The sequence below is a fragment of the Nothobranchius furzeri genome, chromosome 12 (assembly GCF_043380555.1).
Source record: "Nothobranchius furzeri strain GRZ-AD chromosome 12, NfurGRZ-RIMD1, whole genome shotgun sequence".
NCBI classification, from domain to species: Eukaryota; Metazoa; Chordata; class Actinopteri; order Cyprinodontiformes; family Nothobranchiidae; genus Nothobranchius; species Nothobranchius furzeri.
Genome location: NC_091752.1, coordinates 45697685 through 45986042, shown reverse-complemented (window position 1 = coordinate 45986042; position 288358 = coordinate 45697685). Strand labels below are relative to the sequence as shown.

At 42.5% G+C, this 288358-nt stretch overlaps 4 protein-coding genes and 2 long non-coding RNA genes across 14 annotated transcripts; 1 reads left to right on the top strand and 5 right to left on the bottom strand.

Annotated features, from left to right (window-relative positions):
* Positions 1–30421: 30421 nt before the first annotated feature.
* Positions 30422–33991, bottom strand: LOC107373729 (uncharacterized). The gene is made up of 4 exons (XR_001571338.3): positions 33807–33991; positions 30967–31074; positions 30609–30830; positions 30422–30541 (listed from the first exon to the last, which is right to left on the bottom strand). It is a non-coding gene; the product is annotated as an uncharacterized lncRNA (long non-coding RNA).
* Positions 33992–110980: 76989 nt separating this feature from the next.
* LOC107373653 (TBC1 domain family member 12) lies at positions 110981–167170 on the bottom strand. 3 transcript variants are annotated; one of them, XM_070542640.1, is made up of 13 exons: positions 167054–167170; positions 141808–141955; positions 138548–138660; positions 138239–138321; positions 137543–137660; positions 137364–137470; positions 136491–136574; positions 136320–136414; positions 136171–136242; positions 111917–112045; positions 111735–111844; positions 111357–111615; positions 110981–111285 (listed from the first exon to the last, which is right to left on the bottom strand). In XM_070542640.1, the coding sequence occupies exons 2-13, from the start codon at positions 141889–141891 to the stop codon at positions 111211–111213; spliced, it is 1329 nt and encodes a 442-aa protein (XP_070398741.1). In that variant the 5' UTR covers positions 141892–141955; positions 167054–167170; the 3' UTR covers positions 110981–111210. The 3 variants fall into 3 exon arrangements, with proteins under 3 accessions (XP_070398741.1, XP_070398739.1, XP_070398740.1); XM_070542638.1 differs by lacking the exon at positions 167054–167170 and adding an exon at positions 160379–161901; XM_070542639.1 differs by lacking the exon at positions 167054–167170 and adding an exon at positions 160379–161901 and having other exon boundaries at positions 138548–138657.
* A 7731-nt stretch (positions 167171–174901) lies between these two features.
* On the bottom strand, positions 174902–228463 carry slc22a15 (solute carrier family 22 member 15). Of its 3 annotated transcripts, XM_054734643.2 has the most exons (13): positions 228109–228463; positions 207127–207276; positions 202742–202874; positions 194225–194389; positions 185229–185358; positions 184663–184723; positions 183194–183360; positions 179544–179684; positions 178370–178455; positions 176933–177032; positions 176781–176853; positions 175488–175646; positions 174902–175177 (listed from the first exon to the last, which is right to left on the bottom strand). In XM_054734643.2, the coding sequence occupies exons 1-13, from the start codon at positions 228229–228231 to the stop codon at positions 175133–175135; spliced, it is 1533 nt and encodes a 510-aa protein (XP_054590618.1). In that variant the 5' UTR covers positions 228232–228463; the 3' UTR covers positions 174902–175132. The 3 variants fall into 3 exon arrangements, with proteins under 3 accessions (XP_054590618.1, XP_054590619.1, XP_070398742.1); XM_054734644.2 differs by lacking the exon at positions 179544–179684; XM_070542641.1 differs by lacking the exon at positions 194225–194389.
* Positions 228464–229200: 737 nt separating this feature from the next.
* On the bottom strand, positions 229201–230351 carry LOC107396835 (CD48 antigen). Its single transcript, XM_015976683.3, has one exon. It carries the CDS (start codon positions 230260–230262, stop codon positions 229432–229434), a length of 831 nt encoding a protein of 276 aa, XP_015832169.3. The 5' UTR covers positions 230263–230351; the 3' UTR covers positions 229201–229431.
* Positions 230352–231238: 887 nt separating this feature from the next.
* Positions 231239–233767, top strand: LOC139062146 (uncharacterized). The gene is made up of 4 exons (XR_011515733.1): positions 231239–231375; positions 232431–232488; positions 232566–232626; positions 233614–233767. It is a non-coding gene; the product is annotated as an uncharacterized lncRNA (long non-coding RNA).
* Positions 233768–237238: 3471 nt separating this feature from the next.
* Positions 237239–271573, bottom strand: kif11 (kinesin family member 11). Of its 5 annotated transcripts, none has more exons than XM_015976685.3 (27): positions 271479–271573; positions 271095–271193; positions 268967–269096; positions 268769–268866; positions 268608–268686; positions 268310–268495; positions 268113–268237; positions 267941–268031; positions 254924–255069; positions 254635–254731; positions 254373–254468; positions 254053–254141; positions 253197–253284; positions 252976–253049; positions 252779–252893; positions 252522–252593; positions 251082–251217; positions 250522–250694; positions 245696–245821; positions 245456–245605; positions 245177–245316; positions 241569–241717; positions 241368–241486; positions 240903–241125; positions 240654–240820; positions 237690–237797; positions 237239–237584 (listed from the first exon to the last, which is right to left on the bottom strand). In XM_015976685.3, the coding sequence occupies exons 1-27, from the start codon at positions 271565–271567 to the stop codon at positions 237471–237473; spliced, it is 3279 nt and encodes a 1092-aa protein (XP_015832171.3). In that variant the 5' UTR covers positions 271568–271573; the 3' UTR covers positions 237239–237470. The 5 variants fall into 5 exon arrangements, with proteins under 5 accessions (XP_015832171.3, XP_015832172.3, XP_015832173.3 ...); XM_015976686.3 differs by having other exon boundaries at positions 237239–237581; XM_015976687.3 differs by lacking the exon at positions 271479–271573 and adding an exon at positions 271369–271472.
* Between the last annotated feature and the right edge of the window lie 16785 nt (positions 271574–288358).

Below are 288358 nucleotides of genomic sequence, written 5' to 3'. Positions count from 1 at the left end.
CATTCTTATAATGTCTGTACAACGTTATTCATGATTGATGAAAGTTGTCATAACGTTGTTAGAGAACATTTGTAGAACCAGACTCTTGAAACCTGGTAACAACGTTATTTATGACTGATGAAAGTTCTCTTAGTGTTGTTAGAAAACATTTTTAGAACCACGTTCTTATAATGTCTTTACAACGTTATTCATGATTGATGAAAGTTCTAATCATGTTGATAGAGAACATTTTTAGAACCCCATTCTCAGAACATGGTAACAACGTTATTTATGATTAATTAAAGTTGTCTTAGTGTTGCTAGAAAACATTCTTAGAACCTCGTTCTTATAATGTCTTTACAACGTTATTCATGATTGATGAAAGTTCTCATAACGTTGTTAGAGAACATATTTAGAACCAGATTCTCGGAACATGGTAACAACGTTATTTATGATTGATTAAAGTTCTCTTAGTGTTGTTAGAAAACATTCTTAGAACCACATACTTATAATGTCTGTACAACCTTATTATTGATTGATGAAAGTTCTCATTACGTTGTTAGAGAACATTTTTAGAACCAGATTCTCGGAACATGGTAACAACGTTATTTATGACTGAGGAAAGTTCTCTTAGTGTTGTTAGAAAACATTTTTAGAACCACGTTCTTATAATGTCTTTACAACGTTATTCATGATTGACGAAAGTTCTAATAATGTTGATAGAGAACATTTTTAGAACCAGATTCTCGGAACATGGTAAAAACGTTATTTATGATTGATTAAAGTTCTCTTAGTGTTTTTAGAAAACATTCTTAGAACCACGTTCTTATAATGTCTGTACAACGTTATTCATGATTGATGAAAGTTCTCATAACGTTGTTAGAGAACATTTTTAGAACCAGATTCTCGGAACATGGTAAGAACATTATTTATGATTGATTAAAGTTCTCTTAGTGTTGTTAGAAAACATTCTTAGAACCACATTCTTATAATGTCTGTACAACGTTATTATTGGTTGATGAAAGTTCTCATTACGTTGTTAGAGAACATTTTTAGAACCAGATTCTCGGAACATGGTAACAACGTTATTTATGATTGATTAAAGTTCTCTTAGTGTTGTTAGAAAACATTTTTAGAACCACGTTCTTATAATGTCTTTACAACGTTATTCATGATTGACGAAAGTTCTAATAATATTGATAGAGAACATTTTTAGAAACACATTCTCGGAACATGGTAACAACGTTATTTATGATTGATTAAATTTCTCTTAGTGTTGTTCGAAAACATTCTTAGAACCATGTTCTTATAATGTCTTTACAACTTTATTCATGATTGATGAAAGTTCTCATTACGTTGTTAGAGAACATTTTAAGAACCATATTCTCGGAACATGGTAACAACGTTATTTATGATTGATGAAAATTCTCATAACGTTGACAGAGAACATTTTTAGAACCAGATCCTCAGAACATGGTAACAACGTTATTTATGATTGATTAAAGTTCTCTTAGTGTTGTTAGAAAACATTCTTAGAACCATGTTCTTATAATGTCTGTACAACGTTTTTCATGATTGATGAAAGTTCTCATAACGTTGTTAGAGAACATTTTTAGAACCACATTCTTGGAACATGGTAACAACGTTATTTATGATTGATTAAAGTTCTCTTAGTGTTGTTAGAAAACATTCTTAGAACCATGTTCTTATAATGTCTGTACAACGTTATTCATGATTGATGAAAGTTCTCATAACGTTGATAGAAAACATTTTTAGAACCAGATTCTCGGAACATGGTCACAACGTTATTTATGATTGATGAAAGTTCTCTTAGTGTTGTTAGAAAACATTCTTAGAACCACAATCTTATAATGTCTGTACAACGTTATTCATGATTGATGAAAGTTCTCATAACGTTGTTAGAGAACATTTTTAGAACCACATTCTCGGAACATGGTAACAACGTTATTTATAATTGATTAAAGTTATCTTAGTGTTGTTAGAAAACATTCTTAGAACCACTTTCTTATAATGTCTGTACAACGTTAATCATGATTGATGAAAGTTCTTATAACGTTGTTAGAGAACATTTTTAGAACCACATTCTCGGAACATGGTAACAACGTTATTTATGATTGATTAAAGTTCTCTTAGTGTTGTTATATATATATATATATATATATATATATATATATATGTTATATATTATATATATATATATATATATATATATATATATATATATATATATATATATATATATATATATATATATATATATATATATATTTGGAACTTTTTATTTTTGAATTAGAACGACAACATTTACATGGAGATGCATTTGAGTTTCTTCTTCCCCTCTCCAGGGCAGTGTTTCCCTGAACAAAGTTCGAATTTCCTTGTGGCCATAAGATCTATCCAACTTAACCAAATCACCAATCAGTACATATAGTTCTGACAAGCTTTCTCTGTATTCATCTTATCTGCTATCTAATACATTCTACATTTTACTTTGATCTAGCTAAATAACTCACCCAAAAGACAAAAATACATTAAAAAATTTATAATAATAATTTTCACATGAGAGTACTATCTTTCTAACATTTGTTTTATTGGTTCCCACATTTTTTCTAATTTCACTAGTCCCAATCATAGTCTTGCATTAATTTGTTCCATTTTGTAGACCTGTCTAACTCTGTCTCTCCACTGTGCCACCCTTGGGGGTTCTGTGTCCAGCCATAAAACCTTAATTTACTTCTTGGCAGTCATAAGCAGAATTCTGATTATGTATGTCTCCATTATGTGTGTAAGAATTTTGGTAAAGCATTCCCAGTACAAACCATTTTAACTTAAATTGTAATTTCACCTTCAAGGTTCTTTCAATTTCTCCCTAACACCTTCCCAGAATGGTATGAATTTAGGGCAGAACAAAAGTATATGTGAAAAGTCTCCCACTAGCCCGCATTTTCTCCAGCATAAATTTTAAACGTCGTCGTCGTCGTCTTCCTCCGCTTATCCGGGTCCGGGTCGCGGGGGCAGCATCCCAACTAGGGAGCTCCAGGCCGTCCTCTCCCCGGCCTTGTCCACCAGCTCCTCCGGCAGGACCCCAAGGCGTTCCCGGACCAGATTGGAGATGTAACCTCTCCAACGTGTCCTGGGTCGACCCGGGGGCCTTCTGCCGGCAGGACATGCCCGAAACACCTCCCCGGGGAGGCGTCCAGGAGGCATCCTGACCAGATGGCCAAACCACCTCAACTGGCTCCTTTCGATCCGGAGGAGCAGCGGTTCTACTCCGAGTCCCTCCCGAATGTCCGAGCTCCTCACCCTATCTCTAAGGCTGAGCCCGGCCACCCTACGGAGGAAACTCATTTCGGCCGCTTGTATCCGCGATCTCGTTCTTTCGGTCATTACCCAAAGCTCATGACCATAGGTGAGGATTGGGACGTAGATCGACCGGTAAATTGAGAGCCTTGCTTTCTGGCTCAGCTCCCTCTTCCCCACGACAGATCGGCTCAGCGTCCGCATCACTGCAGACGCCGAACCAATCCGCCTGTCGATCTCCCGATCCCTCCTACCCTCACTCGTGAACAAGACCCCGAGATACTTAAACTCCTCCACTTGAGGTAGGACCTCTCCCCCGACCCGGAGTTGGCAAGCCACCCTTTCCCGGTCGAGAACCATGGTCTCAGATTTGGAGGTGCTGATCCTCATCCCAGCCGCTTCACACTCGGCCGCGAACCTACCCAGCAAGAGCTGAAGGTCAGAGCTGGATGAAGCTAGGAGGACCACATCATCCGCAAAAAGCAGAGACGAGATTCTCCTGCCACCAAACTCGACACACTCCACACCATGGCTGCGTCTAGAAATTCTGTCCATAAAAGTGATGAACAGAACCGGTGACAAAGGGCAGCCCTGGCGGAGTCCAACCCTCACTGGGAACAGGTCCGACTTACTACCGGCTATGCGGACCAAACTCACGCTCCTCTGGTAAAGGGACTGAATGGCCCTTAACAGAAAGCCACCCACCCCATACTCCTGGAGCGTTCCCCACAGGGTGCCCCTGGGGACACGGTCATAAGCCTTCTCCAAATCCACAAAACACATGTGGATTGGTTGGGCAAACTCCCATGCCCCCTCCATCACCCTTGCAAGGGTATAGAGCTGGTCCACAGTTCCACGGCCAGGACGAAAACCACATTGCTCCTCCTCTATCTGAGATTCAACTATCGATCGGACCCTCCTCTCCAGTACCTTGGAGTAGACCTTTCCAGGGAGGCTGAGGAGTGTGATCCCCCTATAGTTGGAACACACCCTCAGGTCACCCTTCTTAAAGATGGGGACCACCACCCCGGTCTGCCACTCCCTAGGAACTGCCCCCGATGACCACGCAATGTTGTAGAGACGTGTCAACCATGACAGCCCTACAACATCCATAGCCTTGAGATACCCAGGACGAACCTCATCCGCCCCCGGGGCTCCGCCGCTGTGTAGTTGTTTGACTACCTCAGCAACTTCTGCCCCCGAGATCGGACAGTCCATCCCCAGGCCTCGCCTTAAATTTTAAACGTTACTATTTAAATCAAATCACTTTTTTTGTCACGTCACATGTGCAGGTACACTGGTACAGTACATGTGCTTCACAGCAACAGAGTTATGCAAAAATACAGTAATGTAAAAACAAGTAAAATATAAAAATGGCTAATCTAAGTAATAATATGTATAAGTTGTAATGTATATACATTACTAAATGTGTATGCAAGTATATTATTATTATTTTTTTAATATATTTTTCTACGTGTGTGCGTGTGAGTGTGTGAGTGTGTGTATAGTGTGTATATACGTGTTTTACAAATGAATAAAGTAAACAATAAGATAAGAGATATAAAACGTACAGAGGCTGGTATGTGCAAAACAGTGGCATTAATGTACAGTATGGAGTGTGTAATGTTGGAGTTTCAGTAGTGAGGGTGAGGTGTCTGCGCCGTGTTCAGCAGTCTGATGGCCTGATGGAAAAAGCTGTCTCTCACTCTGCTGGTTCTGGACCAGATGCTGCAGAACCTCCTTCCTGATGGAAGTAGTCTGAACAGTTTATGGCTGGGGTGACTTGAGTCCTTGATGATCCTCCCCGCTTTCCTCAGGCACCGCTTCCTGTAGATGTCCTGGAGGGAGGGAAGCTCACCTCCAATAATCCTTTCTGCACACCGCACTACTCTCTGGAGAGCTTTGCGGTTGTAAGCGGTGCTGTTGCCATACCAGGTGGAGATGCATCCAGTGAGGATGCTCTCAATGGCACAGCGATAGAAGGTCCTGAGGATGCGGCGGCTCATGTCAAATCTTTTCAGTCTCCTGAGAAAGAAGAGGCGCTGCTGTGCACTCTTCACCGTATTTTCCATGTGCACTGACCACGTAAGATCCTCTGCCAGATGAACTCCAAGGAAACGGAAGCTGCTCACCCTCTCCACAGCGTCGCCGTTGATGGTGATGGGGGTGTGTACTCCTCTGCTCCTCCGGAAGTCCATTATCAACTCCTTTGTCTTTGTGACGTTGAGGGTGAGACGGTTGTCCTGACACCAGTGGGTCAGGGCGCTGATCTCCTCCCTGTAGGCCGTCTCATCGTCGTTGGTGATGAGACCTACCACTGTGGTGTCGTCCGCATACTTCACAATGATGTTGGAGTTTCTCGTGGCCGTGCAGTCGTAGGTGTAGAGTGAGTACAGGAGAGGGCTCAGCACACACCCCTGCGGAGCACCAGTGTTCAGTGTGACGGGGGATGAGGTGGTGCCGCCCAGTCTGACCACCTGGCATCTGTCAGACAGAAAGTTAAGGATCCAGCTGCAGAGGGAGCTGCTCAGTCCTAGATCCTGCAGTTTCCTGTCCAGCTTAAAGGGAACAATGGTGTTGAATGCTGAGCTGTAATCTACAAACAGCATTCTCACATTCGTGACATGATAAGTGGAGTTTTAAAGTATGCGCCTTCACCTTCCATTCAAATTCCCTCCAAGACAGACTATTAGTTAGTTTATGGCCTGCTTCAAGTGTTTCCTCCCATTCCTCATCTGTCATCATTATGTTCACTTCCAGTTCCCATTTTTCTTTAATATCTGTATTCTTAACAGTCAAATCCTGTTGTAAAGCTTTATATATTTTGAAATCAGTCCTTTTTTTGACATGTCCTTTCTGTTTAACATAATCACTTCCTCCATATTAAGTTTATCCTTGCTTGAATCTTTGCCTTATTTCGAAATAACTAGTCAATTAAGTGTGAGTATTGAGTGGTACTGGACTTCTGTAAAAATAATTTTCATAGGGATGAAGAAAGTACTCTGTCTGTCTGTCCTAAATAACATATTAAGCACGAAATTACGAATTATTGTGAAATTACACGCACAGGAAGTGCTTTTATTTTGTAGCATTTGCTCAGTCGGCTCTCGAAGCTTCTGGGCAGACCGAGAAGAAGAGCAGGGTCGGAGGTGCATTAACCGTCGGAGGTCACGCTTCTGTTCTGCACTTGACAGTCGCTGCTTCTGCACCACTGAGCTAAATGTAAGTAGCCACCATAAAAGTTGCTTAAATGTTTTTAAGACGGACATGGTGAGTAATGTTGGCCACATAGCAAGCTAATATGCTAAGTCATCGTGTAAGTTAGCTGTGTTATTAACGTTGTGTGCGACTAAAGTCCGTTTATTAAATGAAACGAGCAGCGTTTTCTCATTATTGAAGGTTAGCATTACTTTAGATACTTTTTTATTAGACTTCTAGAGACTTGTTCCCTCCATTTTTGTCCCCTCCATTGTATTTTTTTTTAAACGTGACGTTCTGAGAAAAAAATGAAAGCGGGAGCTCAGCACCACCAAGTGAAACTTAAACGTCCATTTATTAAAAGTAAATGAGCAGTGGTCTCTTGTTCAGCGATGAAAAATCAGTCTGTGTTGTAAACTATTTTCCCCGTAGCACCTGTGCCATAGCTTTGCAAGCAGCCTGGCTTTTTAACCGTAGAAGAGGATTGAGACCGCAAGAGACGAAGCGGTGCTGTATCTCGATGCTATGTTCCCTCCTTCCCTCCATTTTTGTCCCCTCCATAGTTTTTTTAAAACGTGATGTTCTGAGGACAAAAAAAAAAAAAAAAACCAGGAAGTTCAGTTCGCTCGCGGGAGTTTGTCAGTTTTTGTGAAAAGTTTTATTTAATACACACATATACATCGAAATTTTGTTAATTTTTTATCATCAAATTAACTAGTGCTCAGTTGCACATATCTTGAACCGCAGAACGCTGTTTCTGTTAATTTCACAGTATTTTTGTGTTGTAATTTTGTCCTTACTGTACGCTGTTGCTCCAGATTCTTTTCTTTAAATGTTATGTTTTAGCTTTGTGTGGATAAGTCAAATTACACTTGAATCTCCTCACATAGCTTCATATATAGTGGAGGACTGCCTAAATTTTGCTGACTAACACAGATCTACCTTGTGATTACCAAAGTTTTTTTTTCTCTACTGATTATGCTTCCTGGTGTAGATGTGTAAATGTAGAGTATCTGCGTTCCTATGAGCTGTCGGCCACACCGGGAAGCCTGTCTATGAATCTGCAGTCAGACTTCAATGATCCAACCCCACTCTCTGCACACAAGATTGATGGCATGCTGCTGTTGACCCCCAAGAGGTTCATACAAGTGAGACAGAAGTAAGAACACTGGTGAGTAATTCTCACAATCTGTATTTTTGATGGCACATTCTAAATAACATGACTATATATGTATGTATGTATATATGTATACAGATTTGTCTTTTAAAACTGTCGCTTTGGCACAGAGGTTGTTATTCATGATTGTTAACATTCAAAAAACTTATGAAAGCCCTATGTTTTCTGTATTAAGGTGCTTTTAACTTAAATATCTCTTCATTTCTTTATTACAGTGATGGCGGCTGAAGCCCCACGAAACATGATCCTACGTGCTGTCGAATCTGACCGTGTAATTAAATTAAAACTTGACTCCCGTCCGGCCTCTTTTGATGAACTGATTAAGATTTTAAAAGAAAAACTGGAACTTGACTGTGATTTCAATTTGAAATACGAAGATCCAGACTTTGATGGAAGGCTCACTTGCCTTGTTGACATAGAGGAGTTACCACAAAAATCCTGTGTTCATATTTCCCTTACACAGGATTCCCGTTCTGTTGCATCATCTGATACCTTTTCAGATGTGTCATCCCCAGAGCGTCTAAGCAGATGGCCCCCAGGTCCTTTTCAGATTCCCAAATTTCCATTTGACATTGAGCTGACACTTAGAGATGGGAATACTGAATTTGAAAAGAATGAAAGACTTCAGTTGTCAAGAGACCAAAAACATGGTATTTTAGAGAATCTGGCATCTACCATATATACAGTAGGTTCAAGGCTTACCCTAGTGACAAAGAAATAGCAATGGTCTTGTGAGCAAACACCATGTTTAAAAGAAGCAGGATCTGACAGTGGTTGGAATGGATGGAAAAACAGCATCAAGTTCAAAAAGGAAAATTACAGGACTAAGAAGAGAAGAGCTGGATGTCAGGAGGTCTCCGTAAATGCTGGGAAAAGAAGCCAAAGAAACCCAGAGAATGAACCTTCCCATTCAAACATCCAAGCGTGCAGAACTTCCTGCCTAACTTTCCTCAAGGAGAAGACCCCTCTAGTCTGGGCTGTATGAGGCAGGCTGTTGTTGAGGAAGTAAAGAAGACTGAGAGAAACATATGTGTTATTAGCCGGATGATGCAGACAACATTTTCCTTGAGACGACAGACGAGTCATGTCCTGCCCTCCTGTGAAAGAGCTGATGGACCTCTGGCCTGCTCTTCATATGCCAGCTGAGGTAATGTGGATCAGCTCTTTCATCTGGTTTTATCTTTGACCATGCTATTTCACATTGCGTGTAGCGTTGCTGTATTTCATTCATCATAAATTAATAATTGTTTTTATTGTACTGTTCTTTCATTAATGCAGGTGTATGCAGAGTTTCAACGAATCACAAACCAGAACCGTCCTAACACCTTTTATGCGCAGCTAGATCACCACACTCCTCATTTGATGGCCTTATTCATACAGAAAGCTTCCAAAACTGGAAAGACTGCAAATGCTTTGGCTGACATTGTCAAAGCCCATGATGCACAGGTGAATATACAATTTACAGGCAATGTCTTTATGCTATGAGTATTGGAGCCACTGAAGAAAAAAAACAGAATTCTGAGAAAATAAGTCATAAATCTGAGTTTAATCTCAGAGTTCTGACTGGTACCTAAAACAAACAAAAAAAAAAAAGGAAATTGGGGAAGATTATGAGGGGGGATCAGAATTCTGACTTAAATCTTAAAATTCAGGCTTTTATTTTTTTGTTTGTTTTGATTTGGGTTTTTTTAATAAAAAATTCCTAAATAGTTTTTTGTTTGTTTTGTTTTAGGTTTATGAAAAAAGTCAGAATTCTGACTTAAATCCCAGAATTTTGAAAATATCTGAATCTTTTTCTCAATTCTTTTTTTCTTCTTCAGTGACTCTAATACTCTTAGGCAATAAGGCAGTATTAGGGCCACTGAAGGAAACAATTGAATACTGAGATAAATGTCAGAATTCTGACTTTATTAATTTTATTTATTTTCAGAATTTTTTCTTCTTCAGTGGCCCTAATACCCCTCCGTATTATGTAATGTTAAACACTTCAAATTAACTTTTGAATTCAGCAGTTTATCATTGGATTTAGATGCAGATAATACTGTCTTGGAAAATTGGTCAGAGCAGTTTGGCATTAAGTTTGATTAGTAAACTTGACAGTATTTACACTCTTAATCTTCTTAGGAATTACATGATGTCCACACAAGGCGTACCACTGTTCTCCATGCCCTTCCTGTCTATCTACGTGAGGAATCTGGATTTTTGAGGACATGTGTGGTAAGTCCCAGTATTGTAAATTTGAACAATTCATTCTATTTATTTATGCATAAGGACAACACAAGGACAACGCACATGAACATTTTGGAAAATGTGCCATTGTTTCAACTACAAACCTTTGGCAAGATGTTTAAGCCTGCCACACACGAGAGCAATCAGCTGAGCAAACGGCCTCGAATGACTGTTTGCTCAGCAGATTGCTCGCTGTGTGCGCCTGATTTTGACTGAGTTTTCTGCCTCACGAGACGCTGAGGTGAATATCTGACCAGTTAGATATTTTCCGCCTCACAGGGGTAAAAACTCGCTGTGTGCGCACTACTGAGCTGCTGGTTGAGCTGAAATATTCTAGTGGCCAACCAAAGCACGTTTTCCACTCACATGACCCCAAGATGTATTCAGATGCAGCCCCTTACCCTGTCTGCGTGTCTGAAAAATAAACAAAATGGTACCTTGTGGATCGATGGGCCCACTGTTTCCATTACCCTTTCGGAAGGATTCTGGGTCTTCCAGGTGTGTCTTGGAGTAAATTGGCATAAACTCCTTGCCTGGTCCATCTTTCCAGCTACTGTACCCATATTTTCCTAACCTTGAAATGCCGGTGGCAGCGACGTTTCGTCAACAAAAAAAGGATAGGCATTTCCTCTGTTTCCAGCTCTTGTCTGTTTTGTTTCTTTTCTGACATGCAGACAGGGGGCTGCCATCTTGGGGTCATGTGAGCGGAGAACGTGCTTTGGTTGGCCACTAGAATATTTCAGCTCAACCAGCAGCTCGGTAATGCGCACACGGCAAGTTTTTACCCCTGTGAGGCGGAAAATATCTTAACTGGTCAGATATTCACCTCAGCGTCTCGTGAGGCAGAAAACTCAGTGAAAATCAGGCGCACATGGCGAGGTATCTGCTGAGCAAGCGGTCATTCGAGGCTGTTTGCTCAGCAGATGGCACTCGTGTGTGGCAGGCTTGAAGGCACTGAGAAAAATCAACAATCACTGCAAAGAATTCAAGCAGCTTTCATTAGCGTAACGCTGGCACACACGGAAGCCATCTCACTTTATTCATAAATGAGAGCACAAAGCAACAGAATGAACAGGAGTAGGGCTGGGCGATATGGCCTAAAATCAATATCAGCTTATATTGAAGATCTCACCTCGATAACGATAAGTAGACGATAACTACAGGAATGCGTAGCAACAATATTTGTCCACTAGATGGGGCTGTCTCATGTATTACATTGACTAAAATTTTACATGACTCAAGGTGCTACAGCTTCTTAAAGGGACATAAATGTGGCCAACTTACACATCTTTTCATTTTTTTATTATCAAATTTATTGACATGGGAAAAATTATCTGGATGAGAGACAAGAACTTGGATAACGATAAATCTTTGACATGTTGCCCAGCCCTAAACAGGAGTCTATCAGACTGCATTTATTGTTATTTACATGACAATCTACTGAAATAAAAATGGCCACAGTCAGAGTTTCAGTTCAGATGTGATTAGTGTATCATCTCCCTTTCATTTTTGTAAGGATGATACCAATGAGCCGGACCTCGGATGCAGCAGTTGTCCTCCTGACAACCATCACCGATGATGCCGAGAGTCCAGTTACGTACGACCCAGTGAGAATCTGTTATCCTAGAGCAGTGGTTCCCAAACTTATTTAGCCGCGCACCCCCTTCTATGTCCCGACCATGTCCTGGTAATGTTCGGCCTCATCTATGCCTTACATTTAGATTATCCGAAGGGACTGACCAACACATTTGAGTTCACGCAGAAAATCTTACTTGGTCTTGATGAGTCTAGACTGTCACCCACGCTGCAGAGTCAAAAATGACCTGATGTTACATGTGTAACTCAAAATCTGAAAGAGTGGTGGATTCAGATGGCTCACTCTGTTAGAGCATTGTCCACATCCACAATGTAATTTACTATTTGTCTGCTCTTTAATTGTTGATGTTAAAGTAACACACCACCATTTGGGCAAATATGTTCATTTTCCACTTCTCATTGAGTTAACCCTCCCACTGTCCTAATGGGTAGGACCCCACGAGGAAAGTTGACCATTGAGCAGGGTTGATGGTTCATCCCTTGGGTCCATATGGCAGAGGTGAGGAGTGAGCACCACCTCACCCCTGTCACGTGGACCTCAAGGGATAAACCATCAACCCTGCTCAATGGTCAACTTTCCTCGCGGGGTCACCCATAAAGACAGTGGGAGGAACAGTTGAGTTTTACCTTTTCTCTGTTCGTCCAGCCGTTCTGAGTCTGGCAATTCCATTTGTGTCTTTAGTTTAGCATGAATAATTGAATCGGATTAGCCCATTAGCATCTAATGCTAATAGGCTAATCCGATTCAATACTCAACTGGTTTTATGCCAAATGGCATAAAGTACTCACTGACTTACTTGATAGTGGTTAGTGTAATTCATATTTTGTTAATGTTGAATTGATGTGCATCCTGATGTTGCTTTAAACCAGGGATTCCCAAAGTGTGGTGCGCCAGGGTAACCGCGGGTCCTTAAAAAGTCTTAAAATGTCTTAAATTAGCTTTTCCAAATTTAAGGCCTTAAAAATCCTTAAAAATGACAAATAATCCTTAAATACAGTTTCCAAAGGTCTTAAACCTGTTTAGACCCAATAAACAAGATTATTTTATTTCTATGAAATTTTCATGAATTCCTAGTTAGTCTTCAGCATTTTTTGTGTGTGATATTGGCGTAAGTGGAACCGTACACATTCAGTTGCTTGTGAAAGGGGGCTATTTTTAGATGAGCACATTAGCTGGTTAAACTAGTGGGAGCTTGCGCCATGGGGAAGTGCAAGTTCGATGGTAACTGGGTGGCTAATGCCATGTTCGCAACGCGGTTAGCACCGGTTCCAGGCAATAGCTGGAAAATAAAGCTTAAATTTAATTATAAAAATAGCTTAAATTTGGTCTAAGTGGCCTTAAAAAAGGTCTTAAAAAGTCTTAAATTTGGCTCCCTTAAACCTGCAGCGCGAGCTGCCGCTAGGGGGTGCGCGAGGTGAAAAGTGTAATGGCTGCGGAGCTCAGAGAAGTCTGTCATATGTCACCATTAGCGTAGAAACTCATTTGTGGGTGGGCCAAAGAAAAAGTAAGTGGGCACAATAAATGTAATTGAAAACAAGTATATTTTTGCACGCGTGTGTGTCCTCCACATGTGCCCTAGCTTCATAATAACAATGCGCCGAGCTTCAGCACTCTGGCCTGCGCACGCCGATATGTTCCGTATTTGATCATTTTTAACGGTGTTGGAGGAATCTGAAGGTGGCGAGTCATTCTGGCAGATTGTAATTAACACCTGTCTCATGCAGGTGTTCTGACATTGTAAACCTCACACACAGAACATTGTGGATGTAACAAAATAACAAGAAATGATTCCCATTCAGGCTATTAACTGCGCGCTGAAGATCTGAAGTTCAGAGTGCGTCTGTCAGAGGTCAGACGCGTTCCGGCTGAACCACGGCTCACGGGTGCACAAGTGAGCACATCTGGGCTGGGCAGAAGTCATTTTACAACATTGGTTTAAATAGCGCGAGACGCGGTGACTTGAGCGGCTGTGCCGCGCGCACACACGCACACAGATGCAATAAGCACGCACGCTGCTTTAACTCCGGCGCGCCGTCAGACTGAAAGGCAGAAATGAACGCTGCCTCCACCGTGATAAAAACTTTTAAGAGGTTATTTTTCATTCAAGGTCAAATTAAGATCTTAGCTTCTGGGATGAGTCGGGTCCGCTCCAGCCAGTGACTCCGAACCTGACCACAACGCCTGTTACTGCAGCATTTGTTATTCCAGTCCGCATGACAGCGGATCGCAGATTCAGCCACACCATAAAACAGCCATAAGTCGGTCTGAGGCAAAAGTGAACATCATGGCTATATCTTGTCCCCTATAGACATGTGATTAATACGCACAAGTAGGTGATCAGTTCAGGTTTACGCAGAGCAGAAGGAAGGAGAGCGCTCTGGCCGCACAGGTTAAACGTTCCTACTTTAAGAAAACCGTTAAATTGCATTCTTTATGTGCTACCTGGGCACTCTAAATATTTATTTAAAATTAAATCAAAGGAAATTGTAATGGTATCGAATGTTTATTAATTACTATTTAAAAAATGAAAGTGATGGGGAATTTTTTTAACCCTGTCTGTTTAGCTTGACATCTGATATATATATATATACATACATATATATATGTATGGATATATAGAGCCATGCCCCGATGTGGGGGGGGGGGGGGGGGGGTGCGTCGACATGGTCGGGACATAGAAGGGGGTGCGCGGCTAAATAAGTTTGGGAACCACTGCTTTAAACCACCTACTCAAAGAAAGACTACACACTGCTGTTGTCCAGTTTTCAAAAGTGTTCGTTTGTAATTGTTTCTTTCAAATTTTGTTTTATTTTCTGTTTGAGTTGGCTTAATCGGTAACTTTAATTTGATCGTAATTTGAAAATTTATTTAATATAAACTCCAAATATTTAAGTTTATTTATGTTCTGATGTACTCAAATATCTGAGTTTATAAACTCAGAAAATATGAGGCAACTGATTGCCTTACATTTTTTGAGTTCTTCCTACTTATTCGGGTTTACAGTGTTATGAACTGTAAAGATTTTGTTGTGTTAGAGTTCACCTAACAGTTCAAGTGTTCATTTATTTGCTTTGTGTGTTCACAGGGCATGCTCAGTTGAAGTTTCCCTCTCTGCGCGTTCAAGATGTAAGAAAAATAATACGAAAGAAATGCAACAATGAAAACTTCAAAAAGGCATCAACAACCAAGCAAGTGGATCCATAAAATGGACTGATTTTTTTAAAGGCATTTTTTAAAAAGTCTTTCAAAATGGACAGAATTAACGTGTTAAACATGTTCAGAACAGTTTGCGTTCTCATCTTTGATTAATCCTGGTAAACAGGTCTGTTTTTGTTCTGTTCTAATTCTCTCTGTTTAATACATTTAAACAAAATTACTTAGCTACTTTATTAACTTTTTTCTCTGCATAAAGACGAAGTATCAGTAAATAGTGGAAATTAAATGTATTGGTAGTAAGCAAATAGCAGATGTTAAATGTTACTTGCAGTATGTGTTTATAGAGAAAATAGATATACTAAAATTTACTAAAAGAATATTACGTCAAGTTTACTGTAAAGTGTACTTTCAAAACTGTAAGTATACTCAATTATATAAGAAGTACACTACAAGTAAACATATATTATTACTTTAAGTATAATTTTAAGTATACATTCAAAGAGAAAAGTATACTCAATTATTTCAAAAGTACACTGCAAGTAAACGTATAATGTTAAAGTTTATTTTTAAGTATACTTTCAAGGGCAAAAGTACTCAATTTTATTAGAAGTAAACTTATACTGTTACTTTTAAGTATACTTTCAAGGAGAAAAGTATACTCAATTATATCTGAAGTACTCTATAAGTGAACTTATATTATTACTTAAAGTATATTTTAAGTATACATTCAAGAAGAAAAGTATACTCAACTGTATGAAAAGTAAACTTATATTGTTACTTTAAGTATACTTTCAAGGACAAAAGTATACTTAATTATATCAGAAGTACACTCCAAGTACACTTGTGATGTTACTTTAAGTATACTTTCAAAGAGAAAAGTGTACTCAATTATATCAGAAGTACACTACAAATAAACTTAAATTATTACTTTGAAGTATACTTGTAGTATACTTCAAGTATACTTTTAGTGGCCCAATTTAGACCCAAGGAGTATAATTCTAAGTAAACTTTAAGAACAAGTATGCAAATAAACTTATGTACACTTAAGCATACTTGAAATTAGATACTTAAAGTATACTTCTTTTTCGTAAGGGTTTCAGAAACTAAAGTTTTTGCAATGTTATACTAATGTTACTGCAAAGTAATATTAACCTTAAGATAACGTTTCAGAAACGTTAATCTTCTGTTCCATTATTGTTTTGCTAACCTTAAGATAACGTTCCAGAATCATTATGCTGATGTTCAAGCGTTGTTTTGCTAACCTTAAGATAACGTTCCAGATACATTATACTTGTCATGTTCTGTGTCCCTTTGTTCCCCATCCCCTCCAATTCCCACTCCAGGTTCTCCTTTTGTGTTTCATATCGCCCTCATATGTCCTTTGTCTGCATCTCATTTATGTGTCTCCTGTGTTCCTTTAGTCTTCTCCAGTCACCCCTCTGCAGCCAGTCATCCCTCTGCAGTGTTTATGGTTTCAGCTTTTCATTTTTATTAGTCTCTTTAATATGTTTTGTCCCACCGGTTTTTGTAGTTCTCCTTCCCTTTAGAATTTTAGTTATATGGTTGCTTTTGTGTTTTTAGGTTCACTCTTAGGTCATGTTAGTTTCTTCCCTGATTAGTCATTGCTTTCACCTGGTCCTCCCCCCACACTCCACACACCTGCAGCTCATCTGCCTCCCATTATGCCCCAGTGTATTTAAGCCCTGTCTTGTCTCTGTGTCTTGTCGGTCCATTGTTGTTTGTTGTAATTCTGTCAAGTTCTTCTCGTGCCTCTAGTGCTTGGATCTAGTCTTCTCGTGCCTCTTGTATTTTTGGATCTCCAGATCTCTATCTGGATTTTTGGACTGTTGGCTCCCAGCCTTTTGGATTACTTTTGTTTTTTGGTTACTCCTAAAATAAAGGATTTCACTTTACATCTTCCCCAGCCTCGTGTCATCCTGGGTTTCAGCATATTTGGGTCCTAAACATCCCCAGATCGTGACAATACTGATGTTCCAGCGTTGTTTTGCTAACCTTAAGATAATGTTCCAGATACATTATGCCGATGTTCCAGCAATGTTTTGCTAACCTTAAGATAACGTTCCAGATACATTATGCCGATGTTCCAGCAATGTTTTGCTAACCTTAAGATAACGTTCCAGATACATTATGCCGATGTTCCAGCAATGTTTTGCTAACCTTAAGATAATGTTCCAGAAACATTATGCTGATGTTCCAGCAATGTTTTGCTAACCTTAAGATAACGTTCCAGATACATTATGCTGATGTTCCAGCAATGTTTTGCTAACCCTAACCCTAACATTCCAGAAACATTATGCCAATGTTTCAGCAATGTTATGCTAACCTTAAGATAACGTTCCAGAAACATTATGCTGATATTCCAGCAATGTTTTGCTAACCTTAACATAACGTTGCAGAAACATTTTTCTAGCCTTTAGATAACGTTCTGGTAATGTCAGGCTAACGTTTTAGCAATGTTTTGCTAATGTTGCAACAATGTTTTTCCAAACATTAACAAAATGTTCCGGTAACATTGTAGCAGTATTGCAGCCATGTTATGAAAATATTCCGGGAATGTTATGCTAATAATCAAATAACGTTTCAGTAACCGTTCCAGTAATGTTATGCTAATGTTCTGTTAACATCACGCTAACCGTAAAATAACGTTCAAACACCTTTAAGCAAACATTCCAGCAATGTTTTTGTATCGTTAACACACCATTCCAGTAACGTTAAAAAAACTGGACATTTCTACGTTTTTACAACATTCAAAGTAAACATTCCCATAACGTTCTGTTAACATCATGCTAACCGTAAAATAACATCCAAACAACTTTAAGCAAACATTCCAGCAATGTTTTTGTAACGTTAACACACCATTCCAGTAACATTAAAAAAACTGGACATTTTTACGTTTTTACAACATTCAAAGTAAACATTCCCATAACGTTCTGTTAACGTCATGCTAACCGTAAAATAACATTCAAACAACTTTAAGCAAACATTCCAGCAATGTTTTTGTAACGTTAACACACCATTCCAGTAACGTTAAAAAAACTGGACATTTCTACGTTTTTAAAACATTCAAAGTAAACGTTCCGTTAATGTCATGCTAACCGTAAAATAACATTCAAACAACTTTAAGCAAACATTCCAGCAATGTTTTTGTAACGTTAACACACCGTTCCAGTAACATTAAAAAAACTGGACATTTCTACGTTTTTACAACATTCAAAGTAAACATTCCCATAACGTTCTGTTAATGTCATGCTAACCGTAAAATAACATTCAAACAACTTTAAGCAAACATTCCAGCAATGTTTTTGTAACGTTAACACACCGTTCCAGTAACATTAAAAAAACTGGACATTTCTACGTTTTTACAACATTCAAAGTAAACATTCCCATAACGTTCTGTTAACGTCATGCTAACCGTAAAATGACATTCAAACAACTTTAAGCAAACATTCCAGCAATGTTTTTGTAACGTTAACACACCGTTCCAGTAACATTAAAAAAACTGGACATTTCTACGTTTTTACAACATTCAAAATAAACATTCCCATAACGTTCTGTTAACGTCATGCTAACCGTAAAATAACATTCAAACAACTTTAAGCAAACATTCCAGCAATGTTTTTGTAACGTTAACACACCATTCCAGTAACGTTAAAAAAACTGGACATTTCTACGTTTTTAAAACTTTCAAAGTAAACATTCCCATAACTTTCTGTTAACGTCATGCTAACCGTAAAATAACATTCAAACAACTTTAAGCAAACATTCCAGCAATGTTTTTGTAACGTTAACACACCGTTCCAGTAACATTAAAAAAACTGGACATTTCTACGTTTTTACAACATTCAAAATAAACATTCCCATAACGTTCTTACAACAAATTTTTGTTAGCTGGGTATAGCTCTCAGTCATCCTGGACATGATCATCCTGAGAGCTTTAGCTGAAAACAGCTGGACGTTTCTGGATGTGTTGGAGACATTTAGCCTCTCATCCCAGAGGCTTCTTCCAGACTTTGGTTGTGGTCAGAAACAAACACACTGGTTGTGCTGCAAGTCTTTCTTTTCTGTTCTTCTTTTGAGATCCATCATGGTGTAGCTGCCATATTTGGCTGAGTGTTCTTCAGAAATGCAAGTTATTACTTAATTTACATTTGATAGCAAAGGAATAAAATAAATAAATTTAAACGTATTCACCAGGTGAATCAGCTCGCATGTCACCACCAAGAGTCACAGGTCCAGATTCAGTAGCCTCTTGGATGAAATCAGCTTGCTCTAGCTGCCACTGCCAGCTCACTGTTGGAATTAACAGCTTTGCCTGATGTCGACAGAATGTCTGCTTGGACAGTCCCTGCACATTGAAGGCACCCAGGAACTAAAATATGAAAAGTTACGTCATGAAATGAGAGATGCACAGACCTTATCAAAACTAACCTAAACATTGTTGGCCTATACCTTAGAAATCTGGCTAAATGATGAGCCAGACTTTCTGGAAGATGAATTTCCATCATGGTCCCTGTGTCACCAGACACACAGCAGCTGGGAGCTCTAAACTGGGTGGCTATATAAAAAACTAAGAAACAGCACACTTATAAATGTTTAAAAGAGCATAAAATCACGTGTAACAATAATCTGTAAACAAATTAAAACTAGAAGGTAATAATAAAATGTTTACATGGAAGATTATTAAAAATAATTCACCTTTGCTACGGGTAAGGCTTCACGTTAGGCTGGACAAGTGCATTCTTACAGACTACTAAATCAGTCTGACAGCCAACGTCTTGGGTAGATTCAGCCTGAAAAAAAAAATAGAAGCACATTGTTGTTGGAGTTTATAAAGTCAGATAATATACAAAAGAAACTGTCCTATATAGGCGCTTTATAACATTCCTAGTGTGTGATCGTTATTAAAACGTAAAAGTCAGTCACATATGATGTAAAGAGAGCCTGAAATGCGACCTCCTGAACCGAATTCCTCACAGAACCGGGTCACGCTGTGGTGTAAAGCTGGAATTCACGCTGTAATGATGTCTGTCAACTAGTGCTGCGTTAGTTAGAGTCACTGTTGCAGAATTACCGACTGACACAAAAACAACCCGAATTTTCTCCGAGCCTGACAGTAATAGTCATGTGGACCATTTCGTCAGCCAGGGCTTCGAGATATGTTCCGATTCGCCGCTGATTCTAACCTTACTTCCCGTTCCACATTTTGTGAACTTGACAAATTAGCCCGAAGGCAGTACAGACCTAATTGAACCACGTCTCTCAAACTTTGCATTTAGGTAGGGAATTGAGCTGCAGTATTTCTGCGGTCAGGTCTCTCTACGAGTCCGAGAGCTCCACGAGCGGTCAGCCCGCGCAGCAGCTAGTAGGCGCCGCATCGGTCAGACATGCACCGGGCTGACCGCCGGGGAGAACCGGGTGGAAGAATGGAACACAGAAGTGCCCCTCTAAGAGCTCCGTCATATTTCAACCCATTTTTATGTTAAATGCACTGGGTTTTACCCTTTTACCCATCGACATATGCCCTATTAATTATTTTACCGTATTTTACATCTAAATTTCATGGTTAAACAGTACATGCTACATGTTTAAGTGATAGTTAGCTAGCTACTTCGATAAACGCAGCTAGTTTCAAGGCGGCAGTGACATAAAATACAAATATAGATTTTAACTTACCGAAAAAAATGAAGTGGAGACTCCTTGGATGCTCTATTAGTGCAATTAATACCACAGCAAGTCATTTTGTCCAACAATTGCACAACAAACATCCAAACAAGAATACACAAACACAGAGACTCAGAATCCCGAAACAGTTTCCAAGCCAGACCGAGGCTCAGACTGAGGCCTTTCCATGGAGCTAGCTCTGCGGTCACGTGGGTCTGATGCTCATTAATTATACAGAATTTTAGGCTTTTAATACACAAACAGAAGAGTGAGAAAAATTTCACCCCCCTCAGAGTTTTCATGAGTGTAAACTAGATCATTTAAACAAAAAACATGTTCTGGTACCAGGCTGTAAACATGTTTATTTCTGCTGTGAAATTGGTATTTTTAAGATGGGAGTCAATGAGGATTTGCTCCCTTCTGACACCAGCCCCCAGCGGATGAGGGTGGAACTGCAATTTTTGGTACTTCCGGGTTTGACTCAAATTTAGAGCTCCGTTGTGGGGGTTTGGTGCGTGCGTGCGTGTCCTTATAAGGAGAGAAGGTGGTATTCAGTCTGATATTGTGTAAAGAATGTTGTTAAGTTGGTAGCAGAGCTCTCAGGTTTAGTGTAAAGTTCAGAGTGAAGAGTTTCCTACAGACAGGAAACTATCTGAGCTAACATATCTGTAGATCACACAGGATAACTTCCTGTGGTTGCTTTTATTTTACTTATTTTATTTTACTCATATTTTACTACCTTACATGAGCTGTCTTTAGTGAGCACAAAGTCAATTTCAAATACAAATAGAGATAGAAGGACAACTTTGGTGTTCTCCCTTTTTCTCTTCTTTATTAATGCATTGCATGACCACCTGGTATCAGAACAGCACCCAGTATTGGAGATCATCAAAAATCAAGCAACTTGGACTCAGATCAGGGGCAAAAATGTGGTTATAACATCCCTTGATAGAAGTCAGCTTTAAAAACTAAAACAATTATTTATGAACTAACATTACCTTCAATTAATGAAATTAAATGAAACATTTTTCCTAGTTTATTTAATGTTGTGTAAACCTAAGGGTCTCTAATTTTCTGGATTTTCAAACTAGTTGGTTCGTGAATCTGTTTAAAACTTTTGCTATATAAGTGCCCCCTTTTTAACTTTGAGCACCCGCCCCTTCAAAGTTCTCTGCACGGCCCTGCCTGGCATACCCAAAGGACTTATTTACATAATTAAATATTAAATGTTCGATAATATTGATAATCCATATATTTGTGGAATATTGCATTTTCTTGATTTTCCTCATTTTTTATTGACAGTATATTAAAAGTAACGACTTATAAAACGTTGCAGAGGGCTGGAGCCATAACTGAGATGGTGGAGATGCTAATATAAATGCTAATGCTAATATAAATAGAAAAGTTTTATATGTTAATTTTAATAAGCATTCTTATAGAAGAGCTAATGCAGATGTATTCAAAAACTGGCTAAATGTATGTCTATAATCAGTTCTATGTAAAATTAAAGTATGTGCATTTGACCCAGATCTGTTTGAGGGAGCATGAACTTTATTTGAGGGGGCAATACCCCCTCTTGCCCCACTGTAGCTTCAGGCATGAGCTGCCGACCCAAGACACGGTGTGTTTTGTGGACTGTAAACGAAGATAAACTTACTATCAGCTGTGAAACTGAGTCTGAGAATTATTTAGCCGCTACCGCTAAAAGCCAACAACTGTATTTCAATGAGACTAAAATGTTTACTTGTCAGCTTATTTAGCAACCTCATATAAGTTCAGTTATAGAAATATATAGTTTATTATTAACTACTGCTGTTACAATTCGAACACATTCTCTAAGCAAAGGAAAAAAGCCTTATCTGATCATTGCAGCCCTAAAGTTATACATTAAAAGATTCTTGGTAATTCTTTCTGTGGAGCTACAAATGATTCCTAAAACATTTACACATAATGAGTTGTTCACACGTTACATTAGGGGAAGCAGAAAGTGTAATAGATTACTTGTAGATGTACAAATGTCCTTTATTCATGTTTTTAAGGCTAAAAATGATTGTTAAACATTTCTAAGTAACGAGGTGTTGCAGAACATTTAACAATGACGTGATCTGGGACAGGTGAGAATCAGGAGGTTTACAGTGAAGAGCTTGTAGATGCTGATCAGTTCTGGTGTCTGATCATCAGATAGAAATCTGACACATGATGGAACGGGCCTGTTCATCTGTCAGATGTTTCCTGGTAGATCTTCTATGGCTGAAGGGCTCAGATCAGGGATTTCCCACAAAGGGTCCAAACCTTCATACATTCACTTTCTTTGACAAACTGATGGTTTATAAACGAGTTGTAGAGTCCCTCTTGTATTCAAAGAAAGTAAAAAATAAGTAAATAACTTGAAAAGAGTTTATAGATGTCTAGACTTTATTTACATTTCACCAATATTTAAATGACATTTTCAAAATCAATTACATGAGTTCATGATCATTTAAAAATGTTTAGTTAATCATTTATAAATGACTGGTGCGTCTTAATCTTTTATATGACCAATGACACTTTTGACCTTAGAAAGTGATGCATAATCAATAATTATTACCAAATGTCTTAATGAGCATTTGTAAATGTCAACTCAAGGCTTTATAAATACATGATTTATACTATCTAATACTTTTTAAATATCTGTTAATAACTAAATACATATAAATGTATTTGTAAGTCATCACATTCCTTAAAACATGATTTGTTCATAATTATCTGAGACCTTGGAAATGATCTGTTAATGACTTGCTAATGACTTCGTCGTCGTCGTCGTCGTCGTCGTCTTCCTCCGCTTATCCGGGTCCGGGTCGCGGGGGCAGCATCCCAACTAGGGAGCTCCAGGCCGTCCTCTCCCCGGCCTTGTCCACCAGCTCCTCCGGCAGGACCCCAAGGCGTTCCCGGACCAGATTGGAGATGTAACTTCTCCAACGTGTCCTGGGTCGACCCGGGGGCCTTCTGCCGGCAGGACATGCCCGAAACACCTCCCCGGGGAGGCGTCCAGGAGGCATCCTGACCAGATGCCCAAACCACCTCAACTGGCTCCTTTCGATCCGGAGGAGCAGCGGTTCTACTCCGAGTCCCTCCCGAATGTCCGAGCTCCTCACCCTATCTCTAAGGCTGAGCCCGGCCACCCTACGGAGGAAACTCATTTCGGCCGCTTGTATCCGCGATCTCGTTCTTTCGGTCATTACCCAAAGCTCATGACCATAGGTGAGGATTGGGACGTAGATCGACCGGTAAATCGAGAGCCTGGCTTTCTGGCTCAGCTCCCTCTTCCCCACGACAGATCGGCTCAGCGTCCGCATCACTGCAGACGCCGAACCAATCCGCCTGTCGATCTCCCGATCCCTCCTACCCTCACTCGTGAACAAGACCCCGAGATACTTAAACTCCTCCACTTGAGGTAGGACCTCTCCCCCGACCCGGAGGTGGCAAGCCACCCTTTTCCGGTCGAGAACCATGGTCTTAGATTTGGAGGTGCTGATCCTCATCCCAGCCGCTTCACATTCGGCCGCGAACCTACCCAGCAAGAGCTGAAGGTCAGAGCTGGATGAAGCTAGGAGGACCACATCATCCGCAAAAAGCAGAGACGAGATTCTCCTGCCACCAAACTCGACACACTCCACACCACGGCTGCGTCTAGAAATTCTGTCCATAAAAGTGATGAACAGAACCGGTGACAAAGGGCAGCCCTGGCGGAGTCCAACCCTCACTGGGAACAGGTCCGACTTACTACCGGCTATGTGGACCAAACTCACGCTCCTCTGGTAAAGGGACTGAATGGCCCTTAACAGAAAGCCACCCACCCCATACTCCTGGAGCGTCCCCCACAGGGTGCCCCTGGGGACACGGTCATAAGCCTTCTCCAAATCCACAAAGCACATGTGGATTGGTTGGGCAAACTCCCATGCCCCCTCCATCACCCTTGCAAGGGTATAGAGCTGGTCCACAGTTCCACGGCCAGGACGAAAACCACATTGCTCCTCCTCTATCTGAGATTCAACTATCGATCGGACCCTCCTCTCCAGTACCTTGGCGTAGACCTTTCCAGGGAGGCTGAGGAGTGTGATCCCCCTATAGTTGGAACACACCCTCAGGTCACCCTTGCTAATGACTTATAAATGTTTAACAACAAAACATTATTATGAAGTGTTATAAAGCGTTTTTGGTTTTCCTCCTAAATGCTGACGTTCCTCTCAGGAAAGGCTCCTCAGATGAGGGTGAGGATGAGGAGCAGATAACAGCAGGTTCATGTCTCCCCTCAGACACTACTTCCTGCAGCTGTTGTGTTTTGTTGTACCCGTCCACTTGAACAGGAAGTGAAACATTCTAGAATAATCTCTTAAGTGTTGTTGTGGCAACAAGCTACTGCTCCTCTTGTGCGGCCACCATGAAGTCACGACAAACATCTCATCGCTTTCAGCAGCCAGACAGAAAGGAGCAGCTTCCAGTTACTGACGGAGCAGAGACACGTGTGATGTGAAAAAACCTGGAGCAACAACTCGTTTACAGGCAGATGTTCTGCAGATGATTCCAAATTAAACAGAAACATGGAATGGAATCGTCCACAGAAGAAACAGATTGGCAAAATATGTTTGTTCCTTCAGGAATCACCTCTTCAAACATGCAATTACTCTAAAAAGCTTTATTTCCAATTTGTGAACAAAAATCAAAATAAGCTTGTGATAAAATTCCTTAGTTGTTTGTCACGATGCAGCAAAAGCTGCAAAACCAAAACCTTAAGTTTAAATAGATTAGAACTAAATCTATAAATCTAATGGAACAAAACCGGATAATCTACAATTCCTCGTGTTTTCAGCATTTATAAAAATAAATACTTTTGGAGTTAAAGGTTCTGGAGTGAAATTTCATCCCCAAATAAATATGTTTGTTTAAATACTCTTTAGAAGCAGAAAATGAAACTTTTATTGATTTATTTCCAACCTTAATATGTGAATCTGTTCTAACATGATCACAGAGTTAAAGAAGCAGATCCAGGAGCAGATTAAGCCATAAAGCTGCAGCCTGACCCACCGGGTCTCAGAGGTGTACTGGTGCGGACCAGAAGAGCGGTGAAGAGCTCAGAGATGCTAACTGACAGCAGCGGGGTCCTACAGGGTGTGTGTGTGTGTGTGTGTGTGTGTGTGTGTGTGTGTGTGTGTGTGTGTGTGTGTGTGTGTGTGTGTGTGTGTGTGTGTGTGTGTGTGTGTGTGTGTGTGTGTGTGTGTGTGTGTGTGTGTGTGTGTGTGTGTGTGTGTGTGTGTGTGTGTGTGTGTGTGTGTGTGTGTGTGTGTGTGTGTGTGTGTGTGTGTGTGTGTGTGTGTGTGTGTGCGCGCATGCAGGGAATGCTGGGCCTCTTGTTAAGCAGTGCTACCTCACAAACACGTCATGAGTTCATTATTGGAGCTCTGAGCTGGTTTCTCCTGCCTCACACAAACCTGAGGACTGTTTCTTCTCCACTGATCCAAAACCCAAAAAAATGTTTTTTCAAATAAACCGTAACGTTGTAGTTTTGTAAACATGTTTATGTGCAAGGTTTGACTGTCAGGGTCAATAATCTCAATAATTCTCAGGATCACCACCAGTAAAGACCAGTAAGGCTGCACAGAGGGGTCCAAACTGCTTTTCACAAGCCTCTCTGCAAAGCAGTGAAAAGCCACCTTCGTCATCAAACACCCCACCAACCCCCAACATGGACTGGTTACACCCATACCATACTTTACCATACCATACCATACCATACCATACCATACTTGTGATATAGGGATGCTGTGCATGTTATTGTTTGGAGAATTACCACTCCCTCCATCAGGAGGCAGGAACCGATGCTATAGCCAGCCCAGGAGCTGGACAAAATGAAAACCCCGCATGTTCTCGCTATAAACCAGAAAAGTTCCACAACCTGCTTTGAGTGGTTTTATTTGCAATAGTAAAGATATGACGTATTGGCGACAAGGACACTGGATGGCTACTGGAAGAGCTTCTTTTTTGTTGGATGGAATACGTGGGTGTTGAAGACGGGCCAGTGAGCATTTTGAAGTGGTGCTAATGAGAGGTGCTAACAAGGTACAGTACTGACCATGGCTATGCAGATGGAGACTCTTTCTACATTTAATTCAAAGAAACAGACGTGGGAAGAGTACTGCAAGATTCTCAATCAGTGATTTGTTACGAAATTGATGATGGGGATAAACAGAGAGCTATCCTTATTAGTGTCGTTGGACCAACTACCTACATGCTAATCAAAAGCATAAGTTGCCCAGACAAGCCCAGCAGCAAAACATACATTAAGTGTACAAAAATGATGAATGAGCACTAGAATCATAAGCCGAGTCAGATCGTTCAGAAGTATAAGTTTGACTCTAGTGTTTGTTAGCTGACTGGATCCATAAGGGCATGTAGGCATGTGACCCTTCGCACCCGGGTCACAGTCTTTTTGAGCCGCTCCCCTCAGGCAGGAGGTTACGGTCCATCCGGACCAGAACCTCCTGCCATAAGAACAGCTTCTTTCCATCTGCCGTTAGACTTGTGAATAGATTATAAACACACAACAATGCTGGTCTTCTGTACTCAACACAACGTCACGTTATCGGCCATGTTACCATTACCTGCCATTTTTTATAGCTGAAAGTTTTATTCTAGTTTTATTCTATTTTATTCTATTTTTAATCTTATTATTCATGTTATATGTAGCACATTAGTACCGAAGCAAGTTCCTAGTTTGTGAATTGTTTGTTGACTGACAATTGCAATAAACCTATTCTGATTCTGATTCTGATAGCAGAGTACAGAAGGGTCTCTCATGATTGTAACTTTGGCACCACACTGGAGCAGATATTACAAGATTGCCCGGCGTGCGACATTAATGATGACTGGATTCAGAGATGCCCGCTGGTCAAAGCTGAGCTGACATTTGAGAAAGCATTTCAAATAGCAAATACTGCAAAGGCTCCATAAAGGAGCGTGAATGAATAGCAGCGCCTGTCTCCCTGTCGCAGCGTGATGGCTGATGGAAAAGGAAAACTTAAAAAGGAAGGAAGGAAAAAAAAAAGTGCTACCTAAGAAACAAGAAACAACACAATGCCACTGAATGCAGGTTTAAAAGCAGTGTAGCGTACCAAAAGGCCAAGTATTTGATCAAAATTAACAAAAGTTAACTCTTAACTTGTAAGCCCAAACTACTTCTTCATTCGGGTCAATCTGACACTGTGGTGCTAATACGACAAGATGATCTGGTGTGCAACATTATGTCTGTCTTGTCTCCAAACCAGAAAAGCACTGCTTAACAACCTTGTTACCGAATCAGGGAGCCATAATAAGTCCTTCTCCTAGCTCCCTTATCTTAGCTGGAAACACAAGGTCTCATGCGGAAGATGAGACTTTTACAATCTGAATAATGCTTATCTTTCTTGTCATAAATGACTTTTTTTTAAAAACACATATTATCCAAAGGGTTCAAATGAAGGCAACTGGACTTCTTTGGTTTCTTGAAGAAGTTTTGCTTCTCATTTGAGGAGCTTTGTCAATTCCAACTGGAGAGTCAAGATTGAGAGTCAAGCTTATAGCTGTAGCTGTCTGTTGATATTTAACGAGCCAAAACTACCCTGGGTACCCCGCCTCTCCATCCCCTGATGAGTCGTTAAGTTGATTAGATGCTTTGGGCTTCCTGACAGGGTTGAGGAAGGCGCTTTATAAATAAAGCTTTGATTGATTGATTGATTGATTGATTGATTGATTGATTGATTGATTGATGCAGGAAGGTGTGACCTAGACTGAAACTGTTTAGGAATGAGATTCAAAGCTGCATTATAGGTGCTGGAAAGGTGAAATCTAAGACTCCCTCGCCCATTTAAAGGGTTTTCATGTTTGACATAGATAGCTTATTTTACTCCTCTCTCAAACCATCTATCTCCTCTGTATAGAATGTGTACTTTGTCATTTTCAAAAGTGTTTCCCTTGTCCTTCAGGTTTAGATGGACTGCAGAATCTTGATCTGAAGAGGTGCTCTCCTGTGCTGTGATCTGCACTTCTGTAATTGTTGTTTAGTTTCCCCAATATACAGAAAAAGCGGGGTCGAAAACTGCGTAAGCAACTTTCCATGCAAACTTTGGGATTTATAAAAGAAAACATAGCAAAAAGATGTGCGCAAATTTAAGTTGACTAAGGACCTGGCTTACGCACATTTTGGACATGGAGAGCACCTGCAGCGCTGCTGCTGAGAAGGACGCAATTATGAATTCCAGCAGCATTATCACTTGTACTGCTTCGTGTGCACACGGATCAAATCCTGATTGGACCATTTTTTTTATATCCGCCACAGATCTCTCTGAATAACTCACAGCATTGACGGCTTCCACAGCGCTGTGCCACTGTCATGATCCGCCCCAGCCTCCCTGACTGTGTCTCTCCTGCCCTGATTAGCCTAATTGTTCTCACCTGTCCCTGATTACTTTGCCCATGTGTTCCTGATTCCCTTGTGTATTTATACCTCCCTTCTTGTTGTTGTCTTTGTCGGTTCATTGTTGCTTGTGCATGTTCGTTTGTCCTGTTGCTCCCGTCCTACAATAAACATCTTTTTATTTTATACATCCGTCTGCCTGCTCTTCTGCCTCCTGCAACCCACCACCACACATGGTCTGCCACCTCCACCCGCAGAACATGACAGAATGAACAGACCAAACCTGGACCTGTGGTGAGCTAACATCTGCTCCTGGAGGATTATTTTTTTCTTTTTTTGTCCCTTTCAGCTGTGGGAGATTTCTGGCCTGGAGTTTGTGTTTTCGGCGCATCCTACCTGTTCTTGGGGTGGTCGAAGTTCTTCTGGGAGATCCTGGCGCATCCTATTTGTCTTCGGGGTGGCCAGGGTCATTCTCCTCCTGCTGTTTCGCCCCGTCCCATTCGTCTCCTGGAAGCCGCGGATCCTGGAGCCTCAAGGGAATTACACCCCCTACGCACGCCATTTTTCTCCGGGGTGGTAGGGCTGGTCTCCCCGCTCTTCTCCGGTGGATCCTGGAGCCTCTAGGGAGCTACACCCCCTACGCACGCCATTATCCTCCGGTGTGGTAGGGCTGGTCTCCCCGCTCTTCTCTGGCTTCCCTTCACCCGAGCCTCCGCCGATGGACCCAGCAGATCGGGATGTGCACCTGCTCTGATTGGGATGTTGAGTACCTGCCGCCGAGCTGGGCTTCCACGCGTCGCTCCCGCTGCTCAACCATTTCCTGGTCCACGCCTGCAGGTTCTGTGCCTGCAGGTTCTCCACGCGGCAGTTCCTGCTGGGGCCTAAGCCTGCTGATGCAGTATGTCTCAGTGTTCTTCGTGTCAAGTCAAGTCAAGTCTACGTGTCAAGTCAAGTCTACGTGTCAAGTCAAGTCTACGTGTCTGTCAAGTCAAGTCTACGTGTCCCAGTCAAGTCTACGAGTCCCAGTGCCAAGTGTTCGAGTCCGAGTTTCCCTGGTCTAAGTTCGTGGACACGTCTGTTGGTCGTAAGACGGAGTGCCGCCTACTCTTAGAGGCCCCTGCTCCGCAGCCCTGGACTGTGTTTGTTCCCTGGTCTCGTCTTCCGTGTTCCCTGGTCTTGTGTGCCCTAGTCTGGTCTTCGTTCGTCCCTGTGTCTCCTGTGCTCTGTGGCTTGTGGGCGTCTGGTATCCGCCCCTTAAGGGGGGGGGGGGGGGTTGTTACTGTCATGATCCGCCCCAGCCTCCCTGACTGTGTCTCTCCTGCCCTGATTAGCCTAATTGTTCTCACCTGTCCCTGATTACTCTGCCCACGTGTTCCTGATTCCCTTGTGTATTTATACCTCCCTCCTTGTTGCTGTCTTTGTCGGTTCATTGTTGCTTGTGCATGTTCGTTTGTCCTGTTGCTCCCGTCCTACAATAAACATCTTTTTATTTTTTACATCCGTCTGCCTGCTCTTCTACCTCCTGGAACCCACCACCACACATGGTCTGCCACCTCCGCCCGCAGAACATGACAGCCACTCCGTGGATTTTTTCTTGTTTATTTTATTTTTTTTGCAAAAGCACTTCCTGTCATGGCGGGTGAGAGTTTCTTGACCCACGACATGCAGAATCATCACAAGAAATCGGCAAGTAAGTAAAACGTTCTTTATTATTAAATGAGAGGAACGGGAACAGGTGACGTGCAGGCTGGCAGCAAGTCTCCAGGAGAGGATTCTGAGGAGGGAGAAAGAGTGAGTATATGGAGGGAAGGATGGAGGATAATCTGAGGAGGAGAGCTTACTGATGTAGATAGCGGTGAGAGCCTCTGGAAGGGCTAGGTCAGGTCCGGGTGAGCAGGAAGGCTCCAGAAGGAGGAGGAACTGTTGAATATGAGAGGAGGTAGGAGCAGAGGCTTGGTGGGTGCAGGCGAGCGGCTGAGAGCGGGTGGCCAGGGGAGGAGACAGCGTAAGATGAAGTGCAGGAATCCGAGCTGGTATTGAGATGGTGGAGTGTGGAGTGAAACCTGGAGCAGAGCAGGAAAGAGAAGTCAGGGTCTTTTCTGGTTGACAGGAAATCCAGCATATAATTCTCAAAAATCTTGGTAACAACAGGAACTAGGAAAAACACAGGATCAAAAACGGGTCAGAGGCTAGAGCTACCCAAAGCTGAGCAATCATCCAGCGTGGTGAAGTGTCACACTGCTCCTTAAATCCCCTGGGCCTTGATGACGGGATCAGCTGCAGCTGGTGGCTCTCAGACACACCCACCTGCAACAATACTCAGAACAAACAGATTACATGCAGGAGGCTCACCACGGACCGTGACACTTCCTTTCATATCTCCACCTCACCCACAAGTACCTCAATTTCTGCTCGTGAAATGGCGCTTCCTTGATCCGCGGTCGCCATCGTTAATGGTGGAGCGCTGCTATGAGCCGGCTTATATATATGCATGAGAACCACAAGGCACTTTGGATTGACCATTTATGGCAGAAAGTGGGTGCGTTGAGGGCGAGATGTGATTCAGAAACAGCTGAGTACATTGGACTGCATAAACGATGCCACTGAGCTTCTGTTTGGGTGTTTTGTCTTTTGGATGGACCAATTTCTGTCTGAGGGTGTTGTTGGGTTTAAAGTTTACCGGGATGTTGTGTTTGGAGAAGATTCTTCAAAGTTTTTCTGAGACTCCTGCCATGTATGGGATGGTGGTGCCTTTGCACAAAGGCCCAGTTAGAGTATCTGCAATTTTGGTGAGCTTTCTTGATTTTTTTTTTTTTTCATCAAGAAAGCTCTTATTAGTTATTCAAAGACAAATCAGCTTGATAATTCATATTTATATGGAATATCACATAGGGCTGCTCAATTAATTGAATTTTAATCCCAATTATGATCTGAATTTAGAACTATAAAAAAGCTGATCATTTGCTCCTCCCTCCTGCGCTGCCCTGAGTTGCAAATCAAGCGCTCCTCCCACAGTGTTGCCAATTTAGCGACTTTGTTGCTATTTCCAACAGCTTTTTAGACCCCTTCTTGACTTTTTAGATCTTAAAAGTGCCTAGCGAACACCCCAGAAACATTTTTGGTAACCCTTAGCTACTTTCTGGATAACTGTCGTCGACATTTCCTGCGGTTAACAAAACACCGCCTGTGCTCTGGACCGTCCTTCAGGACATTAGGAAAGGGAATGATGTAGTAATGTGATGGTCGCTGAAATAAATAAATAATAGAAAACGGCTCTCAGAGCGGGCTCCCTCTTAGATTAACCAGAGCGAGTGACACACACTGTACCTGCAGGTTTCTGAGCTGCTAAAAGCAGTAAAATGTGCATGTGCGGCGCGCTAAACACACACATGCAGCTTGTCCCTGATTGCAGTGGAACTGGGTTGGGGGGTGGGGGGTTGCAGCACACCTCCGATCGCTGTGGTTGGGACAATTATTACATTAACTGACAGGACCTGTAAATAAATAGCTTAAAATAAGGTAGAAATAGATATAAATAAGTTCATCATCCTGATAAATAATAATTAATGTGTCTGAGACTGAGGACACATTGCTGGTGCACTCTCCTACAGCACCTTGACAGGACTAGATAAATGTTATGCAACATTTTGTGAACGTCACTAAACATTTATGATTATATGTTTTTTTATTTACGTTTTAAATGCCACTGTATAATTCTTGCTGTCAGTATTTGCAAGATATTGGTATTTGGGTCTGTACTGGTTAGACTTAAATGACTTACAACAAGGTCTATAGCCCTTGGGTCATTAACTATGAGCAAGTATAACGGTCTTTTTAATACTAGGAATCGGGAGTTATTTTTGTGTTGATCTTGTTTCTTTCTTTTTCTTATTTATTTTTATCCTGATTGTGCCCTGAGCAATTTTACGACCCAATAAAAATAAATAAAATCAACATTAATTGAAAAATCATCTTAAATAATCAAGATCTCAATTTCAGTCAGTAATCGAGATTATCCTTTTTGCCATAATCAAGCTGCCCTAATATCAAGTCTTATTGGTCATTTAACAAATGTAGCTAATCCTCACCACCACAGCAGCAAATGTCCCTCTTGTGAGAACAAAGGTATAGCTGTGCATCGCTGAACTGAAACGTTCTGTTTCAGCAAAGCTCTGCCCACACCTGCTCAACAAAACGCACATACAAGAGTGTCTTAAGCAAGGCTGCTTTTTTTATTGGCCTTGGTAGTGCAGTGGTTAAAGGAACTGCTTTTCGTCTTGTTTTGCCATGTGCTGATGCTGACTCAACTCCCGGTGCCCAACAGTCAGCAGTAATTAATTTAGCCATGTAGCGTTGGAGAAGGCCATGTAATGTCAGAGGTCACTAGACATTCATTTGTCCACAGCCTGCTTCATCAGTGTGACAAGGGTTAGCTGTGTGCTTTTCACCTCAAGACATAGGCTGTCCATAACCTTGCACCAGAAGGTAGCATCAATAAATTCCTTCCCAGCCCAGAAATCACAATTTTATAAGACACTTATTTGGGTTTTTAATATAACATTTGAGCTCATTGCTCATTCAGTGTCTCAGTTGATATCAATTTAACTCATTTTGCATCATCATAGTAGTATAGTAATAAAATTTATTTTATAAACTATATTTTTGTCTCAGTGTCAAATTATTATAAAGTGGTGTTTCCCTGGCATACCCAAACTACCTAGTTTCATCATCAATCGAATAATAACGGGTCAATAATATTGATTATCCATATTTTTATAGAGTATTACATTTTATTGAACACCTTTATATTCTATAGACAATTTGTTAAAAGTAACCACTTACAAATTGTTACCTACGCCAGTATCGAGCATCCCTAGTTCAGTTATATGTCCAATACAAACATCCAATTGGGACATAAAAGAAGAATACATGCAGGAACTTTAGTGCAACAAGAACATCTTTGAATGTAAATGAAGACTTTTAATTAGAGAACTAATGGAAGCACTCTGGTGAAGAGAATAAACAGACTCGGACTGTACCGTGTTGTTCTCATCAGCTGCTCTGTTGAGTCTCCTCCTCCTCCTCCTCCATTCTTCAGAGGGACACAACCTGCACTAATCTGCCACCCAGTGCTGCCTCGTTCCCTCGTTCACCCTTCTCGTTCGTGCACAAGAAGAATACCAGTTCCTCTCTGCTGTTTTTCTTTCTGGTTCTGCTGCAGTGGGGTGAGCGGTGGGTCAGCCCTATTAGCCTTTTTTCACTGCCAAACAAGAGCAGCTTTTATTTCATTCGCAGAAAGAGACACACACAAGCCTGGCGTGCACTGGGGCTTGTACACCAACTAGCTCCATATCTCTCTTTGATCTTCTGTCATTCATCTCATCATCAACTCTGTTTTGTGCTTTAGGATTTTTATTCTGTGACTCTGACCCGGATCACGTTAGCTCTGAAACATTTTACTCTTGTGTGTGTCGAGGTGGTGGGGGCAGCAGACCATCCTCTCTCTAACCACCTCCTCCAGCTCCTCTGCTCTGATGATGATGCCTCATACTGTCACAATCATCATGTTTTGTTTCAAACCATTCTCACCCTTGGAGAGCTCCTCTGAGGTGTGTGAAAGTGTTTCCAGTGTTTTGTTGATCATGATGTCAGCATTACGGCCTGCTGCCTCTGACTGTTCCATTTCTGCTACAGGCTCTGCTGTCTTTGAGTCTCTAGGTTTATCCTTTCTGGCCACACGAAGACTTCTGGGTCTCCCACCTTGTCTAAGGAGGTGTTCAACACCTCAGTGTGGCACCTGTGCTATTAGCAAGGATAAATAAGCTACTGGACCAGTTCTAGGTTCTAAGGCACATGTGTCAGATACAAGGCCCGCGGGCCAGATGTGGCCCGCCACATCATTTTATGTGGCCCGCAAGAGATTCAAGAGCCTTAAAATTAGTCAATGCCGCTTCAAAGCGCATGTTTACTATAAACTACATTTTCCATAATGCATGGCGATTGTGTTTCCAGTGCAGTGACTCGCCACTAGGTCGCAGTGTATCCACTTCCATGTTTAATTTATGCAACAAGAGAAAATAACTGTCCACACATCATCCCAATATGTCCAGGAAGTGAAAGATTGATGCACAAAGAAGGGTGTTTCAACAAAGATGGAACATGTTGATGCTTCAAAGAGGAGAAAAACTAGTATGTCTTTACAGTCATTCGTGTCCATGCGACTAGCATCAGCATCTGCAGCGTTACCTCTTCTGCCTCGGACAAACTGAAAATACTCCTCTTACTCAGCGCCGGGTTTACTCAGCAATTAGCCGACTTTGAAGCCCAGAAATGGATTTTAACAGCTCAGTAATCTGTTTGCTGCTGACTTAGAAAGCACACCGACCAACTTCCAGACCGAGATGATTTAACTCCAGTTTAGCAACACGCTCAAGTCAGTATGACTCTGTGGCTGCTGCAGCTTTTATCCCCCTCCCTGACACAACTGCGTGGTCCAGATGCTCTCCATGTCCAGCAGTCTGTTTCAGTTAAAGTTTAAGCCTGATGTCAGAAGCAAGTTTTGTTAAATAAATCTTTGTTTTTATACTGGTTTTGCCTGTGTCACGTGTCCTCCATGTTACCCCAGGTCCCCTAGACCCCTGGGTTGTAACATATGGGGGCTCGTCCAGGATCCTTTAAACCCTTAGCTTTATCTGGACATGTGATCTTTGGGATTATTTTCAGTGTTTTAATAATGATGGTGTCTTTTAATTTGGAACTGTTTGTCGCAGCCCAATCCCGTGCACTTCTTGGTGCCTGTTGCAGGTGCAGAATGCTGGAGGTGGCACTTGACATATTTCTGATGGACCGCTCATTGCTGACGACGACTCTGTTGGATTTGATGGTCAACGGCTTGGAAAACTTCGACTTGCTCCCATCGCTACGGTCTGCCATGGCTGCAGGGGTCTGTTGGCTGCTGAGGCCTCTTTGGTGACCCCGCCTCCTGCCATCCCCAATGCTGCTGATGACTGAGTGGCAACAGCAGCTGGAGAGGATACGGTAGACCTTAAACTAACTAAACTAAACTAACTAACTAAACTAGAACTTAAGCCTGACGTCAGAAGTAAGTTTTGTTAAATAAATCTTTGTTTTTATACTGGTTTTGCCTGTGTCACGTGTCCTCCATGTTACCCCAGGTCCCCTAGACCCCTGGGTTGTAACCCCAATAAGATGTGATGATTGCATATAAATATGAAATAACAATCTGATTGATCTTTGAATGTTTAATCAGAAGATTCTAGGGTTCTTTTCTTCTTTGGGGGCCATAAACACACTTTGTAATAATTCAGACAGAGTCAGGTATCTAGTTTATAAAATTAATTTAATTATGTTTGCCAAACTAATAATTTATACATGGCAAGATATGAATGAAGATGTGATGTGGTGGATGTGAAGTGTTGTGATGGAAGCTAGATGTTGTTTCTGAGAGAAATTGTGAAATCTGAGTGCAAAAGAATTTGTTGTTTGGTTCTAAACTAGAGAGTTGTTTATTAAAAAACCTCATCAGATGCAATCTGCCGTGCCAAGTCTGCGCACCCTTGGTGTCAGTGGCGGCTGGTGAAAAATATTTTTGGTGGGGCTGTGCTATTTTTCATTTTTAAACAAACTTGTGCTTTCTGAGCTTTGTGCACAACTTCACTATTTCCTGAATTAAGCACAGCTCTTTTATTTCCTGTCTTACATCTTTGGACAAACTGATTAATCCAGGTGTGTCTGACTATTGGCACGCTGCCTTGCGGACCAAGGTTGAAAAATACTGCATTAAATTGCACATAAAATAACATGACCATAAATGGTAAATAGGCAATGCAAGAGGCAAGTAACAAAAACAATTTGTTTAATTTCAACATTTGAGTGAACATGAAAAATTATGAGCAGGTCACTGTTACAGTAATGGTAGTAAACACTACTTAGACAAAACTTTATACAAAGATCAAGTGGATGCATTTGTGTGTGTGTGATACCTCATTTGTACAGAAATTTTACCCTTCTGTCCTTCTGAGTGGCAAAGCTCTCGATGACATTTTTATTGAAGTCAGGAATGTTTGTGACAAGCTTTTTTTCCATGGAGAGCATGGCAAGAGCATTCAGCCTATCCTGTGTCATGGTGTTCCTCAGGAAAGTCTTAATCCTCTTTAAAGTAGATAAATAAGAAAACAACAGATAAGTACATAGGAAACACTTTCATAGGAAATAATGTCATCAGTATCCTCTTACAAATGTCATATTTCCCAGTTTTTGGGACAATAAAACATTTCTGATTCTCAATCAGATGTTTTTACATTTGAGGTAAAAACATCTAATTGAGAATCAGAAATGTTTTATTGTCCCAAAAGCTGGGAAATTTGTTTGCTGCAGCAGAAGTGTAACAAGTAAAATGGAATCAGATTGATGTATGTACAAATTTACATGAAATACACATTTACATGATTAAATATGTATAATAAGTATGTGTGTTGAAATTAGTTTTTACAGTTATTGCACATTAAACATGTTATTAAACAAATGTCCCGGTTTGTGGGACAACCAAGGATTTCTGATTCTGATTGTCTTGTTCACAGAAATGTAATGTACAGCTTACCTCTGCACCCAGCTGCTGTTGTTCTCCCTGGCCAAACGTCCTCTGTTTCTTCCGTTTCCCTCGTCGAGCTGCATGGCAATGTTAGCTCTGCCTAGCATGGCTAGCTTCACCGTGTTGTTGTCCATGTGTGCCCGGGATGACTCGTGTTTCTTCACCTTCTCAGAAAAATGTTTCATGTCTGTAACTCCTGACTCATCCATGCCTTATCTGTCCCAGCCGTTTTGAATAACAAACACAGAAAGCAAAATAACGCATTAGCATGATTGCATCCAGCTAGCCAAGCCTTCCTGGTGTACCAATTTCGGGAGAAGCCTCGTTTGTACAGTTTACCTCTCTCCTTCTCCTGCTGGCTTATCTTTACGTCGGGCTGATCTGGTCCAAGCTCTTTGACATTAAGTTTTTCCACCATAGTTCTCCTCTCGAACGGATACTGGAGAAGAGACCGAACTGAATTCAGTGGCTGCTGAGATCTGGTATCCATGCTGGTTGTAGTCACCGGCGGCGTCCATGTTACATCTGCGTCACGACCAAAAACGACTCTGCCGAGTTCTACCGAACACCAACGAAACCTTTGGCGGTAGCTCTATCACCCATCATGCTTCTGAAACAACGTCGACGCTGATTGGATACATTCCCATTCCTACCCTTTGATTTTCTTGTCAGCAATTGGACGGCTGGTCCCGTCCTGTTTGGACGATTCAAAAACAGCCTACAGCCTCCACCGCTCGGCAGAGACCGGCAGAGACCAATATGATTTATTTTTGTTACAAAACACACAATTAACTTAAAATATGTGATTATTGTTAATTTTATTTATTTATTTTTTTAAATAAAAATTAAAAACACTGGGGAAAACTGGGAGGGCGGCGCCCTATCGCCCTCTACTGGCCAGCCGCCACTGATTGGTGTAGAGGTTTGGTGTTTGCGCCTAAGGTGGATGTTTGCTTGGCTCTTTTTGTAAGTTTTTGGTTGTATGTTGTTATGTGCAAAGAGTTTTTGTTGGCAGTTTCTATAGCTGTTTTCTTTTCCAGGTTCAAGTTTTTTTTTTTTTCTTTTCCAGGTTCAAGTTGCCTGATACACTGAGGTGAACCTTCCCTTTTTGTCGGTGATTGGCTGCTGTGTACCTGGTTGCCCAATCAGCTGTGGAGCCTGCCTTTAAATAGCCTACACCTGGTGGACACGGCAGCCATTTTGTTCTGATACTGCCTTTGAGCCCAGAGCTTTTTTGTCCCTGCTCTTTAGCTGTGAAGTTGAAGCTGAAGTCCTTTTAAAGCTGATTGCCAGGTATGTGGTGGGAAGTTTGTGGACCAGGTAAGATGGGGTACCCTGTACATCTGCACACGTAGTATCTGGATGTCTAAAAACACTAGGTAAGTGTGGGTAGTACCTCTCTTGTACTGGTTTTAGAACACCATTTTTGTAGATAAGTAAGTTAGGTTTTTCTTTCTCTTTTTTCTCAAGGTTAAGAGTTCAGTTAGGGTGTGTTTTGTTTTATTTATTTCATTTATTTGGTCAACCCACAGGTCCCTTCTTTTCCCCCACATTTCTTTTTTTATTATCTTCAGCAAATAAACTTTTTGCTTTTTAGCAGAACAGCCTCCTCCATTATTGTGACTGTCATGTTGCTTCCCCCACACCCTAGACTGGGGGGAATGTAACATATGTGCATGTGTGAATAGAATAGAATAGAATAGAATAGAATAGAATGCCTTTATTGTCACTATACAGGTGTAAAGTGAGATACAGAGCATCTCCTACACAGTGTAAAAAAACATACTGGGGGGGGGGATACAATTCTGCAGCGCTCTGTACATATGGACAGTAAGTGTTATATACAAATTATTGCACGGTATTGTTACAGTTCTGCAGCACTATGTACATATGGACAGTAATGTTATATATATACAATTATTGCACATGGAATTTGGTATCAATAGATAGTGGTGGTCAATGGAGGAAGTGGGAAGTGGGGGGCTGTGTTATCGGTGCATGTGAGTTCAGGGTGGTTATTGCTTTGGGGAAGAAACTGTTTTTGAGTCTGTGGGTTTTTGTATTAATGCACCTGTAGCGCTTCCCTGAGGGAAGCAGTCTGAACATGTTGAAGCCAGGGTGGGAGCTGTCCTTGATGATGTTTGCTGCCCTACTGAGACAGCGGGAGGAATAAATGTCCATCATGGAGGGGAGAGGACAGCCGATGATCTTCTGTGCTGTCTTTACCACACTCTGAAGCCTCACTCTATCCGCCTTGGTGCAGCTGCCGTACCATACTGTGATACAGTAGGTTAGCAGGCTCTCAATGGACGAGCGGTAGAAGGTCAGCAGCAGGTCGGAGTTCAGTTTGTACTTCCTGAGGACTCTCAGGAAGTGCAGCCGCTGTTTGGTCTTCTTGATGACCGCTGAGATGTTTTCCACTCAGGAGATGTCAGCAGAGATGAGGACACCAAGGAACCGGAAGGTGTGGACCCTCTCCACACACACCCCGTTGATGTAGAGGGGGGCCAAGTCAGTGCTGTGTCTCCTGAAGTCTAAGCTCTTTTGTTTTCTTGGTGTTCAGGGACAGGTTGTTTTCTGAACAGCTCCCCTACTGGCCCCAAGTAGGCACGTCTGTTGTCAAAATGCCACCCAGGCCATGGAGACCCCAGCCCATCTTGCCAGGGCCCAAAGCAGCAGCATTGCAGCCTCATGGAGTCCGAGGGCACCAACCCAGCACCACCCCAGCAGAATATCTATGCCCATCCCTGCATTTGCACAACTTCCAGAATATATATGACATAGGACATCCAGGTAAGGTTGGGTCCTCCCCCTCCTGGACCTCCCCCTCCCCTGTGATGGGACAGCAGAGGAGCCAAGGTCTACCCAAGTCCCCGGAACCCGGGCCAGGCACTGCTGCATGTTCCTGCCTTCTTCCCAGCAGCATACATGTCAGGACCCAACCCCCAAGGCCCCGCCCAGATCCCCACACGGGGCCAGCCAACCCCACACCCCGAGCCCCCAGGCCCCCACCCAGACCCGCCCAGGGGCAATGCAGCTGCCAGGCAGCGACCCATGGCCACCGCCAAGACCTCCCAGGGGCCCCACTCACAACCGCTAGTAGTCCACCCCCCGAGGCAACCCAACCCAGCTCTGACTCCTTAAGAGTCCAACCGTTCTAGATGCAAACGAGTCCACCTGTTTGTCGTGACCCAGAGGCATCCTAGGACTGACTTGATCACATCACGGTTTTCCTACGAGCCACGTGCATTGGGGTCAACGACTACTTGACATCTCAGATACAAACGGGGTCTCCAGGAATGGGTACGTAGGCACGACATGAATTGCGCCTGATGCCATTTTGATAAATCAATTCTTCAGCTTATAACAACCACAAATTCTTTTCACACCCAGAACTCAGTTTCTTCTAGATACAAGGTTCTGATAAACATCACATTACTTCATCACACCTCACATTCCATCCACTTAGACTCATCCATCACATAAAGTTGTTTGTAGCTGGTCATGTTTTATAATTTGTTTAGAAAATAAATTTCTTACTTTTTATAAACTTGACTCTGTCTGAATTAATACGAAGTGGACCATGATCACTGAAAAAGCAAATAATCCTAATTCTTCTGATTAAACATTCAAAGATCAATCAGGTTGAAATCCTATATTTATATAGAATATCTCATCTTATTGGTCATAAGTAAAGGTAGTAAATTAAGTTTAAAAGCAACATATTACACCCTCTTACAGTAGGAAAAAAGGTGTCAGATTAATTTACACACACACACACACACACACACACACACACCTCTTAAACTAACAAGTACAGCTCTGTAAAATTGTACCAAAGTGAAAAAAGCAAAATGTCCTCACTTCTCTACTGACCTTTGGCGAGAGAAATCTTTGCAGCTGCGACCTGATCCATGACTTTCAGCTCAGACAGGTGGTCATCCAATGTGCGTTTACGAACCAGAATGTCGTACCTCTCTCTCGAGCATCGGGGCAGGCTTTGTCCAAGAAGATGTTGAACTCAGCTGATGAGTGGTTAAAAATAAAATAAAAACAGTTTACCTTAAGTAGTCCACTGGAGAATGTTCATTATCAGAATATCAAACCTCATTTTATTTAGACGGAGCTAACGAGCTGCTAGTTCTAAAGCAGCATAAAAACTGATAATGCAAGCCACCAGGACTATGTGTCCCTGTTAACAACATGTCTTCTAATTTACTAAAAGAAACAAAATATTCCTGGAAAAGTTATTACATGAAAACTGGCTGTTCATCAAAGAACGTTGTCTCAAAGAATCCAGTAGTTAAGCATTGGCATGTGCTAACTGCTAGTGATGCCAGAGCAATACACTTTCCTTACAGATTATGGTTGAGTTGACTTAAATAGTCGATGCAGCTTCATTGTTGTGTATCAGTCACTGTGTAAAACCGGATTCATACTGTCCAAGGTTTGAGAAAGAGTCCCCTGCTCCAATACAGTGTTGGTGCGTGTTGATGAGGTATATTCGTGGCTGTGGTGAGCGGGCAGTGCAGGCATCATCTGGCCTACGCCAGCTGATGCCACCACACCACCCCTCTTCCCCCCACAGCCCTCTGTGTCTAAGTGCAGTCCCGTGATAAGTGAGGAGGCCCTAGCTTGGAGATAATGCTAGCCTAGTAGCCTTTTGTCCCCTGACCATTTTCATGGTTTATGTATGGCCGATAGTGATGTGCGAGTCATGAACGAATCGTTCAGTTCTTGAGAATTACTTTACGGACTCGCAAATCACGATTCTCAACCCCAAATTACTCATTAAAGCTGCTTGGAGTTTTCCCCTTTCAGAAATGATGTATGATTCTTCAAAAATCTGTAAAAGCAATTGTCTCATCATGTACTGTGATATAATGTAAATACGTTTTTTTTGTTTGTTTTGTTTTGCTAAGCACGCCCCCTGCCCCACAGAGCTCCGTGCAATGGGAAACTGAGCGCCGACCAGAACTAACCAATAGCGTTAGACTACCGCTTACTTGCTTCAAATGTAAGGAACACCTCGGCTGATGCAGAGTTGATGAACTTTTCACGGACAAGTAAATTTCTAAAATATAAATACATGAGAACGCAACATGACATGAGAATAATACTTGTAAAATGTGTTTTAGCTGTTTGTCGGCTACAGAAGCGCATAAATAAACAGAAACATGAAGTTGCGATCATAAACAAACAGAACAACAGAGTTTTTGTGTGATACTCTTGTCAGCCAGATGGTGCCATCGGATAAGAGAAATACTCCGTAAAGAAGCTTTAACTGACTCACCTGTTAATGTTAGCAAACTACTTAAATTTGTAGAAACAGAGTTTGTTATTGTTACCATAAAAGCCTCTTGAACTCATCATAAATCCATACATTTTCCTTTAAGACAATCAACACATTTTTATCTGTAAATAACTCCGATGGGAAGGTCTCTGCATCTTGCTCACATCTGACCCGTGTGTGAGACCGAACGGACGCTAATGTGTAAGCGCCATTATATAACCCATTAGACTAGAGCTGCTCAGGACAAAATGGGGTGTATTATGGGATGTTGCAGCACAGCGAGGACAAAGGGAGGTCAACTGGACAGGAATGTTATCCGACTGTACCTCCTTTTGGCACCCAGACAGAGGCCTGGAGATTCCAGGAGCCTGTTGTGACTGAAACTATGAGAAACGTTTATGATCCGTTATAAAAGACCTGGGAGACCATCGTCTGAGAGATGAAAATAAAATGATCTGCACTAGTTAGTTTAGTTTGATCAGATAAGACAGGCTGCACTGACATGTTTGACAAAAATAAATTGAATTGAAATATTTTCTGTAATTAAAAGTGTGGTTAACTCTTAATCAACACATCTGCAGTGGTTTACAGTGGGAATAAATGCCTTATAATTTGTATTCTGGTGTGTGTGTGTGTGTGTGGGGGGGGGGGGGGGGTCAGATGCACCTGCTTCAAGAAATATAATTCTTGAGAAAGTAGCTTTTTGGAGTTTTATTTCTTGATATTTACACATCTCTCCTCTGATTGGCTAACAGCAACACAACTCTACCACTGACTGTTTGCTCTGCAACGTTGATGTTTTATCTCCACAAATAACATATTACTGGAAGAGTTCTGCTGTGTGATGGAGTTACTAATGCTAACGGTTAGTTTTTACTAGCTGAGACATTATTTTCTGTTTCCTGGACGCTAAAACAACAACAGCCTTCCCCGTCGTGAGTCAAGATGGGTGAGTCCATGAATGTGACACTGTAACATACATCTGTCAGGATTTTTAAATCCTAGAGTTAGGTGTAAGAGACTATTTTCATGTTCAGCCTGCATAAAAAACTCTGAGTGACCATTTATAACCAGAAATCAGATTTTTAAATGTTTTTTTCAGTAAACCACACCTTCAAAGACATCATTTTTACTAAGGTGCCATGTTTCTTTTGGCTGAAGAAGTTCATATCACTTTATCCCGAGTCTCTTTTAGGAATTCTCCACCTCAATATTGTTTAATGTTTAAAAACATTTGCACTTGTTGAGTTTTCGGTATAATGTTTGATTTAACAAATTTTAGCTAACAGTGGCCCTCCAGGGACCATCTACTGAAGACTGAAGACGGTTTCCTTTGATGCTTTCTTCTAGCGAATGGATTTTGTTTGGAGTCTGGGCTCTCCAGGGGCTGAGAAGTGGACGTGAACTCTGGGGGAACACTGGCTGATTAGACCATGTCCCGCTGCTGTCATTAGGACTCAGTGATGAGACTCAGCTTAATGGAGGAGACACATCGGGATAATTGCCTCAATTTGGATGAAGCCTTGTGACAGCTTGCTGGTGAGGAAGGGCACACACAAGGTCAATTGTCCTGCGCCTGAATGCTAAACTCATTTCTGATGTGTTTATGATTGACCGAGTAGACACTAATGAACAAGAAAGGGTCATTATTTCAGGGTTCAAGGAGTACAGAAACTCTGGCCCAACACACGGGGCCCGTTGTCTGCTTCGATGCACCGAGCTCAGAGGACGAAATCATATCATTTCATCCATCGTCATTCCAACGTCAGCCCCTGTCATTTGGAATATGATGAGTGATTCTCAGGGCTTTTGCCAGTGCAGTATGGAAATCACAAATCTTCTTTATTATCGTCCAGCCACCAGAACTCCATGTGAGGGTTTTAGCATGTGGTTGACAGTAGGGATGAGCGAGTTCACCACTATCTGTATCTGTATCTGTTCAACCAACTAAATTATCTGTATCTGTACTCGGAATGGGCGTGGCATAACCCGGGAGTGGGCGTGGTTTACATCAATATTTTATTTTAAGTCTGAAATTGATATGGATTGATCAGAAGTTGCTATGTGTATTGTTTATTTGAAAACTATTTACAGAGCAGCCTCAGAATTGAGATTAAATATTTTTGATCACAATAGTAAAGGAACTATTACAGAACAAGGGTTTCAATAACATCAGAACATTAATATTTAAGTGCATGGATTAATACATCTGAACTCATGCAGAAGGAACTAGGAAATATGAAATACTAGAACCAGACACAACTTTATGTATATTTTTTTATATTAATTTGAATAAACTGATTTTTTTCTTAACGTTCTTGGCATTTTGCCCCACACAAAGTTAAACAAAACAATGTTGATTAAGGTGTGTGTGTCTGAGAGAGATAGAGAGGGAGAGAGCAGTAGCGGTTTTAGGCACGGGCAGACAGGGCAGTTGCCCGGGGCGGCATTTTTTTCATGATACAAAAGGGGCGCACAAGCGCTGAGTAAAAAAATAAAAAAGAAAGAAATCTGCGCCGCACCGAGGTTTTCTATTATCTGTCATATGACAGCGTCTGGATTGGAAAAAGCAAGTTGGCGCCCCCTGCCACTATGTGCCCCCTGCCCTCTCAGTCAGCTCCTGCTGACTGAGAGGGTTCAGGTGCTTCGTGAGTGTATGAAGAAGAGGCAGGGGAGGGGTGCGGCGGGGGAATTCACCTCTGGGTCTTTCCCAAATGAAATGAGCGGGTAGGGGCTGAATCAACTGTATTAACATGGCTAACGTCAATCACATCTTAACGTTCTGCCATTTAACGCACAGTTCATTCATAATATCATAAACACAGTCCTATCATTCTTTCAGGTTTTTCTGAATTGTGTGAAATGACCGAATAAGAAAAGGAAAAACAAAACTATTTTGTGGTCACCCCCCCATCAAGGTCACATTGTTTAGTCCTGACTGAAAGGAAACTTATTGAGTCAAGAGCCAAACAGAAGAGATGTACATAAAAAGGCTAAAACCACCAGGTACCTGATTCAGGAAAAAAAGAAAAAAAAGAGGAGAAAGATAAAGGTACGTAAGCTCTCATGATGCATGTTTTCAATTGTTTGAACCAGTTAACTGGGATTTTAACGGTTAAATTCTGTCAACTAATTGCTAACAGAGCTAATAGGGCTGAAATATTGAAATGAATATTCAAATGGTTCAAAAAAATTCCTTGAATCGTTTTTTACTGATTCAAACTAGGATTTGTTAAATGCTCGCTGCAGCCTGTGGCCTGCCTGAACAACAACAAACACATGTTGATCATGTTCACATAATAATAAATAAAACAACTCTACAAGCAGAAGAAAACTCCCCAGTCACCACTAACTATCCTGTTTATTTATTGCAGATGGCTGCACTGATTATCTTTTACATGATTTGTTCTGTAAAAGTTGGCATTTTTGGTAGTCTACAGTTTTTTTTATGTCAGTTTAAATTACAATTTCAGAGGCAATTCTAAAATATTATGGGTCATGATAAAGATCTATTGGAGATCTACCCCAACTTTTGGACTGCTCTGCCAGTCACTGTGGCTCAAGCTGAGAGGAGCTTTTCAAAACTTGATCAAGTCATACCTGAGGTCAACTATGTTTCAGGGGCGGCTCACTAACCTGGCTCTGATTAGTATCAATCAGGCGCGCAGATAGGGTGAGGGACGGGGGGGGTCTGTCCCCCCCAGATTCAGATCGACCCCGATCCTTCCCCCCAACTAAGGCCAGAAAGAAAACAAAATCGGAGGTTTAGCGCTTGAAGCTCATTTTTCCAATTACAGTGAATGCAGTATGACGTAAACAAACACCGACTCCAGAGGCGCCAAAGTGGTTGCTGCTAGGACGCAGGATGAAACAAAAAAGGCAAGCAATGATTACTGTGTATTTAAAAAAGACCAACAGTGTAAGTAGGCGGGACCGATCTGTTTGTTTATGCGTGTTGGTTCTAGATTCAGTATGTTGTTGTCAGTGTTGGGACTTTGTTGTCAATGTTGGGACTTGCCAAAGCCTCATTGCTGACTTTAACAAGTCTCATCTACAAATATGATCCCTCATGAAGTTACTACTTTACACCAGAAGATAGTGGAGATGTGGAACCTTCAGGCTGAGCAAAGTTTTGGAGTTTTTAGAGCTTGAAAAACGTCTCCTGCCGAGAGGCTCCCAGTCGGGGAGAGGAGGAGATGCGCGCAACATGAAGAGCGTAAATATTAGATAAAACGTATAATTGCCGGCAGGTCTGGTCTTTGTTGACTGATCACTTTGTCTGGTCATGACTGACTCTGATTATGAAGCAGATTATTGACTCTGATGAAGAAATTCACTCATCCAGCCGGGAAGATTGACACTGCTGCAGCATCAGACAGCTGGTGCTGCACGAGAGGTGTGTGGAGCTTACAAGCTCCAAACGTTGGGTTTGATGTTGGTTTAACCTTCTCTGGGACGTGATGGATGTAGAAATGATGGTAAAAACACCGCTAACGTGACAGACGTAGCGACAATGTAAAAAAAAAAAAAAAGCCGTAAAGAAGAGGCAGATCCCGTTGCGTTCTATATAGAAGTCAAGTGTGCCGCATAATCATAAAAAAGGTTAAATTTAAAATTTAAAAAGAGATTTATATATAAATTAAAACTTTCGAAAAATAATGAAAATGTATACATAATGTAAAAATATGAAGGAACATCTGTTGGTCAGGCTGAAAAGTTTGGGAACCACTGCTCTAAGTGATAAGTGAATATTGTTTCTTATTATATTTTATGTGCAGTTTTTTTAGGGCTTTTATGTTTTCTGAAAAGATTGGTATGCTGAAAATCATTTAACATTTTGCATAAAGCATGAGGTTTTGGTTAGTAATTGATTGGGAGAATAACAAATGACTGAATTAAATAGTGAGGCGCCTCTGTCAGGGCGAAAAAAGTAACTTTAAATATTCAACCGAAAAAGAGGCGAGCTGAAGAAAACCTAGGGAAAACTGAAGAAACGTGAGCAACAGTGAAGCAATCACAGCGAGATCCGTTACTGTCTGTGTGTGCGTGGATGAGCCGGACGGACTGCGCTCCCGGCCGGCTGGATAATTTTGTGTGTGTAGGGAGGGGCGGGCGCTCTATGTGACTGGCCAATCACAGAGCGTGAAGACAGTCAGTTACCCAATGAGGATTTTCCTTCACCACGATTACAGATATTTATGAGGTTTACTCGTTTCATGCTCGTATTCGTCAAAAATGCTTTATCCGTACCGGATACTCGTCTGAAACGAGTATCCGGCTCATCCCTAGTTGACAGCATTTACTGACCTAACCCTAAACTTAACCCCAACAACAAAGAATAAAATGACTTTCACTAATCCTGACAATGTGGAGCAGTAAAAAGTAAACGGGATCAAAGCAGCCAAAGGTGAGTTGGAATAAAATGGCAACAATTTCTTGTAACCATCCACAAATTGATGGTCTAGTTCAGTGGTCAGCAACCTTTTCCCATCAAAGAGCCGTTGTTACCTGTTTCCCACAGTAAAGGAAACACCGGGAACCACAGCAGCCGCGGCGTTGTGGGTGGGGTGACCACCTTATCCTAAGATGGCCGAGAGCTGCCTTAACCGATCACAACAGGTGACAGCAACCAATACCTGTCGCTCATGTTCGTCAAAGTTATCTTTCAACAGAAGATTTTTTTTAACTATTTGTATAAAATTTATCCAGATGTTGTAGCCTAGTGCTCCATCAGGGGACTCCATTGTCCTGCTGGGGGACTTCAATGCTCACGTGGGCAATGACAGCTTGACCTGGAGGGGTGTGATTGGGAGGAACGGCCCACCTAATCTGAACTCGAGCGGTGTTTTGTTATTGGACTTCTGTGCAAGCCGCAGTTTGGCCATAACGAACACCATGTTCGAACATAAGGATGCCCACCGGTACACTTGGTACCAGGGCAGCCTAGGTCACAGGTCGATGATAGATTTTGTAGTCGTATCATCTGACCTGCGGCCGTATGTTTTGGACACCCGAGTGAAGAGAGGGGCGGAGCTGTCAACTGATCACCACCTGGTGGTGAGTTGGATCAGATGGCAAGGGAACATGCCGCGTAGACCTGGCAGACCCAAACGCATAGTGAGGGTCTGCTGGGAACGTCTGGCAGAAGAACCTGTCAAGACGGTCTTCAACTCCCACCTCCGGCAGAGCTTTGACCACGTCCCGAGAGCAGTGGGGGACATTGAGTCCGAGTGGGCCTTGTTCCACTCTGCGATTGTCGAGGCGGCTGTTGCTAGCTGTGGTCGTAAGGTGGCCGGTGCCAGTCGTGGTGGCAACCCCCGTACCCGCTGGTGGACACCAGAGGTTCGGGGAGCCGTCAGGCTGAAGAAGGAGGCCTACAGGGCGTGGCTGGTCTGTGGGTCTCCGGAGGCAGCAGACAGGTACCGGATAGCCAAGCGGGGTGCAGCAGTGGCAGTTGCCGAGGCAAAATCTCGGGCGTGGGAGGAGTTTGGTGAGGCCATGGAGAAAGACTATCGATCGGCTCCAAAGAGGTTCTGGCAAACTGTCCGGCGCCTCAGGAGAGGAAGGCAGCAACTCGCTCACACTGTTTACAGTGGGGATGGGGAGCTGCTGACGTCAACTGAGGCTATAGTCGGACGGTGGAAGGAATACTTTGAGGAGCTCCTCAATCCCACCAATGCGCATTCCGAGGAGGAACCAGAGCTGGGAGGCCTGGGGATGGACTGTCCGATCTCGGGGGCAGAAGTTGCTGAGGTAGTCAAACAACTACACAGCGGCGGAGCCCCGGGGGCGGATGAGGTTCGTCCTGGGTATCTCAAGGCTATGGATGTTGTAGGGCTGTCATGGTTGACACGTCTCTACAACATTGCGTGGTCATCGGGGCCAGTTCCTAGGGAGTGGCAGACCGGGGTGGTGGTCCCCATCTTTAAGAAGGGTGACCTGAGGGTGTGTTCCAACTATAGGGGGATCACACTCCTCAGCCTCCCTGGAAAGGTCTACGCCAAGGTACTGGAGAGGAGGGTCCGATCGATAGTTGAATCTCAGATAGAGGAGGAGCAATGTGGTTTTCGTCCTGGCCGTGGAACTGTGGACCAGCTCTATACCCTTGCAAGGGTGATGGAGGGGGCATGGGAGTTTGCCCAACCAATCCACATGTGCTTTGTGGATTTGGAGAAGGCTTATGACCGTGTCCCCAGGGGCACCCTGTGGGGGACGCTCCAGGAGTATGGGGTGGGTGGCTTTCTGTTAAGGGCCATTCAGTCCCTTTACCAGAGGAGCGTGAGTTTGGTCCGCATAGCCGGTAGTAAGTCGGACCTGTTCCCAGTGAGGGTTGGACTCCGCCAGGGCTGCCCTTTGTCACCGGTTCTGTTCATCACTTTTATGGACAGAATTTGTAGGTGCAGCCGTGGTGTGGAGTGTGTCGAGTTTGGTGGCAGGAGAATCTCGTCTCTGCTTTTTGCGGATGATGTGGTCCTCCTAGCTTCATCCAGCTCTGACCTTCAGCTCTTGCTGGGTAGGTTCGCGGCCGAATGTGAAGCGGCTGGGATGAGGATCAGCACCTCCAAATCTGAGACCATGGTTCTCGACCGGAAAAGGGTGGCTTGCCACCTCCGGGTCGGGGGAGAGGTCCTACCTCAAGTGGAGGAGTTTAAGTATCTCGGGGTCTTGTTCACGAGTGAGGGTAGGAGGGATCGGGAGATCGACAGGCGGATTGGTTCGGCGTCTGCAGTGATGCGGACGCTGAGCCGATCTGTCGTGGGGAAGAGGGAGCTGAGCCAGAAAGCCAGGCTCTCGATTTACCGGTCGATCTACGTCCCAATCCTCACCTATGGTCATGAGCTTTGGGTAATGACCGAAAGAACGAGATCGCGGATACAAGCAGCCGAAATGAGTTTCCTCCGTAGGGTGGCCGGGCTCAGCCTTAGAGATAGGGTGAGGAGCTCGGACATTCGGGAGGGACTCGGAGTAGAACCGCTGCTCCTCCGGATCGAAAGGAGCCAGTTGAGGTGGTTTGGGCATCTGGTCAGGATGCCTCCTGGACGCCTCCCCGGGGAGGTGTTTCGGGCATGTCCTGCCGGCAGAAGGCCCCCGGGTCGACCCAGGACACGTTGGAGAGGTTACATCTCCAATCTGGTCCGGGAACGCCTTGGGGTCCTGCCGGAGGAGCTGGTGGACAAGGCCGGGGAGAGGACGGCCTGGAGCTCCCTAATTGGGATGCTGCCCCCGCGACCCGGACCCGGATAAGCGGAGGAAGAGGAAGACGAAGACGAAGACGAAGACGTTGTAGCCTGCTGTGCCTACAATATTCTCATATTTTTTCACCCTGTTAGTGGTTTTATTTGTTGAGCAGGTCCCGCTTTTTGACGTGTCACACATCTCCTTTTAAAACATGTTCAGAATAAAAATCCAGGCTGTGTCTCGTTGGATTGTTGTAATTAAACTTTTTACAGAATTAAACTGTACATTAAACAACGTTGAAAAGATTCCAATCATTTCATTTTTTCCCCTCATCTCATGGCGCAGAAATCAAAACGGTTAAATGACAGGGTTCACACTAACCGGATATTTCTCGTATTTGACCGTTTATTTTGACGGAGAAATAATGACCTTGACGCATGCTGATGCACTGACATTTCATTGGTTACATACATTGCGGAGGTAGCTAAATCAGTCAAGAAAAGATTCCTATTAGAACATCTGAGCTGGACACTGATCAGCGCAGCTCGCTGCCAGCACGCACTTAAGGTGGACAGCAAGCTGAAGATGTGGAGATCCTGGGCTTGGAGCGCGTCACAGAACCAGAGCGCAAGCGGGAAGATTCCCCCCACTGAAGCGGGTGTTTTCCAAGCCCTGTCTTTCAGGGAGACTTGTCACTTAGAAAATGTCCCCTGATTATACAACTTTGGCTGAATAGCGCTTATTCCTGTCGCCAGTGTGGTGATGCTGTGACACATCCATGACCCTGTCTGAAGAAAAGTCCAGAATCTCATCCTCTTCAGCTCAGAAAATGCTTATAGAAACATTTGAATTCGCACAAGCAGCTGACCTGTCAACCCAGACTCACGTGAGACCTGTTCAGGTTTACACAGAATATCTTTACATTTGGAATACAGTAAAATAAAATAAAAACATTTTTATTAAATAATCATTATTTTACAAGCACAGAGAGCCGCATCAGATGGATGAAAGAGCTGCATGCAGCTCCAGAGCCGCAGGTTGTGTTCCGGGCTTCACTCAGACCTGAAGCAGTTGACAGGCTGGTGTTTTGGCACATAATCTGTAGAAATGTTAGAAACATTAGTTATGATGAGACTGTTCTTATTCTGGGGTATTACAGTAAAGTCACAATCTAGACTTTGGCTTCTGTGTTTTCAACTTGGAATATTTTTTCTATTTACCACTTTGTGTGGTATGTGTTTCTAATCTTGCACATAAAGAGCAATTATCATCTTAAAGGTTTTGAAATGCTCTAATACTGTGAATGTTCTTGTTCAGAGCGGGCCAGGTTTTGCAGGGACTGCCTGGACTTGCCACCTTCTCTTTTGTGTTTGACAAAAACAGAAAACCAATGGAAACAAACAAGAAACATAACAACAAAACAAGAAAGTTAAATTATTTCACATGAATTATAAAGATTCCCATTTGTGACATAGCTGTAACTCATAGACAGACCGACAGACAGAGAGATAGAGAGATAGAGAGATAGATAGATAGATATCCAGCCAGTTAATCAGACTTGTGTCTAAAATAATTTACTAAGTGTTAAAATTTGTTAATTTAAAATATACCGCTTAATGTGAAGAAGTCCTGGAGCATTTGATGATTTTCTGGTGTTAACAACTTCATCCTAATAAATCCCCCCCCCCCCCCCCCCATCTTTAACAAGGGTCTGTTCCCTCTGTAAAGTCAGATGAATGTGTAGAAATAAATAAATTATAAAGGCCATCTTCCACTTTAAACCTATCTAAGCATTTTTTAATAGCTTGACCTATATGAGAAGTGTTTTGAATGTAATTATGACTGAGTTCTAATTATAAAAGCATGTTTTGGTGCCTCCTAGTGGGTTTCTCATGACCTGCTAGACAAACAGCACCTTCTGGCAAAAAACAGGAAGTGATGTCAGAGAGCCCTGTTGCAAGACAAATTTCTGTAACCGCTTGGTGTCAGACAATAAAGTTGGTCTATTCTATTCTATTCTATTATATTATATTATATTATATTATATTATATTATATTGTACACGGAGCTTTACTGGGAGATGTCACCAGAATCAGAGCAAGAATTCGCCTGCAATTTCAGTGCTGAAGGACCACAAACATAATTTTGAGCCAACGGCGACACCTAGTGCTGGCAGTCAAGAGAGGGATTATTTAAACGTGTTAGAAGGGATATTAAGTTGTGGGAAGGTCAAAATGCACACAGACTGGGTAACGTGAACTGGTAGGTGAATTTCCAAAACATAGTTTTATTTAGAAGTAAGTAGTTGCCTACTGTGATTAAATATGTATAAACACTGCTAAATAAAGCATGGGGACAGGGAAGTTTATTAAGTTAAGCAGCTGAAGTGCTTACTGTTTTAATGATCGTACAACCGAGTTGTCATGAACCGGGGTGAGTGTTCTTCCATAACAAACCAAACTTTGAGCAATTGTTTCCAGAGGAGGGAGATGTCGAGGCCTCAGCTGTGCTGGATCTGCAATCAATGGGTCAGGAGGACGGAAAACACAACTCGACGCCGGATGATTGCTACTGTTTGGTTGTTCCAACCCTACGCCTTCAGTCTCTAGGTTTTTACGTCTCTGCTGAAGTTACCTCTAGGACTTTGTCTGATCGTGTGTGTTGCTTGCCTGCCTCAGGTTTTTTTTTGTTTTTTTCTGGGGATCCCTCAAGAAGACTGGGCTGCATGGTGGCGCATTGGTTAGCACTGTTGCCTCGCAGCACGAAGTTTGCGGGTTCGAAACTCGGCTGCGGCCTTTCTGCGTGGAGTTGCGTGTTCTCCCCATGCATGCGTGGGTTTCCTCTGGGTACTCCGGTTTCCCCCACAGAACACAACATGCCCTATAGGTTATAAATTGTAAGTCGCTTTGGATAAAAGCATTTGCTAAATGAATAAACAAAAGACTCAATAACCTCTTGATTACACTCTGCCACATTTCATCCATCCTCCTAACCGACCCGCTCTCTCGCCACTCTTCCTCTACCCCAACTGGATTTAGGATTCTCCCTTCCCTCCATTTCCTCAAACTCAGCCCACCGCAAGTCTCTGCGATTCCATCATCTCCCAGTTACTTACCTCCCAGGACTCATTTGACTCTACTCTTCCCTAGACGCTGTTCCCTTCCAGGTTCCAGATCACTGGATTTCCCAGTGCACCCTTAGTTTTCATTTTTGTTCAACAAATAAGTCTTATTTTTACTTGCCCTCTGTGTTGTGGTTGATTCTCCATGTCTTGGGTTGACTCCTGCCTCAAAACATGACACAAGTAGTTGTTTTATTCAGCTATATGCCATATTAGCTATTAGCTATATTTAGCTATATGCTGTAAGGAAACGAGAGTTTATTACTGTAGAGATTAAACTACACACTGGAATCAACTCTCTTGCTATTCAGTTGAAGATTCCAAAAAATTACCAATCAGATTAACCTGAGATGGTGCTCACTCCTCACCCCTGTCACATGGACCCAAAGGATAAACCATCAACCCTGCTCAATGATTAAATTTCCTTGTGGGGTCACACCCATTAGGACAGTGGGAAGGTTAAAACATTCGTCTTAAACATGTTCAGATAAAACCTGTCAAAACAATCATTAATTTCATTTATCTGCCCGAAAGCATGACTTTTTCAGGAAGCACATGGATTAGAAACATGTTAATATTATGGATTTATTTCAAAGTAGCAGTGTCGTCACTCGTAGTAGCGTCACTGAGCAGCAAAGCCTTGCGTGTTCCCGCGGCAGGGAAGCGCTGAGCTGAGTGAAGCTGGCTTCAACCCCACATCAGAAATCCACACAAATAGTGGGTTTTGCTGTCTGATGTGGGTGTGGAGCTAGTTTTACTCAGCTGCTGAGTCTGGTCTGAGCATAGGACACACAGACAACAGCAGCAGTGCTGACACAGTTATAACTTTTAGAGGTAGAAATGTGCATTTTGAGCATAGTTTTCATCTAGTCTCGACTCGTTACCGAAAACTCCTGTTTGTCACATAAGAGCTATTTTTAAGAGCTATTTTTAGCTCGTCAGCGGCTCATTTTCGTTATAAAAAAAGGGGCATCAACAAAATTAATTTATTAATTTTAACACTGCCTGCAAATCTCAAGCAACTCAGCAGCAAAATATCAACTAAAATTTCTATAATTCAAAAGCATAAATTCAGTCTAATTTTATATCTGTTTTTGGCCGTAATAATCCATGTTATATTTCTGTAATCCAATGTCCCTGTCCGAAAAACTGAAGTGGAACTAATATTCCGCCAGACGTAACTAATGTTTGGTTCTGTGTTTCAAGCCGTGCCTTGTTTTATGACGGAAATACTTTCGGTTTAACGTTGTATGTGTGTTGTGCATGACAGATATAAAAGTAAGTAATAAAGACAAATATTTAGGTTATATTCATGCTTATTAGTATTGTAGTGGCCTTGCCCACTGTGGAATAGCCAGTGGGAGTAATGCATTATTGGAAATGGGTTGTCAGTTGTTTTGTTCTCTTTTGGGTGTGTGTTGTTAAGGTTTGTTGCCAGGGTTGTGTGGATGTTCTTAGTCTTTTGTTTACTGTTCTTACTCTGCTATTTGTGGTTGATGTCTTTTCTGCACCACGAGTAACGCCGGGGACACACCCGCCGCCGAAGTGCCACAAAGCGCCGGGAGACGAAGCGCTCACGAAATTCGGCCGCTGCTAGCTGCTCCGCAGTTCAGACCAGACGCTTGTTTCTCTGCTCCGGTTGAGGTGCGCCTCGTAGTTTTTCTTTTAACCACTTGGTGACCTCCATTTCCTCTCTGCCTTTTCTCTGCTCTTTTCCTCTACACCCCCCTCCCCCTTGCTGTTTGTGTGTGTGTGTGTGTGTGTGTGTGTGTGTGTGTGTGTGTGTGTGTGTGTGTGTGTGTGTGTGTGTGTGTGTGTGTGTGTGTGTGTGTGTGTGTGTGAGAACCCATGGTGTGAACCAGTTGTTAATAGCTGGCCTACAACTTTCTGCCTCTCTGTCCTGTTTACTCCGGTTGAAAGACACCCAAAACCACACCTCCTTCACGTGGTCACACACACACACATGTGTGTGTGTGTGTGTGTGTTCGTGTGGTTTTTATGCAGTGTCTATTTACGAACACATTTGACTATCACGGAATTGTATTTTGAAATGCTTTATTTTGTTAAATTTACCGGCCTGCCTCTTATGTCTAGGTTTGACTTCCTGCCAGAATTGACGCGGTTCACCCGCGGCTCGCGAAAAAAATAGAGCAGACGCTAAAACGATCGCTGCACGGCGCTTCGGCGGCCCATGTGGTCTATAGAATAGGATAACAAGGGCACCGAATGAAGGCGGTCCCCTTTTCACGGTGCTTCTGTGGCCGGTGTGTCCCCAGCCTAGGGGTTCCTTTCTGAGGAATGGAATCACGGTGCTGTTCGGCTGTTTAATAAAGTGGTTCACTGTAAACTGTTCAGTCAGTGTCCTTACTCTTGCTGGGTGCTAATGGTTAACAGTCTGCTCTGCCCATCACCTTGGCAAGGCAGTTGCCACATTGGTGTCAGAAGTGGGATACTGCTGTCTTGGAAATATGCAACAATGGAGCAGATCACCAGCAAGATAGAGAGCATTGCCTGAGAGAACTACCTGCTGTGGGAAGAACTACATCAGGGCACGAGACTTAATTCCTCAGTGTTGTGCTTACCTGATGGCACAAGTGCCCTTCAGCCAACTGCTCAGAGAGGACCCTTCTCGGAAGCGACATCAGCCCAGGTGCTGACCACTCAAGTGACAGAGACTCCAGCCACCCAGGTGCCATGGCTGACTGCTCAGGCAGAAGCGTCACCACCTGCTCAGGTGCCGGAACTGCGGAACAACCTTCTACAGGCAGCAGCAACACCGCCCACCCAGGCAATGGAACTGCGGAGCAGCATAACTCGAACCCCTGCAAAGCTGCCAAGGTTCAGCAGGACAACACCTCTTGAGCCCTACCTTGCCCAAGTGGACTGGACAGGCCTGCACGATGGGTGGAGCCAGGAGAAAACAGCAATTCATCTGACTCTTGCTTTAAAAGGAGCAGCACTCCAGGTCTTGGTAGACCTCGCTCCAGAGGCCCATCATAATTGGCAGGAAATTACTGCAGCGCTGGACCGACGGTTAGGACAGCGAATTTCCAATGAACAGAGAGCAGCTGGTCAACCAACGTCGTGGGCGTGGAGAGAGACTGGGAGCCTATGCTGCTGATGTTCATTTCGATACATGGTGTGCCTATCCTGCCTTTTCGAGTGACACCAGAGAGAAGTTAAGTCTTCATGTGTTCCTGCAAGGACTAACACCTGAACCGCTTTGCCAGCATGTACGCCTTTCTTTCCCCGCCACCCTGACTAAATCTCTGAGGACAACTGAACAGGTGGAGGATTTTTTAGGTGTTGTATCACTGGGACAACCCTCACTGGTTAGGGCTACTGACATGGAAGTGGGTGATGCACCTGAATAAGCCGGTCAAGCTAGACTGGTGACGACCATCTACAAGTTGTTTCCACTGGTGCGGAGAGCTGGGGGACTTTGCCAGAGACTGCCCAGCCCCAAGCCAACACCAGTGGGGTGGGGCAGTAAGGGGAACCTCACCTTGTACAACAAGATGACCCCCATTGGGGTCATCTCTCCTTCAGTGGGCCGCTGTGGCTCTCCACAAGGATTATACTTGGACTGCATCATCAATGGCCAGCCCTGCAGAGCGCTAGTAAACATGGGTTTACTATTTGCCTGGTCAGGAAGGACTGTTACCAGGGATTGCAGATTCCCTCCCAGCAGGGTGGGCCTCCCCTAAAACTGCATTGCTCACAGTGACAGGTGAGAATACCATCATGCCAGGGAAGGGACTGTTGCTGGTGGAGATCGGAAAACACCAGGCTGGCCATGAGTTTTGGCTGGCCAATTTTCGAGATAACTGCATCATTGGACTGAACTTCCTGACTCACTGGGGAACATGTGTTGATGTGCGTCGGACTGCCCTTTGCATGGGTACTGAGGTCCTTCCACTTCAGGTGGCAGGACACCTTCAGAAAAAGTGGCACAGGAGCACAGCAGCCCAGCTGTCGGAGAGCAGCAAAGCCTCATGGCAGGATTGCCGTCACCATCTGTTACAGGGACTGTTGAGGGCTTCTGAGGTGCAGGCTTCTCCACCCAAACAACTTCCCCCAAATTCATCCCTGTCACCTGAGGCTGTTGCTGCCCTCAAGGCGTTGAAACAGGACAGCAGTGAACACCTCACCCAGCCAGTATGTTTACATGTTCGGTAGTCCGTCAGCCGCGTTTGTTATTTAGCGCGTCCTAACAGTGTTTAATGATTGCTGATTGCTGCATGAGTGCCATGATGCATAGGCTAAGCTGCTACCATACATTCAGTTACATGAGTGTTGGTTTATATTTATATTTGGTTAGCAGTGTCTGTCAGTTATGTCTTTTGTTGTATTATTTTAACTTATGGTAGTTCCTTTGTTTCTTCCTAGAAGCTAAATCTACACACATGTATCTTGCTCCAGTTACATGAGACTGCTGTTCAAGTTTAACTTCAATAAACTTACTGAGAATACTTCTAGTTTCCCTGGTTCTCTGACCAGAACCTACCATTCATATTGGTCATCTCAACCAGTCTGTTTTCCCTTATTATTGTGTAGTGTTACTACAGTCCCAAGGTCACACTGAGCTGACTTTGACTGTCTTGTGCTTTTTTTTAACCTGTTGGAGTGTATATAGGACTCTGCCCAGCAAACATTGTCACGACGGCAACGTGGTGTCTACGGCCAAAAATGGTCGCAGTCAGACGTCTTAAATTTGTTAAAACATTTGTAACAGAAAATTCAGATATGTTTGTACATGTCTACAGCTACATGTGTAATTGTTATTTTGCCAATTAGTTACGTGCAGTTCAACATAAAGCATCCCAGCAAATACTGTTGCCGTAGGACGGCTTAAATTGGTAAGAAATATGTAACTGAACATTTCCTAAGAATCGATTCAGATACATTTTTATCTGCAGTTATCTGGGGTTATGTAATTTTGACTATTTGTTAAATGTAGTTCAAAATAGAGCCTGCTGTGAATCACATGTAACTCCACTGGGCAACAACTCACATGTCAAAGAGAAAGCTCAACTGGTAAGGCATCCGCAGAGGACCCGAGTTCGAATCCAGGCTGCAACATATGAGATTCCGTCTCTGATGACACGTGGAAATGTTTTTTTTTTCATTTCAGTAATGATATTTTTTACAATAATGATACATTTTTTACATTAATACAGTATGAAAAAGCTAAAATTTTAATTACTAAACATCCAAAAGAGTGGCGCTGAAAGACATTGATGTCACTGCCAGAAAAAATCTTTCATTTTGGAACAATTTTTCAGCCATGACAGAACGTGTCGGTTTGACATTGTTTCAACGGTCATTGTTTGCTGGGTGTTGCCATATTCCACCATTTTTCAGTTCTTCATAATGAAAAACCTCCACGAGGCGTACTTAGCAGCTCTACAATTGCAAAGGACAGTGAACTGTGGAGAATTTCCAATTCTGTCCTGACCTGAGCTGAGACTCTGCCCTGCTGGTCTTCTGGCACATATTTGCGATTGCTATAGAATAGAATAGAATAGAATAGAATAGAATAGAATAGAATAGAATGCCTTTATTGTCACTACACAGATGTAAAGTGAGTTACAGAGATACATATATCCCTGCGCCCAAAAGCTCTCCTTTTCTTTGTGTTGGAGGAGGTTCCAGCATGAATGCTCCAGTTAGCATAGGTCTATGATTGCTGTGCTCAAAAGGAACAGGAAATACATACTAAGATGATTTGGTAGTGTTAAAAGTGTAAATAACATTTAAACTACACTTAAATGCAGATTATACACAGCATTTTAGTCTGCATGATGCAGAAATTGTTTAGTTTAATTTTCATGTCATTTTTGTAATATTTTGTGATTCCTATCTTCTTCCTCTTCCTGTGAGGCTGGTGGGGCGGCATCCTAGTGCCCCCTATGGACGAGCTGCCACTGTGATTAATGAAGACACACAGGCTGCTGGAGACTGAAACTCAAGCTGTGAAACAAACTAAGCACAATGTAAAATGTGAATAATATAGTATAGACTGCAGTTGCTCTAAAAACCATACACAATAGGCTATATAGGTTTATTTATTTGAGTATATTAATTATAATTACTTGTTTATAATTATCGCCTAATTTATCTATACATTTGATAATTGACCTTTTCTTAAAAACTCCTTATTTAGAAAAGGTAAATTGATGATTGTTTTGCAGTTGTAGTCGTTTTCCAATTGTTCGTTTTAATACTTATTACAGACAAAGAAGGGAAATGTTTCCCTTATTGCCCCACCAAGAACATTCTTCTCCAGCTGCTACTGGTAGGATGTAACCTGGAGAAAAGGAGATGACCTGAGAGGTGGTCAGGCAGGAGCAGGGAGAGAAAAGAGCGGATGCCGTGTTTTGTTCCATGCTGCCCTTTTCCACTCTGGAACACTGCTGGTGGCACATTCAAGCTCAGAAGCTGCCAGCCAATCGCCTCTCCTCGTCTGCCCTGTCACCCTGCATCATTGGGGTCAAAGGGTCCCAATTAATGATCCAGTGAGCGCCTTGGTGAGCCCCTCCTCTCCAAAAACTCCCACAGTTTGGTAGGAACTGAAGCAGGAGATGTTTTCAGCAGCACCTGGACCTCTGGGCTCCACCAGCTTCGACTTCTTTGTGCAACAAGCAACAAACTCTCCAAGGAGGAGAATTTGTTTTAAATGTTTAAAAATCACACATTTTCTGCAGAAAAGCTCCTTTCTGCGTTTTTCCCTTGGTGGTAACTGTTCACCCTTGTAATCAGATCATGCCTGCTGAAGGGTCAGGAACAAAGACATGCAAATTCTAATTAAATGTGCAGCGTTGGGATGGGCCGGTTTGATCGCTGGGCCCTTTTATGCTCCCTAATCTCTCCTGACAGCCCCTTCCAACAGATTCTGTGACAAAATTCTCAATTGAACTGAGGGGGATTTTTGAACTTTGCTTGTGCCTGCGGCCTTGGCTCTAGCTCTGTCAAACAATCCAAATCAATGACCCAATTGACCACTGGTCCCTTGTTGATAACCTCAATGAGCTCTATGTTGCCATTCATTGTATTACAGGGCTAAATGCCCACTGCGTTTTATGGTAATTAAACTCTGGTTTGGTTCCTAGCCTGGACACAAACACTGGTGGTCCTAATATCACTGGGCAGCACCAGGTGGGGGTGGGGGGGTGCAGGAATACAACAGAGATATAGAGGGATGGAGTGGGATGGGGGGTCACCAAAAGACGGGTACAACCACGGTTTTTCCCACCAACATGGCCCGGCGCCACTGGCACCTCATTAGGTCATTACAATAATGAAGGAGGCATTTTTTTGTTTTATTAAAAAACTCATTAATCCCCAACAAAAGGCATGTACGGACCTCATTGGTACCCCTCTTATCTGACTACGCCTTCATAGAATGGAACGTCTAATTGCAACACGGCGCCTCGCAGCTTCCCTCCGTCAGAGACGCCCCTTCCTGGTGAATGAGGAGTGAAAGGAGAGCTAAAGAGAGGCAGCCTGGGGGGTGGGGGTGGGGGGGGGGGGGGGGGGTGCAAACCTAATGAGGAACCCGGTTCGTTTCCTTCTGCTGCAGAAAGCCTGAGCGGTTCCACAGGTGCAGCAGCTGCTGGAGTAGACTTCTCACCTCAGACAACACTAATATTTCTCCTCTTCAGACTAAATTTATTTTAAAATAAAAAGTTTGTTTTTTTATACTTGTAACTACGGTGGCCCATGTGGTACAAAATAATGAATGAGACGGGACAGCAGTAGCTCAGCATTGAGACAGTAATCAGAAGGTTGTAGGTTTGATCCCGGCTCCGACCAGCGAATGCTGCTGTTGTGTCCTTGGGCAAGATACTTGACCCACCTTGCCTGCTGGTGATCACAGAGGACCGGTGGCACCAGTGTTCGGCAGGCCTCGCCTCTGTCAGTGTGCCCCAGGGCAGCTGTAGCTGCATCGTAGCTCATGCCCAGCATGTGAATGTGTGTGTGAATGGGTGAATGACTGTATTGTGAAGCGCCCTGGGGGGTTGTAGAACCCAAATACAAATACAGGCCACTTATCAAAATACAAATGTCACAGACAGATGGTTGTGGTGTGGCATTTGCATTTATTTGATCCATTCAGGCCACCTTCTTTAACAACTCTAAAGTCAAAAAACAGTATGTGGAGAGGATGTGGAGGAGTCTCTGGGCAGTGCCATAATAGACTCCATTTTTCCTTCTACGGGAGCCCGTGAGGACAAAATGCATTTACCGATTTGTAACAAACAGCTACAAAATTTTTGCCATTCATAAATGTTTTGCACATTTACCTATTTACTCACTACCAGTGAGGAAAGGGAGTCTGACTTGCTTGTCATTTTGCTGGAGGTTGCGCTCCCAAGGAATTTTGACCCTCATGGCCATCCATTGGTACGGTCTTACTCGAACACAGAAACACTGCTTGCTTGCAATGATTTAGGTATGTACTGCCCCCTATCGCCAGGGAACAAACATACTATCACTTTAATGACAGAATCCACATTTTCTACCTCAGCAACACCTAATGACAATAAGCCACTAAACAAAAGTAAAACAAAGCTAATTTCATGAAGTCAAAAGTATAAATTCAGTCTTACATTTAATGGTTTATGGTCATATTAATCCATGTTACAGTAAAAAATTATCCAATTGGCCCATGTAATCTTATGTCACTACATAATCTTATGTCTTGGGCTTTTTTTTACCTGCTGGTGAGTGTTTACAAGTCTCAGATGCCACATTTGATCATTTTCCGGTTCTTCATAATAAAAAATACTCCACGAGGTGTTCTCAGCTGGTCTACAATAAACAAAGAATGATGAGCTAAAAAAAAGAATTAAAAAAAAGTTGAACTGTGGAGAAATTCTGGTTCTGGGTGAACATCCTAATCTGAACTGAGATTTCACCCGGTTTTGGTCACAAACCTCTGCGACCAAAGGCTGTCCTGTTCTTTGTATTGGAGGAGGATCCAGCACACATACAACAGTTATAGTGTATATGTCTATGCCATAGACCTATACACTTTACCATAGACTCTATGGTAAAGATTTGGTCAAAGTAAAAGTGTGAAATTACAGTTTGAAAATATAATTAGATGCAGATTATACACAGCACTCATAGTCTGTATAATGTATAGATTGTTTAGTTACATTTTCATGTTTTTTAAATTTTGTGATTTCTATCTTCCTCCTCCTGTGAGACTGGTGGGGAGGTAAATGGGGCAGCAGCATCTCCTGACATGGTTGAAGACAGATTTATAGAACCAGAAGAGTCCATGACTGTGCTAGAGGACAAAAGAGCTGGCGTGTGACAGGAAAATGTTGGATCAGAGGAGGATGGGATGTCTGATTGGCTGGGGACAGGCGAGGAGGATGCTGGGTTTGTTCCTGAACTGAACCTATTGAAGAACTTGTTCAGTTCATTGGCTGTGTCCAGGCTGCCATCTGTGCAATCCTTATTCTGCTTGAAGCCTGTGATCTTCTTCATCCCTGACCAGACATCTCTGATATCGTTCCTCTGTAGGTTGTTCTCCAGCTTCTTCCTGTATGCCTCCTTGCTGTCTCTGATCTTGATCTTCAGTTGCTTCTTTATACTCCTCCATAATTCCCTGTCTCCCTCCTTGAAAGCTCTTTTTTTCTCATTTAGCAGATTCTTCAGTTCACTGGTGATCCAGGGTTTGTTGTTCGCGAAGCATCTCATTGTTCTGGTGGGTAATACTTGTGTTGTGGGCTTACCGCACCGCTGTTCAGGAATCCAGCCAGAGCACTCCTGCTGTTTTGATGTTTGGGAGGGAACTCCGGGCACCAGTGGACTTGGTGTTTGGGTCGGCTCCTGAGCCAGAGATTATGGGAGGACCAGAGTTGGATTATGTGAAACGACTGAAAGAGCGCATGAAGGAGATTCATCAACTGGCTCGAACAACCCTGCTTGAAGCTGGAGCTCACCAGAAATGGGCATATGACTCTAGAGCTCATGGACCTGGGGACAAAGTCTGGGTGTACTGTCCAGTCCGGACAAAAGGTCTTTCCCCTAAGCTAATGAGCCATTGGCAAGGACCTGGAGAGATCTTGGATCGGATCTCTGAGGTGGTGTTCCGAGTTTGCCTAACTGGACAAGGCTGGCGAGTGGTCCTTCACAAGGACCGTTTGGCACCATATCGGCCACGAACTGTTGTGCTTCCGGCTGCTGATGGGGGTGGTCCCCCATCCATTTCGACAACACAGGACTGGCCAGTGACGTGGTGGTGGATGGAACTGTGGTGGGAGATGTTGACCCGGGGAGGCCGGTGCCTATTTAGCACCGGCCAGGTCGATTCAGAGACTTTGTGCTTGGGGATGTTGAGGGTTGTGAGGACACTTAACCCACTAAGAAGGGGGCTGTGTAGTGACCCCGCCCACTGCCAGGCTAAGCAGTGGTGTGGTGCATTGTGGGAGTAAATCACAGTTGTTTGTTCCATTTTCGTTGTGTTCTGTACAGCTTTATTGTTCTGGGTTATGTTAGCATTGTTTTACTTTTGTTTAGTGTTTTATATGTGTTGCTGTCAGCTGGTATTACTTTAAATCCGTGAACCATAAGCTGGATAATGTCCTCGCGGCGTTTCCTGTGTTAGTGCGCAAGATGGATGTCATCTCGGAGAGGGTCACTGGACGGTGTGGGGATGTTTAGAACGCATAAATTGGCTTCACTGGTGGACATGAATGGCCACTTAATAGACTCCAAGGCAGATAGGAAAGTTATCTCTGTCTGCCCTAAACAAAGTCTTGCTTATCCTTATCTGACGCCAAGCAGCTCCAAGGCTTCCTTCAACTCACTCCCACGAAAGGAGGAATGCTGACAGATGCTGTGTCCCGTCCTTCCCCCCCTGCCTTCAGATAGTGACCTCGGCTTCGAGGGCATCGCCCTGCAGGAACTCAATGTGCTCTCTGTTCCTCATTTCTCCCTCCCACCTGTCGACTGCAGCTGGTGAAGCGCCGTACTGACAGCTCCCGTTGGAGGATTCAGGATCCCGCCCAACCCCTCCTCCCCATCGGACTCTGATGTTGTATTTGTGATGTACGTGCTTCTATGTTGAGGAGTTTTTTGGTATAATAGAGTTACTCCCCGCTGGGTCTAACTCTGCTATGCCTTTTTTTACCTTACCCCAATTATCCTCATGTAACACCCTTTTCATCTATCTATTAAGGTAGTGCGACTCATGTTGCGAATGACCGCAGTCACCAATTCTTGTCATCTGTCTTGCCCATGTATGTCTGATCTCTGAATTGTGTGTACTGAAACGCAATTTTGTTTCTTTGTATGCCTTGCACATGTGGTAGAAATGACAATAAATGACTTTGACTTGACTTTGACTTTGATGAGTTGGTGTTCCATGCTGGCAGATGGAGTGGGAAGCTGCTCAGTGTTAAAAATAAAGTTTTTGACTGCTATGTTGACATCAGCGTCAGTGCTCATTGGCTGAAACTCCTTCCGGCAATCTATGCTACTGTAGCAGGATGAAATAAGCCTGCTCCAAATTATGTGGGTTGGCGCATACCGGCTTCCATACTCATGAGGGCACTGTGAGTATAAAAGGGAGCTTTGCTCACTGTTGGAGCATGCTAAGGAAACTGCTGCACTCTGACGTCAGCTGCTGTCCTCAAACTGTGCCTCAGTAGGTGATCGGCTCTGCTTTGGTGGTATGTACTCTACTGGCTAATCAACTAGCTCTAAAGAGAACCATACTCAAACTGTGTTGTGCACTCAACAGCTTGGGCATTTGTTTCTTTTGTGCTACCGCTCATCCCAGAGTGAACTGAGCATTGGAAAAAAAGGATTGTAGCTCCTGCAGGGGACAGCATGTGAGTTGAATTAATCCAACTCAAGCTCTATGTGTTAAAACTAGGACAGGTGTTGAATACCTGTGCGCTGCAGGGCGGGGAAGCTTCCTTGCGGCCCAGATGATACTAGCTGGCGGACTGGTAGGTGCGGGCCTCACCTTCTCCAGACTTGGTCAAAAGCATAATTTGTTAAATTGTACTTTTTTCCTTGTTTGCTTTTAGATTATACTCTGTGGTCTGGCTGGTGGCGCCGCTGTTTCACTTTAGTTATTTTATCCATTTTTAGTTTTTCCCCATCCTGTGGTCTCTAAACGGACCTCTGTACATGGTTGGGGACTCCCCACTCTCAGCGTGGGATTCCAGTGGGGAAAACAACCGTGTTTTATCCAAATAGTTTTTGTGATTGTTTGTAACTCCCCTTTTATTTTGTGCAGGCTGGGACAGGAGGTGGTAAAGGTGGTCTCGGTGGTGGTGGTCCCGTCAGGGGCGTAACCATCGTCTCAATAGAGGGTGTCACATTTAGGAGGGTAGGACCCAAATTGCAGAACCCAGGATGACACGAGGCAGGAGTGGATATGTAAAGTAAAAATCCTTTATTTTGAGGAAGAACAAAAATAAATCCAAATGGCAGGGAGCCAAAATCCAAAAATCCAGGGAGTCAAAAAACACCAGAGGAATGAGCAGACTGACAGAACAAATAATGCTGACAAACAACAATGGACCGACAAGAACAATGAGACAAGGAGGGCTTATATAGACAGGGAGGAGCAATTAGGGAAACAGGAAGCAGGTGTGTGGAGTGAGGCTGGAGGGAAGGCAGGTGACAGCAATTATCTGGATAGGGAAGAGAACCAGTGGAGGGCAGATAAACTTAACACTATATAAAAAACAAAACTAAACCTAAAGACTAAGGTAAGAACTCACAAAAACACGTACACATAATGACACACACAAACTCATACATACATACAATGAACTGGGGAACAAGAGGCTGTGGCTATAACTTAAGACACACAACAGAGATGCAGACAAAGGACACATGAGGGCGCGAAGAGAACACAAAAGGGAATCCAGAGAGGGATGGAGAAACATTAGGAGACACATGGGGAAAGACGCAGACAAAGGACACATGAGGGCACCATGAAACACAAAAGGGAATCAGGAGTGGGAACTGGAGGGGCTGGGGAACAAAGGGACACAGAACATGACAGAGGGGGACCATTTTTTTCTGTTATTTATCATCTTCTCGCATTCAATCTTACATTCCTTAGTAGATAAAAAAACATTTAATCACTGGTTTAGTTATTAGTGAAGTGGTTCAAAGACAGTAATGATTATTACTATTATTTAATTTTAAAGTTACAGCGTGCCACCTGCTTAGCATGGACAGTTTAAATAGTAGTGGGCAATTTTTTCCAAAAATAAAAATAAAAAAAGATTCTTGAATACCCAACATTAATAAAAGCCACACAGCACCACTGAACCAACTTTAGTTCTTTAAACTATAAATAATACAAATGTTAATTTTAGCCACCAAACTCAGGTTCAGTTGAAAAAAAATGATCCATGAAGATCAATTAAGGGCCAAATCACAACACAGTATAAAATGTTCAGCAAAACAACAGTGCTGGAAAAAATTATTGCCTAGCACATAACATTTAATGAGTGTGCAACATAAGCCATATAAGATATATTGCATTAACATAGAAAGTCACTAAGATATAATGCATTAACATAGAAAGTCACACAACACTGAACACAACATTGTAGTGAAATGTGACAGCATGTGTGCAAAAACAATCAAGATAAAGAAAAATGGCATGATAAAAATGAGATAGATAGATAGATAGATAGATAGATAGATAGATAGATAGATAGATAGATAGATAGATAGATAGATGATAGATAGATAGATAGATAGATAGATAGATAGATAGATAGATAGATAGATCGATCGATCGATCGATCGATCGATCGATCGATCGATCGATCGATCGATAGATAGATAGATAGATAGATAGATAGATAGATAGATAGATAGATAGATAGATGATAGATAGATAGATAGATAGATAGATAGATAGATAGATAGATAGATAGATAGATAGATAGATAGAAATAACGCAGTAGTAAAATTACATCTGTAAATAAATAATAAAAAAATAAAAATATGTACACTTTCTGGGCTGCCTATTAAATTACAGAGTAAAAATTGTTTAAATGTTAATGAGAATAATTCTGAAAGATCTTTGAAAACCCTTTCCTAAAGCCTGCCTGGTTTCTCCCATCTTTTACCAAGTTCTAATCTCTCCTTACCTGTGGAGACCCTCATCACCATCCCTGATGCTGTCCTTTGGTCTGATGTCTCCTCCCTGACTCTGCTGATTCTGTTGTGGCTAGATGGGTAAAGGTGGAAAATAAAATATTGGAACAGAGTTAGGATAAGCACCAGTAACATTACTATGGAAATTAACCTCAAATCCCTTTATGCCATGTTTCTCAGCCACTTATATTATCTTTTCACCTACAGACTCTCCCTCACACTGCTCTGTCTGTGTGGCCAAAAGACAAATAAATGGAAAATGTAGAAGGCAAAGTGGGTGGGTTACAGTGAAAGTGGAAAAAAATGTTTAAGTCCCTTTATGCCATAATTTCTCAGCCACTTATCCTATTCTCGTTTTACCTACAGACCCTCCCTGATTCTCCTGTTTATCGTGACAATATGTTTTCTTTCAAACATGCAGAAAGTCATGGTGAGTGCAAGTTCAGCACAGAAATGAAAAAGAATTGGGTCTATTCCCAGCAATAACTAACTAGCAAAGGAGAAAGACAACATTGTTAACTAGCATGATGTTGGCTTGTATTAGGGTACCTAGCTATCATTTAGCCAACATAGTCTGCACTCAAAAGCATAACTCAACTTACACAGTTTGGTTGGAAAAAAACTGTGCAAAGTTTTTTGCCTTTTGCTGTCTCTGGCTGGTTTGCTGAACATTGTACGGCTCTTCTATTCACTCAGCAGCACCTGTCGGTGTCAGTACAGGGGTCGGGGTCCTTCGACTGCCGATGACGTCAAAGTAGTTGATTGGCTGAACATGAAGCTTACGGAAGTTAGATTATCACGCTATGATTTTGATTGGTCTGAACAAATTTGCGATCATAGTCTTAGCGGTTGTAGTCATGTAGTCCAAAAATCAACTGTTTTTGGAGAAAATATGTTTGAATTTCTAAAGGAAATGTAAAATATAAGCTAATAATAAACGGTGACCCTCAAAAGCTCTTGCTGTTGATGAAATGGGGCAAAATAAAAAATAAGAACTTTATTGAAAGACACCAAGCAATATTTTGAGTCAAAGAATGTATTTAGATAACAACTAAGGAAATATACAGATGAACTCCACATTAATACAAACAGATATGGCTTCACATATAAGAACTGTTCTATTTCTAGTCAGTCCGATGTTGGTTTTATGCAGTTTCACATTCTTCACATTCCCTCCTCCAGTTAGTCTCAGCCCTGCAAGTTTTATTCCCTGTTTGTCTTGTTGCCGTTTTTAAAGAGAAACATATTCAACTTGATTTTTTTAAACTTACCTTTTTTTTTTTTATAAAATTACTTGTAAATTGTGGAACCACGTTTCATGCCTCATTTAGTGGAACGACCCTATGTGCTTTCTGGTACTTATTTCCTTGGGTGAAATTCCCAAGGTGGCGTTGTTGACAACTGTTGGCTGCTCCCTGAACAAAGTAAAAGGTTACAGTGTGTTTGGAGCACGCCATATCTATAGCTCCCTCCCTCACTACACTACCAAAGAGGTGTTGATATTGTGTTTGTCTTTGTTCAATCTTAAAAATGTCCTCCTTTTTAGTGTTGTGGAAATGGCCACCCTAGTGAGCACAGAGGAGAAAATGCTGTAAACTAGTGAATTAAAAGTGTTCAGAGATACTCGAAAGAGTATTTGTTGTTTCTGAGTCATTATTTCATGTCTCGGAGCGGAGTCTGATATGGAGAGGTCAAAAGCAGGTTTTCCAGTAATTAGACAGGTCCATGATAAACACAATGGAGGTTCTAAGGTGCTGCAGTTTCAGACACCTACGTACGTGCAGAGCCCCTTAAAGCACAGTAAATAAAATAATGAGAAATGGAAGCTTTGATCACTTATTCTCAGAATTTTGAGGCAAAAAGTTGCTCTAGGAAACTCTATTAGATTAGATCTGAATTTTTAGAGATTCGAATCTGATTATTCTCACTTAAAATTAGAAGAGATTTGTTGTCATATTAACAAAATACTTTTGTTTCTGAACTATGAAAAAAATTGCTAAAAAATAGGTAAAAAGTATGGATGACTAAAAAGGTATGATTCAATGAGATACTGATTTTTGTGGAAAAGTAATTAAAAACAAACATAAATAGATAAAAAATATTACTGGCACTTTTATTGTCATTCTGTTGAAGAAAACATTCAATTAAACTATGAAAAGCTGCTTAAACCTGCATTTTTTTTATTATTGTGGGCCTATCTATATTATTAATATGATCAGAGTCAATACAGAAGACCCAAAGAGCTTCAGTTATGTTGTGGTGACTCGAGAGGAACTGTGAAATAGCAAAGCTTTTGCTGTATGCTTCTTCATGTTGAATTCAAACAAAATATATACAAGAAATATATGATAATAAGACTAAAAATTGTATGCATATGTAACAATGATGTTAGGGCTAAAAGGCAGAATATACTTTTTTTTCTTTTCTTTTTTTCTCATTACATTGGAACTTCACATTGTCCCACATTGAGTCTCTGTCCCACATTTGGCAAGTTGGGATCTGGTCACCCTACATATAAGAGGTTTTACCAAAATGCTACCATAGTCCAGCTGGCTGATCAGACCCCATTACTGAAAAGAGCTATAATACTCATCATTAAAGAATAAATGATGAACCACTAGCAGGCCAATCATTGATGAGTCATTAGTTCCTGATTCAGTATTAATGACTGACCAAACATTAAGTAATCATTCAGGAATCATCAGCTACAAAATAGGTTTAGGAGTGGGTGTAAATCTTGGGAAATTATTACTGAATCATTAGTGTGTGGTTGAGTATATATTTAACCTTTAAGAAAGCATTATTCAGGAATTATTAGCTAATAAATCCACCAAGGGGTGGTTGTGAATCTTAGGTTATCATTAGTTAATCATTCAATCCTGACGCGTTTATCATTAGTTACTCATTAGGTAAGCGGATTTTGGGACCATTATTGGTAAAGTGTTTTCGGAAGATCTTCAGTTGTGGAAAGCATCAAACATAAAATAGGGTACCAACAAATCTACAATATGAATTATTCTCATTTAATATTTAGAAAACATGGTACTTATTTATTTGATTTGAAAAAAAATTAAAAGAGCTAAACAACTACCACAGGATGTCAAATTAGACTTTCTACTTGGTTTAAAAAGTGCTTTTTACACTGTCCTGTTAATATTCCAGTTTAAATCCATGTAATAAAATGAAGAAACCCCTAAATAATGCAGAACAGAGGATCCAAAAGGCAGGTTTTCAAATAGTCGTAAGGAAATTATATGAAAGCATTCCACTTGATTTACAAATTACTTGATGACTACAAATTAATTAAACAAATTGAAACCTAGAAGCTGGTTATGCATGATTAAAAGTGGATATTGTGTTGATTCTTGATCAGCAGATGTTTTAAGTAGTTAAAATAAAGCACAGTGACTTTTATAAAGCCAGGATGTCTGGTAGCCTAGCATAGCAGGCAATCTTAGCATTAACCGGACTGCATAGTTGTCATATTATACTAACTCCATACTAGAGGTATAAATAGTGCAACATCCTGTTGTGTTGGTGTCACTTTATTGGTCTAAAAACAAGAAGAAATGAGATAAATAAAGGTTAGAAAGTCACTGAAAATGAATTTACCTGGAATGTTTTGCTAACGCTAGATGATTAGCTGAAACTGTAACGCTCACTGATTGGTTGATTCTGTTCCACGCCCTCGCCCCCTCCTCTCCCTGTTCTGGTTCTAAGCTGTTCAGAAAGACTTTTTGGGGGGGTTGCTACAGACCAGCAACACATTGACTACGTTTACATGCAGCCAATATACGGGTTATGATCGGGTTAAGGTCAGTATTCGGGTTTCTGAGTTGATCAGAATAACCCGTTTACAAGCATAAATAGAAAGTTACCCCTAACTTGCATAACCTGATTTAAATGCGGACGTTGGGGTAGCGTCAGGACGTATGGACTACGTCAAGACGCAATGTCATTTCCGGTTCATTCTTTTCAGTTACCTTCTTCTTACTTTCGCTGTCTCTGTACTTTCGGCCGTCAACAAAAGACATAATGTTCCAGGCGGCGGTGGTTGGGAGAGCCACAATAGGCACAGAGACCCTCGCGCCACCGTCGCTGTCTCTCTTCCGGGGGAAGGTGGCCTAGCTGCATTGGCTCCTCAGTTGAGGTGGGTCTGGGGGCTGGCGTTGGTGAGCGAGGCAGAGGCCCAGGAGTTCTGAGTGGGCGAGCGGAGGACCTGGGTCGAACCAGAACCCGTTGGTCGATGCGCAGCACCAGGTCGGCAACTTCATCCAGGGTCTGGGGCAGTTCTCTTCCCGTCATCTCGTCTCGGATGTAGGGTGCCAACCCCTCTAAGAAAACAGCCCGAAAGGCAGAGTCATCCCATTGAAGTTTGGCAGCGATGGTGCGAAACTCTGATGCATAGGCGCCCACCGAGCGTTCCCGTTGGCGGAGTTTTAGGAGACGTGCCTCAGCCCCCACTTCACTACTGGGTGGAATGAAGGTCTTCCTGAGGGAGGCCACAAAGGCAGCATAGTCGTTGCAGGCAGGAGATTTAGAATTATAAAGAGCAGCGGACCACTCCTGAGCGCGTCCAGAGAGAAGTGAGGCGAGGTGCGCCACCCGTGAGCGGGCAGTGGGGAAGCGTCCTGGTTGGCACTCAAATTGCATGTCGAGGGAGGCGAGCAGACCATCTGGGCTCCCAACCTCCCCATTCCACCTCTCCGGAAGGCTGAATTGCGGCTCCTCCTGGAAAACTGGTTTGGGGACTTGGGCTCTGACACACATGTGGCAAAATTCACCCGTGTGAGAGCTGCGTTGCAGAAGAGAAACAGATCTGCAGACTTGTATTCACTTACACACAACTTTATTTTATTTCACATGCATGTGAGTTTTTCTTATACATACTTATTTACAAGTTTACATGTGTGGTATTGCATAAGTGCAATACTTTCCCCACATACCTCGTCTTGGTGTCATTTGTCAAAAATTTGATCTTCAGATGAACCTCATGGGAAATCAAGACCATAAATACACAAACATTACAGTTCTCACCCATCATTTTCATGGTCCTAAAGCAGATTCTCTATTTTTGCCCCTCCCACATTCACATAAAGCAAGTCTTAATGTGTCCCATTTCCATTTAAAAAAATTGTTGAAGCAAATATGTTAAATAAATATGTTCATATTGTTTTACAGAAGGCTGTGATTGGTGGATGACAAGTCTGGCCTAAGAAGACCAGGCTAACATAGATGTGCAGCACTCATGCTGGATGCCACAGCCGTCTGACGTGATGTTATTGGTTAAGTCGGTGGTTCTGAAGAAAAGGCAGCCCCACATGGTCCATCTCACCTCTCTATCTGCAAAAGGGGAGCTCCAGATAAAAATTCTACAAAGTCATCCTCTTTCAAGGGTTTTAGCTCATGTAAAGCTTTCAGTTACTATTTTAAAAATTCTCAACACAATTAACAGATAAATTAAGACAAAACAAATAAAATCAATTCCTTTAAGCAGTCAGTCCTTTTTTTTTCTCTCCCCGTATCCTGTCCGGCTGTAAAGCAACCAGAACTAATATCTGAGTCCCAAAAACAAGCCTCACAGTTTCACTCTCACAGGCAGAGCGTTATAGAATCAGCTGTAATCCTCCACTTGATATCTAAACTTTATTATAGGTGCATTTGTTTGTTTGTTTTTCTCAACGGACACAGAGAGAAATGAAAGAGAAAGGGAGGAGAGGAAAGGAGGTGTGTGTGTGGGGGGGGGGGGGCGTTCACAAAATTAAACAATAAAGAATGGACAAGAATTAGCTTCTAGACCTGCAGAAAGAGAAAGAAGGTGACACAAAAAAATACAACAGAACTAGAACACTCAGCTGTCAGTTCTAATGCTCTTATCATCCAGACGTTGTTCCAGTTGTCCTCTTTCACCCTCTCTGAATTACATTGATATTATATGCATATGAATTACACAAACATAATTTATTTCAATTGTTATCTATAAGTACTATATTGTTTCTTAAAATGGCTGAGTACTCTGCTTCTCTATCAAATATTAAGTGTGTGTTTTTAATATCTGCCATAGATCTCACACACCTGTTGTTTTATCCTTTTGAATTTATTTTGATTCTCATAGTTTGACTGATTTTTAGTGATTGATCCTTTTTTCCATAAGTTTTGACACTAAGCTCTGGACAAGAGTCACATATGTACCAACAGCAAACCCGCTATGATGAAAAATGCTAAAACCTGCATCAGAGCTACATGTGGGAAGTTTGTAGAGAAAAAAAGGCGTCAAAATCGGTTCAGAATTCAAGGAGTTATGGTTGATTAAACATGCTGACTACCTATGATGGACATCTCCTTCAGTGGCAGACAGACATCAAAGATGTAAAACAGAATTAATGTATGATCATGTTTCAGAATTAAATCTGATTGTTCAGTCCTGATCAGCTGGAGTTTGGCCCAATCAGCAGATGAATGCCTCTAGAGAAACCAAACAATCTGTGATGTTAGAGTGATGAGAGGAGAAGGAACAGGAGGAGGAGGGAGAGTGCAAATGAAGAGATGAAAGAGTGCAAGAGGAGAGATGAATGATCCAGTCATCTAGCCCTACGAGACATCCCAGAGGACAGGAAACACAGTGTTGACCAGATGGTCTGATACCCTCTAAACACACACACACATACACACACACACACACACACACACACACACACACACACACACACACACACACACACACACACACACACCTCCTCACTTATGTTTTTCTCAATGAACAAAACTAAGAGAAAATCATGCTGATTGTTACGTAAAAGTAAAACATGAATAATTATACTGTACCTTACAGCTGTGGCCACGCCCCTCGGTGATGTCACAGGACACACCTCAGGTCCACCAACATCTGGATCATTAGTTAATTACACTGATTTAAACCATAAAATACACTTAACTATTGATAAAACTGATGTTTATATGAATCTTTTTTGTGTTTTGGGAGGAAATAAAACTTTATTAAGTTTGAATCAAATTGATGACATTTTCTGATTTTGTCACAGATGTAGAAACAATTTCATCCTCTAATGGTTTTATTCAAGAACAGAAATTTGCTGTTTCTCTCTTACTTCCTCTGGACTCCTCTGCCCTGACCTCACTGCCTCCTGCTGAGACATCCCAGAGGCCCCTGGGGGTCCCAGGCTCCTGCACCCCCGCCCCCAGGAAAACCCTCAGACTGCTGCCAAATACTTCCACAGATTGAGGCCCCTCACTGCTCTGCAGCACGTCCTCCACAGGCCTCTGAAATACCTGAGCTGTGTGAGCTGGGCTGGGATCTTCACACCCTGTTTGAATCAGAAACCAGATTATAATCAAGAGGTTCTGACCTTCGGCAGAACCGCAGACCGATCCCAGAGGAAATTGGAAATTTAACACAAGTCAGCATTCATAACATGCTCCGAGCATCTGACTCAGATCTGATCTGAAAAAAATGAACCTTGAGTCTTTTAGTGTTCAACTGAAGAAACTGAAACAAGAAGCACAAACATCCTTTAGTTGCATGTCTGGAAAACAAACTTCTGTGAGAACAGAAACATGTTTAGAGGCAATCTGAATACATTTGAGTTTGGAATTAACAACATCTGTGAATTTGGAGCAACAACATTGAACAAAAATAACAAACCAAAAGCTACATCAGCCTTCATCTTAATCTGGGTTTATGATTTTTTTTTCTGAGAGCAAGAGAAGTTTATCAGCCTTATGTCAGATTTAAAATCTCTAAATTCAGTCTGAGGGATAAAACTGGTCCACAGACTCCATCTGGTGGGTTCACCCTGAAAGACACACGTGTGTGAGGACAGAACTTCTGAATAACTCTAACAACTACTACTACTACTGCTGCCCCGTATGACTATCGTTAAAACCTGTCATCACAATGTGACTCTGGGGTCCGGCTGTTTGGTAATGGGATTGCGACAGTCAGATGGCAACAGGCAACGATACGGCTGGACAACAAAGAAAGACAACATCACCTGTTGACAGGTTATAACGACAGAGTAAGAACGCAGCTGGACAAGTTTTCTTATTATGTTTTTAGAGTTTCTCGTTGAGTTTTACATTGTTATTAAATTAAAATACCAAAAAGTTTTTAGATCAAAGACTGGAACAAATCATTAATGCATTTTTATTCTATTCAGACATCTGATGACATCATCACAGAAAACAAAATACCAACAGTTTTAAATAATTTCTCCGCGTAAGTTTAAATGGGCAACTTTATAAAACACAGACCTTAGGGAACAATTAAAAGAGGGAATTATCATCAAATTATGATTCTGTTTAAAATGGAACATAAGTCATTAATAAATGCATTTTAATGAGAAAATACACATATATTAAAGGTTGTTTCTCTCTTTTCACATAGTAACTGGTATTTGCTAAAAATGAATTAGCTGAATTTCTTTGCTTTTTAAAAAGAATGATCCTTTTGTGAGATGTCTCCTCTTTTTAAAATGTTAAAAGTAAAAATACAAACTAAAGAACCTTCCATTAAAACTACAAGTCATTTCATTAAAATATCAATAAAATCTGTGATGTAAAACTACTAAAACTTTTCTAACAAAATCAAATGTTTTATTTGTGAATAAATGACATTATAACATTGAGTAGTGTAGATATATAGTTTGTTTACTTTGAATGGTTATTCTGTGCAAAAATAACAATCTTTACCTTGTGGTTCCTTTTTAACTTAATAGATTTTAAGGCCATAAGAAGATAGATTATTTACAGATACTTTTGTTGTAATATCACTGTCACATCAAGAGGTCAAAAGCTGTCTGGCAGCAGCAGCCAAAGAGAAAAAGTCATAAGACAGTTTACAGTTTTGTACTTTTATAGCAGTGAGAAGAACTCTCATGACCAGAGTCCAGAGGCGGAGCTGGCCTAAATGGCGCCCTGTGCGAGATCCCCCGTATCCCATATTCTGTGAAAATACTATTTAAATGTCTATAGCTAAATGTTTGCTGGACACACACACGTGTGCAAAACCCACCTAAAGTATCTTCCTGGGGAGATGTGGTGCCAGCAGACTGTCCCTCCTCGAGTTCAAATACTGGCCTACTGGTATGAGCAGTGGAGGTAGATGGCTGTTCCTCAGTGGCAGCTGATGTCATCCCAAAATATCTGCGTAGGGCTCCTGATGTTGCATAAAACAAACAATACAATCTTCATGTCACGTCTGTTGCTTAAGCATTTTAATTAACATGTTACAATGAGCATTTACAGTTTTCAGCAGTGGTGGAAAGAATTCTGAAAATCTGTACTCAAGTACAAGTACTGTTACATTGCTAAAATATTACTCATTTACAAGTAAAAGTACTGGTGTTAGAGAAATACTCAAGTTAAAGTACAAATTATTCATAAAAACCTCAGAGTATTATTTATTTTTAATGGCTGATGTCACCATCACTTCTCCAGACTGGGGCTGCCTGGAAATTGTGTGTTTTCCTTTACCAAAAGTTAAAACACCAACAATCTATCAATCATTAATAATTGATAAAATACAAAACAAGTGTTTTTCCCTAATTTTTTGTCATTTTAAGTTTTTATTTCCTTATTCAGCAAATGTCTCCGGCACACAAAGAACTAAATGACCAGAGGAGCAACAACTATTGATTAAATATCCATGAATCCATTTTAACTGGTTAAATTCTTCAACTCTCCCACGCTGCTTCAAGGTCACTGTGAGTTAACATAGCCGCGGTGTGCTGTGCAGCACACTTAACGCAACACGATGACATCATCGACTTGTACAGTGCTGAAAGGCAAGACAGTCTCAACTTTCAGCTAAAAAAAGACTGCTCTAGCTATTATAGTTTTTATTTTATGGCAGTTTACAGTATAAACGGGATCTTACTAGCAGGGCACCTCCGGCCCGCTGCCGCTCCGTTTTTTGTGGGGTAAATAATACGTAGCTCATTTCCCGAGTCCAAAAAGAAAGGCGAATGACGCCGACGCGAGACCTGCCGCCCGCCGTCAATGTATTTCAGCAAAATTCTCAAAGACTCATTTTAATTTGATAGCGTTTGGTTATCAGCCTTTCGGTTTTCCCACTCGTAGCTTTTCATAAAAGCTCATTTGACAAAGAAAAAGCTAGCGGTTGGAAGTAGTTCTAAATACATGCAACGTAAGAAGCTAGCAAAAGACATTTGAAGGGATCATCATAGCACCATGCAAAACGTTCAGATTAGAGAGGTTAGTTAATCAATAAGTTGGGGGACAGGCGGGAAAAATACCAACTAAATAATAAAGAGATGCATACCTGCATATTTTCCTCGTTTCTCCTCCTCTTCTTTTCTTTTTTCCGAAATTGGGCACCAGATGGCTTCGACCGCTTCTTCTCCATTATGTTTGTGAGCGGTGATATGTGAAACGGTACCTGTATCCCTCCATCATCACTCTCCGTGATCCCTCCGCCCCCCACCTGATGAAGGGCGCTATAGAGCGCACTACAGAGGCGCAGCGGACACAAGGGGGTGCAATAAAATCCCAATATAAACGCAAACAATGACTTTGTTGTGCTTTTATTACAGAAATATTATTATTATCATCACTCATCACTATTATTATTATGAAGAACATGTGATTTCTATGTTTTGTTGATGTATCGGTTGATGGAAGAAAAAATAAATAAATAAATAAATAAATAAAAATTTAAAATAATAAAAAGAAATTAAATGCCGCCCCCTCCAGACTGCCGCCCTGTTCGGCCGCACATGTTGCACATATCAAGCTCCGCCACTGCCAGAGTCACTCTCCGATGTCTCCATGCTGACTTGTAGAAATGTTTGAAAAAGTTTAATAATGACTGTAGTAATTATATTTACTTTCAGCTAATCACATTTAGTTAAAACTCTATTAAAAATAGATGAATTGCATTTCGTGCAGAAATGCTGTTTGAATGCTAAATAGCTCAAACAGATAGCTGAAGCTGCTGAATAGCTGAAGTGAAGATTTACTAGCAAAAATCACTAACAAATGTAATAAAACTCTAACTAGGTGAAGAATAGTTTAAAAAATCCTAAACAGCAGAAAACTAAAATCTCTGAACATTGTTTAAAAAAACTGGACAGCTGAAATGTTTAAACTGGTAAGTATAGGACTAGTTTAATTAGCTGAACTACGAATGTAGCAGCATATGCTGAATTCTGAAACTGATAGCTGAACGTGCCCAAGAGCTGAAGAAAAGCTGCAATTGAGTTCAATTGTCAAAATTCTCTAAGCAGAATTTATTGGAAAATATTTAGCAGAAAATGCCACTATCACATAGAGACAGAGCTTAAAAGTAAACAGAAACTGGTAAAAATATATATATATATATTATATCCTAAACAACAGAAAGCATAAACCTCTGAACTGGAAAGCTGAAGAGCTAAGAATATTTTTGTGATTTATGAGTAAAAATCACCTGACTTATACAGCTCAAATGAAAGGAAGCTGAATATTGGAGAGAGCTACACAGAACAGCAGATAAAGGAAATGTCTGATCTTAGTTGACAAACTGGACATTAAAACCATTTTAAAAGCTGACTCTTTATCAGAAATAATTCAGTAACAGCAGGTTTACAATCCACTGAAATATCAGACTATCAGGATTTATTTGAAAACCTGACATTTTGAAGCAAGAGTCAAAATTTAGCAAACATTTCTTGGGTATATAACATTGGGAAAGGCCAACAAGATTATTTGTCCACAGCAATGTCAGAAGTCAAATAGACAGTCGGGTGTCCAGCAGCCTTCCTCTGCTAGGAATGTTGTGTTCTTCCCTGTACCTAAACAATCCTATGCTAAACCATCCTTAGCGGCACCATCTGTAAACTATGCCAAAATAATCTCCCATATTTACAAGACGCTGCAACCTCCAAGGTCCATGCAGAAGATGAGACTTTTACTCTTTGAATAAAATTATTCATAATTTGGTCTCATGAAGTGATTTCTTTCAAACCAAAGGTTGTTTACAATGATAACAATATGTGTTATACAATGAATGTTCTATCTAAAGAGAAAAATGAAATAATTATTCAGCATAAATGTATATTAGTTCATTCATTGTCTCATTTAATATCACTTTGAATTGTCATTTATAATAATTTGCCTTTAATCATTAATATGATATTACATTGATTTTATGATCTATATTTTTGTCTCTGTGTCAAATTATTATCAAGTGTTGGCTCCCTGGCATACCCAATGTACCTAGTTTCATGGTCTTTTAGTTATCAGGCTCCTCTCTTGTGGAACCAGCTCCCAGCTTTAGTCCGTGAGGCAGACACTTGTCTACTTTTAAGAATAGGCTTAAAACATTTTTATTTGATAGGGCCTATGGTTAAAATCTGATGTTAGCCTAGATCTGGACAAGTGGGGGAGTACAGGGAGGTGGAGTGTGCAGTCGGTAAAGACGGTTCTCCCTTGCCCTGCCTCCAACATGCCTACATCTAAAAGGCTAGGTTATCCAGAGTTATCTCTGCAGTTATGCTGCCATAGGCTTAGACTGCTGGAGGATACACTGACCACTTTCCACACTCGACTCCTTTCTTCTACAATCTGCTCTTTAACTGTATTATATCCTGCTATTTCAGCTGTTAACTTTATTTTTTCTCGAAGTGTTTTTCTCCCCAGAAGAAGCTACAATGATGTTCTGCTGAGCTGTGGTGGCCTCATGGAGGGGGCCATCGTCTAGCACACTGCTGCTAACCACTTAAACCAGGGGTGTCAAACTCAAATTCACACGGGGCTGAAATGAAAATCTGGGACAAAGTCGCGGGTCAAACTTATTATTTTTTGAAAAAATGACGACAAATTTGCACATTTTCTTTATCAACATATATGCAATTTTGAACTTTTTAATTTGGAAACAAACTTATTTTTGCATTAACACTGAATGTGGAATAACCAAATTACACACGAGCAAGTCAGTTTTAAATTAAAGGCATCAGTGGTATTCATTACTTGTGGTATAATCAGCATTTTCAAATTCTATTCAGGATTTATGTTTTCTTGTTTTCTTATTTTTTATTCTCCTTTTTTTCTCCTGTAATACGTGTCATCGCTGCTGTGACATCTAGCTTTCCCCACTGAGGAACAATAAAGGGATTTTCTATTTTATTCATCTATCTGTAGCCTTTCCACTTCCTGTTTACTGTAGGTTAAATTTTTTCTCACAGGCCAACAACAAAATAAAAATATCATTTTATCTTAAATGAAAATGCAACATCTCACCTGTTAACTTTCATGTTTTGGAGCAGAAAAAGAGCATAAAACCAACATATTTAAAGCTCAGTTTGCTCCACTGGTTTACTGTGATGCTCACCTGTTCCAGCCAGATACCTGCATCATGGGGTCGATCTGAGCTGAGGAGGAGACTCCTGTTGTTTTGTTCATCTTCATCATAATAATGACAACATTAGATGACAACAGGTGCTCGCATAGGTTTGTGCTGATGAACATGTCTGAGCAGCTGGACCACGTCGTTGTGTGTCGGGAAGGAAAAACTACAGCAGCCACAGTGTCATGCTGGTTTGAGCGTGTCGCTGCTCGCTGGAAGTAAGTTGGAAAACTTTCTCTTTCAGTCATGAACACATTACTGAGTGGTTAAAATCTCCGTTTCTGGGCTTCAACGTTGGCAAATAGCTGAGTAAACTTGGCGCTGAGTGAGAGGAGTGTTTAGTTTGTCCGAGACAGCGGAGCTGCAGACACCGGTGTCGGTACAGGATCTGCTCGGGTGCATGATCGGCTCGAGGTCCTTCAACTGCCGATGACGTCAAAGTAGTTGATTGGCTGAACATGAAGCTTACGGAAGTTTCGTTATCACGTTATGATTTTGGTCAGAACAAATTTGCGGTCATAGTCTTAGCGGTTGTAGTCCTGTAGTCCATAAATCAACACTTTTTAGAGAAAAAAATGTTTGAATTTCCAAATAAAATGTAAAATAAAAGCAAACAATAAACTGTGACCATCAAAAGCTCTTGATGTTGATGAAATGGGGCAAAATGAAATATGAGAACTTTATTAAAAAACACCAAGAAACATTTTGAATCAAAGAATGTATTTACATAACTAAGGAAATATACAGACGAACTCCACATTAATACAAACAGATTTGGCTTCACATATGAGAACTGTTCTATTTTTTGTCAGTCCGATGTTGGTTTTATGCAGTTTCACATTCTTTACAAAACAAAGATAATATGGTGTTCACTTGAGGTAGGACCTCTCCCCCGACCCAGAGTTGGCAAGCCACCTTTTTCCGGTCGAGAACCATGGTCTCAGATTTGGAGGTGCTGATCCTCATCCCAGCCGCTTCTCACTCGGCCACGAACCTACCCAGCAAGAGCTGAAGGTCAGAGCTGGATGAAGCTAGGAGGACCACATCATCCACAAAAAGCAGAGACGAGATTCTCCTGCCACCAAACTCGACACACTCCACACCACGGCTGCTCCTAGAAATTCTGTCCATAAAGGTAATGAACAGAACCGGTGACAAAGGGCAGCCCTGGCGGAGTCCAACCCTCACCGGGAACAGGTCCGACTTACTACCGGCTATGCGGACCAAACTCACGCTCCTCTGGTAAAGGGACTGAATGGCCCTTAACAGAAAGTCACCCACCCCATTCTCCTGGAGCGTCCCCCACAGGGTGCCCCTGGGGACATGGTCATAAGCCTTCTCCAAATCCACAAAACACATGTGGATTGGTTGGGCAAATCCATGCCCCCTCCATCACCCTTGCAAGGGTATAGAGCTGGTCGACAGTTCCACGGCCAGGATGAAAACCACATTGCTCCTCCTCAATCTGAGATTCAATTATCTATACTATACTATAGGGGAAATTATTTTTTTAACTAATATTGCCGATTGTCTTAACGTCCAGCTCCAAAAGCAGTGAAAGACTGGGAGTCTCGTTGCTTTTGAATTTTGCCTTTAGGGCAGATTTATTTTCAGGCAAACAGGATAAACATATCCCTGACTGTTAAAGCTAATGTGTTGTTGATATAATTTATCTATAGCCATAACACTGTTGACAACGCTGTTCTTCCTTCATAACCCAATGTTCCACTCACTATGCAGCTCTCTGGGCCCCTTTTATTATTTTAAGTTTTTTAATGTACCGACACTTTGTGTCCTGTTATTTTATAAAATCTAATGTAAAAAAATAAATGTTTTGCTCAATTACTGGAATTTCTTTGGTTAAGACAAAAAAGGAGGGAAGAATCATTTATGCCAAGTTGTTTCTACAACAAGCACGTTTTAACATCTTAGGTGTGTTCTTGCTGTGTCTTTGTAAATCCATGCTTTCGTTCTTTTTTAAACACAGAAACAGTTTTGTTTACCTGTTTGTAGCTACGGTTTCGCCGACAGCTGCCGGCTTCTTCAGGCTGACGCTGATGGTGGCGCGTCACTTCCTTCTCCGTTTATCTGCGGGCAGCAGAGGACGTTGTCGCCCTCTACTGCCCGCTCTCCCCTCTCCGACGATGCAGTCCCATGCGTGGTCCAGCGTGTAAACTCCGTCGTCCCTGTACATGGTCCCACATCCACGTCTCCTTATCTCTATTGCTTCCTTGATCCATCTTTTGTATTTTTGTTGTTCAGTGGTTATGATCCGTGTGTTGTCCCAGTCCATTATATGGTTTTCTCTTAAGCAATGTTCTGTTACGGCTGACTTTTTTATTGTACTTTCTGCTTCTTCTTTTGCTGCTCTTGTGTGTTTACGATTTGCCTCTTTCTCGCACTCCTTTCTGTGTTCTATTGTCCGTGTATTGAGTTGGCGTCCGGTTTCTCCTATGTATGTTTTATTGCATATTTTGCATGGGATTTCGTAGATGACTCCACATTTTTGTCCAGCTGATATTTTGTCTTTTGGGTGTACTAATCTGTTTCTAACTGTTGTGTATGGCTTTGTTGGTGTGTTTATGTTGTGTTTTTTCATTGTTGCTCTTATTTTTTCCGTTATGCCTCTGATGTATGGTAGGGTTATCACTGGTTTTGGTTCTTGTCTTTCTGGGTTTCTGGTTCTTTTTTTGGGTTGTTCTTTGCTTTCTGTTTTTGTTTGTTGTTTTCCTTTGTTTATTGCCCATGTCGGGTATCTGCAGGTCTTTAAAGCGTGTTGTATGTGTTTGTCCTCTTGTTTACGGTCTCTCTCTTCTGTTATTATGTTTGCTCGGTGATATAATGTTCTGATTACTGACATTTTGTGTATGGTGGGGTGTTCTGATGTCCATAATAAATATTGGTCTGTGTGTGTTGGTTTCCTGTATGTGTTTATGTTTAGGGTCCCATTGGTCTGCCTGGTGATTTTCATGTCCATAAATGCTATGCTGCCTTCTGTTTCTAACTCATAAGTGAATTTTATGTTGCCCGTGTCGTCAATATTGTTTAAGTGTTGTGTTAGTGTTTCTGTTTGACCTTTTGGTATGATTTCCAGTATGTCGTCTACGTAGCGTTTCCATAGTTTTATTTTGCAGTTTGGGGGGGCGGTGGCTATGGCTTTTTGTTCCAGGTCTTCCATGAAAAACTCGCACAGGGTGGCTGATAACGGGTTACCCATGGCGAAGCCTTCCAGTTGTTTGTATATTGTGTTGTCGTATGTGAAGTAAGTGGAGTTAGCTACCAGTCCTATCAGTTGTGCTATGTCATCTGCTGTGAGGTTTGTCCTTTTATGTAAAGTTTTGTCTTGTCTGATTCTGTTAACTACTATGTCTATGGTTTTTTGGGTTGGTGTTTTTGTGAACAGAGATGTGACGTCATGTGAGATGAGTATGTTGTTGTCTTCTATTGTAATTTCCTTTAGTTCTTTTGCCAATTCTATGCTATTTTTGCAGTGTTGGTCTGTATTTCCTAATAACGGGCTGATGATTCTGCTGATATCTTTTGCCATGTTGTATGTTGGTGTACCTATGCAGTCAACTATTGGTCTAAGTGGGGTGTTTTGTTTATGTATTTTTGGTGTTCCATATATTCTTGGTGTTATGTTTGCCGTGGGAATCCAGTGTTTGTACATTTTTTCTGTTATTTTGCCTCTTTCGTGCAGTGGCTTCAGTAATTTTTTCATGTTTTTCTTAATGTTTTCTGTTGGATCTTTTTTAAGTATTTCATATGTATTTTTGTCTTCTAGCATCTGTTTCATCTGTTGTTTATATTTTTCTCTGTCCATAACTACTGTGGTTCTTCCTTTATCTGCCGGTAGAATAATTATCTGTTCATTTTTGGATAAAGCTGTCATGGCTGATTGTTCTTCTTTTGTAATATTGCTGTGTTGAATTTGGCTGTTTTTTAATATCCCAACTACGTTATTTCTGAGTTCTGCTTTCTTTCCCTCATCTGTGATCTGTTGACATGCTAGTTCTGTTGCTACAATAAATTCATCATATGGTATTTCTTTTGGTGTGACTGCAAAGTTTAAACCTTTCTTTAATATGCTCTCTTCTGCTTCTGTTAGTTTGTATTGTGAAATGTTACATACCCATGAGTTTGGTGTGGAGTTGCCTTGTATTTCTCCCCTCTTTTTCTTGTTTATGAGTCTGTTTAACTTCTTTATGTGTCTTTCTTTCACTTTTATGAACTCTTGTTCCTGTTTTTCCATCATGTGTCCTTTAATTAGTTCCTCCATTTGTTTATCAAGTTTGTGATTCCTAAAACATACATAGGAGAAACCGGACGCCAACTCAATACACGGACAATAGAACACAGAAAGGAGTGCGAGAAAGAGGCAAATCGTAAACACACAAGAGCAGCAAAAGAAGAAGCAGAAAGTACAATAAAAAAGTCAGCCGTAACAGAACATTGCTTAAGAGAAAACCATATAATGGACTGGGACAACACACGGATCATAACCACTGAACAACAAAAATACAAAAGATGGATCAAGGAAGCAATAGAGATAAGGAGATGTGGATGTGGGACCATGAACAGGGACGACGGAGTTTACACGCTGGACCACGCATGGGACTGCATCGTCGGAGAGGGGAGAGCGGGCAGTAGAGGGCGACAACGTCCTCTGCTGCCCGCAGATAAACGGAGAAGGAAGTGACGCGCCACCATCAGCGTCAGCCTGAAGAAGCCGGCAGCTGTCGGCGAAACCGTAGCTACAAACAGGTAAACAAAACTGTTTCTGTGTTTAAAAAAGAACGAAAGCATGGAAGCACATTTTAAGTCCAACAGTTTCTTAGCAGTGAAAATATATATCTCTCATATAAGCTCTTTCATATATTATTATAAGCTCTTTTATATGATTAAATATGTATCTCTCACTTTTGCCCCTTATATATTATCATAAATACATTATTATATGCCTTTTCATGGAATCTTGTTATAATATCAAAGACCTCTCTGTGCCTTTTCTGCTCAAGCTGAACAGCTGCATAAGGGAGTGAAAGCGTTCCTTCCTTCAGTTCCTCAATACAAGAACAACTGTCTTTGTTAGCAAAGGATGTTGCAGGATGTGTCCTGATCATCTCAAGGTTGCATGTCCTTGGGATGAATTGGTCTTTCATTAACAAGGCTATTAGCTGACGTGCGTCTGCAGGTGCAGATGGCAGAATTACGTGTGTGTATGGCAAACTACGTATGTAACATTCCTGTAATCTTCAATAAAAATCAGCCGTTTTCAGCAGAACGGCGAGAGTCTGTCCGAAGCATCTGGCAAGAGCAGGTCGCGGGACTTGCTGCAGAGGCTCTCCCCCTCATGAGCGGTGAAACAGTGAATGGACTTCTGATCATTTGTCTCCACGTTCTGTCAACTTAAAAGGTGTTTAACTCCATCTTCTCCGTACCCGTGCTTGGTCTAGCAGAAGAAAGACCAACAAATTTGGCGTCACGAACAGGATTTTTTCTTTTTGAAGAAAAAGGAGTTTTTGGAGGACAATTTGACCAACCGACCCAGTGAACGATCTTGGCACAGAACACCGCGGTGGAAATAAGGTAAGCAGAGCCTATTATCTAAAATCTGCTCATTGGATTTATCCAAAGCATTTGTGTCCAGAATCACAGTAGCTGTGGTCCTAAAATAATAGTTGGAGAAGAAAGTGGAGACAAGTGCAGAAAGAATAAGAGATTTTTTTGTAATGGTTTAATGGTGAAATGAAATGAGGATTTTCTAATGATTTAATGAGTAAATGAGAAAAGGAAATAGTACAGAAAAAAGGGGTTGGAGGCCCAGAGCATTAATAAGCTCTAAATTCCATAGGGGTTGGAGGCCCAGAGCATTAATAAGCTCTAAATTCCATTTAAAGAAGGGTTGGAGGCCCAGGACAAGGTCCTAAATTCCATTTTCCAGGTCGTGGCTGACCACACTATTTACTGACGAGTGAATAGAAAATATAACGAGGTTATATAAAGCTTGGTTGGAGTCCATAGGTGTGGGAAGCCTAAAATTCTACAGGTCAGGGACCTGGTTTTTGGGTTAAGGCCCTGGGAGGCTAAAGAGAGCTCCCTAAATTTAAAGAGTACAGGTCGAGGACCTGGTACGGGCTGAAAGGGCCTGGGAGGCTAAAGAGAGCTCCCTGGATTTTAAGGTCAAGGACCTTATGCATGAGATGAGAAAAATGTTCTGAGGTAACTGTTTTTGCATAAGATGATAAATGTTTTGACTGCTTCTGTGTGAAGAGAGCAGTGCTTTTGGCTATTTCTGCGTGCTTTTGGCTGTTTTTGCATAAAATGAGCAATGTTTAAATATGACAAGCAGCCCAGTTGAAGCCACGAGAAATAAGGTTTTATTGAGAAAGTCAGCGGAAGAGGCGATGAAGAAAAAAGGGGTAGATGTTAACAGTAGAGGTAACTGGAGAAAGATTTGGGAAGTGAAGGCTGCAGAATCGAGAGAAAAAAGGCACAGCTGTAGACAAGCTTCCTGTGTGTGTAAGCTGAGTTCAGCCTGTGTGTGTGAGGCGCAGCAAGAGGCTGCTTACGGCTCTGGATTGAAAGTGCAGCACTAGGAGAGTGCAGAATGCAGAGCAGAGTTTTGGGAGCTCCGTGTGTGTGTGTGTGTGTGTACAGCGCTGGGTGTGTGTGTGAAGGCCTGATGCGGTACCAGAAAATAAATAAATAAGATAATAAGAGCTTTAAAAAGTTGCAACTCGTATATGTAAATTACACTGCAGTGCTAAAATTAATGTTTGGAGCTACGCAAAATTCAAATTCTGCAACCCTGTTCTGATCAGTCTTTGAACAGAACACCATAAGTTAATAAATAAAAGGTTTTTAAAGTAACATATGCATATGTATGTGTGTATGTATGTATATGTGTATACATATATACATATGTAGTGTAGAAGCGTGATAATCATTTGTGTGTGGGGCAGCATGTGAGTGACCCCGATCTGGGGGTTAAGTGACCTGGAGATGAAAAAAGGGAAAAAACCACCAAGAAACGCAAGTAAGGATGTAAATGACAGCTTTATTTTAGAAATATAGTCATATAGCTGCTAAACAGTAAAATCAAAACAGATCTGCAGAAAATAAATATATAAACTATTCCTCAGAGCGCTCTCAAAAAAAAATTGCAATTGGATTTGCTCTAATGTTACATAAGGCCTGCTTAAAAGCATAGTAAGCATTAAATTCTGAAAATAACCAGTGCAGTGTTAAATAAATTCTGTGCTTAAAATATTATATATATATAGAGAGAGAATAAATAAGTGACGAACTGACTTACCTTAAAAAATTAATAATAATAATAAAAAGAGACTGTGACAAACAAAGAATGTCTCTGTGCCTTGTGAATGAGTGAATGTGTGTCTTCTTGCATGAGAAGTAAATGCTGCTTTCGCTGGATCTTCTGAATGACGCAGTTTTTAATAGAGGGAGCAGCTGCTTGAGAAACAGGGTGCGGTCCATGTTTTTACTAGACGGTTATTTAGTTCGAGAGACTGTGGAAACAATAGAAAAAGAATTTATCGTTAGTGTGAGGACAAGAAAATCCTTTAAAATACAAAAGTTGTATGGTTGTGGTTATAAAGGAAGTATTTTGTCTGATTATGGGCCGTGGAGTCAGCTGGACTCCCTCGCTCTCACAGTTTTTCTGTGTAACATGCAGTTTTAAGCAATTTGTGACTTTAGAAAGGATATTTTTCGGTGTTTTGGACGTACCTTAAGGCTTCTGGTTAGGGTATTCAGGAGATCCTTCCTCTCGGACAGATCTAGTGAGAATGACTGGAGTTTCAGCCTGGGGACCTGACTCCACCCACTTTTACACACAGGAGTTCCGCAGTCTAAAAATAGCACAGGGTGCTGCGAAAAGCAGCTCTGAACCTCTCAGGATCATCTTTATGAAAACCATAAAATTAACAAATAATCAGTAAGGAAATAAAATATTTGTTAAATCTTGCTATAAAACAAAATCCAATAATTGTCTTAACTCAACTTTAAGAACCATTAACGTTAATGGCTGGATTTTGAGATGCTGAATAATGAAAAAACAGATAAACTAAGTATTATTTCCTGTAACCTGGCTAGAAACTGTACTAGGCTGTTTTGAGTAAAAAACTGGTAGTTATTTTCCCAAAATAAAATAGATAAATAAAAAATGAAAGGAGGGATCTTGCATTTGGGATAGATTGTGCCTAAAGTTTAAAACCTGTGTAGAACCGATTTGACGAGTCAGAAAAATTGTGCATAGGAAATAGTCTAGATTTACCTTTGAGTCAATAAAGTTGACTAAATATTAGAAACCTTCGTTGATTTTGATTTGTAAAAGAGAAAGTTCTGTCCTTTCAACTCAATCAACATATTTAAGGAAAACGTTTGCTGTGCATTGTGGAGGCATGAACTTTACTGGGTGGGCCTGTCACAACCAGCTGCAAAGAATGTTTGGCTCTGACTTCTATACAAAGAGAACCTGGAAGCCCTCACCAAAAACTGTGACTCATAACATCAAGACGGGGAGCACTACAAGATGGACAAAGAGGCAGAAACTTATTTGCCCTGCTGCTGATGAAACAAAGTACAAAAGGGGGAGCATGTGTGCTAACATGTGAACTTCAATCAATGACGGTGGTCATCCTGGACTTACAAAGAGAGGCTCAAAAGAGACTGTTTCCTATGGTTACACCCAGTAAAAGAGTGCTTGCTGCAGTCAGGTAATGAACAAGGCTTTTTGGCAACAACCAGTTGAATTGATGAAATGTCAGAACTGTGGAAAATTTACTAAACTACTGTAGAACATAGTTAACTGAGAAAGTTAGCCTAAAAAAAGATAATAATAATATCAATAAATAAATAAATAATAGGATTAGTAACCTGGATTTCAGCCCAACTCACCATTGGACGTCAATATAATCTTTATTGTCCTAGGATTCTCAGCTGCAGCGGACATGCAGTAAAGCCTTATTTTCTTTTCAAAACGGAATACATCAGCGTCATCACTTATTTTCATTGGTTAAGGAAACGGTGTCTATTTATAAGTCTAGGAGAACGCTTTAGGCTTCAACAGTTCTCTCCTTCGAGCAAACATGCGCAAATTTCCGGATAGTTTATAGTAACGTTCCATCCCATTCCATTCATTGCATAAAAATAAACATTAAATGAATAATTTGGCATCCAGCTGACTAAATGATTCATGGAACATCTCATCCGAGACAACAGTGTTGTTTCAGCTCCGTTGAGTTTCCCAACAGATCTAGCCAAACCTAGCTGATCCTATATTTTTCTATCAGCTGTAAGTTCTAACGTAGAAAATAATGTCACAAAAATATTGAATAATTGTACCCCTCATTCGATAAAAATTATGTTCACATTTTTATCTTGTGAAATCTTTAACATAATATTTTTAAATGGCCTTTTTGACGACAATTGGCTAAAAAGTCTTTAAGATTATCATCACAGGATGGCATGATAAATAAATAAATAACATAAATAAATAGATAAAAATAAGAGAGAAAAAGCAAAATTAATTAAATGAAACGTAATAGTCATAAAACGTTAAATTGATCTAAAATCTGTCATTCAGTGCCACTGGAAAAAGGAAGAGGATAGGGGAGTATTTCTTAGCACAAATCACGTTATTGATTTAGCAATGCAGCTTAATTTCAGATGCTTTAAGGATGATACTAACTTGTGTTATAGATGGAGAAGTAGCACAGAAACACACTTCTAGATGTGGAGATAAGGAAAAAAACTGCTGATTACCAATACTATGCACAAACAAACCTGTAACTGCAGTTTCGTTATTTACAAATTAACCTTAAGTAGTGAATTAATTCTTAGGATTTCTTGTGCTAAGTGAGGTTCTTAAAAAAAAATAAAATAAAGAAGGTAAGAAAGACAAGTAGTTTAGGTAAGGGACAACCTGAAACTTTTTGGTTGAATTGATAGTAAAGTGATTGTCCTAATTTCTAATTGGAGAGATCACATCGCAACGTGAGTTTAGAACAGCAGTTATGGGAAGTTTTGTTGGATTAATTTGATTACACGCTTTAGGTCTTATTTTTTCTTTCCACTGATTTAGCGTTAGGTTAAGTATTTCACACTTTCGCTTCAGTCTGACATTTGCTTGGTGTGTGAGGGCACAGAGACGTGTATGGACCGTGTGTTTGACTGTGTTTGTCTTGTTTGTTTGCTTATTTATCTATATGGGCATGGCCGAGCCTTGAGAAACATCAACAAAGACATTGGACTATTCTGAGTAAATTAACCAATTCAAATTCAAATTCAGGATCCTGAAACAATTTGGTTATAACCTCTAATTGATGAAGGACATCTTAAGAATTCATTGTACAAGGCATCATCTCCAGTGTTGCTGGAACTGTTATAAAACCCATGCATGGTTGTATATTTTAGTTTGATCATTTATACTCATTGAATTATTGTTGTTTGCTTTATGTTTTAATTTCTTTGCAATTTTTTCTCTGTGACACAGGTGGAGATGCTGGTGGCAAAATGGATCCCACACATTTCTTTCTCCCACACACATTCTTACTCTCTCCCTCTCTCTCTGTGTATGTGCATGTGTATGTGTTTGTGTGTCTGTGTGTCCATGTCGTGATGTCACTGTACCTTTAATTGCGCTTGCTGTTCGTAACTGTATGTGTCTGATGTTGAAGGTATCAGAGGCTAGGGTCAGTAAGAGCTAGGACATTTTTGTGCATAACCTCTAATCCCTAGGCGATCGGTCCGGGGAACTTCTGGTCCGGCCGGAGTGTGAATCTTCCTACCAACTATCTGCCGAGATCAAGGACTGCACAAGCCGAGAAAGCCTTCATTGGACCAAAACTACACACACGAAGAGGCTTCGTCTTCGGTGCCAGGCGTCTGGGTCCTGCTAAAAGTCACCAAAAGGAAGTGGACGGAACCGAGGTGGACCGAGCCATACAGGATCACGGAGAGGACGTCACACGCTGTCCGGCTGGACGGGAGGAGCCTAACCTGGAAGAGAAGCAGCTGACATCTGCCTAACCAGAGAAAGGATCCAAAAACCAGGAAGAGAAGTAGCTGACTGCAGTAGCATGCCAAGCTGCCACCACATCCTGCAGGACGAGAATCTTGACATCATCACCCCCTGCAGCTGCCTGGAGCCAGTGAAGGGTCCTCAACAGGGGGAAGAAGTAACCACCCTATGAACATTCTACAAGGGTTGTATTTAACACCCTCATTTATTTTACAAGGGTAATATTTTACACCCTCCACCTGCTGACCCAATTATCCAGATGCCCTTGTTACTAGCCAATCCTAAAATCTATTTGGGAGGGGAACCCTCTGATGAAAGTGATGACTCTCATGATGAAGAAGATGTTGTTAGAGTGTGAGAATATTGAGTGATTTCTGTAACAATCCCTTAAACTGTTTATTTCTATGAGTTTTTTGATTGTGTTGTTTTTATTTCTTTTGATCATTGATGTCCTAGGCATGCACACTCTATGCCAACAGGCGTTCGCCCCAAAATTGAGATATGACAAATGGGGGGACATGGGGGAATTTTCCCTATAAACATATGATAATTAGGGTTTTTCGCCCTCATATGGAGTTGCATGCGATCCATACATGTTGTAACATGTTCAGTTGAAAGTATGATCATGTTTTTTGTATTAGTTTACTGCTAGAAAGATGAGTAAATGTAATCTGATTGGTTGTTTGTATTGGTATTTTAAAAAAACTTTGCTTATTGGATTCTTTTTGATGGAATTTGGTGTTGTTGTTTTGATTTCTTATATCTTTATTGAACTCTTAAAAGAGTTCAAAAGGGGGATTGAAAATATATATCTCTCATATAAGCTCTTTCATATATTATTATAAGCTCTTTTATATGATTAAATATGTATCTCTCACTTTTGCCCCTTATATATTATCATAAATACATTATTATATGCCTTTTCATGGAATCTTGTTATAATATCAAAGACCTCTCTGTGCCTTTTCTGCTCAAGCTGAACAGCTGCATAAGGGAGTGAAAGCATTCCTTCCTTCAGTTCCTCAATACAAGAACAACTGTCTTTGTTAGCAAAGGATGTTGCAGGATGTGTCCTGATCATCTCAAGGTTGCATGTCCTTGGGATGAATTGGTCTTTCATTAACAAGGCTATTAGCTGACGTGCGTCTGCAGGTGCAGATGGCAGAATTACGTGTGTGTATGGCAAACTACGTATGTAACATTCCTGTAATCTTCAATAAAAATCAGCCGTTTTCAGCAGAACGGCGAGAGTCTGTCCGAAGCATCTGGCAAGAGCAGGTCGCGGGACTTGCTGCAGAGGCTCTCCCCCTCATGAGCGGTGAAACAGTGAATGGACTTCTGATCATTTGTCTCCACGTTCTGTCAACTTAAAAGGTGTTTAACTCCATCTTCTCCGTACCCGTGCTTGGTCTAGCAGAAGAAAGACCAACAGCAGCCAATTGAAATGTGTTCTTAACTAACTTTACTTGGTTTAAAAATCTTACTAAAATAAACCTTAGAGGCTGCTGTATTGCAAAACCCAATCATACTTGTTATGTAAATATTAGCTTTGTAGATATTTGTAGATATTTTTTACAGATAGATATTTGTGTGCATAAAAACTCAAACTTAAATCATTTGTCTTTCTTTATTGAATAACAACAAAATACAGGTATACAGAAAGTGTGGGAAAATGATAATGTGAAAGTTTTGCTCTATAAATGTAATACTACATTTTAAAAGAAAAACTCTAAAAATGTCCTGTATGTCACAATACGAGGTTTGTTGGACCCAAAATGCAGTACCCAGGATGACACGAGGCAGGAGATGATGTAAAGTAAAATCCTTTATTTTTTGAAGGATGAAATGAAGAATAAATCCAGGGCAGGGAGCCAAAGTCCAAAAATGTCCAAAAATCCAAAATAAACTAGAGATCCAACTGAGACACGAGAAACACTACAGACTAGGTACGAGGGACTGACAGAATTACCACAATGGACCGACACCAGACAGAGACAAGACAGGGCTTAAATAACAGGGAGGATTCATTAGGGAAATTGGCAGCAGGAGTGTGGAGTGAGGACTGGAGGGAAGACAGGTGAATATAATTATCAAAATGGGAAAACAGAATCTGAGGAGGGCCGAATAACCTAAAAACTCTAAAACACAAAACTAAACCAAAAGACTGCGGGAAGGACTAACACACACACACAATCACACACAAATGCACGAATATAAACAGAACTGGGGAATGGACAAGCACACACACACACACACACACACACACACACACACACACACTCTCTGACCCATATAAACAGAACTGGGGAATGGACAAGCACACATACACACACACATCGAGCTGGGGACAAAGAGGCTGGGGCTACAAGGACACAGAATGAGAATGAAGACCTGGAGGGGCTGGGGATGAATGGTATGACACGGGACCAGGGAGGAATGATTTTAAAGGCTACAACATAAGATACCTAACTGAGAAGCAGACAAAGGACACATGAGGGCGCTAAGAGACACAAAAGGGAATCTAGAGAGGGATGGAGAACACCAGGAGGCACATGAGGGAAGGGGCAGACGCAGACCATGACACTGTACAGCAACATGACAGACAAATGGTGGTCTGTCTGTCAGAATGTGCTGAACAGATTTGCTCTATCAAGAGGAGCCTTTTGTGTACGAGGTTCCCCTTGAATAAAAATGTATGTTATTGTAATATTGGTTTGGGTTATGTATTACCACATCAGTATGTAAATGCGGAACCAATCTGGAATAAAGAGGGTTGATAGAGGATAAACAAGTAAATAAGAGAGAAAAATAAAAACAACTAGGAAACCAACATAAAAAACAGCAACAAGCTGCTGCACCTGTAAAGAAACATTTCTAAGAATCATCAAGAAAACGTGGGATGAACAACTATAAACATGTAAACCATGAACAACAAACATCAACAAGCATGTGTTCGTGTGTGTGCTTGGATGTGAAGTGTGAGACCTCCAAGGATCAGGTGCACTCTGGAACCGCCCCAAGCACCAGGAAACCAGCAGCCACCACAGAGCACACAGAACCAACTCAGACCACCTCCCAGACAGCCGAGCACCTTGCTACAGATAACTCAGCAACGTCACATCCAGAACCGGGCTGACACGGGTCATGGGCCACAGGACACAGGAATCACGCAGCAATTCCACCTGAAACAGAATCATTAAAATTAGAATGATTATGAGACAGACTAAACAGACTTTTAGCCCAACTGAAAAAATGTTGCCATTTAACCAAAGGTGGACAGTTGAGAGCTTCCGGTTGAACGTCCTGAGTGAGAATGGCCAGAATCAAGTAGCAGTAGAGAAGAGTGGAGATTTCCAGCTGAGAGAGTTTGGCAAACAGGAGTCTGAAGGACCTAAGGGAAGTTGGCCCCCACCTTCTTCAAATCTTACCAAATTGGAGTCAAACATTTGTGCTATGTTTGTGCTGGTTTGTGCTGCTAAAGTTTGTGTTTGTGCTGATTTTGCTTTAAAGATATTAATGAAAGGTTCAAGGTCAAAAGGTCTACCAGCCCCCCCCCCCCCCCCCCCCCCCCCCCCCCCCCGTTGTTATGTGCAACGTCAGGCTGTATCTTGGTCATATTTCCAGGCAACACCCAATATGCAGGCTCGTCTGTTACAGTTTTGGTTCCTCTGATACGCACTGTAGCCTCGACTTTAAACAACAGAGCAGCGACATGGGTGCAGGTCTCTGCCACTCTGGCCATGCATGTGCAGTGAGCAACCTCAACCCTCCCATTGGTGCTCACAATGACCCATGGCTGTAATGCAGTTTCATTCAGTCGTTGTGAGTGCAGGACCTTAAACACACAAAAATCACATAATATTAAGTCTGTAATTAACCAAGGCTAATATAGATGGGTTGGCTATACATGCAAATCAAAAACTGCAACAAGGAAGTTGTTTAGAAAGTTATCATGTTCAGAGCGACTTACCTTTGTCTTAATGACAATATACTCGCTGCGTGGAGGCTTAAAGACGGACAAATCTTGCACCCAGCCGTTCGTGAATTGGATGTCGGCCTCCAGGGATTTATAATTCTTAAACTGCTTCGCTGTGTATGCGCTTACTCCACAGACAAGGTATGCGAAGATATCGGGATCGGACAAAGGTGGAAGATCGTCTGGGTTACCACTCCACTTCGTTATTTCATATGGGTCCACATTACCGAACAAGCAATTTTTTCAAAGTACCTTCTCTTGGCGTCTGGGCACAATCGGTCGCGATACAACCCTTTTTCTTTTGCGCTGATTTTGAGCATGATTCTATCACTCCCGATTCCAACACTCCAACACTGTGTGTTTGTTTACCTCTCTGGCCAACTGTCATGGCGCCGCGATCCCACAATGCACGCTCCAAAGCCCTATAGGAGGGTCGATCTTGTTGTAGCTGTCTATTGTTGCTTGACAAGCAGAAACTGTCACTTGCAAAACACCTCCTCCCTACCTCCTCATGGTTCGTTTGCATCGTTAGCCTCTATTATGTGGGAGTCATGTTGATTAGATGCAGGAAGGTGTGATGTCGTGTTACTTTCTTGTAAATACGCATATAGTATTTCTTCTTCGTTCCAGCATGACAGTTATAGTTATGACATTTTTTTCATATTATTGATATATTATTATTATATTGCAGCACAAACCAGCACAAACGTAGCACAAATGTTTGAAACCAATTTTATTAGATTTGAAGAAGGTGGGGGGGGGGGGGGGGGGCAATTTCACTTAGTGTCTGAAGGACTCTGCACAGGGGTTTCTTTGGAAGTAGGAATAGGAATAAAGTTATAGAGGTCAGCAGGTTAAAGATCAGCTTAAATTAATTTCACCATTAGAACAAGGATGTTTTTTTGGCATGAGATCCCCAAAGATGATAGGATATTTTAAGTCTTACTTTCAGATAAGCTGATGACGTTCAGCAGCCGAAACTGGGGGTGGTGGCAGGAACTCAACCGCAGAGAGAAAGTGAGTACCTGCTAGGAACAAAATAGAACAAACAAACCAAAAAACCCACACTGCTGGGATTCAACAATACAGCTTATCTGTGCAACAACATATCAAAATTATTTTAGTTTTAAGATGAGAACTGGGCACCCGGTCGCAGCTCTTTGTTGACAAATTAGTTATTTAGTCGCTCCCCACCACCACTATTTTACAAATATGCAAAAAATATAAAAAACGAGTGAGTTCATCTGATTGCATACAGACTTCTGGAGAATAACATCAATCACTATCAACCAACTCACCGAGCTGCAGCATTTCTGTGGTCAGGTCTCTCTCCAAGTCCGCTCCACAAGCGGTCAACCCACGCAGCAGACAGGCACCGAAGCGGTCAGAGATGCGCCGGGCTGACCACTAGGGAGAACCGGGTGGAAGAATGGAACACAGAAGTCTCCCTCCGAGAGCTCCACCAACATGTCATATTTCAACCCATTTTTATGTTAAATGCACTGGGTTTTACACCCATCGACATATACCCTATTAATTATTTTACCGTATTACATTTAAATTTCATGGTTAAACAGTACATGTTAAAATGGTAGTTAGCTAGCTACTTTGATAAGCTCAGCTAGTGCAAAAGCGGCAGTGACCTAAAATACATAAAATTAATTTTTCTTACCGAAAAAAATGGAGTGGAGACTCCTTGGACGCTCTATTAGTGCAATTAATGCCACAGCAAGTCATTTTGTCCAACAGTTGCACAAATAATATCCAAAAAAGAATACACAAACGCTACAACTAATGGTCTAATTTCAGAGACTAAAAATTGCTGAGCAATTTTCAGGCGAGATCGAGGCTCTACTGAGGCCTTTCCACGGAGCTAGCTCTGCGGTCACATGGGTCTGAGGTGGAGATCACGTGGGTCTGATGCTCATTAATTATACATTTTTAGGCATTTAATACACTTAAACAGAAGAGTGACAAAAAAATTCACCCACCCTCGTAGTTGTCATGAGTGTAAACTAGATCAATTAAACAAAAAACATGTTTTGGTACCAGGCTGTAAACATGTTTATTTCTGCTGTGAAATTGGAATTTTTAACATGGGAGTCAATGAGGATTTGCTACTTTCTGACACCAGCCCCCAGCGGATGAGGGTGGAACTGCAATTTATTCCACTTCCGCATTGTACTCAATTTCTGTCCTGCATTGTGGGGGCATGGGATAAATACAATAAAGTTTATCTCTCACCAAATAGAATATTTACTATGAAATAACAATGTAACCATAGAAACACTATTTGGTATATATGTTGTGTAACGGCATGAAGGTTCTCTGATTTGTGCCAAAGGTCACATTTGCCCAGTTGGGTCAAGCTGGGTCAGACAGTACTTTGAATCCACAGATTAAACCCCAAGGAGCCATAATGTCTGCTCAAGATCATAACACCAGTATCTGCTGTTCCGTCCCAAGAAGGACACTTCAAGCCACGATGATAATAATTAAATAATAATTAATAAATTCATTGATTTTATTACTGTTTAAATAATCATTACAACATGATCACTTGGTTCATTATAAAGGTATCTTAATTAAATGAAATGGATTATTATGCTTTGGGTATAATAATGATTAATTATAATGTTTATAAAGATGTGTTCAGCAAAGAAGACCTTCACCCTGTCGCGTGCCCGTCCCATTTACCGGTTCCTTTAAAACCCAGTTCCGTTAGAACTTATGAGACGGTGCATCCATCAGGGTTCGATGGGGATGTCGGTGAGTATTATGGTATTAGATCCTGGTTTGGGCGTCCTAAGTTAGAATCGTATCTTTTATTTTAAAGGTGAAATAATATGTAAGACCTTTCCTTCTGTAGTAGCTCACTTCTTTTTAAGCAATTCCGTTATCTTAAGGTTTCTTTATATTAATCTGTCACAAACCGTAAAGTAAGTCCTGATAATTCCAGAACCCATAATTAATGTGCTTACCTCTGTGCAATTAATGATCAGAGCCCCCACTCGTGAAGCTTTAGAGAAAACCTGAAAGAATCAGGATTATGTTTCTTTTTCAAAAAAGGTTTATTACAAAATCAAAATACAAAAATGGGTAAAGTGAAAAGCAACTACTATCCCCCACGGAGGAATTAGTTCAAAATGATTAAATAAGAGTTGGTTTACACCAGCTCTTGTCTTCTCAGAATCTCCCCAAGAACGAAGCTTGTCTAGCTCTGCTTCTCTCCAAAAAACTGCCTGTCATCCCCCATCCAGCAGGACGGGGGATGACCCCTCCAAATCTGCTCTGTCTCTTCTTGTCCTCTGCCCCAGCTGCTGTCCGCTCTCCCAATCTCTCTCTGCTGTTCAGAGCTGTTCTTATATACCCTTCCTGGACCAGCTTAAGGTCATGGGGTCATTTACCAGATACACACTTTGTAGCTCAACACAAAACATTTGGTGTCATTTTCCTTCTTAACACAGGTCATTGCATCATCTTTTGCAGCATTCTTCAGTTTCTCTCCAATGTTCCCGAGAGGGCTTCTGGATCTGATGGGCTTGTCTTCACTCTGTTCTCCTCCAATCCCATCTTTCCAAGCCAGGGGTGGGGCAAAGAGGTGGGGTCAGTCTCCTGACCCTTCGCCCAGTTCTGTCCTCTTGTCCCTGTGACCCTTGTGTGACCCTTGTTTCTGACCACAGTTTTTTTGACCTGCAGCCCAGCTCCTGTCGACTGGCTGATTTTGCTCGCACAAGCCAGTCCAGTGTGTTTCAGCTTGCCACTGTCTTTGGCATGTGGGACTCGCAACATCCCCCATGCGAGAAAAATCTAGCCAGGGGACTGCAACAGCCTTCTTTGGGGTGGGGCTGCCTCCTCCTCTGAATCATCTTCATCTCCAGTCTCAGACCCAGAGTCTGACTAGCTCAAAGTCCAGATACACACCATCATCATCATCATCATCACTCACTTCAGTCTCTGAAGAACCAGATGTTTGTTCATGAGGGTTCAGAACTGGGTTCCTGCTTCTCCACCAGTTTCTACTGCCATCTGGTCAGCTGAGCTGCTGGTTGGAACATCTCAGTCTGCTCCTTCAAGCAGAGACTCTCTCCCTCCAGACTGAAGACATCTTTTACTGCAGAGCTTCAAATATTCTCCTCACACACCTGAACAGCAACAAGCTAACTCTGCTTGCTGCTGCAGGTGGGAAGCTTACGCTAAAAACTATAAAGTGTGGCAAGGTGGATTAATGAGGGCCCGGGCGGGATTCGATCCCGAGACTCCCGGGGTGGGAGTCATACGCTCTAACCACTCAGCCAAAGGGACATCCCCTTAGCCAAATGGCCAGTATGCATTATCAATCAAGACATTGTGACAGAACGCTCACACTGTTACACCTTCCCCCCTCTTTCCACCAGCGCGTCCTCGTACTCCCGCGCAGGGTGCCACAAACTTCACATCCATGGACCTACTTGACGGTACTACATGGATCCTGCCAACAACACCATATGTAGCGAGGTTAAAAATGCTTACGCATTATTAGTGTAGCTGTCTGTCAGGTCAGAATCATACGGAGCTGTTAGTTCAGGACTCTCCCTTCTCAACAGAACTAGTAGGGGGAGGGGTGATGTCACCACATCCTGCTTGTCTGTTGTTGCTCAGCTGACTGGGTGCTTTTTCTCTGTTCAGCTGTGGCTTCTCATATCTGCAGGCTGCCGAGAGCGGAAGCTAGGTGCTTGTTTCAAGCAGATCCTCTAAAAACAAAGTTTAATTGGAGCAGAGTTCCAATGCTCCCAGTTATAAGTCCGTCCTTTACAGGCGGCACGGTTTCTTCCCTCACGGAGCCCTTAAGCACAGAGGTTCACACATTAAACATGTTCCCGGCTTCTAGCCTCCATTGCGCGTGACGATGCCCGACATGAGATTCTATGAAGCTAGGAAACATGATTACTTTACAGTTCGTGACAAATACCTCCCCGTGTTACCAGAAACGAGGCCCAAGTCACACAGATTCTTACATATCAGTCCTTCACTAGATTTTGATCCAGCCATGACGTTTAATCGCATCTCACTTGTGCCTCAGCACCCGGACAGCGCCCCGCCGCAGCTCCATACTAGCTTTTCCAGCCTCTGAAAGCTCCGGTTACAGGATATTGAAAGATCTATCTGCCATGGCTGGTTAAAAGTTTTTCTTATTCTTTATTTATTTTTATTTTTTGCCTAGCTTTTATCCTTGGCTTTTCTTGCGTCGGAATGCCGTATTTTCTTTATACCTTTTTAAGTTGATCGTCCGTTCTCCCAGATTTCTTTCTTTTTCGAGAAACTGGTGCGGTTTTCACTCCAAGGTTATAAGCTTAATAGGTCCTTAGCGCGCAAGCTTTTATCAGCCTAAAAGACAGTTCTACGTCGGATAGCCCGGTATCTAATATTTAGACCTTCACTCCGTAGCCCCACGTTTGGCGCGCCATGTCGCGTGCCCGTCCCATTTACCGGTTCCTTTAAAACCCAGTTCCGTTAGAACTTATGAGACGGTGCATCCATCAGGGTTCGATGGGGATGTCGGTGAGTATTATGGTATTAGATCCTGGTTTGGGCGTCCTAAGTTAGAATCGTATCTTTTATTTTAAAGGTGAAATAATATGTAAGACCTTTCCTTCTGTAGTAGCTCACTTCTTTTTAAGCAATTCCGTTATCTTAAGGTTTCTTTATATTAATCTGTCACAAACCGTAAAGTAAGTCCTGATAATTCCAGAACCCATAATTAATGTGCTTACCTCTGTGCAATTAATGATCAGAGCCCCCACTCGTGAAGCTTTAGAGAAAACCTGAAAGAATCAGGATTATGTTTCTTTTTCAAAAAAGGTTTATTACAAAATCAAAATACAAAAATGGGTAAAGTGAAAAGCAACTACTATCCCCCACGGAGGAATTAGTTCAAAATGATTAAATAAGAGTTGGTTTACACCAGCTCTTGTCTTCTCAGAATCTCCCCAAGAACGAAGCTTGTCTAGCTCTGCTTCTCTCCAAAAAACTGCCTGTCATCCCCCATCCAGCAGGACGGGGGATGACCCCTCCAAATCTGCTCTGTCTCTTCTTGTCCTCTGCCCCAGCTGCTGTCCGCTCTCCCAATCTCTCTCTGCTGTTCAGAGCTGTTCTTATATACCCTTCCTGGACCAGCTTAAGGTCATGGGGTCATTTACCAGATACACACTTTGTAGCTCAACACAAAACATTTGGTGTCATTTTCCTTCTTAACACAGGTCATTGCATCATCTTTTGCAGCATTCTTCAGTTTCTCTCCAATGTTCCCGAGAGGGCTTCTGGATCTGATGGGCTTGTCTTCACTCTGTTCTCCTCCAATCCCATCTTTCCAAGCCAGGGGTGGGGCAAAGAGGTGGGGTCAGTCTCCTGACCCTTCGCCCAGTTCTGTCCTCTTGTCCCTGTGACCCTTGTGTGACCCTTGTTTCTGACCACAGTTTTTTTGACCTGCAGCCCAGCTCCTGTCGACTGGCTGATTTTGCTCGCACAAGCCAGTCCAGTGTGTTTCAGCTTGCCACTGTCTTTGGCATGTGGGACTCGCAACAACCCTATTCAGCTAACACAGAGTTCAGATAAACAATAACTTCATCACATGTTTTTTGACGCATGAGCAAGCTTTCTTCCGGAGAGAGTGGGAGTGGTTCTGAGAGCTGTGGTAAAACTAACCATCACAGATTTCACATCCAGTTCTGAACAAGACATCTTCCTGAGGAGTCAGGGACAGCCGCCCTGACCTCTGCCTGCTGTTCTGTCACGCCGACAAGAATGGCTAAAGAACAAACGAAACTAACGTACTAACGAAAGACTCTCCCAGTCATTGATTTCTGAAGTTAAGTTAAGACGATAACGTGCATCTGCCAAACTCTTCGTACAGCCGTGTAACCAGGACATCTCTGGACCGGACCATCGGACACTTGCGTCTACTCTACCAGCCGAAGCGTCACGTTGGATGAAACCCATCCTCCTGATGTCCGGATCCGCAAAGGGGACCTTGTTTGGGTGAGGTAGAACACGATAGATCACGTTTGATGCTGTTTCTCTCAAAATAACTCAGTTATCCGCAAAACATCATTTTCACCCAGAACTTTTCATTCTCTCTGAAAGAAACCTTCTGAGAACTTCATTCACGCATCCAAAACTCATCATTCTCAATTTAGCTCCATCCAACACAGGTTTGCTTTTAAACAAGTAATATCAAAGCTGTTAAAGATTGTCATTAAAATTGCCATCCATGAATTGTCATTTTACAATTGTCGTTTCAAATTTTCAGTTTAAAATTTGTTAGTAATAAATTTCTTCATTTTTAAACTTGCCTCGTTATTGAAACGAAACACAGAAAAGGGTTGCATTTTCAGTTTATTGAATGAAAAGAATCTTACTGAATCTTCTGTTTAATAAATAGACTTTTGCTATTAATTTAAGTATCTTAAATTAATTTTCACACCATTACAGTTGTGTGTGTGTGTGTGTGTGTGTGTGTGTGTGTGTGTGTGTGTGTGTGTGTGTGTGTGTGTGTGTCTGCTCTGTCTTCTCGATCCCCAGTGAGTTGTGGAGGATGGCTGCTTATACTGAGCCAGGATCCTCTGGAGGTTTCTTCCTGTTAAAAGGGAGTTTTCCTCTCCACTGCAGCTACATGCTTGCTTAGTATTGATGTGACTTGCTGGGTTCAAGGTTCAAAGTTGTCTTTATTAATCCCCAAGGGGGAAATTGAATTACCTTGGACAAGTAAAAAACAACAACAACATGCACATACACACAACAAAACATTCACTGGACACTGCTATAAGCCACAACCATGATAAAAATGTCAAATATATGATCATACAAAATGCTCGTTGTAAAAACGCACTGCAGCGGGAATAAAAGAGTTCCTAAAACGTTCAGTAGAACAATGGGGCATTAACATTCGCCCACTAAAAGAGCTCGCGAGATCCTTAAAAATCTGGTGAAGGGGTGATTCTCCAGAGACATAACTGTCTTAAGTTTACTCTTCATCCCTTTGTTGATGATCATGTCAAATGAGTCCAAGCTTTGCCCAACCACTGAGCCAGATTTCTTGATCATTTTGTTGATTCTGTTTTTGTCCTCAGCAGTGAGGCTCCTGTCCCAACACAAGACAGCATAAAACACCACACTGGACATAATCCCCTGATAAAACACATTCAAGAGCCTCCTACTTATATCAAAGGAACTTAGCTTCCTAAGAAAAAACAATCCGGACTGGGCCTTTTTAACAACAGCATCACTGTTCCTTTACCAGTTTAACTTATTATCGAGGCACACCCCTAGATATTTATATGTCTCCACAATTTCAACAGGTTGGCCTTTGATGACTACTGGAGAGAATGTTTGTTGTTTCCTTCTAAAATCAATAACTAGCTCTTGTGTTTTGCCAACACTGAGTTGTAGAAAATTTGCATCACACCATCCAACAAAGGAGTTAACTTCCTCCCTGTAAGCCAGGTCGTCACCCCGGGAGATCAGGCCCAGTAGGGCAGTGTCATCGGAGAACTTCTGTAAGTGACAAGATGGTAAACTGTGCCTATAGTCAGCTGTGTACAATGTGAATAAAAAAGGAGATAAAACTGCCACCGTGGTGCACCAGAGTTTGTAAAAATCAAGTCCGAGCACTTACCCCCAACCCTCACTTCCTTATATAGGAAACTTTTTACTGATTGCTTAATAAACTGACCTGTATTGGAATGTTTACTGTCCTGACATCTGTCCTTCGGGAATTACACAACAGTTTTGGCAAACTCCACTTTGGTTTTTGTCTTGGGTCCAGTTCTGATCATTCTCACCTTTTATGTTTTTTTCCCTTGTTGTGAGTCTGCAGGTTGGCCTCTGGAGGGCACCGTGGTGACACTCTACTCAGATGCACTAGCTAGTGTGCAAGCTGCACACCTGCAATTCATCACTCATCAACTCCTATGTTTTAAAAGGAACTGGATGCCAAACACACTCTGTCAGAGTGTTGCACATTGTGGTAACTTCAGTCTAAGATTCTCAAAGCTGACTCACACTCCTGCACAGTAGGTGGCGGTAATGCACCTTAAGTTGGTTGCCACCCGCCATTTAACCGGAAAGGAAGAAGAAGAAAGAAGATTCTCAAAGTAATTTTCTAATCCATTGTTCTGTCTCCTCAGTGACCAGCTGCTTGTATCCCTGATTCCTACAATTAGGGCTCCCTGTTCTGGATCTCGCCCTCCTGGAAATCCTCTGCGTTGCCCCCCAAGTGTCTTTATATCTTCATCATCGTCATTCTCCTCTGTTGTCTCCCTACACCGTCAACTGTAAGAAAACCGTTCATTTAACAAAACTATTCCTGGACCTCTCAATTTCTCAGCCTACTCCTTAGTGAGTTGGAACAATCTATTCCTGGACCCTCGACTCCATTCCACCTAGCCACTTGGATAACCCACTCTGTAAGCTGTATGTCATTATTTGCTGCCTTTTTCACCAACACCTACTTGACTGCTCTTCCTCTCTTAGATACCACACCACTGATGTCTGGAACCAACTATACATCATCTGCTAAATAAATGTGGTGTTCTGGTCTCCTGAGTTTATCTGCATGTGGACCAAACAATTACCTAAAACCATGACAGTTTGCTTAATAGGCATTTGACAGGAACAGCTCTGCTTAAAGAGAAAGTAACACCTAATTTATTTATTTTTTTTGCTGATAACCTGTATAGGTGAGTGTCTAATGGTGCTGAATTTATGTGTAATCATTAGTGTGGCAGTTTAGTGCAACTTACCTTAAATTAAAATTTTCTGCCCAACACCGTAATTATATCTCAATCTTCAGGTTAAAACACTGCTCCACATTTATGTAGAACCAGCTGAAAAACGTGATGTTGTCAGCAAATTACTACGTGGCTGCACTGCGCTGGTCTCCAGGTGAGGTAGCCGCAGCTCCACCTGGCTCAGCCACCCACCTGCTGATATGACATGCTGGTGCTCTGAGCCACTTGCCTCCTTGAAAAAAAAAATGCCCTCCTCCCCTTTTCATCTAATGATCGCGGTTAACAGGAAATCCTCCAGAATGCTGCAGATTCTGTGTCTGCTCTTCTCCTGAGCGATACGACTTGTGTGAGTGTGTGCTTACGTGCACACACTCGTTAACAACTCATTTTTAGATTGAGAATCTCCGACAGCACACGCGGGAAGGTTGAGGGGGGTGCGGTCTATTAGTGCTTCAGTTCCGCTCTCTCGGTCCGCCAGCCGACGCCTCTTTCACAAGCGATTTCTTAACAGGAAGTGAGGATGAAATGCGTCTCCACCCATGTCTTGACCCTCACTTACTGGTATTGTTGGATCTTGACTTGGACTCGGACTCGGACACTTGACTTGGACTCGGACACTTGACTTGACACGGGGAACACTTGACTTGACACGGGGAACACTTGACTTGACACGGGGAACACTTGACTTGACACGGGGAACACTTGACTTGACACGAGGAACCAGGAACACTGAGACAAACTGCAGCAGCAGGCGTGGGACCCAGCAGGAACTGCAGCAGCAGGCACAGGACCCAGCAGGAACTGCCGCGTGGGGAACCTGCAGGCACAGACCCTGCAGGCGTGGACCAGGAAATGGTTGAGCAGCGGGAGCGACGCGTGGAAGCCCAGCTCGGCGGCAGGTACTCGACATCCATTCAGAGCAGGTGCCCATCCCGATCTGCTGGGTCCATCGGCGGAGGCTCGAGTGAAGGGAAGCCGGAGAAGAGCGGGGAGACCAGCCCTACCACACCGGAGAACAATGGCGTGTGTAGGGGGTGTAGCTCCCTTGTGGCTCCAGGATCCACCGGAGAAGAGCGGGGAGACCAGCCCTACCACACCGGAGAACAATGGCATGTGGGTGTAGCTCCCTTGTGGCTCAAGGATCCACCGGAGAAGAGCGGGGAGACCAGCCCTACCACACCGGAGAATAATGGCGTGCATAGGGGGTGTAATTCCCTTGAGGCTCCAGGATCCGCGGCTTCAGGAGAAGAACGGGACGGGGCAAAAACAGCAGGAGGTGAATGACCCTGACCACCCTGAAGACAAAGTAGGATGCGCCAGGATCTCCCAGAGGACTTCGACCACCCCGAGAACAGGTAGGATGCGCCGAACACCAAAACTCCAGGCCAGAAATCTCCCTCTGCTGAAAGGGAAAAAAAGAAAAAATAATCCTCCAGAAGCAGGTGTTAGCTCACCACAGGTCCAGGTTTGGTCGGTTCATTCTGTCATGTTCTGCGGGTGGAGGTGGCAGACCATGTGTGGTAGTGGGTTCCAGGAGGCAGAAGATCAGGCAGACGGATGAAAAAATAAAAGATGTTTAATTGTAGACTGGGAGCAACAGGACGAACGAACATGCACAAACGACAATGAACCGACAAAGACAGCAACAAGGAGGGAGGTATAAATACACAAGGGCATCAGGAACACCTGGGCAGAGTAATGAGGGACAGGTGAGAACAATAAGGCTAATCAAGGGCAGGAGAGACACAGTCAGGGAGGCTGGGGCGGATCATGACAGAGTCTGGGGATTGAATCCTGATTGGACCATTTTTTTTATATCAGCCATGCACCCGAGGCGCACTGGGGGACAGGCCGACCCTTCAGCCACATCTTCGGTCGCTGCCTGGGATGCCTCGTTGGACGCTTCGTCTCGAGTCACTGGGGGGAGTCAGTGTCTCCCTTCTCTGGCACGATGCCATGCACGCTTGCCGGTCCGAGTAATGCTGAGATCCTAACGGCGAGCGTGGGGGATCAGAGGTGCCAGGGCCTCCGCCAGTGGCAGACACACTCTGGCGGTGGCAAAACATCTTTTTTTATGCCTCCACCTTCAGATCGGGCCATTTTTTTAATATCCGCCACAGATCTCTCTGAAGAACTCACAGCATTGATGGCTTCAGCAACACTGTGCCACTCTGTGGATTTTCTCTTATTTATTTATTTATTTTTGCAAAAGCACTTCCTTTCATTTTTCCACCTCACCCACAAGTACCTCAATTTCTGCTTCGGTGAAACTGTGCTTCCTTAGTCTGCGGTCATCATCGTTAATGGTGGAGCGCTGCAACAAGCCGGCTTATGTATATGCATGAGATCCACAAGGCACTTTGCATTGACCATTTATGGCAGAAAGGGGGGGGGGGGGTGTTGAGGGCAGGGTGTGACTCAGAAACAACTGAGAACATTTCTAGGTAGCATGTGATTTGCTTCAACTCCATGTTTTATAGGTCACAAACCTACTTTGCGTAAGTACATTTTGTTGCTGAGCTTGAGTACGGTTTTAGTAAGGATTCTACGCAATATTTTATAAATGAGACCCCTGAACGTTTTGATCCCAAAATGGTATAAAAAGCTGAATGATTGCGGAATGAGTTAAGTGCCAAAAAACTTACGGAAATAGAATAAAATACTTTATAATAAAGAGAAACAGGAATACTGTAAGCAGCTTTAAAACATTTCATTAGTAGGAAATAAAGTACAGCTATAAATTTGTGATAAAGTCCACCATAAGTGTTTCATGTGTGATTAAATTACTAAACAGCACTCTTTGGTTTTAGTTTTGTAATCAGATCGTTTCTCTACTTTAATTAGAAATAAGGAAAGTTCGCATGGGTTTGTGATTTATTTTACTTTACCACAGAATAAGTCAGTTCTTGAATTTAAGTTTGTTGCAGTTTCACCGAGTAGCCACAGGAGGGCGACAGTTTCACTCGGAAAGAGAAAAAAACCCACCAGACGATAAAAATGTGGTTTAAACTTGTGACCAACTGAAAGCTGCGACTGCAGCATCTTGTTCTTGCTTATTTTTGTTATTTTCCATTCATATATCAGTCAACGCTGGTTTCCTCCTGCTAAAAAACGGCTCCGCCTGTTCTCCGGTCGTCTGTGGTCAAAATGTTGTGGCTCATGGAGTCAGATTAAAGGACAGTCTAAGGTGGTTTTTGATCAGGTGTTTATTTACACGTTAAACTAGTGGCTGCTATAAAGAACATTTTTACAGTTTATTTACATCCACTGTAAGGCTTCATGGGACAAACAACAGTAAACTGAGACAAAACAGTTCAATGCATTTAAATAATAGCAACAAAAACATTTAAATAAAGTGTTTGGTAGATTGTTGTTTTTCACAGTAATCTACCTGGAATTATGGAGTGTCTTGCAGAGGATTCTGGCTAAAAGTGGACTTGATCTCTACGTGTGTGTGTGTGTGTGTGTGTGTGTGTGTGTGTGTGTGTGTGTGTGTGTGTGTGTGTGTGTGTGTGTGTGTGTGTGTGTGTGTGTGTGTGTGTGTGTGTGTGTGTGTGTGTGTGTGTGTGTGTGTGTGTGTGTGTGTGTGTGTGTGTGTGTGTGTGTGTGTGTGTCAAATAATCAGGATTTGGTTTGTTAAAACATTCTCTGAATGCATCATCTGAAGCCAGATAATCTGGAGGATTAAACAGAAGCTCGTGTTAAAGTTTGTGGTCTGGAGGATGTTAATCTGACTCTGGTTGGGTTTGTAAATATTAGAAAACAGTTATGTTTCCAGGCGTTTACTCTTAAGTGCTTTGGTTGAGTTTTATTTTAAAATTCACACTAAAGTTTCTTCAATAACCAGGAGAGGACTTAGTGTAGACAAACAGAAGAACAAGTAACGTGACTTATCCTACTCCTCGCTGCTGGAGAACCCACCAGAGAACCTAAAGGAACACTTTATCACTTTGATGCATCTTCTGATCGATGGGAGTTCAGATATGGTAGAAGATTCATTTACATTTTATTCAAGACTGGGAGGTAGAAGCACCCTTCGCTGTCTGGAGCGCCCCTGTTCTCCTCCATCTCCTCCTGGTCCTTGGTGGGTTCTCTGCTATAAACCCCGGTTATCCATCAGAATCCTGCTCATGGCACTGCAGGAACATTTCTAGTGTTAGTAGATCTGAGGAGAGTCAAACAGGTTAAAAAAGTGACAGGAAGTCTCACTAGCCCTTCAGAATAAAAGCCACAAGTGAAAGGGCTGAGTCATGAATTCATCAGCTGTTCCTATGTTTGTGTAAACAGGAAGTTCAGAGCTGGCACCGGCCAGGTTAATAAACCATTTATTTATGACGCGATGTTTCGGCTCCAGCATCAGCTGCATCGCTCACAGAGCATCAGAAAGACGGAGTTCTGAGCTGAAGGTATTTTTGTTCTAGTTTGGAACCGATTTTTGAGATGAGATGAAACAAACATAACTAAAGTGACTCCATGATTGGTGGTAGAAGCAGTAACAGGAATGATCAGAACCCTCCGGGTCAGCTGGATCTGCTGCAGCTCAGGTGTCTGGTTACGGTGCTCACCGTGGATCAGTGCTGCATAAATAAAGTGCTCTGAGAGGAGACCTGGATCCGTCAAACACTCACTCAACGCTGGGTTCGACACAAACGCCACACACATCCCGAGTATTGACCTCCAACCTCTGGAACCTTCTCTAGTCCTCCTGCTCTTATCTGTTACAGCCTGACACTTCCACCATCGGGAGCCAGAGGAACTCGAGTTACGTCTGGTCTTTTCTGATAGTTAGCACCTACAGCTAGAGTGTATGTGGAAGGGTGCCTCCTGGTTCTGGTCCCAGAACATGTCATCATCACCACCATGTCCTCCGCTGCTGGATATCTGGCTGATCTTCATCCTGCTGGAGGCAGGGAGACACCACTAGCTTTAGCCAGCGTTAGCTTCTTAAAGCCGGACTTCCAGTCTTCTCCACTTCTTTGTTGCCTCCATCCTTCATCACAGCAGAAAAGACCTGAGGAGAGACGAAGCGGTTACACACCAGAAGCTGAAGCAGCTCCTCAGAGAGCCGTGAGCATTGCTGACCTGAGCCCAGCGGCGGTTCCTGCTGATCATGTGCGTGTTAGCCATGGCGCTGAAGAGCATCTGGGCCTGCAGGTCCTCCGGGAGGCGGGTCAGGAACTGAGCGATGTGGATGAAGTCCATCTGCATCAGGACCTCCTCGTAGAGACGCAGGATACCCAGACCAGTCCGAAACAAGCTCTCCTCTCCATCTCTGCAGAACACATCCCAAACCCGGCACGCCACGTCCAGAGGGAGGGATTTGCTGTACAGAGTGAAGATCCTGCAGTCGGATGGAGGGAGTAAAACATGTTACAAGGGTTCAGGCAGGAAAACGTTTGTCTCAAATGACTCCAGTCCGGCAGTATTCCCCGGTCTGCAGCTGGAGGGAGAGGAACTCACCAATCGATCAGATAAAGGTCAGGGGTCAAGCTGTTGGTGAGGAAGTGACTGAAGAGATGTGGAAGATTCTCCTCAAAGAAAATCTCAAAGGCTGCAAAATATTTCAACATCTGCCACAAAGAAAGAGAAGATTGTCAGGTTTGTGGTGCATCAGCCCGAGGCTGTGAGGAGGAGAACCGCACCAGCTCGTGGTCCACTCTGAAAAAAGCCATCTGACAAGGTTTGTTCAGCAGGTTGGCGAAGGTGATAAAGGCCTCGGCCTCCTCCAGGTTCAGGATCAGAACCGCAGCGATGAAGGACATGCCCTGGACCTGGAGCGGCACAAAGCAGAGCAGCTGAAAAGCTTCAGGAGTAACTCACCCACCCTGAGCAACAGAAGACTAGATCCAACCCAAACAGGAGGCGCAGAACCTACAAAGGATTAATGAGCTGTACTTAAAGTGCTTTACACAACCACTGGTGGTGATGAGCTACACTGTAGCCACAGCTGCAATATGAAAAGAAAAACAACCCGATGTTCCTCACAGGCTCAAACGATCGCTCAGCCTAGGGCTGGATGATGTAGAACAAAAGCATATCGATAAAAAATAAATTCATATTGACTAATATCAATAATTATTGAAAAATATCAAGAATATATTTTAAGTGAAGCCTTGTCCATTTTATGCCATTCCTTAATTAACCACTTTCAATAAAGAACATACTAAAACTTGAATTAAATTCAGAATTTTATTAACATCTTTATTTTTTACCTCTGATTCAGGAGGAACAATGTGGTTTTGATCCGGGCCGTGGGACGCTGGACCAGCTCTATATCCTTAGGGGGTCCTGAAGGGTGCACGGGAGTTTGCCCAACCAGTCTACATGTGTTTTGTGGATTTGGGGAAGGCATTTGACCACGTCCATCGGCGGTCTCTGTGGGGGTGCTCCGGGAGTATGGGGCACCAGGCCCTCCGATACGGGCTGTTAGGTCCCTGTATGACCGGTGTCAGAGCTTGGTCCACATTGCCGGCAATAAGTCGGGCTTGTTTCCAGTGAGAGTTGGACTCCGCCAAGGCTGCCCTTTGTCACCGATTCTGTTCATAACCTTTATGGGCAGGATTTCTAGGTGCAGCCAAGGTGTTGGGGTGGGGGGGGAGGAGGATCTGCATTGGTGGCCTAAGGATTGAGTCTCTTTTATTTGCAGATGATGTGGTCCTGTTAGCTTCATCAGAACGTGATCTCCAGCTTTTGCTGGAGCGGTTTGCAGTCGAGTGTGAAGCAGCTGGGATGAGAATCAACTCTTCTAAATCCGAGACCATGATCCTGAGTCGGAAAAGGGTAGAATGCCTTCTCCGGGTCAGGGATGAGGTCCTGCCCCAAGTGGAGGAGTTTAAGTATCTCTGGGTCTTGTTCACGAGTGAGGGAAAACTGGAGCGCAAGATCGATAGGCAGATTGGTGTTGCATCTGCAGTAATGCGAGTTTTGTACCGGTCTGTCGTGGTGAAGAGAGAGCTGAGCCAGAAGGCGAAGCTCTCGATTTACCGGTTGATCTACATTCCTACCATCACCTATGGTCACGAGCTTTGGGTAGTGACCGAAAGAACGAGACTGCAGACACAAGCGGCCAAAATCAGTTTTCTCCGCTGGGTGGCTGGGATCTCCCTCAGAGATAGGGTGAGAAGCTCTGTCATCCGGGAGGGGCTTGGAGTAGACCTGCTGCTCCTCCATGTCGAGAGGAGCCAGTAGAGGTGGCTCGGGCATCTGGTCAGGATGCCTCCTGGACACCTCCCTGGGGAGGTTTTCCAGGCACATCCAACCGGGAGGAGGCCTAAAGGGAGACCCAGGACACGTTGGAGGGACTATGTCTCTCACCTGACCAGGGAACGCCTTGGGAATCCCCCGGAAGAGCTCAAGTGGCTGGGGAAAGGGAAATCTGGGCTGCCCCGACGACCCGACTCCAGATAAGTGAAAGAGAATGGATTGATGGATATTTTTAGAGATTATGATTTCAGTTAGATTCATGATTTTCTTAATAACTAGGTTCAGCGCATTATTCATAATATATTTACAAACATGACAGGGGATTAGTTCATACCATCATAACATTAAAAGCTATTTATTTATATATTTACAATAATTTATGGTACTTGTGAGTTTTATGTAAAGGTGCTATACGCTAAATTCTTTCAAATGGATTTGTTAAGAGTATTACCTGCATCATTTCACCAAAGTGGAATGCCTAGACATATAGCTGGACCGCCTGGCTGTTTTTTTTTTCTCTCTCACAAAAACACCTAAATCCTTTCACATGCTTATTTGAATTACTGTAACTCTGCAAATGTTTGTGCCATCAGAAAAACTCCAACAGTTTTTATTAGGAAAGAAGTTATGCTCTCAAGTTCACCATGTTTACGGTAAATTTCGCTCGCCCACGGTGCTGAGTGAGAGTTAGCTGCAGACAGGTGGCCTCAGCTGTAGCTTAATATTGCTGTAACAGCGCTAAGAAAGGAAAAACAACGGAAAATGAACAAATGTGCAGCTCTGTTAGCTGAAGAATTGGGTTCAGCTTTTAGCAAAACACTGTTTTTTTTTTGTCTGCCTTGTAAAAACAAAATATTCTTTTGGGAAATTTTCCTCCGCCTCTTCTTGCTGCAACGTCTTGTTTAACCTTCAGGCGTCACTTTAATTTACTACCCTCTTGTGACCTTAAAGGACAAAAACGTTCACTCATAAAAGCAGCTATGAAAAATGTATACAGTATACTTGTTTTTGCTTTTCTGTTAAAACAACTTCAGTTCTGCTCAAATCTATAAAAACTTCAATCATTTCGAGGATTCTAACCCTTCAAATGCCAGTTTGATTACTCTACTCTTTGCTGTAATTTATGAAAAATAAACACACACAGTTAGTTATTTTCAAAAACAAAAACTTTTTCTGCCTGGGGCATTTATTGCCAATCAGTCTTGGTTATGTTTTGCATCAATAGTTTTTGTGTAGCACCAGATTTAAAAGTTACCATCCTCGTGTGACCTAAGCAGACAAAAACGTCCCATTACCTTCCACTCAAACCAGTTTTATCTTGTAACATCTGCAATAAATAATGAATTATTCTGTAATATTAGGCCTTCATTTTAGAGAAAAGTAGTCAAATTGGTGATTTTTACTTTCACCACCATGTCTCCATATGTGGCCCAGGCAAGAAAGTCTACACATTTCTTCAGATCTTCTGCTGTTTGTATTGAAGTCAAAAGGTCAGCAGCCTGACCTCTGATAAGTAAATAAAACATAGTTCCACTCTCTTACTGAACTTCAAAGTGAAGAAAACAAAAACAGTATGTTTATGCACCTGGCTGGAGCCCAGGCACTATCAAACATAACACACCTGAATGGAAGACGTGCAGAACTCATGTGATATTCATGATGTTGATATATTAGGTAGAGGTGGGAAAAATGATCGATTCTAAGATGCATCGCGATTCAGCCGTGCATGACTCCGCATCGATGCAGCAACGTGACATAATGAGATTCTCTCCCTATGTCTATGTCGGGGGTCGGACACCCACGGCTCTGGAGCCGCATGCGGCTCTTCCATCCATCTGATGCGGCTCTCTGTGCTTGTAAAATAATGAATGGATATTTATATAAAATGCTTTATAGTTTACTGCATTAATTTTACATCTGTATGCCAATTCTAAATGTAAAGATTGTCTGCGTAAATCTGAACAGTTCCAACCCGGTCTTACTGTGAGACCAGGTTGACGCGTCACGCTTGTGCGTAATCATATCGGCGCTTTCTGAGCTGGAGGATGTCAGATTCTGGGATTCTCCTCAGACAGGTTCCTGGATGTGTCGCCACATTGGAGACAGGAACAAGCGCTACTCAGCCAAGGTTTCATCATCAGGGAACATTTTCTAAGTGACAAGTCTTGCTTCAGTCGGAGGAATTTTCCTGCATGCGCTCTGGCTCTGCGACGCACTCCAAGCCCCTCTCCACATCTTCAGCTCGCTGTGCGCCGTACGTACGCGCTGACAGCGAGCTGCGCTGAGCTCAGTGTCCAGCTCAGATGGGAATCATTTCTTGAGTGATTTAGCTACATCTGCGCGAAACGAATAAAGTGTCAGTTCGTCTGCATGCGTCGGGGTAATTCTTTCTATGTCAAAATAAACGGTCAAATACAGGAATTGTCCGGTCAACACAAGCCCTGTTTTTAACTGTTCTGTTTTCTTGTGAAAATTGTTGCAAAGAGATATAATTTAACTTGATTAACACCAGAGCCAGGCGCACTGCGCCGTTATCTCCGTCACTGTAAATGAGGGAAAAACAAATTGATCGGATCCTTTTCTGACCTTCCCCACCTACAAAGTTTAATTACAACAATCAAACGTGACAGAGCCTGGATTTGTATTCTGAACAGTCTAAACATGTTTTAAAAAGAAACGTATGACAAAAGTGGCACCTGCTCAGTAAAACCACCAACAGGGTGAAAAATATCAAAATATTGTCGGCAGAGACGGGCTACAACTTCTGGATCCATTTTATATAAATCGTTTTATTGATTATCGTCTTATGAAAGATAACTTTGACGTACACGAGCGACCGGTACCGGCTGCTGTCACCTGTTGTGAACAGCGCTCTGCTGTCTGAGGGTAGGCCCCGCCCACAACGCCGCGGCTGCTGCGGTGTTTTCTTTACTGTGGGAAACGGGTAATAATGGCTCTTTGATGGGAACAGGTTGCCGACCCCTGGTCTATGTCTATGCGAGGGCAATAAAGTTTTGAGGTTTTATAATTACTTCTGGGGGCAGAGTTGCAATGACATGCGCACTGCGTTGCCCTAGCGCCAATTTAAAACAGAAAAGGCGGCCAGGGATACAGGGCCAACATTACCAGTAATCAAAGATGTACCCGTTACATTTAAATCGGATGTCTGGGCTAATTTAGGTTTTGGGATCCTGGATGTGAAAGAATCACTTAACACAGTATTTGTTTACTATTTTTAAGTTCAGTAATATTCTATCTTAAAGCTATACCGAAAACATTATTTCTTATATTATTTAAGTAATTATAGGCAGCACACTTTAAAAATTATTGCTCACTATAGTGAATAGATGAATGTTCTGTTTTTCAGGGATTTCGAAATCAAAAAGAAATTAAACTATTCTACTGCTTTTATTAAGTAATGAAAATTTTTGTGTGAAGAATCGTGATGCATTTCAGACTCAAATCGAATCGTTAGGCAGATAATCGGAATCGGATCCAATCGTGAGGCAGGTAGAGATGCACACCACTAATATTAGGCTCCTGACGTTGGCATGTGTGCATCTGTAGTTTTTGGGGTGACCACAGTGGATGACAGAGGAGCTCCAGGGAGTCTCTGTCACATGCAATAAATTAGATCAGGAGAAGCAGAGGAAACAACAAGAGTTTCAGGCTGCAGGATCTCATTCAGAACTGGTTCCAGAGACAGAGTTGCCTCTTTATCTTGCTCCTTGGCTGTCACAGAATTGAAATGACCAGATACTCAAACTACAAAGTGTTTGATGGTGCCTGGGCTCCAGCCAGGTATATAAACATACTTACTGATTTTGTTTTCTACACTTTGAAGTTCAGTAAGAGATCAAAACTGTGTTTTATTCACGTGTCTGAGGTCAAGTTGACTTTTTTACTTCAATACAAACATTAGAAGACCTAAAAAATGTTAACTTTCTCACATGTGCCACTAATGGATAAATCACTGAACTTGGTGGTGAACAGTAAAAATTACAAATTTGACTACTTTTCTCTAAAAATGAAACTCCAATATCATGGAAAGCATGACTATTTGTTGCAGATGTTACAGGATCAAAAACTACGGTTTGAATGGAAGTCAATGGGACATTTTTGTCTTTTAAGGTCACAAGAGGGTAATGCTTTATTTCATAGTGTTCCCTTGGTCTATTTTAAAAATTCCAAATTGAATTTCAAAATTTGTCAAGAGAGAGGTTTTGCGATGTTGAGGGTCTGACCTCATGAGGAAATTACTATGCAGTGATTTTCTCCAAAATGACTGTGCTTAAATTGCTCTGAAAAGCAAATAATCACATCAGCGCCAAGAAACTTCATTTCCCATGATGCTTTGCACACGGAAGCATTGGGTGATGTTACCGCCTAGTACCAGAAACACGTTCTGCGCATGTGCGGGAAGCCGTGGAGCTTTTCCCGCGAACTAAGACCATAAATCTTCAGCAGAGACAAAGAATCCTCGTTCTTTTGCCCAGGATACCTGGCGGTGAGGACACGCTTGTCGAACGCTCCGACTTCTTTGAGCACGCGGAAGCTCTAAGAGCCAAGTTGAGCCCACGGGACCGCTGATCTGCTCGTTTCTGCTCCCCTCCAGCTGATGTTTGAGGACACAGAACCAGCGGAAGGAAACAACAACTCCATCCAGCTCTCAGAAACGCTGTAAGTTGTCAACTCAGCCCAAAAGGAACTTCGTTTTCTTTGTGTCCAGCCGTGGAGAAACACTCGTGGAGCCAAACAACGGAGAAAGCATCAAACCGACGGATGACGCTGGAAACTGCGGAGAAAAACGGAGAACCGTCAAATCATAACAGCGGGGGACGCCTTGCTGCTTTGGTGATCAGAAAACTCATTTTTTTCTCTCCTTTTCTTCTCCCGTTTCCTCTATAGTCCAGAATAAGCAATAAACCGCGTCTATTGCTTAAAAAGTAGCTTCGTGTTTTCCTCTTTCGTTCCAAATTCGTCCTTCGGGTCATTTTGAAAGAATAAACTGCTTATTGATCATTGTTTGGTATCTTTAAATGTTCGGCCATGGCCAGGCTGATAAACTAAGGATATTAACTCGTGATTAATCTTTTGTGTTGTTGCATGATCCTTTGAAATGTTTTGAGTGATTTAAGGTTAAGTTACTACTGATTCTAAGTGCTTTGGAAGTTAAAGTGCAAGTTGCCACCCACACTTTAGCCAGACAAAGGAGTCAGCCATCTTGTATTCAAGACTCCATTTTGAATCCATACACACGCACACACACTACTCCTTTGTGAGAACAAAGGACCCCATTCATACATCCTACATACACACAAAACACCTTGAACATTATTTTGAATATACATCCTTTTATTATATCACATGGTTATTATTCATTTATGCCACTGTTTATTCATTTGACAAATTGTTAATTAAACGTTATAAAATTCAGATTTTCGTCTCCAGTAGCTTTGTTGTGTCGAAGAGAAGTCTCTGCTCCGAGGATTCTACGAACTTCAAGAAAGACTGATAAGAGTTTTGGATTCAATTTTTCCCCGGTAAAAGGGGAATGGTGCCCCGTATATCTAAGAATATCTTAATTAATTAATAAATCAGTAAATATTTACATATTTACAGAATTTATTGAAGAATCCAAAAGTAAGTTAACGCTTACGAATTGTTCGCTCCTAATAACCCCAACATTTTATTGGTGCGGCCGTGTGAGGCTTGGATACACAGAGATTTCTATCCGGCACAAACAAACAAATAAATCCAAAGAGCTTGAATTAAAAATAATCCGTTGTTCAGCCTTGAACCAGCAACAGAGTGGTGCTGATTTCGCTGAGCAGGAAGCTGCATCGAACTCCCACCAGCAACTCAGTGCTTCTTTAAAGGTGCAACGTGTAAATTAATTCTGGTTGACCTTTTAGGTTAAAAAAATTCAGTTTTTCCTTAAAGGTGCAACGTGTAAATTAATTCTGGTTAACCTTTTAGGTTAAAATTCAGCTTTTCCTTAAAGGTGCAACGTGTAATTAATTCTGGCTAACCTTTTAGGTTAAAATTCAGTTTTTCCTTAAAGGTGCAACGTGTAATTAATTCTGGCTAACCTTTTAGGTTAAAATTCAGTTCCTCATTAAAGGTGCAGCGTGTAAGTAATTCTGACTAACCCTTTTAGGCTAAAATTAACTGCTAATTTAGCGACTTTAACTCACAGTGGCTATTATAACTAACTGAAACCTTCACTCAAAGACTGATAACACCTTGTTTGCTAATATTCTGAAGGAATAACTAGCATATTTAACAATGCAAGTGTTGTAAGACGTTGCTACGGCAACGCACCAGCTTTTGCTAAAATACTGAAAGGAATAGTATTTTAAGCGTCAGTCACGGCATTCCGTGCAATCTTAAAACGCTAAAACCTGTGCGCACAAAGGTTAATTTAGTGTTTTTCTGCTACAAAGCTAGCAGTTGCTGCCAAAGGTGCAGCCTTGAGCTATCTGCAGAAGCTCTACTAGGCTATTTTTGGTTCGGTTGTTAAAATGGAGGGACAGAGTAGTGAACTGACCAACTCCCAGCAACCAGGTGACGCTGCGGCCCACGACTATGAACCTGGCCTACTTTCTGGACAAATATTGTCCAAACTGGTCGCGGTTGCTCGAGAACCCGACTACCCTTCTAGGGATTTCACTGAAGAACAGCGTAGCGTCGAGCTAGAAGCTGTAATCGATCAAATAGAAAACCCGGATGGTACAAAACCAATCCAGGTTCACTTAGCTAAGTTAGCCCTGATCCTCTATCAGAGAGAACTCCAACATGATCGAGAGATCTTGAACCTCCAGAGTATGCTAGCTGAAAAACAGCGAAATGGAAGTCTGAAGGATGACGAGGAGGAAGACAACACCGATTCTGGGGAAGATGGGGAGGAGACCCCGCCCCCTTCTGCTGATGACAACAGACAGTGGGAAGGGGGGAAACACCATGACTCTCTGGACGGACGCACGCCGCAGGGGAGAGATGAAGCTCATCTGTTCCAACCTTCGGCCCCGTTCCCTACACACACTATAGGGCATTCAGGACCACCTAGGGGCCGAGAGCAGTTCACCCTCGAATCCCAGGTTGGACCCTCATCTTCACGGCCTTCTCAATCAGTGAGAAGTCGACCAGCTGAGCGGCACCTCTATTTAGACCGCTCCCCCAGTCCACGAAGGGTGCAAGGTGCCGATTGGGGTTATGCACCCCAAGCTGCACCTCAACCATCCACCCATCCTAGCTACTCCGGTATTCGGCATGCCGATAACCAGCTGCATGACCAAGCATCATACGCCAGTCCGTACCCGGACAGAGCGTATTACGCAGAAGCCCCAGTTGAAAGACGCAGGCTGCACTACGCAGACGTGCCCCGGGAGGAGGACCTCCCAAGACACCCACGTGACGTGCCAGCAGCCCGCCACAACATGCCGAACCCCGATTTGGGCCCCAGGAGTCAACATTGGGAGCCCAGAGCACACCAGCGATATCCAGCGCCTTCTGAGACAGACCGTGGGTCAGAGTCAGAGGATGACGCGCCGTACCGTGAGTCAGGGCTCCGTGTACGTCAAATTGAATCGCTAGCTAAAGACATAGAACGCTTTGATCCTAACACCAATGAATCCAACGTCGACGATTATCTCAGGGAGATAGAACGTTGTCTGCTTGATCTTCCAGCACCCTCTTCAAGGGAAAAGCTCAAGCTAATTTGGAAAACCACATCTAGAACGGTGCACGGTTTCATGGAAACTCTACCACCTGACATTCGTGATCGGTACTCCTCGCTCTGCCGAGCGTTGAGGGATGAATACGCCACGTATGCAGACTCTGCGTCAGCTACAATGTGGGCCTTCTCCATCAAACACTGGAGAAACGAACCCCCCAGAGAGTATTATCGCAGACTCAAAAGTGCTTATTTCCAAGGTCGAAACGGCCCTGGGCTCGAGGAAGACCCTGCCTTCAGATCCCTGTTCATTCACAACCTGCACGAGTGTGTTCGATCCGAAGTCTCAATGTATTGTCGGATGAAAAAACTGACAACTCAGGAGATTAGGAGATATGCTCAACAGGCTTGGGAAGCCGGCGGAAAGCCCCAAAAGCCTGACGCACATCACCGCGTCATGCACCTAGCTCCCGACACCGAGCCGCGTTTGGAGCTCGAAGGCACAGAAGCTCCACCCACTAAGCCAAAATCTGCTAAACCTAGACCTGTTAAACCGCGAGAGCAGTCCCAATCTCCTCAACAGGGGAAGGGGGGTGCTGATTGGCTGCCTAGGTCTGGACAATCAGACAGGAAGTGGCCCAACCAAAACCAACGGCAAGCAGGTCGGAACAGTGGAAGGTTTAAGGAGCGCCGCCCACAGGTAGGTCCCGGACGCGAGTCCGCAGATGAGTTTCTGACCAAAGCCGACGTCCAGGAGATGTTTCAGCAGTTCCTAGCTAAACAGAAGGAACAGCTGAGATCTGCAGAAGAAACCCTTACACCAAAGTCGTCTTCTAAGAAGCCAGACCCAGAGCCAACGTCAGCATGACTAGGCGTGGCTCAACCCCCCAGCGTGGCCAGGACCTACCTGATCAGCTGGGGGAACACTACGGGTAGATCACAGGAGTCTCCTGAAATCTACCCCCCAGAGAAACCTGATACTAAATTTCTGAAGTTCCTTGGTGACTTAACAAACCATGATCATGCTCGCCGTTTGTACTGTAGCACCAACGTAGGTGGATGCATACAGGTTGATGCTCTGCTGGATACCGGCTCAGAAATCACCCTGATGTGCTCCACACTGTTCCATCGCGTGTCTGACACCATGCGGTCGCTCGGGAAACCAGTCCAGGTTGAACCTTGTGACCTGAAAATCACCAGCTACACCCAGACCCGGGAGTGTATCACTCACCGGGCGTGGCTGGACATCACCTTCCAAGACATGACTCTGGTTCACCCGTTTTATGTCTGCCCGCTAGACACTGAACCACTTCTCATTGGTCAGGACCTGCTTGAACGTCTAGCTCCCCTCATCGACTGCCAGAAGGGTCAACTGTGGGCCCAGGTGAACACACCTAAGCCCTGGAACCCGGATAGCAGCCGACCATCCTCCATTCTTGAGGTCAGCATAAGTGAGCCGCAAAACCCTTGTTCCAAGGTCATGCCCCTCCCTACGGCTCCCACAGACGATGACCGCCTGCAAAGGCACGAAACCGCTCCTGGAACTCCGCTCCGCGCACATTCATCTTTTCTCTGCTCGCTGAAGAACGTCAGCCTGCAGCCATATGCACCACAAATAGTTGGTGGTCTTACCATCAACTGCACCCACATCTCAGATGCTCGCCTTGCTCTTTGGTCTGAAAAGTCAGCCATCAGCCAGCAGACGTTTGAACACCTGCGTCAGAAGGACCCCCTTCTGGTCAGTGTGACACGTAGCCATCGGCTCTTGTCACCTACTTGGCCGCAGAGGCTCCTGAAAGCGCCAGAGGTCTGCTCTCTGACTATCCAACTTGGAGCAAGACAGCTCACACATACATTCAGCATCATACCACAGCTTGATCCACCTGCACTCATTGGAGCAGATCTGCTGGTTCGACTAGGTGCCCAGCTGGACACTTGCAATCAAGTCCTTTGGGCCCGGGCCACACCTTCCTCTGAGCCTCGCTCAGAAGGCCGTGAACACTTGCTGTCCGGACAGACCATTCCACAGGCCTGCCGTGCAGTGGTTGAGGCCAGCACGGTTCTGCCCCCACTGGTCAAAGGAGTGCCTGTTCGTCTGACTCTGATGAAGCATCAGAAGCTGCCAGGCACACAGGCCTTCTTCCAGCCATCACCACACTTCTTGGAGCTCAACTTAGCCGTCTGTGGCACGCCACTCTTGGAGCTGAACAATCGTTCTGCGTACTTGTTGGTCGAAAATCCGACCCAGAGTCCTATCCACCTGCCGGCAGGAAAGCCCTTGGGCATGCTGATAGATAGCTCATTCCATGACTTCGAACTTTCAGTCCCCGTGATCGGACAACTTCCGTTGTTCTTGAACGACAGACAGGTTGGTGCAGACACATTCAGTACTTTCCCTTCACAAATGATAACCATCAAGCGGCATGAAGCCCTTCCTGAGGAACCCATTTGCAGTGCAACCTTAGATACTGACAGCGGTCAGTGTCTAACGGTTTTTGCAATAAATACTCAACCCTCTGAGTCACCGGTTGAAAGCCCGGAACACCAGAGACCCTCCTCCTCTGAACCTTATGACGGCTTCGAGGCCGAAGTCAGCCAGCAGCTTGACAAAGCGGATGCGCTGGAGTCAGAGGAGCAGAGAGCAGAGCTTAGAAGCCTGTTCTATGAGTTTCAGTCCGTCTTATCCAGGGACTCCCTGGACTGTGGACTCACAAACCTGCACACGGTTCGCATTCCAACGAACCCGAATGCCCCTCCTACTTTTGTACGTCAGTACAAGATTCCCCTCGCTGCTTATGAGTCGATCCAGGAGATCCTCGATCAGCTGAAGGAGAAAAACATCATCAGAGAGTGTAACTCCACTTACAACTCTCCCATCTGGCCGGTTCTGAAACCGACTGGGAAATGGCGTCTCACCATAGACTATCGTGCACTGAACAAACAAGTACCTCTCTCCAGGTGGCCTGTGATCCATTTAGATCAGGAGCTAGCCAGAGTCAGAGATGCTCGTTTCTTCTCTACGGTTGACGTAGCCAACGGCTTCTGGACCATGAAGGTTGAGCCGGCGGACCAGTATAAACTGGCTTTCTCCTTTGGAAATCGCCAATATACTTGGAACCGCTGCCCCTTTGGCTACTCTAACTCACCTGCCGAGTTCAACATCTTCCTCCACAAAGCCATGTCAGATGCTGCTTCCAGAGGGAACCTCATATATGTCGATGACATCTTGATGAGGAGTCGAACCTTCGAGGAGCACCTGGCCGAACTCCGTCACGTGCTGCAACAGCTCGCTGACGCCGGAGCTAAATTGGCGATTCTCAAGGGACAGTGGTGTCGAACCAAAGTGGAGTATGTTGGACTGCTGGTTGGCCCTAATGGAGTCGAGCCCCAAGCGGGACGCATTAGAGCCATTCAGGACATCAAAGCCCCAGCTAATCTGACCGAACTCAGGAGCTTCCTCGGAGTCTGCAACTACTCCAGGCAGTTCATTGAGGAGTACGCTGAAATAGCGAGGCCCCTCACTGAGCTGCTTCAGAACGACACACCTTTCGTGTGGGACAGACCCCAAGAACACTCCTTCCAGTTCCTAAAACAGAAGTTGGCGTCCGCACCCTGTCTGGCTTACCCAGACAAGGATAAAGAGTTCTACATAGAGGCTACTTTCTCCTCTCACTGCCTGAGCGCTGCTTTGAAGCAGAAACACGATCAGGACATGAGAGTTGTGGCATACGCCAGCAAGCCTCTGAGCAAGGTGGAACTCCAGTTCTCAGACTGCGAGAGAGCTCTCCTCTCTACAGTCTGGGCCGTCGAACACTTTCGTAGTTACATCGGTGGACAGAAAGTGATCATTGAAACGTGTCATCAGCCTGTTACCTTCCTAAACAGCCAGCGTCTGCGCGAAGGAAGAGTGTCAAACAGCCGCATTGCGACGTGGATGATGGTGCTCCAAGGATATAACATTGAGGTCAAGTATGGTCAGAACACCAAGCTAGCGCTAGGACAAGGGCTAGCAGGCTGCCAGCAATGTGACTCTGACTCCGTCATGGGCCCCCTGGACACACCTGCCGCAGTCTACCCAACCGCATCCAATCATCGCTACTTTGATGAGAATGTTTGCCAAGGGCTTCCGAAAGTTTACACTGACGGATGCGCCTACCTTCACGAAGGCCAGCTCCGTGCCGGGGTTGGAGTCGTTTGGGTGGACTGTGACACTAAGCAACCAAATCACTACCGGTTGGGCCAAAAGTCTAGTCAGTACGCCGAAATTGCTGCAGTGTTGATAACCCTCCAGCAGGCGGCAGCCTTGGACATCACTCAAATCGTCCTTTGCTCTGATTCAAACTACGCTAGACACAGCTTCATCTCTCACTTCCCCATGTGGAAGGAGAACCACATGAAAAACGCCAGGAACAGAGACGTGAAACACTCGGAGTTATTCCTAGCGTGTGATCTGCTCACCACTGAGAAAGGCATAATGGTCTACTGGAAAAAGGTCAAAGGTCACTCCAGGACCCTAGGTCCAGAGAAAGATGGTAATGACGAAGCTGACCGCCTTGCTAAGCTCGGTGCTGACCAGGGAACCTGCTGGGAATTCAAAGACGAGTGGCTTCCACCCAAGGCCGTTCACAAGGTCTGCGCGATTACTCGTCGCCATGCTAAACAGGCAGACGAACCTCGGACCGTTGAGGTACCCGTGTTTCTAGGCAGACAACCACATGACGCGGACCTAGTCACCATGCAGGAACAAGATCCTGACCTGAAGCTCATCCGCGAGCTTCTCCAAAAGGGCCCGATGTCTAAACAACCGTCATCACCTACTGGCGCAAGCCGAGATTTGGTAACCCTGCATCGTCAACTCGCGCATCTGACACTACAAAACGATTTGTTAGTTTACATACGTGACGATCACAGCCCGCCGCGCTGGGTTGTTCCACTCGACCACAGAGGAGTGATGCTTGCCTACGCCCACGACACTCCGGTTGGAGGTCACCGCGGAACAAAAGCTACCCTCGCGTCACTGACAGAAGTAGCATATTGGCCATCGATGTCCAAGGATGTACACAGCTATGTCCAAGGCTGCCTCATCTGTGCCCAGTTTCAACCCTCCCAGCCGCTTGCTAGAGCACCACTGCAACGCAGGGGAATAACCTTCCCTTGGTCCCACCTGCAGATCGACTGGGTTGGACCGGTTCCCAAATCGGCAAGAGGAAACAAATATATGCTAACTGTAACTTGCAGTTTCACAAAGTGGGTGGAATGCCTTCCAGCGCCAAACGATACAGCCGTCACAACCGCTGTACTGCTGATTAACCACGTTTTCAGTCGATGGGGACTTCCACTCTGCATTGACTCTGACCGGGGAACTCATTTCACATCCAGTGTAATGACGTCCCTGTTTGAACTTCTGGGAGTGGAAGTGAGATTCCACCTCCCCTATCACCCACAGTCATCCGGACAGGTCGAACGGATGAACCGCACGGTCGTCTCTATGCTCAAAAAGTACGTCTGCTCCACTGGGAAGGACTGGGACGTCAAGCTCCCTCTGGTCCTGATGGCCATACGGTCCACTCCACAGCGATCCACGGGGGTTACGCCCTTTGAGATGATGACCGGCAGACTGATGACTCTACCACTGCACCTCCTGTATCACCCAGAGGATGTCGGTGTTGCCACTGCCTATACCGCTCATCAGTATGTGGCAGACTTGAAAACACACCTCAGAGCTACGTTCGCGCACGCTCAGAAGAAACTGGAGACCAACGTAGAAGGCGCTAAGGCCTACTACGACCAAAAGACAACCAGCCGCGAATACGAGGTGGGTGACAAAGTATTCTACTTTCGGTTCGCCCAACCGGCACGCAAACCTAAGAAGTTCCTGCCTGGCTGGTCAGGACCATTTGAGATCGTGGCAAAACTCTCTCCAGTTGCATACAGGTTACGCATCACCAAAGCGAGACAGGAGCCTGTCTACAAATGGGTGCATGCGAACCAAATCAAACCCTACGTCAAACCATCCCCGCGGGTACAGAGACCAGACTCCCCGCAGGAGGTAGACGTAGTCTCGACATAGTTCTATGCATGGAAATGGAAACGGGGGGAAAGTGCACGTTTAACCCACTAACATGTACTAACCGACAAAGAACCAGCCCCCCCCCCCCCCCCCCCCCGCCGTCACTTTCACTAACCAAGAGAAACTCCTTCCTAGACCGCTAACAGGATGTACCTACTAAAACCTTACAGGGTACTCTGGTACCTACACTAGGCTCTGATTAATGGATCTCTACGTGCAATCAAGACTTTGTCTGAAACCATACCTCAGGATATTGTGTACACACGAGTGGTGAGAGATTTGATGTAGGACCTGCTCAGGGAAGTAAGTTCCACGCTGGACAGCTTGGTTGAAAGTCGTATTTCCCCGTACTTGGTACCACTGGACCTGCTCAAAGTTAGCTTGACAGCTGCTACCCCTCTACTGTGCACCTTTCACAAATCCACCTAGCGTACAGCCTAGGTAGTGCAATTCCCATTCACGTTGATGCAGAAAATTAGAACTCGGTTTCCTGTTACATGTTCCCATAATTGTGACACCTCACATCTATAGGTTTAAGTCGATGCTGAACATTGGTATTTGAAAGGACGGTAGGCATTTCCACTTTGAACTAGAAACCTGGCACTCCATCACCTCAACCTCGAACAGCATGACTCAGAGATTGAGATCATGGACGCTTTCCAGGGTTATAACTTTGCCTTCGATTTAGAAATTGACCAACAATTACTGATTGAAGGAACCAAATTTGCTAAGTTCACACAAAACCCGCGTGAACTTACTTTGACGCCCAAGACGCTACATTGACACAGATTATACGACTTTAATCTGCACATTGGTCGCCCTGGGGATGGAATGGCTCATCACGGCCGTGATTGCTTATTCCGCCTACAGGCGTGTTAAGAAACTCCAAGATAAGATGCACTTGCTCACCTACGGTGTGCCTCGTGACCGCGTTCGGGTAGACTCCAAGCGCGAATGTACCACACCTGTCTAAAGGGGGTGAGCAACATTTTCTTTGTTATTCTGTAACCCTAAGAGTAGTTCTCACTTTAGTCTACCTCACATTTTTTATCTGAGTGTTGCATTATGACACATTCTTTATAAGCTACACACTGAATGTATGACCTAAGAATGTATTTTATGAGACCTCAAGGTTGCTATGAATTTTCTTGGGTGTTATATGTTGTTTTTTTTTTGGGTTTTCTGTATTTTTGTTTCGTACTTGGTCACATATTAACTAGTGGTTATGTGCCGGCCCAGCTCAGTCTGTCAATGACTCTGTCTGACGCACCAGCACATTGTAGTACCTCTTAGTTTTATGGTCCTTGTTTTAGCCCAAAGACTGTCCTGATCCACCCTTTGGACCAAAAAGGGGGGAATCGTGGGACCACATAGGTCAATGCGCGTTTGCGAACTATGGACCTCGTACATCACCGCGTGCTCCATAAACTGAACTGTATGGCCGGCGGTGAGATGCCTTTGTGTCCACTCGTGGAGTTAACCGCCCACCGACCTTCCTCCTTCTACACTACTACCTCTCGCATGGACGACATCTTCATTGCGTACCACCTGCGTGAGTGGCTTCTTCTCGTTATGCGCGTTGGGGACTATCCCGTTTCCTATCCTCTTTGTGCCTGACCAGGATCAAAGACCAAAGGCGCCAGGATCCAAGACAAAGACCAAAGACAAAGGCGTCCAAGGAGACCAACGTCCTAAGGGACAAACCCACCTGTGCTTCCGACAATCAAGTCGACCTACGTTCATGAGGAACAAACCCATCTGTGCTTCCGACGATCGAGCTTTGGGCGCGATCCCCGAAACCAAAAGGGGGAATGTTGAGGGTCTGACCTCATGAGGAAATTACTATGCAGTGATTTTCTCCAAAATGACTGTGCTTAAATTGCTCTGAAAAGCAAATAATCACATCAGCGCCAAGAAACTTCATTTCCCATGATGCTTTGCACACGGAAGCATTGGGTGATGTTACCGCCTAGTACCAGAAACACGTTCTGCGCATGTGCGGGAAGCCGTGGAGCTTTTCCCGCGAACTAAGACCATAAATCTTCAGCAGAGACAAAGAATCCTCGTTCTTTTGCCCAGGATACCTGGCGGTGAGGACACGCTTGTCGAACGCTCCGACTTCTTTGAGCACGCGGAAGCTCTAAGAGCCAAGTTGAGCCCACGGGACCGCTGATCTGCTCGTTTCTGCTCCCCTCCAGCTGATGTTTGAGGACACAGAACCAGCGGAAGGAAACAACAACTCCATCCAGCTCTCAGAAACGCTGTAAGTTGTCAACTCAGCCCAAAAGGAACTTCGTTTTCTTTGTGTCCAGCCGTGGAGAAACACTCGTGGAGCCAAACAACGGAGAAAGCATCAAACCGACGGATGACGCTGGAAACTGCGGAGAAAAACGGAGAACCGTCAAATCATAACAGCGGGGGACGCCTTGCTGCTTTGGTGATCAGAAAACTCATTTTTTTCTCTCCTTTTCTTCTCCCGTTTCCTCTATAGTCCAGAATAAGCAATAAACCGCGTCTATTGCTTAAAAAGTAGCTTCGTGTTTTCCTCTTTCGTTCCAAATTCGTCCTTCGGGTCATTTTGAAAGAATAAACTGCTTATTGATCATTGTTTGGTATCTTTAAATGTTCGGCCATGGCCAGGCTGATAAACTAAGGATATTAACTCGTGATTAATCTTTTGTGTTGTTGCATGATCCTTTGAAATGTTTTGAGTGATTTAAGGTTAAGTTACTACTGATTCTAAGTGCTTTGGAAGTTAAAGTGCAAGTTGCCACCCACACTTTAGCCAGACAAAGGAGTCAGCCATCTTGTATTCAAGACTCCATTTTGAATCCATACACACGCACACACACTACTCCTTTGTGAGAACAAAGGACCCCATTCATACATCCTACATACACACAAAACACCTTGAACATTATTTTGAATATACATCCTTTTATTATATCACATGGTTATTATTCATTTATGCCACTGTTTATTCATTTGACAAATTGTTAATTAAACGTTATAAAATTCAGATTTTCGTCTCCAGTAGCTTTGTTGTGTCGAAGAGAAGTCTCTGCTCCGAGGATTCTACGAACTTCAAGAAAGACTGATAAGAGTTTTGGATTCAATTTTTCCCCGGTAAAAGGGGAATGGTGCCCCGTATATCTAAGAATATCTTAATTAATTAATAAATCAGTAAATATTTACATATTTACAGAATTTATTGAAGAATCCAAAAGTAAGTTAACGCTTACGAATTGTTCGCTCCTAATAACCCCAACAGCGACAACATTTTGTACCATATGCACAAACGCTGCAGCCTAGTGAACTAGACCAAATTCTTTCTTTCAATCAACCAATCAAATTTTATTTGTATAGTACCTTCCACTGCCTTTACAGATGCCCAGGGCGCTGAACATAACTTAAAAACAAAAAAGAACTAAGAGACCACACGACAGATTAAAACTGCATAAAAGAGTGACTAAAATAACAAAACAGATACGATAAAAGACTAAAATTCTAAAAATCCATATTACACAAAAGCCAAATGTTAAAAATGAGTCTTCAAACGACTCAAAGACCTGCAGTGATGGGGATTGTTTGACAACAAGTGGGAGCTCGTTTCATAGTGTTGGAGCTAGGACAGAAAAGGCCCAATCACCTCTTGTTTTCAGCCTTCTTCTTGGGACGATGAGCAAATCTTGGTTAGCTGAGCGAAGAGAGCGCATAGGGGTATGCATCTGAAGCAACCCAGCCAGATATGGTGGGGCACGACCGTTGAGGGACCGGAAGACAAACAACAAGACCTTAAACTTTGCCCAGCAATCCACAGGGAGCTAGTGTAGGGAAGGCAGGACAGGAGTAATGTGTGTTGTTTTGTTTGAACCTGTCAGGAATCTAGCTGCCGAGATCTGAACCAACTGCAAACTCTTTGCAAAGTTTGGTCTAGAAACGCTCCATTGGAACCTCTGCAGCTCCTAGCAGAATTCCGGCTGGCCAATCACAGCTCTCTATAGGGGTTTCAAACTGAAACTCTGTTCATCCAGTGGGCAGGATTATGTGACGAAGTGGAACAAGATGGCGACAGCTCATTTGAAACGGCTTGTACATCAGTTTTGGATGATTTGGACTTGGGCTTTATTATAATCAGGAGCAGATAGATGTATTTAAGTCCTTTATTTAGAAAAAAAAATAAAGTATGTATTTTTGCCTTTTTAACAACAGGCCTTGTTTACAGACATCCATTGTGGTGAGTACATCACATTGTTCATTGTCCAGTAGCATGCGGAGATCGTTTGACAATAGTAGAACCCGCCCCACAACCGAGAGCCCTTAATGGAGCTTGCCAGGCTACAAACACTGCTAAAATGGCTTCCAAGTGAAAACGGGGACCCTGCCCAAATGGACAAAAACATCCCTATGATGCATGTGTGAAGTCACAGGTGGTCTGTTTAGGTTTGAGAGGGGAGGGCTTGGTGACGGAGCGTATCTGAATCTGTGTTGCTGATTGGTTGGGAGTCTAGTATTAAGCTACTTGATAGGTTATATTGAAAAAGGGAAACTTTTTATTTAAGTCTTAATTGACCATCACACCACACGATTATTGATAGTGTAGCGTATCAAATGGCAAAGTATTTAATCAATTTAACCAAAAATTAACTTCTTCATACAAGTCAATCTGGCGTCATGGTGCTGATATGAAGTCTATGAACTTGCCCCGATATTCTTAACTTATCATGTGGTACGTCACAAGTCATCAAGTCTGCAGAAGACACAGGACTACTCATCTATCCTCTTTGAATACAGTTTATCTCTCCTGGCTGATAAATGACTTTATAACTTTATAAGTTTATATAATCGTATTTTGTTGAATGGACAACATGTTTAAATCCAAAGTGTTTTAATAATGAGTCCTATACTCAACATTAATGAATGATTTTCCAGTAATGATTTATTTCAGAGCTTAAATGACACCAGATTAGTAATTGTTGAATTTAATGTTCATTTATCTGTATCCACATCAATATATTATTATTAATGGTTAAAATATTTTTGCTTCACATTAAGAAATAACCTTCCTAAGTGTTTAGAGAAGCGAGTGGTGTCTGAGGTATTTTGGTAATGCCCTTTAAACTCTATGTTAAAGACGGACTTGTCTAAATTTGTAAACAACAGTTTATGTAAATTAGTGTTCACTTCCTGAACTAACCAGTTCTAAGCCAGCTTCCTGATTTGGCCAATGAAGTAAGCAAGGTCAAAGCCTCTTTGCAACACTTGCAAGCTGATCAGACGCAACAACTCATCAGACGTGGAACATCTTATTAGCAGACCCTGGTATTATCTTATGACCGGTGATAATTGAAATCAAAGGGAACTATGACCCTTGAGATTCCAGGAGCCACTCCATCTAGTGACATCACCAACCTCGCTGCTTTTCCTCCGGATCACCCAGAGCTTCCAACATGGGTATTGTAGACCTGCACAATGGCGTCGGATGGGTTCATGAATAATTGATAGCTTGTTAAACCATACAATCAGACTGATTTTATAAACCAGATATTACTTAACAAGGTTTTGCTACATAACATCTAAGCTTACATCCATCATTTCATTTATTACCTCAGTAACATTATTAAAACACCACTTTTCATAATTTGTCATGTATCCTAATTGGTTTAGAAATATAGTATTAAATTAATTTTTATAAACTATTTTCTTGACTGTCTGAATAAATATGAAGTGTGTGTTTCCCTGGCAGTCCAAAGAACCTAAGTTCATATTAAATCAAATATTCAAAGACCAATAAGATTGATAATTCATACTTAAATGGAATATCACATCTTATTGATCATTCAGTAAAAGTAACCACTTCCATCACGTTACAATAGATATACAGCGCTCAGCATAAACGAGTACACCTCCCTTTAAAAAGTATGAATTTAATCAGTAGCTCAATGAACAAAACAATAATTTCCAGAAATTTTACAAGGCTGGGTTTTATTGAACACTTGTTTAACTCCCTAACATGAAATTAAGGTTAATAATATAACCAAGGGGACAAAATCTTCAGTTTTACTTAATTTGGATAAAGCAAAATGAACACACCACACAACAAAAACTATTACATCTAGTATTTTGTAAGACCAATGTGATTTTCAAGGACAGCACCAAGTCTTCTGTTTATGGAATGAGCAAGATGGCGACATATAAGCTGCAGTGTTTCCACTCTTCAAGAAGAACCTCTTTTAGAGCCTGGATGCTGGATGGAGAGTGATGCTCAACTTGCTGCTTAAGAATTCCCCACAGGTGTTGGATTGGGTTCAGATCAGGAGACATACTTGGCCATTAGGTCATCTTCACCCTAGGGCTGTAGCGAAGCCTCGACGAAGTCGACGGCTCGATTCTAAAAATTTGTCGACGTCAGATCCGGAAGTCGACGCACCGCGCCCACTTGTTGCATCCCCAGGAGTTTGTAAATAGAGGAGGAATCTGCCTGTTTTTCCTCTAGTTCACCCTCTTCTCCGCCTTCACTAACATCTCCGCCAAATACCGAAGACCCGGAACAACGTCCGTCCACTACTAGATTATTTTCCTGTTTTGCCCGCCTTCGTCTCCCGGCAACAGACAACAACTTCCGGGGTCAGATGCGCTGCTTCGTGTCTATCGCAGATGTAGAAAATCACCGGGAGCGCTTCTCCCTTCATTAAGAAGCTTCTTTCAGACACGAGGAGAGCTGTTTTGGTGGTAGCAGTCTCTCCTCCGTGCTGGTCTGTTTGCTGCTGGGTGTTTTTTGTTTATTTAAACTTGGTAACTTGAACTTAACGTTGGTAAAGCTACTGTTAGCATCTTCGCTAACAGCTTCTTGCGTTGGGATAAGCCGTTACGTTTTGGTTTAGAGTTCATCTTTTTTGTGGTGTAGATCTCCCTTTTATTACATTTAGAGTGTTGTGGGTTTTCGGTTTAGTGTAAAATATCACCTGAGTTTGGTTTAACCCGTAAGACCACTCGCCTCACGCACATAAGTGACCAAAACAAAGCAGCATGGAGACACTCCATCTTCTACCACCTCTCAGGCAGCAGCCTGCACTCCCAAGTTCTACACGTCACCAGAACATAACCAAACAACACAATAAACGCAGTGGTATACAAAATGGAAGGCCTGTAGTGTTTATTCTCTTACAGTAAGAATTTATCAATTTTTTTGAGGAATTTATTTGAGATTTTCTGGTTTTTGTTAATTGTGCAATAGAAAAATAATCATTAGATTAATTTTCTAAATAGTCATTAGAACAGTCGACTATTCGATAAAATAATCATCAGAATAATCGTTTTAAAAATAATCGTTTACCCCCAGCCCTACTTCACCCTGTTCTTCTTCGGAAATGCAACTGTAGCTTTAGATGTGTGTTTTGGATCATTGTCGTGTTGGAAATGTAGTGCACGGAGTGATGACAGCATCTTCTTCAGCATAGAGCAGTACATTGTTGAGTTCATGATACCATCAATGAAGTTCTGCTCCCCAACACCAGCAGCACTTATGCAGCCCACATAAGGACACCGCCGCCACCATGTTTCACTGTAGGCACCATGCATTTCTCTTTGAAATCCTCACCTGTACAACGCCATACTGTTTTGAAACCATTCGTTCCAAAAACAGTGATCTTTGTCTCATCACTCCAGAGTCTAGAGTCCCAGTAGTCTTCATCTCTTTCAGCATGGGCCCTAGCTAATCCTAGATGTGCTTTTTTGCGCATGGGCTTTAGGAGAGCCTTCATTCATGGACGATACCCATGCATGCCATTCCTTTGCAGTGTGCGCCATATGGTGTCCCTGACCCTAACCCTTCTCATCAGAAGACGCTCCTGAGATGCTAACTTCCGTGGACTTCCTGGATGTCTCTGTAAGATGGCTGCACTTCCATCTTTCTTAAATGTTTGGATCACTTTTGCTGCAGTATTCTGACTAATATGTAAAGCTTTGCTGATCTTCTTGTAGCCCTCACCTTTATTGTGTAAAGAAATTATTTCCTTTCTCGAATTTTGTGACATTTCTCTTCCATGTGGAGCCACTGCTGACAGCATGAAATGGGAAGAGCTTTTCTTTGTTAAGTAATTCCCTTTTATAGCCACCTGTCTGATAGACACCTCTTAATGAATCATTAGACTGACCTGTGGTTGAATGCCTGTTAATTAGAATTGTGTAGTCTTAACTCATACACTAACAGCCGTTTCCTGATCGGTAAAGCCCTTCGCTGTCAGCGTTTCTCACCATTTTTACAGTTTTTTTAAGAGTCACAGAACGTTGCGCGCTAGGATGATGTTGACGCCAAACAACCAAAACAAAGCGGAGACTCACCTCTTACATCAGGAAGAATCCGCGTGTTTTGAGCTTTATCCGTTCCTCCATAATCCGTCGTTGAATTGTGATCGGCAGAAGCTTTTCCGGTTCGCGCCTCACTTTTTTTTACAGGAACAGCCCAAAACGATCTCCTAACATATGGATTTTCTGCTTCCCGATCACGTGACGTGTGACGTACGCGGATGAAGATCGGCTTTAGAGCCGAGATGCTTGTTCTCACAGTGCGGGGGCTCGTTCCGATGCCCACACAGTAAAAAAATGCCAATGACGACTTTAGTGAATGAGTTAAGTGTGACTTTTCTCCTAAGACTATTAAAGGAGTGTACTAATATTAGCAACATGGGCTCGAATGGATTTGTTAGGAAAATCACTTGTTTGTGTTTGGATTCAACAGCCCACATTTGTGGGAGTAGTTTGGTATGTCATAGAAAATGTTGATTCTGAAAGGAAACTAAAGGTTTTCTGACAGATAAAGTGGGGGTGTACTCATTTATGCTGAGCACTGTACATCATTATTGATTATTGACCAGCCCTAGCTCAGCCTCTGTCTGCATCCAGAACTAAAGCTAACCCCTGAAGATGCTGGATGGAGGTGGACTCACGTATCCGATGTCGGGGCGGTAGCAGGTGTAGGCCCCCAGCACACTGTGGAGCAGGTCATGGTAAGGACCCCCCTGCAGAGAAAAAACACCCACAGCTTCAACACCTGAGTTCTCAGCTGCAGGTCGGACACCTGCTGTGGGTTTGCTACCTTCTGGAAGATGAAGAGGGAAGGGAAGGTTCTGGAAATGTCCAGCTTGATGAGGTCCAGACTGGACTCTCTGTCAGCCAGCGAAGCTCCTCCATCTGGCGGCAGAGAGCAGAGCTCAGGATGAAACGCTGAGTAGAAACGGCAGATTAGAGCTTTAGAAATGAAGCGTACCGCTCTCGCTGTCGTTGACTGAACTCGTCTCGCTGTAACTCCTCCACTTCTCTTTGGCCCTGGACAGGAAGATCTCGTACAGCTCTGGACGACAACACAAACATCTCAGAGTTTTATTACACTGAACCCAGGTGTATTCATGCTGAGCCTGTAGCGCCACCTGCTGACCAGAACAGCAACCTTCTGTGATGTCTGGGTGGAGCTAGCTTCAGAGAGACGTCTCCTAAAGTTGGTTTTAACCCTAAAGGTTGTTCCTCTGGAGCTTGTAGGGAGAGGCTCCAGAGGCTTAGCTGTGTCAGTCATTCCACGGATGCAGGATTCCAACTGGTCCCCATCAGAGTTTCTTCAGCAGCTTTCTAGTTTAGCATCAGGTCCCACACAAATATCAGCAGACCCCCAGCTAAAGTATCTTTCCAGAGTTTTCCCCTTTCAGAAATGATGTATGATTTTTCAGAAATCCGTAAAAGTGATTATCTCATCATGTACTGTGATATAATGTAAGCAGTACGTCTTTTTGTTTATTTTTTGCTAAGCACGCCCCCTGACCCGCAGAGCTCTGTGCAATACGAAGCTGAGCACCGAATTAAAGGAATACCTCGGCTGATGCAGAGCTGACGACAACTAAGTCTCTAAAATATAAATATATGAGAACACGACATGGCATGAGAATAATACTTGTAAAACAGCGTGTTTTAGCTGTTTGTCGGCTACAGAAGCACATTTATAAACTAGAGACGTGAAGTCGCCATCTTAAAAAAAACAACTACTTGTGTGATGTGCTTGTCAGTCACTAGATGGTGCCATCGGATAAGAGAAATACTCCGGAAAGAGTGTTTAAGCACACGATGACTTAACAAGTCCCGCCCACTTTACCTGGGGTGATGTTGAGCTCGTTGCTGATTGCGAGGCTCCACACTCGTCCTCTGACTCCAGGAGGAAGTCCCTGCCACCAAAGCTCCCTGACCCGCCTCGTTCCCTTCCTAGACACACACACAAACACACATTGAGCAGCAGAAACAAACATGGGCTGACCCAGGTCCTTAAGGACCTACATGGTGTCCCAGTGAGGCAGAATCTCGTTGTTCCAGACCACCATGGCATTTGAGATGATGTCCTCCTGTCGGTGTCTCTCCTTCATCTGACGCTTCTTCTTCTGGGCTTCTTTCATCTCTGACATGAGAAAAGAACCGGTTTCAGGTTGCAACACCACGAGGAAATGACCTGTGAGCCGGTCGTGACAACCATAGAGATGAATATGTTGACGCCCCATTGGGCGCTGGAGAGAGTAACAGCGTCTCCGCCATATTGGATGTGTCTCCTTATTCTCCAAACCCATCTGGAGTCAACGCAGAGTTGCAACAGCTGGTGCACTATAGAAAACAGATCATGTTGGGCTTTTCTGGGACTTGTCTAGCCTACCTGTTGGGATTTTTTATTTAAATTTATTCTAATTATTTTATGTTATTCCATTTATATTTTAACTGTCCTGTCATTTCGTGCGTCTGATTTTGTACAAAAGCATAATAAAACGTGTTTTAGTTGGGTAAGCACCTTCCTCAGTAGAAAGAAATGCATTGGAGGCAAATGGAGACCCATCCAAGATGGCGGCGGGCCACTACGGCAGCACCACTCCATGGGGCATCTACATATATATGTCTGTGGTGCTGACCACCGGGACCGAGGAGGCCTGTGGTTCTACAGACCTGAAGATTTACTAAAGCTTGTGGATATGAACAGCTGTGTGTTACCTCTTCTCCTGGCTCCCGCCACCATCTCCTCATACTCCAGCTTATGTCTCTGGGTTTCCTCCACGGACTTGGCAGGCAGATTCCTGGAGGACGGATAGAGGATGACTGTTTAACTTCCTAGCTACACAGCAAGTGTTTCACAACTTCTCCCTCCTGTTCTTAGATGTCTGGGACCCTGACGCACTTGAACCAACAGCTGAGACCTGGTTTGAGATATTTCATAATCTGAGTTGAAATCTGAAAAACTGAGTCTGTCCGCTCAATTGTGGCCTCACAATCTTCTCTTCTGGGTGTTTTATTGGGACTCACGCCGGTCGATCCTCCAGGATGAGAGCTGTGGTGGACAGAGGCTCAAACTCCAGGTTCTTCCTCCGTCCTGATGCCAAGGAGTGCTGACAACCCGACTCCTTCACCTCGTCCTGCTGCAGACAATAAACAAAGAGAGGAGGATTCAGGAGAGAAATGGTTCTTTCCTTCTGGAGGAAGGATCTGAAGTTTACTGAGCCCTTTTCCTTCTGTTTTTCTCCGTGTCAGGTTCGATGATGTATCTTTCATGATGTGCATTTGAAGTCCAGGACTTATTTTCCCACAAAATCTAAAATAATGTTTCCCCCCATTTGAAAATAAGTGTGTTCTTGATTCATTAGAATGTGACTTTAAAATTCACGGATATCATATGTAAAATCCATGGCACTCAAAGTATCTTTCCAGAGTTTCCCCCTTTCAGAAATGATTGTATGGTTTCTCAGAAATCCGTAAAAGTGATTATCTCATCATGTACTGTGATATAATGTAAGCAATACGTCTTTTTTGTTTGTTGTTGCTAAGCACGCCCCCTGCCCCACAGAGCTCCGAGCAATAGAAAGCTGAGCGCCGACCAGAACTAAGCCTTAACGCTTACTTGCTTCAAATTTAAGGAATACCTTGGCTGATGTAGAGTTGATGAACTTTTCACGGACAAGTCTCTAAAATATAAATATCTGAGAAAACAACATGACATGAGAATAATACTCGTAAAACAGCGTGTTTTAGCCGTTTGTCGACTACAGAAGCACATTTATGAACTAGAGACGTGAAGTCACAATCTTAAAAGAAACGGTTCCAGAAGCCATTTGTGTGATGTGCTTGTCAACCACTAGATGGTGCCATCGGATAAGAGAAATACTTCGGAAAGAGACAAACAAGCCCTGTTGACTAGCATTCATTTTTTTTACGTTCTTCCGGGAATGGTCCGGAAGTACATGGGCGTGACTTAGACAATGAACGTAAAAATATGTAGAATAGAATTTCTCAAAAGTGTCAGCGTCTGACTCAGAAAATACCAGAGAGACAAACCGAGACTTATGGGCCATTCCCATCTGTACCGGGTCGGCCCGGGCCGGGTAGCCCCAGTCGGCCCCAGCCTGGCCCGGTTGATTCCACACATCCTTGTCTTAAGCCCATGTGGGCTGATTCTACCCACCAATCAGAGGCTTGCTCTAATGGAAGGTGTGAATTTGCTGTCAGCAGTGGGTGTGTTGGCCCTGGTCGGCCTGAAGCAGACCCCCTCGAGAAGAGGGCTGAGAATGAGCCTTGGTTGGCCCGGAAAAATACCAGGCCACCCAGATATGTAAACAACCTACGCTACCCGGCCCGGGCCGACCCGGTACAGATGGGAATGGCCCATAACCTAACGACTGTTGATGCTTTTTCATCAATAAAGTTTTACACACACACAAACATCCATTACTGCATAAACGTTTTAGTACAGGCTGTCTGATGAATGTTTCTATCACCGAGTGTGTGTTCTAACAGTCAAAGTGTGTGAGTGTGTACATGCGTGAATGTGTGTGTGTGTGCGTGCGTTATGGTAACACACTTTTCATCACCAGATGCCTCCCTGCAGCCAGCAGGTGGCGGTAGTGTGTAAGTAGACAATGAAACTGATCCCTGACTCCAGTCAGGGGTCTCCTGTCTGAAGCCAAAAAGGCTCAAACACAAATCCTCGCCTCCAGACCGGAGCAGGAAGGGTTTTTAAATTCAGAATAAAGACCAGTTTTACTAGTGCTCACCTGCCTCAGAGCTGTAAAAGCTGATGTTCCCCCTGTACACACACACACACACACACCACTACTCTACAGCTGCTCAGATGTTGCGCTGCAGATGTTTACCCTCATTCAGACACAACAGCAGGATGAAATCAGAAGAGGACTGGAGTCACCACAGCGCAACGAGTTATACGCCAGGTTCTTTCTAGGACCATCTGGGAATGTTAAAGATCCTATTCTGGAATATGACATTTAAATCGATACATGGGAGTGCTTATATATTATAATGCCTACTTGTGATCAGAACAGATCTGCTAAGCTGCAAGTGTTCCAGCTTGTGTCTGACGTGTCAGCAGCTGAAGCCAAACCACATCTGGCAGGCTAGATCATGAGTCGAGCCACAGCTGTCAGCATTCAGCTCCCAGACGGTCTGAGCGAAGGTCAGAGGTGACACGAGGAGCCTCGGCAGGGCCCGGGTGGGGGGCTGGATAAAGACTAGCCTATGAAAACACACTTTAGTTGGCGTGCTGTCTGTTAGTTTTCACTGGAAGTGAAATGTCATGTGGTTAAAGTTGGGACCACAGAGGAGGAGAAAGAATCTGAGTTTTAGAAGCCTGCAATGGAGCAATCACCATGACAACCTGCTGCAGATCAGCTGAGTGTCGCTGCGATTGAGATTCAAACCTAGGAATAGAACACCGGGCTGATGGTGTGTGTGTGTGTGTGTGTGTGTGTGTGTGTGTGTGTGTGTGTGTGTGTGTGTGTGTGTGTGTGTGTGTGTGTGTGTGTGTGTGTGTGTGTGTGTGCACTTGTCTTCATATGTTTAAGTGGACACATTTTAACTTTAACCTGTACTGTGAGGACATTTTTACATTGTGGGGACATGTTGCTGGTCCACACTATGCTATGCACCCTGAAACTTGGTTTTAGAGGAATGGTGTGAATTAAGTTTAGTTTAGGTTAATTTAGGAATAGATCCCCATTGGTTAGGGTTAGGCATAGTGAAGTAACTAAAAGTAATGGAAGTCAATGGAGGTCCACAAAAACATACAAAATACAAGTCTGTGTGTGAGTGAGTTAGAGAGATAGATAGATAGATAGATAGATAGATAGATAGATAGATAGATAGATAGAGAGAGAGAGAGAGAGAGAGAGAGAGAGAGAGAGAGAGAGAGAGAGAGAACAGAGAGAGAGAGAGAGAGAGAGAGAGAGAGAGATAGAGAGAGAGATAGAGAGAGAGAGAGATAGATAGATAGATAGATAGATAGATAGATAGATAGATAGATAGATAGATAGATAGAGAGAGAGACAGATAGAGAGAGAGACAGACAGACAGACAGACAGACAGACAGACAGACAGACAGACAGACAGACAGACAGACAGACAGACAGACAGACAGACAGACAGACAGACAGACAGACAGACAGACAGATAGACAGACAGACAGATAGATAGATAGATAGATAGATAGATAGATAGATAGATAGATAGATAGATAGATAGATAGATAGATAGATAGATAGATAGATAACAGAACCAACCAGTGGAGGGGTCGATGGGGAGACCACCTCTTTGCGAGGTGGAAGATCAGACTCTTCCTCTCTCATTCCTGTCTTTCCAAACATTCTCCATCCTGGTGCATTGTGGGGCGCTGCCTTGGGCTCTTTGGATCTCCTAGAAAAAAGGCTCCTGAAACAAAGATGAGTTCAAATGTTGCTATTAAAACTCGTGAGTTACCTTAATCTTGCAGGTAAATGAGATAAAATCCCTCATCAGCTCATCCACCATCTCTGTAATTGGGCCTTAATTCTGATGCTGGTGGCGGCAGTAGAGTTTTTAGCCACGTTCATAAGTAGGGTTGTCACGGTAACCGGTATAGCGGTAAACCCCGGTAAAAAAGTTGACAATAAAAATAACCGTCCAGTTTTTAAAAAACTATATTATCTCGGTGGGTTTACCGTGGCCGCGGTTTCAGCGCGGTGACCCTTACCAGCCACCGTCGCTTCAGCTGAAGTTCCCGCGGCGCGCACACGCACTTTTTAATTTGCAACGGCACCAAAACTTTGAAGCTGAAATAACGGCCGAAGGAGGAGACGGCAGCGCCCAGGACATCCATCAGCCCTCAAAGAAGACTAAATCGGAAGTATGGGCATATTTTGGATTTCTGAAAAATGCTGAGGGACAGTTAATAGAAGACTGCTATCCCGTTTGCAGAACGTGCAGGAAACAAGTGTCTGCAGAAGGCAGCAACACTTCAAATCTAATGGCACATCTGCGTGACCATCACCCGCATCTCTACAGCCAGTGCAAGGTAAGTTAACATTAGCATTTTAGCTTAAATGCATGACGCGAGGACTTTTGGTTGAGGGAGAATGCAACGAGTCACTATATACTGCAGCCGCAGCGTCCTCTGCCAGCATTTAAACCGTGTCACGGACACCCTGTTGCTGGATGAAGCATCTTATTTGTTGATGAAGAGAAATATACAATTAGTTCCTTGTCATTGATTTGTTTACTTATTCAATGCCATTTATACTTGAACATTTGGATTTGATTACATAGTGTAGTAGTTATTTTAGTAATTTGTTTAAAGTGGCTATTTATTTTAAATACATATATTTTTTTAAGGTTGACTTGTACAGTGCTCAAGTCAAGTGTGGACTGGAGTTTTAGATTTTCATTTTGATAATGAAGAAAACAAGTATATGAGAAAACAAGTGGTGTTTCTTTGATTTGTTTACATATTGTTTATGTTTCGAATGTTTGGATTTGTATCATTTAAACCTGCACTGACTACTGTAACATGTTCCAGAAAAATAAGCTATTTGTTCCTTTACTTGTGAAAAGTTGCACTTTTGCTAAGGCTTTGTGTTATTTTAGGTTTAATAAACACTGGTAAACCTTTTCAGAACTATTTCAGTTTGTGTAGAACAGGACTATCAATGCTTTCTGAACATATGCAACACCGTTTAAAAAATACCGCGATAATACCGAAAACCGTGATAATTTTGGTCACAATAACCGTGAGGTTAAATTTTCATACCGTGACAACCCTATTCATAAGACACACCAACGGGGCAAATTTTTTTTGCTACCATGCTTGGTAGTAATATTACCACAAGGTCGGACATGTAATTGAAGATTATGCCTCGGCGAAGCAGAGAGTGGCATCAAGATTGCGTGTGAAATGTCCGCCGAGCTCCGGCCGGTAACTATATTAAAAATGGACGTAAACATGTGCAGTAAGTTAAGCTACGGAATCAGCTGAGGTGGCAAACTGGAGCGATGCCGACACGCTCCGCTGCAGCAGAACTCATCACCCGTGGTCCGGTGACTTCACCTCTCTGGCACAGCCGGGCAACGCGCAGTCCCCTGTTTTGCGGTCGGTAGCCTTTGATGTGCTTAGTTCAAAAGTACCTCATGAGGTGAAAAAGTAGAAAACCCAGGCAACAGTTTTCCTGGGGGATTGGGAGGAGATGCAGAAAAAAACAGACAGACAGGACAGGAAAACAGTCAAATAAACAAGAAAATAAACAAAGCTTGAAAAGGAAAATGTAGGTAGATTTATCCCAAAAGTCATTTATAAGTAGGGATGAGCGAGTACACCACTCTCTGTATCTGTATCTGTTCAACCAACTAAATGATCTTTATCTGTACTCGGAATGGGCGTGGCATAACCCGGAAGTGGGCGTGGTTTAACCGGAAGTGGGTGTGGTTTACATCAATACATTATTTTAAGTCTGAAATTGATATGGATTGATCAGAAGTTGATATGTGTATTGTTTATTTGAAAACTATTTACAGAGCAGCCTCAGAATTGAGATTAAATATTTTTGATCACAATAGTAAAGGAACTATTACAAAAGAAGTGTTTCAATAAAATCAGAACATTAATATTTAAGTGCATGGATTAATACATCTGAACTCATGCAGTAGGAACTAGGAAATATCAAATGCTAGAACCAGACACAACTTTATATATTTTTTTTTATTTTAATTTGATTAAACTGATTTTTTTCTTAACGTTCTTGGCATTTTGCCCCACACAAAATTAAACAAAACAATGTTGATTAAGGTGTGTGTGTCTGAGGGAGATAGAGAGGGTGAGAGGGAGAGAGATGGAGTTAAAAAATAAAAAACCCAACTGGAGCGGAGGTAGTGAGTTAATGCAGCACGTCAACTCTGTCTTGTCAAACGCACCATGTACAGTAAGTTACGAAAAAAGTAACTTTAAATATTCAACTGAAAAAGAGGCGAGCTGAAGAAAACCTAGGGAAAACTGAAGAAACGTGAGCAACAGTGAAGCAATCACAGCGAGATCCGTTACTGTCTGTGTGTGTGTGGATGAACCGGACGGACTGAGCTCCAGGCCGGCTAGAGAGTTTTGTGTGTAGGGAGGGGCGGGCGCTCTATGTGACCGGCCAATCACAGAGCGTGAAGACAGTCAGTTACCCAATGAGGATTTTCCTTCAGCACGATTACAGATATTTCTGAGGTTTACTCGTCTCATGCTCGTATTCGTCAAAAATGCTTTATCCGTACCTGATACTCGTCTGAAATGAGTATCCGGTTCATCCCTATTTATAAGCATGTAATATTTATAGTTTTGATCCAACTCAGATCACCTTCAAAACTCAGTCCTACACCCAGGGCCGTATCAAGGATTTTTGGGAGCCAAGGCAAATGAAAATGAAGAAAGTTAGTGATTTGGTTTCTGGAGGAGAACTCTTCTGCATGGAAAGTATTAAATAAAAATAAAACCACCAATTAAAACACATCTCTGGAAAAGAACAAGAATCACTCAGAGAACTTTCTGGAGACCAGAATGACGACAACTTGACATCTAAACTTCATTTACCTACAAGCTAAGATCCAATCTTACCATCTAGGATTTTAAGAGTGGTAACTAGTTCGCATCAGTGTGGATCCCTGAGGAAGCGGTCTGTGTTCAACTTTAGTCAGATGACCAAACTCTAGATGGAAACCACTAAAGCCAGCTGGCCTTTGCTCTGGTCCAACTGGTGCTGACAGAATGTTTAATGATTTATCCTTGACCATCACTTCTTCACCATTACAACACTTCATGATGTTTCTATTGAAACCAGTGAAACTGTTGATGTCAGACCAAAGTTATAAAAAAAACTTTCAGTTCCTCAGAAAAGTGAAGCAACCATTCCAGTGATAGCCTGTGAAAGTGCAGCCACAGCAGTTTTAGAGCTGTTGGAGCAACACTTCTGGTTGGCTGGTGGGATGAAGACGAGAGCAGGACTCAGACACAGAAACAATCACATTAACTATTGGACACTCCTGGAGAACAGTGATTCCCAACCAAGGGTCCGCGTACCCCTAGTGGTCTGTGAGAGCATAACAGGGAATACGCAGAAAAATAAAAATTTCAAAACCTTGATGATGACAGCGATCGCTGTGCCCTGGTAAAAAAATAAAATAAAACAATGTGCTGGGGTGTGTTATGCTTGATGAAAATGCAAATAGAGTAATGCACAGTAATATATGGATGAAATCATATTATTAATTTAGGCCAACCACAATTGTGAATTAAAATTTTCATGCTGCGTCAGTTCTGGACTGGAGGCTCCAGTGCAGAGCGTGTGGCTTCAGATTCATTTGATCCAGTGATGTAGGTTATACGAGTGATAAACATCCTCAGCAAATAATTCTGGCAACAATAAAGTCGTATCTGAGAAAGAATAAACCTCCAACTTATTTATTAATGTTGACAAAAAAATAAAAATAAAACGTTGCAACGCATCATTTTACCATCAGTTATCCTTACTGTAGTGTGTGTGTGTGTGTATGCAGTGTTGATGTCGTCTGGCGTGTGACGTCTGGGTTAAAAGCAAACAAAAACTAATGCATGAATTCCATTACAACATAATATTTTTATTGCAAAAATATGCAGCTGCACCTGCTACTGTATTAGCAGCAAAACAACAACCTGCATGCATGCAGTTTCTCGGTGACTTTAAAACATCACCTCCACCATAAAACTTTTTCTGATGCTCCAAATACAGAAAAACATCCCTTACCAGGGTTTTTAGAATAAATAAATAAAAATCAGAAAATAAGTTTCAGTGTTAAATAATAGTTAACATCACTTAAATGCAACAAACTGCAAATTCTCTCATTGCTACTGAACATTTTCTCCACTTATGTGGTTATGATATAAGGCTGTTGCTGTAATTGGGAAGTGAACTGTGCTGGGCCAAACTAGGAGAATATTAAGATTTTTTGAGGGAAAGAGAAAAACAATTGTCTACCTTTCAGAAGAGAAACTGGCAAAAAACTACATGGAAAATATGTGAAAACGTTTGTTTTTAACCCCAAATTGAACAAGTTTACCTAGATCTTAAAAAGCAGCTCAGATGATTAAACTGCAACTATGATTCTGATAACAAGCTAACAAATTGAACTAGCTCCTCTTAAGATAACCGGCTAGCAGAGCTTCTGACTGACAGTTTATGTGCAGCAGCAAATCAACTATCCTGATTAACAAGGTTATAAAAGCTCATGAATGAAAAATCACTTTGATGTGTGGGGGAACTTTTCCAGGCCCTCTTTAGCAGGTTGGGACTGGGAGGAGAGTGCTGTAGCCTTTTAGCTGGAAGCTAACCGGAGCCTGGGGCTAACATCACCACCCGGTGGAACACTAGCGACATGAAGGTGGGTTGGTTCACCGGCACGTGTCGGAGTCAGCCCGGTTATTATCAGCTGCTTAACGACACCGAGCGGACTCACGTTCACGTTTGAAAGCAGCGCTGATTCCAGAAACCTCATCACAAAGAGCGTTCGTTAATCTGAGCCAGCATGACGAACAAGGGAAGCGAGCGGCAGCGGAAAGCGGGGGCGGGCGGAGATAGTGGAATTTTGGGGTAAGGGTCTACGTAGGGGGCGGGCGTATTACGTGAACGGACCCATCTGATTGGCCGCATATCAGAGGGGCTACATTTGATTGGTCAAATAATACTTCAGTGTAAAAACAGAGCAGGTTTACAAAAAGATGATGTATGACACGGATGGAAATGTTTGAACCAAACATTTATCGCCGTTTCTGACGTGCTTTGCAGTGGGCCTATCGCACGTCCTGTTATTGCGATGACGATAATTTTTCGATATATTGTGCAGCCCTAGTGTGTATGTGTGTGTGTGTGTGTGTGTGTGTGTGTGTGTGTGTGTGTGTGTGTGTGTGTGTGTGTGTGTGTGTGTGTGTGTGTGTGTGTGTGTGTGTGTGTCTGCTCTGTCTTCTCGATCCCCAGTGAGTCGTGGAGGATGGCTGCTTATACTGAGCCAGGATTCTCTGGAGGTTTCTTCCTGTTAAAAGGGAGTTTTCCTCTCCACTGTCGCTATGTGCTTGCTTAGTATGAGGATTGCTGTACAGACACTGACACTGACACCAGTCAGTGACTTGATGCAATCTGCTGGGTTCCTTATATAGGAAACATTTTAATGATTGGCTTAATGAACTGACCTGTATTGGAATGTTTACTATGTGAAGTGCTTTGGCGCTTTAGAAATAAACTTGAATTGAATTGAAAAAACATGAAGTGATTAAATTAATCAGGGAAGTAGGAATGTCGAGCTATGTTCCTACCCTCACCTTTGGTCACGAGATTTGGGTAGTGACCGAAAGAATGAGATTGTGGATAAAAGCGGCTAAAATCAGTTTTCTCCGCAGGGTATCTGGGCTCTCACTTAGAGATAGGGTGAGGAGCTCTGTCACCAGGAGGGGCTCATAGTAGACCCGCTGCTCCTCCATGTCGAGAGGAGCCAGTTGAGGTGGCTTGGGCATCTGGTCAAAACAGAAATACTTAAAATGTGAACTCATAATAAATCCTGCTGCAACTTCCAGTTAGGCCCAAGATGGCGTAGGTCACATCATGTGTCACTCCTAAAGAGTAAACATTTGATGTTTTTAGGTGCACGTTTGTGATTTTATTTTGTTCTCATTTTGAGTGGTTTGTTGTGATACGTTTGACTCTATGGTAAAACTGCCGGTGTTTCCCAGCCCACCCAGCGGCCCAGTGCCTCATTACATTCCCGCCTCGTGGTGAGACCTTACCTCAGCCTGGAAATTAACTGCTCCATGAAGGCTGAGCTCCTCTCTGCACTTCATGGGGAGATTTCGACACTATTAACACAGGAGCTGAAAGCAGCACGGGAGACTCTCATGTCTATCAGGTCTGACATGCAAGCACTGAAAACGGACCAGTCAGCGGGAGTCAGAGGCATGATGACAAATATGGAGCGGTCTTAATCTACATGTACGGATGGCATTGCTCATCACATTGTCACGTGGCACATATCACTGAACCCAATTCTGTGGCTTGGAAGTCCCTTGCTCAATTTAGTGGTATTTGTCGATCCGACCTTGAAATAAAATGATCCCTATATGAACGACTTGCTTTTGTATGTTTCTGATCCTCTGTCCTAGTTGAAAATCAATCCTGTGTACCACTTATAGTATCTTTGTTAAACAGGCTTGGCTCTTTGTCTACAATATTAATCTTTCTATTAGCAAATGTTTTCCAATAAATCCCTTAGGTTTAGCAATTAAATAGTCTGATATTCCATTTAAGTTTAGCCCTGAAATCAAGCAATTAGGAGTCAGTGTAACTCGTTCTTTATCCTCGTTGTATGGTTGTAACTTCTCACCTCTGATCACCCAGCTCAAATCTAACTTCCAAAGGTGGAATTAGTTACCTCGGTCTTTAACTCATTTTCTGCCAGCCGCTTTCTGATCAGAAAACCCCTTCGCTGCCAGCATTTTTCAGCGTTTTTACAGTTTTTTTAAGAGTCACAGAACGTTGCGCTCTAGGATGATGTCAACACCAAAACTACCAAAACAAAGAGTAGACTCACCTCTTTTACATCAGGAAGAATCAGCGCATTTAGAGCGTTATCCGTTCTTTCATAATCCGTTGGTAAATTGTGATCAGCAGAAGCTTTTCCGGTTCTTGCCTCACTTTGTTTACAGCAGCGGCCCAAAACGATCTCCTGACACATGGATTTTCTGCTTCCTGATCATGTGACGTGTGACATACACGGAAGAATATCGGCTGTAGAGCTCGGAAGTTTGTTCTCACGGTGAGGGGGCTCATTCCGACGCTCACACAGTAAAAAAAATGATTGCGCGCTCAGTCCTGCAGCGCTCCTCTGTGGGAGCTGGGGTAGGGGTAGGGTGACTGTACACGTTCCGCTGCTGTTTCTCACCAGTGTCAGCTGATGAAGGGCTCTAGTTTTGTTGCGCCGTTTGTGTCAGCGTATCTCGTGCTCCGTCCCGCAGCACTCCTCCGTGAGAGCGGGGCGGGGGGGTTGTTCTCACGGTGAGGGGGCTCATTCCGACGCCCACACAGTAAAAAAAATGATTGCGCACTCCGTCCCGCAGCGATCCTCTGTGAGAGCAGGAGTGGGGTAGTTGCACAGGTTCCGCTACGGTTTCTCACCAGTATCAGCAGATGGAGGGCTCTAGTTTTGTTGCGCCGTTCGTGTCAGCAGACACGGTAGGGTCGGGGAGGGGGGCGGGGCATGACGCTTAGCCTGGCGGGTGGCCAAGCAAAGCCTGGCTGCCCGCCAGGCTTATAAAGCACTGGGGGAAACCCTGTATAGGAGTGGTGCTTTTTTTGCAGTTTTCAGATCTTTCTTCCAAAGTGAATTTTCAGGCATCTCACCTGCTCATTTATTTTGTTTGTTGTTTTCCTTTGTTTATTGCCCCTGTTGGGTATTCGCAGGTCTTTATAGCGTTTTGTATGTGTTGATCTTCTTCTTTACAATCTCATTCTTCTTTTATTGTTTACTCTTAGGGTTGGGCATTGACCATCGAGCATCAGTTGGAACCGGGTCTAACTGTTCATTTTTCCCAGAATCGCTCAACGTTTTTTATTTCAATTCCTAGTTTTGATTCCTAGAATGCCAACGGAAGAGGAATCCGCGGCTGATCTCCGCAAAAAATAAACGGGATCTGCAAACTGTGATCAACGCTTTTCAGAGCCGATCACACCAGCTGTCTGTGTGCAGCACCGAGCCCCCCCCCCCCCCTCCCCCCACCCGGCGCGCAGCGGCCTAATATAAACAAACACGTCTGCAGAACTTTTACGCCGTAATGTAAACTTGAACTCCTGCAGCGTAGAGGAAACGTGTTAAAATACGTCAACACGGTGCATTTAATAGAAGCTTTAAAGAACAAACTCTGGACGGTGTGAGGTGAGTTTGTCTCACTGCAGAAATAAAAACACACACGGAATGTCAGCAGTCAGACACGTGAGCATCAGAAGGCTGAACAATAACCTGTAAAATAATTAAAGTCATCATGCTAGAGCAGCTTTCTCTGTGGTGGAATCAAGCCCCCACATTGCGGGTGAAAAATTGAGGCCAATGCGGACGTGAAATAAATTGCAGTTCCACCCTCATCCACTGGGGGCTGGTGTCAGAAGTGAGCAAATCCTCATTGACTCCCATGTTAAAAATACCAATTTCACAGCAGAAATAAACATGTTTACAGCCTGGTACCAAAACATGTTTTTGGTTTAATTTATCTAGTTTACACTCATGACAACTCTGAGGGGGGTGAATTTTTTTTCTCACTCTTCTGTTTAAGTGTATTAAAAGCCTAAAATTCTGTATAATTAATGAGTATCAGACCCACGTGACCGCAGAGCTAGCTCCTGGGAAAGGCCTCAGCCTGAGCCTCGGTCTCGCCTGAAAACTGTTCCGCCATTTTCAGTCTCTCAACTTAGACCATTAGTTGTAGCATTTGTGTATTCTTTTTGAATATTATTTGTGCAATTGTTGGACAAAATGACTTGCTGTGGTATTAATTGCACTAACAGCGCGTCCAAGGAGTCTCCACTTCATTTTTTTTTGGTAAGTAAAATTATATTTATGTAGGACTCTCTGTATGAACAAATTCAACTCCTGATGAAGGTCTTTGGACCGAAATCTAGAAAAATAAAACTCTCACAATCGCAGATTGAAGTGTGGGGATTCTGCTCTTTTTGTTTCTACTTTACTACAATAAAATGTTGGAAGGTTTGACAAGAATAAAACCTAAAAGCTGGATGTTTGAAACATTGTCGTGGATGTTTTTTATGTTTCAGTATCCTGGTAAATGTTTGTTTCTATAATAAAGCAGTCAAGTCATCCTCACAAGTAAGGCCATTCATGTCACACTGATAAAACAAAAAGTTTTCAGTTAATGTTAGACTTTGTTCATTTTTGTGAACCTACATTGACTTATTTTAGATTTAAACAGAAAGGTTCTGATGTTTCCATGATAAAAGTGCGACAGAAACGAGGGTTTCTTCCGATTGTGCAACTTGTGATGCAACAAGTGAAAGAAAAATAAGGGATAAAAATAAGAAGTTACATTGAATTCATCTGGAAGCATTTGCTCTTCAGAAAAATGCTAAAAATATCCAGCTTCTGTCTTCGGACTGAATTCCTGTCTGGATCATGTGACCCACAGCCTTCCTCCCAGACTCGGTAACATTCCTAGCTGCGGAGCTCACGTTCAAACCCAAACCCAGATTTCACAGACATGAAATTCTCTGCACCTGCTGCCAGTCACGCAGCTTCAACATAAGCTTTTTTCATTAAACGCTGCAGGTTTTTTTAACCAGTAAGACTAATTTATTTGCAGACTAAACTTTTTTACAACTGTTAAGAGACCAGTAAAAATCTGTGTTGCTAAAACTAGAAGATTAGACTGCACACATCTTCAAAAAGCAGGAGAAAGAAAAACCAGCAAACCAAATCTGATCCTAGATCCATTTTCTGACTGAAATCCAATCAGCAGAAACAGGGACAGATGATGCATTTGTGCTGCAACGGGCCCCAGACGGGAATTGGTCCAGACTTCCATCCAACAGGTTTCAGGAAAAGCTGCAAGTTTCCTAGTTTCAGAACTAGACGCCTAATCTCTGTTCCCTTTCTGAGAGCAGCCAGATGGACTGAATTATTGTACTGGGTGGTGCACAAACAACCGGGCCATGATGAAGCACTGTCAGAATGGTCAAAATCATGAGAGCAGTTTGTGTTTCTGCTCCATCTTTGATTAAAGGATCACGTGTGTGAAGCTTCAGCTTACAGGAAGTGGGGACGTGAGCTCTGCTGCATCATGGCTGCTGTGTTAAGGTTAACTGGTGAGATGAATAGGCCTGATGGCTAAAGGGGCCCTGAGGAAGAAACTCACTGAGCCTGGCACTACAGAACCTAGCCATGATGAAGAGGGGGGTTGTCACTGAGCCCCAGAGCCTGGAAACAGATACATACATGTCCAGATGGTTAGGACTGATATCATTCGTAATCGCATCCACGAATGTGAAATTACCCACAATGCCCCTGGATGTTTCCATATAGAGGATGAGGGCAGAGTTTCTACCTCTGGACAACAGACTGTATGATGGAGTAATTAGGGATATCTGGGCAACAGTCAGTGTGGTTACATGCACATCTGAGTCGATCTGTGTGTCTGCTCTGTCTTCTCCATCCCCAGTGAGTCGTGGTGGATGGCTGCTTATACTGAGCCAGGATCCTCTGGAGGTTTCTTCCTGTTAAAAGGGAGTTTTCCTCTCCACTTTCGCTAAATGCTTGCTTAGTATGAGGATTGCTGTAAAGACACTGACACCAGTTAGTGACTTGATGCAATTTGCTGGGTTCCTTACATAGGAAACATTTTTCTGATTGGCTTAATGAACTGACCTGGATTGGAATGTTTACCATGTGAAATGCCTTGAGACGACTCTAACCACTGACTCAGTTTACTTTGTATGTGTTGATGTTTTATCTCCACAAATACTACAAGAATGGAGGAGTTCTGCTGTGTGGTGGAGTTGCTAATGCTAATGGTTAGCTTCTACTAGCTGAGACACACTGATGTTTCCTGTACGCTAAACCAACAACAGCCTTCTCTGTTGTGAGTCAAGATGGCGGAGTCCATGAAAGTTAAGTGACAGTGTGATGCGGATCTTTCAGGATTTCCAAATCTTTGAGTTTCACTGTCTATTTTCAATGATAATGCATAAGATAGGTGTAGGAGACTCTTTTTACGTTCTGTGTGAATGAAAAACTCAGAGTGACCGATCATTTTCAAAAATGGTTTCTCAGTAAAGGACCTCTTAAATTTTAGTTAACCTAGATGTTCATGCAGAGAACTAATAAACACGGTTGCTCCAGTTTTTGTACCCAGTGTTGGGAGTAATCTGATTAATTACTTTTCCCATGTTGCAACGCTGTTGCCGTTAATGGGCATGGGCTATTGTGGCACGTTACTATAATGTGGTTGAATGATGCGCAGCAGTACTGTCAGGCTTTCTGACAGTGGGAGGAATGGCCACCCTGATCTGAATTAGCTGTGTTTCCTTATTGGACTTTTGTACTCATCATGGATTGTCCATAATGAACACCATGTTCAAACATAAAGGTGTCCACCTTTATGGCACCAGGAAACCTTAGACCACAATTTGATGATCAACTTAGTTGTCGGTTCATCTGATCTGCGGCTGCATGTCTTGGACACTTGGGTGAAAAGAGGGGCGGAGCTGTCAACTGAACAATACCTGGGGATAAGTTGGCTTTCATCATCATCTTTATTTATATAGCAATTTTCATCTGCCAGAAGGCTAACCAAAATGCTGTACATGCATAAAAAAATTTAAATTTAAAAATAAAACTATATACATTAAAACAAAGAAAAGAAGGAGATAAAAGCAAAGAATGTTGGCTAAAAAAGATAAAGTTAAAAACAACTGGATACAAATTAGCTAAATTATCTAAAAATACAGCTAACTCACATGCTGAGGGAACGCCACTGTATAAAAGCGTGTCTTCATCCAACTCCTAAAAACCGGCATTGAGGGTGCTTCTCTGACCGCGAATGGAAGGTCCAAACTGAGAAAGCCCAACCTCCTCTAGCCGAGCATTTTACTCGTGGCTTTGATGGTGGGGAGGATGCCCGTCAGACCTGGCAGGTGTAAACGTATTGTGAGGGTCTGCTGGGAACATCTGGTGTAGGCTCTTGCCAGAAGAAGCTTAAATTCCCAACTCCGGCCAAATTTCAAACACATCCTAAGGGATGCGAGGGACATTGAATCCAAGTGGGCTATGCTCCGTGCTTACACTGTCGAGGCGGCTGACCGGAGCTGCGGCCGCAGGGTCATTGGTGCATGTTGTGGTGGCAACCCCGAACCCGCTGGTGGACACCGGCGGTTAGCCGAAGAAAGAATCCTTTTGGGTCTTTTTAGCTTGTGGGACTCCAGATGCAGCTGATAGGTACCGGCAGTCCAGCTTGGGTGGTCGTGGAGGCAAAAACCCGGGCATGTGAGGAGGTTGGTGAGACCATGAAGCAAGACTTCTGTATGGCTTCGAGGAGATTCTGGTCTACCATACGGTGTCTCAGGAGGGGAAAGCAGTGTGATACCAACACTGTTTACAGTGGTGCTGACCTTTACTCGGGACATTGTGGATCAGTGAGCAGAATACTTAGAAGACCGACTCAATTCCACTGGCATGTCTTCCAGTGAGGAAGCAGAGTCTGGGAACCCAAGAAATAACCCAGGACATGCTGGAGGGACTATGCTTCTCGGCTGTCCAGGGAACGCCTTGGGATTCCCTATAAGGAGCCGGCCCAAGTGGCTGGGTAGCGGGAAATCTGGGCGTCTCGGATTAGACTGCTGCCCCGTGACCCCACTCTGGATAAGCGGATGAAAATGGATGGATGGATGGACAGACAGGATTCAATAAAATACTTGCATACTAAAATATTCAATATTTGTAGCCCTAGTTAATGCTGTATATAGGTGTATACTGATTATTTTCATGTTCAGTGTGCATGAAAAACTCTAAGTGACAGGTTATAATTAGAAATATTCATTAAAAAAATGTTTTTTCAGTGAACCACCCCTTTGAAATTAAGAAATCTTTAACCCGCAAGTCCGACTTTAAACGCATCTGGTGACACGAAAGCAATAATAGGGACATCTTACAATAAATATGTGAACAGGATGAGAGGTCAGGTGCATTTTCCATTATCTGAATTGTATTTTTATGTGTGTCTTGTGAAACCATGTAACTTCCTGACAACTTTTTTTCTCCAAAAACCCTTTGGGTAGGAAGTGGGCTTCTCTACCACTGGGCTTAGCAGGTTTTCAAAGGGAAACCCACAAGAACTAGAAATTAAGTTTGAGATATCTCACAATCCCTAAAAACCTAAGATGGCCTTTGTAACATTTATTAGGCAGACTGGATCTGTATTCCAGATATCTATATTTCTATTGTACGTAGTAGAAAATAACATTCCAGTTATCCATGAGAACATTCTTACTGAATGAGCATGTTAGATATCTGACATGTTCATTCTAGTAAGAATCATTCAGTTATAAAACATCTTTGGCATTATAGGTATTAAATATGGGAGACTGACGGAGACATGCCCAAATTTTTTTCAGAAGTGATGGAGACTGAAAGCTTGTGATTGGTGGTCAAGACTCTGCTTCCTTTAAATTCGTCAACAGTAGGGCTGCAACTAACGACTATTTTAATAGTCGACTAGTCACCGACTACTGAAACGATTAGTCGACTAATCGGATAATTATTAAATTTTTCTTAACTTTAGCATGAGATTGCTTTAATTATGTGAAAACTGATAATAAACGCAAGAAAGATGGGTACTTCAATGGAAAATGCATATTTTATTGAACTTTGCTGCTGATAGGCCAATTCATACTAACAGTAAATAAAAATGCCCTGTCTAACACCAATTAGGCACAGTGCTCAGCCAGTATAGACATAAATCCATAAATAAATTAAAATACTTATGTCAGGCACAGTCGGGCATAACATTAAATCTCTCTTTTAAAAGCGAAAATACGTTTAAAAAATGTACAATGTTCATCCAAAACAAAAGGCTTTCTTGCTATTTATATCTTACCGAGGTGAGTCAGACTCTGTTTCATTCAACTGTTCAACGTGCTTTCTCTAAGTGTTCATGCATCACCGAGGTGCTGCTTTTTGCAAATAATGCAGGTAATCTTTTTATTTGCCAAATCCAGGCTAGAATGCTCCCAAACTTTTGATGTTTTGGTACACGTAGCTGCTGTGTTGAACGCTGCCATTTCTGTTAGTTGACGCTCAGTAGAGAAGCTACTGCGCATGCGCGACTCTCGGCAGAGATTGTAATGAAATGAGACGCCTCACTCGGTCGGAAAAAAACAGGTCTGGCGACAACGTCGACAATGAAATTCATCGTCGACTTTTTCTATTGTCAGTATTTGTCGACAACGTCGACGAATCGTTGCAGCCCTAATCAACAGCACCGCCATTGCCCCCTCAAAAAAAGATATTTAGAGGCAGACAGAGAACGGACTCAATAACGCCTCATGGAAAAAGTCTGAAAATATGAACGTTTATCCACTCAGGGCTGAAGAGTTACAAAGATAAGCAGAAAGCATTTTCTTCGTGGATGGAGATGACAAGAAACGTGGGTTTAAAAGGTGCCGATCGCATGAAGAGGTGAAGGAGAATGAGGGACAAATCCGTACATGTTAAAAAGTCTGTGAAATAAATTACAGCAATATAAGCACAATATTAAATATGCCATTGTGGACTGGATACGTGACTGTAATGGTGGCAGGATACCTCAGAACAGCACTACGCCTTCTGTCTGTATGGCGGGGTATTGCTTTGCAACACTCCTCTTTAGGGCTGATCAAAAAAATAGAAATTTCTGACTTATCGAGAATTTTCCCATGACAATAAATTTGATAATAAAAAAATTAAGAGATGTGTGTAGGTTGGAAACATTCATGTCCCTTTAAGAAGCTGTACCACCTTGAGTCTAGGGCTGCTCGATTATGGCAAAAATAATAATCACGATTATGGTGACTGAAATTGAGATCACGATTATTTAGGACGATTTTTCTATTTATGTTGATTTTATTTGTTTTTATTCAGTCATAAAACTGCTCAGGGCACAATCAGGACAAAAATAAATAAGAAACAAAATGATCAGTAAAATAACTCCTGATTCCCAGTATAAAAAGACCAATATACTTATAGCTCAGTCTATGACCCAAGGGCTATAGACCTTGGTTTAACTCATTTAAGTCTAACCAGTACAGACCCAAATACAATATCTTGCAAATACTGACAGCAAGAATTATACAGTAGCATTTATAACAAATAAACGCAAATAAATTGATGTTCACAAAATGTTGCATAACATTTATTGAAGTTGTGTCAAGGTGCTGTAGGAGAACACACTAGCACCGTGTCCTCAGAGAGGTTAGTTATTATTTATCAGCGTGAGGAACTTATTTCTACCTTATTTATAAACTATTTATTAACAAGTCCATCAGTTAATGTAATAATTGTCCCAACCACAGCTGCACCCCCCACCCCGCAACCTGGTCTCACAGCAATCGGGGCAAGCTGCACGTGTGTTTAGCGCGCCGCAGGCGCACATTTAGCCGTTTTTAGCAGCTCAGGAGTCCGCAGGTACAGTGTGTGTCACTCACTCTGGTTAATCCAACAGAGAGCCGGCTCCGAGAGCTGTTTCTTTAGCGACCGACACATCACTACATCATTCCCTTTCCTAATGTCCTGAAGAATGGTCCGGGGCGCAGGCGGAGTGTTTAGCTAACCTGCAGTAAAGGTCGACGACAGTTATCCAGAAAGTAGCTAAGGGTTCCCAGAGATGTTTCTGAGGTGTTCGCTAGGTAGTAGGTACTTTTAAGATTTAAAAAGTCAAGAAGGGGGTCTGAGAAGCTGTTAGAAATAGCGTCAAAGTCGCCAAGCTGGCAACACCCTAGGAGGAGCGCTTCATTTGCAACTCAGGGCAGCGCAAGTGGGAGGAGCAAATAATCGACTTGTTTTGTTTTTTATAATCGTTCAAAACTCAGATCGTAATCGTGATTAAAATTCGATTAATTGAGCAGCCCTACTTGAGTCACGTGAAAATGTGACTCAAATGTAATACCAATGCCAGCCCCATCTAGTGGACAACTTGTGTTTCTGCACATATAGTTTACCTACTTATCATTATCGAGATGAAATACTCAATATATCGTGATATTGATTTTAGGTCGTATTGCCCAGCCCTACTCCCCAAGTGACGGAGAAGTCAGAAAGAAAAATGTTTCCGCCGAGCTGAAGGAGAAGTATAAATAAGGCTTAACTAATTAAGTTTTTAACGTAAGATGCCCAATTCTGTTTACTGTATACCATAGAAGAAGATCCATAACACACGTTTAACATTCTTTTGAGGAATCCGAGAGTTCATTTGCAACAACAGATAAAAGCCCTTTTTGATTAAACTCCCTTTTTTTCACTATTTTGACTAATATCTGCCTAAATAAAAACTAAAAAGTGCTATTTTTAAATGAATTAAATCTGCGTTTTCCGTTTTACTAGGGCTGCTTGATTATGGCAAAAATAATAATCACTATTATTGTGACTGAAATTGAGATCTCGATTATTTAGGACGATTTTTCAATTTATGTTGATTTTATTTGTTTTTATTCAGTCACAACATTGATCAGGGCACAATCAGGACAAAAATAAATAAGAAACAAGATGATCACTAAAATAACTCCTGATTCCCAGTATAAAAAGACCAATATACTTATAGCTCATAGTCTATGACCCAAGGGCTATAGACCTTGGCTTAACTCATTTAAGTCTAACCAGTACAGACCCAAAAACCAATATCTAAGACTCGTGCTCTCATTGGTTCCACCCAAGTTCCTTCCACTGACGCTAGAATCGAGACAAAAAGATCTGTAACACTGTAGATTTGAGGTTTGTACCTGTAGAATGAAATGTGTGTTTTGAGAGTTTTGATTTCAAACTTGTACCTTGATTTTTTCAATTTGGAAGTCTGCTAGTTACAAAACGAAAGTTTCATGTTTCTGAATGTTTGATGTTAAAAAAATGAGTAGTGAATGTATAAAATAAAAGTTTGATTTTACAAAATAAAAAATACATGTACAAAATGAAAATTTCCTGTTACAAAACAAGAAATACAGGTACGAATTGAGAATTACAAGTTAGAAAACTAAAGTTACAAGTTACAAATCCAAAGTTACGTGTCATGAAACATGTTCCAAGTTACAAAACTTGGTACAAGTTACGCTGAATTTTGTCCCAATCCTAGCTCCATATTAGAGCTGTTGCCTTGCAGCGAGAAGGTCCTGGGTTTGCTTCCCGGCCTGCATGGGATCTTTCTGCATGGAGTTTGCATGTTCTCCCTGTGCATGTGTGGGTTCCTCCCACAGTCCAAAAACATGACTGTTAGGTTAATTGGTCTGTCTAAATTGTCCTTAGGTGTGAGTGTGTGCATGATTGTTTGTCCTGTGATGGACTGGCTCTCTGTCCAGGGTTCTAATTCACTAATTCATGCTAGCATAAACGATCTCCCCTTTGTGCGTTTTTTTTTTCTTTAAAAACACAATTTTCAAGATAATCAACAATTGCAAAAAAGAACATGTTCCGTTCATTCTAACTGAGATCATTCAGAACAAGTGGGTCAAAAACAGTCATTGGCTCCTAAACCAGAACCAGTGCGCGCCCCTGACCCTTAGGAGTGCCCAATCCTGGTCTTGGAGGGCCGGTATTCAGCAGGTTGTGTGGTTTCTCTGCTCCAACACACTTGAACGAAAGGTTGAATCACCTGTGCAACAGCTCATCAGGCTCTGCAGAAGCCTGTTAATCACCAGCTGATTGAAATCAGGTGTGTTGAAGTAGGGTTAAAACTAAAATCTGTTGGATACCGGCCATCCAGGACCAGGATTGGACACCCCTGTGTGAACAGAAATGATGCATGAAGCAGATTTGACCGAGTTAACGAGTCCTAGGTGAGGGGCTATATTCACCATGAAACTTCAGCACTGTGATTTACTTTATCTCATGTCACCCATGGCCTGGATAAAGGCTGTCGTTTCTGGTCTTTATTGGGGGTTGTGTGTGCTGGAGAGGTGTGTGTGGGATGTTCTTCTTCCCTGATGAGGAAGTGTGAAGTTAAACGATGACACATGATGCCCAGGTAAACAAACCAGGTGCTGAGGTGGCTGAAGGGTGTTTTGTTGACATGGAAACCACATTTACCTGGTGAAGAACTCAGCGATGCCGAACCTCTTCGGCATCACCTTGAGGTCCGGGCTGCCGGGCTGCTCGCTCAGCGTGTCCGGGGCGCTCTGCCGACGACCGGCCTCCAACACGACTCGCAGGTCTTCCTCACAACCCTCCTGTCCAAAATAAAAGCCCCCATCTTTATCTGGGGACAGCGGGGTGGCGTCACAGCTGAGGGACACGGAGATGTTGGGGATGGTCCTGAGACTCTGCGGCCTGACGAGTAAACCGAGGTCCCTCAACTCCTTCTCCCGGGTGTTGGGCTCAGACAGCGGGCTGTCACTTGTGTTCAAATTGGAGGGGCTTGATGAGCAGGGGGAGGGAGGCTTGGCACTTGGTCCCAGCATGGGAGAGTCCCTGGAGGGATGGGAGGAATGAGGGCAATCAGCTGCAGATTGTGCACCCTCCCTCGGGCACAGGAGGTCCGAAGGCCCGCTAGAGTCGTTCTGGCTCTTCAAGCCCCAGGGATCATGTTCCTGCCAGGTCCCCGATCCAGACTCGCTGTGTCCGGGGGAATTATCCGAATCGGGCCACTCATCTGCGATGTTAAAAATGTGCAAACCACCGTTGGCTACTTTCACCCCCTCACAGTCCAAACCGAGATTCTGACCCAGAAAGCGGGTGGCCAGCAGGTCCACACAACCCTCAAGACTACCGCAGTCCAGCCTGCCAACTACTCCGTTGGACATGTTTTCATGGGGGCCGGAGGAAGCCACCGCAGGCAGGGCGCAGTCCCGCTGGAGCTTCCCTGGGCATGACTGCTGATCGCAGGGAGTAGAAGTCCTGATGCAGCCTCCTCCCGGGAAAAAGGACTCCGGGGTCTCTTCCTTCATCCGCTGCTGCATCTGTGGGTCTGTGCAATCCAGATCCCCGAGCACAGCTGGACAGGAAGCGAGGCCAAGTCCTCCTCCCTCCCCCAGCGGCTCCTCCTGACTGAATGAGTCAGAAAATCCGTTCAGGCCGCCGCAACCCCTAGAGACGACACAGCTGTCAACCAGGCGCCCGGAGAGGCAGCTATCTGCAGCCACCAACATGATCTCCGGGGTGTGTGAGGGCGGCTGTACGGAGGCGTCTTTGTTTACATTCCTCCCGGTTCCGGAAACACAACTCCGGGTCCCCCCGGCCCCGTGACCCCCCTTGACACCGACAAGTAGCGATAAGCTCCGGTCTTTAAGTGCGTTGTAAGAACCGTGACCCGGTTTCGCTGCTACCTCTCCTCGCTCTTCTTCTTCTTGGTTATCGTTTAAGTCATCAGAAAACGGTTCTCCGTTCTCCTTCGTGGTTTCCATGGCCACTCAGTCCGCCATCCGTGCGTCAGCCCCGGGCGTAAATTCCTCCTCCGGCTTCGGAGCTCCGCAGCAACAGCTTCTGTTGTTCTCGGAGGAAGGGGCTACCATGCTAGCCGGCGAAACCACACCGATAGCAGGCCTACACTGGGTTCTGCCGAGACATCCTGGGGCGCTGGCTGTAAAATACCTCCATGGAAAGAGAAGCGGAGCTCGCTGCCGGCTGGGAGATTAATTAAACCCCTTCAGCTTGTTGCTGCAGCGGCATTTTTGACACAGCCCGACGCCATCTTGAAAATTCCCCAACAATGACGTCAATCCCATCCACTGGAAGATTGACAGCGTCACCTGCTGGTTTGTCTGTGTAACTACACCAGAGACCTCGATGACCCTGTTTAATCAAAAGGGGGGAAATTGAAAAAACTATTTAAAATAAAAATAATGAAGACAAACATGAATAAGAAAAAGGTAATACAGGATCCCAAGATAGGCTAAATTAGCAGCGGTAGCAGCATAAAAGTGAGGAAGAAACTAAAGGAAGAGTTTTCTTTTTCTTTCAAAAAGCAGCTGAATACTCACCTGTTCAGGCTGTCACCAGTCTCTCCTTGTTCGGCTCTTTCTGCCTATTCTGCCTTTCCCAGGATCCACTCATTTCCCTCTTTCCTATATATTTTAATAATTGTAAAAAAATCTTTTCATATTTTCATTTTTTTTGTTTTTGTGAAGCACCACATCATTTTTATCTTGAGAGGCGCTATGTAAAATAGTTTTCTTTCTTTCTTTCGCTAGAGGTGAGTATTTAGCTGCACAACCAGTAGGCTTTGATCACCGGACCTCAGGGACCTGCTGGGGGTGTAGGGACTTAGAAGATCACCGATGTAAGATGGTGCTTGTCCATGTAAGGCCCTATAGACCAGAACCAGGATCTTGAAATGAACCCTGAAGTTGACTGGCAGCCAGTGAAGCTGGAGGAGAAGCGGGGTGATGTGGGTGTGTTTGGAGGACTTGGTCAGAAGCCGAGCACAGGCATTCTGAACCACCTGTAGACGGTTCAGGGAGGTTCTGCTCAGACACGTGAAAAGAGAGTTACAGTAGTCTAAGCTTGAGGAGATGAAGGTGTGGAGAATAATGTCAGGTCAGAGCGATGTAAAGGGTTTTCTGGAGGCCTGGAATTCAGCCACACACAGGAGTTAAATATATATATATAAAGAAAAATATATACTTTATTAAAGGAGTAAGGATTTGGGCATGAGCTGGGTTTCTGCAGCTAAGCACTGTTGGAGGAGTCAGTGTAGAGAGAAAATGTGGCAGAGGCAGAGACAGGGGGAACACTGGCTTGGTTGGGAGAGTTCCCAGGATGTTCCTTTGACAGAAAACTTTCCCTCCTCTTCTGTCTGTGAAAAAGTCTCCTCTTAGGAGGAGCAGACTAGGATCAGAAGCCGTGGTTCTGAACAGGGTCGGAGTCCAGAGGTCGGTGAAGCAGTCCAATCCTTTAAGGGCTAGGCAGGGACAATCCAGGGATGTGAACGTGGTACAGGGTTTGGTAGGTCAGAACAATGAACTGCTGGAATGCTGAGACAAAAGGCTACAGCCAATCTGGCAGAGAAGCAGAGATCATTGAGGGTTTAAATAGAGGAAAGAACAGGTGTGCTCCATGTGGTAATCAGGCAGAAGTCAGGTGAACTAAATGATGCTGATTAGTGCAGGAAGGGCAACCAACGTGACAGGCAGAATATGAGGAACATGAATCATTACAAGCGAGACAGAGGCCTAGTCCACACGTAGCCGGGTTTATTTAAAAACGAATATCCGCCCCTCCAAAAACTTGCATCCACACCACCTCGTTTAAAAAACAGAAACTGTCCACACGTACCCGGATAAATACGTTGTTAAGGACATGCCAGACCTGTAGGCGGCAGTACTTCCCCCGTTCTTAACCTCATCCTTCATCTGTGGTCTTCCTCAAGGAGCAGTAATTCTGCTTGCAAAAACAAACAAGCAGAAAGCACTTGGACAATTGATAAAGCGAGTACAGCTCTGAGGGCATCCATGCTGTCAGCTAGTGTAAACACAGGTCGCACACGTGATGTCAGCATTTTTTTGTCACGGAAAGTGACGTTGCGGACCTTAAAACTCCGGTTTTGTCTGTCCACACGCAGACACCCAAAACGGAGAAAACGCAGATCTTCACTTTGGCCGGAGTTTTTAAAAAGATCCGTTTTCATTTGAAAAAATCCGTTTTCGCGTGGATGACAGGCCAAAACATAGAAAAATATCTACGTTTTGGCAGATCCCCGGCTACGTGTGGACAGGGCCAGAATGGGACTCAGCTTAGCAATGTTCCTGAGGTGGAAGAAGGAGGAGCGAACAAGGGAACTGACATGAGAAGCCAGGGTGAGAGCTGGGTCAAAGGTCACACCAAGGTTCCTGACAGAGAGTTTGGTGTGGGAAGCAAGCTGACCAAGAGAATCTCTGGCTTTGGGAACCAGCTTGTCTGGGGCACAGATGAAGATCTCAGTCTTATCTTCATTCAGCTGTAGAAAGCTCCCAGCCATCCAGGTTTTAAGCAGGTGTGTAACAGCTGCAGCTTAGACATCTCATGAAGTAGATTTGTATTTCATTATCTGAAAGTATCGGATCACGGATAGTTTGAGTTTAACAACAGGAATGACACTCAATATTTCACTTGTTAAGAAATCTGAAGCCTGCCTTGCCCTTATTCCCTTCATGAGCAGCTCATCAGTAACCCTGTTTGTGTGTGTTGTGCCGGGTAATGTGCTTGATGCTTTTTAATGATATTTTAATCAAACTGATTTAAGTGTGATGAGTATAAGTCATGTGTGATTGACAAAAATATGACAGACGAATCTACTGATTTTATCTGAATGCAAACGTGTTGTTCTAAAGTCCTTTTGGGCCAAAATGACAAACTTCTGTGTTGCTAAAAAGAGGAACCAAGACACTGCAGCAAGCCTGACAGGGCACACACACACACAGCCTTATGACTATGGGATAACGGTAAATGGTTCAAAAGCAGAGAAATAGAATGTTGATTGTAACTAAGCAAAGTTTTGAATAAGGATGTGTTGATACTGTTTTAATGAGTCATATGACCATGTTTGCTAAGACAAAGGTTTTGGAGATGGTTAAAGGAAACGGCGTGTGTAATGGAAACACGAGAGAGTTGTTGTTACTCTATGTGTGAAGGTTCAAAGACTACAAAGAAACAACTGCTAAAGAGCGTTATAAATTAACTTTAAGTGACCATATGTATTGTACCAAGTTCATACAAAGTGTACTAATCTGTAACTGATTTGACTGTTGATGTTGAAGCAGGGGGACTCACTTCTGGTCCTGAAGAGCCACCATCCAGCATATTTTTCTTGTTTCTGTACTCCAACACATCTAATTCAGTGGTTGATTCACCTGTTCAGCAGCTCATCGAGCTCTTCAGAAGCCTGGTGATCACCTGCTGATTTAAATCTGCTGTGTAGAAGTAGAGTTAAAACAAAAACATGTAGGACCAGGAGTGAGTACCGCTGTGGTAAATTAAGGATTAGGGCAGGAAGTGGAGTTTCACTCTGGGGACAGCTGGCCGACCAAGAAACAGGAACTTGGTTGATATGGAGAGCAGCTGCAGGGCCTGACAAAGATTCAACTGATGGAAAAAGCTGGTTTCAGAGGAAACACAGTCTCTTACACTCAGACTGACTACAAAAGCCGGGTCAGACAGAAATCTGGGTTTTTGTCATGCCTGTCAGAACCCCAGTCAACAAGTGACAAGGATTGCAGCATGGAGGGTTTGGGGGCACGGTCATCTCACCCAAACACTGGATTGCTGAGCGGACACCCACAGGAAAGTCCCATCACCATCGGGAAGCCCCCAGAGTCTAACCTAGCAGTCCTCGAGTTGCAGAGTTACCTCCTGGATCATCACTCTGGGGGAACTTGTGTAGAGCAGAAGAGTGAGACACATCTCAAGATGGTGGAAGCTTTTCTTTGTTCACCAAAATCAACGGAAAATCAAAATCTCAATCAGAGCAAAGTCACGGCCCACAGCGAACTAGGGTGAGTAACATCCTGAGACTATTCACCTGTAAAAACGTTTTCTTTTTGACTGGCAGCAAACTGCCATGATTACCATGCTCTGCGCATACTGAAGCTACACTAAATAAAATAACAAAATCACCCAAAAGAGAAGTTGTGGACAATCAGTTTTGTGACTGGTTACTTTTCACGAGTAAAACTTATTAAAGAAACAAGTGTATGACATCAGTTGCTTTTATCTTGTTTTTCTGAACCCCACTTGATCGTGAGCCAGCTAACGGTTAGCATTAGCTAATCTGCTTGTAGTTGTACTTTTGATCCCTAACTCTGGACTGTTTTTGCCTCTGTGCCTTTGCTGGTTTCTCTGTTTCCCTCCACAGCACCTAGATTAGAACATTGTGCGCCAGTAAAAAACATCTTACCTTTGTTCAATAAAGTTCTAGGGAAAACAGTGTAACGTCATGAAATGGACTGATTTTAAAGATCCCACAGGTCATATGCAGCCAGAGCAAATAACACTGGCTGCTACATGTTCTGCTGTATCTTCCCTTGTCAGGAGTCTGTGAGTCAGCACAACTCAGCATTTTAATCAGATGACTTCATCAGCTGAGCGCAGCTTCATCAGATAATAAAGATGAACAGTAAGTAGCATTCCTTTCCCCAAGGTTCCTCACAAGAGAACCGTTTTTGATAAATCTTTATTCCCAGAAGAAAGAAGATTTCATAATTAAAGTAATCGTTTTATAATTCAAAATAATCATTGAAGAAAGAAGATTTTATGATTAAAAATCATTACATAATGCCATGTATAATTAAGCAATGAAATGTCCATGAATCTGTATTCAATGATGGTTTACTATGTTTACTAGATGAGGCCATAGACACCTGATCACACAACAGACAAGAAGTAAGGTTAAAATTACGAACTCATGACACATAACTAACCTTGTCTGATACAAGCCATCTTCCCAAGCTAGCCCAACTCTTTAACAGATGTTACGTCTCAGGGTTGACTTGTATTTCTATTTGTGCGTGGGCGTGATATTCAGCCGCTCTTTAAACTGCCTGCACACTGTAGGAGCTAATTAGCAATCACCAATAACCTAGACTCTGATTCTGGCAAAACCAACTTCATGCAGCTCAAGGGAGACTCAGTTTACTCACAATCCATGTCCATGAAGCTTATGTACACTTAAGGTTAAGACCCTTGCCAGCTGTTCCTTTTATGCTAAGGAGACAACTGATATTACCTGTAGCCTAGGATGGAGGAAACACTTATATCAATACCTAGTGATGGCCTTTACAACCAGCATCTCACCTTTGCTCGGTTACCGACAGGAGGAGACCCCACTCGTAAATCCTTTATTCGTTCCACGAATCCGAGGAACTAGATTTTATTTCACACAGAATAAAAAAGAATAATAATCCAAACAAAACCCCGACAAATCGAGTTAAAAAGTAAAACAACTCTTTGCCAATAAACAGTTATAGCAAAGTTGAGCTGAATAAGCTCCAAAAATGGGACTAGGTCTGATTATCACAGACAACAAGCTCAAAGCAAAAGCTTCCTCCTTTCCATCTCTGTACCCCACAAACTCTTCCCATCAAAAGGCCCTCTTCCAGACCCAGTAGCTCCTTTTTATTTACTGTCCCCCCTCCCTCACAGTTGTTTGCTGCTTCAGACTTCAGACTTCCTGGTCACGTGTTCCTCTTCTTCTTGTTACTTCTCCAATGGACCCAAAGAGACCATAAATCTTGGATGTCATGATGTCACCTTTTCTTCTTCCAGTCTTCATCCGTTCACATGTTTCTTCTTCTCAGCGCCTCCTGCAGGATTCCTTTCTTCTCCTTTGGAATTACCTCACCTCCTCTCGTAGCCATTGGTCAGTAGAGGGAATACGTGGCTCATGATTCAAATGGTCATTTCCAGCATTAGCTGGACAAGATGTATCCACAGAGGATAAAAGATAACATACATGCTTACTCCCCACATCTGTTCAGGTCGGAACAGGTTATAACCACAACATGAATCGTTTAACCATATCAGCAGAGTGAAGGCACATCACTGATTTACGACATCACAGTTCAGGCGGTTACTGCCAGGGCACGCACACGCACACACACACACGCACACGCACACACACACACACACACGATAAGAGAAGCCTTTAGCTTGGTTTCACACACACACACATACGCCTTGTAGAGCCTAGAATTGATTTCACATAATGAGAGACATAATCCAGACTTAATTCCATACATTAACAAGTCAGAGATTCTGTGTCTCAGAGCGTGCGTTTCTGAGATTCTTGGTAAGTTTGGTCATAGATAACAGCGGGTATATAAACTAGCCGCTCTGCTTTCTCATCATTCGTGAGAGCAAGCTGGAGACTGGCCATCTCTTAGCAGATCTCTAGCTCAGAAATATTTTGACACGCTGTCAAAACCTTCAAGCTTTTTGCACCTGCGAAGCTGAACAACAAGATAGTTTTCCTGCAGAACAAAGCTGACTCAAACTCCTTCAGAGTTGAGTTTAAGACGCTTGGTTCCATTCATCTATCGCTGTGACCCGGAGGCATCTGAGGACTGATTTGGTCGCATCGAGGTTTCTCTACGAACCAGGTGCAGTGGGGTCGACGGCTCCTGGACATCTCGGATCCAATCGAGGTCTCCAAATGGGTGAGGTAGACACAACAAGATAGCGTCTGCATGTGGTTCTGATAATAGCAACTTAATAGTTTAGATGCTAACCAAATTCTTTTATCCAGAATGCACCTCTCTGAAGATACGGAGATTCTGATTCATCATCTCATATTTACACGTAGTTTTCAGACACCCATCTTTTCGTTCCATCCACTCACAGGATAATAGTTTAAACCATTTGTCAAGTCTTATTTGTTTGTAAAATAAATTCTTATTTGTTTGCAAACACTGACTGGTTCTTGGATCATAAATGAAGTGTGAACGATCCCTTAATAATTAAAAGAATCCTAGAACCTTCTAATTAATCATCCTAAGACCAAGCAAGGTGATATTCTATAACTAATAGAGTATTACAGCTATCGGTCACAAGTAATGAGAATAGAAATGAATAGTTTTTAAATCAATTTATTTAGCCCACATTACTCTACTATTTTCCATTACAATAGTAACTTGAAAAGATGTCGCACGAGTGCTGCGTCTAAATATAATTTGAGTTTTTTCTCATCGTACAGCCCTGGTTTACGATTTTACAATTTTAATTAATCTGGGCCTAGGGGTGAATTAATCTTGCAAAATTAACAGCTTTTTGAAATTTACCCAGACACTGAGCTCTCCCCTCCCTCGGTGATGGCTCAGACATGCTTGTGTTTAAGATGCTCCATCATCACCGTCCTACTCCCGTCATGCCATGTCTGTTTACATACGTTACAGGTGACTATGTCTTTGCTTTGTTTAACATAAAGTGCTCCAAAACTTTTGAAGTTTTTATTTTCTTGGGTCTTCTGCCATTTTCTAGTGTGTCGTTCCACATCAAAACACCTAGCCTAGTGAGCTAGACCAAATTCTTGCCTTGCAAAGTTTAAAAATTATTTTTATTTAGTCTGGCTTGCCAGGCTACAAAGCACCAGCTTTCTCTCTTGTTCTGATCTGCCTAGGTCTGCTCTGCTGCCGCTTACAGACGAGCTGCGCGCATTGACTGTTAAATAACGGTTGCACAACAAGAAAGAGGCTGCACAACACAACGAATTGATGACAAAATGCGTTGATTGATTTTTATCAGTTTCATCGATTCGTTGTTGCAGGCCTAGTTCAGACTTCCTCAGTCGGCTACTGAGAAGCACCGAACCACAGAGGAAGTAGGCTGAGGCATCTGAGAAACGCAGATAATTCTGGCTGAGTCCCTCCTTACACGCCAGCCTAATAACTTTCACTGGAAACCTGCCAGGGGCTCTGTTTCCCCTCTTGAACCTTTAATTTTCATTGATGATATAAATAGGTCCTTTGGGTATGCCAGGGAAACAACACTTTATAATAATTTGACACAGACGCAGAAATATAGTTTATAAAAATAAATTTGTTACTATATTTCTACTACTAACGATGATGAATGGTGATTTAAAGTATTATCAGCTGAAACAATGCATACACTCTGATGAAACATGATCTAGAGGTTATTAACAGCCTAATTAAGTGACTCAGAAAAGATGTGATGTCTGGATTTATGAAATAATCTGGTTCAATCTTATTTAGATTTAATCCTATCCAATGCCAGTGCAAAGTCACGGTACCCGTGTGTATGGAGGCTTCTCAGCGATCCGACTGGCCACAAATTCTTCTCTGCAAGGCCGTGGTTTTACTTCTGGATATCACAGACGTATTCCTCTGAACATGCATCAGCCGGTCAGAGACAGCCTCCTGCTGCAGGCGGACCATTTCTCATCTGATGAGTTGTTTTGCAGAATAAAACAAATAGTAATTGGTTGATTCTGAAAATGGATGGTTCTTATGCCGCCAAAATAATTCCACTGAAAAATCTGGTTTGATTTCCCAAAGGATGGTAATTTAACGTACGCTGAAAGCGTTTGCAAGAACTACGAATATTTTCTTTAATGATTTATGGCAAAATGAAAAACTGAACCCAGTTCATATTTATATAGATGTTAAAGTGTAGTTATACTGCATTTCTACAATTTAATGCCGAGTCTGGCCAATACCTTTAAGGGTCCGTTGTTTATACATTTTGGACCAACCAGAATTAAGAAAGTTGGGTGGTACCAAAGGGTCCTCAGATGTCCCCTTTCTCAGACACTTAGAAAAGCTTATTCCACTTAATATGTGAAGTAAATATGTTAAACAGTAATTTGTTAATACTGATATTAGTATGTGAGATAACTGAAAATAAGTCATTATTAAATCATCAAGTAGGCTCGTTTGGTGTATTTAAGACCTGAAATAAGGCATTTTAAAAATAAACATTTATGTTGATTCATTCGTTACTGTAAAGTAGTCAAGACATTGTTAAATTACTTTAGATACAACTTTCATTGTAAATAATGTAACTGTAATTATTATTAAAGTGAAGAAATAATTTTATGACACAGAGTAAGATTCTTTATTAAAGTATTCACACATGGAAACTATCAATGTGAATAAATCGTATGGCAATAGTTCTTCTGCTCATTATTATCATTGTGGAAAAGTATGGACTCCAACCTTTTTGAGACCGTAAGCTACTTTCTCACTTACCTCTGGCTCTACAGCAAGAGGGATATTGGAATTCCTCCCGTTGCACAGTAGCCTTTCTTATGTTTGTGAAACCAACTGGTTCCATTGTCCCGGTGGCCGATTGCCCATCTGGAACAAGAACTTTCGAAGGTGAGAGATGCTAATTACTTCTCTCCCCTTTACATTGCTTCTGGATTCTGAACAATTCCTGTCGGTTGTCGACCGAAATAAACTAGCCTTCACCTTCGCCAAACCACCAATACACCTTCCTACGGTGTCCATTTGGGTACTCTAACTCACCCTCTGAGTTTAAGATCTTCTTGGACAAAGCTTGCCCCGAGGCTCGTGAATGTGGTACCATAATCTGTAAACAGACTTTGGACGAACATCTGTCTGAGTTGGACCATGTCATGGGTCAGCTCACCACTGCAAGTGCAAAAATCTCCCTCACCAAAGGCCAGTGGTGCAGGTGTAAAGTACAGTTTGTTGGCCTCCTTGTGGGACCACAGGCAGTGCAGCCTCAACATGGTAGAGTCCAAGGTGTTGCCACCATAAAAGCACCAACAAATGTCTCTAAACTTTGGAGTTTTCAGGGTGTGTGCAACTACTCCCGCCAATTTGTAGAGAACCATGCAGAGTTGGTGACACCTCTGACTGCCTTGCTAAGAAATGAGGCACCTTTCGAGTGGACTGAGCAGCAACACCTGACTATGAAATATTTCCGCCTGAGCAATGTCATTTGGTTATTTTAGATGACCTGATGGTCCAGACTGCCGACCATCCAGAGGTGGTAAAATTATTCACTCAGTACAGACATGTTTGATTTTTGGCCCTCTTTTATGTTGAATTTATTTCACAGTTTTCATTGGTTCACTCAATCCATTGTTTTACACATTTGTCCTGTACCAGAATGTTTCACCAATTTTGTAATTTGTATTTTGTAATTTGAATTGCTTTTGTTTTCTGATTTATTCAATATATTTACCTTCAACTGAACCATGTTCAGCGCTTTGGGCTTCCTGACAGGGTTGCGGAAGGCGCTTTATAAATAAAGCTTTGATTGATTGATTGACATCATCGTAATATGTGTTTTTTTACTCACACAAAATGTCTTTCATCATAATAGATCAATCAGTCTAAATACTAATTATTTTGTTTTGTTTAAAAATCCACGAGATAAATTGCAAATAAATGTTTTAGCAAATCAAATCTACCCTACTCAAAAAAGATATTTTCTGGAGAGTTTCCAAGACACAACATAGGACCCTCACAGTTATTTAATAGTGGATTTGAAACCGGAAACACCAGAACGTCTATGGTTGTGCAGCGGAGCACTTCCGGGTCAGATGACAGTGGTCACTTTGCCTAAAATAGAGCAATGTCAGCCAGGATTCTCAAGGCTTTGTCTCGCATGAAACCACGGAAACGTCAAGAGTTTTTAAAAGGCTGTTCGCATGACACTCTAAACTAGGGATGAGCGAGTACACCACTATCTGTATCTGTTCAACCAACTAAATTATCTGTATATATATATCTGTACTCGGGATGGGCGTGGCATAACCCGGAAGTGGGTGTGGTTTACATCAATATATTATTTTAAGTCTGAAATTGATATAGATTGATCAGAAGTTGCTATGTGTATTGTTTATTTGAAAACTATTTACAGAACAGCCTCAGAACTGAGATTAAATATTTTTGATCGCAATAGTAAAGGAACTATTACAGAACAAGGGTTTCAATAAAATCAGAACATTAATATTTAAGTGCATGGATTAATACATCTGAACTCATGCAGTAGGAACTAGGAAATATGAAATGCTAGAACCAGACACAACTTTATATATATATTTTTTATTTTAATTTGATTAAACTGATTTTTTTCTTAACGTTCTTGGCATTTTGCCCCACACAAAGTTAAACAAAACAATGTTGATTAAGGTGTGTGTGTCTGAGAGAGATAGAGAGGGTGAGAGGGAGAGAGATGGAGTTAAAAATATTAAAACCCCAACCGGAGCGGAGTTAGTGACTGACACAGCACGTCAGCTCTGTCTTGTCAAATGCACCATGTAAGTTACGAAAAATGTAACTTTAAATATTCAACCGAAAAAGAGGCGAGCTGAATAAAACCTAGGGAAAACTGAAGAAACGTGAGCAACAGTGAAGCAATCACAGCGAGATCCGTTACTGTCTGTGTGTGTGGATGAACCGGACGGACTGCGCTCCCGGCCGGCTGGATAGTTTTGTGTGTAGGGAGGGGCGGGCGCTCTATGTGACTGGCCAATCACAGAGCGTGAAGACAGTTACCCAATGAGGATTTTCCTTCAGCACGATTACAGATATTTACTAGTTTTACTCGTTTCATGCTCGTATTCGTCAAAAATGCTTTATCCATACCGGATACTCGTCTGAAACGAGTATCCGGCTCATCCCTAATATATACCTTATTTAATATTATCTCTTTTCAGATGGAAGTTGAGTAAATGTTTTTCTTTATACCACTGCACTTTGTTACTCTTGTGTTTTGTCATGTTCTGTCCCATCATGTCTGTCTTGTTTGCAGATGGGAACGTGAGAAACATAACTTCCAGTCCTTTGTATGTAAAGTGCATGTGAAGAAGTCGACAATAAAAGCTATATTTATCTCTTATTTATTCATAAATCCAGCTTTAAAACATTTCTCAAACCTGGTTGTTGTCAATGTTCCCACTTAGACTACACAATTGTCCAAAATTGCTTTATCCCAGAAAATGTGTCACCATCAGACCACAACCCCTTCAGCACAGGGTGGGTGGGTGGGGGGGGGGGGGGGGTGTCCTACCTGGACATTTTCAAAGGGGACAGTTATTAACAGATTGGAAATTTTTCTAAACAAAACAGAAACATAATAAAAATTTTACTAAGCCAACAAATTCACTTACATTGAAATCTGTAGGAATGAATGAAAATGGGTTCAAAGTGCTCATTCATCTCAGCAGCTGAGCTAGAACAAGTCAATCGGATTTTATCTTTTAAAATCAGTAAACTTATGAGCAGCAGCTTTTATTTTGAAAGCTATAGAGAAATAGCCCAGTTGTCACTGATTCGGGGTCATCCCACCACCTTCAAAAATCCCCGTGAGGAACTTAAAAAAATAAAAATGACTTTAGAGAATTCACCTGAAAACCGGAGAATCCGATGAGTTTTGTTACGGAGGTACTGTGTGTTTGGATAAAGTGCTCAGAATATAAACCTGCAGATGAAGGTTTCTGTATCAATATGCTGGTGAAGGTTCTCAGTCGTCCAGGTCATGCTAATCCAAAAGGGTACAAATGAAGGCAACTGGACTTCTTTGGTTTTCGGCTTCAAGGTTTTTCATTGTTGTCGTTGTTAGCCTCAAGGGCAACATGCCGATTATCACTTGTAAGTCGCTTTGGACAAAAGCGTCTGCTAAATACATAAACATATAAGAAACCAAAGTTCAGTTGCCTTCTTCTTTTAGAGCCTTTATTATCACCAGTTTGAAGTCTACACCCCGAGACTAAATCCTTTAACACCAGTAAGAACCCAGCCAGCAACTGGTCTGACGGATGAACACACTGAGGGCTGAGTGTGAGAACGCTCTGCAGCTTGTCATCTGACACTTCAACCTTTCACAGTGCAGGTCAGAGTCATTTTAACCAAAGTGAAAACACAATGAATCACCAATAACTTCAGTGGAACTGTCCCATCATCACACAGCTCTGATGGGCCAATGGGACTCCATCTGAAACGTCAACTCTGCTCTCAGAAGCTCACGTTTCACCCGAAGTCCCTCTGGAGTTCACCGGGAAACTCCTCCTACACCGACTCAAATACTGGCTCATTTATGAAAGAACATAAAAATTACCATTGTTTGAAAAAAAAAAATACATTTTCTCCTGGAATGGAAAGTGCTCACAACAGGAATGTTTCACAATCAGTCTCCAGATGAAAACCCAGTTCTTCTGCATCTCTGGAAGGTACACGTTTCCAAACATCCTGTTTTCCGACAGGAAAGGCAGCAACTGTTCTGCAGGACTCAGGACTTAAGGCAGAAGCTGCAGAGCATTTCCGCAGCATCTCGGTTGTGATGTCACAGACAATAACTGAAAACCCAGAGGTCATTGGTCCTCTGAGTTCAGGCTGAGAAAGCTGCTCCTGCAGGATTAGCAGATGAAGACCAGGCCACTACTCACTTAGGGTTTGACTTCCTGTTGTCGTCTTCATACAGCAGAGCCTGGCAACAAGAAGATGTGAGTAATCTAACATCAGACAATGCACACAGGAAATGATCTCAAAGGGTTTAATGATAAAATCAGGATGCTTTTAAAGAGAATAAAAAGTTGCGTTTTAGCAGCTTGTGACCAGAACTCTTCAAATCTGCCTCATTAATAAACCAAAACACTAGAGGATTAGACTTGTATTCAGCTGAAGGTGATACTTTCACTTTCGCTTCTGTCAACCAGAACCCACACTCTTCACTGTGAAAACTACAGATCTGTCCGAAACGCTGCAGTGCTAAAAAAAAAAAAGGGGCTCTAACCAACCTTGCTCTCCAGAACCCGGCTATGGGTCGGGCTGCTCAGGTCCTCCAGAGTCTCAGCTGCTGGCCTGTTGAGGGTCTCAGGCAGCAGGAGGCCCACGCATCCAGCAGACAGGCCACTCAGGCAGAAGATCGTGAAGGGCATGGAGGTGTGCAGCGCTCGCTGAAACATTCAACACATTTACCTGAGCTTAGTTCTCAGAGTCACCACCAGGGGGAGCCTAGCTACAGCAGTTCAAACTACAGAGAAAAGATTTCTCACACCTGATCAAGTGTGGTTTTAAAAGGCTTTACTAACCAGTTTACAGGTAAACACCAGAAGAGAAAACTCCGACCAGGAGCTGATTAAACATGTCTGCAGATGTGACATAAGAAACTTCTGGAAATTTTTATTACCGAATCGTTCCTCAAGTTTCCTTTTGAACCGAGAGTTGCTGTGAACTTGCTGGTTGTCTCCATGACAACAACGTTCCTTCCCCCTCCGAATGGTTCATTCAGCATGAACATCCCCATCATTAACATAACTGCTCTTTACACTCGCTGAAACACATGTTGGGTCTTTTCTAGGAGAGCGGCACTGAGCCGTTAATCTACACCAGACTGGTCAGGGCTGCAGAGGTTCCAATGGAGCGTGGATAGATCGACATGCAAAGCGAGATGATTTTGCTTCTGCTAATGTCTGTCTGGATTTGTAGGCTGTGAGGTTCTGGTTTCCTCCACGTTCATGTGTGGGTCTGCTGACTTGTCCTTCTAAAATTGACAGGAAATGGTTTCTGACTTCTAGCTTTTAACTGTTTCTGGGGTTTACTAACTCATTAACTGCCATTGACGACTAAAGTCGTCATTTGCATTTTTTTTTACTGTGTGGGCGTCGGAGAAAGCCCCCGCACCGTGAGAACAAAAATCCCAGCTCTAAAGCTGAACTTCATCCGCGAATGTCACACGTCACGTGATCAGGAAGCAGAAAATCCATGTGTTAGGAGATCTTTTTGGGCCGCTGCTGTAAGAAAAGTGAGGCGCGAACCGAAAAAGCTTCTGCTGATCACAATTCCACAACAGATTACGAAAGAACGGATAACGCTCGAAACGCACGGATTCTTCCTGATGTAAGAGGTGAGTCTCTTCTTTGTTTTGGTAGTTTTGGTGTTGACATCATCATAGAGCGCAATGTCCTGTGACTCTTAAAAAAAACAGTAAAAAATGCTGAAAATCACTGGCAGCGAAGGGCTTTTCTGATCAGGAAACAGCTAGCAGTGAATGAGTTAAATTCAGAGAGAGAATCTGAAACCAAACTCACCATGGAAGGAACGAAGGGAGCGAGAATTCCTCCAACTCTGCAGGACATGGAGCAAACTCCTAACCCGGCATTTCTGCAACACAAGAAGCTTTTTAAAACTCAACCAGAACTGGGTCCTGTGTGTAAATAATGCTTCTGCACATGCAGGTCACCTGATCACAGTAGGGTAGAGCTCAGACGAGTAAACGTAGGCGATGTTGAACGCGGCGCTGACCATCAGTTTTCCCAGCAGAGCTAAAGACAGTAAAGTTCCTAATGGGGAAAAAAATAACAGCAAGTTTACCAATTTCATATTTGGAAAAAATCCAGTTCCAGGCTAAACAATTTACAAAAATATTTTTGGTTAAATAATCGGCTAAAACTCCTCAGTGGTCTATCTCATGTAAACAATCATTTTGGGTCACTTTTAATTTGTTCATAACCTCATAAAGACACATAAAAGGTGATAAAGTTTAGTTCACATGGAAGAAAAATCATCACCAAGCATGGGAGAGGTGCAGCTTTAAACCCAGAACCAGTGAGCAGGAGTAACTATGTGCTGGTTTTACAGTGTTCTGTGTCTGGCCTCAGGTCAGCTCCATCACACCACTGCTCTGTACATTCCAGTCTCTGACTGACTGGAAACTTGTTCTGTTGGGTCGTATCAAGATGCTTCTGTTTCTCATCAGCTCAGAGTAACAACCAGCCAGTGTCAACCAGTGCCAGCCTGAACCCACAGGTACCAGTAGGTACTGTATCAGTTAGTACCAGTACATATCAGCCAGTACCAGTAGGTACCAGTACATATTAACTAGGGATGAGCGAGTACACCACTATCTGTATCTGTTCAACCAACTAAATTATCTGTATCTGTTCTCGGAATGGGCGTGGCATAACCCGGAAGTGGGCGTGGTTTACATCACTATATTATTTTAAGTCTGAAATTGATATGGAATGATCAGAAGTTGCTATGTGTATTGTTTATTTGAAAACTATTTACAGAGCAGCCTCAGAATTTAGATTAAATATTTTTGATCACAATAGTAAAGGAACTATTACAGAACAAGTGTTTTAGTAAAATCAGAACATTAATATTCAAGTGCATGGATTAATACATCTGAACTCATGCAGTCGGAACTAGGAAATATGAAATACTAGAACCAGACACAACTTTCATAATTTTTTTCTTAACGTTCTTGGCATTTTCCCACACAAAGTTAAACAAAACAATGTTGATTAAGGTGTGTGTGTGAGAGAGAGAGATAGAGAGGGAGATAGGGAGAGAGAGGGAGTTCCAAAAAATAAAAAACCCGACCGGGTTTAATCACAATAGTCTATTTTTGCTGATTTACATATTTTTAATCATTTTCTAAATTATTTTTATATTTAAAATTATTTTGTTTTTTGAAGGTCCCTCGTGATTTTTATCTTGAGAGGCGCAATAGAAAAGATATTTTCTTCTTCTTCTTCTAGTATGTCTCAGCTAGTACCAGTGTGTATCAGCTAGTACCAGTGTGTATTAGCTAGTACCAGTGGGTACCAGTAAGTTATCAACCAGTAAGTACCAGTACATGTCAGCCAGTACCAGTAAGTACCATCTAGGAACCCACCTGCGTTCTCAGGGACAAATGTGGTGCAGAGGCAGGCGAAGCCGGCGAGACACAGGAAACTGGACATGCTTTTCCTCCTCCCAGCCCTGATCTCATGCGCGGGCGCACACACACACACACACGCACACACACACACACACACACACACACGCACGCACGCACGCACGCACGCACACACACACACACACACACACACACACACACACACACACACACACACACACACACACACAAAATGTTTCTAAAGAGTTTTCCTTCAGAAAACATTGACATTAAAGGTACAGTCTGAGATGTTTTTCTGGAGCATTTTTGCCATATTTTTTTAAACACTCTTCACATACTGATGGGAATCAATAAATCAAATGTATTTTCAAAACTTATTCACTTTAGTCGCCTCTAGAATGCACAATCCTGGAGAAGCCTCATCCAATCACAGAGAACGTCCTGGTCTTAATGTGGACAAATTACACGGTTTTGTAGGTAAGTTACATAAGGAATTATGGGGGCTAATGGTGCCAACAACAGGTCGAATATGCAAAACTGCATTAACAAAGCTACAACCAAGAGCAGCATGCACCTGTTCTGCATTTGAACAGCAGCGTTAACTGAAAGAACACAAAGGGCTGAGTACCAATGACATGGTGGCTTTATTTCTGCTCGATAAATAAGATAATGTGGTGTTTTATGGTTGTCTGATGATGAGGACGATGAGGATCCAATGCATCAGGCATTGTCTTGTCTACTGGGGGTGTGACATAGGGGTGGAGCCAGAAGAAAAGGGGTTGGATCTTAATAAAGTTTTTTCCCCCCTAAATGTAGCTTCTAGAACAGGAACTTCTACAGACCTTTAACATGATATAAATAAACAAGTTTAACTGTCAACCCCAAACCTTCTGGCTGGTTTCAAATGTGAAACGCTCTGAAATCCGTCTTCATGTCAGAGACAGCTGCTGTGTCGTAATGTGGTTGTGTTTTATGCCCAAACTTCAGTTTCTTGAGAAGTTTGAACCTGTTTGTGTTTGTCGGAAGGCAGAGACAGGATTTAGTTTCCAGGCCTTCTACTGAATCAGGACGTAAAGAAAAACCTCGAAAGATTCTGCAGCTTTTTACAGACGAGTTCAGACCGGAAGCTCCAGGGTGTGAGATGGTGTGTGTGTGTGTGTGTGTTTCTCACCAGTTTTTATTAATAAAGTAAATGCAGAGAGGGTAGGCAGGCAGCTCCACCAGCCCATACATGGAAACGTTAATAAAACGGTTTCCGGACGTCTCGCTGGCCCCCAGAGTCAGACCATAATACACCAGGCTGCACGCATACCTGCAGGAGGTTCAGGTAGATCATCAGTCTGACGATCTAACGAGGAGCCATCAGAACAGCCGTCGGTTTAGTGAGGTGGATCTGAATCCCACGACACACCGAGGACACAGCAGCTAAAGGCTAAAATACAAACTAAAGCTAAAGAAACCCATGGGAATAAGAAATAACAAGAATTGAAATGTGATGATTTACTCTTTGGTGTTAAAACTTGACCTGCAGCTATGGGTTAACAGCAGAGTCATCTGCCTTTGGAATGGAACGACTTTTCCAACAGTCAAGCTTTTCTTTCCTTTTCTTTGAAACTGTGGTCTAAAGGGCCTCAACGCTCGCTGGAGCCTTCAGTAGTATCATGTTCTTCTTGTTGAGACTGGATCATCTGAGATTTGCACAAAGTGGCAGGGTCCTATCTGGTGTCGTGACTCAGCCTTCATGAACCTTCCATTCTTTATGCGTTTAATACCGTTTCCATGAGTCATTCCAACTAATCACATGACTTAATGTTGGCCACAATGTTAATTTTGACACAAAATGTTTAGTTAGTTAAGTGTTTTAACTAAAATTGTTGGTCATTTTAGTCACAATTTAGTCGTCCAACTAGTTTTAGTCTTATTTTAGTCGACTAAAATAAATGTGTTTATCTTCTGATGCAACCATTTCCACCTTGTGTAAAGGAAATGTTAACTACAGCTAAGAAACTGTAAAGAAACATGAGCAATTCTCAGTTCACACTTTGGGTCAATAAAACTATATTTATAATCGTTTATATAACAAAAATTATTGGAAAATACCAACAGGAACACTGACAATATTAATGCAATAACAAAGCTGCGTAATGTGCAGTTATATTTGTGAACATGACAGGATTCCAGAGAACACCGGATCAGATGGCATTTCCTTGTGCAAGAACATACGAGTGCTCAGTCTACTTAATGGTGGATGGTAGACTTGCAGGAAAAAATTCTGGGATGCATCCTCAGTAGTGTTCCTCTGGATCACGGGGTGTTTCGGCCTTTAACACTACACACCCTCCTCAGAGGCGGCCAGCTGATCAGACCTCAGCTTGCGTCCCAAGTCCAATTAGCCATTAACTCATTCTCTGCCAGCCGCTTCCTGATCGCTAACGGCATTCGCTGCCAGCGTTTCTCACTGTTTTTACTGTTGTTTTAAGAGTGACAGAACGATGCACGCTAGGATGATGTCGACGCATAAACAACCAAAACAAAGCGGAGACTCACCTCTTACATCGGGAAGAATCTGCGTGTTTCAAGCGTTATACATTCTTTCATAATCCGTTGTTGAATTGTGATCGGCAGAAGCTTTTCCGGTTTGCGCCTCACTTTTTTAACAGGAACAGCCCAAAACGATCTTCTAACACATGGATGTTCTGCTTCCTGATTGCGTGACATGCAACGTATGTGGATGAAGTTCGGCTTCAGAGCTGAGATGTTTTTTCTCTCGGCGCGGGGGCTCGTTCCGATGCCCAAACAGTAAAAAAATGCAAATGACGACTTTAGTCGTCATCGGCAGTGAATGAGTTAAAGTGTGCAACCTAGCACACTACTTGGGGGCCCAAATGGGGTCATTCCTCTTCAGCCAGAGCCACTGGCTGCTTCTTTCTGCTGCCTCTGATGTAGCTTTGATGGCTCTGCGCTGTTTCTGGCCCATGATTCCTAGGTCCCTTAATAGTTTTGTGGTAGATGTTCCCACAAACCCTCTACACCCGACCTCCACAGGAAATGACATCATGGCATCAAAAGGTGTTACTCTAATAAAGCAGCGCTGGCTTGGTGTGTTGTGATCTTCTTAAACTGCAGACACAATGAAGGGCTAAATGCAGGCAGGGATATGTTGACCGCTTATTTAAACTGAGAAATCTCCAGGCTGTTGCTCGTTCTCACAGACTGGAATTACCCGACGCAGCAGAGCCAGAACCAGCAGGTCAAAGGTGAAACTGTAACATTAATACGATACTGGACACGCTGGTCAGCTTCTTTAGACTAAATATAAAAAAACTAATGAAAATTAAATTGTGAATTTTTATTTAGCATTATGTGAGAAATGAAAACGACAGAAAAAACGATCATGATTGTTTTTTAAACTATCGTTCAAAATGAAAACAAACACGTCTATCTAATGTGTTTCAGTACCTGCTTGTAACTTATATTAATAATAACTTGTTTAATTAAGGATGATGCAGAAATAAAACCTGGCGCAGCGCCTGTTAGTGGAGTCATGTTTTTGAACGGTTACTTTTTACTTTACTTATGTTTATGTTTATTTATTTGGCAGACGCTTTTATCCAAAGTGACTTACAATTTATAACCTAAAGGGCATGTTGTGATCTGTGGGGGAAACTGGAGTACCTGGAGGAAACCCACGCATGCATGGAGAGAACACGCAACTCCACTCAGAAAGGCCGCAGCAGAGTTTCGAACCTGCAACCTTCGTGCTGCAAGGCAACAGTGCTAACCACTGCGCCACCATGCAGCCCATACTTGATTATGAACATGCTGAAGTAGGGCTACGTGATATATTTTCAGCAGTAATGAAACGTCTGAGCTCCGTTTGTTTCCTTCGAGGTCGTAGGGCTCCAAGATGTCGACTGTAGACAATTTCTGAAAACACCAATCTCCAGCCTCCTTCAGAAGTTTATCCCTGTAAGGGACGTGTTCGTCCTTGTTCTTTTTAACCATCCTTTTGACTCTTGTGCTGCTTCAGCTGCAGCTTCCCCTAGCAACGCGAGTCATAGGGTTAGGGTCCAGACAAAGATACGTCTTTAGATGATGAGAGTGGTTTGACTAAAGTGTTTACTGTGCCTACGGTTATAATTTTATCATGTTGTAAAACATATTTTGACTCAGAAGAATGTAATGTCCCTCCTGCAATAAGTATAATGTCACATGAGTGCTTGAACTTAAAGTGCTATTCATCTCATCTGTTCAAAATCCCTGCCTTATTATTGCAAACATAACTATGTGGTTTTTTCCAAAACTGTGCTGCCCTTAAGTTTACTTAGAAGTCTGGTTACGTGTGCATTTCTTCATCTGCCTTCCCAAATTTACATTTCCAAACCTAAACTTAGAAATTCAGATCTGAATAAAAGCTCAACCATGATATAAACATCTAAATCACTGAAAAGGTTTGTTTTTGTTTGTAAATGATACTCTAAACATGATAAAGTGTTTAAACAACTTTTAGAAATAATTGATTAGACAAAAATCCTTCTGTCCAACTCAAATTATGGAAAATAAAAACCACCACACATGCATAATGTGTCATCAGCAGAACTTAAACAGAGCATCGTACATCCTAAATCCTCCAGAACGGCAGCTGGTATTTCAGCTTTGACCGTAAAAGGCTGGTGTAACGGCAGAACTCTGAAAAAACCAACAAAACGTAAAGAATCTGTAGACCTTCATCATAATAAAGAAGAGTGAAGCAGCAGCTACAGCTGAAACTTCAGTAAAGCAGAATCCATCCCAACAGGGACAACAACTCTCGATACTCACCACACGTACATGAGCACCATCGTCCGCAGGCGGAGGACTGGGTGGACCACCAGTTGCAGGACGCCGGCCCGCCTGTTGCCACGGTTACCGGGTTTTGCAGACCCAACACGCTGCAGAATCAGTTTGTTGGCATTGTTTCCGTTTCTCAAAGCCATGTGTTGCAGAACCTAAAGTTTAGAAAAAACAGCAGTTAAAGGCTGACGGAAACTGCATTTTATAAGATCAGTGCAATCCGCATAAAATGTACGTCATGGCTTTAAGTTAATGACGTGTTGGTCACAAACGAAACGGCTCTAAGGGCCGACAGGAGCCGGCTCCCTCTGGGAGAAGCCAGTGTGCCACGTAGTGACTCCCACACTGTAAGTCAAAGTCAGTTTTATTGCCAATTCTGCCACATGTACAGGACATACAGAGAAATGAAACCCGCTAAAATCAGCAACATGTGTGTGCATGGCGGGCACACACACACACAGCTGGCCTCTGATGGCCGTGAGACCGGGAAGGGGGAGGAGTGATTACCTCCATTTGCTGTGAAAGCAGGGAGAAGGGTAACCCATGGGACAACCATTACATTAACTGATGGGACCTATAAATAAATGTAAATATTGGTGGAGACAAATCAGTAAAAGAGGAGAAAAGAAAAACAAACGGTGCTACAGAAAGGTGAGGAGATGAGTGAGAACAGGACAGGCACCAAGGTGATCCAGATGTACCGACACCGGCAGCGGACGCTGGAAAAAAACACAAAGGAGGGGGCGCTTCGGCTCCACGCTAACGCCACAAAGCATCATGGGAGTTGTAGTCTTTGCGGTAAAATCAGCCAGTGGGTCAGTTTTAATATATTTTTGATAATTATCTCGCGGGCCACATAAAAATGCTCCGTGGGCCGCATCTGGCCCGCGGGCCTTGTGTCTGACACGTGATCTAGGCAGACTGAAATCTTCATATTAGCAGGACAAAGAAGTACAAAACTTTACATTTTAATTTATTTAAACAATTTATTTTACTTTCTACATCTGTTGAGCTTTTTCCTCCACCATTTTCAAAGAAACGGGGTAATAGATTTCCACCTTTAGAGCAACAGCACCACCCAAACACAAACATTTTTGTCTCATTTTTATAACATCAGGAGAAATAATGGGCCAATCAGTGAGACATTCACACATTTCACACCTGACGTTTGGCTCCTGGGGTCAAATCAGGTTCCAAAAGGACTTTCCCCATTACGTCACAGTGGTAGCAGCCTTCAGTAAACCAGTAACTACTAAAGCTACAGTTCCACATCCACCCTGCTCTGTTGTACTGACATCAGTAGCTTCTTTCATCTTTAGGATTTAGCGATCTAACCTTTTATCTGTGTCGAAAGAGAAAGTAGAGATCCATCTCATGCCAGCTGACAGCTTTAAGGGGTTTTGGTGCCTCTCCTGTACGCTAACTAGAATTGGTGACAAATTCCTGGATGTATTTACCTCTTCAGCTCGCTCCGTTTGGCCCTGAGAATAAAGCCAACGAGGTGATTCTGGAAGAGTTCTGCAGGAAACAAAGACAGAAGTGTGACTGTGAAAGCAGAGCGCACTCCTGTTGAAAGGCTGGTGATTTTTGTTTGAGTGGACTTATGACAGCTTCCTGTGTGACTCCATATCCCAATGTAGGGACAAAAGTTAACTGATACCAATGCAGTTGCTTGAAAGTGGCTTCACTGTAACTTGTCAATTGTGGGCACCTAATATTTTAGTCATGTGATAGGTTTTAATCATATATTTTACTTTTTATTTTCCTCACAGTCTTTTTCTGTTAAAAGCAGAGAAAATATGAAAATAAAACCTGCATTCCAATTCATAGCATTTTTTGTGTGGTAGAAGTATCGGTAATCGGTATCGGCGAGTACTCAGATCCAAGTATCATTATAGTATCGGTTTGGAAAAAAGTAGTATAGCTTTTTCTCCTCCAGCTGCTTTCCTAGAGGAGAGCTGGAGGAGAGGAGCTGCTCCCACCTATTTTCATTCATTGCTTTGATCTGGCTGTGTGGACTCACACAGACAGCAGGAAGATCAGAACACCTGAAGAGTTGGCTGCTGCAGCCAGAGTCCTCCATGGCTGAATGAAGTATCCCAGAGGTCCGAACAGCGTGATGCCGACAGCAAAAATCATACTAGTCAGCGTTCCTGAGGAGAGGACAAAGAACACAGCTGAACAGTTTAGCTCCTGTTTCTATAGAAGAGTATTGCTGTTAAAGCAAGGAAACAAATTGAGTGGAATCTTGTTACAAGATAAAACATACATATACTTATATATATGTACATATATATATATATATATATATACATATATATATATATATATATATATATATATACATATATATATATATATACATACATATATATATATATATATATATATATACATACATATATATACATATATATATATATACATATATGTACATATATACATACATACATACATATATATACATATATATATACATACATATATATATATATATATATGTATATATATACATACATATATATACATATATATATATATACATATATGTACATATATACATACATACATACATATATATACATATATATATATATATACATACATATATATATATATATATATATATATATATATATATATATATATATATATATATATATATACTCAACAAAAATAAACGCAACACCTTTGTTTCTGCTCAGATTTTTCATGAGATGGACTTAAAGATCTAAAATTCATTCCAGATACACAATATTACCATTTCTCTCAAACATTGTTCACAAATCAGTCTAAATGTGTGATAGTGTGCACTGTGCACCTCTGCTTTGCTGAGATGATCCATCCCACCTCACAGGTGTGCCACATCAAGATGCTGATCTGACATCATGAATAGTGCACAGGTGTACCTTATACTGCCCACAATAAATGCATCTCATGCCAACTGAATTCATTTCAGAAGTAATTTGTCAGAATATCCAGGTTTTATAACCGAGACCAGACTAGCTTCAGAGGGAGGAGAAATGCCTGGTAGTGGGCTACTTTCTCTCTTTTGCAGTAAAGTGTAAAGAGACAGGAAAATGCATGAATGCAGCCAAAAAGGGTTTGGGGTATTTCTTATGAGGAAATGACAACATCACATAGTAAAAAGCTCACAAAAGTAGATTTTTTATTATATGAAACCTTTACATGAACCTTAATCAATCAATGAACATCTCAACTCCGTCCTCGTCAACCTTGCATTTTAGGTGAGTCATAGCACCCCCTTTGGTTCTGGAATGCTATTGCCTCATTTCCATATTTGGTATGAGTCTGACAACTGGCCTGATGCCGCCCCATTCTGGCCATTCTCCTCTGACCTCTGGCATTAAAAAGGCATTTTCGCCCACAGAACTGCCACTCACTGGATGTTTTCCCTTTTTCAGACCGTTCGTAAACCCTAGAGATGATTGTGCGTGACAATCCCAGAATATCAGCAATTTCTAAAATACTCATACCAGCCCGTCTGACACCAACAACCAACCAACAACCATGCCACATTCAAAGTCAAATCACCTTTCTACCCCATTTTGAAGCTTGGTTTGAACTGCAGCGGATCGTCTTGACTATATTAACATTAGGGCCCGACCGATATATCGGCCGGCTGATATTATCGTCACAGCACACATGCAGCTGAGCAGCAGGAGCAATTCGGTCAAGCAGAGACAACGGTGATGAGGCAGTAGGAGGTAAGTCTTCAGTTTTAAGCATATTTGTTGTGTCAGTGGTAAGTTGAACGGTAAAATGAGCAATGACAAAAGTATGTTTCCCCTTAACACGCTTCCTAAGTTTATTGTGTGCCTCGTGGCCTCGTATTGAAACGTTACCCTGAAAAAAAACTGCAGCAGCATTACGTTCTATGCAGAGCTCACGCTGCTTCCCCTTTAGTCATGCAGGGCAGTAAGTAATGATGGCCTTTTTCTGGTAGACATTCTGGAATATTCTCAGACAATTTCATCGTTCTTCTCCAGCAGTCTTTTCAAACTCACACAACCGCTGTCGCTGCTGAGGACGGGGGAGGGGGGGGTTGGCAACAAGGCAATGAAGCGCTGTGATAGCAAGGAGTCCCTCCTCCTCTCCTTAGCTGGGAGAAGAGGAGGGGCGGTAATACGATGAGAAAATAAACATTCCTCTCTACAATGGAATAAATCTATTGTATTTTTTTCAGCCTTATATTTTATATAAGGCTTATATGTTGCCACATACTAGTCATTTAACGTATCAGTGTTTATTTTCCTAATACTGTCGGCTTTGAAAAGGATCAAAACACAAAAGTGTAAAACTCAAAAGTATTTTAATGCCAAAAATCAGCTGACAGAAATAGAAACAGGTAGCTAGGATGCTGAAACCAGCAGAGTATGACTGAAACTGAACCGTAGACACTGAGGAGTGAGAGATGACAGAGGATTAGTTATGAGGAGGAGCTGTGAGTGGGAGCAGAGTACAGCAGGGGAACATGGGAGGAACCCATCCATCCATCCATCCATCCATCCATCCATCCATTTTAATCTGCTTATCCGGAGTCGGGTCGCGGGGGCAGTAGCCTAAAGCCGGGCGTACACTGTGCGACTTTTTCACTCGCAGCGTTCAGCTTCAGCTCAAACTGTACGACTTCCTCGCAGAGCAGATCACACGAGTCGTGTGCTCACACTGTACGACCCAGTTCTCGCATGCGACCTGACTGCTCACACTGTACGTCTGGTAGCAACACGTCGGCCCTAAAAATGTGCTAAAAATAGCAGTTTTTACACAACACGTCAGACTTTTTTGTCTTGCCTGTTGTCCTTCGGGAGTGCTGCAGGAGGACACACAGGGATTTATGGGGGTTGGATGAGGAAAACGAAATAAAGAAAGTGAATCTGTGTTTTGTGATCAGTTTAATTTGACATGAACACGACAAACACGCTTTCTTGACAATCCTTGTGAGTAAAAAAAACATGTAGAAACAAAAACGAACAGCGTGTGTTATTAGGGAAATAGCGAGCGACCGGCCGGCGTTGATGCAGGATTGCGCGCGCATGCGCCGTGAGCAGTTCTGATACTTTTTGGATCGTAGCTGCTCGCAGCTGCTCGCAGCGCCGCTTCAACAGTGCGATACCCTCACGAGGGACGAGCGAAATATTAAACACACCAGAAGTCCCTGCGACCTCACGACTGCTGATCGACGGCTGGTCACGTGGTGTTAATCGCCTCTCGTAACCCCCTGTACACTACACGACCGCTCGGCGCAAAACTCGCCCCGATGTCGTGGCTTCTCGCACGATTGGAAAATCGGCTCAAAAAAGTGAAAAAGTCGCACAGTGTACGCCCGGCTTAAGGCGAGAGGCCCAGACTTCCCTCTCCCCAGCCACTTGGGCCAGCTCCTCCGGGGGATTCCCAAGGCGTTCCCTGGCCAGGTGAGAGACATAGTCCCTCCACCGTGTCTTGGGTCTACCTTTAGATCTCCCCCCAGTTGGACGTGCCTGGAAAACCTCACCAGGGAGGCGTCCAGGAGGCATCCTGACCAGATGACCGAGCCACCTCAACTGGCTCCTCTCGATGTGGAGGAGCAGCGGGTCTACTCCGAGCCCCTCCCAAATGACCGAGCTTCTCACCCTATCTCTAAGGGAGAGCCCAGCCACTCTTCGGAGAAAACTCATTTCGGCCGCTTGTACCCGCAATCTCGTTCTTTCGGTCACTACCCAAAGCTCATGACCATAGGTGGGGGTAGGAACATAGATCGACCGGTAAATCGAGAGCTTCGCCTTCTGACTCAGCTCTCTCTTCACCACGACAGACCGGTACAACGCCCGCATCACTGTAGATGCAGCACCAATCCGCCTATCGATCTCATGCTCCAGTTTTCCCTCACTCGTGAACAAGACCCTGAGATACTTAAACTCCTCCACTTGGGGAAGGACCTCATCCCTGACCCGGAGAAGGCATTCTACCCTTTTCCGAATCAAGACCATGGTCTCAGATTTAGAGGAGCTGATTCTCATCCCAGCTGCTTCACACTCGGCTGCGAACCGCTCCAGCAAAAGCTGAAGATCACGTTCTGATGAAGCCAACAGGACCACATCATCTGCAAAAAGCAGAGACCTCAGGCCACCAAAACGGATGCCCTCCACACCTTGGCTGCGCCTAGAAATCCTGTCCATAAAGGTTATGAACAGAATCGGTGACAAAGGGCAGCCTTGGCGGAGTCCAACTCTCACTGGGAACGAGCCCGACTTACTGCCGGCAATGCGGACCAAGCTCTGACACCGGTCATACAGGGACCTAACAGCCCATATCAGAGGGCCAGGCACCCCATACTCCTGGAGTACCCCCCACAGGCCCCCACCCGAGAGACACAGTCAAACGCCTTCTCCAAATCCACAAAACACATGTAGACTGGTTCCCATACACCCCTCCAGGATCCCCCTAAGGGTAGGGATGGGTACCTTTGACATTTGAATCGATCTGGTACTAATTCCCGGTACCTACGAATTGATACCGGTACTTAACGGTACCAATTTTCGATACTTTTGAGTGTTTAATATTTTTAATTCTCTTTTATAATTAAATATATATTTTTCTCAATATATAACCATATTTGATAAATATCACGATAAATAACATACAACTGTTTGTATTTTAACATCGTCCTTGTAGTTTTATAAGCTGATAATTAAACTGAAGCAAACATCTTTACCGTGAACTAAATTTACTGTGTATCTTCATTCCTTTTACCGTCCTTTTTCAATTGATTTTTCCTACTGGGAAGTTGGAATTTCCGAGGAGAAAGCGAACGCACCAGATGGCGTAGATGATGACAATGGTGGCATAGGAAGCTAACAGATCAAGCTAACGTTATCTTAAACAGTTTATTGGAGCAGATTTAAACGATGATGCCTCACACTTAAATCGTTGTCACTGGTTTCATCTTCACCCAATCACCCGTCGCATTTGGTAAAGTGAAGCCAAACTTTAGAGCGCTTTCATGTTCTTCTAGTCGGAATTTCGGAGTTCCGAGGAGAAAGCGAACGCACCATTAGTGAAACGGAAGCTAACAAATCAAGCTAACGTTATCTTAAACATTTTATTTACCTACCGGAGCTGCTCTGTTTACAACTCGCTCGCAACGACCGATGACATAACGCTCTTGCGCATGCGCAGCTGTCTAGGCAAGTTCTCGTTGTGAAGGACGGGTACCGAAACGAGGCACCGTTTCAAATGAAGTGAATCGGTGCTCGGTCGGTACTGTGGAATTCGGTCGGTACCTTAAAAAGTACCGAATTCGGTACCCATCCCTACCTAAGGGTATAGAGCTGGTCCAGTGTTCCACGGCCAGGAAAAAAACCACATTGCTCCTCCTGAATCTGAGGTTCAACAATCCGATGGACCCTCCTCTCCAGAACCCCTGAACAGACCTTACCAGGAAGGCTCAGGAGTGTGATCCCCCTGTAGTTGGAACACACCCTGGGGTCCACCTTTTTAAATAAGGTGACCACCACCCTAGTCTGCCAGTCCAGTGGGATTGCCCCCGATGTCCACGCGATATTGCAGAGCCGCGTCAGCCAACACAGCCCCACAACATCTAGAGCCTTAAGGAACTCCGGGCAGATCTCATCCACCCCGGAGCCTTTCCACAGAGGAGCTTTTTAACCACCTCAGTGACCTCAGCACCAGAGATTTGAGAGGTCAACCCAAAGTCCCCAGACTCTGCTTCCTCACTGGAAGACGTGTCGGTGGGATCGAGGAGGTCTTCGAAGTATTTTGCCCACCGATCCACAACGTTCTGAGTAGAGGTCAGCAGCACACCGTCCCCACTATAGATAGTGTTGGTAAGACACTGCTTCCCCCCCCTGAGGCGCAGGATGGTGGACCAGAATCTCCTCAAAGCCGTACGGAAGTCTTGCTCCATGGACTCACCGAACTCCTCCCATGCCCGGATTTTTGCCTTGGCGACCACCCGAGCCGCGTTCCGCTTGGACTGCCGGTACCCGTCAGCTGCCTCTGGAGTCCCACAGGCCAAACAGACCTGATAGGACTCTTTTCTTCAGCTTGACAGCATCCCTACCCGCCGGTGTCCACCAGCAGGTTCGGGGGTTGCCACCACGACAGCCACCGACGATCCTGCGACCACAGCTCCGGTCGGCCGCCTCAACAATGGAGGCACGGAACAGGGTCCATTCAGACTCAATGTCCCCCGTCTTCCCCGGAACATTTTGGAAGTTCTGTCGGAGGTGGGAATTGAAGCTCCTTCTGACAGGAGACTCTGCCAGACGTTCTCAGCAGACCCTCGTGCAGCCCAGGTGTTACGTACAGTGCCCCTTTTCGGCCACAAGATGGCCTCAGTGGCTTCTGCCTCGTCGGTCTCCCGGTGCCCAGCTGTGGGTAATTTGATAATCATCTGAGCAGCTGTTAAAAGCTGCTCTCTTGTCCTCATTGAGTGAGAAGGTACAGGGAAGTGTGGGCACGGAAGTGTTCATACTGCTCTCTTCTCCTCGTGTGCTTGTGTGTGTGTCAGCTTCGTGGTACTTCAGTGATTTAGTGGTATTTTAGTTAGATATTTTTCCTCCTCCCAGCCCTTTTGGCGTGGTGCTTTATGTTAATCCTTTTTCCCTGTTGTAGGCTCTTTGTTTGTTAATAAAAATGCTTTGTTTGGAGACACACTTACTCTGTTATTATTTCACCTACACACACCATCTGTTACTCCCTCCTTCACATCACTCCTAGCGAGCTGAGGGACGTAAGACCAGGCAACAAACCCTGTTAATATCCCTGAGAATCTTATTTTTTGCATTAGTGTTGTTCTTGTCCGTTCCATCGTCATGGTTACTGATAGTGTGGTGTGTTGTGTGGTCATGTGACATGCTCCAGTCAGCTGATTTAATCAAACAGCTGGAGTGCTTGGTTACCGGAGGGAGAAGGGAATACACACGGGTTGGGCGTTTGCTGCAGGTACAAGGTTGCTTTTCACCTATTTCGTCATTAAACTTGCAAACTAAAAAGTAATCATAATGTTAGACTTTAGGGGCCGACTATAGAGCTGTTGAGGGGTCGAAGGGAGCGCTGTGCGGGGTTACAGAACGGCCAGGGTTTGATGGCGAGCTAGTAGTCTGAGAACTGTCAAGGCTCATCTAGCCTGAAGAGTTACCTGGAATCTCAACTGAACTGAACTCCAGGACCTCCTCCGCTGGGTTGGCTGGTAGGAGGCTCCTGTAGCAGCCGATTTCTCTTCCAGTGATTTTCCATGTGAATGATAGCCCACACCGTCACTTGAATGCATATTAGCACATCGGCTTTGGACTGTAGTCCCTTGGACTGAATTGGGTTTTTGGAGTTTTCTCAACCCCCTGGACTGTGAAATTTCAACTGAGGAGAAACCAAACTACTTGCGCTGAACCGAATGAAATATTTATTCACTGTGTAAATTTGTACATATTTACTGAATGGCCATTCATTCGTTTTTTGTTGTCTAATATTTCTTGTTTGCACAAATATAAGGTACCTTAAAACCACAATTTAGTTATCATTCTGTCTCCTTCTTTTCTCTGCTCCCAGAGCTGAATTTAGACTTCTGATCGATTTTTGCTGTATAGTTATACTTGTTATCAATTCTGAGAGTAACAAAGGGTTACACTCGCGATATGTTTGGGCCTGCCTGGTCTGTCCGGCATCCTTCCCCACCATCTGAGCCAATTCACCACCAGGTAGTGGTCAGTTGACAGCTCCGCCCCTCTCTTCACCCGAGTGTCCAAGACATGCCAAGACATGGGAGGAACTATAAATGAAAATTATTTAAAAGAAGAAACAAACCTAAAAGGGAAAGAAGAATAACTAGAAAAAAAACTGACAACAAAAGGAGTAGAAAATTCAGTGGAAGGAAAAAAAAAAAAGACTTGAATACTAAATGAGAAAACCTTAAAAGCTTAAGAAAATTTTTGTTTTTAATTCATTTTTATTTGTGAGGGAGATTTATAGGCCATTATATCAGCTATCGGCCTTTGTTAAAAGTTTTATATCGGTATCTGTCCCAAAAAAAGCATATTGGTCAGGCCCTAGTTAACATGCATTAAGTTGCCACCATGTGATTGGCTGATTAGTAATTTACATTAACGAGCAGTTAGATAGGTGTACCCTATAAAGTTACTAGTGATTGTACATATATATACTGTATATATATATACCGTATTTTCCGGACTATAAGTTGCACTTTTTTTCATAGTCTGGCTGGTCCTTCGACTTATATACCAAAGTGACTTATATACCAAATTATGTATACCGCGCAGCTGTGGGCCGGCTCCGGACCAGGAATGAGCTCCCCTGCCCAGCCATTACCTGCTGAAGACCGTTGCGCGCTGCTGTGGGCCGGCTCCGGTCCAGGTTTCAGCTCCTCCGACCCGCTGGGAGGGTTTCAAACACCGCCATCAACTGCTGCAGCCTGTGCTGCGGGCGCTCTCCCCGCCTGCTGGGAGGGTTTGAAACACCGCCATCCTCTGCTGGAGACCGTGGCGCACTGCTGCACCCTGATTATTTATTCTGTTATTGTTACCGGTACTTGTCTTGCAATGTGAAATGCTTGATCTCAGATTTTGTACAAAAAATAATAAAATGTCCCCCCAAAATGCGACTTATGCCACTTATGTATGTTTTTTTCTTCTTCATTATACATTTAATGGCTGGTGCGACTTATACTCCGGAAAATACGGTAGGTGTTTTTAAAATGGAAGACAGCTTCACTACAGTCTGCAAAAGTATCTTCCTCTGACAAATTGTTTCCTAAAAAGGCATAAAAGGGGCTCATAATAAGATGTTTTAATCTTATGAGAAACTTTCTTGTTAAAACAAGTTTATATCTTGCAGTGAAGATGTAGCTTCCCGTCTTTGTTCCTCACTCTGATACCCATTTGTTTTTGTAGATTTCTGAAGCCACAGCTGTGATGATAATGTTTTGTTTCAGACTAAGCCAACATATATTATTATACCAACATGAATCTGTTGTTTTCCTACCGGTCATGGCCCAGTAGGACTTCCCCACGTACTCCTGAGTGAGGACGAAGCAAACAAGGCCAATGCCGCCGTTCATCAGACCCACCAAAAGACGCGATGCGGCAAAGACCTCATAGCTGGGTGCAAAGGCAGTCAGATAACCAAAGATCACCTCAAAAAACAAACCTGAGAAGAGAAATGATCAGGAGAGGAGGATTAATGTGGATTATAACATTTAAATGTATGTTTCTGCTGAATGAGTTGGGACATGTTGCAAATGTTAAAGCAGTTTTGTCCCCTGATTGCTGAAGCAGGTACAAGAGTTTATTCTCACTGTAAATAGACCTGTGACTTATTACAGCACCAAAACACACAAATGCAAATAATTATACAATAATGAGTTATTAACTTTATGAAAATATATGTTTAAAATATTTTCTGCATTTCTACAGGGTGGGCCATTTACATGGATACACCTAAATAAAACGGGAATGGTTGGTGATATTAACGTCCTGTTTGTATGAGGCCAGAACAGTCTCAATAAGAATTAAGTCACACAACGTTTTCCACAAATGCACACGTTCATTCGGAAATCCACATTCTGTGTTTCACAAATATAATTCGGAGGAACACAAATGCACACGCTCATTCGGAAATTCACACTCTTTGACTCATAAATATAATGTGAAAAAATAAGTCACGCAACATTTTCCACAAATGCACACGCTAATTCTGAAGTTCACACTCTGTGGTTCACAAATATAATTTGTAAGAACACTTGTAATATAAACTCAGATCATACGAATTGCTGAATGTGCATTTACGAACAGCTTCTCATTTGTGAACCTTTCTGCGTTTGTGAGTGAAATCTGTGTGGTGCATTCACGGACAGCTTCTCATTTGTGAACCTTCCTGCATTCGTGAGAGAAATCGGTGTGCTGAATTTTGAGACTCTCCTAACGTCGCAGGTATACAAACGTCCCCATTGGCTAATGAACCTGTCAATCAAATATATGCTTCTGCCAGGGCTGTTCGCATTCAGCCAATCATATGGCTCCTTATGTCACAGAACAGATCTGCTGTGCGCATGCGCATTGCGGTTCACACGGCAGAGCAGGATGGACCGGTCACGATCTGTGAGTAATAGTTTTATCTTATTCCCTCGTTGTAATTTATGCAATGTTATAGAATTATGAGTAGAAGCGTTCTTCATGATCAAGTAAAATGTTTTATGTTAAATTCAGTCCAGACGTTACGTGAAGTCTGGTCCATTCTTCATCTAGTTTAACATCAAGCTAAACTCAAGTGAACATTTGTTTAGTTAGCGTATCTAGGTACCATTTTTTAGGCCACGGTTGTCAAACTCAAGGCCTTGGTCTATTTTTATTTGCCCCGCGAAATCAAATATCAAATATATAATATTAAACTGGCCCGCCGGGCGATTTTGCTAATAAGACTACTAATCCCACAGTGCTTTGCGGCGTTAGCGCGCGAGACGAAGCAAGCCCTCTTTTATGTTTACATCATTAGCATCCATGCTAGTCGAATCAGCGTGTGCAGCGTTACCCTCAGTCTTAAACAACTGAAGATACTCCTCTAAGCACCCAGTTTACTCAGCGAGTTTCCGACTTTGAACGCCTAGAAAGAAGGTATCTGGCTGGAACAGGTGACCATCAGAGTGGAGCGAACTGAGCTTGAAATATTTGTCATGCACTTTTTCTGCTCCAAAGCATGAACGTTAATAACTGAGATATTTTCATAGAAGATAATTGCTATTTTTGGTTTTCACAGATCTTAACTTATTTAATTATCTAACATGTTATTGTATGGCTGTTGTACCTTTCATTTGGTAATTGATTGTTTTGACCCCTATAAAAATGTGTCATATGAGAGTGTTTGTGCTTGAATTACATAGATCATGTACCTGAAGGTAGCTGACAACAACCAGGCAGACACCCACCTTGCCTTCTTCAGTGAAGCTGTGAATGAGCATGGCTTTCCTCTGAGGTATTCATGTTATTCCCAACTTTACCCTCTGTTACCCTGTTACAAATCTGCTTTTGCCTAAAGTGTGTTATTGACCAAAGATAACATGCCATTTGAGGTCATATAGTAAAATCTATTGGGGGGGGGGGGGGGGGGGTGAACATTTCCCTCTTTCAAAAAATATTTCCCCAGCAGAGGGTTAATAATGCCACATTGTTTACTCACTTAGTAGCAAGGTACATAAGGAAATTTCTGTGAGACTCAAATTGATGTAGATTGTTATAGATGTGCATTAAAAATGTTTGAAGCAAGATTCTAATGTTTTTTTTTTTCATGGTGAGAGGAGATCATGGCGGAGAAAATGTAGGTGTTGCATAATTAATGTTCTCAGTTCGTGGAACTGACACCAACAGCTTCATTGCAGGAAAAAGTGTACACAATCAACGGTGAGTTTAACTTAATTTGGAAGCTTTGTGTCTGTGCGCGCGTGCCTGTGCCTGTTGACCTGCCCAGGGTGCACCCTTCGTCTCACACTGTGACTGCTAGAGATAGGCACCAGTCCTCCTGCGACCATTCAAAAGATAACTCAAGTTGAAAACGGATGTATGGACATGTAAATGTGTGTGTATATTATAATTTTCTTTTATTTAATCCCCCTCCAAATCCAGGATCGAGCGCCTGTGGCGTGATGTCTTCATGAGTGTTACTGGTCTATATTACTACATCCTGCACTCTCTGGAAGACCAAGACTTGCTCGACATCAGTAACATCCTTCACATGTTTTGTTGCCACTATATTTTCTTGTCTCGCATCCAGGCCAGCCTGGATGTCTTTAGAGATGCGTGGGACAACCATCCAATCAGGACAGAGGAAAACATGACACCAAATCAGCTGTGGCATCTGGGCCAGGCTCTGAATCCTGTTTCTGATCCAGGGGCAAATGTATGTTCTGTTAAAATGACTGATCACATGTCAAGTTGATCCTTAACTAAAAATCAAATGTTCAACACTTTGATAATCTACCTCTGCTCTATGCTTCTTGGATTCAAGACAAAATGGCTGTTGAAATTACAGTTCTGTTTGTGTGCACCTCTACTGAAGTGGACACTCAACTATAATGTCATGACATTACAAAGTCATGACACATCTGCAAGTTCAAAATGCAAGGCATTAGACCTTCCAGATGTGATATTCTCACTGCTGTTTTAACATAAAAGTAGCCCATTAATTAAAAAAATGATAATTTATGAAATAATGGAGATGCTAGGTTCTGCCTGACATCATTGATGTTAAGTAATTGTTAAAAGGTCATGATAGGGCTTTATTAATTGTGTTTTCTTGAGATTCATTATGCACAATGCTCATACACACTTTCCTTTTCCAGGGTATACCGACACCAGAGATTGAATGGGAGGAGAATGGATGCATGACTGAACCTCATCCTGGGATCAATGTCCCTGTACTGGACAGTCCTCTTACAGATCATGACATTTTGGAACTGCAGGACAACATTAATCCGTTGAAACATTCAGACTCTTTTGGGAGTGGACACATATCTTCACACTGTCCAGTATGTTGAGAACTTACTTGAGGCTAGATGATTACATGTGTGAAGAAGGAAGGAGAGAGAAGGTAGGGAGTTAGGAAGAAAGAAAATAAAGAGACAGGAAGGAAGGAAGTAAAAAAGTGAAGGAGTGGTCCATTTTAAGGTTAATGTACTGTATATTGTTATTCAAGGGATTTGCCGTTGTAAATATGAAATGCTAAAGGATAGACCCCAAAATAGATGTCTAAATTCATTTATAGTTGTGTATTTCCTTAAAGTCTTTGTCAGCCTGATTTATTTTAGACCAGGAATGTATTTGAAAAGGCTGCTGTTCACTTCATCTATGCTACAATTCTTCAAAATGTAAATGTGCTATCATTGCTAGAGTTGGTTTAGTAACATGCATCTTCCTGTGTATCCAGCTCTAATAAAAACATTTAAAGGTGAAGCACCTACTTATCAGGAGATCCATTTATTTTTACATGTTATTGTTTGAATTTTGTCTCGTTTCATAATTTTTGCTCAACATTTAAGGGGAACTGTGTTACCCTGCGATCATCTTCATTACACTTGAAAACTTGTACTATACCTCCGTCCATCTACTTATTAAATAGAATAACATGACAAGATTCTATCTACTGGTTTTTTGATCAAGGGATGATTAGGTGTTGTGAGAAGATTCTCTATGCTTCTGAGTCTGTGTTAAGTTGCATCTGGACACACATACCCACACACAGTTTGTTAATTTGTTCTTAGAATGAGAATAATGTCTTTTACAATTAAAAAGTTTTTTTTCTTGATGTCACTGAAGGCTGTGTTAGAAATATATGCAGCTCATTAAAAGGAAAAGTAACTGATGTAACCAAAAGCCTGAACACAGGAGAATAGAGACACCTGCCAAGATAAAGACCTGGAGCTTTTGCTCCTTTTCAGAGTCACTCCCATGGAATAGGCCTGATGATTTACTAGCTTCTCTTATCTTCTCTGCAGACAATGTTTAATATGAGCTTCAAGAGGTCTCTGCCCCTAACGGGTTTGCTTTCACTTAGTAAAAATGCATAATTTTTCTGAATAAGATTATTAAGAGGCCACCCATATGGTGGAGCGTTGGTAATGTAATGTAACCGGTTAGATTTGTGTCCGACTTGACGCCGACTTGCTCTGACGTCATGCATACGTAGGCAACGATAACCACTTGAGATCAAGGCGGCCGCAGATTTTGGAGCAAGGCGCTGCAGTTGTTCTCCCTTGGCTGCAAAACCTTGGGCATGATGGGAAACGCCTGGCTCTCACCTGATCTAAGATCTGATTGGTTCATATTTTGATCCAAACATCCGGTGGTAGAACATGAAATGTTAGTTGGTCACATGTATTCTGTAAATCATGTAACGTTAGTGATGACAACTATATAGGCCATAAAGAGAAATGTGGTTTGTGTTCTTTTGTCATGTTTCCTATGAGCACACTGAAGCTACAGCTGCTAACCTTTACTTATTATTACAGTCATGTTTTCATATTCGATATTTGATATCCACAAGCACGTGATGATGTGTTTCAGCTGCTAACAGGCACCAGAATTAAAATTGAAAATTAAACAAGTATGAACGCTAACGCGATATCTTCATCCATCGTCACCCCCGAGCTACACATGCAGGAAATTGTGTCCGACTTATGCGCACAGCAGAGCTGTTCTGTAACATAAGGAGCCATTGGCTGAAAGCGAACAGCCCTGGCAGAAGCATATATTTGATTGACAGGTTCATTAGCCAATGGTGACGTTTGTTGACCTGCGACGTTAGGAGAGTCTCAAAATTCAGCACACCGATTTCTCTCACGAATGCAGGAAGGTTCACAAATGAGAAGCTGTCCGTGAATGCACCACACAGATTTCACTCACAAACGCGGAAAGGTTCACAAATGAGAAGCTGTTCGTAAATGCACGTTCAGCAATTCGTATGATCTGAGTTTATATTACAAGTGTTCTTACAAATTATATTTGTGAACCACAGAGTGTGAACTTCAGAATTAGCGTGTGCATTTGTGGAAAATGTTGCGTGACTTATTTTTTCACATTATATTTATGAGTCAAAGAGTGTGAATTTCCGAATGAGCGTGTGCATTTGTGTTCCTCCGAATTATATTTGTGAAACACAGAATGTGGATTTCCGAATGAACGTGTGCATTTGTGGAAAACGTTGTGTGACTTAATTCTTATTGAGACTGTTCTGGCCTCATATGTTTGTGGCACATTAGTATATGTGAGGGGGCAAACTTTTCAAGATGGGTGGTAACCATGGTGGCCATTTTGGATCCAACTTTTTTTTCTCCAACAGAAAGAGGGTCATGTGACACATCAAACTTATTGGTAATTTCACAAGAAAAGAATGGTGTGCTTGCTTTGAACATAACTTTATTCGTTCATGAGTTATTTACAAGTTTCTCTTTGTTCACAGCCATTGACGTGTCGAAGAGGTTAACACGTGAGGAGCGGATCCAAATTGGGTTGATATCTGGTGAACGCAGTAACCAGGTCTTTGCAGCAGACTTCAATGCAAGACACCCTACGAGACCACCCATCTCCCATGCTACAGTTAGCAAACCGCTTGCTAAATTTCGTGAAACTGGTTCAGTGTTGGATTTGCCAAAATGTGGACACATGAAAACTGTCACTAATGAAGAAACATCAGTGGCTGTCCTAGCTTCATTCAGCAAGAACTCACAGCGTACCACTTGCCGCATGTCACTGGAGAGTGGCATTAGTCGAACATCCCTTCAGCGGATATTAGCTACTCACAAATGGCACCCTTACAAACTCCAGCTACTGCAGCATCTCAATGAGGATGACCCAGATCGGCACACAGAATTTGCAGAAAGGGCAAAACAAAAATTGGAACAGGACCCTCAGTTCACGCAGAAGATTTTGTTCAGTGATGAGGCAAACTTTTATGTGAATGGTGAAGTTAACAAAACCACCACTATTGGTCTGACACTAACCCACATTAGATAAATCCCTCTAAGACTGTTGGAACAAAACAAGTGATGGTATGGTGTGGTATATGGGGTCCAAAGACAGTGGGGCCATTCATCATCAATGGAAAGCTCAAGGCCACTTCATATTTGAAATTGCTACATGATGATGTGTTTCCCTCTTTATGCACTGAAGCTGGCACGTTCCCCGAGTTTTTCCAACAAGATGGTGCACCACCACATTATGGGTGTCAGGTCCAAGCATTTCTAGATGAACAGTTTCCTGTAAAGTGGATTGGTCATCGTGGGCCAGTTGAATGGTCCCCAAGGTCTCCCGATCTGACCCCCTTAGACTTTTATCTTTGGGGTCATCTGAAGGCAACTGTCCATGGTGTGAAGAAACAATATGTGCAGCATCTGAGACTATGGATACTGGAAGCCTGTACAGGCATTTCTCCTGCGGTGTTGCTATCAGTGTGTGAAGAGTGGGAGAAGAGGGTTGCATTGGCAATCCAACACAATAGGCAGCACATTGAACACATTTTATAAGTGGTCAGAAACTTTTAAATTACTCATGAAAGAATAAAGTTACATTCAAACCAAGCACACCATTGTTTTCTTGTGAAATTACCAAAAAGTTTGATGTGTCACATGACCCTCTTTCTTTTGAAAAAACAAAAGTTGGATCCAAGATGGCCAACTTCAAAATTGCCACAATAGTCACCACCCATCTTGAAAAGTTTGCCCCCTCACATATACTAATGTGCCACAAAAAGGACATTAATGTCACCAACCTTTCCCATTTTATTAAGGTATATCCATATAAATGACCAACCCTGTATTTAAATTAAATTTCATAAAACTCTTTTTAACCCCATTCAGGTAATCTGCTTAGTTTAGAAAGTTGGCAGCAAACGGGCATAAAATTCATTAACAACAAATAATTAAAGCCCATATTAAACGGGAAATGCTGTAGAGAACACATCCACATTAGAAACTTGTTGAATTTGGTTCCTGGAAATTACTGGATAATAAATGGATGCTTTTACTCCTGTTTTTGTGTGTGTGACCAAACCTTTTTAATCCCACTGCCTGTGTCTTTGGAGTTCATTTTATAAAGCTTTAGACAACAGAACTGTTGGCTTTGCCTGGAAGTTGACATCGGCCACAAGCAGAACAAATTCAATTCAGTTCAATTCAATTCAATTTTATTTATATAGCGCCAAATCATCTCAAGGCACTTAACATAATAAAAATTCCAATGCAGGTCAGTTCATTAAGCCAATCAGAAAATAAGGTTTCCTATATAAGGAACTCAGCAAATTGCATCAAGTCACTGACTAGTGTCAGTGTCTTTACAGCAATCCTCATACTAAGCAAGCATGCAGCGACTGTGGAGAGGAAAACTCCCTTTTAGCAGGAAGAAAACTCCAGAGGATCCTGGCTCAGTATAAGCAGCCATCCTGCACGACTCACTGGGGATCGAGAAGACAGAGCGCGCGAGCGCGCACACACACTCACACTCACACACACACACACACACACACACACACACACACACACACACACACACACACACACACACACACTCACACTCACACTCACACTCACACACACACACACACTCACACACACACACACACACACACACACACACACACACACACACACACACACACACACACACACACAGCAATGTGTCTACGGTTACATTGTGATTTCTTGGTAGATATTCGATTTTGCGAGAGATAAACTTTATTGTATTTATCTGGCCTGAATGCTTTACTTAGTAAAAATTTTTCCCTAAAGCCACTTTTCAGCAGATACACGTTTTGTTTTTCATTCCAGGAGTTTAGCATTCCAGATGCAGCTTTGTGAAGAGAATCTGCTGTTTAGCAGCATGATGTCATCTAGCAAAGATTTGGAGGGCTCTGTAGGGCCAGAGGGCGTGGATTACAGAGAAGCCTCTCTCAGATAAACTGAAAATAAGTGGCTCCAGTTTAGAAATCACTGACTAACCAGTTTGTGCTTTTTCTCACCTGTCAGATAAACTGGTCTCCTGCCGATCTTGTCGGAGAGAGGTCCAAAGATCACATTTCCAACCAGGAGGCCGGTGAAGAAGAGAGACCCAGCGAGATTGACCTTATAGGCCTGCTGCTTGATGAGAAACCACTGAGGAACACAGAGGTGGAAAGCTGCTTTTAGATTTCAGCAGCAGACTTAAACCTGATTTTTACTTCTCTATTAGCTCTGCAACAGAGAGATGCACAAGGAGTGTCAGAAAGGTTTTCCACATGCAAACTTCTGTGCAGGCAGCAGAGTGCTGCAAAGCAATTCCCCGCAAGGTCAACTGATCCAATGCCTGATCCAATGAGTATGTTCCATCATCTCTGTTCATGTTCCTGTGTGCACACCTCCTTATCTCTATCATTTCTTTGATCCATCTTTTATATTTTTGTTGTTCTGTGTTTGTGATCCGTGTACCGTCCCAGTACATTATGTGGTTTTCCCTAGTGCAGTGGCCTGTTACCGCTGATTTCTTTATTGTACTTTCTGCTTCTTGTATTGCTGCTCTTGTGTGTCTTCGACTTATTTCCCTCTCACATTCCCTTTGATGTTGTTTTTCGTGTGTTGAGTTGGCGTCTGGTTTCTCCTATGTATGTTTTATTGCAGAGTTATTTATTTGTTATTTATTATAGTTATGGTATTTCGTATACAACTCTACATTTTTTATCTGTTGATATTTTATCTTTTGGTTGTTCTAATCTTTTTTCTTACTGTCATGTAGGGCTGGGCAATAAATAAAAAATGTTGTTATCAAAATTTCTGACTCTTATCGAGGTCAATTTTCCCATATAAAAAAATTTGATAATAAAAAAGGAAAACGTGTGTAGGTTGGCAACATTCATGTCCTTTTAAGAAGCTGTACCACCTTGAGTTACGTAAAAATGTGACTTAACGTAATACAAGGGACAGCCCCATCTAGTGGACAACTTTTGTTTCTGCACAAACCTGTAGTTATCGTCCATTTATCGTTATCGAGGTGAAATCCTCAAAATATTGTGACAACTTTTCCTTTTTCTTGCTAATGAGTTTATTTCACTTTTTGATGTGTCTTTGCTTTACTTTGTTGAATTATTTTTCTTGTTGCTCCATCATGTGTCGTTTTGTTTGCTCCTTTGCTTTCTCATCAATTTTGTTAATCCATTTTAAGGCCAGGTGTCTTTTTTCCAGTTTGTTTGCCACTCGTTACTGTTTGGTTATGATGCTCCTTATCCTTTCTTTGAGTAATGTTTTTCTGTTTCTTTCCATTATGCCGAGCGCTGTCTTAGTTTCGATCGGCATTTTTAGCTGTAGGCTTTTCAGTGTTATGTCCTCATCCGGGTATCTTAAGTTGGAGCAAAGGTGGTGCCTCTACGGGCAGTAGTAGGCTGGAGGCTAGGAGTGGGAACTGGCTGTCTGGCTGGGGTCTGGGGTGGTGCGTTGCTTTGCTCAGCGTTGGGCGGGGTGCCTGCTCATCATCACCCCAGCAGAAAGGGGCTAACTCTGGGAACCAGTGACAGTTGTACCCATTGTGCAGCAGTACGGGAACCAGAATGAATAGGGTGTGTATGGGGAGTGTGAGTGGGTGTCTAGCATTCATTTTTGTAAGTCTTCAGTTGTATGTGTATGTGTGAGCATGAGAGAGGGAGTGTGTGACTGTGTTTATATATGACTGTATATGTCAGGTGGGGTCTTGGACTCCTCCCCTCTCCTGGGACTTCTTGTGCTGCTATACATCTTTAACTACCCTCCCCTGCCTGCGTGGTCGCGGCTCCCGTGTCAGGGGGCTTAAGATTTTTAGCATCTGTCTGATTGATTCGGGGGCTGCCTGGTGCGATCTGTGTCCCTGGGCTCTGTTGGGTCCCCAGCAAGGTTGGTCGACCCTGGGTCCTAGGGCGCTGGGTCCCTGGCTCATCCGGCTTGGGGTGGGAGGCTGCGGGCGAGCCTTTGGGCTTGCCGCTGTTACCTTCCAGGACTCTGCCGGCTGCTTGTTGTGGCCCCCTGGGGCAATCCTCTGTGCATCTCGAGAGGGGCAGGGGCTTCTCTGGTTATAGCCTCTCTGGGGTCCCTGCACTCTGGGATAGCTCCTGGATCTCTGGGACTTGGAGCTCCCTCCATCTCCTGCACAGCTTTGGGGGGCAGATATGTGGCCCCTCACACTCACTATTGGACGCTCCTATTGTGAAACCTTACATATACAAGCATGTGTACACACACACAGATGCTCACACGGTGCTCTGATAAGTATGGACTTGGGCGTTTTCAGCACACGTCTTAAGGCTGTGGTTGGCACTAAATGCACTGTGATTTAATATTGTCTGATTGTTCAGTAAATCATTGTTGATTTTATATTTCCTCATCAGGTTGATGCAGTGATAGCTTGCTCTAGTTGTATTGTTGTGTGTTTTTCTCTTTCTGCAGGTCTAGAAGCAGACTTTTGTTCATCATTGATTAACCTCTTCCTTTTGTCTTTTCCTTTTTCTTTCACCTCTGTCTCTGTGCCTGGCCAGAATTAAAAAGCATCCAAAAACAATGACAATCAAAGCTGCAAGCAGCGTTGTTCGGCCCTCGCAGCTCCGCACCGCGCTGCTCCGACCTGGCCGGCAGCCTGGGGCACCCAGGCACGTCCGTGGAACAGAAACGTCGACCACCATGTCCCCGGATACCATGAATGGTCTTCCTCATCTGCACCTCACCCTGACTCAGGATCTCATCTGAGCCCACCATTAAATTACACATTTCACCACTAGGGGATACTCCATCTTTACCACACTGGTGGTGTGATGACATAGACAAAGGTTAATGCTATTCTGACCACGTTTTTTGAAGTTATTGAAGGTTAAATTTATCTAGGGGTGCTGTCCCAAATTTAGGAAAATATCCCAAGGAGCAGTTTGTAGGTTCACAACAATCATTTGCGTGTAGTTTGGTGTAAAGTGCATCATGCATGTGTTATTCAGGGCATAATATCTGTCAGGGGGTGGAGCTAAAGCAATATCAACCAATTTGTGTTGGGTGCCTTTGTGTGATGACTTGTAGCAAGTTTAGTGTATTTTTGACCGCGTCTGTAGGAGTTATTACAGTATGTAGGGGGTGCTGTGGTGATATTATACAACACTCACCAATCGTTTGGGCCTCATTGGCTAAAGAGCATGATTGTTGATTGCCATGTTCAGTCTCGTGCAGATCAGAGGCTGTTTGTGGAAGTTACAGGCAAACGTAAGGTCACGGCGTCATGCCAGCATTCGTCATGACATCAACGCCCCTCCCGTTCTGGAAAGCTATCAGATCTGAAGGGTCATTACACCATCATGAAGACAGTGAATGACCTCAGTATCATTGAAAACTTCCATAAAGTGACGCCAAGAAACACCCACTTGTCTTGAGTTAATAGCTACAAATGTGTGGTGATTAAGTGAAATGGGGCGATTTGGGACCCATCACAGTAAAGCTTGACCTTTTTGGTCCTGAGGGGGCGGGGCTTGTGTGATGTCATCATCCGACCATTCAGTTTAGTTTGTGGCTGGATGTTGAATGACCACAGAAATTTTTGTAACTATTCGAGTATGAAGTTATGGCCATTTATATTTTTTTGGCGAGTAGTCGAACTTCGAGGCCTGGCCACGTCCCCTCAGCATATACGAAAAGTCAGTTTTATTTTTTCTATTTTATTGCTCATCCCTTCTGAGCAATTTCCCACAACTTTCGAGACGATCATGCGAAAAATGATCGAGTAAATCAATCAGACGCAGACCCTAGAAACGGCCAAAACGGGGTCAAAATCACCACTTCAAACCAAATGGCCGACTTATTGTTTGATGTTGACCATGGTTGCAAGAGGCTTTTCTGTGCGGACTGTTGAGTACTACAAGTGTACAACATTTCATAACTGTACAACAAACTAAGGTTTATGGAGGGGGGTATTTTTCACATTCTAGGGGGCACTGTGGAGCTAGTTTTATTGCGATTTTTTTGGGACCTTTAAAATACAAAATTTTACACCACGCCTGACATGTGTGCAAAAATTCCTGAGTTTTTGGGTATGTTAAGCCCTCCAAAAAGCCAATTTACTTGGTGGAAGAAATATAAACAGAGCAGATACAATTGGCCTTCGCAGCGCTTTCACTGCTCGGGCCTAATTACTGTGGCATTGTTAGAAGCCTGAATCTTATGTTCTGTATCTGCCACACAATGACGATGGACTTGGGCAACAATTCAGCTGTAAACCCAACGATAGTGCCACCTACAGGATGCTTCTCTCTGAGTCACTTCTGAGTGCTTTGTTTTGACGCCGTTTAGTCAGAGGCCATTTGATCTGATGTCTGATGATGGTTTTCTACGGATGTCCTAAAATGACATAACATGCATTTGACTCACTGACCTCAGTCACTATGGTGCTGACGTCCTCTGTAAAGGAGACGTGTTGCTGCAGGACAAGCTGACTGGAGGGGGTGTCTTTCTGATGCTCAATCCGGTACTCTGGTGTGTAACCAACCAGAACAATCAACATGGACTGACAAGCCATGTAAACCTGAAACACACAACAATAATATGAAGCAGGTTTTGACTATCAACATTAAATCAAGAATGAGCACAGTGGAAAAACTTTAATAAGAATGTCAGGGCTTTCCCCTGGGACCTCTAACCTCAGAGGCCTGACGTTGGATATGAAGTGGAACTGGACGGATGGACCACCTTAAGCAATCAATCAATAATTTAATAATCCCAGAGGGAAATTAGAGTTTCAGTACACACAATTCAGAGATCAGACATACATGGGCAAGACACAAGACAAGAATTGGTGACTGTGGTCATTCGCAACCCGAGTCGCGCTACCGTAATAGAGATAAGAGGGTTACATGAGGATTGGTTCAGGTGGAGGGAAAAAAGGCACTTCAGAGTTACCCTCCACATAACATGAGACTCCAATGGGGGGGGGGGGGGGGGGACTCTGAGCACTCATTTGAAGTGGATGATTTTCTCCCTCTTCTTCCCCAGAGGAACGACACTTGGATACAAGCAGACCTGAACTGTATTGTTTAGACTAGTTTTTGAATGGTAAATAGCTGTTAGCCATAGCTTTAGATTAGCCACAGGGCTAGGTAACTCTGGGCCTAGAGCGTTGCTCTCCAGCATTTTTTAGAGGCCAATCTGCTCCAACACACCTGATTTTAATCAGCAGGTCATTAAAAGCCCTCTGGACAACAGCTGAACAACAACAATGTGCTGGATAGTGGCTCTCTAGGACCAGGTTGCTACCCATGATATGAAATATGTTTTTATTCTTAGGATGTAAAATGTATAGCATTCAAAATCCTAATACCAGGTAGAGAACTGGCAGTTCACCTGCAATCTCTTGCCTGCCGCATGGCCACTAACACTGACACCCCACTGAGATCTCTACAGACTTGTGGTGTACCTGAAGAATGTCTCTTACAAATGCTACAAGATTGTGTAAAGCCTGGGGCACACTGGAGACAGATGCGCTGCGGTTTTGAAAAGTAAAATGGTCACACAGGACGTGCCGCTGAGAGCTTCTTGGAAAGTTGCGCGATAGTCACAACCTTACGCGAGACTTGAAAACAGGAAGCGGAAAGTGACTCTTGTTTTTACGTGATCAGACTTGCCGCTGTGTTTTGAGAGACTAATTCATTAAAAACGGGTAAGTACACTATTTATTAGAATATTTTAAGATCAATAGTACTTTAAAGTAATCAATTTGGGTTGGGTTTGTGCCGTAAAGCCGTTGTAAATGTCTGTTGTAAAGTACTCCACAATCTTGTTAACAGCTGTTGCGCCACCGTGGCGTGGCGCTTGAAAGAGAACTGATGCCTATCTTCAGCGCCTCGGCGCGGTGCTCCCCGCGTAGCCACTCTCAGTAACTATAATAGCTTCTATTCAAAATGACGGCGCGTGTCTCCGGTGAGCCCCAGCCTTAAGTGCTCACTTTCAAGGAACATTTGTTAAACCCATGTTTTAAGCGTCAACCTGGTTGCTGTCGCCGGGTGCTTGAAACGTGCTATTTTAGTAAGTTAACAACCATAACAGTCTGTTAGATTCTCCTGTTTTGACTGCTTAAGCATTTTACTGTCAGCAGCATTGGTATCAGTCTGTGAATCAGGTGTATAAAGCTGAGGTGCCGTTACAACCAGTTGAGCAGCACTTCTTCAATAAACTCGAACGTTTGACAATTTTATTAAGGACAAGTTTTAGCTGCTTAACTCCAAAGAAACAAATAAGCAGTGTTATGCTTCAAATTAATTCATGATTGAGCAATACTGTGTATTGTGCAACAGAACATTTATGGTCCTCTGCTGTGATGCCTGCCCTCTCATGGATTTCTTGTGCACGCAAATTTGCAGGCTGATGTGCTGCTTACAAAGTAAAAGTTGACTTCCAGTTTACTTTGGGGGATCTTTTCCAAGAATAAAATAATGTATATAAAATGTATAGGCCTATTTGTTACATTGGACATTAAAGGAAAAGGCTGTTCTTAAAGACCGAGTCACACAAAAATCAACTTACATTTTGCTGCAGGGTTTGCCCCAGCGCTTTATAAGCCTGGCTGCCTGCTAGGCTTTGCTTGGCCACCCGCCAGGCTAAGTGTCATGTCCCGCCCCTTCCCAACCCTACCGTGTCCACTGACACGAACGGCTCAACGAAACTAAAGCCCTGCATCAGCTGATACTGGTGAGAAACAGCAGCGGAACGTGTGCAGAACGTGTGTACTTGAACTTCCTTTAAAATGCCCTGTGAGATAATACATTTTTTGCCAATCCTTTTCTTTCGATTTAGCAACAAAAAACAAAAAAAAAGGTATAGGCAAACTCATTGTATATATATTTCATTTTTGTTTACAGAGAGCAGCAGTGGGACAGACAGCGAGGCAACGGAGAACCGCTACTGGATCATCAGTGACACAGACACTTGAGCAAGCATTCCAAAAACAGACCGATTATGTGCCTGCATCCCAAAAGGCTCAAGAACTGACTGCAGCCATCGCCTATTTAATAGCAAAAGGCATGCCTTTCCGGATAGTCGAGAGACCTGGGTTTCTGAGGATGATGAAGGTTGCTGTCCCTCATTACAAAGTGCCTAGTACACGCAATTATTTTTCTAAGACTGAAATCCCAAAAATGTACAATGCAGTCAAAGCTGATGTTAAGAAGAGTTTGGCTCAGGGTGAATTCTTTGCTGCCACTACTGATCTCTGGACCAGTGAAAGAGGGGGTGGTCTACCATACATCAGCTTTACAGTTCATTATCTCACCCCAGACTGGCAACTGGAATCACACTGCTTAGAAACCCAGTTTTTTCCAGAGTTTTTTGAAAATATGTTGGAGGAGTGGGAGATAAACAAGACAGATCTGGTCTCCATAACCACAGATAATGCAACCAACATGACCAAGGTCTTTGAAGAGTTTCCAGATGTGTGGATTGGATGCTTTGGTCACAATTTGAACCTGGCCATCTCAAAGGCTCTGAAAATAAATAGAGTTGAAACAGCGGTAAGGACCTGTCGTCATCTTGTCCAAAGCTTCTCACGGAGCTGGAAGCGAAAGAGAGGACTGAGAGAAAAGCAAGCTGCCCTCACCTTGCCACCGCAGGCGCTCATCCATGACGTTGTGACCCGATGGGGATCGACATACAAGATGCTTGAGCGGTTTATCAGCCAGCAGCAGGCAGTCTGTGCCACACTGACTGCAGAAAGAGGAGCTTGGCATCTGATGCCAAAGGACACTGACATAATTATCATGGAGCAAGTCTGCCAGCTCCTTGAACCACTGAGCAAGTTTACAGATGCAGTTTGCTCAGAGACACGAGTAACTTTATCAGCCATTAAGCCAGTCCTTGACCACATCACTGGTGATGTCCTGGAGGAAAATGAAGAGGAACCAGCCCTGACCAAGCAGATGAAACAGGCAATGAGAGAAGACCTAAACAAGAGGTACACAGAGAAAGCAAAATATGTCATGCAGATGGCTTGTTTCATTGACCCCAGGTTCAAGAATAACTACTTAGATGCCCCTGTGGATGATGTAGTTGACCGCTGTGTTCAGGAGGCCTTGAAGCTGACCCCTGTACAAGTCAGGCAAGAACCACAAAGCACCAGCAGTAACTCTACAGCAGCATCAGCAGGGAAAGGCCTTGCTGGGTTACTAAAAAAGATTACCTCAACAAGGCAGCGGCGATCTGAAGAGGGTTCAGGTCCAGCCACCCCAGAAGATAAGGTGAAGGAGGAAGTCAAAGTCTACATGTCTCTGCCATCCATTCTAGCTGATGATGATCCACTGGTGTGGTGGAGGGGCCATGCATCAGAGCTGCCTCATCTTGCCAGGCTAGCTAAAAAGCTGTTGACTGCTGGTGATTGACTCAAGATGGCGCCGGTGTTCGTGGCTTGCTGTCTGTCACTACCACTGTTATGTTTGTTTGTTTTGATTTTATTGACTATTGTAGGAAATGCCAACTCTCTCTTGGTATATGATCGCCTATCCCTACTGGATCTCCGACCTTCTGCCAAAAGCTGGGCGAAATGGAACCAAGCTGGACATAAAACTTTGCCCCCGCTAATATCGGAGATCCCGGCTCACCTGTGCCGTGTCCCAGATCCACCTCTCCGGCATAAGTACCATCGCCGGGGTCACCGGGCCGGCTTCCTGGTGAAGCTGAAAGCTTCTTTTGGCTATTCTCACAAGCCCTTATTTAGAAAACAAGGAGCGGCGCCTAACCTCCGCTTCTCCCGGCGATCGTTGGATCCTGTCTGTGCCTGGCTGGTACCTGTCTTCGGCCTGGATGGGACGCCCCAGTCCCTAAAACCCTGCCCTCCTCGTCCCCGCCGGCGTGGTGTGAATCCGCGTAACCTGCGGCCTCTGTGTCGGGCTTCTATGACAGCTAGTGATGGGGACCCGCCGCTCACTGCCAGGTTTGGCCTGGTAAATACTAGGTCCCTAGCGAATAAAACATTTATTTTGAAGGATTTTTTTTACATCTCGAGGACTCGATTTTCTCTGTGTGTGCGAGACGTGGCTGAGCGCCGGTGAGTGCAGCATCTTCTCTGATCTTCTACCTGGCGATTGCTGCTATTTTAATTCCCCGCGTTTGTTGGGCCGAGGAGGAGGAATAGCCACTATCTTTAAAAGTCATTTTAGATGTAAACAGCTACCGGCCCCGTCGCTTACCGGCTTTGATCTATCTGTGTTTGAGCTGGGCTGCGCTCACACAGTGTTGCGTGCGTTGGTTTATCGCCCTCCAAAATACAATAAGGACTTTTTGGATGATTTTGCTGACTTTTTGGCTGAATTCATGCCAAAATATGATCGTATTCTTATTGTTGGTGATTTTAATATTCATGTGTGTTGTCCTGATATGCCCATGGTGAAGGGCTTTTTAAACCTTATTGATTCGTTTAATCTGGTGCAATGGGTGACAGGTCCCACACATGAACGTGGACACACACTTGATTTTGTTTTATCTCATGACTTCCCTACTTTTAAAATAGAGATTTGTGATGCTGTGTTTTCTGACCACAGTCCTGTGATGTTTGAAGTTCCTCTTGCATGTGTCTCAGTTAAACCTTGTGCTGTTGCTCAGTGCAGTCGTGTTTTGAACTCCTCCATTGCTGAGCACTGTTCAACAGTATTTGACCAGATTTGTCAGATCCCGGATTTTTTATGCAGCCAGACTGAGGAACTGAGCTCTTGGTTTGATTCCACCTGTCGGACTGCTTTAGACACTGTGGCTCCATTAAAAACCAGGCTGCCTAAAACTAAATCTGAGTCTTGGATGAACGACATGACCCGAGTTGTCAGACGCGACTGCCGTCGGGCTGAGCGCAAATGGAAAAAGGACAAACTACAGGTGTCATTTCAGATGCTGAAGGACTGTTGGCGTCAATATCAAAGAACTGTGAGAGAGGCCAAAAGAAAACACTTATCTGACATTATTTTGACTAACTGCCACAACCCGCGTGTTTTATTTAAAACTATTAACTCTGTTCTTAGTGCACCGTATACTGACTGTATTGAGCCCTCAGCTGAAGCCTGTGAATTTTTTTTACACTTTTTTTTATTGAGAAGGTTTCCATAACAAGGGCTCAAATCTGTCCTTGTGCTCATGACCCCTCAGTCTTTCCTGCTCTGCTGTCTTTGGCAGGTTTGAGCCAGTGACCCTGTCCATTATAACGGAGACTGTTGGTCGTCTTAAGCCTGCAGGGTCTCCAAATGATGCTGTTCCTCCTCGACTTTTAAAAGAGGTGTTACCTACAGTTGGTCCTCTGGTTCTTGAGCTGGTAAACCATAGTCTGATGTCAGGCGTTGTCCCTAAAGATTTTAAACATGCAGTAGTCAAACCTCTGATTAAAAAACCTGCTCTTGATCCGCAGGATCTGGCGAATTACAGGCCTATCTCCATACTACCTTTTCTTTCTAAAATTCTTGAAAAGATATTCTATAGCCAAATATTGGCCTTCTTGGAAAATCAAAATGTATTAGAGGTTTTCCAATCTGGTTTTAAACCCTTTCATAACACCGAATCAGCCCTTTTAAAAGTTTTTAATGACATATTCTTAGCTACTGATGCTGGGGACTGTGTTGTTCTTGTGCTTTTAGATTTGACAGCTGCTTTTGATTCTGTGGATCATGCCATTTTATTCTCTCGTTTGGAGCACTGGGTGGGCATTAGCGGCACAGCTCTCGAGTTGTTCAGGTCCTACTTGGCAGGGCGAACATTTTGTGTCAGTCTCGGTGACTATGTGTCGTCCTCTACTCCTCTCTTGTGTGGTGTCCCGCAGGGCTCGGTTCTTGGCCCTCTCCTCTTCTCTTTGTATCTTCTTCCTCTCGGGTCTATACTGAGTAAGCATGGCATTGCTTTCCACTTGTATGCTGACGACTGTCAGATCTATGTCCCTCTTCAGAAAAAAGACGGACACCGCATACAGCCATTACTTCAGTGTCTTGATGACATAAAGGCTTGGATGTCTATTAACTTTTTAAAATTCAATGATAAAAAGACTGAGGTGATGATTTTTGGTAGTCCTACTGAGACCCCCAAAGTGTATGTTGATTCCCTGGCCCAGTTTGTTAAGCCAACTGTCATAAACCTGGGGGTCAAAGTGGACTGTGATCTGACGTTTGAATATCAGATTAGGGCGGTGGTAAAATCTAGCTTCTTTCACCTCAGGCAGCTGGCGAAAATAAAGCTAATTCTTTCACGGCAGCACTTCGAGACAGTGATCCACGCCTTTGTTACCACTCGGCTGGATTACTGTAACGCACTCTATATTGGGGTCAGTGCATCTTATATTAGTCATCTACAGAGGGTGCAAAATGCATCAGCCCGTCTTTTAACTGGCACTCCAAAGTTTGAGCACATTTCCCGTTTTAGCTTCACTTCACTGGCTGCCCATTTCTTTTAGGATTCATTTTTAAATTATTTTGTTTGCTTTTAAATGTCTCCATGGCCTTGCACCTTCTTATCTCTCTGTCCAGTTACAGCCTTACACACCCTCCCGCTCTCTCAGGTCAGCTGATCAGCTGCTCCTGAATGTACCCAGGACTGGGCGTAAACTTAAGAGGAGATCGCGCCTTTGCTGTAGCAGCTCCTAAACTGTGGAACGAGCTTCCTTTAGAGATAAGACAGGCCAGTTCCTTACCTGTTTTTAAGTCACTCTTGAAAACCCACCTCTTTACCCTTGCTTTTGTCACCTTGTGAGATGTCGGTTGCTATTTTTAGTTTTGACTTATTTTAACTGTTTTTGGGTGTTTCAATGCTGTTTTTATCTGGTTTTTATTCTTATTATTGGGCTGTTTTAATTTTATGTCTCATGTGTTTTATTTATTTCTCTTTGCTGCTTTCTGTTTATTCTATTGTTTAATGTATTTTCTGTACAGCACTTTGTTCCTGTGCTGGGTGTTTTAAAGAGCTTTATAAATACGTAACTGAACTGAACTAAACTTTTGTGTATCCCAGCAACTAGTGTTCCATCAGAGAGAATATTCAGTGCTAGCAGGTACATTCTTTCCTCTCTTAGATCACATATTAAACCAGACAAGGTTAATATGTTGACATTTTTGCATTTCAACCTGAAGTAAATGGTCATGCATAGTCGTGATGCTGGTTGCTGGATGAAGCATCTTATTTGTTGATGATGAAGAGAAATGTGCAATTAGTTCCTTATCATTGATTTGTTTACTTTTTCAATGCCATTTATACTTATGTTTATGTTTATTCATTTAGCTGACGCTTTTATCCAAAGCGACTTACAATTTATAACCTATAGGGCATGTTGTGATCTGTGGGGGAAACCGGAGTACCCGGAGGAAACCCACACATGCATGGGGAGAACACGCAACTCCACGCAGAAAGGCCGCAGCCGAGCCGAGTTTCGAACCTGCAACCTTCGTGCTGCGAGGCGACAGTGCTAACCACTGTGCCACCATGCAGCCCATACTTGAACATTTGGATTTGATTACATAGTGTAGTAGTTATTTTAGTAATTTGTATAAAGTGGCTATTTATTTTAAATACATATTTTTTAAGGTTGACTTGTACAGTGCTCAAGTCAAGTGTGGACTGGAGTTTTAGATTTTCATTTTGATAATGAAGAAAACAAGTATATGAGAAGACAAGTGGTGTTTCTTTGATTTGTTTACATATTGTTTATGTTTTGAATGTTTGGATTTGTATAATTTAAACCTGCACTACTGCAACATTGTCCAGAAAAATAAGCTATTTGTTCCTTTACTTGTGAAAAGTAGCACTTTTGCTAAGGCTTTGTGTTATTTTAGGTTTAATAAACACTGTTAAACCTTTTCAAAACTATTTAAGTTGGTGTAGAACAGGACTATCAATGCTTTCTGAACATATGCAACACCCTTTAAAAATATCACGATAATACCGAAAACCGTGATAATTTTAGTCACAATAACCATGGGGTTAAATTTTCACACCATGACAACCCTATTACATATGCATCTAGTAGTTTTTACATTTGTCAGTCTTTTATTTTTGTTAATTTCTTGCCGTTTTCTAAATATAAATACTTTAGTCGTGCATAATCACAGTTATACTCCTCTGATTCACCTTTAAACTAATTAGGGTTCTTCCTCATGCATTTTTTTGTTTCCATTTTATACGAAGTACACCCTTGTAAATTATGAATTATTTCTGTTGTTTAGACCATCTTTTCCCTTCCTGAAGCGATTATCATCTTTTCAAACACCTTTAGGGTTGTGTGTATCTATTACACCATCAGTTGTTTTATTTTTGATCATTCACTGTCTCTGTGTGACAGATGAGTTTTATTTTCCTTAGAAGAGTCTGTTGTTCAATTTAACGTGCCGAGTTTTATTTTCCTTAGATAATTCTGCTGTCCGATTTCACTTATTGAGCTTTGATTTAGCAATATTTATCTCATGCTGACAAATTTTACACATTATTTGAGCATCATTGTTAAGTGACACTGCATATTGCTGATGCACTCTGAAGCAACCTTACCCTATTGAATCTATGTGGAGTTGAATTTTATTTTTTTTTAATTAGGACTAGTTTTGTTGTTAGTTAATTCCAGTGTTAGAAGCAAAGAGATTAAATTAAGAAGTCACTAGAGGTGAAAGTTTCTGGCATAATGAGAGCAAACACATAGAGTCTATGATATTTTTGTTTTTTGATAGGAGCTTGGGGATGTTGACAAGCTCGCCCTTTTTCCCAGATGGGTTGATTCTTTTGATTCCATTGGATTACAGTTTTTGCTACAGCTCTTTTACTACAATTTCTCCAGTTGCCCTTAGGTTTTGTGAATCACTTTTTGTGTTTATTTTCAATTGTCTTTACACAGATTATGGCTTTTGTTAGTTGTTTTGGTTTGTTTTGATGTTTTATGCAAACTGTGTTGCACGACTCAGCCCCTTACTGACGTGAACTGGTAATTGCAAGTTCCTTGGGATGGGTGTTTTTCACGTGTATGTGAGGTCCACTTTTAACATTGGGTTGGCGCAGTGCTTGTCGGTATCGGACCCTTTTTTGTTTATGCTTATTTCTGGTGAGCCCTGAGTTGCCTCATGCCTCAAGATAAGAGAAGGCTGATAACCATTTCCTCACATTATTACACTGCCTGGATAGAATTACTATAAATACTGGATGATAAGGATTTTTACTGAAACCAATTCAAAATCAACAGTGACCTCCCAGAATTTTCTTGTGCTTTTTCGCCACAGGTCGTGAAACCAGGAAATTGGGTTCTGATGAAGGTGCTGAAGTGAAACAGATGGGGCAGCCAGAGGTCCATTCGAAGTACTCCTCATTACTCCTACTGCTGTGGAGATTGCTGAGAGGCCATCTTGGATTCATCTATCCCACTGCAAGCTCATCAACGTCAACTAACTGCTCTAGCATGGCAACGAAGTCTGGCTACACAGGGGTGGGCCACCACTAGGGTGCCGTCTCTCAAACCCGGTGAAGATAAGATAAGACAAAGATCTGCTTCGAGCTTGCTGGGTTCACCACATTGTTGATGTTGGTGGTCGCACTCATAGCCCTGCATTTGGGCCGCCTCTCAGCACCTGATGGAACAACTGAGACAGCAGCATTTGAGGGGGTACTAGAACTGGAACTGAAACAACGGACTGGGGTTCCTCCCTGACTGCCCACCTACAGGACAACGTAACCTGCATCCACCTCGGCTGAAGACCCCCTGGACGCAACTACAACAGGACACAGCGAAGAAGAGGCGCTGGAAAAGGATCAACTACTTCAAGCACCTGCACCAAAACCTCCAGGCTGGTTTCACGGTCAAGGACCTGTAGGACCTTTTCTGGGACAAGATCAGCTCCCTGACTATTGGACAACTGCCTTAACATGCCATGGAAGGACCCTGAAGTCTTCCTATTGGGAAGTTGAACTTTGCGCTCAGTTGATACTCATCAACGCAAGACTGAAACCATCCTGATCAACGGAAGTGGACTCTGACTTCCAAACCCTATTCTCCAACCGGGACTCTCAGTCCACGGACGAGCCCTTTGATGAGAACGCCTGGTTTGCCTCAGCTCTGCCGTATAGAGCTGCGTAAGTTAATATTACACCTTCATTTTTCCTCATTCACAGTAAGATTCATCTGCACCTTGGAGCTTTAAACTAAATTCACCTGATGCTTCAATACACTGACCTGATGTTTTCTGTCTATTATATGGTTTTGCTAACCCTTCCCAATCTCCTTACAGGAACTACCATAAGTCGTAGAATTGTGCATCACAGTAAATTTATTTCAATATGTATGAAATAGTTTTTCTTAAGGTTATATATGTGTTGATTTAGCTGATTCTGTTCTCTCTATCTCTATGAACTGCTGTAAGACATTATTGTCAGTTGTGTTTGACTTGTGTTTATTATTTAATTTGTTCTTATTATTTTGCTGATTTTTGTTTTGGACTTTGTATGGAATGATTCTTTGGACAAGTTAAAAGGATTGGGATTACGGTCCGCAATAGACAAATGATTGCAGCACCTCATGCTGTGTTTGCCTTATCATGTTGATTCTGACCTTTCATATCTGATCATAGTGTTCATTACTTTACTTATTATTTTTCTTGTTTTGATGCTTATCATTTTTGTCTTGAGTTAATTGATTTGTAACCTACTGGCCCTTATGACTACTGAGATGATCACCTTTCCTGGGTTACCCCTTTTCTATTACTTGATTTGTGATTGATGTAGCTTTCATAGTTAGTGGTGACACGTTATGGAAGTGGGTAATATTCCTTATTACTTTACTTATTTTGTTTTCCTTATTTGGTTTTGTTTTGTTGCTTCCCTTTGTTTGGTTATCTTATTCAGATAAACAGGACGGAATGTTATGGAAAAACTTATGTTTATTCATTCTTGATTAACCCTAACCCTAACTCTCATGGACTCAATTAACTGAATGTAAATGTATTGCTCTATGCCTCTCTGCATGCTCACTCATTCAGACACACACACACACACACACACACACGCACACACACACATATATTCTTGACTTCCCCCCCCCCACACACACACACTCTATAAATAAATTCTGTGACCAGATGTTCAGGGCATTTTGCCTCGTGCATCTGCCACAGTTATAACTGTTTGACTTGTTGTTCATTGTCTCCCTTTTCTCTCTGACTATAGGAAATGGGTCATTGATAAACATACTGATAAAATCCATGACAACCTATTTAGCCTTAAGGTTAAATAATAAAAAAAAATAGAAAATAGTAATAAAATTTCCCCTCTTTACAATTTGTTCTCCAAATGTCACACCACCAAGCAACAGGCACATGCAGAGGGGGGTGCGGAGGGTGCTTGAGACCCTGCCCCTTTTGTCCGAAGTGCCCAAAGTGCCCTTTTTCCGGTCGTTCCTCAGATTTTACCGTACAAAACTGTTATACTGTGATACAAATCGGGCACTAGGACCATGCGGAGGCAGCCGCCTCAAGCTGAAGGCTATTTTCCCTTAGACCCGCCTACAAGCTCACTGATTGGCTCTGCCGCGTCATACTAACGTGTGATTGGTTGTCCTTGCTGTAGCTCTACCTTGTAGCCATGGAGACGACAGACCGGTGTTTTCCCTGCGGACAGGAGTCTGCGTTCATCTACCTGTAAGTTTTTTGTTTCTGCCTGCTTCACGTCAGCTGGATAGATTTTAATATCAGAGCTTTTGTTTACGTGAGTTTGAGTCCATGGTTAGTGTGTGTGGAGCAGAGTCAGGTAGCTGCATGTCTGGGACAGAAAATGAGACATGAGAGAGACTTCTCCTGAAGTGTTGCAGAAACTCAAAGAATCAATGTCTCACTCTAGATTCTCCGGGTCATAACTTCTGAATTACTAATCGAATAAAAATACTTCAAACGGTTTCTAAAAGTACATAAAACAAGCTTTCCAACGAGGTATTACATGCTGTTATTCATGTAACTCCAAAAATCGCTATTAGAAGGAAACAAACTTTGCAGCGTCACAGAAAGAAATGGAGCGAACCGCGACGGGAGAGCGAGAACCGAAAGGACGAGATGATCTCATCATCTTCATCAGCAGCTTTTATAAAGTTATGGAAACGTCACAAATAAAATCCACCTGGTTGGTCAGGCGTCCCAGAAGGCTGTTTCTGTAGATGGTGACATGAGGAGGGACAGATTAAAGTCACACTGGTTTTTATTTGAACACTCAACTGTTTACTAAATGATTCAGCTTCATTCCAGCATTATTTATACGTACAATAAATATTTATTTAGCTGAAAATATAATGTTATCAGTGCAGAATTTTATTAGTTGACTTTTTGTAATGAAATGTTTAGATTTAACCTTTTATCTGCTTATTGATCTTCATAATGCTGGTAGAAATGTAGCTCCAGCTGTGAAGTAGCCCATGAGTGTTGTTTTATGATACCTAGTATTTATTTTACTGTATCCCGTTCTCTGGACCAGAGCGTAGACCTGCGGTCACAGACAGGCTGCAGTCATTAAACTGGTTAACATGAGGTCAGGGGTCACACTGTTTTCTTAGTGTTTGCAACACAGTTCTGAATTTAAATACCGGTAGTTCTTTTGACATAGTTTGCTCAAGTCATTTTGAAGTTCCTGTTTAATAATAAATGTAAAGAAAATTCAAATCTGTTTTTTTTTTTCATTTAAGCTGCAGTTTTAAAGACTTTAATAAACATAACACAAATACAAACTAGACACTGAAAGCTGAGGTTGTTCTGAAAAAAGGAGCAGAGTTACAAACATTTTACACTTTTATTACAATTTTAAAGCCATAAACAAAAACATACTTGTTATATTTATGGTCATAAGAGGGTTAAACGTGATAAATGTTCCGCCTCCCACAAAGAGATGGTAAAAGTGAATGTGAGCATAATTATACACGTTTTATTACTTTATTAAGTATTTTTTATTATTGACTATTACTCCAAAGAGTTCAGATGAAGGCAGATGGACTTCTTTGGTTTCTTTAAAACGTTTCACTTCTCCTCTGAGGAGCTTTGTCAGTTCTAACTGGAATATGGGAGAGTCAAGCTCATAAGCTTTAGCTGTCTGTTGTTATTCAAAGAGCAGAAACTACTCTGAGTACCCCGCCTCTCCATCTCCTGATGAGTCATTAGCCTCTATTGATGGTGAGTCCTCGTGTTTATTCGATGCAGGAAGGTGTGACCTAGACTGAAACTGAATGAGATTCAAAAAAAGTTCTAATCTTTTAAACAACGCTGTTGGTCCTCTTGGTCCTTGTTCTGGTTTTCTAAAACCCTGTGTTAAAAACCTTGGTGTGTTTTTAGACGGTTCTTTTAATCTTTACAGACAGGTGAGTGCAGTGGTCCAATCAGGTTTTTATCATTTAAGGCAGATAGCAAAGGTGAAGCCATACCTTCCTGCTAATGTCCTCGAACATGTCATCCACCTGTTCGTGTCTTGCCGATTGGACTACTGCAACTCCCTGTATTCTGGCCTGGACCAGTCCTCCCCACACTGACTTCAGCTGGTCCAAAATGCAGCGGCCCGCTTGCTGACTGGAACCAGCAAGTGGGATCACATAACCCCGGTTCTGGCCTCTCTCCATTGGCTTCCTGTTTCTTACAGGATCCGTTTCAAAATTTTACTTTTTGTTTTTAAATCCCTTCATGGCCTGGCCCCAGTTTACATCTCTGAGCTGCTGTCCGCTTACGTCCCTGCCAGAACCATGAGGTCCAGCTCTCAAGCTCTTTTAACAGTTCCAAAAACCCGCCACAAGACTCGCGGCGACCGAGCGTTCTCTGTGGTTGGGCCCAAACTGTGGAACAAGCTACCTCAACATCAGGACCACACAGAATCTAGAGTATTTAAATCCCTTCTTAAGACGCAATTTTTTGATTTGGCTTTTAATGCAGGTTGACTTGAGCATCTTAATAGTTTTTAACAGTTTTTATCATAGATTGTGACTGTTGTGTGCTCATCTTATTTTAGGTTTTTATTGTTGATTTGTTGTATCTTGATTTGTTTTACCTTGTACAGCGCTTTGGTGTAGCTTTGCTGCTGTAAATGCGCTCTGTAAGTAAAATTGACCTTGACCTTGACCAAAGCTGCATTATTGGTTCTGGAAAGGTGAAATCTAAGCCCCGCCCCTATTTAAAGTGGGGTTTTCACATTTTTACATAGATAGCTTCTTTTACTCCTCTCTCAAATCATCTCTTCTCTGTCCAGAATGTGGACTTTGTCATCTTCAAAGGTGTGTCCCTTGTCCTTCAGGTGAAGGTGGACTGCAGAGTTCTTACCTGAAGAGGTGGCTCTCCTGTGTTGTTATGTTCTTGTGTAATTGTTGTTTAGTTTCTCTAATGTAAACATCTGGACAGTGCTCCTACACTGGACTGCATAAACGACCCCACTGAGCTTCTGTTTGGGTGTTTTGTCTTCTGGATGGACCAGGTTCTGTCTGAGGGTGTTGTTGGGTTTAAAGTTTACCGGGATGTTGTGTTTGGAGAAGATTCTTCTAACTTTCTCTGAGACTCCTGCCACGTATGTGATGACGGTGCCTTTGTGTAAAGGGTGTTGTTGTTAGGTTGGTAGCAGAGCTCTCATGTTTAGTGTTAAGTTCAGTGAGAACATGGAATGGGATCAAGAATTTTCTACTGACAGGAAAAAGATCTCAGCTAACATAGCTGTAGATCACACTGGATAAGTCTCTGTGGTTGCATTTATTTTACATTTATTTTACTACCTCTTACTAGAGCTGTCTTTAGTAAGCACAAAATATACTTGGTTGTACACCTGTGCAATAGCAATAAATTGTCTTGATTTCTGTTAAATGTACTTCCTGAATGAGTGACCTTTTCAGGCTAAAACAACAAAATGACAAATACAGACAGAAGGATGACTTATTTCTTCTTTTATAATGCGTTGCATCACCACCTGGTATCAGAACAGGACTCAGTATTGGAAGATGATCAAAAATCAAACAACTTGGACTCGGATCAGGGGCAAAAATGTGGTTGTAACATCTCAAGATATAAGTCAGCTTTAAAAACTAAAACTATTATTTATGAACTAACATTAACACTAATGACACTAATTTATATATTTTTATTATGTTGTTTGAACCCAAGGGTCTCATTATCTGAATTTTCTAACTTATTGGATTGCTCTATAAGTGCCCCTTTTTTTACTTTGAGCACCCGCCCCGTCAAAGGTCTCTGCACGGCCATGCCAAGCAATATGACAATATATGTCCACTGTGTCTACTTAAGACTTGGTTACATCTATGTACTCTTGCAATAGAGATTTTTTTTTAAATGCCTCGTACTCATTCAGTGTTTCAACTCCTCATCCATACTGTTCCACAGATTCACTCCACATACAGATGTGCACATTTTCCTCATTGTTGTTCTTGTTTTATGCTTTCTAAAATAGAGTTCTCTCCCCTCAACTCATATCCCCCTTTTCTTTCAGAGAATATATTTTTTTAATTTTCAGGTAACTGATTATATCTTACTCGGTACGTTATCTGCCTAGTTTTGAATTTGACAGGATCCCTAAATTTTAGTATGTTTGAACTAGGGCTGCAGCTATCGAATATTTTTGTAATCAAGTACTCTATTGAATCTTTGATCGATTAATGGAGTACTCTAATAAATTACCCTTTTGTGTTTGTAAACCATTATATCAAATAGCATGTTATAAAATATGAAAGACCTCTTAAAATGAGCAAGCAATTGCCAGTTATTCTTCAAGTTATATTCAAAACTAGTTTTCAAAACTTCAGCACTTCAACTTTACTTCACAGTAAACAAATGTGGGCAGCTGCGGCCCAAACAGCACCAGAACCGCTCACGGCGCATGCGCAAACGGCTCGCCAGCTATTTCCCTATTAACAGACGTCCGTTTTAATTTCTACACTTTTTTTTCTCACACAATAACAAGGGTTGTCGAGAAAGCATGTTTGCCGAGGTTATGTCAAATTATACTGATCACAAAATATTCATTTACATTATGTCCTTTTCCTCTCATAAATACCTGTGTCCTCCTGCAGCAATCCCGAGGGACAACAGACATCAATAACAGCGCACCAAAAAGTCTGACGTGTTGTGTAAAAACTACTATTTTTAGCACTTTTTTAGGTCCGACGTGTTGCTACCAGACGCAGTGTAAGCTGAAACTGAGTGCTACAAACACAGAAGTCGCACAGTGTCCGCAGAATATTTAGCAGACCTCCGAGTCCACTTGCAGAAGTGACATTTACATGTGGGTGTTTCCTGGTCAGGTGCTGCAGTATTGATGATGTGGTGTTGTGGTAGGCTAAATCCATTTTACAGTATTTACACTGGACCACGTTTTCCGCCTTACGAAGTGAAAAATGGTCCCACACCTTTGACATTTTCTGTCTTTTTTGCACTCCACCGGGGTCCACGTTGTCCGCTATGGCTTAAGAGAAAGTTAAGTTACATTCGCTTCGCTATTCGCGTGTGCATTCAGTGCAGTGTGTATGTACATCACTTATTTTGTTCCGAGTGAAACATGACCCCGGGCGATTGCAAAGCCATGAATTAATTAAACATGAATTAAACGAAGCCTCAAGGCAGAGAATTTGACTAGAGTATTTTTTGTACTCGAATTATTCGAGGTACTCGAGAAATCGTTTCAGCCCTAGTTTGAACTGATTGTGTTTAAAGCGCCTTGGGGGTTCCAGGACTCTAGAAGGTGCTATATCAAATACAGTCCATTTACCATTTTAAAAATAATGAATTTGTGTGTTTCATATGTCCCACCTTATGAATTATCCTTATTGCTCTTTTTTGTAATATGTAAAGTGGCTGTAAAGTACATTTGCAAGTGTTTCCCCAAATCTCCACACAATAATTTAAGTACGATGAGACCATAGAATCATAAAGTATTTTTAGGGATTCGTGGTTTAACACCTGACTTGTTTTTGCTAACACTGCTATACTCTTTGCTATTTGCTATGTTTAATGTGAGGCTTCCAACAGATTTTATGATCCAACGTAACACCCAAAAATTTGTATTCATATACCCGTTCAATACATATATCATCTACTATTACTTGTACTGGATCCATTATTTTTCGTTTTCCATACCATATCATCTTTGTTTTACTTAAAATTATTGAAAATGTATTCATCTCAAACCCCTGTTTTAAATGACTAAGTGTTGATGTTATTGTCCCTACAAGCTCTTGTAAACTCTCCCCAGAGCAAAAGATGTTGGTATCATCTGCATATAAAATAAATTTCAAAACATTTGACACTTTTCTATACATAAATGATACATGTATGAGTAGTTTGGGACCCAGAACTGACCCTTGTGAAACACAGCACTTTATGTCCATGTAAGTGGATTCATATTCACCCATTTGTACAAACTGCTGTCTGTTTTCTAAATAACTCATAACCCAGTTCAGTCCAGCACCTCGTATGCCATATTACTCCTGTTTGTGAATATTATCTTATGATCAATTGTATCAAATTCTTTCTTTAAGTCTATGAAAATTCCTGCTGCATGTGTTTTATTGTCTATAGCATTTGAGATGTTATCAACCAATTCCAATAATGCCAGAGATGTTGATCTTTCCTTTTTAAAACCAGACTGACCATCCAGAAGCAATTTGTGTCTCTCAACATCTAATCTGTAGTTTTTCCAGAATCTTAGAAAACTGAGATAACAAAGAGACATGTCTAGAGGTGTGAATCTTCACTTGTCTCCCGATTCGATTACGATTATTGGGTCAACGATTCAATTCGATTCGATATCCCGATGCATCACGATTATTTCATGTTGATTTGTTTTCATCGATAAATAGAAGATGTCAGATAATTGCTTTTTTTTTATCTAAAACGTAACTGACACAACCTGCCATCCCTCAAAATCGCTCCATTCACAACAGGTTAGGACAAAACATTTAAACATTTAAGAAGATTTAACAAAGTAAAACACCTGTTTCCTCGTTCAACACCACGCCTCAGGCTGAGAAAAACACGCTTTGCAAAAACTCACAAAATCTAAAAAAGTACTGAAAACTTACAGGACACATAATGTAATAATAAAATACATAATGGGTTCATATATGAGTGTTTAATGTCTCTGAGAAGCTCTAGAGTCAGATATTTATGCCACAGTCGAAGGGTGTCAGAAATAACACCAAATGAAATGTTTGACTTAGTTTGTTATTTTATTTGAACCCAGTAGTTCGTTTCTGAAATGCTGGAGAATGAATCAAGTTCTGTTTGATGCAGAAGATAATAAAACATAAAACAAATTATACACTCCAATAATATTTAAGATGTGTGTTTTATTCTTTCTGATAATAACACCAGCAGAAGGCTGTGGGCTGGATTAGGATTAAATTACCCAGCTGATGGATCTCCTTCACTAACCAGCTAACTACAAACCTTTCCACTAACCTGTCCTGTGGGACCCTCACCATGTAACCCTCATGTCCATGCTGTTTCTGGAGGAGCAGATAGGAGACAAGTCTCCTGTAACCTAAAATGAACCAAAGCTTCCTCCCAGTTTCTCTTTAAGCTGAATTTAACATCAGTTTATCATCATGAAACAAAAGAATAAAGTGGAACAAGAACTTCTATTTCTCTCTCCAACTTCTCCATGTCCCTAAATAAAAGATGATTACGCTGCAGCCGCCGTCACTGACCCCGCCCCCTCCCCAAGACCGGATCTCCCTACATTACAACAAGCAGTCTGACTGAGCGCTTCCAGGAGAAATAATAATTAAATTATGAAAATAATAACGCGTGTTTGGAGCATCGGTTTGGAGGAGCGTCCTCCGATCCTCTCTCTCTCTCTCTCTCTCTGTCGCTGATCAAGCGAGCGGAGCGCGCCGCATGACAACCCGCTCAATTAACATAATTCACAGCCCAAATCCAACAGAACCGGTCGGGCTGATTCGGTTCCGGTTCGGTCTCGGGTGACAACTCTAGCGCTCAGCCCTGCAATACCACATTAAGGCGGAGGTAAATGTGGAGGAGGCTCACTCTGACAGATTTGGATGCGGTGCCATTAAAAAAACAAAACTACATTCCACTATAATCGATTATGGCGTACTCTTCTACGATGCAGAATCGTTTATGTCCACATCCCGATGCATCGATTATTTGATTATTTTCCTCAGCTCTAGACATGTCTAGTTAGTAAAATGATGTATGTCGCCTGTTTTATAAAGGGGTTTTACTTTAGCTATTTTCATGTTTTTTTGGAAATGAGCCTGCATAAAAAGATAAATTACAGATATGTGTCAGTGGTTCTTCAATTACTTTTTTTACAATCATCATGTCAATGTCATTCCAATCATTTTATTTTTACATTTTAGCAAAAAATTCCCAATTCGATTCCCAATTTTAAGTTCACAATTCTGATTTTTTACAACAAAATGAATTTCGGTTATTTTAAGGCAACGTAAATTCTTTTTAACAATTGCTCTTTCCAATTATAACTTCTATTGTCTTACTAACAAAATGTAAGACTTAACAAAATAATAGCATTAATTAAAGATAAGGAAATGAGCAAACCACATAACCCAGACTGGAAATGTGACTTCAGCAGCTTTCATATCGGAGTTGCGCATCAGATCGTGCTTTATAAACATGGACCAGTCCTGCACCAGTCTGTTAAAACGACCACATTTAATACAAGAGCGTTTATCCTGCTACACCAGTAGAAGTGTCTCTACTTCACGGCTCTTTTAGGGTTTACCAAGACAATCCCGAACCAGGGGCATGTCCAGGGAGTGGCCTGGGGTAGCACATGCCACCCTTGGAATCTAATTGGCCACCCCAGGTGCCACCACACTAATTTACCGTTAAATAGGCTTTTCATTGTCCACGAAAGGCTTGGGGGTAAAACAAAAAAAGCATAACCATTGGTGCCACCCATGCACAAAGTTGTGCCTCACCTGGGCCACCCCATTTTAATATCTGGACACGCCACTGTCCCGAACTGAACAAAGCATCAGAAAATGTACAAGGTCCACTCAAAGCTGGGCAGTATTGTCGTGTGTGAAAATAATTCTGACTAATGAGTTGAGTCACAAGGTGCGAGGCTTTGTCGGCTTTATTGGCTCTTTTGTATACGTTTAAATCTGCCTGCATTTCACAACTTTACCTGGGCTTTTACCTGACGTCATCATCATTCTGGCACATCACGACAGCTAGTGTCAGCTTTATCACATTTAGGGAAGTCATAGAAAATAGTTCGGTATGTTTAGATGTTTTAGGTAAAAAACAGAACTGTAGATTTTTTTACACTTCCGTCAGTCATTCGAAAGCCACTCAACACTGCAGCAGCTAACTGATGCTTCCCGCTGCTTCCATCATTTACTTATGATAAATGGTTTATTTGTGGAGCCACCAACCTGCGCCAGGACGAGCACGGTCACCGCTCGTTTTTGATAAGGCCCAAACTCTCCGACGACCTGGAAAGCTGCTTCAATGTCCATCCAAGCAGAGTGCGAGCGGATGCTAATGTGAGTTAGCATCGCCCCCAGCTAGCACCAAGAGAGGAGTGACCATCTTTTACTTCCGCTTTCGTCGCTTTGTTTTCCCCCGGCGGATTCAGTCAGTGACAGGCCAGAGTTCGTGAAGCAATGGTTGATTTATTCTGAATGCACTTTCCACAAGAGTAACAGTTAAAACATCACTAATAAATAGAATCGGGGTTTGTGATTGAGTGCTTTAAGACGTTCTCTGAAACATCGCATTAAACAGAAACTATTTAGCCAATGGCACACCTTTCTATGTGAGGTGAACACAAGATCCTCAGTAAAATCAGGATCTGAATTAATAACATTGTTTTTGGACAAGTAGCTCAGAGCTATGCAGAAACCATAAGCCGTATTTTACTGGTGATTTCCCTAAAAGACTATCTTTGAGTACGTGGATATGAATATTATTTCAGGAGGCTACAAAGTCATTAAGGTTCTATGTCCCAGTGTCGCCTGAAGTTTGTCTTCAAAAATGGGATCATTTTAAAGTATAACTGAACCGAAACACTATGGTGGGAAAAACAAAAACAATACAGCAAAGACCTGATTTCTTTAGTCCATCGGTCAAGTTTTCAGGTAAAAAAAAAATCACAAAGAAGCAAAACTATTGATGCAAGAGTTAGGGATCGAGATCTGGGAGCAAAGGAAAACAAACCAGTGCAAAATATTAATGTGCATTTACACATCACAGCAGATTAGAAAATTTACAAAAAAAAAAAATGGCACACAGTTGGATGTTATACATTTGAAAGGTTTTCATGTTGCAGCAAAGCAGCCATGCTTCATCCCCATGCAAGTCCTCCAGAGATGACTTCTAGAAGCTCCAGCAAACACACAGTCATGGTCCAGCATCTCCTCACCAGCACTGTCTCCATGCTGCAGTGCTTCATGGTTATGTTCACTCAGACAGCAACAGCACAGATGGTTCAGGTTTCACGTCCATTTAACTAGATTCATAACTTAAGAAGGTAGATCAGTAATTAAACAAACACCCATTTCATCACGAATCATGTCGCTAAGAGACCTGAAAGGTTCTGAGAAGACACTACCTGGACATTTAAAGTGGTCATATTCAGTTATTAGTTGCTGCATATGTTTTAAAGCTCTTCCCCCAGTCACAAGTCATTCAAGCAGGACCTGGAGGAATAGAGATCCTCTGGGTCCCTGTCCTGGTGTTACTGATCTTGATCATTGCTATTTGTTTCCACCCTCTTCACCGGGGACGGAATGATGGTCGTCTTTAAAACACTGTAAATATGGTTTGATTTTTTTCCTAAATGCGACTCCAAGAGTCGCACAGACAAAAACAAACACACCTACGATGATCCCAGCCACCACACCTCCATTAAGGCCGGGTGGCTTTTTGTTGAAGGGGTTTTCCAGCGGCTCACTCTGCTCCTGGCTGATCTTATTCTTGATGATGCAGGAAAACGTCTTGATTGCTTTGGTTTTCTCGTCGTTGGTGATGCTGAAGTTCTTTCCCGGCTGTTGTTTCCCTCCCAGGATCCAGAAGTACTCAACAGGCTCGACGTTGACAAGAGGTCCCGTCGGCTCGCAGCTCAGTTTACATTCAATAGAAGAGTCGCTGCACGTTAGAGGTCTCACGATGGCCTCGGGTTTAGGTACAGGCAGGACCTCTACAACGTTAAAGCCAACACTCTGGTCCTTACCGTTGATCTCCACCGTGAACAAGCCTTTGTCGTCCTTATTCATGGAGCTGACGGTCAGCACCCCGGTGGTTGAGTTGAGTCTGGAGCGACCCTTCAGAACCCCAAAATATTCAATGGCAGACCCAGCGTCGATCTTTTCAGCCACAAAATCTCCGTTACGCTTCCAGGTGATGCTAGTGATCGGCGTAGGGGGGTTAACAGGGCTGAGTACAAGCTCACGGCCAACACCGAACTGTACTTCCTGGATCGTGCCTTGAGCCAGAACCACCGTCAGCCCCACCAGCAGCACAAATACAACTGCCTCCATCTTCGTGGCCAATAATTGAGATTTTACCTCCAGGATATCGACTTTCATATCAGCAAATATTAACGATATTCGCAACGACCATGACCGCACCCTGCTAGCTTCCGTTTAGCTCAGAAGTAAAATGGAGACGGTGTTTGGAATCGTATGATGTCCAAGGAAGGTCCCGCCTTTCTTGCCTCTGATTGGCGGGAATGGCTCTCCAACGACGGGCTAATTCGAAAGGTGGACCCGTGTTCCCTTGCTGCTGTTTTATGTCCTTAGCTAGATCTTGAGTTGTTGTTTTGGAAGAAAATGTGAAGTCTGTACTATTTTTGCAGTTTTAATCTATTTTATAACAGAACCCGAAAGACCTCAAAGGTAATACATTTTGTTGCATTTATCACACTTTCAAACTGACTTCATATCGGAAAACGTACTCAAAGCTGATTATGGTTTAGCTCTGTTTTCACCAGTTTTCATTACTCTAGAAGATTAATAAGACCTACTGCACACATTTGGGCAGATTTTCATTTCACACCCAGGTAAAACAAAAGTGTTCATCCTACTTGCTTTAGTAAACCTCAATGCTTGACAGCCAAGTAAGACCAACCGTGTGATAAATGCAACAAGATTTATTGTAAGTTCACATTTTAAGTTTTTCAGTTTAATTAAATAAAAAAACTAGTTAGCAAAACAGGACAGAATGGTTATGATAGCGCTAAATTCTTATTTCCTTTACAAAACTCCCCAAAAAAGCTGTTCTGTGGGCGGCAGGAAAGTCTGCACCAATGCACTGAGGGAAGACGGTTTGCTGCTAATTGAAATAGCCAATCGTAGTAGAGCACTTCAAGCCAATAAGAGGCGAGAAAAGCGGGACTATCCTTGGACATCCTACGATTCCAAATGACACAAGACGCGAAATCTGCCATGACAGCGCCCCTAGCACACTGGTTGAAATAGGGCCTCTTTTAAAGAGGTGTGGTAGTCACTGCTTCAACTACCCCTGACTGCATCCCGGAGATCGGGGCGGGGCTAAATGTGGGCGGGGTCAAACGTTTAGAGGTGGGTGGAGACAACTATTTGACTCCTGCGTCCTGCCCCTCTCTCAATGGAACCAGGAAACCGCTGTGTGTGTGTGCAATGCTGTAGCCGGGGCAGAGGGAAGTAGCTGCCAAAATCAAGGTAAGCCAGGATTTTTCTTTCTCTGTTTTAACAATATCGAGGACCAATGTTGGGCGAACGTTTTATGAACTTGGAAATTAAAGGTTTTTTCCCCATTATGAGTTTTAGATTATACATATAGCCTATTTTACACATGCGGGGTGACTTACTTTTGAGGAGAAATGTTTACAGGGTTCCCGCGGAGTCTTAAAAGCATTGAATTTATGAATTTGAAAGTAATACCTTTAAAAGACTAGAGAAACCCTTCAATTTTGGCATCTGGGTCTTAAAATTTGTGTTGGATGTAAGTTTTCTGTACTGCATTTTTCTTCTGAAGTTCATCAAAATATTCCAAACAAGTGATGACATGAAGAGAAGCACTAGTATTAATAAAGGCTATTTTTAGACATTTATTTCAATTTTGTGTCTTTACTGTTTGCACTGTTGCTTTTATACAATAGAAATACTGCAAGAAATTAGGGTAATAAAATTAACAATAATTAAAAAAAACGTCTTAAAATTAAACTAAAATATAGGCAACAAAAATTATTGTTAAGGTTCTAATGTAAAACCAGAGATCCGGTTATATTTTTAACCATTTGTTTAAAAATATCACCGATCTTCTACCAAGTGCCCACCCATTGTTTTGTCAAAATATATTGGTAAAGTTGTATAGATAAATAAATGAAAACTAGTTCAATAATTTTATTTTATTTATTTACTTTTTTGCTGATAGTGCTGTGAAATATGTATTAATTTTCTATATGGCTTTAGAAAGATCTTAAACAGACTTAAATTTAAGTTGAAGAAACCTGTAGGAACACTTTTATAGCTTTGGGGAGATATGTTGTGTAGTCATGATTACTTTTTGGTGGAAAATATATTTTACAGGGGGAAATGTTAGTTTTTTAAGCTTTTTATGTTTGTATCTGAGTTCTACACCTGATGGGCTTTATTATTATGGTTAGAGTGCTAATCTGATATGTGTAATTATATAAACGTTTTGCTCAGTCAAGTGTCAACAGAATAAAATGAATGTTTTCATAGTGAATGAATGTTGTCATTGTATCACCAAGGTCTGAGGAAGACAGAGTGCAGGCACGAAAAAGACGGAGAGAGGAAAGAGTAAAACAGGTGAGAGACAATTTGATTATTTCTTGTAGTTTAACTGTTGCTTGCAGACTAAAGCATAATTCCTTCACTTATTTCAGGGCCTGGAAGTGGTCCCTCCTAAGAAGTCCTGCCATACTGAATTAGTCTGTGCAGCATCAGGTATTGTTCAAACAAGTATTATTGTACACAACCCCCTAGGTTGTCGAAATGGGATGTGGGAAGAATCAAGATTCAACTTTTTGTCATATGTACAGCTAGAAAAACACGCTTTCTGCACAATGAAATTCTTACTTTGCCAAGATTAGAAAATTAAGACCGTTCCAGACGAGCACTTTTTTTTTCAAAGCAAGTTTTTCAGTCATTTCTCTATTTTCATTAAACCAGAATACTAAGCAACTGATCTTTTTTACAACTTGCACTGGTAATATGCTTTTTATGAACCACAATCTTTTTCCTTTCTAGCAGAGGCTGAGAACTTGCTGGAACTGGACACAGGGAACAGACTATGTTTTATATTGTTGGCTTTTCTTGTGTCATTGTTTCTTCTCCAACCTCTATTTTAATTAGAGGTGTCAAATAATTCCATTACTTGCAATTAATTTTTTACAGCCATGATTAACATGTTATATATTTTAATTATGTTAATCATTTTTAATCTACTGCTTCTTTATGGGACTTTTAAATAAACCAATTTATTTTCTTTTACGCTTCTTGCTGGTGTTCTTGAAGGGTTGATGTAAACTCATAAGTTGAAGGGTTGACGTTACAGTGACAAGACCGGTGAGAGATTAGCTGCAGCAGTGTTTATTTCAGCGACCTTGTTATCTTTACTCTGTTTTTTTCACCCTTCTTGCAACTTTTTCCAAAGTTATTGTTACCATTTGGATGTAATGGGTGTGTCACTGAGCATCAAGGCTGCTGACAGCTTCTCTCCTGTATCAGATGCACATCCGTGCTGCAGTTTGGAAAGACCACAGCATCAGCTGTTTGGTTAGCTGTTAGCATTGAAAATAAGGCTTATATTATGTACAGTTATTAGATTAAATTAAAAGATTAGATTACTTTCAGATCATACATAATTAATGTAAAATATGTTTTTAATCTCTTGACAGCAGTAATTTTAATATTGTCTTTATTTTTGATTAGGAGAATTCTCTGCTTGAGGACACCTTTGAGGCAGCAAGGTGGTGTACCACAAGGTCCTTCAAAAGAAGCCTTTCCCTTCCCCAGGTCATCACCATGGACAGGGAAGTTTGCCGGAGGGCAGTGGAGAGGTTATGCTTCTGTGATGGCCTAGATGAAGAGGAGATGAACGATTGCAGGGAACCGTTCCTGTTCATGTTTAGTTTTCAGTCAGACTATGAGGAGTTCTGCAGAGAAATTGAGGAAAAAAGGAAGATCAGGGTGTTTTCTGGCTTTGAAATGCCATAGTACAGCGGTGTCACAGTTTTTGCATTCTTTTTCCTCCTCACATTGTTTTTTTGGAGGTTCTCTTGCTTTTTGTGTGCTTTTTGGTTCATTTGTTTGTACTTTTTTTTTCCTGTGTTGGCTGTTTGCTCTATTAAATTTACCTTTTTTGAAAAATTTAGTCTGCATTCTTGGGTGTCTCACACAATGTCTCACCACCCCGCCTCAAACCCTGGCATGTTTTAAGAAGTATCAGCACAATTTAAGTCTCTGGTCCTCTTAATGTAGCTGATATAACTGAGTGTACAACAAATTTACCCGTGTCTGTCTGTACTGTTTTACACTCACTTGGGAAATGACCATTAAAATAAAGGCGGCATTGATAAAATCAACTATTAAAATGGTTTTGACAGGTATAAAGAATAGTCTATCAAATGCCTGAACCTTTTATATAGGTACCAAAAGTATAGCTAAAAGACACAAATACCTATGTGCTATAAATACACATACCATACAAAAGTAGAAAAAAGAATAAAAATATCAGAACAGATTGGATCAAAAATGGCGCCTGTAATTATCTGCTCTTTAAAATTATCATGACATCCAGCAAACAAGTCATTTGATTACCAATGTTATGCTTTACATGGGTTTTGTGGGGTTTTAGGGCTTTCTAATCCTTAGAAAGGGGCTACTCGCGGTTTCCTGGTTCCATTGAGAGAGGGGCAGGAGTCAAATAGTTGTCTCCACCCACCTCTAAACGTTTAACCCCGCCCACATTTAGCCCCGCCCCGATCTCCGGGATGCAGCCAGGGGCTACTCCACTGCTTTGCAACTCACAAATAAGTCACAAGTCTTTCCAGTCAAGTGAGTCCAAGTCAAAGACGATCAAGTCCAAAGTCAAGGATGTGGAAGTCCTTCACTTTGAATTTTCAAGTCATAATCAAGTCATCTGTCCAACTTCAATTTAATGATGGTGATAATAAATTCCAGAAATAAAGCTTAATTTATTTGCTCAAACAAGCAGAAAGTGCAACTGAAATTGATTATAAACAAAGAGCTGCTGCATTTAGCAGTACAAGAGCAAATCCAGAACCAATAATGATTTAAGATTTTTGTCCATGTCGTGCCACTTTTGTGCTAAAATATCAAATATGCTTAAGTCAACAGATGCAAGTCAATTCAAGTCGCAAGTCATTGGCATTCAAGTCAGAGTCGTTGTAAGTCTTTATAGATTTTATAAAGTCAAAAGTTATTAAAATAACAACTCGAGTCCAAGTTATGTGACAAATGATCGGAGCTTTATGACATGGTGCATTATCCTGCTGAAAGTAGCCATCAGAGGATGGGTTCATGGTGGTCATGAAAGGATAGACATGGTCAGAAACAATGCTCAGGTAGTCCGTGGCATTTAAACGATGCCCAATTGGCACTAAGGGGCCTAAAGTGTGCCAAGAAAACATCCCCCACACCATTACACCACCAGCAGCCTGCACAGTGGTAACAATGCATGATAGATCCATGCTCTCATTCTGTTTCCACCAAATTCTGACTCTACCATTTGAATGTCTCAACTGAAATCGACTCGTCAGACCGGGCAACGTTTTTCCAGTCTTACACTGTCCACTTTTGGTGAGCTCGTGCAAATTGTAGCCTCTTTTTCCTATTTGTAGTGGAGATGAGTGGTACCCGGTGGGGTCTACTGCTGTTGTAGCCCATCCGCCTCAAGGTTCTGCGTGTTGTGGCTTCACAAATGCATTGCTGTGTTCCTCGGTTGTAACCAGTGGTTTTTTCAGTCAAAGTTGTTCTTCTGTCAGCTTGAATCAGTCGGCTCATTCTCCTCTGACCTCTAGCATCAACAAGGGATTTTTTCCCACAGGACTGCCGCATACTGGACGTTTTTCCCTTTTCACACCATTCATTGGAAACCCTAGAAATGGTTGTGGGTGAAAATCCCAGTAACTGAGCAGATTGTGAAATACTAGGACCGACCCGTCTGGCACCATCATCCATGCCATTCTCAAAACTGCTCACCTGTTTCCCATTCTGACATTCAGTTTGGAGTTCAGGAGATTGTCTTGATGAGGATCACATCCCTAAATGCATTGAAGCAGCTGTCATGTGATTGGTTGATTAGATAATTGCATTAATGAGAAGTTGAACAGGTGTTTCTAATAATCCTTTAGGTGAGTGTAGACATACATACATATATACACACATTTTTTCTGATTCAGAGATAAACACACACACATATATATATATATCTTTATAGGTTTGCATGTATATATATTCAGGTGTTCATCTCTGAATAAGAACTGAATGAACTTTGGTACTTCACAGTAAGTGTCAAATACACATGCAAAACTTTGCGCAATAATTTATCTACCGTTTTAGGAAAAACAACAAAAAAATATTTTCAAACACTTCAGACATTTGAGACTTTTTGTTAAGGCTTTTCATGAAAGCTTCTTTTGAGTTTGCAGAGGTAGCAAACACAGGATATCTGCAGGTTTAAGGGAGCCAAATTTAAGACCTTTTTTAAGGCCACTTTGACCAAATTTAAGCTACTTTTGAAATTAAATTTAAGCTATAATTAACAGTTATTGCCTGGAACCGGTGCTAACCACATTGCAAAAGTGGGATTAACCATCCAGTTACCATCAAACTTGCACTTCCCCATGGCGCAAGCTACCACTAGCTTAACCAGCTAATGTGCTCATCTAAAAATAGTCCCCTTTCACAACCAACTGAATGTGTACAGTTCTGCTTACGCGAACATCATACACAAAAAAATGCTGAATACCAACTAGAAATTCACAAAATTTAATAGAAACAAAATGATTTAGTTTATTGGGTCTTTGGTAATTTAAGACCTTTGGAAACTGTATTTAAGGATTTGTCATTTTTAAGGCCTTAAATTTGGAAAAGCAAGTTTAACACTTGCTGCAAACAGGTTACACCGTGGTCAATAAAATTTCACGGTTCTCTAAAATGACGCACAGAACCTTTGGCTACAATATAAGAACAAATATCGTCGTACGTTACTTTGAAGTTATGCTTGGGCGGGTGTTACTGTATTTTTTCTGGTAAGTATCACCCAACATAGTTTAACGTAATGCCCTATGTAGTTCAACGGCGACACATATTTTGCATCACAAATACTGTTTAATAAAATATTAGCATAAATATTTGGGAAAATAATGTATGGTCCTCAATCAAATAAAACTGACAAAGTGTAAACCATAACGTTAAAGTTACTGAGTTTTTGTTCAAGTGCTTTAACTGGATCAAATCAGTTTTAAAACATTCTTACATCCTTTCTAAAGCTGGTGTGTTCCTGTAAAATTCAGTCCTTGAGACACAGGCATAAAAAAAGAAAATCAGAAAACAATTTTATTTAGAATTTTGCAGAAGCTAGCGGTTCTGCTAAAACATTTAAATTTATACACCCACTTTTAAAACTACTGAGAAAAGTACAAAACAAGCATAAATGCCTTTATTTGAGTTGAAAGCATAAAATGCTGAGAAAGTCAGCTGAAATAGGACAGATGAGAGAACATTCAAAACAGAAATCAGACCGTGGGAAAGTAGTTAAAACTTTAGTTGATACAGTGGAGCGGGGCTCGAGTTTTCTGAGGAGTCGTTTGCAGAGTCTCGTTGTTTTCTGACACTTTAGACCTGGTGGGGATCTTTGTCATCTTGCCTTTTTTCTGCTGGAAAAGTAAAAAAACAAACAAAAAATAAATAAAAACCTTTAATATGAAACAAAGCTGACATAAACCAGAGCATAACAACACCAAGTTCTCCTCACAGCTCACCTTAAAGAAAGGAACCCGTTTGCTCTCGTTGAACACCAGGTTCTCATCGAAGGACAGCTCTGTGGCCAAACTCTCGTTGCTTTTACTCGTCTCCTCTTCCAGAGAATCCTGGGAAAAGGAGGACGGAGAATTAGAACATTCCTCCCTAGCAGCAACATCACTTACAGTGGAATGCCAAAGTTTAAGCAGCCTTGTTAATGTTCATGATTTTCCAGTATAAATCGTTGTTTGTTACGATAAAACACTTCAGTTAAATCAGAATCAGAATAGGTTTATTGCCATTGTCAGTGAACAAACAATTCAAAAACTTGCTTCGGTACTATTGTGCTACATATAACATGAATAATAAGATTATATATATATATATATCAAACAGGTGATGTCTGAGGAGTGCACAACCAGTTGAACGTTGCAAATCTGCATACATATTTTCATTATTTTATGACATTTATTGATATGGGAAAAATCATCTTGAAAAGAGTCAGAAATTTCAATAATACATTTTTGATTTGTTGCCCAGCCCTAGTAGAAGCTAACGGTTAGCATTAGCAACCTTACCACACAGCTGAACTTCTCCAGGCTTGTGTTATTTTCATCTTGAGAGGCTCTAATTAAGATTGTTTTCTTTCTTTTTATTTGTGGAGGTAAAACATAAATATTGCAAATCATTAGTAGAGCGAATTTTTCTAAGCAAATTATCAGAAAAGGAACAATGGATCTTTCAGGGTTCAAAACCTTTATAGAATGTAATCATGCCTTTTAACAATTTAAAGAATGTGTGTGTGATTTATATATGTTAATACAGATGTGAAATCAATTTATGTACAATAATCACGAAACCGTGAATACTTCTCAGACTATAACCACACCAGCAAAATCTAAAATCGTTGCAACCCTACTGTCAGCTGAGCTCAGCTCCAGTACATGTATTTTTTAAATGACACTGACAAAAATAGCTGAAGATACTTCAGAATTAACTTTATTGTCAAGTACGTGAGTGAGACTCAATTTACCAGGAATTTGGTTTGGTGTTTGTAATTGTGTTTCAACTATATGCACTACTGGTGTTTTTTAGGGTGTTTAAGTATTTGTAAGAACTACTTTTGGTTTTTAGAGATTGTAACAAATTTTTTATGGTGGTTTCCAGAATATCTAAACATAGAATGGGAGGCAGATCTTTTAGCTATCAGGCTCCTCTTGTGGAACCAATTCCCAGCTTTAGTCTGTGAGGCAGACACCTTGTCTTCTTTTAAGACTAGGCTTAAAACATTTTTAATTCATAGGGCCTATGGTTAAATTCTGATGTTAGCCCAGATCTGGACTAGTGAGCAGTCAGAGCTAGCACTAGCAGCTAACTCTAGGAAAGGCCTCCGCCTGGGCCTTACGTTAAAAGTTGTTTAGCCATTTCCACTCTAAACTCACTGTAGTTGTGTCCTCTGTGTGTTCGTGTTTGGATGTTAATCATGGATGTATTTTGACAAAGATGGTATTGATTGAGCTAAGAGATCATCCAAGAAGCATCTGCTTCATTTTTATTAGGGATGCTCTGATCAGATCATGTGATTTTCAAAGGATTGGAATCAGGTGAAAAAGATTGGATATAACATTATAAAAACAACAAATGAGACTTTAAATTCATCCTGAGATAGATTTTGAAACAGAACAACAATGGCTTAGTCACAAGTTCCTCTACATCAGAGAGAGCGAGCGAGAAAAAAAAACTATTCTTGCCAATATTATTTTTGATTGGGGTTAAATATTGTCTGCATTTATGTTAAACTCTGAACTCAACTTCAGAATTTAATAAATAAAAATATTTTTATAAAAGACAAGACGAGCCTTGGCAAACACCTGTAATGGTTGAAAGGAGGTAAATCTGCTAAGAAAATCGTGGTATTCAGTGGTGACTGTGTTTGATTTGATGAACTTTAAGCTTCCAGCTCTGTGAGATGTTGGAAAAAACTGTTGTCAAACTCTCTATGAGTGATGCTTACAGAGCATCCAAGCAAGTTTCAGCATCCCGTTTCCGTGACTGTTCAAATGAAACATGAAATGCTACAACAAAGATAGTGTGTGATCAAAATGAATTCCCTCTCCTGTCTCTGAAAACTAATTCTTATAAAGAACAAATGAAACCCGACAGAAGACACCCCCGCATCGGGACGGGGCTGAGCCAATTGGAAAAGAGGTTTTAGGCTCCCTATGATTGCAGGGCCATAAAACGGCTGTTAAATTGGCTCAAAACACACACACACGAAATGAGTAAGTGTTTGATTAGACCAACAACCCTTTAGAGTAGCGGTGCCCAATCCTGGTCCCGGAGGGCCGGTATCCAGCAGGTTTTAGTTTTAACCATTCTTCAACACACCTGATTTCAATTGGCAGGTGATCAGCAGGCTTCTGCAGAGCCTGATGAGCTGCTGCACAGGTGATGCAACCAATCAATCAAGTGTTAGAGCAGAGAAACTGCAAAACCTGCTGGATACTGGTAGCCTGGCAAGCCAGACTAAATAAATGTATTATTTAGTCTGGCAACGCTCCATTGACGGCTCTCGGTTGTGGGGCGGGTTCTACCGTTCTTTCAAATGATCTCCACATTCCACTGGACAATGAATGTGACTTATTCTTGTTTCACTCTGTTGCATCATCCCACCCACCAGGCATATAGAGTGCCCTGATTGGCCCACAAAGCAGATAAAGCTCTGTGATTTGTTCACTAAGCAGATAGAGCACTATGATTGGCCCACCATTATGGACCAATCACAGCTCTTTATGTGTTTGAAACCCCCTCTAGAGTGCTGTGATTGGCTAGTCAGAGTCCTGGTAGGAGCTGCTGAGGTTCCAATGGAGCATTCCTAGACCAAACTTTGCAAACAAGAATTTGGTCTAGTTCATTAGGCTAGGATACTGGCCTTCCAGGACCAGGATTGGGCACTCCTGCTTTAGAGGAAACAGGGTACATACAGGCTCTGGCTGACTCTGTTTGTCGTCTTCCTCCTCCTCCTTCTCCTCCTCCAGAGCAGCCTGGAGCTCCTCCTGCTGCCTCCTCAGAATCTCCAGCAGCTCGTTGCGGCTGCGAGACTTGTCCAGCTTCCGTGGATACTCAAACTCCCGACGCTGAGGAGTCGTGCCTGAAGGCAACAGTAGGGTAGGAGATGATGTGAGATATCACATCTATTGTCCAGCAAGGCAGCCTAAAGACAGATGGCTCACCGGTGGGGATGTCTTGCTGCAGCTCACTCTGCAGGAATTTGCGGACCAGTTGCTGGTTCGCCTCCACGTGGTCCTCCAGCTCCGCCTGCTGCTGCTCCAGAATGGTCTGGTCCATAGAGGTCTGATTCTGTATGGCCAACAGAGCCTGCTTCACCTCCTCCCGGTGACCTGACAACTCCTTCTCTGCTGTCTGAAGCTGGTTGGTGCAGCAAGTATCAACATCCTTAAAAGATCACAACGGTCACGTTTGTTTAATGTTTCAGGACTCAATGAGTTATAACTCCCTCGTTTTGGAGCCAGATTTCCGCGCTTGCCCCAAAACCCAAGAACAACGTCAGCATTTCTTAATCCCTGCTCAGAGATCTTATATTTTACCGATTACTAGATCAAATTCTCCCTCAGATAACAAACAAACCTTTTTAGAACCAGCTGTCTGAATCTGATCCATTCAGCTGTTATGTCTACCTGATTGAGGCTCGCGGCTTCAGCAGAAACCTTCTCCATCACAGACAGATGTTCCTGGGTCTGGCGCTCAGTGTGATCCCTGACACCGAGGTTCCATCGGAGGTCTCGATCCACCAGACCTGCAGAAACGTGCGTGTTAACAGGATCTAGGACTTGCTGCAGATTCATGTTAGAGGCAGGACTAATGAAGCAGTTTGGTACCAGAAATGGAGCTGTGGAGGTCGGCGCAGTAACCCTTCATCTCCTCCACATGCTGCTGGGTCTGATGCAGACTAGAGGCGAGGGTGGAGGTGGTTGTGAGGTGGAGGTCCGCTTGAGCTGTTGCCTGATCCTTCATTGAGCTGCAGCCGCTGCAGAAACAGAACATGGCTGTTAATTGGAGCTCATCGGCTGTTGATGTTGATAGTAGGGATGCACCGAAATGAAAATTGTTGGCCGAAACTGAAACACCTAAAGGAATTATGTCAACTAGATTGCGTGCCGATGCATTTGCATGGATTATACAAAGGGGCATGGCATTGTAAAAGGTGTGATAGGTTGCTTAAGTCCCCTTTCATTAGGGCTGGACTAAGAGCTGGGGCTGAAACTTGCAAGCAGCACAACAGCGGTGGCATGTACATTTAGGAAGGCACTCGAGATGGAGGTGTTTAAAAACAGCGTTTAAGGAAGCATATAATTCAATGGCCATTGATTCGTTGATGTAGTTATTGAATTCAGTTCTGAAAAATCTCTGTGTACACCAAGTTGTCAATGATGCTCGTCACACACACACACACACACACACACACACACACACACACACACACACACACACACACACACACACACACACACACACACACACACACACACACACACACACACACACACACACACACACACACACACACACACACACACACACACACACACACACACACACACACAGGCTCTGCGTTTCTTCTGCGCAGCAGGGACATTTAACCCGCTCAGAATCCTGCTGCAGCACAGCAAATGTTTTAAAAAGGTAATCCAAGGACGTTCTATATTGCATTCGGCCACTTCTGCCTTTGATTTTGTTGTTTTGTACTTCTAACATTGGCGCTAAATTAAAGGCGTGTTAGCTAAAAGTTTGCTAACGATCCTCCTATTGTTAAGCTATGTCAGTATTTATGCCCGTAAACTCACTTATTTTACGTCGCGTATTGATAGCAGGCCAGTTTGTCTGTTTTTGCCACCCAGCCGCTCGCGCGTGCACACAGAGATGAAAAAAGCAGTTAACAAAGATCCTCCTATCAGACAGTTACCTGAATGGGTTCATTCAAAATAAGACCGGCTCAAATTAACCCTTTGGGCATTTTTTTCAAGAAAATATTCAATTTTGACATGACTATTTCAAAATGTTGTAGCTTTGACATGGTTAGAGATAAAGCTCAACTGTAAATGTGAAAAATCTTTAGCAGGACAAAAGTTGGCACAAATTCACTCATCAAATTTGCATATTATAACATCATCAGGCTGTGGTATTGGAAGGGATCATTTTTACAGATGTTCTTTCTTATTTTAAATTTTTCATTATATTTTGACATTTTTAATTTATATGCACCTACATAAAGCTCCTTTGAAATCTTAATTTCATTGTTTAGCTTTTATATTGTTTTTTTTATATTTATATCAATCAAACTTTATTTATAAATCGCTTTTCCTACAAAAAGTCCAACTCAAAGTGCTTTTCAGATTAGTGACCCTACATAACCCCCCATTGCTATCCCTCCCACACCAATAACAAGCACTCTACCCCCCCCCCCCCCCCCCACCCCAACACACATCCATTTAAGAACATCAATAAAAATGATTTTGGGCCCAGTTCAGATGACCCAGATATTGTAGTGCAAGGAAACGCCATCACAGGGGCCATCTGCCCAGGTAGCTGCTGCCCAACTGAAGCACCAGCACCGGGTGCAAAGGGAGGGCATAGGCCCCACCTCCACCCAAACACTACCTGGAGAGTACCCAGGTAGCAACAGTTGACCACTGCCCCTGAGGCAGAGGGCCCCCACAGGGGAAACACTGGAAGAGATTAATATAGGACAAAATATAAAATAACAGGAGCTAATAAAATAGTACATGTAATTAAATAAATAATTTAGTTAAATGTAATGAATTTTAAAATGATATCAATGTACAATAAAATAGTGATCAAATGTAATCAATTCAAATATGCAAAGTAAACAATCTACTAAAATAATAATTAAAGGCTGAGCTAAAAAGTTGGTAATTAATAATTAATTAAAATGTAATAAATACTAAAATAATATAAATATAGAATAAAACTGATCAAATGTAATTAATTAAAATATGCATGCAAAGCAAGTAATCTACTATAATTAATATGAATCAGTTAAAAGCTAAGCTACAGGTGGGTCTTGAGCTTGCTCTTACAAACATGAACATTCTCCGCGGGCCTGAGGTCCTCCGGAAGCCTGTTCCAGAGGCAAGGGCCATAATACCGAAAAGACAAATAAAACCTAAATTACTGGCAGGTATTTGTTCTCTTCGTGCTGCGCTAGTCTTCTCCTCTCCCCAACCAGGAACCTCTCGACGGGAGGCAGTATTCAACCCCCAAAAACTCCAAAACGTTCACTATAAACACACCTATAAGTGTAGCTCAGCCTGAAGTTACACATCTCCACCATCTTCTGGTGTAAAGTAGTAACAACATGAGGGATCATATTTGTGGCTGTGGCTCATTAAAGTCAGCAATGACACTTGGCGCTAAAAGGGTTAAGCTCTGGTGCCAACGACCAGCTGCACCTCCGCGCTGTGAACCTGTTCCCGGCTTCAAGAAATCACATAAGCAACGTTACTTACGAAGCTAACAGCCCAGACCAAGCCATCTGAGACCTGTGGCTTAGGATCTGCAAGGCAGCGGAGTGGACAGAACGTCACCATGGCAACGCTTCCGGCCTCGGAGCCAACCACGTTTATTTTAATTATATAGATTCGAGCCATAACAATTTGACTGTAAAATGAACCTTTTAAGCACCAAAGCTGCAATTTTGCGCTTAACAATCCACAGCTGCAAATATAATCCCTCATGAACTTCAATCTGAGCAACACTTTTGGGTGTTTCTATTGAGATTTTTGGAGTTTAGAGTTTGGAAAACTGCCCCAGAGACTCCCAACTGAGGAGAGGAGATGAGAGGAGCTCAGAGGGTGACTATTATTATATGATGACACTGACAGGTGGGTTCATTGTTGACAAAGCTCGTTGTTTGCTAATGGCTGACTGATTCTGAAGAGGAATATTCAACCTCTGAATAAAATATTAACTCGTCCAGTGAAGAACAAGTTGACGCTGCTGTGCAGCACTAACAGAGCCTGTGTGCTTCATGACAGTAAACACGATTCACACACACACAATCCAAAGCTTATTTAACCGTTCTCAGGACATGGTGGGTGTAGAAAGGATGGTACGTAGTGGGAGCGTAAACGCAAGCCGGGCAGGTGCGGTGGATGTGAAACTGAAAGTAAAAAGTGCGTCACATAATTGATTTGAATCTTCCGGCGACCGTAATAAAACAGCACGACTAAAGGGGAAAAGTGCTCCCTTTGAAGTCAGTACGAATGTACCATGTTCACGAAGCAAAGAGCAAGTAGCCACATGAGGGCAGAGCGAGGTGAAACAAAAACGGGGTTCTCCTGACAAACTGTTTCAGCTGTGTCGTTTCGGTGATTAAGGCGTTTCGGCCAAAAATTGAAAATGCCCTTTGGGCCAAAAATTATCGGTGCATCCCTAGTTGATGGGCATAAGACTGAGACGCTCAGACCTGCATATGCTCTCCTGGAGGCTCAGAGCAGGAGCCTTCAGAGCTTCGGAGGCTGATCTCAGGTCGGCGTAGTCCTGCTGGCTCTGCATGCTCAACAGGTTGAGCTGGTCCTGCAGGAACTGGATGGTCTGTTGCATACCCTGGAGAGGAGGTCACTCAGATTTATACCAATAATGAAGCCATCCAGGCTTGTTTAGGAGAATAAACTTCACATGTCAGCAGGATGGTTAGACACTCACAGAGCTCTGAAGCCAACAGATCAAGGGGGTTGAATCTTACCAGCCGTTGTCTCTCCTGTGCCTGACTGATCCTGTCCTCCAGCTTGTCCTGTTCGTCCTGCAGGGAGCTCAGTCTGTGGACGGCCTCCTCCCGAAGACTGTCCAGGTCCTGATGCAAACTGTTGAAAAACAGACCCACAGACTCCTCCACCTGAAACAAGATGAGAAAACATACTCAGGTCTGCCCACACCTGAGCTAAAACTCTGCCTCATTTGTGAGGACGGGCAGGTCTGGACTCACCTTGTCAGCCAGAGCTCGCTGCTTCTCCACGGAGGACCTCAGAACATCACTCAGCTCGTTGACAGCAGATAAACCCATCAGAGTCCGAGCAGCCAGGACATCCTCCATGTCCTGCTGATGCTCCTCCTAAAAAAGTTCATTAAATGATCCTCAATAAAAACAGTGAATGCCTGGAGAAACGCTGAAGGGGCGTCGACTCCTGAAGAAACAAATTCAACTCAACAGAAAGTTGGAGAGTCTGTCAGCAGGTTAGCACACACACACACACACACACACCAGTGTTTCTTGTGCATAGGCTTTACCGTGGCGCTGCACCATGCCTACAAAGAAGCAGGAGGAACCACTCTGTTGTTGCATATGAACACAGTACGCAGGCAGCAAGGGGAAGCTGCACACAGACTTGTTGCTTTTTGATCTACTTGCTTCAAAAGGTCTAAAACAGGGGTCTCCAACATGTCGCTCGTGAAAAACCAGTAGCTCCTGACGCATTTGAAAGATGCTCGCCTGGAAGCTTAGTAGCCAGTAAGCCATCCCGCTTGACTTAATGATGGCCTAACTAATGAGCTTTAAAATGAGATGACACGCAGTCACCGTTTTCTGTAATATGTCAAATTTTTTTATTTTTGTGGACGTAAAATATAAATCTGATTATTGCAGAAATGTTTCCGTGTCATTCAGTGTTCAAGTCTGTACTTGTGGAAACACGCGGATTAATTGCTTGTGTTGCACCACAGATCTTTGTTTCTCCCCAGAAGAAGCTACAGTGATGTTCTGCTGAGCTGTGGTGGCCTCATGGAGGGGGCCATCGACTAGCACACTGTTGCTAACCACTTAAACATTCTCCCTCTCCTGATAACATTTTACTTTCTTTGACATTGAATGCGTTGCTACTAGTTTACCCGTTTAATTATAGATTTTATTAAAAACATCTTGTTCATTCAACCATTTGATTAATTAACTTATAAGTTGTAAAGCCTTGTAGGATTGTGTGGATTCGCTTTTTTATTCAGAGTGAGGAATCCAGCGGTCTGACTTTTAAGCAGAGAGAGAAGGGCTTTTGCAGGAGACCATGACAGTTTATATATGTCTGCATTGGAGAACAATAAGTAAGCAAAGGGTTGATTTGATTGTGTGTGTTTGTGTGGGCTGGTGTTGGTGTGTTTGCTCTGTCTTCTCGATCCCCAGTGAGTCGTGGTGGATGGCTGCTTATACTGAGCCAGGATACTCTGGAGGTTTCTTCCTGTTAAAAGGAAGTTTTCCTCTCCACTGTCGCTGCCGCAGAGTTAGCTCCGTGGAAAGGTTTCAGTAGAGTCTCGGCCTGGCTTGGAAACTGTTCCGTCATTTTCAGTCTCTCAACTTAGACCATTAGTTGTAGCGTTTGTGTATTCTGTTTTGGATATTTTTTGTGCAATTGTTGGACAAAATGACTTGCTGTGGTATTAATTGCACTACTAGAGCGTCCAAGGAGTCTCCACTTCATTTTTTTTTTCGGTAAGTAAAATTATATTTATGTATTTTAGGTCACTGCCGAGCTGAACTTAGATTTTACCATGTACTGTTTAACCATGAAATTGAAATGTAATAGGGTAAAACCCAGTGCATTTAACGTAATGCTGCACTTTAGAAAATGGGTTGAAATATAACATGTTGGTGGAGCTGAGTTTCGACTATCGGCTTGTGGAGCTCTCGGGAGACCGATGTTTTCCACCCGGTTTTACCCAGCGGTCAGCCCGGCGTATCTCTGACTCAGAAGCTCTGGTGTTGTGCACAGTTAACTCCGGTTGTAGCTAGTTCATATTTTTAAAATGATGACATGAAAAAGTAAAAATAAAAAGTTATGGAGAAATTTGGGTATTTTAAAGACAAAAGGGGAAAAATGTAAACGAAAAAACCAACAACGAATTTTACAAAACAAATTTTAGGCTAAATTTAGACATCAACTGAGAACCTAATTTTCCTCATATAGAGGGTTTAGTTAGTTGTCTGAAAACATAACATGTAAAAAAAAAATAAATAAATAAATAAAAAAAAAACACTAATACCGAAAATCGTGATATTTTGGTCACAATAACCGCGAGGTTAAATTTTCAAACCGTGACAACCTTACGGATGATTCTATGTATGTTTCAGTAATTGGCCTTTGCACTACTGTATTGACTTTAGGGCCGCAACTAACGATTTTCATAATCGATTATTCTGTTGATTATTTTTACGATTAATCAGTTTTTGTTAATCTACAAAATAAAATAATAATAATTAAAAAAAAACGCAGCAGGAGAAATCCAGAAAGAAGTCTTCATTATTTGTTGCAAGTACCGTATTGACCCGAATATGAGGTTTTTTTTTTCATTGAAAATAAATTTAAAATGTGGGGTTGTTTTCAAATCTAGGTCTAACCATTACACGCCCGTAACAGCAGGGGGCACCAGGCTGTGCGTTCTCAACAGGAGAAAAAAAATGGAGATGGGAGGTCCGGAGCAGAGTGGACCGAAAGTGGGGCAAATTAACAAGCTATTATGCGAATTTTAAGATGATGAACAATTCAGCAGAAACGTCAAACATTGCATGCATGGATGTATTGCATAGCAATGAGGATGATGTTCTGGGAGGAGTCTGCTGGTGTAGCGATCTGATGGTACACCCCGCAGCAGCATGAGTGAGGACAGTGAGGCAGAGGGCGTCTGAATAAAAGCCTCATTCGACTTTTGAGTTCACATGTCAGCAAAATTCTGATAGTTTGCATTAAAATAGTATTTTTGCTCAGTATTTGTTCTCAAATTTTCAATAAGAATTGTTAATTTAAAAAGTGATTTTTTTGGTCTTTTCCTCTTGGAAAGGGGGGATGTTCGATATTTGGTGTATGTTTAAAGGCTGTGAAACACCTCGCAACACACTTAAACATGTTCCTTAGACAAAATAAACATTTCTCATATTTCTTGCTTGTTTAAAGACTCAAAGTTAAAACCTTTGTAGATTTTAAAGCATACAAGTATAACTATACCACGTTTAATTCATCCGCACTCTGCTCGCCTACATCCTTTTCCACACAGTTGTCCTTATTTGAGCGAGGAACATAGTTATGGGTTTGTGTTGTTTTTCTATGGAGAACATTCTTATAAACAGACGTGCTAAATTTGGCAAGCGCGGGATACACGACACGGTGGAGATTCATAATTGTATCTAGTCAGTCAGCGGTAGGACACAATGAACGTTAGTACGCTACAAAGATGCAGCGTAAAATTGTACAACAAACTCAGCAAAGTCACAATAAGTGATCCGCATTATAGTGAGGGACTGCTGTAATTAGTGTTTATTTTCTAACTAGGTATAAGTTACCTACTGGGCTGGCTCTTCCGCTGCATCAACTTTCAAAAGTTTTCATCTCAGATTTTCATTTAGAGAAGTCGTGCTTCTGTGCCATGCTAGATCCTTTGTGTATATTTAGCAGATCACCCGTCTTTTCACAGCATCTAGAGTGAAGCACTCTCAACCTTTAGATGTTTCTGTTCAGGATTTCTTCTTCAGGTTTATCATTTCTGTTTCTTGGTCTGCTATTTTCCTCAGTGTGAGCATGGCATCAGCCTTGTGCGTGGTACGTCACGAAGAACAAAGGGTACTATTGGCCGATTTCTTCTTCTGCTGCTTCACTGGTAGATTAGTGGCTCATTACTGCCACACACTAGCCGTAAATTTAACAGACTGTAAACCAGGGGTGTCGAACTCATTTTAGCTCAGGGGCCACATTGAGGGAAATCTAGTCCCAAGTGGGCCGGACCGGTACATAAAAAAAAACTTCAGATTGTTTTCTTTGTTTTAATACAATCAATATAAAACAAGGCTGGAGCCTGAGGACAGTGTAGTACAAGTACAACACCTGAAGTGTACTTGAAAATTTGAAAAAATAGAAAATTAAAAAAACAAATAAAAAAAAACATTCCTTAGTGATTCAGAGCTTACAGATCACATGGCAAGATCAGTTTTATGCAGCACTTAAAGTATATTTGACTCATTTTACTTTACATATTTTAGCTTTCACCAGCACATCAACATCAGAAGTCACATCCTGAGTGGCGGCCATCTTCAGGATGTGATTCAAGTTCTTGTGTGGGCCTTGAGCGCAGCTTTGTTTTATTTATACTCATTACAGAGAAAACTTGCTCACAAAGATAAGTTCATTTTCACTCTACATTGTAAAGTATGAAAATAAAGTTTACACAACCATCTCGCGGGCCGGATTTAACCCGCATGCGGGCCAGATCCGGCCCGCGGGCCGCATGTTTGACACCCCTGCTGTAAACGATGTAACAGTAGTTTTAAAAAATAGACTGCTTATGGTAAAACGTGATTATAAAACAACTAATCAATGACTAAATAAGTTGTCTACCATTTTAATAATCGATTAAACTGATTAGTTGTTTGAGTTCTAATTGATTTGAAGAAAACAATTAAATAATTGATGCATCAACATAAATTATTCTTAATCGTAGAAGAAGCATGCCATAATCGATTATAGTGGAATTAGGGCTGGGCAATAAAACAAAAATGTATCGTTCTAGAGGTGAAATCCTCAATTAATCATGATATTGATTTTAGGCCATATTGCTCAGCCTTAAGTGGAATACATTTAGCTTTTTTAACCACGCCATCGGCGTGCCATCAACATTTTTCAGAGAGAGACGTGTCCTCCATATTTAGAGCAGGAAATACCGGCCCGCCATTATGTAGTGCTGAGCGCTGCAGGTCTAACCAGAGACAGAACCCGAACCGAGTCAACCTGACGGGTTGATTTAAAGAAAGCCTGTTATGAATGATCATGAGGGCCTCACCAGCAGCTGCAGCAGACTCTCCTTGTCCTGCAGACACACCGATTCATGCTGCTGGAGCTTCTCCCGACAGCGAGCCACGCCCTCAGCCACCACCGACCTGACTCCGCCTACAAGCGACTCCATGGTGGTGACGGTGCTTTTCAGCGCCACCTCATTCATCATGAGCAGACCGTCTGTAGGTGGGAGGAACAAAGTGGGTAGGGGTTACTCAGGGTCCCCGATGACAGTTCTGGGTCAAAGGTTAAATATTAAAATAAACCTGAGGAATAATTAAACTGAAACATGATTCGTTTCATCAACTAAAAACGAGCTCAGAAACATCAAAACAGGACTGAACTGAAAAGTAATGTTGCTTAAATATGAATTTGTTCCCAAACTGGGAACACTGGTTTTGTCCAACTATAAGCCAACAGGTGCTTTATTCTAATCAGACTCAGAGCTAACCAAACAAAACTTTTGATCCGAGTGGAGAAGCTGAATGGACCACATGAACAGACGTTTATGCCTGAACACCAGTCGTACGTGCAGACCCATGAGCACCCTTGGTGCTTTGATCGTACCAACAGCCTGTGAGCAGCTGCTGAGCAGCTCGTTGTGTTTGGCTCCGTGACGGTGGACGCAGCGTTGCATGCTGCTCAAGGCTCCATCCATCCGCTCAGCAAAGCTTTGCTGCATCTGTTTGTTGTGATTCTCCACCTGCAAGTCAACACAAGTTTATTAGTCCGGCTGAAACATCAAGCACTGAGTCTAACAACCAATATGAGGAACTTCTCTCGTATTTTAATACACGTGCAGTGGTCATCTAGTGGAAATAGATGCCTTCTAAGTCAAACTCTATGGAAAAAAGCTCAGATGCTCGTTTCAGCATGGACGATTCAGCCTGAGGAGAAAGTAGCGTCAGACGGCAGGATTTAGAGTTTTATTTCCTAATATTTGGACATCTCATCTCCGACTGGGTAACAGCAACACGACCCTACCACTGACTCCGTTAGCTTTGCAACATGCACGTTTCATTCCCACAAATACAAGCCTGGAGTTCTGCTGTGTGGTGGAGTTGCTAATGCTAACGGTTAGCATAAAGTAGTTGGGACGTTCTCTGCCATTTCCTGGTCGCTAAACCAACAGCAGCCTTCCCCGTCGTAATCAAGATGGGTGAGTCCATGAATGTTAAGTGACAGTGTGACGTAGATCTGTCAGGATTTTCTAATCCTAGTTTCATCGTCTACTTTCTGTCAGAAGCTAATGCAGGAGACAGATGTAGGAGACTATTTTCATGTTCAGCCTGCATGAAAAACTCAAGAGTACAATCAGAATTGATTAAAGCAGTTTTTTTTTCAGTAAAAGGACCTCTTCAAAAAGTTGAAAGTCATGTGTGTGTGTGTGTGTGTGTGTGGTGGTTGGGGGTGGGGGGGGGTTAGATCTGATCAAGAAGCTCGTTCTCAAAAGAAATGTTTGAGCTGTTTGGTAATATTTTGGGTTCAGAAGGGACAAAGCTTTTGAAAAAGTAATTTTACTTTCCTTTTTTCAGATGTACTAATACATCTTAAAGACAAATCCTTATTTTTACCGTTTTAAGTAGAGAATAAAACAACAAACAGGTTGTGGGGGAAATTAATAACACTAGCAGTGGAGCAATTATTCTGCCAAAGCCACATCTAGTGGCCCACTTTGGGCATTTACCGTCCAGGTGAACGCCCTGCCCTCGGGTTTAATACTGCTCTATGGTGGACGGTTCTAGTCTGGAGGTAATTTAGAATCTGTGGTTCTTTCCAGAGAAATGTTTTTAATGTTCTCCCTCATCCTGAAAATACCACAAGCGAGGAGGGACATCAGACAGAACCAGTTGCTTTTCCCCATGAAGATTTGGCTTTTTTTGATTAGACATTTTTACAACATGACCTCTGAACGTGACAATACAACCAATTATAAATTCTCTTCATCGTGTTTATTTTGACTCACTACTAACGACTGACGATTGCTTGTGTGTGAATCTGTTTGACCTTTTTCTTCCTGTCCAGCTTGTCGTGGAGACCCGACACGTCTCTGGTGCTGGCGTCGGCAGTGCTCAGCAGCTGGAAGCATGGAGGAGAGGGTGGGGTCAGACACGTTTAAAAATCACTCAGTGGAAACATTTAAAATTGAGAAACTGGAAATTTTAGGGAAAATTTTTTAATTTCAAAATCATGAAAGTGATTCTAACTCATAAGAGACGAGAAGTGAGAAAACAGGATGTTAGGTGTTTGGCTTAGAGACACACCTGTCCAGCTGTGTTGTACAGAGACTCGTGGACAGAAGTGACCTCTGAGCAGATGAACTCCTCCTCAACCAGCTTCTCCTTGGTCTGCTGCAGGTCTTTGCTCGTCTCCTCCAGCCTAAAGCCGATAAACTCATAAATTCCAGAAAACTCCGATCAGAGTCCTCTGCGGTCTGATTTCAGCCTGTGGAATGAAATACCTCTTATGCTTCTCATCCAGGTCAGCGGTGCACTGCTCCAGTTTGGTTTGGCTGTCCTCAAACAGCTCGGTCACCTGCAGAGGAATCGCATCATGAACGGTGCAGCGATGGGAGAAAAAACTGCTGCCAGCTCAGGTTTGTGACAAACCACGAACCTCTGCCTCAACAAAAGCAACTCCCGTTTTCATGTTTGTGATGGAGAGTGAAAAAGAGGGTGGTACCTTTCTAAGCTCCTCCTCCATGATTATGATTTTGTCCACGTATTCTGCAATCTGCTCCTCATGAGCCGTGATCTGTGTCATCATGCTCCTGAAAACAAACATGTCAGTTCAGACCCAACTCAGGATCAGGATGAGAACTGCCTTTGAGCCAGACTTAATGGCAGAACTTTCTTATTCTGTTTTTATTCATTGTTAGGGGCGGGCTACATGATGATATCACATCATGACAGGATAGAACACGTAGATCAGCGATACTCAATTGGCGGCCCACGGGACACGTCCGGCCCGCAAGCCCTCTCTTTGTAGCCCCGAAACCCCATGCACACACCCCCACCCTCGATGACCGACCGGGAGGTGTATAGAGCTGAGGAAAACAATCGATGCATAAGATGCGGGCATGAACGATTCTGCATCATAGATGAGTACACCATAATCAATTATAGTGGAGTGTAGTTTTGTTATTTTAACGGCGGCACCAGCGTAGCATCCAGATCTGTCAGAGCGGTGTTCTCCACTTTTACTGGGTAGGAAACTTTGGTCCGCCTTTATGTGGTTCTACAGGGCTGAGCACTGGAGTTGTAACCTGAGACCGAACCGGAACCGAATCAGCCCGACCAGTTCGGTTGGATTTGGGCCGCGAATTATGGTAATTGAGTGGGCTTCAACTCAACTTGGGTGACTGTGTGAAGGGTTGCCCATCCATAAATTTATAATCACTGGGTTTATTTAGCACCCGGTTTTTTATTATTATAAATTTCAAATGCATAATGAAACACTACAGCCCTACAGACCAGTCTGGTTTTAAAAGGTCAATTTAAATATCAGGTTCTTAACTACAGTAAAAACTGGGACTTACTCGTAGTTTTCTGAAGACAAATAAACTCCGTTCTTTTCTCTGACAGCAATCAGGTCACGTTTCAGCCGCTCGATCTCCTCCGTATATTCCTGAACACAACCGGTGTTGGGTTTAATGATTTCACAGATCAGCTGATGGGACTCCACCAATCAGGAACACTAAGAACCTCTTAATAAAGTGAGCTGAACTTTTAAAGTTAAGCAAAAAAAACAAAAACAAAAATGGAGTCACATTAATAAAAAGTCAGGCACCAACGATTCCCACTGGTGAGTAAAGAAAACACAAAACACCCCCAGAGGGGTCCGGGGGAGATGCGGTACCTTAATCAGAGTCCTCTTTGTGAGTTTCTGGTTGACCTCAGGTTTGTTCATTATGTTCTTGGCTCTGCAGGCGTACTCCAGAGTGCTCATGGTCTCCTGCACATGCAAACATGGATTACAATCATTGCCAAAAAATCAGGATTTAAACATTTTGAACAAAAAAAAAAAAAAAAAAAGCTAATGCTGCAGAAGATTCTTGGAAAATGAAGCAACAGGATGCAGAATCCATCTAAAGGATGCAACAGGAAGTCCAGAGACGCACCTCCATGTTGCTGGAGGATGGAGATACTGTGGCGATGATGGAGGTTTTAGTTCGTCCTCCCAGGGAGTCCTGAAGGATTCTAGTGAGTTTAGACTCTCTGTGGGGCAACAGCAAACATGCCTTAGACATCTGCAGATTATGTGGGTGAAATTTTAAGTTGAAAATCGAACAACCGTTCAGACAACTTTATCATCGGTTTGTTAGGCAGAAACACCAGAGAAAACCATCATGTTGACTTTCAAGACATGTTGGAAAAGTCCAGAGGAGACTGGAGGACAGGTGTCCTGACCTGTAGGGGATGTGAGGCCTCTTCTCCACCAGCGCAGTGATCACTCGGCCCAGCGTCAGCAGAGACTGGTTGATGTTTCCTGCCTCACGAGCTCGTTTGTCCACTGCACCAGAGCGCCCAATGTTCTCGCTGCCAGCCAGATCCACCTGGAGAGGACGCATAAGCGTGGGTTCAAACTTGACATGCTGAGGTTTTCCAAGAATTTCCCCTGGTTCAGTTTAAACTAGCTCCTTCTAAACCAGGGCGGCCAGAATGGATTACTCAGAATTGATCCCTGACAAAACTGTAGCTCAACGCCAGCAGGCAGCTGCTCCACTAGAACCAGTCAGGGTGTTTGCTAGCTGAGGTGTTGTCTTGGCAACAGAGCCATCCATTGAAGAGCAACACTGTAAGGTAGTGACATGCGACTGCTGATAGTGATGAAGTCACCACCGTAACTCGGGGTTCCTACAGGTTTCATCAAGTTAAATTCAAGACTTTTTAAGAGCCCGTGGGAACCCTGTAACCAGTACAGCAGCAGTGTACAGAGAAAACCAAACAATCAATGACTTGGGGGTAGGGTTGGGCATCGATTGGAACTGGTTAGTTTTTCCCGGAATCGTTCAAAGATTTTTTTTCGATTCCTAGAATGCCAACGGAAGAGGAATCCGCAACGATCTCCGTGAAAAATAAACATGATCTGCAAATTGTGATCAACGCTTTCTATAGCTGATCACACCAGCTGTGTGCAGCACCGACTCCCCCCTCCCGGTGCGCTGCGGTCAAATATAAACAAACGCGTCTGCCGAACCTTTACTCTGTAATGTAAACTTCAACTCCTGCAGCGTAGAGGAAACTTGTTAAAATACGTCATACATGGATTTAATAGAAGCTTTAAAGAACAAACTCTGGACAGTGTGAGGTGAGTTTATCTCACTGCAGAAATAAAAACACACGGAGCGTCAGCAGTCAGACACAGCCGCTTGAGCGTCAGAAGGCTGAACAATAACCTGTAGAATAATTAAAGTCATCATGCTAGAGAAGCTTTCTCTGTGGTGGACCACACCAGCATCTGCCACATTAAATAATCATAATAATAAGTCACACAAAGTTGTGAACATTTTAATTTCCTTTCTGAACTATTTCTGTTGAGAGTTTTAATGTTTAAAATCTGTTACCCCCAAATTCCACTACCTCCGCTCCGCTCCGACACGAACGCTGGAGCAAAATCGGTCCCGTTGGAATCAATCAGAGCAATTCCACTACTGCGGCCGTGCTCCGGCAGTGTGGCGCCGTGCGCCGCCCTCTGTTCCGGCAAAAATAGAATCGATCCTATTTTCGCCAGACGCCGGAGCACCTCTGCAGTAAATGGACAGAAATCACAACGGCCCAACAGGAAAAGGAGCAAGCACAATTTCCATTTTTCACAATAAATCGATAAACAAAAGGCGTTTTTTGTTTCATATGCACAGGTTTAACAACTTTTAACAACTATCAATGGCGGCTGAAGTTTAAATGCACAAAAGTAAGCCATAAATACAGTTTCCACTATCAAAGTAGTCACACTTTGTTGATCCAAACACTGCTGATCTCTCAACACAAATGATGGCAGATTAAACAGTTCATGCCGATGCTTCTCCCACACAACGGGTGTTTGGATCTAACTTCCGCGTTCATTGCTCGGACTGTATCGCAAGATCTCGAAAATCCCGCGCATGCTTGTTTGCCCACCTCAGGTCTCCGCACCGGAGCGGAGCCGTTGTAGAGCGGGTACCAGTAAAAATTGAGTTCGGAAGCGAGCGGCAGCGTAAGGCGGGGGCGGACTGGAGCGTTGTGTGGGAGAAGCATTGGCATGAACTGTTTAATCTGCCCATCATTTATGTTGAGAGATCAGCAGTGTTTGGATCAACAAAGTGTGACTACTTTGATAGTGGAAACTGTATTTATGGCTTACTTTTGTGCATTTAAACTTCAGCCGCCATTGATAGTTGTTAAAAGTTGTTAAACCTGTGCATATGAAACAAAAAACGCCTTTTGTTTATCGATTTATTGTGAAAAACGGAAATTGTGCTTGCTCCTTTTCCCGTTGGGCCGTTGTGATTTCTGTCCATTGACTGCGGAGGTGCTCCGGCGTAAATAGGATCGATTCTATTTTTGCCGGTGTCGGTACAAGATCTGCTCGGGTGCAAGATCGGCTCGGGGTCCTTCGACTGGCGATGACGTCAAAGTACGGCAAACCGACTCGGACAAAATACACTACACATCTATACTGTTGGAAAGAATTTAGCAGTTTCGTTATTAAAATAATGTTTCTTAAAGACGTAAGTTTGTGTTTATAATGGTATTTGTAAAATAAAACACTATATCTTATTCATAATGTTGAACTCCTCTTTGAGCACATCCCTTGAAGGTATTAGCAACACCTGTGAAATTGTATTTGCAGGAAAGAAGTGTGTCCCGTTTATTTAAGTATTTTGTGTTTAGAGTTTTTGACGTCTTGTCCATGAGTAGTTCAGTTACGCTCATAGCTGCTAGCCAAAACTCTGGAGTTAAAAGTTTTCTGGCTTTACTAAAATACCTGTCTGTACTTATTTGATTGATGGTATTTTTACTTTCTATTAGACTCCAAATGTAATCATTTGGCACGTTTCTAATTCATAATTTGCAATAATGTAATCGGCGATATTAGCATTAGCATTCCTATGGGTTTTTCCATGTATATTAGCATTGCGCTAACCACTCACTGCCAAATTGCAGCCTTTGAGATTAGAAAATCTCCTTTTGTCACATCGCAATTTAATTGCACATGCAGTTAATCGTTCAGCCCTAATATACATGCAGCTCTATGCTAAAAGTGTATTTTCAAAGAGGTAACGATGGATTTCTTTGTAAAAGTTGTCCATCTTTCCAATAGAAAGATTTGCCTGGACCAACGTAACGTGATAACAACGTAACGCGATTACGTAATTCCGTAAGGTTCATGTTCAGCCAATCAACTACGTCATCGGCAGTCGACGGACCCCAAGCCAATTTTGCACCCGAGCAGATCTTGTACCGACACCGGACGCCGGAACAGAGGGCGGCGCACGGCGCCGCACTGCCGGAGCACAGCCGCAGTAGTGGAATTGCTCTGATTGACTAGAACGAGACCGATTTTGCTCCGGCGTTCGTGTCGGAGCGGAGGTAGTGGAATTTGGGGGTTCTTCCACTACCTCCGCTCCACTCCGACACGAACGCCGGAGCAAAATCGGTCCCGTTCTAGTCAATCAGAGCAATTCCACTACTGCGGCCGTGCGGCGCCCTCTGTTCCAGCGTCCGGCAAAAATAGAATCGATCCTATTTTCGCCGGACGCCGGAGCACCTCCGCAGTAAATGGACAGAAATCACAACGGCCCAACGGGAAAAGGAGCAAGCACAATTTCCGTTTTTCACAATAAATCGATAAACAAAAGGCGTTTTTTGTTTCATATGCACAGGTTTAACAACTTTTAACAACTATCAATGGCGGCTGAAGTTTAAATGCACAAAAGTAAGCCATAAATACAGTTTCCACTATCAAAGTAGTCACACTTTGTTGATCCAAACACTGCTGATCTCTCAACACAAATGATGGCAGATTAAACAGCTCATGCCGATGCTTCTCCCACACAACAGGTGTTTGGATCTAACTTCCGCGTTCATTGCTCGGACTGTATCGCAAGATCTCGAAAATCCCGCGCATGCTTGTTTGCCCACCTCAGGTCTCCGCACCGGAGCGGAGCCGTTGTAGAGCGGGTACCAGTAAAAATTGAGTTCGGAAGCGAGCGGCAGCGTAAGGCGGGGGCGGACTGGAGCGTTGTGTGGGAGAAGCATTGGCATGAACTGTTTAATCTGCCATCATTTATGTTGAGAGATCAGCAGTGTTTGGATCAACAAAGTGTGACTACTTTGATAGTGGAAACTGTATTTATGGCTTACTTTTGTGCATTTAAACTTCAGCCGCCATTGATAGTTGTTAAAAGTTGTTAAACCTGTGCATATGAAACAAAAAACGCCTTTTGTTTATCGATTTATTGTGAAAAACGGAAATTGTGCTTGCTCCTTTTCCCGTTGGGCCGTTGTGATTTCTGTCCATTGACTGCGGAGGTGCTCCGGCGTAAATAGGATCGATTCTATTTTTGCCGGTGTCGGTACAAGATCTGCTCGGGTGCAAGATCGGCTCGGGGTCCTTCGACTGCCGATGACGTCAAAGTACGGCAAACCGACTCGGACAAAATACACTACACATCTATACTGTTGGAAAGAATTTAGCAGTTTCATTATTAAAATAATGTTTCTTAAAGACGTAAGTTTGTGTTTATAATGGTATTTGTAAAATAAAACACTATATCTTATTCATAATGTTGAACTCCTCTTTGAGCACATCCCTTGAAGGTATTAGCAACACCTGTGAAATTGTATTTGCAGGAAAGAAGTGTGTCCCGTTTATTTAAGTATTTTGTGTTTAGAGTTTTTGACGTCTTGTCCATGAGTAGTTCAGTTACGCTCATAGCTGCTAGCCAAAACTCTGGAGTTAAAAGTTTTCTGGCTTTACTAAAATACCTGTCTGTACTTATTTGATTGATGGTATTTTTACTTTCTATTAGACTCCAAATGTAATCATTTGGCACGTTTCTAATTCATAATTTGCAATAATGTAATCGGCGATATTAGCATTAGCATTCCTATGGGTTTTTCCATGTATATTAGCATTGCGCTAACCACTCACTGCCAAATTGCAGCCTTTGAGATTAGAAAATCTCCTTGTCACATCGCAATTTAATTGCACATGCAGTTAATCGTTCAGCCCTAATATACATGCAGCTCTATGCTAAAAGTGTATTTTCAAAGAGGTAACGATGGATTTCTTTGTAAAAGTTGTCCATCTTTCCAATAGAAAGATTTGCCTGGACCAACGTAACGTGATAACAACGTAACGCGATTACGTAATTCCGTAAGGTTCATGTTCAGCCAATCAACTACGTCATCGGCAGTCGACGGACCCCAAGCCAATTTTGCACCCGAGCAGATCTTGTACCGACACCGGACGCCGGAACAGAGGGCGGCGCACGGCGCCGCACTGCCGGAGCACAGCCGCAGTAGTGGAATTGCTCTGATTGACTAGAACGAGACCGATTTTGCTCCGGCGTTCGTGTCGGAGCGGAGGTAGTGGAATTTGGGGGTTCTTCCACTACCTCCGCTCCACTCCGACACGAACGCCGGAGCAAAATCGGTCCCGTTCTAGTCAATCAGAGCAATTCCACTACTGCGGCCGTGCGGCGCCCTCTGTTCCAGCGTCCGGCAAAAATAGAATCGATCCTATTTTCGCCGGACGCCGGAGCACCTCCGCAGTAAATGGACAGAAATCACAACGGCCCAACGGGAAAAGGAGCAAGCACAATTTCCGTTTTTCACAATAAATCGATAAACAAAAGGCGTTTTTTGTTTCATATGCACAGGTTTAACAACTTTTAACAACTATCAATGGCGGCTGAAGTTTAAATGCACAAAAGTAAGCCATAAATACAGTTTCCACTATCAAAGTAGTCACACTTTGTTGATCCAAACACTGCTGATCTCTCAACACAAATGATGGGCAGATTAAACAGCTCATGCCGATGCTTCTCCCACACAACGGGTGTTTGGATCTAACTTCTGCGTTTATTGCTCGGACTGTATCGCAAGATCTCGAAAATCCCGCGCATGCTTGTTTGCCCACCTCAGGTCTCCGCACCGGAGCGGAGCCGTTGTAGAGCGTGTACCAAGAAAAATTGAGTTCGGAAGCTAGCGGCTGCGGAAGGCGGGGGTGGACCGGAGGTAGTGGAATTTGGGGGTTAGATTGTTACTGACAGCAGCTGCATTCAAGTTTCACTTTCTGTTCTGACTGAATGCTGCTGCAGCATGGAGGTGTAGGTTGTTTTTAAATAAACTTTATTAGAATAATACAAGACAATAGGTACAGAAAACACTTGTGCAACCTGCACAAGGAACATTACAAACAGGCAGAGGGTCTTAAAGCATATTGTGACGTGTAAAAAGAGGACAAGAATAAAGTTAAACTCATAACATGCTCAGATCCTTCAGAAGTTGAAATGTTCTTATAGCCTTTGTGTTCTTCACATGTTGAATTGTTTTGAAATACAGTTTCCAGTGATCCAGTCCACAAGAAATATTTTAAAGCAAGGATGTCAATTAGACCATTTGCATTTGTGGATATGGAATTTTCCAAGGATGTTGAATAACATACATTATATTTCTGGACAAACAATGAAAATCACAACATAACATTACATCAAAAATTCTTATACTGATGTTGACTTTCAATTTTGTGACAATAAATGCTTCCAGTTCAGACCAAAATCTTTTGGTGTAGAAACAGTGATAAAATAAATGAAATATTGTTTCTCTACTTGATTGGCAGAATGTGCACGACTCTTCCATATTTATTTTGAATCTTTTAAGTATATCTTTAACAGGGTAAATTTGGTGCAAGATTTTAAATGAAACTTCTTTAATTTTATTATTAATACAATATTTATGTATTGTAGTATTAGCCTTCTTCCAATTTAGGTAACCCATGATTGAATACCAAAAAAACTTGGCAGCAGCTGGGACCGAACAAGAAATTTGGTGTCTAACATATTTATTAGTACATCTTTCCCTTGTAATCTCTACAGCTCCAACAAAACTTCTATTAGTTTCAGCATTATGTTCAACTGTCACGCATTTTAGGATTTGTAGTGACCCTGCAGGGATTGCATCAAATACCACTGCGTATTCCTTCGGTGTCACTGGGAAATTGAAGAACTGCAGAAATTCTGAACATGACATTAGAAAAGCATTTTTATTCAGTAAATGACCTACTAACAGGATTCCTCTGTCAAACCATGTCCGATTAAACAAGGATTTATTTTTATAGAGGATCTCTTTGTCGTTCCAGATGAATACCTATGTGGGCTAGAATTATGTTTATACATCAAGATCCAGGATAACAGGGCTTGTTTATGGAACTCAGCTAATTTCAAGGGAATTTTATTAATAGAAAAATTACATTTCAGCAAAAAGTTTATGCCACTGAGGGTATCAAATACATATGCTGGAAAAGCATTCCAGATAATGTTAGGATTTCTTAAGAATTTGATGAGCCATTTGACTTATAGTATTAAAATCTAGTACACTCAGACCACCTTGCTCTCTATGTCCTGTGACAACAGCTTTAAGATAATGAGGTTTTTTTCCTCCAAATATAGTCGTATAATGTTTTATCTAACTTTTTTAATTGTAGTTTTTTGGATGTCTAGTGACAAGGTAACATATGTGATATGCCTTCTGCGGTTGATATTAAAACTCTGCCAAATAGAGACAAATCTCTCATTAACCATGAATTAAGTTTAGATTGTGTTTTTTTAACAATTGGATCAAAGTTTAACTTGTGATGTTCCTCCTTATTTTTACAAATTACAACTTCGAGATAAGTTACTGTTTTATTAATTGGTATGCCATCCTTTAGTGGAAACGAGACTGATTTATTAATATTGATTTATTAATATTCACTTTCAGTCCTGATACTTCACTAAATTTATTAATGTAGTTTATTGCTGTTTCAATTTGATTTTTATCCCCTAAAAATGGCTGTATCATCTGCAATTTGGCAAATTTTAAACTTTTTCCCGACAGCATTTATTCCTGAAAAAGGTGCCCTTTTTATGTGTGTAGCCATTGTCTGAGAAACTAAGGGAAATAAGAATGGAGACACCAGGCATCCTAGTCTGATACCACGAGATACATTAAATCTCTCAGATGTGCCCGTTTTCAGTTTAACCGAACTAGAACATCCGTTGTATAACGTTTGAATTGCATTATGAAAGTAAGTACCGAAGCCAAAGAAGGAAATGGATTCTAGTATAAAGTTATGCTGTATAGTGTCAAAAACCTTATAAACAAAATCAATGAATAGTGTGAAGCCATCATTTGGAATGAGTTTGCTGTAATCTATCATGTCTAATACTAACCGTATATTATTGCTTATATGTCTGTTGTGCATAAATCCAGACTGCACTTCATCTATAATTTGGTTCAATCCATATTTAAGTCTTCTGGCAAATACCAAAGCTAATAATTTGACATCACTATTCAGTAAACTTATTGGTCTCCAATTTTCAATGTATAATTTATCCTTATTTGGTTTGGGAAGTAAGGTAATCACGCCCTGTTTCATAGTCGGAGGAAGTTCACCTTTCTCAATGGCTTCTTCAAACACAGCTAGCAAAAAGGGAGTTTTTCATTGAACTCTTTATAAAATTCTCCTGTTAAGCCATCATTTCCAGGCACTTTATTTTCCTTTAATAGTTTAATACATTCCACAGGGTCAGGTAAGCAAATCCCTTTTTCACAGACGTCTCTAAATTCTTCATTAATTTTCTTAGCATTTGTGGAGAGGTTTTCCAAAAAGGCCTCTATACCAGAACCCGTGGAGGCTGATGAATATAAATCCTGATAAAAGCCAGCAACATATTTTGAGATTATTTTCTGGTTGCTCGTAATATTTCCATTTACTGACAAACTGCTTATTGTATTATATTCTGCATGTCTCCTCTCCAATCCAAAAAAATACTTTGTATTTTTCTCTCCTTTTTCAATCCATTTGCATCTGGATCTGACAAAGGCACCTTTAGTTTTTCTATGTAAATTTCATCTAGTTTACGTTGTAATAGTTAGATTTTCTTTTTCTTTTTCAGTAAGATTACCATTAGATGTTATCTGTAAACTTAAAATTTCTTTAATAACTCTTGATTCATTTTCTCTTTTTTCCTTTGCTAAACTCTTCCTCTTTTTTATAGCCATTTTCCGAATTTCAAACTTTGTTAGTTCCCAATTTTGTCCATAGTTACCGGAATTACAAACTTGTTTCCAATATTTATCAATGATCATACCAATTTCTAGCTTAAATTCCAAGTGATTAAGTAATGAATTGTTAAATTTCCAGTAACTGGGAAAATACTTCTGAGACAAACGCTCATTCAGGTAAATTTTAATAAGTATAAGTTTATGGTCTGTTGAGATGGCTGGTTCTACCCACCTCTACCCTCCACCTTGTCTACAAGGTCATTGGAGACAAGCCAAAAATCTATGTGTGACTGCAAGGACATGTTTTTATTGCTCCAAGTATACATTCTCTGCACTTTGTTCCTTTCTCGCAAGACATCATTAAGTCCCAGACGATGACATATTTGTCAGTTCACAGTTTATGTTAGAAGATTTTGCGGGCCATCAGTCTAGGTTTTCATTGAATACTGTATTGAAATATCCTCCCCATACAACCTTAGCTTCTGGGAATTTCATAATAAGTTGACAAATTCCTACCTCAGCATTTTTGAAAAGGGACTGATTCTTAATATTGTCATTGGTGGCATAAATGTTGATCATTATGAATTGTTTCTGATCCGTTTCACAAACTAAAATAATTAGTCTCCCGGAATCATCTTTTCCACTATATAAAATCTTACCTTTAAAATTACCTTTCAAAACAGCCACACCTGCTGATTGATTACTTCCATTTGAAAACCATATTTCACTCCACCCATTGGTTTATCCAAAAAGATTCTTCCTCTACACATGCATGAGTTTCTAGAGTAAAATAAAAATCTGCATTGTTGCTCTGCAGTACAAAAAATAAGCTTTTCTTCTGAGTAAATCTCTTAAACCTCTGGCATTAACAGAACAAACACAAAGAGACATCAAGTAAGAAAGAAAAAAGTGGTTTACCTTTAGTGTTTTCTATAGGCAACAGGTAGCTTGCATATATAAAACAGAACTTGTAATAACGGTTCTCTTCAACTTTGGGTTAGAAGGAATTATTGTAGTTTGTAATCATTTTTCCAATTCTAATTCTCCTAGAACATGTTATTTTATCACAAGAAAAGAATGGATTTGAACAACTTAACAGTCCCAATTTTGGATATTATCAGTGCCAATTGCTTGTTGCATATCTAGGTGGGACGTATTTCTTTACCATCGATGAATGCTCTCGCACCGCTGAAATACGCAGCTTTGCCTTCTTTCCTGGCTTGCTCCACCGCGGGCCACAGACGACTTCTTGCTTCCTTGTCAGTGGTTATGAGATCCTTCTTGAAGCGCAGTCCTTGAGTTTGCAGAAAGGGGCTCTGCCTGGCGTGCTTCCAGATGAGGTCCCTCGCCGTTCTTGAGGTAAACCTGATTGGTCGCGGCTTCCCCCGCTGATCTTCCCCAGCTCTGAGCCGGCCAACACAGTGTGCGATATCCACCTCCACGTCGTATCTTCGCTCTTCTGGGACCACGGCTCTGCAGAACTCGTCACTCTCTCCTTCACCTTCTCCGAAGTTTTCAGCCTCCCCATGGAGTCGCAGGCACCATCTCCGACTGTAACGTTCCTGGTCATTCATCCTCTGTTCCAGCTCCGTAGTTTTAACTTTTAACTTCGTGTTTTCTCTTTTAAGGTTTTTGTTTTCAATTTTCAGATCCAGAACGTCAGAATGAATAGTTTAAACTTTCACACATCCTCTCAATTTCCTTTGAATTGCCCTTTATCATGTTCTCCAGGTGGTCAGCTCGGTTGTTGATTTTCTCAGAAAGAATCTGAATAATGTTGTTCTGGACTTCCATTAAACTTGGCTCAGATGCCTCAGTCGAATCATAATTCTTGGGCTTTTTTGCAGCAGGGTTCTTACTTGGTATGTTTGGAGAAGGTTCACATCTTCCTCCGCTTCTTAGTTTACTGGCATAGGAAGGAGTGTCCTCAATCTTTCCCTTTTCTTTATTGTGGTCCACTTCCATCCCTTCCAGCGTGGAATGCTGTTTTCTGGTAGACATTTTGCTAGCAAGTCTAGGTTGTTGTTCGACGATGGTGTTAGAGTTCTTTAGCGTTTAATTGCCTTTCTCCGTTCTTTAACTACTGAGATGTTATTTACTTAATTTTTAGGGAAAAAAGATTTACTCCATACCAAAAGTTTGCAAGAAAGCCTGTTGCCGTACCTCCACTCAAAACAGCATCTGCTCACAGCACCATCTTGGCCCCCTCATGGAGGTGTAGCGCTCAGTCATCCTGGACATGATCATCCTGAGAGTTTTAGCTGAAAACAGCTGGACGTTTCTGGATATGTTGGAGACATTTAGCCTCTCATCCCAGAGGCTTCTTCCAGACTTTGGTTGTGGTCAGAAACAAACACACTGATTGTGCTGCAAGTCTTTTGCTTTTTTTCTCCAAAACATGTTTGTCTAAATGAAGGTGATGTTGTTGTTCAGAGAATTAAAATTCATGATGAAGTTAAGATTATTTCAAGTAGGACCTGTGGTTAGCTGGCTCATGTAAATCAGGGTTTTTCCTGCGTTCAAATTTGCATGGTGCCCGCCTCCAGCTAATTTTGTGCCGCTCCAGCCTGATTTCACTCTGCCCCCAGCTATATGGATGTTATTTTAACTGCAGTTGCAGCGTTGCACCACTACAGGAGCGTTGTATCAGCAGCGGTGCACCGAAAAGCACTAAAACCGCTGCAGACAAAGATCAAAAATTGCTTTTCTCGCTAGTTGGCACATATCTATGGTTGGTGCTATTGACGTCCTGATTTTCCCACAGGCTCTTCCATATCAGAGCAGGGCTGTACAGTGCGACGATAAAAACTGCCTGTGCGTGTCTGCCTATTTTTAAACGTAGCACTGGTGCAACATTTATGAATTACATGCTGTAGTTTTTTTAAAACAGCAGTTTTTAGTTTTTAGGACGTTGTCGTCCTCTGCTGCCCGCTCTCCCCTCTCTGACGATGCAATGAGGGGAGAGCGGGCAGCAGAGGGCGACAACGTCCTCTGCTGCCCGTGGATAAACAGAGAAGTGACCAACCATCAGTGTCAGCCTGAGGAAGTTTGCAGCCGCAAACGAAACGTAGCGGGAAAACAGGTAAACAAAACTGCTCTGTGTTTTAAAAAAAGAACTACAGCATGTAATCAGAGGTACGACACAGCAAGAACACACCTAAGATTGGCTAATGCTAAAGCTAATGGGTAGCAGTCTCACGATCAAGTGGCGCACAGAAAAATATATGATGACCAAAAAACTAAGAAAGACTAAACTCTACAAGCGGAGGAAAAGTCCCCACCATCCTGTTTATTCTGCATCCTGCAGCACTATGGATCAGAACCGCTGCAGATACGAGTCACATTACTGCTACAAGTCTGCTCCACACACAGGAGCAAGAACTACGGCAAGCCGCTGTAGTATACAATTCACAAATACATCTGTCTTTGAACATAATTTAAACTGGATTATTGCCAACCCGTACTTAATATACATGCCACCATTACATTGTTAACAGCAGAAATTAAATGTTAAATACCATTTCCAATACAAATGCATGTTAATGAAATGCATTATATTTTACTGGATACATTTATGTGTTATTTTGACTAAGATGAGTGTTATTAATACAAATCTAAAATGTTACTGAAATGTAGGTCAAATATTAAAAAATATTTTTTACTGTAAGTATCAGACGGGCAGACGGGAAAAGGAAACTAGACACCAATCTAATGCATATTATTGAGCCTTTTATAATCAGAGTCTTATTTCAGCCTGATAATTTTGTTGTTTTATTTCATATTTTTTAGCAGCAAACCAGTTTTCACTTGAAACGTTGTCATATGGAATATTCAATTAATCAACAGAAGCTTAGATTATAACACTTAACAAAAAAATATTTTGCCTTTAAAAAGTGAGGCAGTTGAATGCAAAGACTATGCGTGTGCTGGCGCACGGTCAGGATGGTTCCACCTCTGCCTCAGTTTGAGCCAGGAAAACCCAGTAAAACATGTCATGTTTTGAAAGAATCTGAACCAGAATCGAAATGAGGAATCATTCAAAATCAAACGATGCCCAACCCTATTTGGGGGTCAGCGTGACTAATCTCTGCAGCAACATTACTAGTTACTAAACACTTGTTACTTGACTTCAGTTAGGCCTTCCCTCTGCCGTTTAAGATGAAGCACTCTTACCAGATGAAGTTTGCCGATCTTCACCAGCTCCTCTCCGTCCATTGTGATCTCCTTCATGTGAATCGTTACGGAGAACACCGAGTGGGAACGGCTGCACACGAGCAGAAGTAAAACTCACACTAAACTCTTGGAGAGGCTGCAGGACTGCTGTATCTGGGAGCAGTGGCTTTACCTGGAGTAGGAGTTCATGAGAGTGGAGGCTGTCCTCCTCTTGGCTGCTCCCCACTCCAGGATCTGGTACACCTCGTCTTTGTTATGGACCGTCACCTCCTCCAGACCCTTCACCACCACGCCGCGCTGCAACACAGAAGCAGTCAGTCAGAAAACCAAACAGTAGCAGATATTTATGCCATCTTCCTGAAGTGAAACCTTGTTTCGGGGGTCATCAAAGATCAGCAGCCGTTCATTCACATCCTCCGTGGGGCTGAGAAGGTCAAACAGCTCTTCGTTGTAGATCTCCAACAGCGAAACCTTCACAGAGAACTCTGTGCCGTTCTCGGTTAGCTTCTCAAAGATCTGATGCAACGTTCGGGGGATGATCCCAGCCAGTGGGTCCTGCACACAGAAGGCCGATGATACCAGACAGGCCAAATCATTCAGTGATTTCCCTCTAGCTCAGACTCTGAGTGGAAATGCTAGTTTCTGTAAATAATTCTTCTGAACTCACCTCCTCCCAGGTGAACTGCCCATCAGGGCTCCTCTCTCCCTCCATGGTGAACGTCTTTCCTGTTCCAGTCTGACCGTAGCTGAGAAAAGAGAGGCAGGCAAGTGTTTTTAAAAGAAAGTGTAACCTTTGATGTCAAAAGAAAAGTCTCCAGGAGGACTCACGCAAAAATGGTGCAGTTGTATCCCATAAAGACTTCGTCCAGAATGGGAAAAACAACACTCCTGTACACGTCGATCTGCTTGGCAGCTGGACCAAAGACCTGAAGACAGAATTTAACGAACCTTTCGTCTCTTGCCTAAATCTCATCTACATTAAAGTTCTAATGGACTGGGTCTAACCGGACCAGAACCTGGACTCACCATATCGAAGGTGTAGGTTTTCCGCGAGGCCTTATCGTTCACTCCCCCCGTCTTCACGATCACCTCTTTCCTGTTCTGATCACAGTCGATGACTGCATGTGAAGACTTTCGCTCCATGGTGTTGAAAGGTCTGAGAAGACAGAGCGTTAGCGTTATCTAGTGTTTATTTTGTCTAGAACAGCTAAAGATTAGTGCTATTGTTGACACGTTTGCATTCACTTCTGATCTTCGCTTCAGTAACCACCATTATCCATGGGAACCCAGTGGAGGTAGTGGAGGAGTACAAGTATCTGGGAACCACCTTTGACAACCTCCTGAAATTCTCTGCTAACACAGAGGAGATTCTCAGGAAGTGCCACCAACGGTTATATCTCATTAGGAAGCTCAACTCCTTTGGAGTCAGCTCCTCAGTCATGATGACTTTTTACTGTGCCTTCCTGGAAAGCATCATGACCTTCTCCATCACTTGCTGGTTCTACTCCCTTAAGCTGGGCGTACACTGTGCGACTTTTTCACTCGCAGCGTTCAGCTTCAGCTCAAACTGTACGACTTCCTCGCAGAGCAGATCTCACGAGCCAGGCGCTCACACTGTACGACCCAGTTCTCGGATGCGACCAGACTGCTCACACTGTACGTCTGGTAGCAACACCTCGGCCCTAAAAATATGCTAAAAATAGCAGTTTTTACTCAACACGTCAGACTTTTTTGTCTTGTCTTGCCTGTTGTCCTTCGGGAGTGCTGCAGGAGGACACACAGGGATTTATGGGGGTTGGATGAGGAAAACAAAATAAAGAAAGTAAATCTGTGTTTTGTGATCAGTTTAATTTGACATGAACACGGCAAACACGCTTTCTTGACAATATTTGTGAGTAAAAAAACGTGTAGAAACAAAAACGAACAACGTGTGTTATTAGGGAAATAGCGGGGAGCGGCTTTGATGCAGGATTGCGCATGCGCTGTGAGCGGTTCTGATACTTTTTGGGTCGCAGCTGCTCGCAGCGCCGCTTCAACAGTGCGATACCCTCACGAGGGACGAGCGAAATATTAAACACGCCAGAAGTCCGTGCGACCTCACGACTGCTGATCGGCAGCTGGTCACGTGGTGTTAATCGCCTCTCGTAACCCCCTGTACACTACACGACCGCTCGGCGCAAAACTCACCCCGATGTCGTGGATTCTCGCACGACTGGAAAATCGGCTCAAAAAAGTGAAAAAGTCGCACAGTGTACGCCCGGCTTTAGCCTCCAGAACAGGAACAGACTGCAGCACTCTGCATCAGTGTGTTCCAAAATCGTTGGTCTGCCTGTCAGAACTCTTGCTCAGGTTTTCTATCAACAAGCCCTGAGACAGGCAGCCAAAATCCTCCACAACCCCTCTCACATTCTTCACCCCGAATTTCAATGGCTCCCCTCTGGGCGACGCATACGCTGCATTTCCTGTAAGACTGAGAGGAGGAGAGCCACCTTTGTCCCCAAAGCCATTCTGCTCTTTAACTCCAGCAGATAAAATAAGACCATCCCCCGATAAACCCTCTCCTTGGGCTCTCCATATATTTAACTTTTATACAGACGACACTTTAGTCACTTTATTCACTTACTCAGTGTTTTTTGCATATTTTACTGTTTTATCCATCTTCTTGCTGCTTTATTACTTCCTTCCTTATTGCCTATTTATTCAATGTTTGTATGTCCAACATCATGCTGCTCTGCTGTTATTTTTTTTAATTGCCCCTCGGGGATAAATAAAGTTTTTCTGGTTCTGATTATGTTGTCTAGAACAGCTAAAGATTAGTGCTATTGTTGACACGTTTGCATACATTTTTACTAAATGTATGCACTAAAAACGTTTAAATGTGGTTTTTATGTACTACAGATGGTTTGTGATGAGCCTTTTGTCCTGATGTTTCAGACTGCTCGTTATGGTCAGGCTGCTGATAACAAAGAGCCTTAAGATTAGTTTACATATCATTTTCTATCCCGTCTGTTCAGGACAGAACAAATGTGAAAATCTGCCTCCGTGAAGCCCGACGAACCTCCTCAGACTGCTGAAAAGTGGGTAGCATCATCTGTGTCGACACACTTAACAGTTTAGAGAAATGGTGTGAATAAAAGCGGATTTGTTTGTGTACCTGCATCTTACAACGACCTGGATGTTTCTGCCCTTCTCCTCCCGTTTAGCTCCTCCGCCGTTAAATGAAGACATGATGACCGAGAAGGGGTTAGCTCCTCTGCAGAAACAATTCCAGTTAGCACACACTAACTATTCATGTATTAAAACTAACGAAGAAGTCTGTCAACAATGCTTAAAACAATACAAACGAAACAAGAGCGAACTCTTTTAGCTGGTTCAACTAAACACCAGAAACTAGCATCGAGTTAACCGTTAAATACGGACTAGCTTACCGTTTTATCGGAGTAAAACTTAGCAGAGAGTAACTGCGACTTCTCACTCAGTTCGCCCAGAAAGCTTCTGGCGCTCAACAAGAAACGTTTCAAAAATGTTTTTGAATTACCTTAGAACCAATCGGAGAATAGCGATAGAAGAACAACCCAAACGATTGGTCCAAAAATAACATGTGGCATTTAAGTAGTGAAGGATCATGGGACTTTTCAGACAAGACCAATCAATAAACAACCACAGATTGGGTGCTGAAGGGCGTAACAGCGATGCAGCCATATTGGTTGGGTCGGCTCACTCTCCAAAGTCCAATCCAATCCAAATCCAATCCAATTTTATTTATAAAGCGCATTCACAAGGCATTACAACCAAACAAGGCGCTGTACACTAAAAATGTTAGTTAATTAAACCAGCGTTATATAAACATGTTGAACACAGATAAAAGATAAAAAGGAAATACAAGAAAATTCCCAAAACTAACAGCTAAAAATCAATAAGACAGGGTGAATAAAAAATTAGAAAAACATTTTAAAAAAGAAGAACCTCAATAGTACGGACGTTGACAAGAGTGAAGACCATTTTTAAACAGTACAGATGTAAGTGAGGTTCATAATTATGTGGTATAAGCTAGGTTGAAGTAGTGAGTTTTCAGGCGTGATTTAAAAATGCTAGCTGTTGGTGCTTGCCTCACTAGCAGTGCTAATGCGTTCCACAGCTTTGGTGCACAGACAGAGAAAGCCCTTTCTCCACGGCAAGTCAATGCAGAGTGAGCAACTATGCCCTTTTTGTGCAGCCAACGGATAAAACAACTAGCCTACCTTATAGGATTTTATATTGAAATATATTTCATTTATGTAGTTTAATCATATTTATATTTTGATTATCATGCCATATCTTGTGTCTGATTTTGTGACAAAGCTTGATTAAATATTCATCCATCCATCCATCCATCCATCCATCCATCCATCCATCCATCCATTTTCATCCGCTTATCCGGAGTCGGGTCGCGGGGGCAGTAGCCTAAGGCAAGAGGCCCAGACTTCCCTCTCCCCAGCCACTTGGGCCAGCTCCTCCGGGGAATCCCAAGGCGTTCCCTGGCCAGGTGAGAGACGTAGTCCCTCCACCGTGTCCTGGGTCTACCTTTAGGTCTCCTCCCGGTTGGACGAACCCAGAAAACCTCAACAGGGAGGCGTCCATGAGACATCCTGACCAGATGCCCGAGCCACCTCAATTGGCTCCTCTTGATGTGGGGAGCAGCGGGTCTACTAAGAGCCCCTCCCAAATGACCGAGGTTCTCACCCTATCTCTGACGAAGAGCCCAGCCACTCCGGAGAAAACCCATTTCGGCCACTTGTATCCGCGATTTCGTTCTTTCGGTCACTACCCAAAGCTCATGACCACAGGTGAGGGTAGGAACTTAGATCGACCGGTAAATTGAGAGCTTCGCCTTCTGACTCAGCTCTTCACCCCAACAGACTGGTACAACGCCCGCATCACTGCAGATGCAGCACCAATCCACCTATCAATCTCACGCTCCAGTTTTCCCTCACTCGTGAACAAGACCCCGAGATACTTAAACTCCTCCACTTGGGCCAGGACCTCATCTCTGACCCGGAGAAGGCATTCTTCCCTTTTCCGAATCAAGACCATGGTCTCAGATTTAGAGGAGCTGATTCTCATCCCAGCTGCTTCACACTCGGCTGCGAACCGCTCCAGCAAAAGCTGAAGATCATGTTATGATGAAGCCAACAGGACCACATCATCTGCAAAAAGCAGAGACCTGATCAGGCCACCAACACGGATACCCTCCACACCTTGGCTGCACCTAGAAATCCTGTCCATAAAGGTTATGAACAGAATCCGTGACAAAGGGCAGCCTTGGCGGAGTCCAACTCTCACTTGGAACGAGCCCGACTTACTGCCGGCAATGCAGACCAAGCTCTGACACCTGTCATACAGGGACCTAACAGCCCGTATCAGAGGGCCTGGTACCCCATACTCCCAGAGTACCCCCCACAAGGCCCCCCGAGGGAAACGGTCAAACGCCTTCTCCAAATCCACAAAACACATGTAGACTGGTTGGGCAAATTCCCACGCACCCTCCAGGATCCCCCTAAGGCAGTGGTTCCCAAACTTATTTAGCCGCGCACCCCCTTCTATGTCCCGACCATGTCGACGCACCCCCCAGCCCCGACATCAGGGCATGGCTATATATATATATATGTATGTATATATGTATGTATATCAGACGTCAAGCTAAACAGACAGGGTTAAAAAATATGATCGACCTTTTTCCCCTTCACTTTCATTTTTTAAATAGTAATTAATAAGCATTCGATACCATTACAATTTCCTTTGATTTAATTTTAAATAAATATTTAGAGTGCCCAGGTAGCACATAACCAATGCAATTTAATGATTTTCTTAAAGTAGGAACGTTTAACCTGCGGCCAGAGCGCTCTCCTTCCTTCTGCTCTGCGTAAACCTGAGCTGATCACCTACTTGTGCGTAATCAAATGTCTATAGGGGAAAATTTGGAAAGCCATGAGGTTCACTTTTGCCTCAGACCGACTTATTGCTGTTTTATGGTGTGGCTGAATCTGCGATCCGCTGCCACGTGGACAGGAATAACAAGTGCTGCAGTAACATGAGCTCAGGTTCGGAGTCACTGGCTGGAGCGGACCCGACTTTAATACGTCATCCCAAAATAGAAGCTAATATCTTAATTTGGCCTTGAATGAAAAATGTTATAAAACCTCTTAAAAGTTTTTATCACAGAGGAGGCAGCGCTCATTTCTGTCTTCAGTCTGACGGCACGCCGGAGTTTGCGCAGCGTGCGCGCTTATTGAATCTGTGTGTGTGTGTGTGTGTGTGTGTGTGTGTGTGTGCGCGCGCGGCACAGCTCCATGAAGCTTGGTTTATGCTTGACGCATTCACTTTCCGCTTGATGATGCGGCTCGCGGATGGAACGAGCTTCACAACTTGCAGCGTTTATTCACCGCGTCTCGTTATTGGCGCTATTTAAACCAACGTTGTAAAATTACTTCTGCCCAGCCCAGATGTGCTCACTTGTGCACCCGTGAGCCGTGGTTCTGCTGGAACGCGTCTGACCTCTGACAGACGCACTCTGAACTCCAGATCTTCAGCGCGCTGTTAATAGCCTGAATGGGAATCATTTCTTGATTTATTTAGTTACATCCACAATGTTCTGTGTGTGAGGTTTACAATGTCAGAACACCTGCATGAGACAGGGTGTTAATTACAATCTGCCAGAATGACTCGCCACCTTCAGATTTCTCCAACACCGTTAAAAATGATCAAATACGGAACATATCAGCGTGCGAAGGCCAGAGTGCTGAAGCTCGGCGCATTGTTATTATGAAGCTAGGGCACATGCGGAGGACACACGCGCAAAAATATACTCGTTTTCAATTACATTTATTGTGCCCACTTACTTTTTCTTTGGCCCACCCACAAATGAGTTTCTGGCTACGCTAATGGTGACATATGACAGACCTCTCTGAGCTCCGCAGCCATTACACTTTTCACCTCGCGCACCCCCGGGGGTGCGCGCACCACAGTTTGGGAATCCCTGCCCTAAGGGTATAGAGCTGGTCCAGTGTTCCACGGCCAGGTCGAAAACCACATTGCTCCTCCTGAATCTGAGGTTCAACAATCCGACGGACCCTCCTCTCCAGAACCCCTGAATAGACCTTACCAGGAAGGTCAGGAGTGTGATCCCCCTGTAGTTGGAACACACCCTGCGGTCCCCCTTTTTAAATAAGGGGACCACCACCCCGGTCTGCCAGTCCAGTGGGATTGCCCCCGATGTCCATGCGATATTGCAGAGCCGCGTCAGCCAGCACAGCCCCACAACATCCAGAGCCTTAAGGAACTCTGGGCGATCTCATCCACCCCCGGAGCCTTTCCACAGAGGAGCTTTTTAACCACCTCAGTGACCTCAGCACCAGAGATTTGAGAGGCCAACCCAAAGTCCCCAGACTCAGCTTCCTCACTGGAAGACATGTTGGTGGGATTGAAGAGGTCTTCGAAGTATTCTGCCCACCGATCCACAACGTCCTGAGTAGAGGTCAGCAGCACACCGTCCCCACTATAGATAGTGTTGGTAGCACACTGCTTTCCCCCCCCAAGGCGCCGGATGGTGGACCAGAATCTCCTTGAAGCCGTATGGAAGTCTTGCTCCATGATCTCACCGAACTCCTCCCATGCCCGGGTTTTTGCCTTGGCGACCACCCAAGCCGCGTTCCGCTTGGACTGCTGGTACCCGTCAGCTGCCTCTGGAGTCCCACAGGCCAAAAATACCTGTTAGGACTCTTTCTTCAGCTTGACAGCATCCCTAACCGCCGGTGTCCACCAGCGGGTTCAGGGGTTGCCACCACGACAGGCATCGACGATCCTGCGACCACAGCTCTGGTCAGCCGCCTCAACAATGGAGGCACGGAACAGGGTCCATTCAGACTCAATGTCCCCCGCCTCCCCCGGAACATTTTGGAAGTTCTGTCGGAGGTGGGAATTGAAGCTCCTTCTGACAGGAGACTCTGCCAGATGTTCCCAGCAGACCCTTGCGATACGTTTGGGTCTGCCTGGTCTGTCCGGCATCCTCCCCCACCATCTGAGCCAACTCACCACCAGGTAGTGGTCAGTTGACAGCTCCGCCCCTCTCTTCACCCAAGTGTCCAAGACATGCGGCTGCAGGTCAGATGAAACAACAACAAAGTTGATCATCGAGCTGTGGCCTGAGGTATCCTGGTGCCAAGAGCACATATGGACACCTTTATGTCTGAACATGGTGTTCACTATGGACAATCCATGACTGGGTTTTAGCATCTGGCCCACACTGGAACTGATCTAGGTAATGGCTGGAGACGGAGTTCTTGCCCTCCAGCTAGTGTGCATATGTGCAGTTACCTGGATGTAAACAATAATCTGCAATGGGTCAATATATTAGATTTGTTTTTGGTAATAATGGAAGAAATCAGGAAATCTCCTAGAAATAGAAAACTTCCATCAAGATTTGTTGATGGCTTAGGGTTATCCCATGCAGTAAGTAATTTTGACTCTGCACTAAATAGTTTCTAAGTTACGTTCCACAGTTTCTGTTGTCTAGTATTTCTGCTAATTCTAACATGTCTTAGCTTCTCATTTCAGGAGGAGCAGTGTGCATACCTGCTTGGTGTGGATGAAAACCCTCCAGTGACCTCTGTTCAAGGTAAAATACATGTCCCCTGAAACAGTGGAGAAGGAATGGACAAAGCACAGAGGGCAAGTCAGGGTAGAAAAAGGTGCAATATGTGCAAAAAAAAAAGCTTTCCTGTGCAAAGAGTGCAACAAGGAGTTCTGTCTGCAGCAGGACAGGAACTGCTTTGCAGAATACCACAGCCCCTAAGAACACATGAACATTGACAGACATCACCTGAAACTGAGACACTGAAACCTGTACGTATAAAAAATCCATACAAACAAGTAATACACGTTAAGTTTTAGTTCTGCTATTTCAGAATGTTTATTCATGTACATTTACATTTTCTATTCATTCATTTCTGAAGAAAAATCAAATCTGTTTTTAATTAGTTTTTCCTTGTCATTACATGCTGTTTGAGTAATTTAAACACAATATTTGTAAAATCTTTACAGATATTGAAAGCTAAGCTTTTCCAGAAAAGAAGGTAAGTTTTTTTGTGCACAGGAAGTTCCAGTGTATAGAGAGCCTGAGTCTACTCCCTTTCCGGTCGGCCTATGGGTCACTGGAAGAATGAAAAAAATGAATGCAAGCCAACGGGGCTAAAAGAGCTATTTTCTAATCCTCTTTGCCTTAGACCCTGGATCACACATTTATTGTACTTATATTTAAATGAAAACTAATGATGGGTGTTTCTACCATGCCAATCACGTACTTTGAGTTCGTACTTTATCAGCTTGTAAATGTTCGTAATTAGCATGACTACAAATCAGACATCGGCACGTCTCATATGTGACTTCACCACATCATCTGCTCTCCCCTAATGTAGCTGCTACTTACCAAATGACCAGATTTATGGTGGTTCCTTCCTCCCGTGGGAAGTTTGCTGAACTTACAGTTAGTTTCCCTCAGTTTTCTCCGTCTCTGGTTCGATGGGAACCAGCTTGTCTGGGGCACAGATGAGGATCTCAGTCTTATCTTCATTCAGCATGACAACTACCATTCCTCGACAGAGTCCTTCGGGCCTCTGGGATGGTACAACGCCAGGTGGTTTCTTTTGGACCACACCGTCATCCACTAATTCACATAGATTACTTAATTTGATAGATTTCTCTTACAGTAGAAACATAGAAACTAGTATATTATCTCTAGATGCAGAAAAGGCTTTTGATAGAGTTAACTGGAAGTTCTTGTTTGCAACTTTACATAAATTTGGTTTTGGGAACTTCTTCATAACCTGGCTACAAACATTATACAGTTCACCAACTGCACGTGTCAGGACGAACGACCAAATATCAGCTAGCTTCTGTCTTCAGAGGGGGACCAGGCAGGGATGCCCACTCTCCCCCTCACTGTTTGCTGTCTTTATTGAACCACTAGCAGCAGCAATTAGGCAAATAACAGGAATTAAAGGGATAAAGTGTAAGAAAATAGAACATAAGATCAGTCTTTATGCAGATGATGTTTTACTCTTTCTCCGAAATTCTCAATCCTCTCTCTCATTCAATAGAACTGATAAACTCTTTTTCAAAAGTGTCAGATTACTCTATAAACTGGTTAAAATCCACAGTTCTACCAATTAATTTCTCTTTCGTCAATTTACTTAATTGATTCCATATTTCTTCATCAAGTTGAAGCAGTGATAGCTTGATCTTGTTGCATTGTTGTTGTGTCCCATGTTTTTTGCTTTTTTTGCATTTTTTTCTTCTCTCTTCCTGCAGGTCTAGAAGCAGATTCTTGTTCATTATTGTTTATTTTTGTGGAACCCCCCCCCCCCCCCCCCCCCATCTTTTGTCTCTTCCTTTCTCTTTCACCTCTGTTTCCATGTCTGGTCAGAATTAAAAAGCATACAATAACAATAAATTTTTAAGTATCAGACATGACATTAAAAGCAGACGCTTTGATGCTCCACCTGAGAGTAAATCTGTAAGGCTTGTCACCAGCATTCAGACATCAATTCTGTTTGCTTCACAGCCAGACAGGACACACACACACACACAAAAAAAAAAAACGTGCAATTTATATGTTTCCATGGCGATGGCGGAAGTCTGTTTCAGCTCTTGTTTCTCCACATATTTTATTAAAAATTTCATCATTTATGTGTCGTTTTCATGTTCTGCTCCAAAGTCTGGATGTTTAGAGACTAGAGGACTTTTGTTTTTCCTGAACAGCTGTGAGTTTTAAGAATGTACGTTTGTGGTGGCCTCCTCCTCCTGTTTGCCTCTTTGATGGCAGTCTCGGCTACCGGGTTCGGCGCATGCTGGACGTTCGCCCCCGGGGTCGTGGTCACCAGTATCTGGTAGACTGGGAGGGGTATGGTCCCGAGCATCGCCAATGGATCCCGGGGTCATGGATTGATGATGTCTCCCTCATAAGGGACTTCGAGTCCTCCTCCTCTGCTCGGCCGCCAGGTGGCTTCCTTTGAGGTGGGGGTACTGTCATGGTTCTGCCTTTTTCTCTGCTGGCTATGGTCCTAAGTGTTTTGCAGGTGGGCGTGTCGGAGAGTCACAGCTGCAGCTTATTACCATCAGCAGGGCCAGAGGATTTAAGGAGCGGTGTTGCCACACTTCAGCGCCGGTTGATACTCTATTGCTGGGTACTCTAGCCACACCACGTTCTGTTCCTGTTTGAGAACTCTGAATCGTGTGTATTCCTGTATTCATTTAAATCTTCCTTGTCTGCTCCAGTACCAACCCTGGATTTTAGCCTCGGTTCCTGTCTGCCTGAAGTGTGCCATACTCTCAACGTCGCTCAGCTCCTCTGGCCTTCCGCTCTCCACCGCTCACCTGTCCTGGATCGTACACTTCTACCTGCTACTCCTCTCCCCCAGACAATCTCCAGGTCAGACCTGACTTGCCTCCCTCTCCTGCCCAAACCCCTGGTCCGTACCGTAAGACTCCTCCACCATTATCCTGCTGTGTTTACTTTTCCTGGTTCTCATTTTACTGTATTCATCTCGTTATCTTTTGTTTTAGAATCAGAGTTGACCCCCCTGGCCCAGTTAGGATCAGTGCCCTTCGTTCTCGTTAATTTTCTTTATAATAAAACCTTTGTATTTTTACTTACCTCTCTCTCCGTGTGTGATTCTTTCATGTGGGTAAAAAGACTACAACCCAGCATGACATTATCAGGATTAGTGCATTCATCACATCTGCTTTCTGCAGATCATATGGTCCTGTTCGCTTCATCAGAACATGATCTCCGGTGTAAGGAAAATGAGAGGTTCTTACATTTTATTTAATGAGCCGTAAGGCGTGGGATTCCATAGTAAATATGAAATCCACCTTACGGATCGGTGGGTTATTTAAACCAGAAGATCAGATCTTTTTAATGCAGAGATTAGATAACCGTTATGTATTCACTCAGAGACAACAGAATAGAGAGAGTCAAGTTTAAAAGTTAAGAATTTTATTACTAACAAATTAAACTAGGCTGACTTCAGAACTAAATGTATAGTGTAACTAAAAATGGATGAGACGATGAATGGATGACGTGTGATGTAAATCAGAACCAGCAAATCCGAAGAAGCGATTAGTTCTGACGGGAACTGAAGATGTTGTTTTGAAATAAGCTTGGGTTAGTTTCAGAACCGCATGAGACCCCATCATGTCGGGTCTACCTGCCTTGTGGAAGTCCTCTTGTAGATCAGGAATGTCGAGGCCCAGCGGACCCTGTCTGGAAACCGAGCTGGTAGAAGAAGCCGCGGTTCCGACCAGACCCGTCTTGAGTTACCTCTGGCACACAACTCTTTTACTGGCGTCTGTTCAGACCCAGCCTGGGTCGGTGGAGTTTTTATTCTGAAAGGAGCTGTTGTTGCAGCTGGTTGTTGTAGCGACTGGATTTTTCAGCTTGTCGTGGTTCTTTCAGTTGAAGAGTTGAAGGTCGGATTGGCCACTCAGTCGCTTGCTCTGGAACGCTTTGAACTGGGGTTAGAGCTGACGTGGCATAGTTTTATACCTCGGATGTTATGGTTTATTGTCGAATGAAAATTACCAAACACCGTCAGAAGCACGCCTCCGTCAGATCTGTAAGATTCTGATTGGATCAGTTAAAAGAATGTGTCATGTCTTTTTAACACTACGTGAAATGAGTCCTGCTGGAATCCTTAAAGTCACAGACTTATCATTCCTAAGATCATAATAAAGTAATTAATATTTTAATTTCACAGGTCGGTCACATCTTATTATTGACCAACACTTTGATGGATTAGCTTTATTAAAATAGAGTTCTTTGATTAATTAAAAGAGAAGAATTCATTCTTCGTTCTTCTGTCTTCATTGCTGGAACGTTAACAGTTTAGAAGCGAATGCATGACCTTGAGGCTGTTTCATGCACTCTGGCACTGTGTCAAAAGGAAACGGCTGTTAGAGGGTGGAAATGGCTCCTTCATCACGTTACACCGGCCTTCGCTGCAGCGGTTCTTAGCCAAGGGTGAAGCAGCTGGGATGAGAACCAGCTCCTCTAAAATCTGAGACCATGGTCTTGAGTCGAAATAGGGTAGAATGCCTTCTCCGGGTCAGGGATAAGGTCCTGCCCCAAGTGGAGGAGTTTAAGAATCTCGGGGTCTGGTTCACAAATGAGGGAAAGCTGGATTGCAAGATCGATAGGCAGATTGGTGCTGCATCTGCAGTGATGCGGGCACTGCACCTATCTGTCATGGTGAAGAGAGAGCTGAGCCAGAAGGCAAAGCTCTAGATTTACCGTCGAACTACGTTCCTACCTTCACCTATGATCACGAGCCAGTGAGCGAAAGAGCGAGTTTGTGGATACAAGGGGCTGAAATGAATTTTCTCCGCAGGTTGGCTGGACTCTCCCTTAGGGTGAGAATCTTGGTCATCTGGGAGGGGCTTGGAGAAGATCTGCTGCTCCTATACATCAAGAGGAGCCAGCTGAAGTGGCTAGCTAGTTAGGATTCCTCCTGGACGCCTCCCCGGTGAAGTTTTCTGGGCACGTCCAACTGGGAGATCTAAAGTGAGACCCAGGACACGTTGGAGGGACTACATCTCTCAGTTGGCCAGATGACGCCTTCCTTCCCCCAGAAGTGCTGGCCCAAGTGGCTGGGGAGAGGGGGTCTGGGCCTCTTGACTTAGGCTATTGTCCCCACGATCCGACTCCGGATAAGGATGTATAGTACCTTCATCACAAACCTGTCATGTCCAGGCCTGTACATGTCTGCTGCCCCTGGTGGAGAATCTACACGTGGCTCTTTTTTATTTTTTAATACTGTTACCCTTGCTTCACACTGGAAGCATCAGCAGTGCGGAATGGCAGCAGAACTTTGCTGCTTCCAATAGAACCCATTATAGTCTATGGGGGTGTTTCAACCCAGCCGCAACGCCGTAATTTTAAGGAACTTCCTAAAAGCGGCACGCCGCGCCACTAAAGATAGGTTCTATTTCTGGGACATGTCCACGGTTAACATAGGACTAGACAGAAAATCACACATGGTTTCAGTGTAAAATCTCAGGTAATTTTCAAAATAAAAGTCTATTGCAGCAATGCGATTTCATACCTGTGTAGATTACGTCAATACAAGTGACCTAACTGCTCATTTAATCCCAGCATCATTTCAGAAGTGCAGTGGTGTGTTTTTCATGGTTTTAATCCTGCAGTGGAGAGGAACATCATATATGACATCAAACTATGATAACAGTCGGTCCTTCTATTTGGTTTAATGGAGGATGGCATAAACAAAGCGTGAAATTTGAAATCTCGAGGGATTTTGTGATCTCGTGAGTTGATCGAGTATGGCGGAGAGGATGGCGGATGCTGGCACACAGTGAAGCTCGTGGGTAAACTGTTCTGCTGCTGTTCCACAACGCTGAAGCCTCCAGTGTGAAATAGGGGCTATGAAATTACGTTTTACACCAGATTATTTTACTCCAGATAATTTAGTTTAAAAACCTGTTTAATTTATTAATGTTTCATATTTCTGGCTTTAAAGGTGTGGTTCGCAAACAAAATCATTTTTAGTCATTGTTTCTGATTATAATGGGTTACTTCATGACCCATGAGTGCTTCATGCAGGCTGAACATGAAAATAGTCTCCTACATCTATCTCCTGCATTAGCTTCTGATGGAAAATCGACGATGATTGTCTAGGATTAGAAGAGCCTGACAGATCTACGTCACACTGTCACTTAACATCCATGGACTCACTCATCTTGACTCATGACGGAGAAGGCTGTTGTTGGTTTAGCATCCAGGAAACAGCTGAAAATGTCTCGGCTAAGAGAAGGTAACCATTAGCATTATTAACTCCGCCACACAGCAGAACTCCTCCACGCTGGTGTTATTAGTGGAGATAAAACATCCACTTGCAGAGCAAACAGAGTCAGTGGTAGAGTCGTGTTGCTGTGGCTCACTCCTACTTCCTGAAAGAAGTGCACCGGAGCTTTTGTTCCCCAGAGTACAAATTACAAGGCATTCATTTCTACTAGAGACCACTGCAAATGTATTGATAGACCGAGTGAACCAAATCTTTAAGTGATTAATTTCTTTAACAGAGAGATAGAATGAGATGAAACCTGAGTTTCCTGCAGGGCACCAACAGTTTTATCCAGATCGGATCCTCTCTTAGAGGTGATTCAGAGAAATGTCAGATGACTAATTTACTTTTTTGCATCTCTGTTTTTTCTCAAAGCTACATTTAACAAAATCCTCTTCATTACCATAACAATTTTAGCTGTGATGGTGGAAGCAAAGTGAGGTGGGAACAGTGGTATTGTTCTCCCCGTCACACTTTCGCTACCTCTCTGGCTCTTTTTGTGATTGGCAGCCCACTCGGACCCGGATGCTGATGACCCTTTCCGGGGGCGAGCCAGAGATCCAGAGGAGCGGGTAAGTTCTCAGTCCCACAGCCGAACGCTGAGCTGCAGCCACAGAGAAGCTTCTCTGTTCTGGTTTTCTACTGCTCTGGACGTGAGGAAGAGGAGGCCCACCAGACCTCGCAGAAGAAGAGGACCTCTTTTCACTAAGGTTCTTTTATCACATTTTATCTTGGACTTAAATCTTGTTAGGTTTTGTAGAAATTGTGTAAAAGGAACCTTCACAGACGTCTACTAGCTGGTTTTGAAAGAATTTGTGCAAATAATTTGTTTTAGGATCAGGTAAAATCAAACAGAAATGGTTTTGTTTTAAAGATTTAGACTTCTTCTTTGTGGATGCAGCTAAATAGCTAAATAAAATCAATACAACTCAGATCTGAGGCCTTGGGTTGTGCTAAATAACACTCCATCATGCTCTAGGTTTGATCCCGTATGAAAGACAGAAGTTTCTCTCTGTAGAGTACATCTGCAAAACCAGATAAAAGCTTTTTATAAGTGTAAAAAAATGTGTTTTTATTATTTACTTCTGATGTTTTCAGTCAGAATAAAGTTTGGTGATTTTGGTCAAAAATCGCCTTTAGCTGTTTTGGAGAAGTCAAGTCTTCTTGCTTCTGGATTCTGTGGTTTAACCTCAAGACTTAATAAAATATAAGATGTGAGGAAAAAAAAGGAGAAGAAACTCTAACCTGACAAAGGTTAGATGCTGCTTTTGGAGGATATTCATCATGTTTTCTAGATAAATGAAGTTTCATTGGTTTTTAAAGCTAAACCTACAAATGTTATATTTTCATTTTGTTCAGTTTTTTACATTAATAAAATGTAAAAAGTAAATTAAATAAAAATAATTATACACAAATAAACATAAATTTATTAAAAATTCAATCGCAAAACAAAACATGACGGTTTGTACAGAAAATGATTAACCACATAAATAAATCCTTAACCTGATGACTTCATATTCAAGATGGTAAAATAAATGGATTAAAAGGCAGAAACAAGAATATTTCAATATTTTTGGGACATTTCTTTGTTTCAGGGCTTTTTTGTGTATATTTGTAGGTTAGACCAGCAGCTCAGGAGCTCTAACCCGAACCCAAGAGTCAGATTTAATGTCTGAAACTCATCGGGACACTTGAGTCATAAATCTTATAAATGTGGATTCTTCTGTTAGCTAATTATCCTCGTGTGATTGTGTGTGGCTCATTGATGTGTCTGTCTATTATCCAGCACTCAGCAGTCAATACGCTCTCCATGAATATGCAATCGCTTGTGGAGCAGTCACAAACCAGCTCCACAGATTCAGACAAATCTCGTTAGGAACGCCGGAAACATTTAAACATGGATCAAAATGAACTTTATCTGCCAGGTTGTGCAGCAGGATGAACCAAGGAAAAGGGTTTCCTTCCACCATGACTCATCCAACACAGCTCTGCTACAGAGGCTGCAGTAAAGTAACGTTCGTATTTAGGGCCTGAATGTTTAAAAGCCACTGATCCAACCCAGGAGAAGGAGTCTGGGTCTGAGAAGAACAGCCGAGTCTACGGGAAAGCTCAAAACAGAGGAACAGGAGACCAAAAATGAAATATGTTTGAATTTGACATTTCTACAAATGTCTGATGCTTTATTTTAAGATATCAAAGAAAAAAAATCAATGAAATGTGGTATTATTGTTTTTCGCTGGTAAAATCTGCCTTTGGCTGCAGTACTTCTGCTGTATTTTTATTTCAAAGTGAAGGTATGAGCTTTCAGAGGTCACCTGCTCAGGCTGCAGATCAGTAATCCACACTTACTGCAGCCTCCAAACAGAAAAACCCAGAAAGTTGTGATTTTGATGGTTTTTAGACTCGTTTTTTAAAAAGTGTTAAAAAGGGAGCAGGCAGTAAGCAAGCCTGATGCAAGTGTTGTTTCAAGATGAAGACAAAGATCCATATTAACAAAAAACACAGATGACAGATGATTAATCGGCACGGTGGGGTCTGCCGAGTCGCCGGACCCCCGGCTGACACCCAGAGCCACCAAACACAAAACCACAAACCCCCCAGAGCCTCGGCGGCCTGGAGGAGCGTGGGCGAAGGGTGGAAGCAGGGCATCGTCCCCACGGAGCTGTTTGTGCATCTGTGTGTGTGTGTGTGTGTGTGTGTGTGTGTTTCAGATTGAAGAAAAAACAAAAATTTACTGCATCAGATTTTGACAGGAAAATGTGCGAAGCTGAGTTTGTTGCAGAGAGAAACTGTGTGTTCATATGTGTGGGAGTGCTGGTGAGTCTGAGCGTCTCCCTGAGCATGTGTGTGTGTGTGTGTGTGTGTGTGTGTGTGTGTGTGTGTGTGTGTGTGCGCGCGTGTGTGTGTGTGTGTGTGTGTGTGTGTGTGTGTGTGTGTGTGTGTGTGTGTGTGTGTGTGTGTGTGTGTGTGTGTGTGTGTGCATGCATGTGTGGACTATCCAAACCCCCATCTGCCACAGGGTGGGCGGCTCGCCACTCAGTGACAATACACACCAACATTTTTGTAACTGTGGGCGTTCAAAAGGCTCGCAAAGCTGCAATCCTCCTGCTCACCTCAGACGTTTAGGCCTCTGTTGCTCCAAAGCAGTCGGAGATTTCACAGTAAAATCATAAATTCACTTATTAGAAATGAAATACTTCTTTAGTCCCAGCAGCCTGAGATCATGATCCTGGTCCTTCAGCTGTATTGATGCGGGAAGGAGAAACTCCCGTTTCAAGTGTTTCATGGATAGTAGTATATATAGTGTAACACCTGAACACAAGCTTCAACTCAGAACATTCTTTAAAAATTAAAATGTTCATTGTCCGATGTTAATGTGAGGCTTATTTAATTATCTGTTTTCATTTATGAAAAAATACAAAAAACATTTTGAAAGAAAACTGGTAAACCAGAGGAAATTATTTAGTTCACTGAGACTGTACTAAAGATGTTAAAGAGGTGGAGCTCCTGATATATATATATATATATATATATATATATATATATATATATATATATATATATATATATATACAGATATATATATATATACATATATATATATATATATATATATATACAGATACATATATATATATATAATATATATATGTATATATATAAATACATACATACATACGTATATAAATATATATATGTATGTATGTATATGTATATATATATATATATATATATACATATACATATACATATATATATATATGTATGTATGTATATATATATGTATGTATGTATGTATGTATGTATGTATATATATATATATATATATATATATATATATATATATATATATATATATATATATATATACATAGATACATACATACATATATACACATCAGAAGCTCCTACATATACTACATATACGATGAAAGTTATATACATTATATCTACTGCATAGTAGTTATGTCCTGCGTCCCATGTCTCCCCAGTTCTGTCCATGTGTCTCCCTCCTAGGTGTCCTTGTCCTCCATGTTCCATCCATACATCTCCGGTCCTCCATTTATCATTCAGGTTTCAGTCCATCTCACTCCGGTGTGTTTTATATCTGCCCATTAACATACTTTGCATTATCATCTTCCCCTTCCAGTGTATTTAGTCTAGTTTACCTCTGCTCCTCGTATGTCCTTAACCTTTGACCCCTGTGTTCCTTAGCTGTTTTCCCTTCGCTAAAGCAATCTATTCTCCCACTCTTAGTTTATTCCTCATTTAGCTTCTGTTGGGTTCATTTCATTTGCTCCTCAGTTTTAATTTAAGATCCTGTTTAGTTTAATCAGTTTATCTTACTTTCTCCTTGTCGTTCCATTTTAGTCTTCAGGTTTTAGTTTTTCTGTGGCTTGTTTATCTGAGTTGCATTTATCCTCCCTGCTTTATTTATATTCTATTGTAGATGTTTAGTTCCTGGTTTTGGTTATTGCTTATTTATTTGTTGTTGTTGTTGTTGTTTTTGTTCTTCTTCTGACTTTTGTATGGCAGTTGGCAAACAACTTTAGAGGGGCATTACCACCACCCACTGGTAAGGAGTGGGGATCAAGACTTCTTATCCTATTATTTCATATAACAAATAAAAAGTAAAAAAATAGTTTGTTGTTCATTGTGTCCTTAGCTTTAGTATTACCATTCTCCTCCTCTTGTCTTTGTTTTCTGCCTCGCTTCCCCAGAGCTAATTAATTCCATCATTATCATCAGTACTCATCACCTGTTGCTCATCTCCACTCACATCCTCAGTGTATTTAAACCCAGCCCTGTTCACTGTTTCTTGTCCGTTCCTCATGTTTGTTTGCATCCCTTTAATTTGCTCCTCAAGTTTCCTGGTCTTTACTTTTGAACCATACCTGGCTGCCTCTGTATTTTATGTTTATTCATTTGGCAGACACTTTTATCCAAAGCAATTGTTATCCTATAGGGCATGTTGCCATCTGTGAGGGAAACCCACGCATGCATGAGGAGAACATACAACTCCACGCAGAAAGGCGACAGCATGCATTACATGCATTTTGGGTCCTGCTACAACCTCCAATTCATGACACTAGTAATTCAAGGTATAAAAGGTATGATTTTGGCCTATGATATAGAATTTTTTTTTTACAACTCTTTATGTTTCTTTTTCCAACATACAGATAACGCCACAAAGAGCCCCTATAAAACAAAAAACAACAATAAAAAAGGGGGGCAACCCCTTACTGTTGAAGTGCTGAATATTGTTTACCTTTCTCTTCTGTGGGATCAGTTCTATACTTTCCTATTTATTCCGACTTATACTCAGTCGGTAGGCGGGACTTGTACTCTGTCCATTTCTTCCAGCGGGTTGAAAATTTTCTCATTTTCAGTCTCACATAGTGGGTCATTTTCTCCATCATATACATTTCCTCCATCAGTTTCCGCCATTGTTCAAGCCTCGGAGGATCGCTCTTCAACCAGTTCCTTGTTATCACTTTCTTACATGCCAATGTCATCACTTTAAACA

Excerpts from the sequence above, each read along its gene's own strand:
- LOC107373653 (XM_070542638.1), bottom strand. The coding sequence starts at position 161,691 with ATGGAAACCACGAAGGAGAACGGAGAACCGTTTTCTGATGACTTAAAC. Across the intron at positions 137,661-138,238 it reads GGCGGGAGCCAGGAGAAGAG|AGATGAAAGAAGCCCAGAAG; the intron begins GTAACACACAGC and ends TTCTCATGTCAG. Across the intron at positions 136,415-136,490 it reads AGTCAACGACAGCGAGAGCG|ATGGAGGAGCTTCGCTGGCT; the intron begins GTACGCTTCATT and ends CTCTGCCGCCAG.
- slc22a15 (XM_054734643.2), bottom strand. The coding sequence starts at position 228,231 with ATGCTAACTCACATTAGCATCCGCTCGCACTCTGCTTGGATGGACATT. Across the intron at positions 183,361-184,662 it reads AAACGGAGCGAGCTGAAGAG|GTTCTGCAACACATGGCTTT; the intron begins GTAAATACATCC and ends TCTAAACTTTAG. Across the intron at positions 179,685-183,193 it reads ATGGTGCTCATGTACGTGTG|GTATGCGTGCAGCCTGGTGT; the intron begins GTGAGTATCGAG and ends AACCTCCTGCAG.
- LOC107396835 (XM_015976683.3), bottom strand. The coding sequence starts at position 230,262 with ATGAAAGTCGATATCCTGGAGGTAAAATCTCAATTATTGGCCACGAAG.
- kif11 (XM_015976685.3), bottom strand. The coding sequence starts at position 271,567 with ATGATCCTTCACTACTTAAATGCCACATGTTATTTTTGGACCAATCGT. Across the intron at positions 268,496-268,607 it reads GGCAGTTCACCTGGGAGGAG|GACCCACTGGCTGGGATCAT; the intron begins GTGAGTTCAGAA and ends TTCTGTGTGCAG. Across the intron at positions 237,585-237,689 it reads AACGGGTTCCTTTCTTTAAG|CAGAAAAAAGGCAAGATGAC; the intron begins GTGAGCTGTGAG and ends TTACTTTTCCAG.